This window comes from Lynx rufus, unplaced genomic scaffold (genome assembly GCF_022079265.1).
Source record: "Lynx rufus isolate CCGP_SWC_20201006 ecotype Redwood Valley unplaced genomic scaffold, mLynRuf1.p SCAF_6, whole genome shotgun sequence".
Lineage (NCBI taxonomy): Eukaryota > Metazoa > Chordata > Mammalia > Carnivora > Felidae > Lynx > Lynx rufus.
Window position 1 is genome coordinate 50,091,282 of NW_025814878.1, and position 240,343 is coordinate 50,331,624.

The 240,343-nt window shown below is 38.8% G+C and overlaps 1 protein-coding gene and 1 non-coding gene across 4 annotated transcripts; both read left to right on the forward strand.

Annotated features, from left to right (window-relative positions):
- Positions 1–62,824: 62,824 nt before the first annotated feature.
- ATG5 (autophagy related 5) lies at positions 62,825–191,908 on the forward strand. 3 transcript variants are annotated; one of them, XM_047102242.1, is made up of 8 exons: positions 62,868–63,028; positions 71,797–71,962; positions 83,732–83,859; positions 92,895–92,973; positions 114,563–114,725; positions 138,229–138,323; positions 172,161–172,278; positions 191,129–191,908. In XM_047102242.1, exons 2-8 carry the CDS (start codon positions 71,855–71,857, stop codon positions 191,263–191,265), a joined length of 828 nt encoding a protein of 275 aa, XP_046958198.1. In that variant the 5' UTR covers positions 62,868–63,028; positions 71,797–71,854; the 3' UTR covers positions 191,266–191,908. The 3 variants fall into 3 exon arrangements, with proteins under 3 accessions (XP_046958200.1, XP_046958198.1, XP_046958199.1); XM_047102244.1 differs by lacking the exon at positions 191,129–191,908 and having other exon boundaries at positions 62,825–63,028; positions 138,233–138,323; positions 172,161–172,233; XM_047102243.1 differs by lacking the exons at positions 62,868–63,028; positions 83,732–83,859 and having other exon boundaries at positions 71,910–71,962.
- On the forward strand, positions 95,083–95,184 carry LOC124529452 (U6 spliceosomal RNA). Its single transcript, XR_006966349.1, has one exon. It is a non-coding gene; the product is annotated as a U6 spliceosomal RNA (small nuclear RNA).
- Positions 191,909–240,343: the final 48,435 nt, after the last annotated feature.

Below are 240,343 nucleotides of genomic sequence, written 5' to 3' on the forward strand. Positions count from 1 at the left end.
ATCATTGTTGCACTATATGCTAACTAACTTGGATGTAAATTTAAAAATTAATTAATTAATTAATTAAAGGTAAAAAATGCAAACTTCAGTGAACACTGAGCAATGTATAGAATTGCTGAATCATGTTATGCACCAGAAATTAATATAACACTGTATGTTAATTATACTTTAACAAAAAATTGCAAACTTCTACATTACATAAGGAATCACTAAAAAGTTAAACAAAAAAATGCTTAAAAAAGTTAAACAATAACAACAAAAATGCTATAGAGAGGAGCTATTTACAGTACATATAACAAGTAAAGGATTAGTGTTAGAATATAGGAATAACTTAATAAGGACAACTCAGTAGAAAAATAGGCAAAGGATAATTAATTCACAGAAGAGGATGTTTCTATAACTAATACACATAGTAAAAGATTTCAACGTTACAACATGTAGATTAAACTACATTAAAATTCAAAATGAAGAACATTCCACGAAAACATGAGGATTGTATTCTCCAAAAGAAAGACTGAGTGAAAGGAGACTAAAGACGTGCAGCAATCAAATGCTACACATGGTTTTGAATTGGATCCTGGACTGGGGAGAAGAATGATGTAAAGGACATGATTAGTCAATGGACAAAATTGTGGGTGGTAGATTAAAGTATTGTATGTCCAATTAATTGTCCTGAAGTGGACATTGTACTTGGATAATATAAGAGATGTTTTTATTCATAGAACATACACATTGAAATATTCAGGTATAAGGGGGCAGAATGCACACAGCTTAACCTGAAGTGATTCAGAAAAATACGCATATATATATAGAAACATAAATAAAATGAGGCAAGGGGCCCCTTAGTGGCTCAGCTGGTTGAGCATCGACTTCAGCTCAAGTCATGATCTCACAGTTCATCAGTTCGAGTCCCATGTAGGGCTCTGTGCTGACAGCTCAGAGCCTGAAGCCCGCTGCAGATTCAGTGTCTCCCTCTCTCTCTACCCCTCCCCCGCTTGCACTCTGTTTCAAAAATAAACATTTTTTTAAAATGAGGCAAAATGTTAATAATTGATGGATCTGGATAAAGAGTATCTGAAAGTTCTTTGTACTATTTTTCCAACTTTTCCACAAATTTGAAAATATTCACACATAAAAAGTTTAAATAAAAATCCAACAACTATACTCTGATAACATTTTTCATGCATCATGTTGGCAAAAATTTAAGAGTTGGATAATACCAAATGTTGGTGAGGATGTAAAAGGTGGGAACTCAGACCTTTTGATAAATTTACATTGGAGAAGAATTTCATACTTTCTAATAAGGTTAAAAATTCAATATTCTATTACCTAGCAAGTCTACTTCTAGGTAAAAACCCTAGAGAAACTTTTATACTGTAAGGAGAGACAGACAAGGGTGCTCACTGCCACACTGTTTGCACATTTGGTCAAAAGGCAGTCCCTTAAACTTGACCTCTCCAATGACCCACACTAACGAGTGGCATTCAGAGATTTTAAGTGCTTTTTTTCATCACTTTGGAGCTAAAGTTGTCAAAGAGGATAAATGAATCCTTTCTGAAATGCTGGAACTGAAATTAGATATTCTGGCAAAATTGTAGAATTCTCCTTTGCTAGAAATTGGTTAAGTCAAACACATACAGATGATAATACCAAAATTACTTGATGTTTAAATGTGGAAGGATTGTGATGTGTTCTTTACTTCACACTGAATTTATGAATTCATTCGGTGTTCACACTCAAATAGAGTAGTATTTTCATATAGTGAAAAATTACAAAAACAGAAAAAACTGTATATCTATCAATTAGGGATTGGATAAAGTATGGCTTGCATAAAATGTAAATCTCTATAGCAGTTAAATAGATTAGACATGCTTATATCATCATAGATAAATCTCAAAACCCATAACATTAAGAATTTTAAAAAGCAGATTGTGAAAGATGGACAAAAGCAATATGATACTATTTATGTAAACTTAAAAAACTTTTAAACAATAATATATATCATTTATGGGAACATACACATGCAATAAAAACATGAGTGGAAAGGATACACAATGATTTCAGTTTAATAGTAGCAGCTAGAAAGAGAGGAAAGGGAATGGACCAGATGAGGGCACTCTTAAAACAATTCTGTATTAATTTTTTTCTTAAAAAAAAAGGAGACAGATATGGAAAATTAACAAACTATTTTTTGTGTGTGAAATGCATAATGAATAATTTAAAAGAAAAAAATTTTAATTATTTTATTTCATTAAAAAATTAAAAAAATTTTTTTGTTTCTATTTATTTTTGAGACAGAGAGAGAGCATGAGTGGGGTAAGGGCAGAGAGAGAGTGAGACACAGACTCTGAAGCAGGCTCCAGGCTCTGAGCTGTCAGCATAGAGCCTGATGCAGGGCTTGAACTCACAAGCCGGGAGATCATGACCTGAGCCAAAGGTGGATGCTTAACCAACTGAGTCACCCAGGCACTCCTAATTTTTTTATTTTAGAGGGGGAGAGAGAGATTGAGTGTGAGTGTGAGTGGGGGAGAGGGGCAGAGAGAGGAAGAGAGAGAGAAAAAGAGAGAGAGAGAGAGAGAGAGAGAGAGAATCTTAAGCAGGCTCCACACTCAGTGCAGAGCCCAGTGTGGGGCCCTACCCCCTGACCCTGGGATCATGACTTGAGCCAAAATAAAAAAATTGGATGCCTAACCAAATGAACCAGCCAGACACTCCTAAAAGAATTTTATTTTATTTTATTTTATTTTATTTTTTATTTTTAATGTTTATTTATTTTTGAGAGACAGAGACAGAGTGTGAGTGGGGGAGGGCCAGAGAGAGAGGGAGACACAGAATCCGAAGCAGGCTCCAGGCTCTGAGCTGTCAGCACAGAACCCGACACGGGGCTCGAACTCACAAGCTGTGAGATCATGACCTGAGCCGAAGTCAGATGCTTAACCTACTGAGCCATCCAGGCACCCCAAGAAAAGAATTTTAAAGAAAGACATGGATGTATATTAGCACTCTTTGGAACTTAACAGCATATCCATAATTTCAAAGGAGATCCCATATTTAAAGCTCTCCTAAAACAATAATATAATAGTAATAAGTAATAACTTTTCACATCTCTAGCAAGAATAACTCAAGGAAATAAAACTTTTTAGGTTTACTCTTTCAGAAGTTGATACAGGGAATTCTTTTTTCCTTAAATTGTTCTTTATAAATCATCAGGTATACACTGACCTACATTTAAGGTTTTAGTCAGATCTCAAGTGCTTCTGCACTTTTCCTTTGGAGTGTAAATATTTTCAGAAGGAGCATGTCAAAATATGATGAGTATCGATTATTGTTGTGTGTATTTAACACACGATTGCTATAAATTCCCTAAGGCATTGCACTTCCAATTGGGAGATATTCTTTGTGTTTTTTTCTTCTTTGAAAGATAAAGCCTGCCAAATTTTTTTTTTAAACAATTCTTGCTTTTAAATGTAACATCCATAAGCAGAAATTACATGGTTCATTTAACTTGGATGCCCTATCATGAAACAAACTTAACTTGTTTAGAAACTGGTTTGCTTTCAAAAACAAGCTTATATTTTGGAAATAATTCATAATCACTTTGTTCATTTTTGCTAGACAGAATGCTTAACAAAGTCAGGAATGAAAATCAAGGTGTCGTGATGTCCAGTTTCCCTAGATTTAGCCTCTAAAAAAAAATCCCTTAATAACAACTTTAAGATAATCTTACAAAAACATAGGGGAAGCTTGGAGGTTGAAAGAAAAAATGTTGCAGAGCCTAGGTGGCTCAGTCGCTCAAGCAACCGGTTCTTGGTTTCAGCTCAGGTCACAATGTCATGGTTCGTGAATTCAAACCCCACATTGGGCTCTGCACTGACAGTGGAGAGCCTGCTTGGAATTCTCTCCCTTTCTCCCTCTCTAAAATAAATAAGTAAACTTTAAAAAAAAAAAGAAAAAAATGTTTACCAATATGTTTTTAATTATCTGTGATAAATGTAAATGGACATGATACAGAAAACAATGATATTTAGTAAATGCTTAATGGGTAACAAAACCCTATGAGAGTAAGACACTGTTTTGTATGTGTAAGAAAGGTAGAAAAAAATGGAAAACGCTCCTTCAGAACCTGCAGAGAACATGACAGTAAGAGGACAAGGAGAAGGTTAAACAATGTTAGAGACACTTATTAACAAGCTATGTTCAGAGATGCCAACAATATATAGTGTCAGAGAAGCTGAATCAAGTGTACCTAAGGCTTTGTGGCCTGGATGAATTTTAATTTGTATGTGTTAGAGACTATTGCAGGCAGTTCTACAACCCAATATTGGTCAGATACCCTTGTACTGAATTTCTGATAAAAGTGCTATAGATCGGTAATCAAATATCTTGTTTTTAATTTTTAAAAATTTTTTTAGTGTTTATTTTTGACAGAGAGAGAGAGAGAGAGAGAGAGAATCCAAAGCAGGCTCCAGGCTCTGAGCTGTCAGCACAGAACCTGACATGGGGCTTGAACCCATGAACCTGGAGACCATGACCTGAGCTGAAGTTGGACGCTCAACCAACTGAGCCACCCAGGTGCCCCGGTAATCAAATATCTTACAGGCAGGAAAAGACAAAAAGGAAGAGGAAAAGGAGCAGCAACATAAGGAGGTACAGCTTTATTATACACAAATGGAATGAGGAGGTAATCAACAAAGAGCAATAAATCTTTAGGTCTGAGAGCAGTGGTGATAGTGAAAACACTTAGCCCAGGTAAGGATTCAGCACCGTGCAATCCCTGCCAATCCTTGCAGGGCTCAGGCGCTGCAGGGACCCTTGCAGTGCCAGTGCAGGGAAGGTCAAGGAAATGGGGTGCAGAAGGAGCCCCCAGAGGGCTCTGGACAGCATCTGCTTGCTCAGGGGTGTGGTAGTGTGACAGTATCTTAACAGTGAGGCTGCACAGGTGCACACAGGTGGATGCTACCTGCCCCAACTAAAGGGGCTTTAGAGAGTACTTCTTCCTGCACTCCCCAGGCAGCATCATTCTGTGTCACCAGGCCTTGCTTTCTAGACAAAGGACCACAGCTCTGCTGGTCTCCCTCTCAGAATTCTGAGGAGATGGACCAATGTCTACAGTTTAGAAACTTTTGGCATATTCTTGAACTAGAGCAATACCCGTGAACAAACCAGATTCTGGTATAGAGACTTTGCTACTCTGAAACCTAAAAATTGCCAATGTGGTTTAAACAAAAAATTCAGTCATTAAATTACTATATAGCACTACAGAAGTCTTAGCAGTAAACATAAGCAAGCTAGTCAATGATAAAGAAAATGAATGGGGGAGGTACCTACTGTCCACTGATGTTCAGCATACAAAAGAATGACAATTATAATATTCATTTGACAAAAATAGTATAGTAACCTCACCTAATCAGTTTTCAGGGCTAGAATTATTCTGCATAGCTGTTTTTAAAACAGGTTTAAAAAAATTTTTTAATGTTTATTTTTGAGAGAGAGAGAGACCACAAGCACAAGTGGGGGAGGGGCAGAGAAGGGGGAGACACAGAATCTAAAGCAGGCTCCAGGCTCTGAGCTGTCAGCACAGGGGCTCAAACCCACAAACCTGTGAGATCATGACCTGAGACGAAGTTAGATGCTTAACCCACTGAGCCACCCAGGCGCAACTTAAAACAGATTTTTTTTAAAAAACAGGCAATTGGGCACCTGGGTGGATCAGTCTGTTTAGCATCTGACTTTGGTTCAGGTCATGATCTCACCATTTACGAGTTTGAGTCCTGCAACGGGTGAACACGAGCCCTACTTCGGGTGAGCGCGAGCCTCATTTCAGGTGAGCCCCTCTTCTCTCTCTCTCACGCTCTCTCTCTCTCTGCCCCTCATAGGATTCTCTCTCTCCCTCTCTGTCTCCACCCTTACTCACTTGCACCTTCTCTCTCTCAAAACAAAATTAAATTAAATTAAATTAAAAAAAAAAACAGTCTATTACCCTGTCAGAATGGCTAAAATCAACAACACAGGAAACAACATGCGTTGGCAAGGATGTGGAGAAAGGGGAAGGAACCCTCTTGCACTGTTGGCAGGAATGCAGACTCTTGCCTCCACTCTGGAAAACAGTATGGAGTTTCCTCAAAAAGTTAAAAATAGAACTACCATAGGACCCAGCAATTGTACTACTAGGCATTTACCCAAAGAACACAAAAATACTAATTCAAAGGGATACATGTACTCCTATGTTTATAGCAGCATTATCTATAATAGCCAAATTATGGAAACAGCCCAAGTGTCCATTGACTGATGAATAGATAAAGAAGATGTAGTACACACACACACACACACACACACACACACACACAATGGGATATTAGTAATAAAAAAGAACGAAATCTTGCCATGTGCAACAACATGGACGGAGCTAAAGAGTATAATGCTAAGCGAAATAAGTCAGCCAAAGACAAATACATGATTTCACTCATATGTGGAATTTAAGAAATAAAACAAATGAGCAAAAGAAAAAATGAGAGAGATAACCAAAAAACAGACTCTTAACTATTGAGAACAAACTGCTGGTTATACAGGGAGGTAGGCAGGGGGAGAGTGAAATTGATGGTGGGGATTCTGGAATGTGCTTGCTGTGATGAGCACCATCAAGGGACACTATCTAGAGAGTAGAGAAGCTATAAACTGGGAAAGCACATATACAGTCACGGCATATTTTTGCACATGCTTTCTTTATGCATATGTATCATTTATATTACAAAAGGGTATAATTTTATAAATATTAATGTGTATAATCAATAATTTGTAAAGAAGAAAGTTTCTTTTCTAAAATAGGTAAAATATTTAAACAATCACTTCACCAAAAAAGGATATCAAATAGTCAATAAGTTTATGAAAAGGTATTCAACATCATTAGTTAAAGATAAACATCATTAGGGAAAGATAAACCAGGGCGCCTGGGGGACTGTTGGTTAAGAGTCTGACTTCGGCTCAGGTCATGATCTCACAATTTGTGGGTTCGAGCCCTGTATCGGGCTCTCTGCTGTCAGCATTCAGCCTGCTTTGGATCCTCTGTTCCACTCTGTCTCTGCCCCTTCCCTGCTCAATCTTTCTCTCCCTCTCAAAATAAATAAATAAACTTATTTTAAAAAGATGAACCATGATGAGATACATCATCAACCATCAGTGCACACCAGAATGGCTAAAATTAGAAGGACTGATGAGCAACCGGAATCTAATACACTACTGATAGGAGTGTAAATGGGTATGGTCACTCTGGAAAATAGTTTGGAAGTATCCACTAAATGAAGCATATGTTTGCCATATGTCCCACAAATTTATTTATTTTTTTTTCAACGTTTTTTATTTATTTTTGGGACAGAGAGAGACAGAGCATGAACGGGGGAGGGGCAGAGAGAGAGGGAGACACAGAATCGGAAACAGGCTCCAGGCTCCGAGCCATCAGCCCAGAGCCTGACGCGGGGCTCGAACTCACGGACCGCGAGATCGTGACCTGGCTGAAGTCGGACGCTTAACTGACTGCGCCACCCAGGCGCCCCTGTCCCAGAAATTTAAATTCTGTGTATACCCAACAAAAATGAATACATATTTGTGTTCCCCAAAGACATATATAAGAATGTTCATAAAAACTTCATTCATAATAGTATGAAACCGGAAACAATCCAAAGGTCCAATTACAATAGAATGTATAAATTATGACACAGTTGCATAACAGAATATTACACAGCAATAAACTACTATTTTGCAAAATATGGATAACTCTCATAGATGCAATACTGTGTGAAAGAAGCCAGATATATCCCATATGATTCTGATGATTCGAAGATAAAGATAGCAAAATTAACCCATAATAAACATAGGTCAGAAGAGTAGTTACTTTTATGATGGAGGGGGCAAGGACAGTGCACAAGAACGCTGTCTGGGGGTGCCTGGGTCGCTCAGTGGGTTAAGCATCCAACTTCGGCTCAGGTCATGATCTCGTGGTTTGTGAGTTGGAGTCCCATGTCGGGCTCTGTGCTTACAGCTGAGAGCCTGGAGCCTGCTTTGGATTCTGTCTCTGTCTCTGTCTCTCTCTTTCTCTCTCTCTCTCAAAAATAAATAAATAAACTTTAAATAAAACCTAAAAAAAAGAAAGCTGTCTGGAGTGATGGTATTCTGTATTATCTGGGTTGTGGTCACATGGGTATATACATATATAAAAATTAATTGAGTTGTGCAATTAATATTTTTGCACTTTGCTCTGTGTAAGCTATACCACAATTAGAAATGAAAGGAAGGGGGCACTTGGGTGGCTTAGTCGGTTAAGCACCCGACTTCAGCTCAGGTCATGATCTTCTGGTACGTGGGTTCTGTCTCTGCTTCTCTCTCTCTCTCTCAAAGGTAAATAAACATTAAAAAAAAAAAAGAAAGGAAAGGAAGGAAGAGGAGAGGGAAGTGAAAGAGGAGCAATGGAGGTAAGGGAGGAGAGAGGAGAGATCAGACCTATTATATCATGCCACTGCTTTAGACACTGTGATTTCATAAGGAAGCACCAAAGAACCTAAAATAATATCATAATATTTTCAGCTTTGTTAACAAGTCTCCAACACCCAGCATTTCCAAACAGTAGAACATTTTTTCTTTGGTAGGTCTGAGCAGAACACAGTTTTCTTTACAGGTCCATCCTACAGGTGATTCATCTTAATGCTATTTGTCCTTGAACAACAACTGGCTTTATGGATAAAATTAATTAAACTATTTACCTAGACCTAGGGATTATTTTCAATTAAAATAAACTGCAGACATAAAATAACAATTTACTCAAAGGTTGCCTCAAAAATGTATCCTCTGCCAAAAGAATAGGCACCTAAGTTATTTTCATAGCTATTATAAAATAGTCATTAATGACAAGTTATAGCAGCTGAAAAAAGCCAAAATATCACAATCCAACAGAAACTTACCTCTCCTTATAGGACTCAATTAGACTAGAAAATTATGTAAAAACATAAAAGTGATAAAATATGCTTTTATGTTGTACATATTCATAAAAGGAAATGTCAGAAAAGACTCAACTGTCTCTATCACAGACAAAGATATCCAGCTAACATAACGTTGTGTAAGTTACTTCAAATTCCTGCTCAAGAAAGAAAACCCACACTTCTGAAACAGGTAAATAATTATTATGTTCTGAAATATGACTTAAGAAGACAAACTAAAAAAAATGAGATTTCTGTTTTACCAGAATTCTTTGAATTTTGAAACAACTTATCACTTTATTTCATAGTATATATTTTTTTAATTTTTTTTCAACGTTTTTTTATTTATTTTTGGGACAGAGAGAAACACAGCATGAACGGGGGAGGGGCAGAGAGAGAGGGAGACACAGAATCTGAAACAGGCTCCAGGCTCTGAGCCATCAGCCCAGAGCCCGACGCGGGGCTGGAACTCACGGACCGCGAGATCGTGACCTGGCTGAAGTCGGACGCTCAACCGACTGCGCCACCCAGGCGCCCCCATAGTATATTTTTAAAGAATAAATTAACTTTGACAAAATTTAGAACATTACTACGGTTGATAAATTTTTTATCAGGCATATACAATTGGATTTTGTAAAAAAAAAAAAAAAAGCAGTTCTACTTACTATCTTAAGAAAAAGCATATTGCCAATTAATACCCTCTACCCACTTTAATTTCATTCCAGAGTGCTAACAAATCAATAAGAAAACACAAACACACCAATATTAAAATGAGCAAGGGGCATTCGACAAAGGAAGAAACACAAATATATAGCCAATAGGCAATATCTACTTCCCTAGTAATCGAACAAATATAAATCATACGGCAAAAAGCAAATTTTTACCTAAAAAAGTGGGAGAGATTTTTAAAATTATCAAAGTTACAGATGCAACTATGAAGGGAGACTTGGGGAAAGGAATTTCAATTCCAAGTGTAACCTCAGGACTGAGCCGAGGATAAAAAGGTAAGCAGAAACTCAAACTAAACTCTGGCAATTTAGAAATCGATAAAATTGGTACCAGTTTTATGCCAGTGTTTACTTTTCTGCTTAGGTATTCTCTTTTTTAAAAGTTTAGATGCACTACAGCGCCTGGGTGGCTCAGTTGGTGAAGTGTCCAACTTCACCTCAGGTCATGATCTCGTGGTTCGAGAGCTCGAGCCCGGCGTTGGGCTCTGTGCTGACAGATTGAGAGCCGGGAGCCAGCTTTGGATTCTGTGTCTCCCTCTCTCTGTTCTCTCTCTTTCCCCCACTCGCACTCTGTCTCTCTCTGTCTCTCTCTCAAAAATAAATAAACAGAAGAGAAAATTTTTGTTAAGTTTAGAAATACTAAATATTCCTAATTATCATGATAAGGAATTCTGTGTTTCTTTCAAAATGGATAGAACTGTCAAAAGCACTGGTTTTTCTCTTAGCTAGCCACCTCTATGGTATACAGCTAGTATTTTTACAAGATGGCTACAACCCAAATACTGTTGCTTATGTGGTGGCATCTTATTCTGATTGTCAGGAGAATACATAAAAAGAAGTGACTTGAGAAATAAATTTGCCAGTCTGAACTACAAAGTGAAAAGTGTAATTTACATGACCATATATCAGATGGTACTTTTCTCTGCACACTGATGGTTGATGCCAGAAATGACTATTCTACTATAGAAATGAAGTAGAATTGTTCCCCCTTTTCAAGAGGATACTGCTTAAAATGAAACTTTTTAATACATATAAAATTCTAGATTCAACATATTTTTAAACCATAAGAGCCTTTGCTCTCTAATTGCTAATAACAGAATTAGAGGGAAGTAATTCAATGAAATAATCTCCCAACAATTCATGAAGAATACTTAGGTCCTAGGCTGGGCTGGAGGAAAGGGGCAGATGGGAAAAGGGATCAAATCTCTCCTCCTTTCTTCACATTTTAAGTGCAATGCAGAAACACACAATGATCTTGCATTAGCCCCAAGATTGTTCAGGACCCAGAAATATTTGGAGGTGCAAAGACAGAGATATCAAGAATATCCACAAAGTGATTTTCAGACTTTTAGGGAAGTTTTTCAATATATGCAGGAAAGAAGTGCATGTAATTTAACACTCTACCAACATGGCAGCAGGGGCTTGAGTTTAAACTCAGAAAAAGCAGTCACAGTGAACGGTCAGGTTCATGGTGGGGTGACCTTATAATTTGTTGTCCAAACAAGGATCTATTCAGAGTAAAAGAGGATGCTAGTAATGAGTGCCAGGTAGGAGGGGAGGGAGGGTACAGGGGTCAGCTGTGACTGTAGGGGATGGTACCATAGACCTTTGCTCCATGCCCCAAGACGAAAGTGAGACCTTTTCCATCTCTCCAGCACACCAGAAAAAGGTTACGAGTTTATCTTCCTCAGCCTTTTCCCTTCCTCACCTCTCCTAGGTATTTACATCAAAACGTTTCTTTCCATCTAGAGTTCAAGGCATTTTGCAATTCCAATGATAATTAATCTCACTGTTGTGGAAAATTTGAAAGTTCAACCAACTCTTTAAATCCCTACAACTTCATGTTGCTATTTTATTAACTTGCATATCAATTCCTAGATGGCATCACATTGGCCCCCTGCAGACCGGCCTTAACTAAATTATATTCCAAGTTAATATTAGGAGCTATAAAAAACACCCCCAAGAAATTTGTTAGTCTATTTTAAGAAATTCTCAAAACATTGTTCCTTAGATCATAGAATTCTCTTTATAAAGGTGCCTGAGGGAAAATTCTGATGTGAGTACAAAGAAGCGTTGTAACCCTCCTGATGGCTCTGTGCTTATCTTAAAGACTCAACTGAGTAACTTAGACCATTTCTTGTTTTACTGAGAGCATTAGAAAAGTTAGTGCCAGATTCGAGATACAGTCATTATGACCAGCAGATGTAGCCTTATCGCTTATTAACTTGGGTTCCAACTTTATTTTTTCTTTGTTGTTTTCTATATTTGCAAATCGCACTATACTACTTTGGCATATTTTATGTCCCCTGGAAAGCCCCCTGCAATCTTTGCTGGATTAAGACACAGTTCTAAGAATAAGACGGGAAGGGAAGAGAGGAGACAAAAGTAGAGCTACTGTTTCCAAGTTCTATTTTTACTTTAATCAAGGTCAAAATCAACCCTGTCCCAACTGCCTTTTCCAAAGAGGGCGTGGGTGCCCTGTGGCAGCTCCTGAAGGGCCAGTGGGTCACCGAGGAATCTCTGCAGACTTGTTCTGGGTCAGAGTTTAAACTCCTGCAGTTTCCCACCCTAAATAAAGGTGACACTAACCTCCCACCATCCGCAGGGAGTGCCCTGCAGGTTGCCTCCTCTTAGAGGTGATGTGTGTGCTAAGCTGAGCAACACACTGGCTCTCACCTGCTTCCTACGTGGCCAATACTGCACGTCTTCAGGAAGACCTGCCTTGTGAGAAGGGCTGTTTATGAACAAGGAAGTACCTTTTTTTGCTTTGTGCAAAATTGACTGACCACAAACAGAAATGAGAACCACAATCATGGCTTCATTAGTCCTAAGTACTAATCATGAAAACTCACCAGCTCAGACAATCATCAACTATCTGGCTCTAAGCAGTGTATTCACTGGTTGGAACATGTAGGAGACTGAATATGAAGAACTACAGGAGGAACTTAGGAACTTATCTGTGGCAAACTTGCCAAATATGAAACAATAGATGTGGAAATGAAGAAGTGATCAGAGAAAAAATATGTATGACAAACCATATGATACATTTATATCAGAGACTTGTTAGAAATCCATTCATACCAGAACTTTTCATTTGCTGTGTTGTGTGGTTTTGTTTGTTTTGTTTTGTTTTGTTTTTTAGGACATAAAGCCCAGCCTTGCAAAATGATTCTTATGCTAGTCTGCATAAATTTTACTTACGTACTTACATATATAAAAGGTTTGAGACTTTATACATCTGCTATATTTGGTACTGTAGTAAATGATTACTTACATTACTTATGCAAGATATAAGTTTGGGATATAGATTCAAATATTTATAAAAATTACAAACATAATGTAAAGAAATGAACTTAAAACTTGGGAGACCTGGGTTTGGCCCCAGATCTGTCACCAGACATCTGGATGCTTTCGGGAAGATCCTCATGAGATTTCTGTAGCTTAATCTCCACTGGGCTAGAGCCATGGTTCTCAAACTTTGATTACTTTAAAAAGAGGTTGATTAAAATGCAAACTCCTAGGCCCTACTCAAAACCTACCAAATTTCCATTTCTGGAGGTGGGGAAAGGAATCTGTTTTTTTCTCCAGGTGATTTTGATTTGGATATTTAAGCAACACATTTTGAGAAACCATAGACCTCTTCTTTTAAAGGCCCATAAAATTTTCATTCCATGATTAGGTCAAGTTGAATTTTCAACATCCTTTCCCCAAAAAGCTACTTAAAGAGTCCACCTACCTTTCATGGACATGGAGACAAAAGAAAATGATTGCAGGATTTCTGATTAGCTTTCCTGGATATCAATAATTTTGTAGAGTAACTGGTTACTTAATAGCAATATAATCATTGTGCCTTAACTATAATTTTCTTTTGCAATATGGCTAATTCAAGGACAATGATTCACCAGGTCATATTATTATTTTTTTTAATGTTTATTTTTGAGAGAGAGACAGAGCATGAGTGGGGGAGAGGTAGAGAGAGAGGGAGACACAGAATCTGAAGCAGGCTCCAGGCTCTGAGCTGTCAGCACAGAGCCTGATGCAAGGCTCAAACTCGCCAACCACGAGATCATGACCTGAGCCGAAGTTGGATGCTTAACTGCCTGAGCCACCCAGGCACCCCCATATTATTGTTAATAATACCTTTAAAAAAATAATAATCACAAGTGCACAGATTATCAAAGGTTTTCTGCTAGCTTCTGCATATCAGTAGTACAGAAACCATTTCTAAACACTTAGCTTTTAATTGTGGCATAAATATTAAAAATTAAGTCTAAATTATTTAAAAATATTAAACAAAGTTATATTTCTAACACATCTTTTCCACTGTATAAATAGCAATCCATAGAAAGATCCATTTTTAGAAGCCAATTTCACCAAGTTTGTATAAAACCTCGGGGGATGCTGAAGGAACAAAACCTCAGTGCTCACACCAAACATTCTATTTCAAATCTCAGACATTTCAAAATCTGTCAAGGATGTTACTGACAGCTAGTCTGATCCTACAGAGGAATTGATAGAAAATTCTGCATCTACTAACATGCTTTTACAACACATCAGAGAATTTTCTTTATAAAAAGAAGAGTTTCTACAAAATATAATCTATATTCCTCATGGAGTGTCACCCTTTGCATCACAAACACGAAGTCCTCATGGATGCTACTCTCTAGACGTGGCCAGCAATTAAGCCTGCAATTTTGACTCCACTGACTGCACGTGTACTGTCAACATGACTTTTTGCAACGTCCATATCTTGCCTCCCAGAGCTAAGGCTAATAGGCACGGGAGCCTGCCCCTCCCTGGCTGCTACATGCCATTGTGTTTAGAGATAGACAGGAAGTTGCTGCAGCTGAGGACTGCTCATTGCTTCCTGGGGTACTGCTTCCGTGTCCCTTAGTGGTATTTCCTTCTAAGTGTGAATGCATAACTACCTTTAGTTGGTCACCACAGTGCAGTAGTTTGGATGTACTGCTCTGGCTATACCGCTGTAACCAGATTATACGAGCACTGTAACTGTCCATATCCACTCAGGACATTGTAGCCTGGGACTGATGAACTTCCAAGCACATGCGGGCTTCCTGGCCAGCAGGGGCCCATACTGTGGGAGGCAGGAAATACCAGGGAAACAGTGCCTACAGGAGCAGCCCTCAACCCATGACTGGCAGTACTAAAAGTTCTAATACAATACCCCTATTCCTCTCTCCAATGGATGGCATAGCTCTAACTTCTACAATGACATTCAGAATTTCCCATGGGGACTAACCTCCATTTAACCACAGTGGAAACTGGCGTGATAATTCCCCCTTTATAGGCTGGCTTATCTTTTCTTCTCACTTCCTATGAGTATTTCCTGAATTCCGTCCGTACTTAAATCCTTGTCATAGATTCTGCTTCTGGGAGAACCCATCTAAGACACCATCTTGTAGGCTGTCATCATCCTCATTAAAACAATCTTTCACTGGGCATGTATTTCTTTTAAAGTAATCTCTGTGAGCAACATAGGGCTTGAACTCAAAACTTCAAGATCAAGAGTTACATACTCTACCAACTAAGCTAGCCAGGTGCCCCACGCTGAATGTGGTTTTTAAAATTTAGGATTGGATGGTATGTAACTGTTGGACATAACATTTGTCTTTGCTAATGCCCTTCAACCTCCCCAGGAGCCAGTTAGAATCTCTAGACAAATAGAATATAAAATCTGGAAAGACATTGATAAATATCACTTTATCCTTTCACTGGTTCATTTTTCATATTTTAGGGAAATGATTCACTTCCAAAGAGGTGAAGTGATTTACCTAAGGTAACACAATCAGAAAGTGGCTGAACCAGGAGCAGAATTTAGATATTTTGGCCACAAGCTCAGGGCTGAAGAGACTATGCTTCAATCCGGTAAAGAAACCAATATGCTCTTTTATTAAATCAAAGATATATCATGACTCTAGAAGCCAGACATCTTTCTCTAAATCTTTGCTTTCCCCTAAATTTTCCTCATTAGTAAGACCTTCTAAGCTGCAAAATAGTATGTGCACGTATCTTAGTTTAAATTTTATGATCCTATGCTGAATTAGTAAAACGATGATTGAACATAAAGACATAGATGTATATATCTTAAAAAAGTCCTCAAAACAGCACTTATATGTCTATGTCTTCACATTATATGTGTGAACTAACTTTTATAGTTTTCTCCTTTTATCTTTTGCAATTGTCCAAGTGGTGCAAGGTTTCTACTGGAAGTTTAAAAACCCTAACTTTGCCAACCTACTTCATGACTGTGATGGCTTTAACGTTTCACCAACAGACATTCCCAGTAAAAAGGGTGGAAACAACTACTTCACATTAGAACTAGTTCAGTTTCCAAATGCATTAGACATCACTATTTATTGTACTTACACCCTGACCAACTTTGCTGGAAAAGTTATAAACTCAAATCTGTGATCCGGTGGACTTTGACAAGAACAAATCTCGCCCCTCCTACTATAATTGAGGAATCTAAGCCCCAAGGAAATCAAGTGATTTTACTGGGTTAACATTGCTAGTAAGTAGAGATCCAATTCTTCAGATTTCTGGTTTACTTCTCCCCCCAAATTATTATTATCAATCTTTTTTTTTCTGAAGTCATCTACAAAAGTCCCGAAGGTTATGGGGCTATGATAGGAATAGCTATATCACCTGCTCACACTCCCCTCTCTGTGCTAATAAACCACCAACAAGCCCTCTGACCCATCACCAAGCTTTGATGCCTCAGGGAACTTGGATTGTAGCTACTGTGGGTTCCTGCCCCATGCCCAAGCCTTGGCTTTGGGGCACCAGAATCTCTTGATAATTTAATCAGAGACCTTTTCAAATCACAAGGGCCAAAAGGAAATTACCCTAGGGATATTTTTGAATTGTTCAATATTTAAATTTCTTAAATACATTGTGTTCAACGTTACTCAAATTTCCACTTAAGAAATAAAAGGGGGGGGGCGCCTGGGTGGCTCAGTCGGTTGGGCGTCCGACTTCGGCTCAGGTCACGATCTCGCGGTCCGTGAGTTAGAGCCCCGCGTCGGGCTCTGGGCTGATGGCTCAGAGCCTGGAGCCTGCTTCAGATGCTGTGACTCCCTCTCTCTCTGCCCCTCCCCCGTTCATGCTGTCTCTCTCTGTCTCAAAAATAAATAAAGCGTTAAAAAATTAAAAAAAAAAAAAAAAGAAATGGAAGGTGCGTGCATGTTAGGACCTGAACATGAATAGCTCTGATGGAAAAAGTGTCTCGTGGGGTAACAATTGCTGGGGTTTTGCTCCACCAAAGTCGCACAAGTCAGGACAGTGTCTGTGGTTATCAAACTCCAAATATTGAAATGCCCTAGAGACAACTGTCTTTCAAAAGAACATAAAATAGGTAAGAGTCAAAGTTGAGAATTCAATAGTCGGCCATTTGTCACTAACAAAAATCCATTATTTTCTAGATACAGAATTTTCTTAGAAATGTATTAAAATTTTAATAGTCATAGTAGTCTTGTGCAAATGGGGGAGAGGCAGAGAGAGAGAGAGAGAGAGAGAGAGAGAGAGAAGTCCAAGCAGACTCTGTGTGGTCAGTACAGAACCTGACTCAGGACTTTATCCCAGAAACCATGAGCTCATGACCTGAGCTGAAATCAAGAGTTGGACGCTTAATTGACTAAGCCACCCAGGTGCCCCAGTAGTGTGATCTTTAGAATGTAAAGATCAGTATCTTACTCTACTAATCAAATAAATATTTTCAATTTCCTCTTCTACTTCAATGTCATTTTACTCCATTAACATATAATAGAGTGTTAAATTTAAAAAAGGGAAGAAGAATAAAGGACATTGCAATAAATCAGTAAAGCTACAAAAGATTTTTTTTTCAATTTCTGTCTATTCTGGTGGTATATTTGTGGGTGTTATAAAGGAAAGAGGATTGGCTAAAATTCAAGAGTCCTGGGATATAGTCCTGACTCTCATTAAACAACTTCATGTCTCAATTACTTAATCTGCAAAACAGAGACATTCAAACCCGACTACCTCCCTGAATTCTCTGGGAAGCCCGTATGAGCTTCCTCTGTGCAATAAATTGCATCTGTAAGAGAAAGGCAACCTGATGGCAGTGGCTGGGGAGGAAATATGGGCATGTCCATCCAGCTAAACAATTCCCACAGACATAAAAGGTAGTAGAAGACTCAGGCAAGTGGGGAAGAAAGCAGAGAAAGAGGGGGCCATGCAGAGCAGCAGCAACAGGGTCCACAGAGCCCCCCTCTTTCAACCCATTGCTTTGTGCAGGGACATGATGGGAGGGCCCCAGACCAGCTGCCAACCAGAATTCCAGAGATAAGGAGGAATGCACAGAGAGGAGATGAAGGTGGAGAAAAGACTGGGAAAAGCAAATATTGCCAGGTATCCACTCACTTCTGAAAAGACCACAGGAAGAAAGAAAAGAATGTACAAGGCTTCCAGAAAAGTAGTGGTGAGAGCCAGAGATGAGTCAAGGGGTGATGGAGCTCCCTCGACCTCATGGCTTCACAGTTCTCACTGGTCACTCAGATTGTTTCAAAGGAGCCTCTCAACAGTTTGGTTAGAGGGAGGGGCAGGCAGGTTGGCGGCATCCCCATCTTGTTCATAAGTACCATGAGGCACAAAGAGCTTAGATAATTTGCCCCAAGTCACCTAATTTGTAACTGACAAATCCAGGATTAAAACCCAGGCCCTCTCATTTCTATTTACTAGTGGATTTTTGTTTTCATTTTTTTTCTTTTCTGCTCTCAATGGTCATTGGTAAGTGGTAAGAATGTTATATATTGAATTTTAAGTGAATTATCCTTATCTTATACTTGCAGTAGAATAGTAATTGGCATTTTTAAGAGCTGAAATATAACCTATCAGATCAACAAGAACATTTCCTAAAATAGATAAAATTTATTTTAAAATGACACAAAACAAGGACTGGGCCTTTTGAGCAACCCAGTGAGTCCTTGGATAAGCCTCAATATTCTATCAGTCAGGGATCCTGTCAGTGATGACCCAGTAAGTGTAAAAAAACAGTATCATTCGATTTAAGTAATCTGTGAAATAATTAACAACCAATCCCTGATTGCTTTGACTGCTTTGGCATTTATTCTGGAAAATTATAGACTTCGATATCTAGAATTGAAACAAACGCAAATGAAGTTAACTGCTACATGCTTTTTACTCTTCATTTAAAGATTAGGGGCGCCTGGGTGGCTCAGTCGGTTAAGCGTCCGACTTCAGCTCAGGTCATGATCTCACCGTCCGTGAGTTCGAGCCCCGCGTCGGGCTCTGGGCTGATGATGGCCCAGAGCCTGGAGCCTGCTTCTGATTCTGTGTCTCCCTCTCTCTCTGACCCTCCCCCGTTCATGCTCTGCCTCTCTCTGTCTCAAAAATAAATAAACGTTAAAAAAAATTAATAAAAAAATAAATAAAATAAAGATTAAGAGAAAGTTATCATTCACATATGGAGGAGTGCCAAAAACATGGTAATATCCATTCAGCTCACAAAATCCCGAGTGTGCATTCTATGAGGAAGAGGTTGTAAGAGGTTGTAAGCAAACGTATAAAGAAGGAATATATAAGAAGGAATATATGTATATATGAATATGCAAACTGCCAAGAACAGAAGGAAAAACATTAGGGGTTAGCCACAATGAAAAGAAATGAAACAATCGAACCAAGAATATCTAAATGAAACAAAACTGGGAACATGTGGCAGCTGAGGTATCCTTATCTATGAAGCACAGGAGTCCAGCAAGGTGCGGGGAAGAGTTTATTGCTCCCTTCTTTCTGTTCCAACGGCAACTTGTTGATACCTCCGTGAGAGTACTTTAATTCAATCTATGGCCATTCTTTGCTAAGACCAGCTCAGACCTGACATAACTTAATGCCCCTGCCCAACTCTGAGTTGTCTTTTACCCTTCTGCAGTACAAAGACTCAAGCACAAAATGAAATAAAAAGAGCATACCACTTAGATTTAGATGATGTCGGTCAGCCAGAATCCCAGCAGGGAACAGATGGCACGGACAATAGAGATGATTGAGAAATGTTTAAAGAACTGACAGTTTATGAGATGTGGACAGGTGAGGGGATATCAGTAGGAATAGTGGAGCAGCCAGGGCTCTCCACAGCAGGAAGCCTACCACCCCTGAATGAGGAGGCTAGGCGGGGAGAAGGTGCTGCAACTAGTGAGATCGGAGCTGTAGAAGAGGTCCACCCATCAGAGGCTGTAGCCTTGAGTGTCAGACTGAAACCTCCACCATGCTCCACATAAACTCCTGCTCCCGTCCTCTCCTCTAGAGCCTCCCATTGCCTAAACCAAACTAGAAATCAGAGGGCAAGCGAGCTTCGCCCATGCAGTCTCTAAATACAGTTCTCGGGAGCGCAGAGAAGGGTGAAGAGTGGACCTGGAAGGGCAGATAGAAAATATCCAGAGACTGAGGTTGCCCACAGTGCTGTTCACTGAAGTATTATTTATGATGGTGAAAAATTAGGAAGAACCCAAATGTCCATCAAGCAGGGCATGAGTAAAAAAAATATTTTACATACTTTAATGAGGTGAGAAAATGCTAATGATATAATACTAAATGAAAAATAAAGCAGGGGGTACCTGGGTGACTGAGTCAGTTGGGCGGCTGACTTTGGCCCAGGTCATTTTCCCATGCTTTGTGGGTTCGAGCCCCGCATCAGGCTCTGTTCTGACAGCTCAGAGCCTGGAGCCGGCTTCAGATTCTGTGTCTCCCTCTCTCTCTCTGTTCCTCCTCCACTTGCACAGTCTCTCTCTGTCTCTCTCTGTGTCTCTCTCTCAAACATAAATAAACATTAAAAAAATCTAAAAAAGAAAAAGAAAGCAGGATACAAAAGGCATCTAAATTGCTGCCTTTGCGGTGTCATCTTTAGTGCTAACTTATATGAAAATACACACAGAAAAAGAACAGAATGTTAATAGTGTTATTCACAGATAGTGAGATTATGGATTATTACAACTATATGGTAAAACTGCTAAAATAGCTAAGATAACGGTAAACTACATCAATCAATAAAGTGAGAATCTCAATTATAAAAGAACAATCCCTCAGAATGTTCACTGCTCTGACCACCTCTATAAAAGTGGCATCAACCTGGGGCACCTGACTGGCTCAGTTGGTTAAGTGTCCAACTCTTGATTTCAGCTCAGGTCATGGCCTCACAAGGCCTTTCATGGGTTCAAGTCCCACATCTGGCTCTGTGCTGACTCTGCAGAGCCTGCTTGGGATTCCCACCCCCCCCCCCAACCTCTCCAGCTCATGCTCTTTCTGTCTCTCTCAAAATAAATAAATAAACTTAAATAAAATAAATAAATTCTAAATCTTAAAACAAAATTTAAATACTTTGAAATAGCATTAATCTCCAGGCATATTCTGATTTTTTCCCTCTCTCTCTCATCCCTGCTTTGCTAATGTTGTAAAAACATGCTTAATTTAACAAGTGGGTAATCTAGCACAGAATACATATTCGGATCTTCCTCAATTTATGATGGGGTCACATCTCAATAAGCCTATCTTAAGTTGAAAATATAATGTCAGAATTGCATTTTTGTTGTCATTGTTAGAGAGAGAGAGAGCATGTGAGCAGGGGAGAGGGGAAGAGGGAGAAAGAGAGAATCTTAAGCACGCTTCATGCTCAGCATGGAGTCCAACACGGGACTCTCTCCCATGACCCTGGGATCATGACCTGAGCTGAAATCAAGAGTCTGACACTCAACAGACCGAGCCATTCAGGTGTCTCAGAAATGCATTTAATAAACCTAATCTACCAAACATCATAGCTTAGCCTAGCCTACCTTAAACATGCTCAGAACACTTACGTTAACTGACAGGCAAAATCATCTAACAATATAAAGCCTGTTTCATAATAAAGTATTGAATGTGTCATGTAATTTATGGAATACTGTACTGAGAGTGAAAACCAGAATGACCATGGGTGCAGAGTGGTTGTAGGCGCATGGGTTGTTTACCCTTGTGATCACGTGGCTGACCGGAGGCTGTACCTGCCCGGGGTCACAAGAGAGTATCACACCCTGCACTGCTAGTCCAGAAAAGATCCAAATTCAAAATCTGATATACACTTTCTACTGAATGCAGATCACTTTCACACCATCGTAAAACTGAGAAATCATAAGTCAGAAAAATCATAAACTGAACCATTCGTTGTAAACTGAGGACCACCTATATAAGTAAAATACTTCAGTGTTGGAATGCATGTGTGCATACAAATATAAATATAACCATCAATTTGGAGATTTTATATACCTTAACTGGATCGTGAGTATACACACATACCACAAATGTTAGCAGGCGTTCTTTGGAATACCATGATCAGTGATGGGGTGGAGAGCTCTCAGGGATTATAAATTCTCCATATCCTCGGAGGTTTAACCCACTGTATCTCTCAGCCTTTTCTTGTACCTGTTTGAATATTTTCTTCCTTATTAATAACAGCAAGTGTGGAAACTTTTTTATTATTTTAATGGTGAATATTGCAGCTTCTCCAAAAGACACGAAAGTGAAACTCAGTTCCCAGAGATAGAGCCTGAACTGGTTTGCCTGCCCACGCGCCACCAGCCTCCCACACGGCAGGTGTCCATGAGTGTTTTTTAAATAAATGAGTTACACCGGTGCAGTTTATTGTAAATGTGGTGACACTCACATTTACTTACCTTCCTGAGTGTGACACAGTCACTAACAGCCATTCATCAAGACTGCTTTTGAGAGAGGTAACATCTGCTCAATTGGCTGAACCACAAATGGAAGAAGCAAACCTGAGGCTTCAATTACATGATCACTGAATAATTGTTTTTAATATTAGAGAAAGTCTACAACAAGCAGAACTGTGGTTTAAGATAAAGTGGCAAATTTTCGGTTGTACTCTAGAAATTGAGCAGTACTAATGACTATAAGTAATTTATGCCAGAGCATGTTTTTAGTCTAGCATAATGGAAAAAGAAATGTACTCTCTTCTATGACCTACTGTGAATTAGTTCTGTGCATTTAATAAAACTCATAGAAATTAATGCGCTTTCTTAAATATAATTTTTTAAGTTTATTTGGAGGGGAGGGGCAAAGAGGAGGGAGAGAGAATCTCAAGCAGATTCTGTGCTATCAGTCCCCAACTTGGGGCTCAATCCCACAAATGGTGAGATCTTGACCTGAGCCAAAACCAAGAGTCGGACGCTTAACCAACTGAGCCATCCAGGCACCCCTTAAATATAATTTTTTTTAATTCCTCAAATATATAAAAGTTAAAATAAAATTCTATTTTCAGAGAAATGGGCACTAAAGACAAACTTACTATTTCCTATAAAGATAATTTAAAGGATTTTCATAATCTTTTTACATCAAGCTCTCTGGAGCTGTGTCTTTCAAGCCAACAGTATCTCCTATAAATTTGGAGTTTGGGTCACCAGCAATTTCCTTCCTCTTTTAGAGCTGTGATTAACTTTTATGAAGAGTGAAGCCTCAACATTTTCACCTTAGATTCTTTTACATACTCTGTGAATCATGCCAGCAACAGGTAGTAAGACTCCGGCTTTTAGAGTAGTTTGGAAATCAGGAGCAACAAGTTTAGTTAACACTTCAAGGACTGAGTCACTGATTTTTGTCAGAATTATCTCAAGTCAAGGGTTCCCAGGAAAACAAGAGTGCCCCACTGACTTCCCAACACATATGAACTCTTCATTCTTAGATATTCCCCTTCTCACAATGAGACATTTTAAGGAGCATGATTCTATTTTGGTTTTTGAAAGGATGATAGCTCTGAAAGCAAGTGGATAATTACATTTGTGTTGGATACTTCCATTCTGCAACTGACTACCTACCACACACAGATACACACATTCTATCAACTACTACTCATTCAAAGCTTTAGTTTTCTCATGGTTTGGTGAAAATATTATGAGCTTTGGAGTTAGAAAGACCTGGATTCAAATACTGCTCTATCACTTACTGACACTGTCAGATTCTATTTTCTCGATTGTAAATATGGGGGGGGGGTAAAACGACTTACTTAGCAGAGCTTTTATGAAGGTTAAATGAGATACACTGAATATGAAAGCAACTGTCACATAATAGGTACTCAATTCATTAGTTCCTTTGTCTTAGTTATTCTTGAAAAAGGTTTTCTCGTGTTTACTTAACCCACAGGAGAGGTTAGAAATTAGGTGACTAAAAAGAATTCCCCTCGCCCATATCCCCATGCCACACCCATTTTCCTCAGAAAACATACCCCCTTCCCGCCCCCACACAAAAAAAGGAAACATGCCAAACCCAACTGGCTGTTATTTTTGTTGTTTGTTGATCAATTATTGAGTGACATTAAGATAAAAATTGGTGTTCCTCCTTGTTTAACATCTGCTGGCTGTGTACATTTATGGATGTGTAACCAGGGTGTAATTACACACTGAGGAAAGCAACCTTGTGAGCAAGGAAGTTGATGCATAAATTCCTGAGGGGCTTCTCTGTAGGAAGAAACTGCTTGATGATGAAGGACCCAAAGCCTCAATGCATCTTCAGCAGTTATCACCTAGATCTAGGGCTGGTTGTCCCCTTATGGGTATAAAAAAAGCTTTTAATAGAAGTGAAATAACAAGGGTACAATTCACTGCCAGCAATGTACTGGCTACTAAGATTTCTGGGTCAAAGTTCTTAAAACTTCTTATAGGATGATATTAGGACAATCACAAAATCAAATCGGTAAAAGTCAAAACTTGAGCAAGTGCCAGAAATTCAGTCATACTTTATTTTTATCTTGAAAAAAATCCAAAATCTAGTTTTAGGCTAGCTTGTTTAAACATGTTTACTGACACATACAGGAATACAAATGCTGTTGTTTCAATCTAAAGTATGCTCCAGTGAAAGACTCAGGACCGATGAGTGAATCTCTTTCAGACAAAATTGTTTTGGGTAGTTAGTACTAGGAGAGACTAGTTCTGCAATCCCACCTAGGAACAACTACATTTTCTTGTTGTGCAGACAACAACAACCTCTTAGTTCCTGGGAGCTAAACAGTGGGGAAGAAAGCCAACATTTGCAAGGCTGTAGAGCCAAGAAAGTCTGGCAATGCCTGGGGAGCCTCCACTGCACAGGCTTGAAAAGGACCAGTTCTTAGGTTTGCATGTGGCATTCAAGATAAAGGAGGCACTGTATTTCAACCTGAATGTCAACAGTTTGCTTCAACTGTTATGTCTTTTTCAAATAGCAGATGCAAATACAATCAAACTATGCTTTCATAAGATATTTATAAATCTACCGGTATTATCAAAACATTTAAATGACAAATGATGAATAAAGTATATTACATGTCATAGTACCAGCATTACTTCAAGCCCCATTAAGGGAGTCCTTGCTTGGGTATAATAGGAATAGACCTTATAATTTCAAATTGACATTTTGTTGTTATAAAATATGGCTGTGCAAGTTAAAAATATTTTTGTGAGAACAGGAATTCAGTTATTTTTAGTGGGGTGTTTTGGTAGTCGGTGAAATACTAATTCTAGCAGAAACTCTGAAAGTAATTGATATGTCAATAACCACACTATAGTGTATATACACTAGCTGAATAACTCGTAACTCAATCTTGCAATCCATCTCATGGTTGTTGGCTTATGAAACAAGGGGAAGATTTCCAGGGGAATAGTCATCACGAAGTTAGATGAATCAGCTGGGCTCCTATCAAAGGTGGTTACAGGCCAGGAACAGGGAGGCACAGTCTACAATCCAAGAGAACCAAAAACAACAGCTGCCCAGAAATCAGAAAACCTGTTTCAGGCCCACCTCCTTCACCAGCATTGCATGTTTTGAACTTCAATCTCCTCATGTTTAAAATGTGGTCATGGGCCTACTGCACAGAGCCATTATGAGCTTCAGGTGGGTTAAAATACCCGTAATGGTTTATAACCCTTCAAGTGTAGAGCCAAGATAAGGTAAAACTTGAATTCGTTGTCAGGGACCCCTCAGTGATAAATCAGGAAGTAAAACCAAAGGATTCAAGCAGCAGGACTTCTGGAGACCAAAAGTTAGAAGTGCTCCTTGCAGCTCAGCTTGAGGAATTCTGATATACCCCCTTGGCCTGGGCAGCAACTGTAAATTTTGAGGGTCGCCTGCCTTGCCTTGTACTGCTTGAGCCAAGACTTTGGGAGATGAAGGAGGGTATACAAACTAGGCCTACATCTTGGTTATGTTGTTTCCTGACAAAGGCTGGGCAGAAGCCCCAAACGCAGGATCTAGACACATTACTTTTGTATTAATACACTTTAAAATTTCTGCTTTAAAATTGTTTTTTTCTGGGGCACCTGGGTGGCTCAGTCAGTTAAGCATCCAACTCTTGGTTTCGGCTCAGGTCATGATCTCACAGTTCATGAGTTCAAGCCCTGCATCAGGCTCAGTGCTGACAGTGCAGAGTCTGCTTGGGATTCTCTCTCTCTCCCTCTCTCTCTCTGCCCCTGCCCTGCTCGTGCTATCTCTGTCTCTCTCAAAATAAATAAATAAGCTTAAAAATTGTTTTTTCTTCCAAGGTTTTAATGTACTTATATTTCTATGAATTTACATATTTCTCTCTCTACTACTTAACATAAAAATTGTCTAGTACCAAAATTAACTTGATTTCCAATATATATTACAATTTCTTCTTGTGAAACCAAAGGCCTAAATATACTCATTGTGGGAATATAAAGGAGGCAGCATCAACCACAGTGATTTCAATTTGCAGTGATTAACCTCAGGACTCAAGACCACCAGGTGAAGAATCCCAGCCCCAGATCTTATGAGCTCTGTGATGCTGACTAAATTACCATACCCTCGTGTGCCTCATTTTTCCTCAAAATGGGACAGTAATAGTACCTACCTCCCAGGGATGTTATTAATTAATTGCAGTGAGTTAATATTTGTAAAGCACTTAGAACAGGGTCTAATATATACCACGTATGTTAAATAAACTGCATCAAATCTTGATGGAAGACAATGTTTTCACAGACATGGTCTGAAGTTGTTATTATAAACCAAATGCTCCCTCTCATTTCTTATTTTATTTGGCATATGTTATTTTGTCTATTGACTCCAGTCACAAGATTAAAGAACATCCAACTAGAGAATCCAAAGAACTATCAGGAGCTTATGCCACTCATTCACTAATTTGAAAAAGATGAGAAGGTGTATTATGTATGGTGTCTTTATATAACTATTAGCCAAATCTCTTGTACAAGCTGTTGATACTAACTTCAGGATGCCATAACCCTAATTTCTAATAAATGAGATTCAGTTAGGGTTGCTGGTTTGAAATGGCAACAATACTAAATACAGCCAACACCCACTTTCTTCACCACAGAATATTTTGCCAAGCTTAACAGCAACTTACTTTTACTTGTTTAGTTGCCATCTATGGGAAGGCAAAAAACAAAAGGCACTTGTTAATTCTGTGTTTCATTTTTCCGAGTTAGCTACAGGTTCAGCCTTGTCTATAACTTGTTGGTGAGAGGAGCTGGGGACACCACAATGGACTTTGGATTCTCTGAGTCACTTGTACGTCCTTGGGGTCTCCTGGCACTTTGTCAAAATGTTCCCTTGTTATGAAGGGTCTCTGGTATTGCTTCATTTCCACTGAACAGGCCCATCCAGGAGATGTGCAGTGCCGTAAAGACAGCACTAAGCAAGTACTCATTCTCTAGAATAAGACTTTTCATAAATCTGAATCCTTGGAGGTATTATGATGAGGCATTTGAGTCAGCCCAATGCAGCTGTATTCTAAGGGAGCTACAAATGGCTTTTCTTACCACCCCCCACACATGTCAGACATTCATACACACTTTATCTTTAAAACTTACTTTGGGATAAGATTTTGAATTCACATTTCAATTCCATCTTCAGAAAAAGCTGAGAATTCATTTTTCTGAAGTGAATATGTGGAAAGACAGCTGTTGGATGTGCCAGGCAATTTAGTATGAAAATAAAGATATTTTGTGTGTGTGTGTGTGTGTGTGTGTGTGTGTGCGTGTGTGTTTTAAGGAAGAACACCTGCTTTGAGAAAATAGGCAATGCTGGACTCTTCTTGAAAGAGACTCCAGAATCTCTTGACAAAGATTGAGTAGACACCAGGTTAGCTCTTTGGATCTGTAAATCTATCTAAAGAATGTTAAGAACCACTTATTTTCAGTCTATAATTTTAGAATGTCAACATCATGTTTACTTATAATTTCAGCCAAGGTTTCAAATGAGTATGTCACATTTCAAGCCCAATCTTTCTTCCTAGATGTCAAAATATGACAGAAGAGCTGAAATAATACAGTCTCAGCCTCTAGATATTTTAAGGAACTGGAGAAAATTATTTAAGCATAATCCAGAATACATGATTCTCTTTGTCTTAAATGCTACTATGAAGATAAAAGTTTCCATGAGCACTGGGTATAGTTTAAGATGATTATAACCTCAAGAAGATTTGGAGCCTCTGATGATCTTCATATCAGAGGGAAAAAATTGTCATTAATTATTCAATATGAGTAAAACATCTTCATCAGGGAAAAAAATTTCTGCTTCTTCAAATTTCTGATCCTTCTTCTGACCTCAGGACATTTGATTAAATCTTATTTTAAAACTTATTTTTGACAGAGAGAGAAAGCTGGGAAGGGGCAGAGAGAGAGAGGGGGAGAGAATCCTAAGCAGGCTCTGCGCTGTCAGCAAAGAGCCCAACATGGGGCTCAATCGCAAAACTATGAGATCATGACCTGAGCTGAAATCGAGTTGGACACTCAACCGACTGAGCCACCCACTTGCCCCTAAATCTTCTATTTCTGCCCTTCATGCATCACCATATGCTACTTTATTCATTTTCATCTGTATGCTCCATTCTCCACTAGTGTGCAAGTTTCTTAGGAACTATGACCACTTCTGATTTCATTGTTCTATTTCGCAGTACCTGATATAGAATTAGTGCTCTGTAAGTGTTTGTTGGCCATAAGAAACTTCTCTAGAATTTGATTGGTAAACATTTCAATAAGAAGATACAAAAAGGGGCACCTGGGTGGCTCAGTTGGTTAAGCAGTGGACTCTTGATCATGGTTTGGGCCATGGTCTCACGGTTCATGGGATTGAGCCCATGTCAGGCTCTGTGCTGACAGCATGGAGCCTGCTGGGGATTCTCTCTCTACCTCTCTCTCTGCCCCTTCCCGGCATGTGCACACACACTCTTGCACTCTCTCTCTAAATAAATAAAAATTTTAAAAATTATCATTTGATTAAAAAAAAAAAGAAGATGCAGAAGGGAATTTGTGCCAGAGAATAACCTATCATTAATCCTAGAAAAATGATTTCATGAACAGAATCTGTAAATCTTTTGTACAGTAAGTACAACACGAAATGGAGATTAAGCATTATTTGATAAAAATTTCAAGGTAAACAGAAATACATGCAATTCAAGATTCAAATTGTCTTACCAGAAATCATTGTTTTAAATAAATAGATCAACTTTTTCTGCATGGACATCCCTGAAACACACTGACCCCTTAGATGAACTCAACTTTAAGACAGACATGTGTTTTTCATATTCATAGTAAGATGGGCATTTTGAATGAATATTTGGAGTTAGAAAATGAATTTCAATATCTAGTATGTTTGCTGCATTGCTTTAATCATGGACGAATAGTAAAGCAGAGATTTACTGTCTTGTCCTTCCAAATAAGATTTATAACTACAAGCTAAAAAAGAAAAAGGAAGTGAACCCAAGCCCAGCAGTTCTAAAGGTCTCCAAGAGCATGTACATCACTTACCTATGGACTAAGAAGATCATGACTGAAAGTATAGAAATGGATAAAGTACTACAACAACAGAGAGAAGGCAGAAAGAGTTAGTCTATACTGAACTCTCATGCCAAAATCACTTCAGGAGAAACTCCTCTAACTTCAAGTATAAAGTTTACCTTTTACTTCCTCACTCAGAGGTATTAAGACTTTTAAGTCACCGAATGCATAAAGGGCCACTCTTTTATAGACTAACAGGCACATCCAGATATCCAAAGGTACTTCAGGGATTGACAGACCTAGTTACAACTCCTGGGCCTCTTAAGTTGCTTGACTCTACTTACAGTGTGAAAACAGATCTGTTAATGCTGCCTCCATTGCTCTGAAGACAAGAATCACAGCCATCACGGCCCCTGTCGCTCTAGCTTCTACCACCTTTCATCTGTCCAGTACCTGCCTTGGGCTAGGCCCTGTGCCCCGTTTTACATGTATGATATCTAATCCTCTGAAAGCTCCATAAGGGAAGTGCTGGCATCTCCGTTTCACAGGTGAGGAGGCTGAGGCTTCAGGAAACTTGGATCCAAATGGCAGAGGCAGACTTGAAACAGTCTGTCCAACACCACAGTCTCTGCCTTTTCCACTGCAGAGCTACTATTTTTAAGATATATATTTAAAAAAATTATTTTTATTTTGTAGAGAGAGTGGGGCAGGGGAAAGGAGCAGAGGGAGAGAAAATCTCAAGCAGGCTCCATGCTGAGTGTGGAGCCCTACACAGGGCTCAATCCCACAATCCTGGGATCGTGACCTGAGCCGAAATCAACGGTGGGACACTCAATCGACTGAGCCACCCAGGCGCCCCTCAGAGCTACTATTTATTGGGCATCTATTCTCTTCCAGGCACCATGCCAGTTGCTGAAAATATATTAAGTCTCAAAAACAATGCTCAGAGGTAGGTTGCAGATCATGGACACTGAAGTTAGACCAGAGAAGTAACTTCCCAAGAAGCTCACAGCTAGTAAATGACGGAGCTCAAATTTAAATTCCCGGCTCATCAGTGGTGAAATAAAACCTATAATTTCAAATTCTTGCCTTTGGCATAAGCTAAATAAGAAAAGTAACCCAGTATTAACCGGTTTAGATATAACATTGGATAAAACCGAACCAAACTAGCCATGTCCTTTATGTTAGAAAATAATTAAACCTGTTTAGAGTCCTAAACACCAACCCAGCCATAAAAGACTGAAAACTAAAATCCACTTTAAGTCATGAAGACTAACACTCTACAGTTCCGGAGTGCTTTCAAATAACATTTTAAATAATTGTTCCTTTTCTGAAGGAATCAAACATCACTTTATCCTCACAACATTCTAGTGATATATCAGGAAATAAGTTGTTTTCTCTCCAGAGAAGGGAAAGGTCCATTGAAGTACAGAAAAATGGGACTGTGTACTATCCAGAAACTTGAGCCCGCAAACCCTGACTTGGAGGTAGGTCTGTGCCCACCCAGTGAGGATGCTCTGCCCTCAGGCACTGGCTGCATTTTTCCTCCAAAGGAAATGAGGTCTGCAGATTTTCAGAGGATTACGAGGCTCCCCACCACTTGAGTTGGCTCTTTGGCAGACAGCATTAATGCTTGCTTCTAGGTTTGGGGTTCAGTTTAGTTTAAGGGTAATCATTTTCACTTCACTGCATTGACCTTTAGCTAAGAGCTAAATAAAGGAAATTATAGAAGGAAGCACCATTTCCATCATATAGCAGAAAATAAACACATAAAATTACTACAGACAAGGAGGTATAGGCAAGATAGTAGTTAGAAAAAAGAGAAACAACCTTCCATTTACTGAGTGCTCAAGATGTGCCACTCACTGTTCTGAGCACTTGACATGTATCAACTTGTTCATTTTTATAACAACTCTTATTATGCCCCTTTTATGGATGACAAAACCAAGGCACAACTTGCCCAGGATGACATGGCTGTTACACTAAGTAGATGAACAGGGATTTAAACCCAGATAGAGAATCCACACACTGAACAAACTGTTTAAAAAATGGAGTATAATTCCAAACTTGATAAACACGTGCCACTAATGGCTGCTAAGGTTAAGTCCTGCCACAGGTCGCCACACCCTATCCATATCCTCTCCACTGGACCTTTTAAGGCAAGACAATAATGGACTAGACAGGGGATGGGCTGCCCTGGAGCAGGAGGGCAACAGCTCTATTTCTATGAAAAAGAACACATTAACAGGGGCGCCTGGGTGGCTCAGTCGGTTAAGCGGCCGACTTCGTCTCAGGTCATGATCTCGCGGTCCGTGAGTTCGAGCCCCGCGTCGGGCTCTGTGCTGACAGCTCAGAGCCTGGAGCCTGTTTCAGATTCTGTGTCTCCCTCTCTCTCACCCTCCCCGCTTCATGCTCTGTCTCTCTCTGTTTCAAAAATAAATAAACGTTAAAAAAATTAAAAAAAAAAGAACATATTAACATGTTTTACCAAAAACGAGCTGAAAAAAAGGGTGAATTTTAGGAAGAGAGGCAGCGATGTTCAAATTATTTGACATTAAAGAAAATGACCATCATTGGTTTTTAGAACATCTACACTAAAAGCTGAAAATATTGGCAGAATACAGAAATCTGACCACAATAGACTTTAAACCTTCTTTGGAGTGGTAAGCTCTTCCGGGAAGGGAAGCATTTTTTCCCCCACCAAACCTTATTTTTTTCTATTTCTTCCACTAAGATCTTGGCATTTATAATGATGATGATGATGACGATGATGATTTTACATTTACTGAGTTTCTACTTTGTATCCAGAAGTGTGATAAAAGTTTCACATTTAAAACATAAACTCATCTGATACAACAGCTCTCCATAATCACTATTAACATTTTTCCATTTTCTGAATGAAGAAACTGAGACTCAGAAAGGTGAAGCAACTTGCACAAAGTCACATAGCCAGGATACACATTCATTCTTGTTTGCTCTAAAAGCCCATAATAGTAATCATATATGTCCAGCAAAAACATGCGGCCACCTGACTGTCCCATCCCCATATAGAGACAAAGGCCACAGTGAGTGCTGCACAATTCGCGGAGTTCCACCACCTCAAGTCCTGGACAGAAGTGAATGGATGTGGTCCAGACGGCTCAAGAGAGCCACGCTGGCCAAGACTGACCAGAAACCTAAGTGTGCCTTAGACTAGAAACAGGTACACTCTCTCAGAAGTAAATACAATATTTATGGAGATGATCTAACTAGGAAAACATCCCAAAGACAGACCAGTATGTTTAGTTTGGGGAATATTTGTTAGTGCAAAGTTCATCACAGCTCTGAGGGAAAGAATAAAGCGCTTCAAGACTGAATGAAAATACAAGCTGCTTGAGAAGAGAAGCAAAATCTCCTATTTTAAGTTTTAGTCTAAAATGGATTTGCATTTGGGGCGCCTGGGTGGCGCAGTCGGTTAAGCGTCCGACTTCAGCCAGGTCACGATCTCGCGGTCCGTGAGTTCGAGCCCCGCGTCAGGCTCTGGGCTGATGGCTCAGAGCCTGGAGCCTGTTTCCGATTCTGTGTCTCCCTCTCTCTCTGCCCCTCCCCCGTTCATGCTCTGTCTCTCTCTGTCCCAAAAATAAATAAAAAACGTTGAAAAAAATTAAAAAAAATAAATAAATAAAATGGATTTGCATTTGAAAATATTGCCTATGGCTGTGTATGATTCCATTTTGATAGGAAATGATGGGAGCATGTCAGAGGGAAAAAACCATCAAGGAAATGTTTGAAGTATCTATGGAGGTAATTGGAAAAACACTTCAATGATGGGTACATCGTTATTAAGTAACATTTTTTCTAAAGAAATTTCAATTCGTAAGTGAGCACAGGAATTTTTCTTTGAATAAAAAAAAATATGTTCTATGACAACGAATTGTCACCGTGGATGATAAAAATATGAGCAAAAATAAAATGCCTTCTCTCTCAGCACTCCTCTCCCATCCCCTCCCTCACACATACTCAGAACATCCTGAACCACTTGGACTTCTCAGCAAGTGTCATGGTCTTCCCAGTGTTGGTGATGCTTATAGTGCATCCTCAGCCTGGAAGTCGTGGCTCCTCCCCTTTTCTGTCTGATTAAACTACTCAGCCTTCCTCCTCCAGGAAGCCTTCCTGGGTCCCCTCTTCTGTGCTAACATCTATCATAGGATTCATCCCACTGTTTACTTGTCAGTCTCCACAAGAGACTAAGAATCCTTTGATTACAGAGATCACTCTCATTGCTTTTTATATCCCAGCACTTAGTTAAGGCGCCCAACACAGTTTTACTAAGCCAAAAAAAAATACATTGCAAAGTTAAGACTCTTTTAGAAATGAAAGGAAAATATATCTAAAATGCGAATTTTGCACTATTTTATTCTGGCCCTCATAGTTCCTAAGGGTGTACTTAAAAAATACGCACAGCAGGATTTACTGGATATTGCCAACTGTCCTTCATTAAAACTATTTTATACCCCCAAACCACAGAAACATATTGGTACTTCAAACAGATTATTGTTCAACGAATGGATCAATTCAAATAGTATAACAGTAATCATACAAAGTGTTGATAAAAATTTAAAGAGCATAGTGGCAGTTATTTTAAATAACTAGGTGCTGCCTAGAGCTGCCTAGTTCTGACACTGATTCCAATGGGGACAAGCCATTCACCTTTTGGTTTCAGGTTCTCCACCCATAAAAATGGGGATAATATCACTGCCACTTCCTCCTCCTTTCAGGTCCTATGAGGCCAATGGAGGTCTGTAAGAGTGGAGATCTTCACTATTAATAAAGGCACCATTATCAAGGTTCCTATTCACTCAGGTGGCAATAATCCTTCACTACCGCACCCCTTCTTAGCAGGTTAATAAAGTCTTTTCTTGCATAAAGTCTTTGCCAGTCAAAACAAAAGGCACATGGGTGGGCACAAGTTCCTCTCGCTGGTGCTTGGTCTGAGCCAGAAGCCATGAGGAACCGGAGGCCATGAGGACCCCGCAGAGGCCGCGTCTGTGCCCCTCTGGACCCCGTTACACCCCTGCCGGGTGAAACGGACTCTGGGCCTTTCCCCCGCTCCGGGTGGGGAAGAGCGCGGCTGCCGGTGGAGACGACTCGTGTCATGGGTCATCATAGCCCGGAGTAGCTTGGGGGAAAGGTCGTGCGACTCTAGGGCGCGGGAGAGGAGCTTACCTGGCTTCGCAGAGAGGCGCCGGGGGCGGGTGTGGAACGAACACCCCACAGTCCGACGGCGGAGGCTGCTGCTTCTTCTTGGAGCGCCAGATATGGAAAGGCGTGTGCTTCTTGGGGGTCCTGGACGGACCGGACTCCGCGTGGTCGCCCCGAGGTGGCGGCGACAGTGGCATCTTCTTGTCCGCCTCCTCCGCCGCCCGGCCCTTGTGGAAGAACATACCTGGGCGCCAGCTCGCCCGCCTTTCCCAGCGCGCCGTCGGACCCCGCCCCCTCGTCGCCGGTGCGGGGGACGGCAGAGGGTTAGAGGACGAGGATCGAGCAGCGCGCGAGCAGCCCAGCAGCCCGAGCCCTCCGGGCTCGGGCGACTGCTCGGCCGCGGCACAGCGCCCCCACGCGGCGAGGGCGGCACCCGGCGCGAACCCAGGTGCGGCGCGCGCGGTGGGAGCCACAGGTGGAGTCGACACGCCCCCTGTTCCCACCCTGGGGACGCCCGGCAGCCGTGGAGCAGCGACACCTGCTGGACTCCCTGGGAACTACCTCTCCTGACACGGCATCGCCGGCTCTGGGCTGGGAGCCAGAGCTGGGTAGGATTTCGACGGCGCCCCTGGTACACGGGCCATCCATCGCCTGCGGAATTGTTGGCCACTTGCGGCCTGTGTCAGGCTGGCGGGATGAGTGGCTTACCCAGGAGCCCCGCCTGAAGAAGGATGGGAGAGGCGCATCCCGTGGCCGGGCCACCCGGCAATTAGGACTGTTCCACTCTGACCTTTGGGTGGCTTGGGCAATGTCACATGTTGGCTGGCTTCCGTTCTTTTTTTGTAAACACGCGTGCCAACTCCTCTCCTCTCCCTTCAAGAGTCTAAGTAATTAATTTGTATTTGCATCTCATAAATCGCAAAAGGATAAAAAACAGAAGGGAATTGGGTATATTCCCCAGTTCCCAAAGGGCTCCCTCACGGTGAATTAAATGCCAGTCCCATGAGGTTGTCATTATCTGCTTTACTGTTAATGGCTTTTCTTTTCTTAACCTCACAATTGTGCTTAAATAGCAAAGAACTGATGTTTAAGCAAAGGAAGCGCATGAGCAATTATTAGGGAGCATTATTAGAGTATAAAGAGCTCAAAAACCAAGCATTGCTGCTTAAAAATTAAATGCAGTTCCAGTCGTCCCTCTTATACTTCAATACCTTCTTTTCTCTTTATGGACCCAACTCATTCACTCCCTCCTTCATTCATTCACTCATTCTATTCAAGGAACATTTATTTTTATTTAGGTTTTAAATACATTCTTATCAAGAAACAACCTACATACGGTAAAGCAAACGCACAGATCGTAAGTATATAGCTCAAATGTTTACATATCATGTGGTTGGGGGTGTAAAATGATTTTAGTGAAGGACAGTTAACCTTGTCTCAGAAAATCCTTCTGTGTGTGGCTTTTAAATATACCATTATAAAAATATAGAGTATTTCCAAAACTTCAGAAGTCTCTTCTGTCACCTTCTAGTGCCTTAGTGTCTGTCTTACTTCTGCAAAAGATAACCATCATTCTAAACTTCATCACCAGAGGTTAATTTTGCCTCTTCTGGAAGTTCATATAAGTGGCATCACAATATGTACTTTTCTTGTGTCCAATTTCTTTTGCTCAGTATTAGTCTATAAGAATCATCCATATTGTTGCATGTAGTTTTTCATTTTGAATAAAAAATATTGTGCACTATTCTGTGATATGAATAGACCACAATTAATGTATCCAATCTGTGGTTGGGCATTTAGGTTGTTTGGGACTATTATGAATAAAGCTGATATAACATAAGCACTTTGGGGGGGATATATATCTAAGAGTTCAATCTCTGTGTTACAGGGTATGCGAATGTGAACATGTGTAAATTTTTTTGCTAATGCTCAACATTACTAAAGTTTGCCAAGTAATTTTCCAAAAAGGTTGTCAGTTTATATTCCTTTCAGCAATGTTTGAAATTTACAGTTTTTCCACATTTTCATTAACACCTAATATTATCAATCCTTTTTATTTTGGCCATTCTGATGAGGGCGTAGTGGTTTCTCATTGCAATTTAAATTTATGTTTCCTCAAAAAACATTTATTGAGTTTATTTCATGCTGATTAAATGCCCAGCCCTGACTTGGCATGAGCTGAGTGAGACTGACAGGTACACAGATGACATACATCAAAAGGAAAGAGAATTAGCAGAGGAATGTACAAAGCATTACGGGAGTTTGGAAACATTACTAACACAGCCTGGGAATCTGGGAGGGAGGAAGAGGAGTGGTCTGCCGAGATTTATTATAAAAATGGTCCTTGAATTGATACTTAAAGGGCAAAGGGAACAGCAAGGAAAGGGGAAGAGAAGGAAAGAAGGAAGAAAGGGAAAGGGAAGCAAAGAGGGAGAAGGGAAGAGGGAAAAAGAGGAAATCTCATGCACAGTTGTTCAAATATTTTCAAGTTCAGAGATTCCATCTTTTATTCCTGACTCCCCCAAACAGCATTCTTTTTTTTTTTTTTTAATTTTTTTTTCAACGATTATTTATTTTTGACAGAGAGAGACAGAGCATGAACGGGGGAGGGGCAGAGAGAGGGAGACACAGAATCGGAAACAGGCTCCAGGCTCTGAGCCATCAGCCCAGAGCCTGACGCGGGGCTCGAACTCACGGACCGCGAGATCGTGACCTGGCTGAAGTCGGACGCTTAACCGACTGCGCCACCCAGGCGCTCCCCAAACAGCATTCTTCAAGCCACTCCCCCTTTGAGCCACCAGTTCCAGATTTGGTGGAACCAAATATTTTGGTTAACACATTGTGCACAATGCGTGCACATTATTTATTTATATATCTGTGTCTCATAGTAGCCTGAGAGAAACTTAAGGACATTTCTCATTAATTTTTATATTTTCAGGACATAAATGCTCATTAATTGAAATAATTACTCAAATAAATTGGTACACTAACTTAATTGGATACTTAGAATGTTTCAGGCACAGATCTTTTAGATTGTACACTTTGTTGTTTTCTTTTCTTTTTTTTCTTCAGGAGAGAGAGTGGGGGAAGGGGCAGAGAGAGAGGGAGAACGAGAGAATCCCAAGCAGTCTCCATGAGAGGCTTGAGCTCACGAACCGTGAGATGACTTGAGCTGAAATCAAGAATCGGACGCTTAACTGACTGAGCCACCCAGGCGCCCCTAGACTGTACACTTGGAAAAAGCAAAGATCCTGTGTGTCTTTTTCACTGTAATCTCTCCAATGACCAGCACAGTGCGTGGCACAGAGTAGGCACTCGATGTATAATTTTAGTTGAATCATTAAGAAATCAGGTCTATGCATAGAAGCATAACATACAGTACTCATGATGAATCTAATGAGGGAAGCAAGCACCTTCATACTATACAACTTGATTAAATAAATTACAACTTGCACAATAAAACGCGCTAAGTGTTCTAACCAAAGTGCTTCACTGTTTTTCAGTCCTTGAAAAAAAGATCTACTTAGGCTTGTTTGGGCGACGAATTAATTTATCCCAGCATTTAGGTGGCTCATGGGATATCCCACAGAGCCAGAGAGCCAGACCTCCAGACCCTGAAACCCAGCCATGGCCAGCCACCACAGAGAGCCGGTCTAGCAACACTGCTCTCCCCTCTCAGCACAAGGAGCTTCACACAGACAGTGCTGTTCCTATCGCCCCAAGAATCAAAGGCCTGTTCCAATCACTCTCGATAGACGATCAGCCTCTCCCCCTCCCCCCACTTACACATGTACTGTGAAAGGAGTAAGAGTTTCTAAAAGAAGAGTTTTATGAAGGCATATCTGATGTGGGGGAGTCTGGGTCATTTAACAGCTTCCTAGCTGCAAGGGAAATTAAAGTTTTCTGGATTTTACTTCAGAGAGATGAAATTCATGTGGCTGAAAATCTGCCAAACGTAGCACATCCCATAGCACATAACACAGTCTAGGCCCCCAAAAGCATGAAAGATGGTCACTGCCAGAGGAAAGGGCAAAAGGCTATGGGAACACAGAAGTGACTAACTCTGTATGGCTCAGGGAAGTCATTAGCAAGGAGGTGACTGGTTTATGAGCTGTGCTGATGAATAAGAATTTACCAGATGGAGAAGGAAGGGCTGGCAATCCAGGAAGAGTACACAACATGGGCCAAGTCCCAGGATTGTGAAAGGGCGTGCGTTGTTGGTGGGGAGTAGTGAGAAGCTTAGTGAGGTTGGGGGGAAGGAGGATGGGGTGGGGCAGGCAGAGTGGCAGGAGATGACGATGGTGGAATTAGGTGGGGCCAGATTGCTAAGCGCTCGTTAAGCCATGCTTTTAAGGAATTAGCTTTCAGGCAATAGGGACTGAGGATACATTTTTAAGTCAAGGAGTGACATAAACAAATTTGGGTTTTATAAAGTGTACCCTGAATGGAGTGGAGCAGGGTGAAACTAACTGAGGAAGACCAGGTAGGAAGTTGCTACAAGAGGTCAGGTGAGGGCGATAGGAGCCCACGCCAAAGCAGTCGGGTGGGAATCGAGAGGAGGGTACGTGTAGGAGATGGAATCACTAGGAATTGTGACGAACAAAGAAGGAGAAGCAGTCACGGATGACTATGAAATTAGGTTTCCAGGTTAGGTAAACGGACGGAGGTGAAACCATTAACTAAAAAACAGTAAAACGGGAGAAAGAGTAGGTCATGAAAATAAATTTGGTTTTGAACATATTGAGGCTGAAGTGCTTGGTGGCTATATGAGCAGAGATTTCTAAGAACTCATTGAAAAAGATGGTTCTGGAGGTCACAGGTTGGAGCTACGCGTCATTGAACAGGTGGGAGTTGATGCCATGAAATTGAATAAGATCACCCAGGGCAAATGTGTAGAACAAGGAGGAACAAGGTCAAAACTCTGAATAATGCTAACATTTAACTAACACTAACATTAAGACGTAGGAGGATATCTGGCACAGAGTGTATCCCTTTGGCAAGGTCATGTTGTTTCTGTCTTTAGGATTTTACTGAATAGATAGAGGTGCGGTCCTCTTATCTATCTTATAATGCCCTTCACACTCCTCTCCCTCTATCCAGCAATTGGAGGTCCATCTCTAATCTCCTCTCACCCTCCAAGAGGCCAACTCCCTCTAACCTACAGAGATTATTTTTTTCCTTCTCTAGACTTCTGTTACACTTTCTATCTGATTTTAAGTTGACATTATGGTAGATTGTAAAAATGCCCACAATTCTCCACTCTTTCCATAAAGAAGCAGGGTCTCTTTTCTCACTCCCTAAATCTGGGTTGGCTGTGCCTTATTTTGGTAAATGAAACATTAGCACAAGTAATGCAAGGAGTACTTGAAAAGATCTTGCACACTGGGCTTACCTCCTTGCTTCTCTTGGAATCTTACTGCTATATGAACATGCCTAGATTAGCCTGCTAGATGATAAGAGATGCGTGGCGAAGTCACCCCCATCACTCCCTTCTAACAGAGAGCCACCTGTCACAAATGTGAGTGAGACCATTTGGGATCAGCCAGTCCCATTTAAATCACCAACTGGTCATTGACACATGGAAGAGACTATTAGAGATTAGTGGAAGCTGTCCCAGATCAGAACTGCCCAGCAGAATCATGAGCTAACCAAATGGTTGTTTTAAGCCACTAGGTGTTGTTGTTTGTCTAAAAATATTTGTTGCAGAAAAAAAAAATAGTGACCTGGCATAAGGTCAGTAAAGAGCCAACTCAGTTGCAAACACCATTTGTATTTTAATGTCAGAGATATAAAATGAATGGAAGCTGTGGAAAATCCTGAGCTCTCATATAAAGATTCAATTATATTCAAACTACGTAATAAGAAAATGCATCTCAGCCCAAAGCAGTCACAAAGTGTTTACTTGAATTGGACCGATTAAAATCTACTTAAAAATCATTTAAAGAGGTGGAACTGGGAATCCTCAAACTGGCCTTAATATCACCATTTTTACAGTACACTTGTACTATATTAGAAAGATAGTGTTCAATTAAGTCACTAAATTTTGAGGTAGTTTGTTATGCAGCAATAGGTAATAGAAAACTAATCAGATACTAGCAGATTAAAATCTGTTCCCTTCAACTACTATTTAGGTGAGCTCATATTCTTGACGTCTCCAACGTACAAATTAGCTGTACTTTGTAAGTCAGTTATTTGAAATTTGGAATACATTGCCTCATGGAAACAGATTTATTCAGAGGTCCACTTCATACACTAGCCCACAGGAGTCAATTTAACATATGATGGAGCCCAAATACCTTATTTTTTTTTTAATTTTTTTTTCAACGTTTATTTATTTTTGGGACAGAGAGAGACAGAGCATGAATGGGGGAGGGGCAGAGAGAGAGGGAGACACAGAATCGGAAACAGGCTCCAGGCTCTGAGCCATCAGCCCAGAGCCTGACGCGGGGCTCGAACTCACGGACCGTGAGATCATAACCTGGCTGAAGTCGGACGCTTAACCGACTGCGCCCCCCAGGCGCCCCCCAAATACCTTATTTTAATGCAAAGCCATAGAACATAATTCTCTTATTAGTAGTGTTGACTTGGGGCGCCGGGGTGGCTTAATTGGTTAAGCATCTGATTCTTGATTTTGACTCAGGTCATGATCTCACAGTGGTGAGATCAAGTTCACACCAGGTAAGTGTCCCATAAATAGTTGAATGGATAAAGAATATGTGGTATGTATACACAGTGGAATATTACTTAGCCATAAAAAGGAATGAGATCTTGCCGTTCATGACAACCTGGCTGGACCTAGAAGGTATTATGCTGAGTGAAATAATTCAGAGAAACAACTACAAGATGATTTCACTTATATGTGGAATTTAAAAAACAGAAAAAATGAGCAAGTAAACAAAAAACCAAAACAGAAACAAATTCATAAATACAGAGAACAAACTGATGTTGCCAGAGGGGAAGGGGTGAGGAGGATAGACAAAGTAGGTAAAGGGATTAACAGGCACAAACTTCCAGTCATAAAATAAATAAGTTATGGGGATGAAAGGAAAGCATAGGGAATACAATAATATTGTAATAATTGTGTATAGTGAGATAGTAACTACACTTACTGTGATGAGCATTTTGTAATATAATTGTCATCTCACTATGTTATACACCTGAAACATAAATAATATTGTATGTCAACTATACTTCAGTAAAACAAAAAAAACTTAGCACTCAACAAAATACAGTTTACAACGTTCTACATCCAGTAAAAATTACTAGACAGATAAAGAGGTAGGTAAATAAGGCTCATAAGCAGGGGGAAATTCAGTCAGTAGAAACTCATCCAGAAATGACAAAGACGATGGAAATAATATACAAAGCTTAAAACCATTATTGTAAATATTCCCAAGCATTTAAAGGAAAACATGAACATAACGAAAGAAAGGAAAAATAGAGAAAAGAATCAAATGAAATGTCTAAAGGTGAAAAAAAAAATGTCATATCTAAAATGAAAAAACAGGGGCGCCTGGATGGCTCAGTTGGTTGAGTGTCCAACTTCGGCTCAGGTCATGATCTCAGTTGGTGAGTTCGAGCCCGGCATTGGGCTCTGTGCTGACAGCTCAGAGCCTGGAGCCTGCTTCGGATTCTGTGTCTTCCTCTCTCTCTGCCCTTCCCCTGCTTGCACTCTGTTTCTGTCTCTCTCTCTCTCTCAAAAATAAATAAACATTAAAATAAAATTTAAGTGCAGAAAAAAAATGATTCACCTAGGATTTTTTATCCAGTGAAAATATTCTTTGAAAATGAAGACAAAAATTAAGATACACTTAGAGAAACAAAATCTGAGAGAATGTATCACCAGTAGACCTGCACTATAAAAAAATAAAAATATTAAAAATAATAAATAAATAAAATATCAAAGGAAGTTATTCAGCTGAAGGAAAATGATTATCAGACAGAACGTAGATCTGTGATTATCAGACAGAACATAGATCTATATGAAAGAATGAAAGCATATTAGAAATGATAACTATATGGGTAACTACAAAAGACTTTTTTCTCATTTAAAAATTGGTGCAAGAGAGCTGACTAGAGTAAAAATAATAGCAATGTACTGAGAAGTTTATGACATACTTAAAAGTAAAGTTAGGACAAAAATAGCACAAAGGAGCAGAGGTGGGAAATGGAGGCATGGGGGGAGGAGGAAGGGAGGAAGAGAAAGAGAGAAAAGTACAATGAACCCCCATATACTTTTTACTCTGGCTCATCAGTTGTTCAAAATTTGCCACTTTTATTTTTTCTCTCTCTCTCATGTGTTAATTCAGCAAATTTTCGTTGAATTATTTGAAGATAGTATGCTGACATGAAGATACTTCACCCATAAATACTTCAACGTGTGTCTCCTAAGTACACGGATAATCTTCTACATAACCATGATACAATTACCACACTCAGAAAATATAACATCATTATAATACTGTCATCTAATATAAGTTCATATTACATATTTCCAACTGTCCATAGACCACATGTTTTGAATCCAAAATTGAGAATCCCTCCCAGAAGGAAGTTCCCCAGGTGTCCATTTGCATTTATTTCTGTGACTTAATATTTATTTGGGTATTTCTTGGGTTACAGTCCACTTCTCCCATGAGAATGTTTCACAGGGTAGAGATTGTTTCCCTCTAACCTCAAATGTATTCCCAGAATTTAGCAAGTGTTTTTCACATAATAGGTGTTCAATAAATATTTTGGGAATGAATGAATGAATGAAGTGTTTAAGTTGGGGAAATACCTCTATTTCTTTTATGTTTCTCTGCATGCCATAGAAGGGGCCCTCCGTGGGAATGTAAAAGGTCCTTGTTAACAGAAAATATTCAACTGTTCAATTTCACTGTTCCTTTTGTACTTTCCTTCAACATTTAGAGAGCAGAAAAGGAATACAGGGAATATTGGATTTGATCTCCAAATCAGTACACCAAAATGTAAGAATCTAGTTAACTATGGAGAGAACTTATTTCTGTGGCAAAGGAAGAAATTTTTTTTCATAATTTTGATATAGCCCTCTAGAACAATTATTTACTATGCATTTCCTAAGTGTCAAACACTGTGCTAAATACTTTACATGCATTTTCAAGTTTTATTGTTTTATTTTTTAAAGTCAGATTTATTGAAGTGTACTTGACATTCAGTAAAATTCATAGTTTTTTTTTGTGTATACTTGTGTGAATTTTAACAACCTCACAAAGTTGTGTAACTATCATCATAATCATCACCTCTTATGTCCCTTTTACACATGTTATTTAATCCTCCTGACTACTTTTTTTAGGTATTTATATTCACCATTCTTATTCTGGGAGGAAGAAAAACTAAGGCTAAATGCAACTGAGTAACTTATGTAGGATACATAGTAGGTGGCAGGGCTTGGACACCACACAAGGTCTGTTTGACTCTGAATCTCAGGATTCAAGTAGTCGGCGTGCCATTATTAACTTGTGGTATTCCATTTGTCCAGCGTTGAATTTCCCATTTTGTTATACAACGGAATGACCATAGAGCTGTGGCAACAAGAGGAAATTAAAGTGAACCTTTAAAACATACAAAGGATACAGTAAATGAATTACAAGATAAATATTATGTCAAATTAGAGATACACACTATCTTTTTAAAAACAAATTTTTAATGTTTATTTTTAGAGAGAGGGAGAGCACACATACAACCGGGGGAGGGGCAGAGAGAAAGGGAGACAGAATTCGGGACAGGTTCCCTGCTGTCAGCACAAAGCCAGAAGCGGGGCTCGAATCCACAAATCCAGAGATCAAGACCTCAGCTGAAGGAGGATGCTCAACTGACTGAGCCCTCCAAGCGCCCCTGTATACTTTCTCTTCACACAAGATTAAAGCAAGTAAATTTTTAGCTCATTAATATGGTAGTAAACACTTGTTTAGTTTGAATTTTAACTTCACTTCACAATTGAGGACTCCATGAGTCCCTTGCATCTAGAAATGCGCTGGGATAAAATTTGGGGTTTGGTGACTGCCTGACATGTCGGACCCAGATAGTTCCTGTCCTCATGCAGCTTACCGTCAAGTTTCACAGATAAAATGATTATCTGCCTTATGACTTTATTCAGCATTCTGACATGATGGTAGTTATAGCTAGATCCTGGCTCTGCTCTGGACTCCCTGATTTCCAAAACCCTCTCTACCAACAGTGGCAGAAGTGAAAAAGCAGCGGAAGCCAGAGGTCAACCAGAAGGTCAGAGCCACCTTTATCACACCCTTGCATGACATCAGCCTCAAGCTGTCGGAAACAACTAAGTCGTTCACGGCTAAAACCTGGTCTGTTTTAGAAATACATAAGCTAATAATCCTTAAAACATGGAATATAAAATATGTTGTCCCTCCTCAAAGTTGAAACTCCAGAATGCCACACACTTGTTGAGCAACAATGTAATCACTCAGAGCATCAACAAAACTCTTTCGCAATTGCCTTTAAGCCTTTTATATTTTATCAAGAAAGCTTTTAACGCTAGAAGTAGACCAACATTTCCATTGCACGATCTAATGCCAAATATGTTGCCTTGAGCTAATTATATATCCATATTCAGCACATATGTTTGTACCTAGATGTTTGCTTATAGTCACAAAATTTTGTTATTCTCCAATCTCTTCTACATTCAATCAAGCCTCTGCGGTGTCTGGTGATGCTGTTATTACAAACATCATTGCCATTAACCGACTTTGAGTCCTAGGAGACGCCTGCTGAAGATTATCCCCTTCATTGGTATATTATGAATATTAATGCTAGAATAAATTCAAGAATGCCTAGAGAGAGTGGTTCATTAGTTAATCATAGACAATCCTCACTACATGAATAAAGCCTGAGTACATGATTTAGATATGGAGATTTAATGTAATAGAATGATCATACATCATGTTTATTTCAGTACATTTAGTGACAGCAAATTTATTTTTCAAGGATAATTTTTTTTTTAATTTTTTTTAACGTTTATTTATTTTTGGGACAGAGAGAGACAGAGCATGAACGGGGGAGGGGCAGAGAGAGAGGGAGACACAGAATCGGAAACAGGCTCCAGGCTCTGAGCCATCAGCCCAGAGCCTGACGCGGGGCTTGAACTCACGGACCGCGAGATCCTGACCTGGCTGAAGTCGGACGCTTAACCGACTGCGCCACCCAGGCGCCCCAAGGATAATTTTTTTAACATAGAGTAGAGGTATCTAAAGCCAAAAATAGTTAATAAAGTAGATGACCCAAATAAGTTACTTGTTTTTTTTTTTCCGGGGGGAGAGTATAAAAATTAGCTATGTTTATAAAGTAATGTGAATTGTTTTCCTTGTGCGTTTCTTTAACTAGGTTTAAAGGCAGTTGCAAAAGAGTTTTGTTGATGCTCTTAGAAATTTCATTATTGTTCAACAAGTAAGTTGTCTTCGGGAGTTTCAACTTTGCGAAAGGACAACATATTTTATATTGTCATGCTTGCTTGAAAAGGTCACCCAACTTTATAGTTATACCTTTTTTTTTTAAGTTTATTTATTTTGAGTGGGGGGGGGAGCAGAGAGAGAGGGAGAGAGATAATCCCAAGCAGACTCCATGCTGTCAGCATAGAGCCCAATGCAGGGCTTGATCTCATGAGCCATGAGATCATGACTTGAGTTGAAATTAAGGGTTGGACTCTTAACTGACTGAGCCACCCAAGTGCCCCTATAGTTATACCTTTAAGCTAATGGCCTTAATTCAAGAAACTAATTTTGTCTGTAAAGAGAATTGGGAACTTGGGAGTTAACCCTGGAATTTTTAATATATGCATCCTTAGTCAATCAATAAGCATGGTTCAGGGCACCATTAAGTGCTATGTGGGACCTAAAGTATCTTTTAGGAATTTGACATCTAGTTTAACATAGGACTAGTAAATATTAAATGATTTGATGACAAAATAAAGAAGTTGTTGCTTTGATGTGAGTTTTCAATTATTATTGTATCATTAGCTTTCTAGTCGAATGAATAAAACTAATAAATTTCATTTTTTTTCTATTCCTTGGGTGGACCTTGATCTACTATTACTCCTTCTCTCTTCCTTTCATGGCCTAAATAGCTAGTCAGGACAACACCCATACCTTATTTACTGAAACATTCAAATTGTTTGGACGAGGCCTATCCTGCAACTAACTAACATATGATAGATTTACATACCACATAGGTTAAGCATTGCCCTTCCATAGTAAATTGAGAACATTATGTAATTATTCCATATGAGTGAGGATTTTGCAAGAGAGGACATAATTATTATATGAAGAAATGAAATGAAAATAATACTTCTCATTTGTATTGCTTACTAACTTGTGTGAACTACATATTCCTGGATTTTTAATTCATATTTGCCATTTTCTGAAAAAGGATTTGAGACAGGTGAGTGAAGTGTAGATAATACATAAGCAATGGGCTGTGTAGGTTGGTTTCTGTACTCAGAACTTAGAATATAATTTTATACCTTGTAGTAATAACATAATAAAAGTGGTTTAAATGTTTAAGCAACCACCTTCAAACACTGCCTACCTTGATAGTTGTGGGTAATATACATGAGTGAAGTTAATCCAGGAGTTTCTATAATTTCATGTCCAGAAAAATCCATATCAATGTGGGCTGATTGTTCTGACTAAAAGGACCAGGCAATTCAAAGCAAAAGTTAGTGTAATTGATTTTCCTCCTACTGAATTGACATTGGCTATGATGTACCAATTACCTAAATTATTGGACTCTGGATTCATGCCCATTATATCAGATCTGAAACAGGTTGTCATTTTGTTGTATTATTTTTTAAAGATTTTTAATTTTTTTAAATGTTTATTGATTTTTGAGAGAGAGAGAGAGAGAGTTTGAGCTGGGGAGGGGCAGAGAGAGAGGAAGATACAGAATCAGAAACAGGCTCCAGGCTCTGAGCTGTCAGCACAGAGCCTGACATGGCGCTCGAACTCACGAACAAGGAGATCATGACCTGAGACACCTAGACACCCTAAGATTTTATTTTTAAGTAATTGCTGCCCCCAATGTTGGGCTCAAACTCACTATTCTGAGATCAAGAGTCACACGCTCCTCTGACTGAGCTAGCCAGGTGTCCCAGATTGTCATTTTAAAAAGTAGAATTAAAGGGCAACTGGGTGGCTGAGTCAGTTAAGTGTCCAACTTTGGCTCAGGTCATGATCTCACGGTTCGTGGGTTCGAGCTCCGTGTCAGTCTCTGTGTTGACAGCTCAAAGCCTGGGACCTGCTTCAGATTCTGGATCTCCCTCTCTCTCTGTCCTTCCCCCACTGGTGCTCTGTCTCTCTCTTTCAAAAATAAATAAACATTTTTAAAAAAGTAGAATTTAGTGAGGTCATGTAGTAGACATGGTCATGTAGCCCAATATCCATGTTGCCTTCTTTAAAACATTACCCTGCTTATATCTGAGATCAGAAATGTACCCAACTAAAAATACTTGATATTCCAGTCTCTCTTCCAGATGGGAGTGTCCATTTGACACCATTTGGCCTAAGAGATACGGATGGATGCCCCTGGGCTGGGTTTGCCTTCCTAAATAAAGTAGTAAACCTTTAAGAGGAAAAAGTCTCTGGCCTGCATCCTTTTCATTTTCTTGTCTTCTTCCCTCCTGGGATATGAATGTTATGCCAAAGAAGCATCTTATAAATCCATCTTATGACCCAAGAGATGGTGGGGCGGGAAGACAGAAGTATCCTGCGACAATGATGCCATCATGGAGCCATTACCCCAGCCCTAGTTATTTATCTCTAGGTTTCTAATGTGAGAAATAATACATTTCTATTTTGGTTGAGTTTTCTGCCATCTTCAAATTACACAGGCTAAAAGCATAAGAGACTCTTAAAAACTGAGAACAAACTGAGGGTTGATGGGGGGTGGGAGGGAGGGGAGGGTGGGTGATGTGTATTGAGGAGGGCACCTTTTGGGATGAGCACTGGGTGTTGTATGGAAACCAATTTGACAATAAATTTCGTATATTGAAAAAAAACAACAACAAATTACACAGGCTATAAAAGCGCCCTAACTGGTTGACCAAAAAATGGTAGCTATTCTCTGTGAGATTTGGTGAATAGGAAACATTTTAGGAAAGCTTTAATTAATTAATAAATTGATATGAAAACACGTGAGCGAGGGGAGGCTGGCTGGCTCAGCCGGTAGAGCGTGTGACTCTTGATCTCAAGGTTGTGAGTTTGAGCCCCATGATGAGTGCAGAGATTACTTAAAAAATTAAAAAGGAAAAACAGGTGAGAGAATCTAATGGCAGGGAGGTAAAAGCAATGATATTATTAATAATTATTATTATAGTTAATCTTTATTGAGTGGTTACCATATGCCAGGCACTGTTACGTGTTACATGTATGGTATCTATATCTCACTTATTACTTTCAGCAATCCTATGGGGTAGCACTAGAGTTATCCCTATTTTACAGGTAAGAGGAATGAAGCTTGGAAAAGTTAAATAATTTGCCTTCGGTTACACTGCTAATTGGTGGTAGGGCTGAGATTCTGGTTTTTTGTTTTGTTTGTTAGTTTGTTTGTCAGGAGGTTGGTTCCATCTGAGACCTCTCATGGCTTCCTTCTCATTGTGTCCTCACATGTCATCTGTGTGTTTGTGTCCTAATATTCTCTACTAATGAGGATACCAGTCGTAGTGGATTAAGGCCCACCCTAAAGAACTCATGTTAACTTAATCCCCAAATAGTGTGTCACATCCTCAGGTGCTGGGGGTTAGGGCTTCACCTGGCCTGGGATTCTTAACATCATGCTGTGTCTCTCCTTAATCTTCCCTACTTCCCACAACTCCATAGCCAGATGAGAAGATTATGCCCAAATATAAAGGGACAGGATGGGAATTTGAGTCAGTCCAGGAATAAGTGGGCAAAGATTAGTAGCAGAAGAGAGTTGCCCAAAAAGAAGTAGAGGAGAAAGCATTAGCTCACAAAACAACATCCTGCTTTCTAAATGAGTCTCAGATTATGATATGTAGGCAACAAAAAAGCAAGGCAGGAGCAATTCATGATGAACAGAATTAACTGTTAATTCCTAAATATGAGTAAATGAGTGCCAGGAACAAGAGAAATCAGAAAAGGAGGAGGAGTGGTCTGAAATTGTCACTAGGAGAGGCAAAGTTATAGACTGCCCTGCAGAGCTTCTTGATTGAGAAGGGTAGTTTACAGAGTTGGACTTGTACTTACACTGATGTGTATGCACTAAACGATAGTATGTGCTCACTAAAGTGTAGTTGTGACCAAGAGAATACCCCTCACAGACCTCTAGGTGTGAGTGAAAGTGGTTGACCAAGGGCCCAAGGTGAACTCTGAAATCCACATTTCCCACATGCTGCTCATGGCCAAGGCCAATGAATGAATGTGGCCCAGACTCTAAGGCAGTCCTAATCCTAGGAGACACCCTCTCCCCTGATTGGTGACTTTGGCTTGAGGATTCTTCAACATTCTTTGCTATGCCTTCCTTAGGCTGCAATAGCTAACTGATGGCTTTCCAGGCCCCTTCCTGTGCCCCCTCCCCAATTTTCTATCGCAAGGATTTCTCCTCATAAAACCTTTGCAAATTTGATATCCTTTTATACTCTTTTGGTATCTGCCTCTGGGAGGACCAGACTAACACAAGTGATAAATGATTTCCTAAGAAAATGTCTTCAGTCTGGACTTAGCTCTCAAAATCTAGATGTCTTTAGATGTTACCAAAAATTTACACAAGGATTCTTCACAGGCAAGCTCCATTTTGTATGCTGTCTTGGCATGAACCATAACTGAAACCCCAGCCCCCCTCATACACACTCTCCATCTAATCAGTAACTATTTCTCCTTCCCATCCCACCCCCACTACCTTTCTTGTCATTTTTCAGTTGACCTTAGTAGCTTTTCAGGTGTTCCCATTGCCCCCAGAGGCATCTCTGTCAAAACACACTTGGTGTTGTGGTCTGAGGAAGCTTCTAAAACCACAACTCTGATCATATCACGCCCTTAATTGAGACCCTTCAATACATCTCTGTGGTTACAGCGGCAGCTTTAGAATCTTCTGGAGGTGACCCACTGGAAGAAAGAAATTCTACATCACAGCACAATGCACACATACTTATATAGGATATGCATGTATGTGCATAATATACTTGAAGTAGAAGTTTTATGAGAAAAATTTACCCTTGCTACTTGTGATGCACTGTGATATCTTCTATTTTGTGCTACTGTATTCTTTATAAAAATGTATTTCACACAAAAACAAGCATTGCAAACCACTAAATTGACCTCATTATCTACTAATAGATCATAACTTACAATTTGAAAAATCCTGGTCCAGAGGATAAAATCCTTATCTTGGTTTCAAGCCTTGTCCTGATAAAACCCCCCACAACAATTTTTAAAAAATATTTACTCATTTTTGGGAGAGCACAAGCAGGAGGGAGGGAGAGACAGAGGGGGACAGAGGATCTGAAGTGGACAGGCTCAGTGCTGACAGGCTGACAGCAGGGAGCCAGATGTGGGGCTCAAACTCATGAACCACAAGATCATGACCTGAGCCGAAGTCAGAAGCTCAACCAACTGAGCCACCCAGGTGGCCCCGCAACAACAATTTTGGCTTCATTCATTTATTCATCTCACCAGTAAATAGCCTCCGAATGCCCACTACCTTTTAGGCACTATATGGAGAATTAAACAGTGAGTAAAGGCTCAGTGCCAACCAGAGAAGAGAGTATTTTGTGAAACACAGAACAGTGAAAAGCCTATTAACATTCGATGATAAAATGAATGTTCGGGCAGCACATAGGAAGTGTTCTTAGGCCATTCCTGGGGGTGTAGAGAGCACTTCCCAGAAGAAAAGACACCTAACAAATTAAGTCAGAATTAGCCAGGAAAAGGGAGCAGTGAGAAGTAGTGTCCCGGGCAGAGGAAATAGCTTGCCTGTAGCCCCAGAGATGAAAGAGGGTAGGACATTTTTGAAGAGTGAAAAGTACCTCAGTGAGGCTGCCGGGCAGAGCCCATGGTAGGAGATGAAGATGGAAAGGCAGCTAACGACCGACAGACGCTGTTGAAAGCCACTCTTTCAGGTCAGGGTTTTCCAGATGTCTCAGAGATGCCTTGGGGACTGCAGAAAGACACAAGATAAAGGCCAAGCAGGTTGGACTCTCCTTACCCCCTTCAACTTGAATAGCAGTGGCACAACATTAGTATTGTAGGGGCCAATGGCAGGCCAGCCAAGACGTACCACAAGAGCCCATTGATGATTTTGATTGAAGTTACTTAGGAGTCAACCAGGGCAAGGACCTTCAGCCCCTCCTCTACGGAACTCCCTCCCCGTGCCCCCTCCCCCCCCCCAAAGCAGAAATCTTCCATATAAAGCACACCCTCCCTGTACTAAGAAGTAAAAGCACCAGATAGGAGCTTTGAAGCCAAGAAAACTACAAAACAAAAACAAAAACAAAAAAAAAACTTGTTACTTTTTTGCTACTCTACAACCTCAGCCCAAACTCTAGTTAGAAGTCTTACTAATTGAAACTCCTAAACCCCTGTTTTCTTTTTTCTGTCACTTCCTCGTGAATATATTGTCTCTTTGTCTAAAAAGCATAAATACCACCTGTTTGGTCATTTCCTTAGGCCTCAATTTCATTACTGAGCTTCCATGCACACATAATAAGGCTGTTTTTTTTTTTTTTTTCCTGTCAATCTTCCTCAAGTAAATTTTAGTCCAGCTAGTAGACCTGGAAGGGTAGAGGAAGAATTTTTCCTTCATATAGCATTTGATATAGAACATTCTGGAGGAAGTATGGGGAATGGATTGGAAAAGGGCCAGGTGGACAGGGGCCCCAAGCCAGGGTAGTGTCAGTAAGAGAGTAAGAGGAGAGAAGTGGAAAGAATTTAAAGTTGAGAAGAGAACTAGAGTGGGCTTGTGACAGAATTCTTGAACAAGCCTCATCATTTACACTTGCAGCATCTTGTTTCCTTCGCCGAGAACGTGGGTTCTTAACCTTATTTATTTATTCTTATTTTGGCGATGGATCCCTTAGTCCAGTGAAGTCTATGGGGCCTTTCTCAGAAAAATATATTTAAATGCAGAAACATACATATTATTATAAAGAGACCCAATTATACTCATGTAAAATTATCCAAATATACAAAAAAACAAGTTTGTGTTATAGTATGTTTATTAAGGCAAGAAATAAGAAGGTCTCACGGTGGGGTCTAAAACCTACTCTAATTTCAAAGTAATGATATGTGCAAATAATATTTCGAGACTATGAGTCAACTGCAATGTCAAGTTGACTGCATCTACGTTTCAATCAGTGGCGAGTTACAAGTATCGCTAATATTAACTTCAGTTTGTGGCCTGTATTTATGATTGAAGGAAATTCTAAATTTCAAAGGGAGGAGGTTAGTGAAAATAAAGATGTAGTGATCTTCCTATACAAATTCTTCAAACCCCTGAATTTGAACCACAGACTTCTTGGTTAAGAGCCCCTGGCTTAAAAGTCCTTTGCTTCCTTGTCTACCTGTTGTATCCTATCTGTCCTGCAAGACTTCTTCTATACGTTGCTACTGGTTTGTTCTTGAAGCTAGGTTCCCATGATGGGTGTAAATAGTTCTATTACAGCCTGTTAGGGACTGTCGCAGTGATTTGTTTACTTATCAGTTCTCTGCCACACTGGAATGAGAGTTCTTTGAGGGAAGAAATTATTTCTGATGCGTCTTAGTATCCTGAGTACCTTGCATAGCTGCGCACAGGAAAGCCTACCCTAAATGAATGAACACATTGTTCTATGAGAAACACTCATCATTTTATAAATTGCTGGGAAAGCGTTGGGCGGGGGGCGGGGGGGAGAGAAAATGATACTTTATTTGAATCTATCTTCAGGAATACAAAAATTTCATGTTACGGTTAGTGGATGAAAAGAATGTTAGAAAATCTGCCTAGAAGAAGGCAGTGAATAGAATAAAGATGCATAAAAAAGTGCATGGAAATGTGGGGCAGGCAGGTGAAAGATTGCTGTTTAACTTTGCTCTTTGCTCTAATGGCAATCCAACAAACATGAACAGTTTTTCTAAGGAGAAGTTTAGATCATGGGCCGGAAGCAGTCTTGGATACCTGAGACAGGTGAAATATCAAACTACCTGAAGGCTACTTCTTAACTTCAGTCTCTGAATGGTCAAAGAAAGGATTTACAGGGAAGCTAAACTTTCAGAGCCCTACACTTGCATGAGCCCTTTCTGAGGCCATTCAATTTTGTATTTGTAAATTATTTATGAGCATGTGTGCTTTCTAAAGAGGACTTCCCAAACTGTATGAGCCTTGAGACCCCGGTTAGAATAGTAGAAAAATGTTACAGAATTGTGCCCAGCTCATGGTAAGCTCAGTCCTGTAAACTAACTAACCAGACAAATAATGGATACATGATGATGGTTCCAGCTTTCTGACATATAATATCTTACATTTGCAGAATAAAACACTCACGACACCCCAGCATGACATGATTAGTTTGTCCCTGCTTTTGATCATTCTTTTATTCCTTTCCTGAAATACCTATGCCTTTTCCTTCTCTTTCAGGCTCTTAAGCCATGCCAGTTTTTTAAAGCCCAAGGTAATAGATGGATCTTAGAAACACAGTGATGGATAGAGAATGTTTCCGTGTTAGCGTTTAGAGAAACATGAAAAGTAAATCATGGCTTGTGTCTGGTAGTGAGAAGGCCAGAGGAGAAAGATAATGGAGAAAGATAAAGGAAGAAGGTGTGGGCTGGCTGTGCCATCAGATCTGGGAGGTGAATGCCAAAAGGTAATGATTATAAAGTGGACTTTTAAAAAATTCAGCACTTAAGCCACAACAAACTTTTTTTTTTTTTTTGAGGTAAACCTGAATACTTTAATTAAAAAAAGATTAGGTGGTTTAAACCATACTGCTTGTCCCTAAAATTCAGAGGGCCTTTAGAAACATACTATTTCTGGGATGGCAATTCTGACAATTAATGTATGTGGGCAAATTATCCCACAGAAAGGTCCCAGCACAATAGTTGTTGATACATCTGTATTAAATTTTACTTACATTTTAAAGCAAAAAACTGAAATCATCTTAATATTCTGCTCTGTGTAGTTAAATGGCACTTATGCTTAACATTTAAAATTTTTATTTTAAAACATTGCACCTGAAAAGACTTGAAGGAAACTTAACTGCCTATTACTAAGTGAAAGAAGCCAGTCTGAAAAGCCTACATGCTTTATGATTTCAACTCTATAACATCCTGGAAAAGAAAAAAATATTGAGACAAAAGGATCAGTGGTTGCCAGGGGTTGGGAGGAAACAGGGATGAAAAGGTGGAGCACAGAGGATTTTTAGGGCAGTAAAACTACTCTGTATGATACTGTAATGGTGGATACATGTCATAAATTTGGCCAAAACTATGGGATATACAACGCCAAAAGTGAACCATAATGTAAACTATGGACTTTAGGTGACAATGGAGTGTTAATATACGTTCATCAATTATAACAAATGTATCATTGCAGTGTAGGCTATCTGCCAATAAGGAAGAGACTGTGTGTGTGTGTGTGCGTGTGTGTGTGTGTGTGTGTAGACAAGGGATGTATGTGTAGATAGATAGATAGATAGATAGATAGATAGATAGATAGATACAACACTCTCTGGACTTCCTGTTCAATTTTGCTGTGAACCTAAAACTCCTCTAAAAAATAAAGTTAAGTAATTAAAAAAGATATATTACCTGCTCTTTAAAGTTGGGTAACCAAAGGCACAGGAAGGTCAGAGAGAGACCAGCCAGACAGGTGATGGGTAATGAAGCTGGAAAGCTGGATTAGGGTTAGACCGAGAAATTTGGATTTAAATCTGTTGGCAGCAAGGATTTGGTTTTTGTAAAAACAGGACAGAGGCATAATTAGAACTGTGCTAAAGAAGACAGCTCTGGAAGCAGATTGTAAAATGGGTTGGCAAGGAGGAATGGTATGTCCGACGAAGGACATAAAAACAACAGCTCCCATATGTTGAGAGCTCACTATGTGCCAAGCACTGTAGTAAATGTTTTATGTGCATCATCCTACTTAATCTTCACAATGAATCTCTGACGCAGGTGCTATCATTTTCCTCATTTCACCGCAAGGAAAACGGAGAAGTGGAAGCTTGGAGAAGTTATATAAGAGCCAGGTTCTCGGGCATGTGACCTCTTCAACTGCCCATCTCTTGGTTTAACCATCTGCTGTCACCATCTTGTAATTCTTTTTTTAAACAAGAGGGCCTCATTTTGATCTTGCACTGGACATTGCAAATTATGTAACTAATCCCGGTTAAATCATTTTGTCTCTGACCACACGGGCAATAGCTGTACGATGTGGGATTTAAGAGCTCATGTCTCTGACTGCTACACTAGTTTATGATCTAAGAACAAATAGAATGTGAAGGAGAGGAAATAGATTTGAAAGAGATTTTGTTTAGTACTGACAAGGCTTAGAAAGTGGGTTTTTTTCCTAATGAAAATAATTTTGTTGTGAGAATCTAAAAAGATTCGCAAGGTTTTCACAAGATCTCTTGACTAACCAGAGGTTTCCTGTTGGGAAACACTGTAACATCATTGAGGGTGCCCTTGACTGGCCCCACTGGCTAAGGAGCTCGGAGCTTCATGTCAGGTTGATTGTGACACCTGGTGACAGCAACGTGTTATTGCAAGGATTTATTTGCTGTTTCAAGAATCAGGCTGTGTGTGGGTTTTTTTGTTTTTTGTTTTTTGTTTTTTTACTTCCTCATAAGTTATACACTTCCCAGACTACTTTTCCTTCTGTACTCATTGAAAAATCATATTTAAAAAACTGATTTACTTGTCTGAGTTATTAATAAGAGCTTTTTATGGAAAAATATTCATATGGGAACAGCCAAATAATCTAATTCAAAGATTGTTTTAGAATAATATTAGTTTACGGGATGAAAAATTAGAACACAGATATGTATGAATTATGAGTATAAATATGTATATATTCTACAAAGAATATTTGACATATTGCTTTAATTCACTCCTGCAGAACTCATCTGTGTAGACAAGTAGATAGAGAGTTCTGAGTAACTGGAATCATACAGTCTTATAACACAATATTTTCAATAGAAATCTGCATTTTATCCATAGCGGTGATAGAATTACACACAGTAGTTATAGTTCACATGGTAGTCAGAAGAAAATTGTCCCAAACTGTGATTTTAAAATAAATTTTCATGAATGTATTTAAATTTGGGGGTCCCTGTAATGTTGTTCAAGAGGTTTTTTTTTTAAATTATTTTACCATGCACATGACAATGTAGCCTCATGAAATAGTTGAATGAATGAAGACTTGACACAGTGCATGAAAGGCTATCACTGGAGCAAAATGAGTCTATGTATCCAGCTCCTGGATAGATTTTAGAATGCCAGTGAAATAGATACAAATGGAATTCCCAGGATTGTTGAACACTGCAGGTCTTGAAATATTTGGATCCTCCAAATGCTTTCTCACTTCATAAGATAAGACATATATATATCTCCCAACTTTCAAACATATCTTTAGAATTGATTAAAAGTAAAATCTTAAAGCCATAAATATGATCATAATCACAATTAAATGTATGTTAAATTCTTCAGTGTAACATATTTTGTACTGGTTATTTAATTTTTTATTCAGCAACATTAATATCTATATGCAAAACTTGAGGTAGGCAGTGCCTTAGAAATATGACGAGCTATATAGGAGGATAAGCTCCAGTGCTTCCAGTGTCCGGGTAGGTAATCTAATGTCCACACAGGTGAGAATGTGGAGACAATGGCGATGTGGGGAGGGCATGCCCAGCCCAAAAGGGGCCAGCTACTGCTCCACTCCAGCTCATGGTTGCCGTGTGGCAATGTGGGCCCACAATTGTCAGGTGCCAACATAAGCCAGAAGGCCAAATTGTTTGGTAAAAACTGTTACCATTAAATTTTTTTAGGGTTTTAAAAACATTTTGAGGGACAAAGAGAATGTATCTGCCACTATGGCTAACTGACAAAGACTAATTTGATCATGTATAACTCTTAGGTTCTTTTCCCTAGATAACTGTAGCCACCAGAGAAGCTGAGGTGGATAAGGATTAATTACTTTCCCAGAATCTGGATGTGAGATTATAATGTAAGCCAGTCTTAGACCAAGTTCCTTTGTTCATGCAGACATTTGTTAAACAAAATAGTACCTATAACCTGCTCTATAAGGTTGATGAGATCCCAACTCTCTGCCCTTTAAAGATGCTCTCATATCTCCTTGCAAGAAAGGTTCTCTTAAGGCAGGTATAACACCATTCCTGAGGTTGAATTCTATAACTTTTATAGAAGACATAAGAAAATTTATGGATCAAGCTTTAGGCTTCATGGATTTCTACAGTCTGTTCATCCAAGAGTGGTAAGAATCTCTAAAATATTTTAGTCCATCTACATATCCTAAGTACTGCTAATTTCATAAAGATCCCATTTCTAACACTTATCATACCTTTGAGCAAGCCAGAAATAAAAACCCAACTCTGACATTCACTATGCTAGCAAACCATGAGATGTTGATCAACATAGTGACAACAGACATCCTTGTGATACTTGCTCCTGGAGTGTGGTCTTTCCGATGTTGGTACCTGACCACCTCCGGAGCATGGAATTCTCAGTTTGGGCAATTAGAATTGAAACTTAACCTAGCACATGCATCTCGTCACAGTATGTATGCTAAGGTGAGAGTACATTCTAGCATCAAACCAGTGATCCAGTTCCAGCCTCTGGAACTCTGGTTTGTAGTCCTTCACATATAGGAGCTCATCCCTGCTTTCTAGGAGTTTCCATTCTAGAATCATTTGAGAGGAGTTATTTGAGTAAGGATAAAAACAGAAGAACAGAAATATGGTTGTGTTCTGGGAATACACTAGAGAGTGCGTAGTCAGATGGAGGAAGCAATGACACATTCCCCACACAGATCAGAAAACTGGCACAGAGACAGGATATGGCAGTGGTGGAGACCCTTACTGCCTGGTGACTGGGGGACACCCAATCTGCTGACAGCAGGGTGCCTTCATCACTTTCAACTTTCCTTGCTAATAATTTTGAAATTGGTAAAGTAATAAAGGAAACCACTTCTCTCTACTTAAACTCTAAGCTATGAGGAAGAATTTAGTTCCTCAGGTGACAGTGATGGCAATCATGGAAGAAAACCCATGTTCAGCTTAGTTTATTTCAACAAACATTTATTGAATGCCAGGCATCATGCTGTCATTAAGGATGCACGAAAAGATTGAGGAAAGTATGAAGAGTGCCTAACCCAGATTGGGTGGACCCGGGAAAACTCTCTCTTTTTTAATGTTTATTTAGTTATTTTTGAGACCGGGGTGGGAGGAGGGGGCAGAAAGGGAAAGAGGAGAGAGAGGGAGAGAGAGAGAGAATCCCAAGTAGGCTCTGCATTGCCAGCGCAGAGCCCAATACAGGGCTTGAGCTCAAGAAACGTGAGATCAAATCAAGTCAGATACTTAATTGACTGAGCCACCCAGGTGCGCCTCCAACTCCCCACCGACCAGGAAACTTTCTAACACCTGAACAGAATGTTGGGGAATGAGTAGTGTATGGTAAATGGGGGAGAAGGGATCTGGGGGATAGAATTTTAGGGAAGAAGGGTCTGGTGGAGGATATCATTTCAGGCAGCAAGACAGAGGGACAGAATGACACAGAAGCATGACATAGCCTGAGTGCACAGAACTGCAAAATGTTTGATACTATTAAAGTTTGAAGTGCAAGACAGGGAGTACTGGGAAAGGAAGGAAGGAACCAACTGATCATGCTAAGAAACCAGGAATTCGCCCAGAAGGAATCGTTAAAATGTTTAAGTATCAGAGTGACATGGTTAGAGTGCATAATAGTATATGGTAGTGCTCCCTTATCCGCAGTTTCAATTTTCAGTTTTGGTTACCAGCGGTCAGTTGAGGTCGGGAAGCAGATGATTCTCCTTCTGACATATTGTCAGAAGGTCAGCATAGGCCTAATATTACATCACAATGCCTGTGTCACTTCGTCTTGTCACGTAGGCCTTTTGTCATTTCACATCATTATGAGAAGGGTACTCACTACATGGAAGAAATTGAACAATTAAAAGTAGGTGCACTACTGTATGTTGAGAGAGACCACATTCACGTAACTTTTATTACAGTATAATTGTTCAATTTTATTATTATTGTTGTTAATCTCTTACTGTGCCTAATTTATAAATGAGACTTTATCATAGGTATGTATGTATAGGAAAAAACATAATATATATGAGACTTAGTACTATCTGTGGTTTCAGGTATCCGTGGGAGGGGTGGGTCTTGGGACGTATTCCCTGTGGATAAGTGGGGATGACTATAATCTACTCTGGTTGAAATCAAAGGCAAATACAGATGGAGCAAGGCTGGAATCAGGGAGACCAGTTAGGGAGGCTGTCTTAATTGTTTAAGTAAAAAGCGATGAAGGATTTTAATAGGAGGAGAGCACATTTGAACATGGCTATAGACTGAAGAAAGAAACCAGAAGTGAGGGAAATTGGGGAAGCAGGTCAATTGGTTGGGGCACAGTCAGAGGAGCTAGAGCTGAAGTAGAAGAACTAAATTTGGCTTAACTAATTCATCCTCTGAAACTAACAGGTTGAAGACAAAAGAGAGTAAATGAGACCTTTGAGCCAGAATGGCATGTTAGAGTTCATGGGGATAGTAGAGACAACCTAGAGTTTAGGAAAGCAAATTTAAGTAAATTTAGAGCAAAGAAATTTGTGATCCCATGGCTTTGAATCTTACAAGTTATGAGGCATACAAAAATAAAAACCAGACTTTACATGTGCAGACTATTATAGTGAGAAGAAAAGAAAACATGTTATTAACAGAGACTTCACTGGAATCTCTCCTTTCAATCAATAATTTTGGAGGACTTTATAAACAAGTTGACACAATTCGAAACAGCTGCCTGAGAATCATCCAGAATGAGTTGAGGTTTGGGGGAAATGGTAAGGTCAGCCAAAAAGAGCTCTTTAAAAGTTATCTTCATAGAACAAAATTTTGAAAGATATAGTGTCACTGACTGAGAGACAAGACATAATGTTAACCAATGGAAATGACAGGGAGCAAATATAGAATTCCTCTTATTTCCAAATTTTTGCTCAAGGAGAATAATCATGAGATGGGAAAGAGTACAACTATTTAATAGGGACAGTGACAACTGGACCAGATCCAGAAGAGTGGTATGTCATGTGAATAATGGCTGAAAGAATCGACAGTTGTTAGCTCAAGTGAGTTATGGAGCATGAGAGCTATCTTTTAATATCTGAAGTGCTATTAGAGCAGGGGTTAGATATTTCTATTGCAGTTTGTAGGCACAAGGTTGGGAAAGGACAAGGGGAGAAAAGAAGAAAACAGGGTCAATACTTAAAAGTTACCGGAAGCTGAATTTCAGCTCAATGTAATAACTTTCTTCCTATTTGGTTCTCTTCTTTCTTCCTATGTGGGTTCTTCCCCACATTTTATTAGAAAAATTTTCAAACATATAGCAAAATTGAAAGAATCTTACAGTGAATGCCTATATACTCACCACCTAGATTCTATTATTAACATTTTACTGTACTTACTTGTATTATCACATATTTATCCATCTACCCATTCCTCTACCCATCCATAAATTCATCTAATATTTTGGATACATTTCAGAGTAAATTCCATACAATTTTGGCTATCATTGGGAAGGTGGGTGTTCTGTGAAAGGGAGGCATAGGCAAATGACCTCTAAAGTCTGAAGGAGCATTAAGACTGAAGAAAAAGGCCACAAGCCCAGCTTGATGAGAGATGGTTTATTAACGGATTTACTGACAGAAGTATGTCTTGTGTGGCTACAAGACCCCACCTCCTGTAAGACCTGCTTTTATAAACCTGGATTCCGGAGAGTATAGCATGATTAAACAAAAAGAAAGAATGTATGTGTGGAGAATATGCTCAAGAGGGCTTCAGGTCACAGAGTGGTCATCATGGTTGATTTGTCCAAGATGAGGTAAGTCTAGTTCACATGGTGGGACATCTCAATTCCAAGAGCTTTTTCACAAAAACTAATGGCTGACTACTGGGGATACTGTACAGGAGATTTCTGCATTAAGTAGGTGGAGTGGGCCAGACTATGGCTTCTAAATTTTTGGATTGTTATCCATACCAAGAAATGTATTTCGCATTCCTACCCAGTGTATGCATACTGAAGTAAAAAAATTCAGGAAACAAGCATGCCAGTATTTTCTACTATATTTCATTTAAAAATGCCAGTCATGACACACTAAATTAGATGACCCACCAATGGGTTGTGACTCATCATTCGAAATCAATGGACTAGTCAATCTCCAAGATTTGTCGTTTTGAAAGAATCCTGTGGCTACTACTAGGATTTCCCTAATCTTTCTAATGATCAGGAACCTATTTTGAGTCCCAGCACAGTATTTACCTAACAGGTATGGCATGCATAATTACGAGAAAGACGTTAAATGCCCAATTAAATCTTATGGATAGATCAGATTCAAACGCTCTTTAGGAGTTTTTGAATTGTTTTTATTTTCACAAACAGAAAAGGTATAGATTTGGGTAGAGGACTTCAGTACTCATGCGTTTTAGTCTTCCTCTGTTAACTACGGCTATTAATCCCTGTTGTGGTTCCGCCAAAATTGAGAAGATCAAGAAGATCAAGTGAGAAAAGAGATAAGAAAACACGTTGATAACCAACATTTTATTACCATTATTCTGCGAAGCCAGGAAAGGGGAATGCTGCGGTCAACCTCTATGAGGCAGGGTCTCAGTATTTTTGAAACTCTCTACTTTTACAGCACTGTTACATTAGCCTCTCGAAATACCTAACCATGCAAAAGGCGTGAGCCTCCCCTACAACGGAGTTAGCTGTAAAGTTGCCAGAGGTTCGACCCCCAAGCCACGCGCCCCGCTCCGTCTGCGCATGCTCTAGTGCAGCTCCCGCCTCCTCCCGGGGTTGGGCGGAACGCGGAAGGTGGGGCGCAGGCCACGTGGGTTCGGTGACGTCATCTCTGGGCGCCGAGGGTGACTGGACTTGCTGTGGGCTTCCAAGGCCCCGCGGCGCTGCGGGTTGTATTGGCAGGATACCGGAGGGCGGAAGTGCAGCAGAGATCGGCACCGACCTCCACGCCGCTGCCTTCTGCGGCTGCGCGGGCTCTCGGGACTCCAGGCTCCCGCGCCTCTGCGGGACAGTGTATCAAGCAGCCAGCGCCGCCGCCCTGCCAGAGCCCGGGATCCGAGCGTCTTCATCGGTGCAGGAAGCGGGAGAAGGAGCTGGCATTTCTGGTGAGTGTGAGTGTGCGTGTGCGTGTGTGTGTCTGTCTCCGTCTCCCTAGGGTGGGGAAATGCCCGGAGGAGAAGAGTTGGGGAGGTGCCAGGTAGGTGTGGTAAGAAGGAGGGGCGAGTGGTAGGCGAGAGGAGCGCTCCCCCGGGCGGCGGAGGCTGGTGAAGGTGGTTCCTCCGGGGTAGGTGGGGTTGGCCAGATGCCGCCCCCCGGGGACCTTGGGCAGGCCGGAGGGTGTAGCCTGTGTGATCTCTCTCCGGGAATCTGTCAGTTTCTTACTAAAGCAGGAAGCCTAGGGTCTTGTCGCAGGCTCTAGAGTTTATTTAGTTCAAGACGTGCATTTTTCGTGGAATAGTTATTTAAATCATAATTATTTCACAGGCACTTTGATTCTATCCTAATTTGGTGGGTATTTTCTCCAGTTTATCTTCTCGATGGCATTCGTTAAATCTCATTTTAATAATAATATTTAGTGCTAACGAAGTCGTTTTCTGTTGGCAAAGAACTTTCACATCCTTTATACTTTGGATTATTTTGAAATCCTACCTGAAACTTGAGGAACGTAGGGAAACTGGATTGGTTCTAGTTTTTTCTGGTGAGACACAGCATGTCTTAAGCGACAGTCAGAACTCAAAGACTGTCAGACATCACTGAACTTCCAAGGCCTTCCAGAATCCACTTGATAAATCTCAAAGAGTCTTTTGGACTGGGTACTTGGACTTGAACTTACTTGTTTGTGATTTGCATAGATGGATTTGTTGGCTGAATTTAGAATTTGAAAATAAAGATATTCGGCTGAAGGTAGTAATTGAGGGGAATTTTATTTTATTTTTAGAGTTTTATGCTAGATTTGAGCATGTGCCATGATCTTCAAACGTATGCCGGTTAAAATTGGGGGAAAATGAGCAGAATGCTACTATCTGGCTCTGACTGTTTAGAATAATGTCCATACCTCAAGTGTAGGTTTGTTTTATTAATTTAGCAACTACCGAGTGCCTCTTATGTGCCAGGCACTGAACAAAAAGTAAATAAAACAATAAACAGTGAATAAAATAATAAAAACTCTTGCCATCATGAAGTTCACTTTGAGCATGTGAGGGGAAAGACATTAATATAAAAATTAATTTAAAAATATGTCAGGTGGTGAAAGTGCTAGAGAGAAAAAATAAAGTCATGAAGGGGAACAAGGACTGCTGATGGCCTGCGTAGGAAATTGCAGTGATGGCTTTAGAAAACATGATATTTGAACAGACACCTAAAAGTGATAAAGAAGGGTTTCATGTGGATGTAGTGAAATGAGGCATCAGACCTACTGCAAAGTCCCAAACGAGCATACCAGCTAGTCTGGCTGGAACTGAGTGAGCAAAAAGGGAGAGGAGTAGATAATCAGGTCAGAATGGGTCCAGGTCATATACCACCTTGTAGGCCTTTGTAAGAACTTTAGTTTTTACTTTGCATGAGATGGTAGGGTTTGAGTAAAGGAGTAAATTGATCTGACTCATGTTTAGAGGGATCTTTCTGATTGCTATGTTGTCTGCAGCAAGGGCAAAAGTAGGCCATTTATCCAGGTGAAAGGTTAAGGTACCATGAATCAGTGTGGTAATAGTGCAGATGGTGAGAAATGGCCAGATTCTGGATTTGTGTCTAGGCTAGGGCAGTAAGGTATGAGGAAGGGTCAAGGATGACTCCAAGATTTATGGCCTTAGCAACTAAAGAATAGTTACCACTTAGTGATTTGGGGAAGACCACAGAGTAACAAGGGAGCTGAGGAAGGAAGGTCTGAAATCATTTTCTGTTTGGACGTGCTAAATTTTCAAATGAAATGTCAATATTGTGTGGTATATATAAAACTAGAGTTCAGAAGAGAAGTCTGGGTTGAAGACATAAATGGGGGAGTTGTTATTGTAGAAATGATATTTAAAGCCATGGGAGATCTCCAAAGATGTAGTTCAAGGACTGAGTCCAGGTGCACTTCAACATTTGGAAGAAGTTGGAGAGATTTAGGAACTATTCCCCCATGGAATTGGGCTGTTCATTAAAACCCGTTGATAACCACTGATCCTTAGTAACAGGATAGAAGGAAATAGAAAGCCAGTTCATTAGTTGCAAGAGAGTGAGGAAGGAGATATGAAAATTAGAGGAGAGAGGGGATATGAAATGGTGCTCTAGGATGTGGGAGAATAAATGGACTAGAGAAATGTAGGAACGCTGGCCAGTACTCAGGGCCTACTTTTGAGGTTAGTGTTCATGAATTTAAAAGGAGACCAGCCAGCATAGATTATTTTTAGATGTTTTCAAATTTACTACTAATAGTTATTTGATATTTTAAGTAATTTCTAGGTAGTTGGGGATTTTGTCAGCAGAATAGCTCCAGGTAATAGGTTAGCCTTTCTTGGTTTGTAGTGTGAAAGAGACTAATAATTGTACATTGTACCTTTGTCATATTGTGCTGTTTGCTAAATGTTGTTGGCTGGGCACCTGCTTTGTTCCAGGCTTTGAATTAGTTGCAGAGAATGCAGCAGTCAGGAAGTAGCCCCTGTCCTCCAGAACTTACTTCTAGTAGACTGTGTGATGGGTTGTGATTTGTGTGCTTCCAAAACATTGCCTTCCAATTGGATGCATGGTGATGATAGTGTAGTGTATGTTTGAGAGGGGAAAATATTCTTGTAAAATAAGGAAGTTTGCTGAATTTAAAGTTTATTTATTTTGAGAGAGAGAGACACACAGAATGGGCACGCATGCGGTGTGCGAGCGGGGAAGGGGCAGAAAGAGAGAGAGCAAGAGAGAGAGAATCCTAAGCAGGTTCCGCGCCGATGCAGGGCTCAGTCCCACGAACCTCGAGATCATGACCTAAGCAGAAATCCAGAGTCAGACGCCCAACCAACTGAGCCACCCAGGCACCCCTGCAATTTTCCGAATTTAAAGTGTGATTATACTGATTTGGAGAAGAGTTTAGCTGGAAAAGTTTCTTAAGTAGCTAGTATTACTTTTCAGTTTATGAATTTTCTATATTTTCCAATCGTTTAATAAAAATTCCAGATTCTGCTATGTGCTAGTTATGCCAGTATTGAGGATTCAAAGTAAATATGACTCTATTTCTGCTGTTGGTGAACTCACAGTTCAATGTGGGGAGGGGCAAGAGGTGGATAAGATAAACATAACTGCAATGCACGGTTGTAACATGCTATTGTAGAAGTAATTAGACGGGAGATTGCTTAGTGGAAAGCTTCTCAAAAGCCTGATGTTAAGCTGACTCTTTTATTAAATTTTTTTTTCAACGTTTATTTATTTTTGGGACAGAGAGAGACAGAGCATGAACAGGGGAGGGGCAGAGAGAGAGGGAGACACAGAATCAGAAACAGGCTCCAGGCTCTGAGCCATCAGCCCAGAGCCTGACGCGGGGCTCGAACTCACGGACCGCGAGATCGTGACCTGGCTGAAGTCGGACGCTTAACCGACTGTGCCACCCAGGCGCCCCTAAGCTGACTCTTAAAAGAGGATTGAGGGGGCGCCTGGGTGGCTCAGCTGGTTAAGTGTCGGACTTCGTCATGATCTCACAGTTAGTGAGTTCGAGCCCCGAATTGGGCTCTGTGCTGACAGCTCGGAGCTTGGACCCAGCTTTGGATTCTGTGTCTCCCTCTCTCTCTCCCCTTTGCCCACTCAAACTCTGTCTTTCTCTCTCTCTCTCTCTCTCTCTCAAAAATAAACATTAAAAAAAAATTAAAAAAAAAAAGAGGGTTGAGAATTGACCAAAGAGGAGCAAAGGAGTTTAAACTGGACAAGGACGTATGAAGAAACCATGTATTAAATGCATATGCCATTTATTGAGTGGTTACCAGGTACTAAACACCCAACAGCCCTGTGAAATTAAAATTATTTTCAGTTTACAAATAGGTTCAAAGATGTCAGGTTTGTTATGCTAGGACACACAGCTTATAGCTGGAAGTCTGGGTGTAAACCCATGTCAGTCTGATTTCAAACCCCTTAACTATTTATCTGTATTGCCTGCTGTCAGCATTTAAATCTTCCCTGTCTTTGTTCTTTATCCCTCAGCCAGTTTTTCATCACCTTCTATTCATTCTTCCTTGGAAAGACTTCTTATCTGTCTCTTATCCATCTACTACTACGAGTCTAGGCCAGGCACTCATTATTATGCCTTAGTGCTGAAATTCCTTTCTGCCTACCCTCTCTTGGACGTGGGATCTCCTTTTGTGTACTACTAGGTAATTGTTTTTATTTCACCATTATCAAACCTTACAGGCTTTGTAGGTTGGATGAAATTGAGAACCCACAGTCTTCTGTTTGGTATGCTTCATGATCTAGTCTTATTTTACATTTACAGATTTGACATTAAAGGTATAATAATTGCTTTTATTTCCTAGCACTTACTATGTGTCCAGTACCATGTCAAACACTTTGTAGATGTTTTCCCCCCTAGAACAACCTGGTGAATTTTATAGATAAGGAAATGTGACTTGCCTAGGATCACAGGTGATACTAAAACATGTCTCAGTGTCAGCTCTTTCATTATCTACTACTCAAAGTTTCCTAAAAAATTGGTACACATACTGCTTTTGCACATTTTCTGCCTCTGTTGATGTTCTTTTGCCCTGCTTGTAATATTTGTCTTTATTCTCTATCTATGGAATATTCTACCCGTTCCGTGTATATTCATTCTTCTATATTCTATCCATTCTTCAAGTTCCATATCTTTTCAGTTCTCTGAACACCATAAGATATGTTAATATTTTTCTTCTCCCTTTCTACCTTCCTCCATTATGAAAGCTTTCATAAAATAGCACTTAATTATAACTATGGGCATTTGGAATTGGAAGGCATGTTGGCAACTGGTATGACATAAATGAAAGAATATGAGATTGGAAATCAGAGATAAAATTTTTTTTAATGTTTTAATTATTTTTGAGAGAGCGAAAGTGGTGGGGGGCGGGGGGGCAGAGAGAGGGAGACAGAAGATCCAGATCAGGCTCTGTGCTTCTTCCCTATGTGAGGCTTGAACCCATGAACCACAAGATCGTGACCTGAGCTGAAGTTGGACGCTCAGCCAACTGAGCCACCCGGGCGCCCCAAAAATCTTTACTCTAAGCCTGTAAGTATTGTAGTAGAGGAAAAGTAAAAGTGCAGTGAGGAAAGAGAGGTTTTACCTGAGTTATTCATAAAGGGTTATTCTGAGTTGGGTCCTAAAGGATATTTCAGTCAGAAGATAAGGTAGGGAAGGCTACTTTAGGGTCAGGAACCACCAGCGTGAGGAAAGCCATGGAAAAGATGTGAAAGTGCGTGGTATGTTTAGTAAATTAAGAGACAGTATCTTCTGGACAATGCCTGAGGTTTTAAAAAGTTGTTGTAATTGTTATTTTCACTAACTACCATCATCATCTTATATGCTCTCAGCACCTGCCACAGAGCTGGGCATATCAAATGATCAAATATTTATTGACTCTGTATTGAGTGTTAATAGCAGTGTTCAATTCTGAGACATGCTCTTGTTTTGTAAATTATGATAGACACTTCGTAGTACTATATTAGAGGCATTATTCTAAGTGCTTTACGTGTATTAATTATCATATGTGTTTTATGGGGTAAGTGCTGTTATTCACATTTTACGGATGAGAAGACAGAGACACAGAGAAGTTGACTAACTTGAGGTCACAGAGTAAGTGATAAAGTGAATCCAGGCAATCTGACTCCATATTCTACATTTTGAATGTACTACTACCACATTGTAGTGCCTCTCAAGAGTTAAATTTTGATTTTCTGCCTCTATTTTAAAAAGGATGATTGAGGGAAACCTGGGTGGCTCAGTTGGTTAAGATTCTGACTTCAGCTCAAATCATGAACTTGTGGTTCATGAGTTCAAGTCCCGCATTGGGTTCTGTGCTGACAGCTTAGAGCCTGGAGCCTGCTTCAGATTCTGTGTCTCCCTCTCTCTCTCTGACCCTCCCCAAGTCTCTCTCTCACTCTCTCTCTCCAAAAGTAAATAAACATTAAAAAAATTTTGTTTGAATAAAAAGATGATTGAATATTTGCATCCTTTAGTTTTATCCATGTTTATCAGCTAGTTTTTTGGCACATTTTTTAGTTAAGTGTATTTGCATGCTTATATAATTCATTGTAGATGAATATTTGTTAATATTGAAAGACTAACATTTTATGATTCTATAAATTTAGACCTATTCTGAGGCTGTTAGTTGCCTTATTTGAAGTTTTCAGTAAATCTGTTTAGAAGTTTCTATGGTTTGGAAAATTTGTATTGACTACCACATTATACTTCAGCTGTTTTGGCTCAGTTAGTTCTTCCCTTGAGGTCCTGCAAGGAATATATACATAAGAAACAATGGTATATGGGAAATAAGATGCTGATTGATCTTTGACCAGTTTTGTACCTAAAATCTTACCTCAAAACTTTGGTAAAGTCTTCTGTTTCAGCCCAGTTTACCAAAATTCTGCAGCTGAATTTTAGGTACAGAACCAGTAAAAGATAAGCCCATGCTTCTATCACTGTTGGGCAGAGTCTCCCAGAAACAAAGAGAAAAGAGGGACATTTGCCATTTCTTTCTGTTGCTTCTGACACATGAAGAAGCAGAAGAACGTGACATGGAAAGAAATAGCAGCATGGTCAATGGCAGAGTAGAGGGGAGAGGAGGAAGCCATACCTAAATGCATGATATTTGTGTTTATGGTGACCCCTGCCTGTTAATAAACAAGGTTCAAATGTGTCTTGGAATCTGACAAATCAGATTATTACTCTTTCTTGAGAGGACAGTGGCTGCAGAGAAGGGAAGTACTTGTAGAAATAGCCTTTCCTTAGGTGGCTGTACCCATTTTAATTTTTCATTTTCTTTTGAATTATACTGTCCACCTGTTTTTTCTGAGGCAGAAAAATTATCCAGTGTGACAATATTCGTAGTGACTTTCAACTTTAACATTGTATTTAAATGGTTTTAAAATCTTTTAGGAAAGTAGCTCTTTGCCTCATTTTTTTTGTAGACAAGAGAGGAATTGAAGTTGTAGCTAATGGTTAATTGGGTGTATCATGGTTACAGAAACCACTGCTTATCACCTTGTATTAGATTCAACTTTAGATTTACTTATTTGCCATAACTTAGATCTCGTTATTTCCTGTCACCAGTAAATTTATTCACAAAGAATAAAGTATTAATATAGTCAGGAGGTAGTGAGATGTTTTCTGTTTTCAGTGAGCTAATTGTACGTGATTTGTAAACTTGGGAATTTTCTGCAGAGAAACTCAGTGTATTGTTTGAATTTGAAGCTTATCAGGGTAGAATTATATGAAGTGTGAATGCTTGTATCATTTGCTTAAAATGGTGACTTTTATGGATATATGTCAGTAAAAATGAAAACATTGTTATATGTTGGAAAGAGCACTAGACTCGTTCAATAACTGTGACCAGAGTTGTTCTCCTGGTTTCACTGTTACTTAGTGGTCTTGTAATGTTTATCCTGGTTTGACTGTTATTTAGTGCTCTTGTAATGTTGGACAGAGTTTTTCACCTCTTTCGTTTATTTACCTGTAGATAACATTGCATTCATTTGACCTCCAATGCACATTTAAGTATAGTGATACAAGATTCAGAACTCTACTTGAGGTTTTCTGTCTTTGACTAATAAATTATGGTAGTCTTGATGTACTTGGTGTTGGTCAGTGGATGAGAAAAAAGAGAAAAAGCTCCTTGAATAATTCAGTGTTAGTAATTGGTATTTGGCTAAATTAATATGGTTATTTTAAATGTCTCCAAAGGATATGCCAACCTACGAAAGATAGGATATATATAAATAAATATATGAATACAAGGATACTGAGTCTCATTACTCAGGTACCAACAGGATCAATTCTGCATTTACTCATATGGTATATTGTATTGCTACCTAGTTGTGGAATATTAGTGCTGGAAGACACTTGGATATTACATAGGTCAAAAGCCATGTTCCTCTGTCATACCCAGACTATTTCAGTATGTGGTTTTAGTGCTATATGTGTGGTATAGGGAATATTTTAAGTTCACAGTAGAAGCATTTACTACTCATTGGGGCAGAGGATTGTGAGCTGGGTTTGCAGAGTGGGTAGGATTTGAACAGGTGAGAGATGAACATATTTGTCAGGGGGAATAGTGGAGAACAAGGTATTTAAGTTTCCAGTCTTGCTAGAGGGTTTGTAAAAAGAAATATAATGAGTAGGACTGGAAATATTGGTGGAATCAAACCATGGACACGATGAAATTTAGAATAGAAATAGGTCTATACAAACATTTTTTTTTTTTTTTCAGGGTGAGAGAGATTTTTTTTTTCCCCAGGAAGAGTGAACTATCTGGACAGAGTAGGAGAGGTTGAATACATTAGGTGGGGTAAGGATAATTGTGGGGATAATAGTTTAGAGTTGGACTATAAGAGACCATAAGATAGGGGAAGACTTCACTTTAGATGAGCAATAGACTCTTCTGGGACTTGAGAGAATGATACAAGTATAGCTTCACTTTGGCTGTGGTTCATTAGTTGCATAAGTTAGCATACATAATTTTGAACTGCTCACTTCTGTGATCCTTTTAAATAAATAATAGCTCTGCATTTAGAATTTGGTGTACTGCTTTTGCATTCATTGTTAAGAATGCTGATCACACAAATTTTTTGAAATGAAAAATCTTTATGGCATTCAGTTTTTCCTAGAATCTTTGTTTTAGAGCAGGTTCATTTATCTTTGCAAGGATCTGACTAATGCTCTTCATTTTATTTTCAGTTTGGCTTTGGGTGAAAAAAGAATTTAGCCTATATGCACTGCTTTACCCACTGGAAGAATGACAGATGACAAAGATGTGCTTCGAGATGTATGGTTTGGGCGAATTCCAACTTGCTTCACCCTGTATCAGGATGAGATAACTGAACGGGAGGCAGAACCATATTATGTAAGTATGTTGATGGTAGAAAATGGGATATCTAACTTTGTCCATTTTTGTAAATAAACTCTAAGAACCTAAAGGCTGTTATCCAACATTTTATATACAATTAGTACTTGATTATTATGGAAAAAAATGAGAAAACACAGATCAACAAAGGAAAGGAAATAAAAAATTACCTCTAATCCTACTATCCAGACGGAGGAAAAAAATTGCTGTTGATATGTTGCTGTGGGACCTTCCTGACATTCTTTTTTCATGAATACATATGTATATAATTTGTGATAATGGAATCATAAGTTATGTGCTGTAGGAGTTATTTTGAAAATAATAGGTTCAGATTTGATTCTTCTGTATTTAAGTGGACCCAAGCAACTGTCAAATTCTTTTTTATAGCTCAGTGAATATATAACATGTGTGTTTTCATCTGTTGATAAGCTAATATGTATTATATAAAACATATTATTTAATAACAGATTACTGTATGTAGACTTGTAGGTTTGAATTAGTGTCATTATCTGTTCTAAAAAAACAGTATCAAGTGTCTTCTGATTTTGGCCTGCTTTTTTTCCTTCTCTAAGCGCATGTATAATCCAAACATATGCATCTGTCAGTCAGAGATAATAATACTTTGCCTTTTTACAGAGTATTCAGGCCCTAAACAGCAAAGACGTTCTCAGTTGTCATTATTCTCGTTTTGTCGCAGATAGACAGAATATTGTGTACCTAGGGGGATCTGGAAAAGTGGAAATGTATTTGTGGTGTTGGACTTTCTTGTTTCACATGAGTAAAGCTTGCCCTTTGCTTTGTTTCTTGTCTGTGTGAGAGGTGGCACTGCTCCATAGCCTGCTCTAGCCATGGGAAGTCAGGCTGGTGGAGGAAGCCACTTAAGGAGCCAACTCATTCACTATTTGGGTACAGGAGCGGTGTCATTTGCCTTTGTGTCTCCTCAGCACCTGGCATAGGTCATGCAAGTGGTGGTCACTCAGTGCGTGAAAACCTCATGCATTCATGTTGGGATTTTGTTTTATATTTCTCTGTGGGTTTTCTCACTGAATATAATTTCAGAGAAATCAGGCAGCTTTTTGTTACTAGTACTCAGCTTATCATAACTGAATATATGCGTTTAAGTCATTTTAACTTTGGAAATCTTAACAGTTTTCTTTTCTGCCTTTAGAAGAACTTCCATAGTAAAAAAACAAAATGTGGTCACAGTTTATTTTTGGAAGAATTTCACTTGTTAGCTGTATTTTTTTTTTTTGCTTCTTCTGTGATATGGGTTAGGATATCACTTATGTTTTATTTCCAAATTAGTTTCTGTTATTTTAATTCAAGCTCTTCACCTTAGGCAGCTTTCTAATAGTATCTAAACAAAGGAGTGTATGTGTCTCGTTGGTCAAAGTAGCAAAAATGAGAAATGTAATTTCAGCCTGTTTACTTTGAAATCAGAATATGATGGTTGACAGCATTCTGCAGTTAAAAAAATCTAAAGACTACAGTGTTTCTCCTTCTTTGTATATGAAACTTAAAGATGAAAAGATTGTTGTGAGAGTAGAGTGTAAGTTGTTTTCCAACAGTTTCTAATTGAATTGAAAATGGCAGCAAGTATTGGGGATGTCTGTAGGAGGAAGAAAATTGTTTTGTCTGATAATTGTTTTTTTTAATGTATTTTGCCCTAATTTTTCACCCAAAAGAAACTCATATGGTAATTATGATTATGTTTTTGAAAAGTGTTGGTTGACAGGCATATATACATTTTAAACAAAAACTACAGTTGAAAATCATGTAGCATAATCTAGATTTTGCTCTTTAAATACAAAAATACTTAAGCATAAGTTAATACATATGGGAAGAAAATATACAAAAACATGGTTAGTCTTAGAATTATAGGTGAGTAATGGTTAGTCTTAGAATTATAGGTGAGAATGGCAGTGACAGTATGGTTTTAGTTCACATGTGTTGTGGTTGTAAACTAAGCTTGAATATTTTTAATTGCTTTGATTTATAATAATGATAATATTTTAAAGATCCTGGATAAAATGAGGTAAAAATACATAGCCTGAGGGCCAGTATGCCTCTTTCCTAGACATTCTCAAAACTCAGGTGAGGTGATATAACAGGATTGTTAGCATGGCCTGAAAAGTCCACTCATGTTGAAGTGGATGTGTGATAAGGATAGGTGAATGGGAATATACTTTGTTTTGTTTTGTTTTGTTTTGTTTTATTATTTTTTTTAAAGATTTTATTTTTAAGTAATCCCTATACCCAACGTAGGTCTTGAACTACAACCCTGAGATCAAGAGTCGCATGCTCCATGGACTGAGCCAGCCAGGCATCCCTACACTTTTCTTTTTATAACATTCATTCCTTATTTCTTAGAAACTAGATTTTAAATTATCTATTTCTACCACATTTATAAACTAAATTATTATTTAAAGAGTCTTTGCCATTGGAAAAGAATATTAATGTTAAATATATTCCTGTTTATTTCTGCATTTTGATTTATTACCTCTGCATAAATCTTTCAGCCTACATCCCATATCTATGTCAGAGAATTATATATTTTGCAGGGAATATAAGGAAGGAAATTTGTTGGAAACTAGGCAGTCTTTCATTCTGTTGTTGCTGTTGTATTCATTTAAACTGTTGCTTTTCATTTAGATTATCTAATATGAAAACATGATACTAATTTACATTCATATTTTGTGACTTGTTACAAAAATCATGCAATTAGGCATATGGTCATAAATCTGAGTGGACTGTAAACATTACAGAGCAGTCCTTTTATGTTTCCTTAGTAAGCTTTCTCTATTCTTCTCCTCTATTTCTCTGAGGCCTGACCTTATTTTTCACTCTGAAGAGGTGACCTCACTTCTTGATTTCTTAACCTTCTGTCACCAAGTCTCCTAAACATATCTGCATTCACACATACTGACTTCTTCTTGTTTTAATGGAAGAGGTGTTCTTCCTCCTAGGCAAGCCCTATCCTTCTATCTGCTCTGGATCCCATCTGTAGTCTTCTCAGGAAGCTGGTGGTTTCTGATATTCTCCTACCTCTACCCCTGCCTTCTCTCTTTATTTTACTTTCAACTTCTACCTACTAGCTCCTTTTTTTTGCAGCATTTATATTATGTTAAATCCTTCCTATCCTGAAACCACCTTCTGTTGACCCCATCTCTCTTTCAACCTTTTGCTTTCCCTTCACAGCCAGACTTAGGAAAAAGGTGGTCTGTACTCATTGTTTCCTTCCCACCTTCCACTTATCTTACTGTAATCACATTTTCGCACTACTCCAACAGAATTGTTCTTGATAAAGTCACTGATGCCATCTTTTTTGTTAAACCTAGAGTCTGTTTTTGAATTTTCATTTGCTTGATCTCTCAGTGGTGTTTGCTATTGATTTGGATGTTTTCTCCACTTTGTGACATTGTTCTCTCTTGCTGTGCAGTGCCTCATAATCCTGGTTTTGCTTCTACTATTCTGGTTTTTTTTTTTTTTTTTTTTTTTTTTTTCCCTTTCTGGTCTCCTTTGCCAGATCTCTCTCCTTTGCTTCTTCCTTAGTGTTGGCATTCCTTGGAACTTTGCTTTTTTTTCCCCCTCCACTTCACTCTTTCCCCCCTGGAGCCACCATTTTAATCTCTTGTTGAGCATTTTCATCTTGACAACTCCCAAGATTTTTCTCCTGAGTTCTGTTCCTATATGTCTGTCTGCTGTATATCCTCACTGAGATGTCTTGAAGACACTCAAACTTTGTGTGTTTGAAACTGGACTCATCATCATTTCTTCCAGATAGCCTGGTCATCTGCCGTACTCCCTTCCTATTTGTGCAAGTAGATCTGTCACCCAGCTAATTAATTATTCTTACCAGTAATTAAGAAAGGACTCATCCTTTGTTGCTTCATTCTCTCATATCCCTGACATTCAGTTAGTAACTTAATCCATCTGATTTTACATCTCAAATATCTCTGAAATTTAGCCAGTTTCTTCCATACCCATTGCTACAGCCTAGTTAGGACTACAATTTATTTTTTTTCTTTTTTAAGTTTATTTAAATTCCAGTTAGTTAACATATAGTATAATATTAGCTTCAGTAGTAGAATTTTGTGATTCATCACTTAACATACTACACCCAGTACTCATCACAAGTGCCCTCCTTAATCCCCATCACCCAGTTAACCCATCCCCCCTGTCCACTCTCCCTCCAGCAACCCTCAGTTTGTTCTCTACAGTTAAGAGTCTGTTTTATGATTTGCCTCTCTCTTTTTTCCCCTCATGTTCATCTGTTTCATTTCTTAAATTCCACATAATGAGTGAAATCATATGCTATTTGTCTTTTTCTAATGGACTTATTTCGCTTAGCATAATACATTCAAGCTCAATCCATGTTGTTGCAGATGGCTAGTTTCATTCTTTTTTGTGGCCAAGTAATAGTCCATTGTGTATGTATACCACATCTTTTTTATCTAGTCATCAGTTGATGGACATTTGGGTTCTTTACATACTTTGCTATTGTTGATAGCGCTGCTGTAGATATCAGGGTGCATGTGTCCCTTCGAATCAGTATTTTTGTAACTTTTGGGTAAATAGCTGGTAGTGCAATTGCTGGGTTGCAGGGTAGTTCTATTTTTAACTTTTTGAGGACCCTCCATACTGTTTTCCAGAGTGGCTGCACCAGTTTGCATTTCCACCAACAGTGTAAGTGTATTCTCCTTTTTCTGCATTCTTGCCAACACTTGTTGTTTCCTGTGTTGTTAATTTTACCTATTCTGACAGATGTGAGGTGATCTCTTATTGTAGTTTTGATTTGTATTTCCCTGATGATGTGATGTTGAGCATCTTTTCATGTGTCTGTTGGCCATCTGGATGTCTTCTTTGAAAAAATGTCTATTCATGTCTTCTGTACATTTTTTAAGTAGGTTATTTGTATTTTGGGTATTGAGTTTGATGAGTTCATTATAGATTTTGGATACTAACCCTTTATCAGTTACGTCATTTGCAAATATCTTTTTGCATTCCAAAGGTTGCCTCTTACTTAGTCTTGTTGTTTCCTTCACTGTACGGAAGCTTTTTATTTTGATGAATGAAGTCCCGAAAGTTTATTTTTGCTTTTGTTTCCCTTACCTCAGGAGATGTATCTAGTAAGAATTTGCTATGGCTGACATCAGAGAGGTTGCTGCCTGTGTTCTCTAGGATTTTGATGGTTTCTTGTCTCATGTTTAGGTCTTTCATTCATTTTGATAATGAGTTTTTAAAAAATGTTTATTTATTTATTTTTGAGAGAGAGAGTGCACAAGCGGGGGCGGGGGGGAGGCAGAGAGAGAGGGAGACACAGAATCCGAAGCAAGGCTCCAGGCTCTGAGCTGTCAGTGCAGAGCCCAACGCGGGGCTCGAACTCAAGAACCATGAATTCATGACCCAAGCCGTAGTTGGACGCTTAACCTTAGACTGAGCCACCCAGGTGCCCCTTTCATTCATTTTGAATTTATTTTCATGTGTGGTGTAAGAAAGTGGTCCAGTTTCATCCTTCTGCATGTCACTACCCAGTTTTCTCCGCACCATTTGGTGAAGAGACAGTCTTTTTTTCCCATTGTATATTCTTTCTTGCTTCTAAAAGATTAGTTGACCCTATAGTTGTGGGTCCGTTTCTGGGTTTTCTATTCTGTTCCACTGATCTGTATGTCTGTTTTGGTGCCAATGCTGTACCGTCTTGATCACTATTGCTTTGTAATATAAGTTGAAGTCTGGAATCATGATGCCTCTGGCTTTTATTTTCTTTTTCAAGATTGCTTTGGCTATTCTGGGTCTTTTGTGGTTCCATATAAATTTTAGGATTGTTCTAGCTCTGTGAAAAATGTGGCGGTATTTTGATAGGGATTGCATTAAATGTGTAGATTGCTTTGGGTAGTATAGACATTTTAACAGTGTTCTTCCATTCCATGAGCTTGGGATGCTTTTCCATTTCTTTGTGTCTTCAATTTCTTTCACAAGTGTTCTATAGTTTTCACAGTACAGATCTTTTACCTCTTTGGTTAGATTTATTCCTAGGTGTCTTGTGGTTTTTGATGCGGTTGCAAATGGGATCGATTCCTTGATTTCTCTTTCTGCTGCTTCATTATTGGTGTATAGAAAAGCCACAGATTTCTGTACGTTGATTTTATATACTGCGACTTTACTGAATTCGTGTATCAGTTCTAGAAATTTTTTGGTGGAGTCTTTCAGGTTTTTATATAGAGTATCATGTTGTCTGCAAATAGTGAAAGTTTGATTTCTTCCTAATGGTTTGGATGCCTTTTATTTCTTTTTGTTTTCTGATTGCTGAGGCTAAGACTTCAAGGACTGTGTTAAATAACAATTGTGAGAGTGGACATCCCTATCTAGTTCCTGACCGTAGAGGAAAAGCTCTCAGTTTTTCTCCATTGAGGATGATTAGCTGTGGGTTTTTCATATATGGCCTTTATGATGTTGAGATATGTTTCCTGTATCTCTACTTTGTTGAGGATTTTTATTAAGAATGGTTGCTGTCCTTTGTCAGATGCTTTTTCTGCATCTAAGGAGAAGATCGTGTGGTTCTTACCCTTTCTTTTATTAATGTGGTGTATCACGATTGATTTGTGAATATCGAACCACCCTTGCAGCCCAGGAATAAATCCCATTCGATTATGGTGAGTGATTCTTTTAATGTACTGTTGGATTCGATTTGTTGAGAACAGACCACCATTTAAAAACTGATGGGATTTGATAATACTAATTTCCCTGTTTCATTCTTGCCCTCTTTCCATTCTTCAGTTTTTAGTTGGAATAAAACCTTTAGTAGCCTTTCCTCATCTTAAGATCCTTCCTGTAGTTTATCTGGTCCCTTCCTTATTCAGTACTCTGCTGTCTCAACCCTCTCTATTCCTGTCATATTCAACTTCTTATGGTTCCTCCAGCGTGCCAATCTTTGTCTTCTCATATTCACTTTATGGCTTCTTGTATTTCCTCTGTCTGGAATAAGCAGCAGTATCTCCTACTCCTACTCACAGCCAAACATTCACAGCACTCATGTTTGGTTCACTCCTGTTTACCTTCTGGCTGTTGCGTAAACATAGTTTCCTGTCATGGCTTTCCATAAGCCCCTAGATGAGGTTAAATTCCTTTGCTACTTTGTCTTGTAGCACTCTTTCCTTCCTCCTTGCATTTATCACATTTGTAATTTTGTTTTTGCTGACCATCTATCTAGCCTGTTAGTGCTGTGGGAGGAACTCTTGTCTCATTCAGTGCTCTGTCTTCATTGTCTGGTGTGATGCCTCATGCATTGAAATGGAACAGAATTCTAGTATGTTTTAATTCTACTTTTGTTCTAGGTAAATAAGCCTCTAATTTTATAATTGAAAATTGTTGGACAAAATAGGATTTGGCACAAATAAATAATATTGCAGCTACCTTTTTCAAAAACATAAGTAATCTGTACAGCTATTCCTGTATTCCTTGCAAGCTGTATAGAAAAAAAATGAATCACTTGTGTAATACTCACTGAGTACTTGATAGTGCTACATGAGGAATAAGAGAATGATGGATTGATGCCATGTAGCTGACAGTTTCCCTAGAGAGGGATAATCCTTTTCATATTAAAAGAAGTTAACCTCAAAGACATTAATTAAAGTGAAATAAGCCAGACGCAAAAGGACAAATATTTTATGGTTCCACTTAGGCAAGGTACCTAGAATAGTCCAATTCAAAGAAACAAGTTAGGAAAGTGATTCCCAAGGGCCCGGGGAAGAGAAGAATAGGGGAGTTACTGTTTCATTGGTACAGAATTTGAGTTTGGGCTGATGAAAAATTCTTAAGATGGAGAGTGGTGATGGTTGCACAACAGTGTGAATGTATTTAATGCCAATGAACTATACACTGAAAAATGGCTAAAATGGCAAATTTTATGCAAGATATATTTTACCACAATTAAAAAGTAAACCAATGAAATACACCTAAGAAAATCAGTGAATGGTACAATCTGGATATAGAAGACAGGATTCTGTTATTTTACTGTTTTTTTTTTCATTTTTTTAAATGTTTATTTTTGAAAAAGAGAGAGAGAGACACACACACAGAGAGCGAGTGCAGGAGGGGGAAAGAGAGAGGGAGACAGAGAACCTGAAGCAGGCTTCAGGTTTTGAGCTGTCAGCACAGAGCCCAACACAGGGCTCGAACCCGTGAACCGTGAGATCACGACCTGGGCCGAAGTTGGACGCTTAACCAACTAGTCACCCAGGTGCCCCTTTATTTTTACTTACTTAAATATTTACCAGATAAGTTGTATCTATACTTACTCTAATATAGCCATTCTCAAATCTTAGTGTCATTTTTTAGTGCTGCTGTAGATATTTATATTAGTTACAGATTACTCCCACAGACCAATTTAGAAAAGAAGATTCCAAGTACGTTTCGGTATAGATTCTGTCTTAAGAATGGGAATTCTTTATTAATTATCATTTTGGCTTTTTGTTACTTAACCTTTGGGATCTGTGTTTCATTCAGCAAATATATATAGTGTGCCTATTGTATAAAGCAGGCACTATTTTGGGCATTTGGAATGTAGCAGTGGACAGAACAAAAATCCCTGTATTATTGGAGCTTACATTCTAATACTCCTCATTCCTTATGTAAAGAAGTTTTCATTTCATGAAAATCATTTGTGAATTTTTCAGTAACTTTGAACCCTAGGCATGTGGTACGACACCCCAAAATCAGGAGATGATATCCGTGCTCATTAGTCCTGATGTGTTTTCTTTTCTTATAATATCCATAGGTTAATATTCTCTACAGAATAGATTATTATTTAATTACAACAGACATTTTAAATTAAAAGTTTTGGATTTACTAGTATAAAGCTTATTAGACTAATAGATTACAGTTGATTCTTACACAGGTTTGAACTGTGTGGGTCCACTTATATGCTGATCTGTTTTACAGTTCAGTGTTGTAAATGTATTTTCTTTTCCTTATGATTTTAATAACATTTTCTTAGCTTTCTTTATTTATTATAAGACTATATAATACATATAACATACAAAATATCTTGTTATTTGACTGTTTATGTTATTGGTAAGGCTTCCAGTCAAGAGACTATTAGTAGTTTAAGTTTTTGAGGAGACAAAAGTTATACATGGATTTTGAACCATGTGGGGGTTGACACCCCTAACTCCCACGTTGTTCAAGGGTCAATTCTGTACTTATTTATTTAAAACAATGGCTAATTTATTATGCTATTTTAATTTCTTAGAGATGCCCACATTACATTTGTATTTGATTCTGTGATTTCTGATTTTAATGAATCTTTTCTTTGCCATTTCTTTAATAGAATATGATTCTGCAAGTTGTTTAAACTGCATATAAAATAGAGTTGATAATTTCCTGTAAAACAACTAGTGTTTTTTCTTACATACTGTATTCATTTCCTTTTTCTTTTCTTCCCTAATCCACATTCTAGTTGTTTCTTTATAAAAGAGGAACTTAACATTTTGTTGAATCCACATTGCTATCCAAAAGCTTAGTTCTAGTATTAATGAGTACCTTCCGTTCCATCCTGGAGCATGCCAGCTACCTCCTACCCCCTGTACCCTGTTGTCCCTAGGACCACTGTCATATTCTTTTACCCAGTTGGGGCTTGTTATCTTGATTTTCTGTGATTAAATATTAGTTCCCTTAACCAGAGTATTTCTCTTTGTATGTATTCCCCAGCCCAGTAGTTCTACTTGATTTACTAACCAAAAGACAACTTTTTCACTTAATTAATTAATTAATTTGTTTTCTTGAGAGAGAGTGTGTACATGTGCTCACAAGCAGGGGAGGGGCAGAGGAAGAGGAAGAGACAGAATCTTAAGCAGGCTCCACATCTCCTGAGGTTGAGATCATGACCTTAGCCAAAATCGAGAGTCAGATGCTTAACTGACTGAACCACCTGGGCACCCCCAAAAGACATAACTGAATAAACAGCATGAAAAATGCAGCAGAGTTAGCCTGTCAAAAGCAGCTGAAAGAGAATAACAATACAATTTTACCAGCAAAAGACAGAAGCTTAGAAAGTAAGAAATGGCTAGAGTATCTACTACAAAGGAGGGAAAAACATAAATTTTTGCCACTTTACTCCTTTAAAAAAATTTTTTTAACATTTATTCCTTTTTTGAGAGACAGAGTGTGAGTGGGGGAAGGACAGAGAGAGAGGGAGACACAAAATCCAAAGCAGGCTCCAGGCTCCAAGCTGTCAGCATAGAGTATGATGCAGGGCTCAAACTCACAAACCGTGAGATCATGACCTGAGCTGAAGTTGGATGCTTAATGACTGAGCCACCCAGGCGCCCCAGCCACTTTCCTCCTTTTATCCACTTGTGTGTTCTTCTTTATAAAAATTCTAACCAATTTTCTTACATACTATCATGTTTTCTTTCTGGGTATCTTTGGTGGGGGAAAAACAATGATGGCCATTATAACTATGCTGGTTGAAGGTTTACCTAGCCCAATATTCCCTCCCAGACTTTTCTTTCTCCAAAGTCCAAGTAGCCCCAGGCTCTGTGAAGACAGGATTGAAGGAGTTGATGGACAGTGGCAGGATCACCAGTCTACCGGTATTACATCTTAAGCTTGTGTCTTATTGCACTTCAAAGCTTTAGGGGTGCCTGGGTGGCTCAGTTGGTTAAGCATTGGACTTTGGCTCAGGTCATGATCCCATGGGTTCCTGGGTTCGTGCCCTGCATCGTGCTCTGTGCTGACAGCTCAGAACTCGGAGCCTGCTTCAGATTCTGTCTCCCCCTCTCTCTCTGCCCCTCCCTTGATTGCATGCTCGCTCTCTCTCTCTGTCTCTCAAAAATAAACATTAAAAAAAAATTAAAGACTTAAATGTGTAGCTCAATAATCATCTTTAACTTGTTTTTCTCCTTCAGTTTTTTGATTAGTAGTAACCAAAATCTGTCTGACTGATTTCCAGACCTTTCTCACTTTTCCATTCCTTCATGCCCATCTCCTCATGTGATGTTTCCTTAACAGATTTCCAGTCTATAATCTTACCTTCTTTAAGTCTTTTATGTACAAACTGCTAGAATATTCCTCAAATACTGTTTCTCATTGTGCCATCCTTTTATTCATGCTATCATAGTGGGCCTCTCTTGTTCATTAAATGAGCTTCTATTTTACCTTTAAAGGCCTCTCTGTTGCTGCAATGAAGTATTTTTGTAAGTACTTCTTATGAATTTTTTTTTAGCCTCATATAGAAGAGGACAGATTATATCTTTGTCTTGGTGTTCTTCTTCATTGCGAGTAACCTAATACACAGTAGATTATCAAAACATGATGGACCAATTGAGAAGTCCTGATTGATAAGTCAAGATGTACATTAGGACTGAGTTGATTATCTTCTCAGAACAGTTTAATTAACTCAGGTGAATCATATTAATTTTTAAGTTAAATTTAATAGAAGTAAGAAGCATCCTAAATAGCATGACATCTGATTACATTGTATTTTTATTTGGAGAAAAGTATTACAGAAAGATTGTATGTAGATTGATTTGTGTTGTTTATTCTAGGTACTTATACTATAAGCTGTACTTTAAGTAATGACAAGAAATTTTAAAAGTTATTAACCTTTAGCCTATAAAGGGTTTGCTATAAAAAGCAGTTGACTTTGTGTGGAATATTCAAAATAATGCAAAAAACATGGCTGTTTTTCCTTAAGATTCAAAAACCTATTTAGTATATACATTTAAAAAAAATAGTAAATAAATACGGTTTTACAAATTTTCATTTCAGTTGCTTTTGCCAAGAGTAAGTTATTTGACGTTGGTAACTGACAAAGTGAAAAAGCACTTTCAGAAGGTTATGAGACAAGAAGACATTAGTGAGATATGGTTTGAATATGAAGGCACACCACTGAAATGGTGAGTGAATTTTTCTGCATTTTTAAGCATTGAGTATATGCTAGCTTTAAGAAGGTATAGTGCCCTCTAGCAATTTTAAAAAAGTTATATAAAGAAATAAATCACTAGTCTAGCTCATATAATACAGTGCATTTTATTCAAATATTTTACTGAAAATATTTCTTCCTTCTGTTGGATGCATGGGAGACTGGACACATTTGTATATATTTTCAACAGTAGATTTTTCTATAGCATAATAGTAGTGTATTTGGTTATGCGGTTGGTTTTTTTTTTTCCTTTCTTCAGATACATTTAAGACTCCCCTAAGAATGTCACTCTGTGGCAGTATTCAATTTTGGTTCTATTTCCAAAGTTTTTATAATAGATCTTTATATGCACATGATTACCTAAAATGGCATCTTTCCAACTGATTGCCATATTTAGTTGATCACTGTGCCAATATGCACATTTTATCTAGCCTTGGTTTAGTATTAAAAATGTATTGATTTTCCTTTTATGTGAAAAATAATTTTGATACTATATCATTCTGAAGAAACATATTGAAAATAAATCCTAAATCTGGGCTTATCCATGTACAGATGATGTATTTTGTGCTTCCTCTGTTACTGTAGGGAGTTTTGTAAATTGTGCTTCCAAAAATGTTTAGTGAAACTGGAGAAATTACAGAGAGAGGCATATAAAAAAAAAAAGGTTCAAGGTATGCTGGGATATAGGTGTTGAAATGCTGCCATATGAATGTAGTTGAATGAAAAGATAATAGACTGAGTCAAGACTCGAAGGAAATATGAAACGTATAAATAGGTTAAAAGTAGACTTGGATTCTGAATCTCGGAGTATTAAAATGAAGAGTTTAAAAAGAGTCTTATAAAAAAGGAAGCTAGTAGATGTTTAATAAGTGCAGTTGACTTAAATACAAGCATTACTTAGAAATAAGGAGTGAACTTTTGGAACTTACCTTGTGTTGATGAATTCCCACGAGTGAATAGATTTCTCATGATGGTTTAGAAACCTACAAGGTGATTTTGTATTGGGTTATGGTCACGTCTCCAACTTTTTGAGGCAATTCTGGGAAAGGATGACAAAGTTCTTTATAGCATTCATTTTTTAGTAAAAACCGTACTGATGAGCTTCATAGTCATATATCAGACTCATTATGACTCTTGACTAGTTCTAGATCTCAGACAGCACAGATAAGTCCATGTTTTCTGTTTCTTTTTATTTCTCAGAATTGGAGGTTTTGGAATGGGAAGGTGGCTTAGAAGAAGTATAAGAGGAGCAAGGACCAGGAGAGTAGAGGGAAAGGAAGGAGGGGAAAAGATTGTGGCTGAGTAGCAATAGGATATATCTATATTCTTGGCAGTTCTATCTGTATTATAGTTGGGTATTGAAGTTACATTGCTTTATGTGTATTAGTTGCATACACATTATTGTAAGAATCCATGTGACTGACACTAGGCTTTTCAATTTTATCATTGTAAAGTAGGGCTTCTCAACAACAGCCCTGTTGACATTTTGACCCAGATAATTTTTTGTTGTGGAAGGGCTATCCTATACATTGCAGGATTTTTAGCAGCAGCCTTGACCTCTGCCTGCCAGTGCTAGTAATATTCCCTCTAGTCATGATTATAAAAAATGTTGCCAAATGTCCCGGGGTGGAGGGGTACAAAACCACCCCCAAATGAGAAACTCTGAAAGTGATGGGAAACCTCAATTTAACTTTTACAAGTAAATGAGTGCTTAGTCATCATCCTTCAGCTGCTTTTTAATCCATCCTGTATGGTGGTTGTTTTTGTATTTGATAGGATTTGTATTCTACACATTTATATTCTGTATCAGTAAATAATGTTTGGACCCATTTCTCCCTATTACTGTGGAGTAATGATCTTGGCTTAAATATATCATGTCCTTACTTTGTCAGGATTTATCCCTTCTGAAAGTCTTTTATTAAAGAGTAAAATTAAAATTAGTTTTACTTTTAGAGAGCTTGTATGAAAGTAACTGTGGTCACATACTTCATTGTAGGTTTTGGGGTGATAACTTTTTATTATGCGTGATGTCACTCTCATAGTTATATGTCTTGTTGTAAGCTCATTGTGTTTAATGGCTTTTGTTAAAACTCTGCCTTTAGTGCAGTAGTCCCCCTTTATCCTGCGGTTTTGCTTCTGTAGTTTCATTTACCCTCAGTCAGCCGTGGTCTGGAAGCAGGTGATCTCCTCTGACGTATTGTCGGAAGGTGGTCCGTAGTAGCCTTACGCCGTGCCATAATGCGTATGTCATTCACCTCACTTCATCTCATTACGTAGGCATTTTATCATCTCACATCATCACAAGAAGAGTGGTGAGTACAGTACAGTAAGATATTTTGACGGACCACTTCATGTAACTTTTAATATAACTTAATGTAATTGTTCTATTATGTTATTGTTGTTAGTCCCTTACTGTGCCTAATTTATAAATGAAACGTTACCATAGGTACATTTAGGAAAAAATGTAAAATGTGTTGAGTTTGGGCCTATCTGTGGTTTCAGGCACCTGCTGGGGCAGTCTCGGAATATATCCCCTACAGATATGGGGGACTAACTACGATATTGTTAGGTACTCCATGTATTTGAGGAAGGAATAGCTTCCAGAGGTGTGAATGTAACCTAGGACCTCTGGGCTAAGTCTTAATCTTTTTCTCTTTTTCCTCCTAACTATTGCAGTTTTCTTCCACATTAAAGGAGTTATCTTCCCTGTGTTAAAGGAGTCATAGGGTATCAATATCTGGCATTTAAGCAGTGGGCTTCATATAGGATAATCATGTAGGGAAGCAGCTACCACTGAAGTTTTGTAGGACTTGGACTTTTGAGACCATGCAAGTGTCTTAAAGAGTAGAAGAACATGTATTTGAGTAGGATGATAACATCTTTCTTATACCTGATTCTTTGGAGTTTTAAATAAAGTCAAGTGAGAAAAAAATCAAACACAAGATAATTCATAAAAGAAGGAAGAAAGAGCATAAATTGATATTCTTTCTTACTCTAGAAGTCCTATTCATATTTATTGTTATGATTGTTTAAATATCTGCACGAGATACTTCAGTATGGGCTTTGTACCTTAAGTAGCAGTACGTAAGAGGTGCTAAGTAAATGTTTGTTCACTGCATGAATGAATCTAAATTAAATTAGTCTCTTCTTTTTATTGAGAAAATGAGGCTCCAATCAATAAAATAACTTGCTCAAATGAGTAAGTAGGACCGGATTTTGAGTTCTCAGTTCAGGGCTCTTTCTACCACGCCTGCTGATATTCTATTTGCTAGTTGTTGGTTTTTTTTTTTTTTTTTTTTTTTTTAATTTTTTTTTTTTTCAACGTTTATTTATTTTTGGGACAGAGAGAGACAGAGCATGAACGGGGGAGGGGCAGAGAGAGAGGGAGACACAGAATCGGAAATAGGCTCCAGGCTCTGAGCCACCAGCCCAGAGCCCGACGCGGGGCTCGAACTCACGGACCGCGGGATCGTGACCTGGCTGAAGTCGGAAGCTTAACCGACTGCGCCACCCAGGCGCCCCAGTTGTTGTTTTTTTTAATTCTGTATGTTCTCTCTGCATTGCTTATGTTAATTGTCCGTCTTAGAATAGAAATATATTTAAGAGCAGTGGTATACACATAATGAATACTTAAGGTATTGTTGATTTATAGAGAGAATCCGAGGGGTCTTTATTTGATTAATGTTTTATCCTCTACAGTCCTTTGTTTTAAAAATTACATGGCAGGTGGAAAGTGCTGATCTAACTCAAATGTAAGGATCTTTTTTTTTTTTTAAAGAGTGATTTGAGTTGATTAGTCAGCAGAGGGTGCTCTAACATTGCATTTTAAAAGGTGAAGTTACTTTTTACCATAAATCAAGTGTCCAAAGATTGTATTTGTTACTTTTGTATTAGACTTATTTTAAGAGAACAGTTTCTGGTTCTTCAAAAGAATACTTTGTTTGTATACCCTAATATTGGTTAGATCTTAGGCCTTCAGTATAAGTTTTAGAAAAAGTTTTCCTTTCTTATTATTATTATCTTAGGTAAACTGACTTATTTTCAGGACTGATTGTTGAAAGTAAGAAGTTGAAACTACCTTTTGAATAAAAAAAAAAAAAAGCGGCACTGATTTTGATCTTAAACATAAACGGAATGACCCAGAATTTAATACTATATCTGTGTGGTTTCAGAAGTAAATTTTAACAAAATGACATCTTAATCATAAACACTGTGCAGGCTTTTCTCTCTTATGGATAGTCATTTTTCTAAGGTTTTGAACTTCTAAAATTTTATACATTATTTTGTAAACTTGAATTTTGAAATGTGGCTTACTTAGCATTTTAGACATTTAGCATCCCCTTGGTTATTTTTGTAATTTTTCATGCATAAGAATAGGTTTAGAAAGCTGTGAAACACAGTGGTAGTCTACAGTTGTTTGTTCCATAGATGAAGCAGGGCAAAATTTATTGTAATCATTAAATTACTTTGGTGTACATTTGAGTTGTGCCCTTTTTTATTCAATGAAATGTAATCCTGTTTCTAGTGAAATCACTGTAACAGACTTATGAATAGGCTGCATTTATTTCAGTGACATGGAGTAGGATGACAGTTCTCTAGTATATGGGGAAGCTTTCTTTTGCTGCTGATGTTAGAATACTGCTTTATTATCCCACTGCAGATGTTTAGATTACTGTGAGCACCCTTGGCTGACTTAGGAACATATCCGTTATTGCTATACATGTGGCCAGTATGTGTGTATGTATTTTAGCAGTAATGAAAGGGTGAAGAAGAAACAGCTTATGCAAAGAATAATGAAAATATTACTCATTTTGAGAAATTGAATTTAGAAAAGACTAGATCAGTTTAAGGAAGAGAAAGAAAATGAATAAAATGTGAAAAATAGACCTCACACTAACTTCTGGCACAGTCAGTTGTTATGGGGCGGTAGATGGAGCCTTTACTGTTGGGTCTCTTCTGGGATATATTCCAGGTTCATATCCTCACCGCTTCCTTTTCTGTTAAATTTAGGTTAGATTGGCAGGAGTAGCAACATAACAGATAAATGGCTACATTATGATTTACTTATAGTTATGGCTTATGTGGTTTCTGTGTTGTGGGTTAGCAGCCTCCTGACAAAACTATGTAGAATATCTATTTAGAGGAGTTGTACAAATTAGTACTTTTGAAACCCTTGATGTAAATCAGATTATAGTGTAAGAGAAATTCAGTACCTTTAATTTTTGCCAGTTCTGTTTTTGGTTATAGATTTTCTTGCATATTAATAAACTCATCAGAAATAAGAAGTCTTGGAACCAGTTAATTCAGATAGTATATTTGTTTGGAGGTGGTATCCTTGCATCAAAATCATTCTGACATAAACACCTGCTTTGAGCCGTATATAAGCTGTAGATGTTGACCAGACAGTATAAGGAAGTAGATAGTTTTTTTTGGTGCAGTTTTATTTTTAAGGAGTGTTACAGGGTAGTTATTAGCTATTACATTTAGAATGCTTTTATATTAATACTTTACATACATTTATATTTAAATATAAGTATTAGGAACCATAATATTTAAATTTCATCCTAATATTTATCAGGATAAAGAGTCTTCACTTACCATCTGAGGAAGTGAACTTAGATAGATAGAGTCTTCATTTACCATCTGAGGAAGTGAACTTAGATAGATACACAGACAGACATATGTTTAAGTCATTTTATAAATAACTTAGAGATGAATAAAGGAATAGTGAATGACAACTTTATTAGAGATTTTAAGAAGTATTTAAATACAGCAAATTCAGATTTTCACTCTGTATTTTCCTGGATTTGAAGGTACAGATACCTGAAATGGGCAGTGTCTTCTGAATGCAACTAACTACTCATTTGTTGTCATGTAAATAGACCTCTAAGAGGTTCTGGCTTATTGGTACTTTACAGCAATGCTTAAAGAAGTTTTTAAAACCTTTGACAGATCATGATTTTGTTGTAAAACTTGTGTTTACATTAGTAAATACCAATTCGAATGATCAATACTTTTTCATTTCTACGTCATATGATTCCTTCCTGTCATCTTTGGTACAAATCTGCCTTTAGCACTTACCTGCTTCCTATCAGGTAAATTGCAGTGCACAAATAGCATACAAGATGTAAAAATACTATCACACATCTTTTTAGCAAAATGATCCAGATTCTTGTCATAAAATATTGTATAATGGAATTCTTGCTGTTGAACGACTAAGTGGATAAGAATGCCATCTCTTTAGAAATACATTGTTCAAAAACAGATGAACATAGGGGAAGGGAAGGAAAAATAAAATAATATAAAAACAGAGAAGGAGGAAAACCAGAAGAGACTCTAAAATACAAAGAGCAAACTGAGGGTTGCTGGAGGGGAGGTAGGTGGGGGGATGGGCTAAATGAGTGATGGGTATTAAGGGGGCACTTGTTGGGATGAGTGTTATACGTAAGTTGCTGAATCACTAAATTCTCCTAAAACCAACACTACACCATATGTTAACTAACTTGAATTTTAAAAATATGTATCTATCTATATAAGTATATACATACATATATATATAACCAAAAAAATACATTGTTCATTAATTAGTTTTTGAATTCTGTAAAATTCGCCTAGAATATCATCTAATGACTCATAATCTGAGATTTCACTTAAATGATCAGTTTTACGGTCTAAAGTCTAAAGTACTGCTCTTTTTGTAAAAATCATCTGATTTATCGGATAATTGCATAACATCTTCCCTTGTCAGTGTTTCCTCTCTTTCCCACTATGCATGGAAAACAAGACTTTTTTTTTGCTTTCAGCCATGTTAATGATACCTAAAAGCAGATGGGGTCTGGATCCTTACTTTATGCTTTCTTGAAATATGATATTCTTGGTGAAACAGTGAGAAAATGGAAGGATGCATTATTGTATCATCCTTCTAGGCATGCCATTATTCTTCCAAATTGCTACTATTTCAGTCTTTTTTATCTTTAAAGCATAGATGGGAATAATTGATGAATAATGAAATAATTCCTAAAATGATGAACTAGAACTCCTAGAATAGAACTAACAGAGGTCTCTTTTGTAAAAATACAAGGCATTATATAGAGCTCATACAATTTAAGAAGTTCAGAGAGAAGGATGAGAATTGATAGAATCTGTAACTTGTCTATAAAGCAGCGTTTTTATTTTGTTTTTTTTAATTATTATTTTTATTTTAGTTTTTGGCAGGCTAGGGCTTTTTTTTTTCTTTTTTTTCTTTTTTCCCCTTCCATGGCTTCTGAAATGTTTCTGAAGGAAACGTTCTATTATTTAGGTAATCCAGAATTTCCTTCAGTACTCATACTTGGTTATGAAAGATTTGTGTTAGATGCTAACTTTCAAATAGAGACGTTCGAGGGTGTTATTAAGAGATATAACACATATGTGACTAAAACTACCTACTGTTTTATTTTACTAGCGGCGCATTCATTCTAAATTATTTCTAAATAAATACATGATCTCTAGTAATTGATGACTTTTTCACAGTTATGTTGTGTAGATGTAAGCAAACATAACTAGTATTAGTTAATATTTGAATCTTGGTTAGGCAATGTATTGGGTCACCATTTTGAGAGGAATTAGATGTATTTCCAAATTTTTCAGCTTTTAAATCTAGGCATAACTCACTGACATTCAAAGGACAGAACCGTATAGGATACCAGCTAGTCGTGTTTTTGCTTTTTTGGGGAGCATTATTTAATTCTATTTCATTATTTAAGCCACTTTAGATTCTTTGAAAGGATGATTTTAAAAATAAGGTTTGTTGAAATCTGCAAGGTTTGTATTATTAACCTTGTATTTATTGCTAAATAATTTGCTTCACTGTGAGTAAAGTTATATTAGGGAATGTTCTCTTATTTAGAAGTCCAGAATATATTTTTTCTTATTAAAAAAATTTTTTTTAATGTTTATTTTTGATAGAGAGAAAGAGACAGAACGTGAGCAGGGGAGGGGCAGAGTGAGAGGGAGACACAGAATCAGAAGCAGGCTCCAGGCTCTAAGCTGTCAACACAGAGCCCGATGGCGGGGCTCAAACTCATGAGCCTTAGAGCTGAGAGATCATGACCTGAACTGAAGTCAGCCGCTTAACCGACTGAGACACCCAGGTGCCCCATAGAATTTATTTTAAAAAGGGGAACCTGGGTAGCTCAATCGGTTGAGCGTCTGACTTCGGCTCAGGTCATGATCTCACAGTTCGTGGGTTTGAGCCCTGCATTGAGCTCTGTGCTGACAGCTCAGAGCCTGGAGCCTGTTTCAGATTCTGTGTGTGTGTGTGTGTGTGTGTGTGTGTGTGTGTGTGTGTGTGTGTGTGTCTCTCTGCCCCTCCCGTGCTCACGCTCTGTTTCTGTCTCAAAAATAAACATTAAAAAAAAAAAAACCCACTTTAGTTTGAAGTTGCAGAAAAATATTCAGTGACTTTGGAAAATGTTGACATGATGTTATATGAAAAAAGCAGGGTATAGTATTATGTAAAGGATAAGCTTAATCTATATTTAGATATGTATGCATAAATAGAAGGCTGGAAATTTATATGCTATAGTAATAACCAAAAATGGATGATTGTATGCTTTCTTAGGTGCTCTTCTTCTTAAAATTTTCTAAAATTTTAAGTTGTTTTAAAAATAAAAAAAGAAATTTAAATAAGCTTTAAAAAACTGGTTGCCCAATATGAACACTGGGATGATAATCAGGTATTGCAGTACTGTGATATAATAGTGGTCATGACTGATAAACGATGTTTTAGCACAATCCCATTATGTATATTGAGGCTTCGTTGGGGAATGAAATGGTTAGAAGAAGGACTAGTACCTGGCAACAATACCATATTAGCTTAGGCAAGTAACTGTGTAAAATGTTGTCTTCCTGTGATTTGTGGTTAAAGCCCCCTGATATTTGATGTTACAATATGTGCTGAAGTTTATTTTGTAGTTGTAGTTATAACTTTAAAATACTCTTTCTTAAAACGTACTCTTTTGTTTTTAGGCATTATCCAATTGGTTTGTTATTTGATCTTCTTGCATCAAGTTCAGCTCTTCCTTGGAACATCACAGTGCATTTTAAGGTATAGTTGAAGTAGCATTTCCCATTTATCCCACTTGTGGTATTTAGTAAGTAGACTTATGAGTAGAATTTTTGTTTTAAGAGAAGTTGTTTATTGCCTCTCCCATGATACTTTTTAATGCCTAAGCTGCCACTAGTGTTCATCCATATAGGTTTCGATTTATTCCTAACTCTTGGCAGATCCATTTAAACATCGTATGTATAAATGCCTATTTGTTGGAACTGAATGTACTACATTTAAAATCTGAAATATTTTGGAATATTTATATTCATTAAAAAAAAATCTCAAATAGGAAGAACAAAGTCCTGAGTTTAGATGTAGGCATAGGAGTAGGGAGGGATACAGCTTAACACTGTTGAGTAACTCTAAGGCTATTTTGATTGAATTGTGAGAAGGGTTAGGAGACAGAAGTCCAAAGACAAGATCTGAGTGTGTTTTGAGAAATTTTAATTCCTGTACTTTTTAAGACCCAGTCCAGATTTATTGTAACTTAATTTTGTCCCAGTATTTTATAACATGGTCTGTCTTTCCCCTTAACCACCTTGATTTTTCAGCCCCTGCTCCCCAAGCAATTCACGAATACTATTGAAGGATTGAAATACCTCTATTAGTTGATCACTAGGCAGTGATTCTCAGAGGGTTATGGATTGTGGGAGGGAGGTATGTTAAAAGATTGAAAAGTCGTATTAAGTGTCTAATTTGCTTTCCTGTAAGCGGCACTCATTCAGAGTCACTGCCTAAAGGCTGCTCACCCATTCTTCCTAAGATGCTTTCCTTTCCATTTTACTAAAAGTGAGTGTGTGGGTCATTGGCGTTTATTTCCCTGTCATTTGCACTAATGTGCTTTGCACAGTACCATGTTACCACAGGTTTTATTACCACAGGACCATACAGAGTGAGGATATGGTTCTGATACGTGTGACTTTCAGTTACTATGGTACCATGCAAATCAAAGGCTGCCTGTATATATAATATTTTAAGTTTAGAATGGTCTGAAGATAAAACTACTCCAAGAATAATGAGGGTAAAGGTTCCATATTGCCTAACACGTTAGTCTTTCCCATTATGTTGAAAAAAATTCCCATAATTAGATTATTTGCATGGGTGAGAAGGATGCACTCTAAGACTTTGAAATCTAGGTTAAAACATATCACAGCTACACTTTTATTTATTTATTCAGCAAATACCAGAAACCTGCTGTGTGCCAGCCAAGCACTATTCTACAAACTTGAGGTACATGAGTGAATGACCCAGAGACGCTCGAAACACTCACACACTGTATGGTGCCCAGCTGGCACTACACACCAAGCCCTCTGTAATTACCCATTGAATGAATCAGTGGATTGTAATAATGATAGGAAAAGCTTCAAATTGTTATGATTGTTTTAGTGTAATGGTTCTCAAAGCAGTCTGTGGACCCATAGGGGTACCCGAAGCTCTTTGAAAAGATCCATGAGGGTAAATCTGTTTCTGTAGTAATAATAAGATGCTAGTTTCCCTTTCCTCTGTGTTTCCATTTGTACTCACCTGCAAAAGAGATGGTGGGTAAAACTGTGGTGCCATAGCACAAAGCCGGGCAGTGCACGCACCGCACTGTGCAAGTGGTTATCGTATTCCTCACTGCCACAGTCGTTCACTTAAGACTATTCTGGATGAAGCAGTACAGGTTATTGATTATTATTAACTACATGCCTTTTCAATCTGCTTTGTGATGAAATGGAGAGTGTATATAAAGCACTTCTGCTGTATGTCAAAAATGATGGCTGTCTTAAGGAAAAGCACTTGTGCCCTTGTTTGAGGGCAGGCCAAACAAGTCACTTTGTTCGTGAAACACCATTTTTTTATTTGAAAGAGTGACTGACAGTGTGGTTATTCATATTTGGTCATTTGTAAGACAGTTTTTTAAAATAAATGAAGTGAATCTCTCATTGCAAGGACAGCAACTGACAATATTTGTTGCCAGTGATAACGTGAACTTTTAAGTGAAAATTGGAATTTTGGAAAACATATCTGCTACCATGAGCTCGACAGCTTTATTATTCTTAAAACAATTTTCTGATGAGATTGGTGGTCATTTTAACATCTGCTTTTTAAGAAATTTTATGTAAGGTGCTCGCTTCGGCAGCACATATACTAAAATTGGAACGATACAGAGAAGATTAGCATGGCCCCTGCGCAAGAAATTTTATGTAAGAAATGTGTCAGCATTTGGAGATCTACATTAATTCAGTAAACAAATAATTCCCAAATGGTCAATGCATGATGTTACAAAATAATGATTGTGAAAAAGATCTGTTCAAAATACAAGGTCAGAATCAGGGATTTTAATGTCACAGATCAAAATGTTTATTGATATGTTTTCAGATTCCACATTAATGTTATAATAAACTGAAACTAGTAAGATAATTTATCTGTTTTCTACTAAGCCACACATTAAAAATATTTGTAAAACCATAAAACAGTGCCAGTATTCTCCCTAAGTTTTTATTGTTGTTGTTCTGGAAAATAGTTATTTTTCACAAAAAAATGATTTTTGTGTTACATCTAATGGTATATTCTTGGTATTTTTAAATGAATTGCTTTTTGAGGTCTTTAGTAGGTCACACATTTTCTTCCCAGATGGGAAGTTTATTAGAGAAATCCAAAAAAAGCGGAATCTTAGAGCTAATAAGGAAATTATGGAGGATGTTTTAAATTTGCTCAAACTACCAACGTGTTTCTCATAGCTGCCCTTTGTACACTTTCTGCCCCTGGCCTGTGTTGGAAGAAAATTATTGCCCAGATTTCTTTCTGTAAATTAAGTTCCCTTTATTTAGGGTTATAAAACTTAGCTTTCCTCAAAAGTTGTCCCTGAGTGTTTAATTGATGTGGTCCATTTCTGTTGCATTACTTTATGGCTTTTGATTGATTACAATAAAATTGAGTAAGCATTACATTTGCAGGTAGCAAAGCAGTGCTTTTAGAATGAGGGAGCAGAGTTTTGTTTTGTTTTTAGTTTCTAGATAATAGTTTATCAACAGATTGAATTTATCAAATAGTAACTTTGTCAGTTGATATGAATGTATTTTATCTCTTATGATACTGCATTGACTATGCCAAATGGTGTCTGTATTTTAACCATACAGTTTGCAATTTATTTCTTTTACAGTTGCTTTCAAAGATATTAATTGATTTTGATTAGGTTTTATGCAATAATAAGCTCTCCAAGAGACTCTGTCTGCATAAACACACACACACACACACACACACACACACACACACACACACACACATATTGGATCATTTTGTAGTTCAGACTGAATTCTTGGTGGGGGAAATCTTTTAAAAAGCTTTCAGGTATTTTCTTTTTAACTGACTTTGATGCTTGTCATTTGAATAGATATATAATGTTCATAGTAAATGAGTTTTAATGTCTAGAGCAGTGCTCTTCAGACTTGTGCATACAAATTACCTGTGTGTCTTGTTAAGGTGAGGATTTTGATTCTGATTCTGTAGGTTTGGGCTGAAGGCAGAGGTTCTGCCTTTTTATTTTTTTAATTTATTTTTCTTTTTTTTCCATTGGATTTTTAGACTTTATTGCATGAGTTCATCATAACTTCACAGTCAGCATAGATGTTGACACATGAACATATTTTGTATCAGCTACCATAATGATTGCCATTCCTACAAGAAAACGTATTTAGTTGATAAACCATCCTCCATGGAGGAAATATTAAATGATCACCAGCTGTACAATGAGCCTTATGTTTTATTTTCTTATTTACAGTAGGAGGTCTAGCAGGACTTAACTCTAGCTAATTGATCCTTGGGCCCTGTTCTTCATGATACATATTATGTAGTAGCATAATTTCATTACATCTTATCAATAGAAGCATTATTTGTCATTATAGGAGGATTTGTTCACTGACTCCCATTATTTTCAGGCTATACATTTAACTCAACCTGAGCAAAAATTTGTTTCACAACTGTATTTGTAGGTGTTAACATAACTTTCTTCCCACTACACTTTCTTGACTTTTCAAGAATGCCACCAGCTCACTTTGATTATCCAGATGCATATACAATATGAAATACTACCTCATCCATAGGTTCATTCATTTCATTAACAGCAGTGATATTAATAATTTTCTTAATTTTAGAGGAATTTGCATATAAACAAATACCAATAGTAGAATTAATAGCTACTTATCTCAAATGACTACATGGATGCCCCCCTCCCCCATATCATACATTTGAAGAATCTTCTTACATAAATGTAAAATAAGAAAGGAAGGAATCAAACCTGCTCAAACTGGTGTCAAGTCAGTATCATAACTCCTATGTCTTTCTAAATGAGTGAGGTATTAGTAAAAATTATATAACTTTGTCAAAGTGAAATTATAGGTTCAAACACTTTATATCTTGTTCTTATTTTAAGTTTATTTTGAGATAAAGTGTGCATGGGGGAGGGGCATAGAGAGAGGAAGAGAGAGAGGGACTCCCAAGCGGCCCTATGCTATCAATGTGAGCCCTCTGTCAGTGTGAGCCTGATCTGGGGCTTGATCTCCGTGAGATCATGACCTGAGCCGAAATCAAGAGTCAGACACTTAATGGGCTGAGCCACCCAGGTGCCCCTCAAACACCTCATATCTTGATGACATATCCATTCTGGCTTGGTTTCTAAGATGCAGCATCACCTATTGTACAATTTTTACACTTCATGATCATACATTATAATTGTTCTGAGTAGCTCCTTAGTGATTTACCTTATTTCATTGATGTTAACAGCTAACCTAACTCACATAAGTACAATAGACATGCAAGAAGTAGAAACAGCTTGAACTATTCTTCCAGCCATTATCCTAATCTTAGTTGTCCTGCCATCACTATGAATAGATGAAGTTAATAATTCTTGCCTTACTGTAAAGACTGTGGGTCATCAATGATATTGAAGCTATGAATATATACATTTTTATTTATTTTTCTCATCATGATAAATGTACTCTTGAATCCCCATCCCCTATTTCCCCCATCCCCTTACCCACCTCCCCTCTGGTAACCATCAGTTTGTTCTCTATAGTTAAATCTGCTTTTTGGTTTCTCTCTCTCCCTCTCTCCCTCTCTCCCTCTCTCTCTCTCTTTTTACTGGTTTGTTTTGTTTCTTAAATTCCACATGTGAGTGAAATCAAATGATTTATCTCTTTCTCTGACTGACATTTCATTTAGCATTATACTCTAGCTCTATCCATGTTGTTGACAAGGGCGAGATAATCATTCTTTTTTACGGCTGAATAATAATCCCATTGTATATTTGTGTGTGTGTGTGTGTGTGTGTGTGTGTGTGTGCATGTGTATGCACGCATGCACCACTTCTTCTTTATCCTTTCATCTATTGATATGGACACGTGGGCTGCTTCCATAGTATGGCTGTTGAGGTTCTGTATTTTTAACAAATTCACAGGTAATGTAATACTGTTGGTCCAGCAGACCACATGTGGAATAACATGAGTTTGGAGAACAGTGCAGATCTAAAAGTTAATGATATTGTGTAAAGAACCAAAAGGTTGTAAGGATGATTCAGAAAATTAAAATGTTTTTAGAAATTTTTACATTATTTTTGGAATTCTGAGAGAGAAATAATTACATAATTGTAAAGTGTTAACTGCTTTAAAACGTAGATCTGGATATTTACTTTGTTTTCTTTCTCTTTATCAAAACAAGAATGAAAATGGTAACTTCTTCAGACTTTTCTAATTAGCATCAAGAACATTTTTGATTCCTAAACTTCATTAGCTTATTGAGAAAATTATTTCTCTTCTTCACTTTTTTATTTAAAAAATTTAAATGTGTATTGGAAAAGTTGAGAGTTGTCAGGTGAACATCTACATATTTTTTTACCTGGATTTGCCAGTTGCTAACATTTTGCTACCTTTGCTTTATTTTTCTTTCTCTATGGTTTTTTTCATCTGAAATTTTCATTATTCCTATAGGCATACTGTTTGCAAAGCTGCATTATAATTAAAAAGTTGCTTACAGTGTGTGAAATTTTTAAAAATAAATTTGTAGTGTGATTCAAAAATATAGTAAGTAACATCAGGTGAAGATAGTGGGCTCTTTAAAATGCCCAGTTCTATTGCATATCCTAAGTAAGAGTTTCATGAGTAAACAAAGTCAACAGTAACTTGGTGTTTTTCTTTCTATCCTGATAATGTGGTACTAAATTGGTATAACTTGGTTCTGATAAGAGCACAAATTTTAATTCTGAATTTTGACCGTGATTATTAGGCGTAATGGTTCAAATTTGCTAGGTAAAAGAGGGTCAGCATTAAGGTAAGTGCTTCTGTGCAAACACTACAGAATGGTTGTGACTAGACAAAATTAGGTTTTTGGATCAAAGTATTCTCTATCTTTCCTACAATGCTTAAAAGGCACTACTATGGGTTTTGACTGTTCTTTAAATAATTTGTATGACTGCCCCACACCCTTTTTCTGATGAACAGATCCTTTCTTGCTAGGCCAAGAGCCCCTGTGTCTCCCTGGGGAAATTTACTATATCTCTTGCTTCTTCACTATGTGTTGAAGACATAGGTCTGAGGTAGCTCTCCCTGTTCTTGAGTACACATCACAGTCAGCTTCTGCTGCAGGTACTTGCCGGCTCTAAATATTGGTGGTTGTTTCGTAGTATCTGTCAGTAGTGTATTATATTAGTTATTTGTTGCTGTGTAATACATCACCACAAATGTAGCAGTTTAAAACAACACAAATTTATTATCTCACAGTTTCTGGGGATCTTTCTTCTTAGGGTCTCACTGTAACCGTGGTGTTGGCTGAGCTACATTCTTGCCTGGAGACTGAGAATCTTCTTCCAGGCTCATTCATGTTGCTGGCAGATTTCATTTATTTGTGTTTGTAGGACTGAGGGCTCTTTCTTATGTTAGAGGCTGCACTGAGTATCTAAAGGCTGCTTGAAGTTCCTTGCCATGTGGACTTCCCTGGTATGGCAGCTTACTTCACTGAGTCAACAAGAAGTCTCTAGAGCTAGAGACATTAAAATTTTTTTAATGTTTATTTATTTTTGAAAGAGAGAGAGAGACAGAGACAGAGTGTGTGGGGAAGGGGCAGAGAGAGAGGGAGACACAGAATCTGAAGCAGGCTCTAGGCTCTGAACTGTCAGCACAGAGCCTGATGCAGGGCTCAAACCCACGAACCATGAGATCATGACCTAAGCTGAAGTCGGATGCTCAACTGACTGAGCCACCCAGGCACCCTATGATTGGAGTTTTATATAGCATGACTTAATCGTAGGAGTAAGATCCCATAGCCTTTGCCATATTCTTTTGGTTAAATGCAAATAAAAGTCTTGTCTATAGTCTAGGGGAAGGGATTGCAGAACGGTGTGAAGGAGGTGGAGATCATGGAGGGTCATGTATACTTAAAACTTTATAAAATATGGTTTGTTTAGCCATTAATTTATTCATTGAATATTTATTGAGGTTAACATCTGCTTTTCAGCTATGACAGAGTAATTGGATTGGATTTTTCCTCCAGCCATAAACAGCTATAAAACTGGACAAAATATATGAAGTAGAGCTCTTTTCAGGCACTGGACATTAGAGAGAAAGAACAAACAAGGTGAGCACCACATTTAGCCCATCTCTGTGCTTCAGGGCAGTTTCCTGACTGTGTCATGGGGAATGAAACTCAAATAGAGCAGGCAAGTCCTGCTGAGTTAAGGATGCAGAAATTGGAGTTCTGAGCCACTGAAGCAGCTGGAATTTGCTAAGCAGGGTATCAAAGAAAGTATCAGTGTGACTTTCCCAAGAGTCCTTTACTGAGAGTTGGGCTAAACATGCATAGGCAATATTCCTTAAAGCCAACTAGAGAATGCATGTTAGATTGGGATAGGTCCCACTATACCTGGAGAGGTTGGATTCCAGCTCATCTGGAGAGAGACTTAGTTAACCTAACTAAACATTTATCTGAGACCAGAAAGACCATGCTATAGGAGTAAGAATTATATCTCAGAGCAAGATTAGCAGATTATGATCTGTGCTAAATCTGGCCTACTGATTGTTTTGTGTGGTTTGTGATCTAAGGATGGTTTTTATATTTTTTAGTGGCTGAAAAAATGATTACACAAGAAAAGTATTTTGTGAAGCTTGAAAATTATGTGGAATATACATTCTAGTGACCGTAAATAAATTTGTTTTAAAATGCAGCCATCAATGCTAATTCATTTACATATTACTTTTGGGCTACATGGGCAAAGTTGAGCACTTGCTATAGACACTGTATGGCCCACAAGTCTAATACTTTCACTGTCTAGCCTTTTACAGAAAAAGGGTGGCCAACTCCCATTAAAGAGCAAGGATTGCTTTGGATCTGCTCTAATAAAGCCTAAAATTAGGCCTTCTTGGGATCATACAGAGAGGCACCAGGCAGAACAAAACTCACCAAGAAAGACAATACAATCTAGAAAACCCACACCATATTTACAGGGTTCAGCATACAACTAATTATTACTATACATGCAAATAAACAGGAAAATTTGAACCATATCAAGGGGAAAAATGCTATCGATAGAAACTGGTCCTAAGATAACCCACATTTGAAATTCGGAAAAATGAATTAAAGCAACTATTAACTCAATGACTTAAAATAAGATTACACAATTATAGAACTGAAAAGAATAATATCTGAAATGAAAAATTCACTGGATGGGCTTAACGGTGAATTGGAGATGACACAAGATGGGTTCTGTGAACTTACAGTCAGATCCGTAGAAATTATCCAATATGAAGAATCAAAAGAAGAAAATCAGTGCTGGTGGTGGGGGAGACAGTTCCGATGACCTCTTGGATAATATCAAGCACTCTTACATATATGTACTTAGAGTCCTAGGAGGAGAGGAAAGAGGGAAGGATTCAGAAAAATGTTTTTAAGAAATAATGATTAGACTCCCATTTTTAGTTTTGTTGTTTTTTTTAATGTTTCCTTTATTTTTGAGAGAGAATGTGAACAGAGGAGGGGCAGAGAGAAAGGGAGACAGAACATCTGAATCGGGCGGTGTACTGATGGCAGAGAGCCCAGTGCAGGGCTTGAACTCATGAACTTTGAGATCATAACCTGAGGTGAAGTCTGATGCTTAACCAACTGAGACATCCAGGCTCCCCTTAACTGTTTTTTTAATGTTTATTTATTTTGAGAGAGAGAGCATGTGTACACGCGTTTTTGCAAGTGGGTGAAAGGCAGAGAGAGGGGGAGAGAGAGAATCCCAAAGCAGTCTCTGCACTGTGAGCACAGAACCTGACGTGTGGCTCAACTTCTCAAACCATGAGATCTGGGACCTGAGCCCAGATCCAGAGTCGGATGCTTGACTGACTTAGCTACCCAGGTGCCCCGATTAGACTCCCATTTCTTTATTTCAAAGCTACAGTAACCTAAACTCCATAGTATTGGCCTAAGGACAGACATAAATCAGTGGAGTAGAAGTGAGAGTCAAGACTAAAACATAAATTTGTGGGCAGTTGATTTTCTATATGGGTGCCAAGGCAGTTCAGTGAGGGAAAGAATAGTTTTTCAACAGATTGTGCTGGCAAACTGGATACCCACATGTAAGAGAATGAAAGTGACTGTATATTAAAAAAAAATAATACGTTGGAATGGATCAGAGACCTAAATGTAAGAACTAAAATTATTAAACTTTCAGAAAAATAAATAAATTTGTGACATTGGATTAGGCAGTGAATTATTGGGTATAACACTGAAACCAAAGCGGGGGGGGGGGGCAGGTAAATTGGACTTGATCAAAATGAAAACCTTTGTGCTTCAAAGGACGTAAAAAGATAACCCATAAGAGAAAATATTTGCAAAATCATCTTATCTAAGAGGGGTCTAGTGTCCAGAATATATAAAGAACTCCTAGAATTCAATACTAAAAAGATAAAGAGCCCAATTAAAAATGAGCAAAGTAAAAATGAACAAAAAAAAATGGGCAAAGTATTTGAGTAGACATTTCTCTAAAGAAGATATATAAATGGCCAACAAGCATGTGAAATGATGTTCAGAATAGTTATTAAAGAAGGGCAAAGAAAGACACCATTGAGTTTTCTCTTCGACCCACTAAGATAACTGTAATCAAAAAGCTGGATAATAACAGGTGTTAGAGTGTGGATTAATTGGTACTCTCATATGTTACATGTTACTATTAGAAATGTAAAATGATGTGGCTGCTTTGGAGACCAGTCTGACAGTTCCTCAAATGATTAACATAGACTTGCCATATGACCCACCAATTCCAGTCATAGTTATTTACCCCAGGGAATTGAAAACATGTGTCCACGTAAGAACTTGCACATGGATGTTCATAGCAGCATTAGTCATAATAGCCAAAAAATGGAAGCAACCCCAGTGCTTATCAACTGATGAATGAATAAACAAAATACATAGCCATACAATAGAATAACATGGATCAACATGTTCAAATAACATGTTCAAATAACAATTTGAAGCAACATGGATTTGAACTGTGTGGGTCCACTTACATACAGGTTTTTTTTATATATATATAAACATACTACAGTATTATAAATGTATTTTCTTTTCCTTATTATTTTCTATTCTCTAGCTCACTTTATAGTAAAATACAGTATAGAAAACATACATAAAATAGGTGATTGACTGTTTATGTTATTGTAAGGCTTCCAATCAGGTTATTCATAATTAAATTTCTGGGCAGTCAAAAGTTACATGTAGATTTTCAACTGCATAGGGAGGGATGTGAGTTGACACTTCTAACCACTTGTTCAAGGGTCAACTCTATAATTTGGTCATGGAAAGGAATGAAGTATTGATCCATGCTATGGCATAGATGAACTTTGAAATGTCATGCTAAGTGAAAGAAGGAAGACACAAAAGACTGCATATTGTATACACATTGGGATGCATTTATATGAAATGTCCAGAATGTGCAAAATCTAGAGACAGAAAGTAAATTAGTGTGACTGCTCATAAATACGAGGTTTTTCTGGAGTTACATAATTTGATAGTAGTGATTGTTGTACAACCTTGTGAATATACTTAAAACTACTGAAATGTACTTTTTTAAATGGTGAATTTTAAGCAAATATCATCTGAATTATATCTCAGTTTCTAAAAAAGAAATAATGGTTAATGATTTTTTGTATTTGGGGGAGAAAACAATCTGTGTATTGGAAGAAGCTCAGGAAATTCTAAGCAAGTAAATATGTAGCATACCTAGGCATATCATAATCAAAATTCTGAAACCCAGTAATATATAGAAAATCTTGAAAGCTGCTACAAAAAAAGAAACATGACCTAAAAGAGAACAGTAAATGATGATGAATGATGGATGATGTCTTATGAGAAATCAAAATACAATACAGTGACATCTTAAGACACTCAAAGAAGCTACAGACAGGAGTGAAGAATACCAGAAATGGTTAATAAAATTGTAAATACAAAAGATTACCTCCTTTAACTGCTTTAAAAGGGATATGACTGTTTAAAATAAGAATGATAGAATTTTACAGAAGGGTTAATACTACCATTGAAATAAAATATATGACCACAGTTGTCTAAAGGATAGGGTCACTGAATCCTCAGTTAACTCTGGGTCAAAGAAGAAATCACAAGCGAAATTTAAAAATACTTCAAACTAAATGATAATGGAAACACAACATAATTAAAGTTTGTGTGCTTCATATAAAACCAAGCTTAGAGGAACTTACAAACTTTCTGTAGTAGAAAACATAATTTATACTGATATCAGGAATGAAAAATGGAATATTACTACAGATCCTATAGCTATTAAGAGGATAGTGAGAAATAAAATGAACAACTTTATGCCAGCAAATTTGACAAATTGACATACTCAGTGAAAATACAATTTACTGAAACTGACACAATAAATAGCAGATGTGAATAACCCCTAAATGTGTATAGAAGTTGGATTTGTCATTAAAAAAACTTTCTTGTAAAGTGAAATTTGTAAAGTTTCGTTGGTGAATTCTATCGAATATTTAAGGAATAAATAGTACCAATCTTTACAGACTTTTTTTTCAGAAAATAGAAAGGGAGGGAATATTTCCCAGTTTGCTCAACAGGCCAGAGTAACTGATGCCAGAATGTGTAATGGGTATTAAAAGAAAAACAAAACAAAACAAAACAAAAACACAGACCAATATCCCTCATGAACATAAATGCAAAAACTCTCAAGAAAATACTAACAAACTGAATCTAGCAATATAGGAAAAGGACAATACACCACGACTGTGTTTAGGTTGTCCCAGAAATACAAGGGTGATTTAGCTTTCAAATATCAATGAATACATATAATTCAGCACATTTACAGACAAAGGTAGAAAAATCATACAGTCACATAGATCCTTGCTGAAAAAGGCTTTTGACAAAATTCAGTATCCATTTGTCCTCAAAACACTTAGCAAATTTAGGAATAGAAGGGAATTTCTTTGATTTGACACAGAGTAAGTATAAAAGCCTATAGCTAAAATCATGCTAAATGGTGGTTTACTGAATGTTTCACCCTAACATCAGGAAAAAGGCAAGGATGTCTATTCCCACCACTTCTACGGGCAGTATCACTCTACTGCAAAATATGTATTCCTAAAAAGCAATATGCTGTTAAAAATCACAGGGCTTGGGGGAAAATTCATTAAGGGCACAAAACTGAAAACTTTATTAGTGACAAAAAAATACAGGAACCTAATAAAAGCACAGTTTTACATATATTAAATGGTTAAGTACATAAATACTACAATAAATATGGCACTTTATATTGAAAAAGACTGGAAGTTTGGTTTGTAGAAATGAGCATTGGAAGAGTTTGCAGCCTGTCACTTATTGTGAAGTGGTGGAAGGAAAGTTGTCTCAAATCAGACAAAACCGTAACACCAGATATGGATGAGTGTAGCTTGTAACGGGAATCGAGGAGGCAGGTGCATTGCCGAAGTGTGTGTGTTTTGTGTATTTTGTGGTTCAGTTTAGCTGGGTGCAGTTTCTTTATTCACCTAGTATTTCTGGTGGACGGTATTTACAAAAGTAAATATGAAGTTCACATTCCTCAAATTGTTCTCTAATATATCACTTGCTTTGGAACCAATCCAAAACACTTGAATGGTGTATATACACAAATGTGTATATACATGCATATAAATTATTCATATGTATTCACATAATATGTGTATGTGTATATATGAATAACCAATTAGCACATGAAAAGGCACTCAACACCTTTAGTCATCAGGGAAGTGCATATTAAAACCACAATGAATGCTTACTTTGGCAGTGTATAAATTGGAATTGGAATGAGAGGAGATAAGGATGACACACACAGTTGTGAAGCATTCCATATTTAAAACAAACAAAAAAAATGACTAAAATTAAAAAGACTGACTGCACCAAGTTTGAGGACATGGAATAACCAAAACTCTCATAACTTGGTGGTGGTTGTGTAAAATTGTGGTATCACCTTGGAAAATAATTTGGCAGTTTCTAAATAATGTTAACCATAAACTTATTCTGTGATCCAGCATTTCTGTTTTAAGGTAAATACCCAAGAAAAATGAAAACATGTTCACAAAATATTTGTACACTAAAGTTCACAGCAGCTTTCTTAATAATGGCTACAATCTGGATACAATCTTAATGTAAGATTTTTGGATGAACGGACCGGTTTAACAATTCAGTGGTATACTACTCCGCAGCAAAAAGGAACTATTTATACATGCAGTAACAGATGAATTTCAAAAGCATTGTGCTAAGTAAAAGATGCTGGATTATACAATACTGCATTTTATGATTCTATTTGTATGTGACTGTATTATAGGCAAAACTAATCTTGTGTTACAAATCAGACAAGCTGGGTCAAAATGAGGGGGAACTGATTGCAAAGGGCCCCAAAGAACTTTTTGGGTGTAGTGACGGTAATATTGTGTATCTTATTTGGGCAGATTTAACTGTTTATCTGTATACTTAAAATTTTTGCGTTTCACTCTGTGTGAATCAGTAACACTGACTTGATTTAAAAAGTTTACTGAGAGGGGCGCCTGGGTGGCGCAGTCGGTTAAGCGTACGACTTCAGCCAGGTCACGATCTCACGGTCTGTGAGTTCGAGCCCCGCGTCAGGCTCTGGGCTGATGGCTCGGAGCCTGGAGCCTGTTTCGGATTCTGTGTCTCCCTCTTTCTCTGCCCCTCCCCCGTTCATGCTCTGTCTCTTTCTGTCCCAAAAATAAATAAAAACGTTGAAAAAAAAAATAAAAAGTTTACTGAGAAAGGACAGGTGAGAACAGTCATGGTCTCTGCCTGGTGGAGGTTAAAAGTGGTGTGACATAAGAACGTAAGTGACATAGAGTTAAGTATATGAACTTTGTGAACTTAACCCAGACTTGGGATGTAAAAAATTTCCTGGAGGAGGTGATGTAAATCTTAACCTGAAGAAGGAGGAGGATATTTTTGTAGTTGTGTAAGTGGTCAAGTGATAGGCAAGGAGAAAGAGGGTTCTAGGCAGAGGAGATGTTTTGTGTAGAGGCACAGAAATGAGGGAGTAAGGCTGAGAGAATGAGTAGGTGATGGATAATCAAGATCATTGGAGCAGAGAATATGTGTGTGGGAGAAGGGAAAGAGAATGGAGTATGTGAAGTGGGAGCAAGAGATTATGATGAAGAGGTTAGCAGAGATGTAAGTCTTTCAGAACCTCGAAGGCTTTGGGAGAAGTTTGATTTTTTTTCCTGAAAGTAGAGCAGAGCAGCTGAGTGTGAGAAGATCTGATTTGTATTTTAGGAAAATCACCGTGACTCCCAACGTGAAAATCGAATTAAAGGGCTTAGGACTTTGGGCATGAGACCCAGCTTCAAGGCTTCTCAGAAATATCAGATAGTTGTCAGTTTGTACTAGGAAAGCGGCTCTGGGGATGTTGAAAGTGAATGGATTCAGATCTATTGGGGATGTGGACTCAGTAGAACGTGACTGAATGTGGGAGGTGGGGAGGAGGAGTCAAGAGGACATTTCTTTTGGATTTGCTGAAGTCTCATATGCCTACTGATAATCTACTAGATTAATGAGCATATGCATCCTTGTCATGAGAAGGATCTTGGCTGGGACAGATATCAAGACTTATTAGTCCATAAATGATGTGGAAGTAGGAAAGCTTATGAGGGTGAGTATGGAATGAAAAAAGCAATGAGGTCCTAGGCTAGAAACTTGAAGAATACCAGCATTTAAGGAATGGTGCTGGAATAGGCTTTTTGCAAATGAGAATGAGAGAAGATCAGAGAAAAATGAGAAGTGTGGTATCACAGACTTGAGGATGACTGCTTCAAGGAGTGTATTCAAAGATGCTAGATGTTTGGTGAGAGCTTAAAACAAGGGCTGAAAGGTACCATTGCTGACCTTCAAGAGAGCAGTTTGCAAGAGTGGTGAGGGTAGCAGACAGATTACATGGATAATAAGAGCTGACTGCCAGCTTGGTCACCTTAAAGGTTAGCTCTGAAGGGAAGAAGAAAGAGGACTGTAACCAGAGGGAAGTTGGTTTTTTTTTTTTTAATTTAAGTTTTATTTTATTATTATTATTTTAATTTTATTTTTTAATTTACATGTAAATAAGTTAGCATATAGTGTAACAATGATTTCAGGAGTAGATTCCTTAATGATTCCTACCCATTGAGCCCATCCCTCCTCCCACAACCCCTCCAGTAACCCTCTGTTTGTTCTCTATATTTAAGAGTCTTTTTTGTCCCCCTCCCTGTTTTTATATTATTTTTGCTTCCCTTCCCTTATGTTCATCTGTTTACTTTTTTTTTTTTTTAATTTTGCTTTGGGTGCATGTTTTATTTTTAGGAGCAAATAATGGGAAACAGTGATTAGAGAGAAAATCGTTAAAAATGATTTCTAGGAAGAGGGGAATAATTAATTGCATTGAGTTTCAAAGATTCAAAAAGATGGGATATAGCAAATAGGGTGGTAGATACTCCTTAGATTGTACCAGGAGGGAAGGAGATGATTGGTTGAAGGTAAGTTTGTAGATTGGATTTGGTAAAATTAGAAGCTTTAAGGAAATTGGGGTGCCTGGCTGTCTCATTTGGTAGAATGTGCAACTCTTGATCTCGGGGTTGTGAGTTCAAGCCCCATGTTGGGTATAGAGATTACTTAAAAATAAAGTCTTTAAAAAGGTTTAAGAAAATCAAGAAAGTTTAACGCATTTTAGTGCTGATTTTAGCATTGATTCCATTAACTTTCATGGCATATTCTTCTGTCATCCTGAAAATTATATTTTAAAAGATATATTTGAAAAATCCCCTCCCTTTCGATCCCCACATGCACACACACCAAAGTGATCTTAGAAGGAAATTTTAAGATTTTATAAAAGTAAGTCTTTTAAACTATGGCCTTATATTTTCCCTGTAAGAATGCAGAGTGTGCTATTAGAGGTGACTCAACAGTCAAATAAAACAACATTGCTATGTATGTTATTTTGCCATAACAAAATACCACAGACTGAATGGCTTAAAAAGAGAAATTTATTTTCTCACACACAGTTCAGGAGGCTGGAAAATCCAAGATCAAAGTCCAGCAGGATTCAGTTTCTGGTGAGGGCTGTTTTCCTGGTGTGCAGATGGTTGCTTTCTCTCTGTGTCTTTATATGGCCTTTCCTCCTTGTGTGTGGAGAGTGAGTGAGCTCTGTGCTGTCTTTCTTATAAGGACACTAGTCCTGTTGGATCAGGGTCCCACCCATATGATTTCATTTAACCTTAATTGATTCCTTAGGGGCCCGTCTCCAAATACAGCCACATTGAGGATTAGGGCTTCAGCCTGAGAATATTAGGGGGACACAAACATTGAGTCTGTAACACTGTATTAGCAACTGCTGCATTTTTAAGGGGGTGTTTGATTCTTTTGGATCACATGGAGACTTCTTGTTTTCCTCTCTTGTCTTAATAGAGCTTACAGTATTTTTTAAAAATTGAGGTATAATTGACATATAGTATTATATTACTCTTGAGTGTGCAACATGATTCAGTATTTGTATAAGTTGCAAGAAGATCACTAGTTAACATCTGTCACCATACATAGTTACAAATTTTTTCTTGTGATGAGAATTTTTAAAATTTACTCTCAGCAGCTTTCAAATATACAATACAGTATTTGTTTTGAGAGAGAGGGCGAGAGTGAGCAAGGGGCAGAGAGGGAGTGAGAGAGAGAATCCCATGAGAGGCAGAGAAAGAGAATCCCATGAGGGGCAGAGAGAGAGAGGGAGAGAGTGTGAATCCCACGCAGGCTCCACACTGTCAGAGCAGAGCCCGAAGTGAGGCTTGAAGCGGGGCTTGAACTCACAAACTGTGAGATCATGACCTGAGCCAAAGTCAGGTGCTTAACCGACTGAGCCACACAGGCACCCATACAATACACTATTAGTGACTGTAGTTATCGAGCTGTACATTACACCCCCATGTAATTATTACTTATTTCATAACTGGAAGTTTTTATCTTTTGATCCCCTTCACTCTTTTTGTGTAATCCTCAACCACTGCCTCTGGCAACTACTAGTTTATGCTCTGTATCTGTGAGCTTTACCGCCCCCCGCCCCTTTTAGATTCCACATATAAGTGAGATCATTATGGTATGTGTGTTTCTCTTTCTGACTTACTTCACTTAGATAATGCCTCAAGGTCCATCCATGTCACAGATGCAGAGACCTTGTTCTTTTTAATGGCTGAATGGTATTCTATTATGTGTGTATATGTATGTGTATATATACATATACACATACCACATCTTCTTTACCCATTCATCTGTCCAAGGACAGTAATGTTGTTTCTATGTCCTGGCTACTATAAATAATGCTGCAGTGAACATGGGAGTGCAGATATCTTTCTGAGATAGTGATTTCGTTTTTAAGTTTTGGAGAAACCTCCACATAGTATTTTCCATAGTGTCTGCACCAATTTATATTCCTGCTGTCAGTACAAAAGGGTTCTTTTTCTCAACATCCTCATCAACATTTGTTATTTCTTGTCTTTTTGTTAATAGCCATTCTATTAGGAGTGCGTTGATATCTCACTGTGGTTTTGATTTGCATTTCTCTGATGATGAGTGATGTTGAGCATCTGTGTCTGTTTGTCGTATGTAGGTCTTCTTTGGAAAAATGTCTATTTTTTAATTGGATGGTTTGTTTTTTGTTGATGAGTTGTATGATTTTTTAAAATATATTTTGGATATTATTCCTTTACTAGATATATGATTTGCAGTTATTTTCTCCTCTTCCATAGATTGCCTTTTCATTTTGTTGATGGTTTTTGCTGTGCACAAGCTTTTTAGTTTGTTCTAGTCATACTTGTTTGTTTTTGCTTTTGTTGCCTTGGCTTTTGGTGTCAAGCTTGAAATATTAATAAGTTGAAAAGCCTTTTTTTTTTCACTTGTGAGTAGTTTCAGTTTAGTGTTGTTTGGTTATCTAATGTTTATGTATCTATTTTAGACCACCTAAATTGGATTAATATTTTAATTAAAGGACACTGACGATAATATCTAAGTAAGTGGTATTTTCCAGATTAGACTGGGATGCCTGGGTGGCTCAGTTGGTTAAGCATCCGACTTCAGCTCAGGTCATAATCTCACGGTTTGTGGGTTCGAGTCCAGTGTTGGGCTCTGTGCTGATGGCTCGGAGCCTGGAGCCTGCTTCAGATTCTGTGTCTCCCTCTCTCTCTGTCCCTCCTCCACTCACTCTCTGTCTCTGTCTGTCTGTCTCTGTCTCTTTCAAAAATAAATGAACATTAAAAAAAATTTTTTAAGTGAAATTAGATAAGTTTATCAGCCATTTTGACTTGAAAGATTAATGAAAGCAAGTAAACATGGTGTCAGACTCTACCTGTATTTGCAAGAATTTTTTTGGACTGAGAAGATAATACACTTATACACAACTGCTAATGTATGTAAGAAGATATTAGAAATGTAATGAATCAAGAATCTGTCTGGAATTTTATTGTGAAGCTTTTAAAAAAAGATTTCCCACCCCACCACAACCTAATCATGGAAGGAAGAACATCTCATGAGCAGGAGCTGAGGGAGCTTTGGCTGAAACATCTGTCACTTTATTCATTGCAATGATTGATTCAGTTGCTGTGACTGCCTGTGTAGATATTTCCTCTTTCTGTTACTGCTTTCATGTTTCCTTTGAGTTCATTTTATTAAATAGTTCCCTTTTCTCCTAGAGATATAGAATATTCTCTCGAAGCATACATATATAAAAACCTGCACTCTTGATAGACCCCTCATTTACAATAAAGACTAGTCATTTATGATTGTCAGCTATCAGTTATGGGTGTCTGCAAATTGGTTAAGTTTAGAAACATGCAGAACAATAGAAATCTGGGAAGAGCAAAGCTTCAGTATCTTTTCTGATTGCAGGAGCCATTGAGGGGATTAGCCGCCTATGCTGAAGCAACACTAGAAAATGGGGGATTTTTCCCTTTGATTTCTCAAACCATTGTTTTTGAGAGATCCTAACTCCTTTTTTCATAATCATATTGTACACAATTTTAAGAAATTCTAACACTATGTAAGCTTAAATAGGTCATAAATTCAAGCTACATGAAAGTAATATTTACTTTGGAGTATGAACTTTCTTATTTGCTGCCACTCATACATCACCAAAATGCACAGAGAACTGTACAGTATCTGAAAAAGCCATTCTAAATTTAGAGACCAAATATAACAAAGTTAAAGTTTTCATAAATAGAAATAATTATTATAATGTTAATCCATTTGAATATCATAGCATTGATATGATGTACATTTTATTGTTTATCCTGGTCAGGAAACCAGGACAACTCCCTTCAATCTAGCCTAAGCAGAACAAATACAGTGGATTGTAAAGCTGATTAAGGCAGGGACCCTCCCTCTGCCATCCATACCCTCTCCCATCTTGTAGTGTTGCCTTTCTCTCTCTCCTATTCTCCTTTTGCCTTTTCATTTTTACAGAATTTTATATTTTCTCATCAGCTTTGCCTTTGTGTGCCTATGTCTGAAAATCCCTGTCTTTGTTCTTCATGGATCTCTGGTTCAATAGCACCATGAATCTAAAAATCCCTTTGTACCTAGAGAGACAATTTGATTGTCTCAGCTGGTCTCTTCTCCAGGCAGCTGTGACCAGTGGGGAGTTAAATAATGCCTTACCTTTTTACTCAGCAGATCCGTGCAGTCCAATTCTTATTAGAACAGGAGGTATGACTGACTATTTGCATTAAAAAAAATATATTTTAGGAAATATCAGTGGGTAGTAAGGTGCCTTTTCTTTTGGTAGGAGGGCATGTATTGTAAATTTCCTTGTCATTCAGGAGCTTTCCATGATTGGGGTAGTTGAATGTTGGCTGTTAATAGTATCCGAGTAGGCTATCGCTAAGTGCTTTTTTCTGCCATTATTACTTGTCTCAGGTTTTACCAAAGGACTCATACAACGACTTTTGGTAAAATAATGTTCGAATATAATCATTACCTTAAGTATTCAGGTCTTATGGAGGAAGTGGTATTGCATAGTGGTTAAAAACTGGGACTCTTGAGTCAGACTACTCCTCACTTGACCACTTGCAAGCTGTGCGACTCTCTCTACTCCCTGATCTTTTTAATTAATTAGTTAATTAAAAAATTTTAATCTGTGAAGTAGCAATAACAGTAGTTTTTACCTTAAGGGTGGTTATGAAGATTAAATTACATAGTCCATATGAAAAGTCTTGTACAATGTTTGTCACATAGTAAGTGTTCAATTAGTGTTGGCTCTTATTCTCTTTTTTTTTTCAGTGAAAAGAACTGTAGTCATCTAATTCACATAACTGCTTATCTATCTAGTGATCTTTGCCTCACCTGCCTAAAAGATTCAGTGACATGTAGGATATAAATTTTGGTGTTGACCTTAAAAGGTGCATTTTAACCGCTTCATTAAGGTCTAATTGACATGCAGCAAACTGTACATATTAAAAATGTACACTTTGATAAGTTTATACTACAATTTATGTGTTCATTTACCTGTTGACGTTTAGGATGCTTCCTGGATTTTGGCTGTTAGAAATGAGACAACTGTGAATATTCACATGCAAGTCTTTGTATGGAAAAGTGTTTTTGTTTCTCTTAGGTAATTGCCTAGTTGTAGAATGACTGGATCAGATGGAAGGTGTATGTTTACTTTTCTAAAAAATGACCAAACTGTTTTCCAAAGTGATTGCACTGTTTTACATCCTCGCTAGCTGTGTATGCGAGTTGTAGTCCACATTCCTGTCAGCACTAGGTATGGCCAAGCCAGAGGGCTATTTTTGAAATTATTACTCTTTCAGAGCCTTCTTTTATGTTGTTTTAAACATAATGTTACATAAGGATTATTAGAAAAAGTACAAAATACACCAGGTAGCTAAATATTTTTAACTTAATTTAAAGAGTATTTGGAATTGTACTGAAATCTCTTCATTGGGAAGTTAACAGATGGTTTGCTAAAAATATTGGATAATTGAGGGAGATGCATTTCTTTACGAAGCTAATTTTGTAATATGTGTACCTGTTTTATATGTGTATTTTTTTCCTTCGATAGAGTTTTCCAGAAAAGGACCTTCTGCACTGTCCATCTAAGGATGCAATTGAAGCTCATTTTATGTCTTGTGTGAAAGAAGCTGATGCATTAAAGCATAAAAGTCAAGTAATCAATGAAATGCAGAAAAAAGATCATAAGCAGCTCTGGATGGGATTACAAAATGGTAAATATAACACCGTTTAATTTCAGAATACCACTTTTTAGAGTATGAAATAACTGTAACCCTGTGAATAGTTGGTGCGTTTTAGGATTGGTGGTACAAGTTTAAATTCCAGCCTCTACACACAAAATTTAGCTACAAAAGTAGCTGCCTTTACCCGTCCATAACATCGTATTCTTCCAACATCCTTCTCTTCATGAATTCGCTAGTATTGGGATGGTTGCTTTGCCCATAACACCCGCTCGTATTACAAACCTCTTGTGTTTAGCTTCTGGAGAAAGTGCCCTCGTTGCTAGTCATCTTCCTGGAATTGCAACTGGACACCCTGTGTGCATACCAAAGTGCCTCCCCCTGCTAGGGCACAAACTCCAGCCCTTGCTTTCTCAGAGCAGTATGACTTGCTTCGTGCTTGCATTCTCTCTCCCCTGGCTGGGATTTAGAAAATACACTCAAGGAAAAAGCTGAGAGGAATCTGCAGCTCACCTCTGTATTCTCCCATCTTCTTAATCTTGCCTGCATTGATTGCCCCCCACAGTTGTCTTATTTACAGGCAGCCATTGTTTTGCATGGGTCCAGTAGTTAATATGCTTTAGTTAAATAATACTAGGTCCTTAACAATCTGGTTCAAATTTCACTTACTTTCATATAGTTACTGAAATTACATAAAGTACAAACTTTATTGCTAGCTCTTTAGTCCATGAATCATTTACCAGCATAGATGCATCATGATCAGAGACCAGTCACATCACTTCCTTCAGTGTCTGTCAGTGAATCATCGTTACTCACTTGTTACTTAGTTTACTCACAGACAGCAAAGCATGTAGTTGTGTTCCCTCCTTGTCTCCAGTGATAAACCCATACATATAACATTTTGTAAAAGTGGATAATTGAAAGAGGGAATTGGCCAAGAAAGATCAAAGTGTAGCAAATCCACAAAAAGTGGTAATGTTGGTCGTGGGATTTTACAGGAATAATGGAATCGTAAAAGAAACAGCGGGCTGTGAGCGTGTTGACACTACCATCTTTTGAGATGCTAGATATGCAGCCACAGGAACTTGGCGAAGGTGAACGTTTCCGCGTAAATGGGGAAAGTGATTGTGACAAAAAGGGTGAATTTATCCCTGGCAAAATGATGCTGGCAAAAAACTTAGCATTACAGGAATGCTCACGTTTCATGACATTGGAAGTGCAAATGATGAAATGCAAATGATGAAGTCGATCCGGACCCAGAAAGGCATGTGACAGTTTGCCAAGGTTTAGGAAAGGTGCTCGCTTGTAAGCTCTATGTCAAGAAAGCAAGCACTATTCAAACTGTGCTTTAGTTTTTTACAGAATAATAAATAAGATGCTGGAATTCTCAGCGTTTCTCATGTTTTAAATTCCAGTATACTAAATAAATTAATTTTGTTTACTTCATTTTCTTACGCATTTATAACTAAGAGAGTTTTTAATGTTTTGACAATTTTTAAAGACCACACCATTGATTATTAAGATCACTTTGCACGGTTTCATGGTGACTTTTCCAGTCCTGCACTACTATGCAAAGCAAGGCTTGCCTGTATTTGTCCATATAGTTGTTTTTAGATAGGAAATTAGTCCAAAATAAGCTGGAATTTAATGGCAATAATGAGAATAAAATAGAAGACCCACTTTCTCCCCCCGACTCCACCCTTGAAAACATAATTTTAGTAATTTTTAAAAACTGTGATCCATTTTTATCTTTGAGACTATACTATTACCATGGCAAAGAGGTGTTTGTTGTCATGTAGTATTTATTGAACTTTCATTATACAAAACAGGGCATTATCTGAGACTTCAGTAGTGCAAAAGGTACATACTTTATGACAGTGTGTATTGTAAATTAAATTTTGTCATTTCTCTTAATTTCTTAGATTTGAGTTACAATGAGTTGCTCCTTAGTTTTATATTTGTATGTTTGGTATTTCTTAATTAGATTGTAAGTTTTGCAAAGGCAGCCTTTCCCCTCCTTTATCTTACTGAGTATACAAATTCCTATTAAATATTTAAGAGAGTTTACAATCCCTTAAGATATATTTCTTCCTTTTTCTTGCTGGCTATTTGAAGATGAATTGAAATTGTAGGAGACTTGTGAATAAGAAGATAATCTAAGTTGAAGAAGCCTGGAATCTTGTCAAGAGAGCAGGGATCTGAGAATAATTTGGCTTCAGAATTGAAGTAAATAATTTAAATGGGCATTCAAGTAGGTGTTCTTGAAATCTGTTGCGAACTGGGTGAGCCTGCTGTAGAGAGAGCTCAAGGATTCAGCAGCGGATTCTAAAGATGATTAAAATGTTTCACTTGGGGCATTGGAGGCTTGGGTGTGAGGGGCTGGTTAGGAGTTGTTTAGTCTCAACTCTCCTAGCAGCTCCGTAGGGCAACTCATTCAATCCCTTTGAGCTTCAGTTTCTTTATATGTAAAACATGAGCATATCTGCTATGTTCTCTTATAGGTGTCTTTAGAGGCTTTAATGAAACACACAGTTTATGGGAAAGTGTGTGAAAGGAAGTAAAGCTGTCTTGAAAAGAATTACTGAGAAGTCACTTTGAGACCCTAGAACAGGGGGTTGGCAGACTATGGTCATGGGTCAGCCACCAGTTTTTATAAAAACAGTCTTTACAGTAAAGACTTATTAGAACCCTGCCACACCCGTTATTTGTGTATTGTCTGTGACAGCTTTCATGCTACAATGGCTAAGTTAATAGTTGTGACAGAGACCATGTGGCCCACAGCCTAAAATATTTACTCGCTCTGCCCGCTTTAGAAAGCATTTGCCAGCTCACAGAAGGTTGACTAAACCAACAGCTCGTATTTATCATTGACCTAAAGCATGACTCAGAATGTCACATTCAGAGTTTGGTATAACTTAATGTATCAGACTTAGTCTAATAACTGCCTTCATTGCTATTTTTTGGCGTAAAATACCTCTTTTCCTATTTTTGTCTTAGCTCATATTCTTTCTTGGACATATGACTGTTTTAAAGTTAGCTTTATTAAGTTAAATTTTATTAAATTACTTTTCAAATTAAATTTCATTAAATCTGACTGGAAATAGTATGTGGTTAAAATGTACTTTCTTCCATTTTTATTTTTAGTCCTAAATTATTTTTTGTAGCAATTATGTTTGGTCTGTCTTGCTTGTACTGGTAATGATTGAACTTACACTCAAAATCGTTTGTGTGGTATCCTGTGGGTACTGGAGACCTTGGTAGTTTATTTATTCTACTTTTTAAAATCTAAACTATTCATTTAAGAAATTTTTAGCTAAGTAAAGGCTGTTTGTAGGAAATCTATCTGGGGATAAAAGGCTGAATGTTACCTACATTAAAGTAAATTGATGAAAGATGGGTTTAGCAGTTCCTTCTGCCTAAAATGCCCTTTCCTTCTCTTTTGCCTAATTCCTACTTGTGCTTTCGTGCTTATTTCTCTCATCACCTGCTATGTGAAGCCTTCTTTATTTTTTTAGCCAACAGATATTTAAAGAAGATCTAACGTGTTCCTGACACTACTAGGAGTTAGTGACCATCCAGCAGTGATAAAACAAACATGGACCCTGTCTGCATGAAGCTTATAGCCACATGGAGGCAGAACTACCCATGTTTTCATGTTGTCAGGGCTCCTTGTCTGTCCATATGCATTTTTGCTCTCCTATTTTATCATGCTCTGATATAGTTATGATTTATGTAATTCTGCTAGAATATAAATTTCTCCTGGTTGGAGTGTATTATACATTTTGTAATCCCTACCATCTAGTCCAGTCTTAGGCATAGAGCAGACAGAGTTAATATTGACTGAATGACTATTTATTCCTTTTTAATACTGTAAGGAAATAATATCAACAGGCTTTTATAAATAGTTTAATACTAGTGTAAAATGGAGGAAGTATTTTGTTTGAATTTATTTATGGAAATGGATTTTATGTTTAAGAACTTTTCCGTCCAAAAGAAGGTCCTATTAATTTGTGAAAACAAAGATATTTCACCTTTTGATTTGTATAATTGTAAATTGGTCAGAATTGAGACATAGCAGATGGTAAATGTATTTCATTCAGAACTGCACCTGTAGATCCTAACAACTAAACAACGATTTAAACAGTTTTTGAATACTTTCAAATGCTAATTTTAATTTTTCAGATCTGTGTGAAAGAGAAATAAGAAAAACTTTTGAAACCAAGAAAACTCATTTAAGACATACTGTGCCTTTCAGTGTTTTTTATGGGTTTTCATTTTAGATATAAGAGTATTTAACCTCCCTGTGAAACCACGTTAATGACCACAAAAAAGAAAAGAAAGTAACATTTTTATTATATATGAGGCTGTTGTCACTACATGTGCAGGCTATTTTCTATTAAATGTCAAGCTATTTTTCTTATAAGCTAGAGATTTTCTTTTTTTTTTTTTTTTTTTTTTAATTTTTTTTTTTTCAACGTTTATTTATTTTTGGGACAGAGAGAGAGACAGAGCATGAACGGGGGAGGGCCAGAGAGAGAGGGAGACACAGAATGGGAAACAGGCTCCAGGCTCTGAGCCATCAGCCCAGAGCCCGACGCGGGGCTCTAACTCACGGACCGCGAGATCGTGACCTGGCTGAAGTCGGACGCTTAACCGACTGCGCCACCCAGGCGCCCCTAAGCTAGAGATTTTCTTATAAGCTAGAGATTTGAAGAAATCTCCAAAATATATTTTTAACATATGACTTAGTTTTCAGCATTGGTTTTTTGAGTACACTAAAAAAGAAAAGATAGCATTAAATAAATTCCATAGTCCTTCAAATAAATCTAAGTTTTGACTGCTAAATCTGTTGAAAATTTACATTGTTTCTGAAGTATGGTTAATCCTTTTGAGCTAAGTAATTTTTTAGAGTAATCCATTATTTGGTAGTGAGCCATTTTAATCTAAAACTGGTTTTTAAGAGGAAATAATGAATCCTGAAAGGTGATTTTTAAAACAAGTCATAATATTTTGGAAATACTTTTGTTTGGGGGCGCCTGGGTGGCTCAGTCAGTTAGGCGTCCGACTTCGCCTCAGGTCATGATCTCGAGGTCTGTGGGTTTGAGCCCTGCGTCGGGCTCTGTACTGATAGCTCAGAGCCTGAAGCCTGCTTCAGACTGTGTCTCCCTCTCTCTGCCCCTTCCTAGCTCATGCTCTGTCTGTCTCTCTCTCAAAAATAAATAAACATTAAAAAATTTTTTTTAAAAAAGAAAATACTTGTTTGTTAGGTGATGCAAAAGATAAATGCAATGGTTTTAACTCTTTGGAGGCTTGCATGATAGAGGCAGTTGGATTGTAATTGCATTGCTTTGTTTTTATCAGTTGCATGTAGTAGAATAAGTATTGGACTGAAGATCTGTTGGTCTGAGAAGGACCTGATCTTTATGTCTTACCAGTTGTGTGGTCTGGCAGATCACTTTCCTCTCTAAGCTGGAGTTCCTTATAAATGTGAATGCGGTAAGAGTTCACGAAACTCACATTCAAGGACTATAAAGTCGTAATCATATGTACCTGAAGTCTCATGATTAGATCTTTTCAATTGATTCCAAAGGATTTCTTGGAAGGAGATTTACTATTGATGATCTCTCTCTCTCTTACCTCTCCTTCTTTCTTTCTTCCCCTTCCCTCCCCCTCTCTTTCTTCCCCTCCCCTCCCCCTCTCTTTCTTCCCCTCTTTCCCTTTTCCCTTCTTCCCTCTCCCTCCCTGTCCCTTTGAAGCAAGACTTGAGTGGAAGGTAACTTTCCAGAAATAAGTGTGGTGTCATAGAAAGAGTACTAAAGCAGAGAGAGAAGAGATTTTAAGATTGAGCTCTGTATCTTGAAGCTTCAATTTCTATGATGTTGTTACAGTGTCAGATGCTGTTCTAGGTGTAGGTGGTATGGAAGGAGGTTCCTAATAGGAGGCATAAGTACTTCTCTTGCACCTTTTGTCTGCACGAGAGGTCGATATTTGGTAAGCTTTCTGTTTGTCTTTAGCAAAATTCAGATTTTTACCACTTGTGAGAACACTGAGTTTACACTGTGTAAATAAGAGCAAATAGTATAATGAGCCCCCACATACCTGTCACCCAGCCTCAGCAGTTATCAATACGTGGCCAATCTGTTTCCTCTATTACTTCTCGTCCCTCCCCCACGTTCAGTTTATAGGAATTTTTATCCTTTCATACAGTGCCACAAATATTGTTTATAGATTTATATTCTTCATAGATTTTATACTCTGATATTTAATGAAGGCATGCAAACAACATTCATTATAGGAGAGTCATACCCAGATCCTGGTAGTTTGGTTCAGCCAATTACAGGAACCTGTCATGTGCCTGGCACTGCACTAGGCATAGGGGCCCCTGGGGTGGATGTGACAGGCAGAGTCCTTTCTTCAGAGCTTACAGTCTGTTAGGCGAGCCAGACATTAAACGGATAGCCTTTAAATAATTATCACATTATAAATTGAGTTGTGGAGGAAAGAGGAAGGGATAGAAAGCAGGGTGGTTGTGATGAAAGTGTTCCAGGCACAGGGAATGACCAGGTTGGGCAGAGAAGCAATAAAGAGCTTAATAAGTTCTGAGAGCTCAGGGAGGCCATTCTGACGAGAGCATGGTGATCAAGACCGAGAGTGGCTAGTAGGTAACAGTCCAAATTAGGCAGAGACCTGACAGTGCAAGTTAGCCGAGACCCTGTCTATTCAGGACCTTATAGGCTATTTTAATGATACGGAACTTAATCCCTAGAGAGTGAGGTGGGGTAGATAGGGGACCACTGAAAGATTTTAAGTAAGACTATAACAGATTTTCTTTTTAGAGGCATGTCTTTGAATGCAATGTGGTTAACGAATTAATTCCTGCTGTATAACTTGGTCCGTATTTTATGGGTATCATTTTCACGCTAATTCATTGAACAAGTAGTTAGTGAATCTATGCTGGTGATAAAACAGACTGAAATTCCTACCCTTATGCAGCCACAATTCTAGTGGGAGAGACCGACAAGAAGCATATATACATAAGTAAAATGCTTCATGTGACATATGATGATAAGCGCTGTGGGAGAAAAATAAAACAGGGAAAGGTGAGAGAGAACTGTGTGGGGATAGGGTGTTGTTATTTTAAATAGAATGGTTGTGGAAGGTGTCACTGATTGGGTGACATTAAATAAAGATCCAAAGCAGCATTATGCTTTTTCTTGGGGTTAATACCTCCCTAGGCAGAGGGAACATCGAGGGCAAAGGCCCTGAGGTGAGAGAATGCTGGGCAGTTTCAAAGAATATAATCCTGTTTGTAGCTTTTTGAAATTACAGATAATGTAAGGGTTTTTTTCTGGCATACCTCTTTTTCTCTAGCCTTCTTGTCTATTTTCCCTCTACCTTTATAGTCTCACTTTTGTTTTTTTCTGTGTAGCAAAAATGACACTCTTTTGTATCTACTTGTTTTCATAAGTCTCTTGGGATACAAAACATCCTTTTGGCAGTTGATTTTACACTATTTGAAAGCAATAAACAAAGTGTAAGAATGGATACCAGGAGGGATTGGACCTATTTATATTAAGGTGGTTAGGGAAGACCACTTTTAGGAGATGATATTTAACCTGAAGTCTTAAGGATGAGAACGAACGAACTGCCACTTCAGGAATAGCGTGCTTCAAGGACACGAGGCAACAAAGAGTTTGGTATGTTTTAAGGAACTGGAGGAAGGCCACTGTGTCGTGGATAATAGTGACCACGAGGGAAGGGTGACATGAGGTGGGGTTGGAGAGATGGGAAAGAGCTAGATGATGCAGGGCCTTGTATAGGCCAAGGAAAATAATTTAGATGTTACCTGCGATGGGAAGTCACTGGAGAATTTTTAAGCGGGAGAGTGATGAGATACAAAGAGGATGTAAGAACATTCTGGCTGCTGAATGGAGGATGGAAAAGAAGGAGCCAAGATTGGAAGTGGAGAGGCTGTAGTAGTAGGTCCAGGTATAAGATGAAATGGAGAAAAGCCGGTAAATGTGGGGTTTATTCTGGAGGTAGAATGGACAGAATCTGTTAGATTGGCTGTAATGTTGGGGTGAAAAAAAGGGAGAGAATCATTTCTGGATTCTGACTGGGACAGCTAGATGGATAGTGCTGCTTTATACTGTGATATGAAATAACTAGATGGGGAACAGGTTTGGGGCGGGGAACCAACCCTAACTGAGGAGGTCAGCTTTGAGGCTGAAAATCTGAGATGTCTCTGAGACATTCATGTGGAGCTGTGTTGTGTTAGCTATTGCTAGAGTTAGTTATTGCTACTGCGCGTGTGTGGCAGCGGATGGAGACGGCTTAATAAGTTTGCATTGAATGCCGCAGGTTCTCATTTCCTATTCGTTTACTTTTACAGGTGCCATCTTTATTATTTGTCCTTTAAGTCAGTGTCCCCAGTGACACACGGCCGCGAACTATGGAGCAGTTGCATGTATTCCTGATGTTTGGCAGTTCTTTATACCCACTAACCATTGTGTGCTTTCCTTTCTGCATACAGCTGACTTTGTCATTTCCAGTATTTTGCCCGCCATACAGTAAGGTGGGTAAGTTCAGCCTAAAGCTGTGTGTGTGGCATTCCAGAATCTACAACTTTGTGAGAAAGTTGCTTAAAGCAAATTTGTAACCTGCTTGAGCATTCAATTAAGTTTTACTGTGAAACAGTCAGGTATTTTTTACTCTATTATGTTACATCTTTTAAATCAGTCTCTCAGTGTTCTACTTTCTGCAATTAAAAATAATGATGGAAATCTAAAAAGGTTTTGTATTTGCGTTTTAATATAAAGCTATACAGATACTTTGTTAGGCTTTTGGAGAAAGATTGCTCAAGGAATTGCATGATTCCAATGAATAAATACATTTGGTAATAATTTGGATCATAGCCTCTTACAGTTCTTTGGGTAGTGTTGGCAGTGAATATCATGAATAATAAAACTTGGTGAAAACATTTAGACAGTTACTTCATAATATCCTACAGATAATCCTAACAAAAGTTTTTGGCAACAGTCCATTAATAACAGTGAATGGTCATCTGTCCCAGCGTTCGTTGGTGGTAGAGAATACATGAGATGCAATTGATATATGATAAATCAATATGACTAGGTTAATTATCTAAACTCTGAATAATAATTGAAAATGTTTTGGTGAATTCCTAACATTATAGGAACACAAAGATTTAGTGTTTTTTTTTTTTTTTTCAACGTTTATTTATTTTTGGGACAGAGAGAGACAGAGCATGAACGGGGGAGGGGCAGAGAGAGAGGGAGACACAGAATCGGAAACAGGCTCCAGGCTCTGAGCCATCAGCCCAGAGCCTGACGCGGGGCTCGAACTCACGGACCGCGAGATCATGACCTGGCTGAAGTCGGACGCTTAACCGACTGCGCCACCCAGGCGCCCCCAAAGATTTAGTTTTTAATGCGCTTTTAAGTATAATTTCAAATCATCTACAATGAAATGATTGCTCTATCATCTCTTTTATTTATATTTCGTCCAGTTAAAAAACTTTCTAAAAATTTATACCTGCTAACATACTATCATTTTTTTCCTATAATGTAAGTGTGGAAAGATTTAAGAAGCTTTTCCTCCACCATGTAGAGGAAATGCAAACAAACATCTGTCTCGTAAATGATTTTCACTGTTGGAGCCATGACCTGTCATTACTATTTGAATTTACAGCATGGTTTCTCTTGGAAAAAATGTATACACACACAATATATGCATATATAGTTCAACTTGTTTTTAAGTGAATGTTTTGTTTCGAAACTTAAGATATTTCATGACTTAAGAGAACAGAAAACCCCAGAGGTACTTACTTCCCTAACATTTTTTTGTTTTGTCCTTATCACTTTTCTTAAGAGTACTGTTTCTCAAAGTGTAGACACTTGGGTCCGAAGCATCAGCATTACCTAGGAACTAATTAGAAACGTACCCTAGACCAACTGAATCAGAAACTCTAGGGTTCCAACAAAAGGTCCCAGCAGTCTATGGATCCACAAGCCCTCCAGGTGATGGTGATGCACTGAAGTTTGAGAACCACTGCACTGGAGTGGGACTCCTCAGCCTTAGCACTATAGATATTTTGGAGTGGATAATTCTTGGTGTTGGGGCAGCGGCAGGGAGGGAGCTGTCTTATGCATTGTGAGCATTTGGCAGCATTCCTGGTCTTTCTCCCCACTCACTAGATGCCAGTAACACAGTACTCCCCACTCTCTATCATGACATTAAAAAATACCTCCAGACATTGCAAAATATTCCCTTGGGGGCAAAGTTGACCCATTTGAGAACCACTGCTCTAGAGAGAAGTGATGGATACAACTGCTTTTCCTTCAGAGTAGCATTGACCACTTATGGAATACCCAGTTTCTGTGCTGGGTACTTTACATGAATTATCATTGTCATCAGAGCAGCCTTGCAGGATATGTTTGAAGGTTCATAGCCTGGGCCAACCCGTTGATGAAGTTTCTCATCTGTTTCACCAGCCCAACCCTTGAGAACTATTATACTCAGTTGTTACAGGGACTCATTTAGGGTATAGTTGGAACAAAAGAAATTTGGCATATAAGTGAATTAAAGTTATTTTAACCAGTTAACTCTTCTTATCTATAAATTTATCTTTATATCTTTATAGATAAGATACCTTCTTATCTATAAATTTAACCATGCCCTATATATAAATTAAACTTAGCCCTACGTGTTTTTGGATGGCTCTCATTGTATTTTTGCTGTAGTGACTGTTAAGTGACAAATCAATCAATAGTATGCTGTCATTTCAGTAAGACTGAAGTGCTGACTTTTTTTAAATAACGTGTCTTCTATATTTTTCCTTTTCCCTCTTTTGCCTCCTTTCATCCCCTTCTCCACTGTGCAGCACTTGATCTAGTTCTGCATATCTTAGCCCTTTTTTCCTGTCTCTTCCCTCTCATTTAAATCGACCTAGTCTCTGACCCATTCCTTCATTATCTTTGTAGGGTCTGGATGGCCAGATTTACATTTTAGTTTAACAACTTGTAATTGCTACTGGCCAGTGTGTTACCTGTTTCCAGATACCTCTTTCATGCACTTTAAAAAAAAATTTTTTTTATGTTTATTCATTTTTGAAAGATAGAGAGAGACAGAGTACAAGCAGGGTTGGGGCGGAGAGAGAGGGGGACACAGAATCTGAAGCACACTCCAGTCTCTGAGCTGTCAGCTCAGACTCGACGCGGGGCTCGAACTCACGAACCGTGAGATCATGACCTGAGCCGAAGTTGGACACTCAACTGACTGAGCCACCCAGTCGCCCCTAACTTTTTAACAAAGACCTAGACATTAACTTTATTGAAAATTTCAGAATTTCAAGCCCCTTCTCCCCCACTCTTCCACTCCCCACTCCCCTGACCTTCTGTTTACTCTGTGTCTGCCAATGCAGACCAGTTTTGGTTAGTGACTGTGGTAATGACTTCTGGATGTCAGAATTCTGTATATTAGAGATGTTCTTGTTTGAACCAGAGAAGTGACTATAGCTGTACAGCAGTGCTAATTTCTTATTATTCATGTCTCTTCTCTTTGATTGCTGTAGAAACTGTCAAAGATTCAGAAGTTCTTTTATTTGAAAATCACATTTACAATTATTAAACCATGCCAGTATTTTAATTCGTATGCAGAGAGTTGCAAGATTTTAACCCCAAAACTAGAATAGAAATAGTTAATTTAAGAAGTGAGTGCAAAATAAACAAATTTTTTCATCTAAGATACAGTGTGTTCCCTCAAGTCCTGATTATTATCTTCAGAGTATCTTTCTGTATAATAAGCATTTCTTGTCACAGGGTCCCTTTAGAATTAAGGCTATCCTTGATATCTGGGCTTTTTTGACATATAGTTTATTTCTTTCCCACTAGAAGGATATCAATAAAATACCCCAAACCGTATTTTTAATTGGAGTTGATTTCATAAAATATTTAACCAAAAATACTTCATTTTGAATTGCTTTAAGCCATAGTGAAAGCTAAACAAGAAAAAGAGCCACAAAAACATGGCTCTTTTTCTTAAACTAGCTTCTTGGTTTTGTTAATATACACCTCAGATTTTTCCCTACAGTATTGTGCTGTTAGCCAGCATTTTTTTTCATTTATTTTAAGGTGAAAAAATTTTTTTAATGTTCACTTATTTTTGTGAAAGAGAGAGCAAGCAGAGGAGGGGCAGAGAGAGAGAGAGAATGAGAGAGAAAGAGAATCCCAAGCAGGCTCCACACTATCAGCGCAGAGCCTGATGTGGGGCTTGAACTCACGAACCATGAGATCATGACTTGAGCTGAAATCAAGAGTTGGGCCCTTAACCGACTGGGCCACCCAAGCACCCCAAGGTGAAATTATTTGTATGTAGGATTTTAAAACTCTGAGAAAACATCTTTTACATATTTTTTTGCAAGATAAAAAGTATTGATATTTGTCCACTCAAAATGTAAGGAGAGGTTGGATGAGAGAGCAGTCAGTGCTCTCTAATCTCTAGGAAGTAGGAGGAGAAAGAAGACAATTCCATAACCTTATTGAGTTAAGGGGAAAAACTTTAAACTTAAAGTTTTCTCACCCATATTTTTATAATAATTTATTTTCAGGTGTTACTACACTCAAAAGAATACCATATGGCATTTAAATATTTGATTTATAGGGGTGCCTGGGTGGCTCAGTCGGTTAAGCGTCAGACTTCGGCTCAAGTCATGATCTCGCAGTCCGTGGGTTCGAGCCCCGCGTCGGGCTCTGTGCTGACAGCTCAGAGCCTGGAGCCTGTTTCAGATTCTGTGTCTCCCTCTTTCTCTGACCCTCCCCTGTTCATGCTCTCTCTCTGTCTCAAAAATAAATAAATGTTGAAAAAAAATTTTTTTTAAATATTTGATTTATAAATCAGTAAGTTTAGAAACACTGCTAGAATAATTTCACATTTAGTAACTATTCTCATTGTTACCCTTAGGATTCTTAGAAATCCTGATTAATTTTTTTGCCTTGTAGGGTACATTATATATATGACTTGTCACTAAAAGCTACTGAATACATTTAAAATAATAGTATTTAGTCCAAACTAAACTCATTATAGGACATAATAAAATGTATAAAATACTGGGTGCACCCTATTTTGTAAGGTATGTATATAATGTTAGGAATCAACTTTGTTTTGGCAATGAATGAGTTATAATTAATTTTGTATTAAATGCCACCTGAATAATCCTAGTAGCTAATAATTGAACTATGATTGAATTTTCCAGTTTCAGACATCATTGTCCTTGTCTCCTTTTAGGAGGTGGTTCCTAATTGAGTGACATTTTCCATTGGTTATCACAGTGCATATCTCCTTATTCTTTGAAAAAATTGTGCCTTCAACGAACATGTTGAAGCAAATAGTATTTATTTCTGCACTAGCTGCTGCTAAGTGTTCAGTATTGTCATCTGTAACTGTGAAAGGAGACAAGATTTGTTAAACTATTATACCTGACACTTCTATGAGTTTTGAAGTCTGGAACTCTGTAGTTTTTGATAACATAAACATTTCATTTGTTAATAATTTCCTGGATTCCTGTTAATTATAGGTCATTGAATATACTCAACTTGGAGTTTTACCAAGCAAGCAGTGTTCTTATTTATAGAAATGTAACTCAAAGTTTTCTGTGATATGGTATTGTATCCCTGAGGGTCTACTGGCTGGATGATGTCAGGTAAATAATTTACTTGCTTTGAACCTCAGTTTCCTCCTTTGTAAAATGAGGTTAACTATTCAGTAAGTTGCTATGAAAACCAGACAACATGAAACCCATATAGGGTTTTAATATTTTCTTAATGTTTTTAAAACCCTAGCTAAATTCTGTGCAAGTATGTTTTTACTAATAAAACCCATCTCTGAGGTCTTACTATAATTAGAACCCACAACTTTTCACTCTAGCTTTACTTCAGTGTGTTGTGTTGTTTAATACTGCTTCTTTACCAGCCTGCCTTCAGCATGCTTTTTACTTACATGTCTGTCACGTGGTCATCTGCCTTTTAAAGACATGGGGTTGGGGTGGAGAGGACTTAGGCCCTTAAGCACTGCCAGTGCAAGATAAAGGACAAATCAGACCTGTTAGAAGTTGTGATAATTTTACATGTGTCAGTTTGGCTTCTCCAACTACATATTAAGTGAAGGACAGAACCTATTGTGTACTTATTTTTTTTTAATTCTTTACAGCTTTCAGTACTTAATGAAGTACATAGATAGGAGCAGATAGTTTGATAGATTTAACTCTGTGCAGATGCTACAGAGTAAAAACTTGTTTGAGCACTGTGTCACCTTTTCTTTTCTCTTCCATGCCTAGAATTAAACTGGAAACTCATAGAATGAACCATTTGCAAGTTAGGAACTTCTTGTAAAGGGATATTTTTCACGTAGTTACCATGGAGAGGTTAGATGGCTTTCAAATAGAACAGAATTTACCTGGAATTATATTACATTTACTAAACTCTTGTGATGTCCTAGGTCTGGATACTTTTACATGTAGTATCTCAGTAATTCTTCACATGAATTAGGTAAACATTATCAACTTTGAAAAGAAGGAAATGAGCTCACGGAACTAGTAAGAGATGGGACAAAGATTTGAACCTAGACCTCTGATTCTAAAATGATTGTATTTTCCATTACATCTGGGGGTTATTAACTCTGGCTTCATATTAGAATCATCTGAAAGCTTCCAAAAATTACAGTTGCCAGGGCATCTGAAATAAGTGGTCTGGAGTGAGTCCCTGACATTTGTAGTTTTGTAAACTCAGGTGATCGAAGTGAGCAGCTGAAGCTGAGGAATGTTGCATTGAACATGGTGTCCCCCACTACCCCCCCCTTTTTAAAACTTTCGTTGTCAGTGAGTATTAATGGAATTTTTCTCATCAAAAGCACAAAGGATTTGCATTAGAATAAAGACAATATCCTGTGTAGTAAACGTTGCACAGATATGGTGAACATAATGGATGTATGTTTTTCTCTGCCAGTCTTTCAAAAATTAAAATAGATTTTTGATTTTGTCTTAGGATTTTAGTGTGTTCTCTGAAGTGAAAATGAGCTTGCTGTATTTGTTTCTGGCCTTCTGACTTTAGGAAAGTGATAAGTTTTAATTTAGCCTAAGAGGAAGAACATTTTCTCAATTTACAGTAGCTTTGAAAGGTAATAAATCAGATTATTGGTTATAAATCTACAGGTGATTTACACAGGGATACATTTAGTTAATTACTCTTGGCTTACCACTGTGCTACAGCTCTGTAAATCTCTGGCAAACAAGCTACTTTAAAGATTGTCTTTTAGATTAAATGAAGACTTAATTATAATTGAAGATCATTCTTTTTTTTATATTTAACATGAGCACATAGAATAACTTTTTTTTAGCATCATGAAATTTTTGAGTTTTCAGTCCCTTTTATGTAATCATTGGCCCAATTTCAAAATAAATATGAAATAAACTTTTCTTAATTGGCCAGAATACAGTTATTGAATTCTCTCTACTTAAGAATAAAGTCAATTACTGGGATTGACTGTTGGAATACATTAGAGATGTTATAACCTGCAGTTATAGTTTATTGTGATGTTGAAATTAAAATTTACAGTCTGCTTTTTCCAGGTCCTAGTAAGATTAGTTTTCTTTAATTTCCAGCATTATATTTTAAGCCATTTTTAAAGTAACTAGTTTTTTCTGTCTCTGTTTATAGACCTGTGCTGTAAAGTATAACAAATCTGAGCCTCTCATCCTCCCAGATTAACGAGAAACCTCATTTTCCCCCCATCATGCTGCCTGTCCCCTCTCTCATAATATTTTAAGACATGTTAGGAGAAGGAGGGATGAGGAGGAATTGTTATTAGATCTTACAGATAGTAGAGGTAGAACTCTGACTGACCTGCTAAGACTTGAGGACTTAGATGTTTACCTAGATGTTCTTGGACCACTGTTCCTGTCCCCACCACCATTTTATGATATGGCTGGAGATTAATGCAGTTGAAATTGATGGAAGGTGAATGATGACTAAATTGTTCCATAGAGTGAGAAGATAGGTCTTACATGGTAGCAGAAATGGTTGGAGGAAGCAAAAGGGGTCATGAGGAGAATTTGGTATTATAAAGTGTTACAGCTGGATTGTATTATGGCTTTTAATCCCCCACCTGGGTAGCAAAGGCCACTCAGTTGCGTAACTCCAGGAGACAGCACTCACACAGAGTTGGATGTGAGTGGTGTGAACTTCCTGGCCCTGAGACAGACTGAGTGCTCCGGCAGTCTTGTGATGATGGGGTTTTGGCAGAACCATTTTCCCATACTGGGTTTGACACTTCACACACCTTGCTGCTGAATCTGGAAGCTCAGTGTCTTCTCTTGTTGACTCTGAAGCAGCCTAAGAGATCACTTAAATGTAGTACTTACTTTGTGCAGGATACTGTTGTATTTTGCATGTATTAACTAATTTATGTCCTGGAATCACTTTATGAATATGCACGGTTAATGCCTTCATTTTACAGGCAGTTCCATTCACAGGAAATGAGAAAACAAAGTTTGAACGTATCTTGTTCAAACTTCTGCAGCTATTAAATGACCAAGCTAGGGGGCAAACCCATGCAGTGTGGCTCAAGTGTCTGCTTTTCCCACCATGCTATGTTACATTAGAGATTCCTTCTTTTTATTGTTCCCCATTCCCCTAAATCAGTCAGTCAGTTATTTAGTCACTTAAACATTGAGCATTTACTTTGTGCCAGGAACTTTCTGGAGCTGAAGACAAAAGGCCTTGCCCTCATGGAACCTATATTTTATTTGGGGGAGAGAGACAAGAAATTATAGACATGTGAATTGGGTGGTTTTAAATAGTGAAAAGTGTTTAGATAGAAAATAGAACATTGCTTTAGTTCTAATTGAGGGGATCTTAGGCGGTGGTACTTCTGTTGTGACTTGAATGATGAGAAAGCAGCAGCTCATATGTGAAGGTTAGAAAGGTAAGGATTCCAGGCTATGAGATGGTACATGCTTGGTGTTTTCTAGGGACAGAAAAGAAAAATCTCATGACTTGGAGCTGAGTAAGTAAACAGATTGATGGGCAGTGAGATCTCAGAAGGCTTCAGGAGTAGCTGTGTTGCCAGGGGGTGAGAGGGAAAGATGTTACGGTTGCTCGCATGCAGTTTGGGCAGGGAGCAGTCTGCCCCTGTTGCAGGCAATAAGGAGGTTCAGTGGAGTTTTAAGTAATGATTCTAGTACTTCACAAACCGTATTGTTAAAGTATGTCATAAAGCATTGTTCCTTGTGGCCCTTTAGAAACATGGTTGGAAAATTATTCATGTGATTTGCTTTATGTTTTAAAAGACCACTGTGAATGCTATGTAGCAGGGATACAAGTGGAAGGACAGAGTCCAATTAGGCGGTCACAGTGGTTCAGTGAGAGATGACAGTGCTTATGAAAAGTTGTGGCAGTGAATACAGAGAAGAGAAATCATGCTGTCAATATATATGTATTGATTACCCTCCTTGTTGTCAGTTGCCTAGACGGTAGCACTTCTGTTGTAGAGCAGAGAACATGTCTCCTCACAGTTTATTCTAAGACAGTTGATAGTCCTGGTTGAAATTTTCCTGAGATCCAGGTTTTATTACTCTTTTGATTCACTCAAACAACAAATTCCCTAGGGTACAGTCTTCCTGCCAAGATGGGTGTTTCAGTGTGGGATTAGGGATTAGCCTTCTCCAGGACCAGTACTCCTCTCAGCCTTCATGCAGCGCCAGCCATCTGGTCCTGTCGTCTGTCTTCATGATGGATTCTCAGGGACCGTGAAGGCCTTCCAAGGCTTCTTTGCTTTGGTTAGGGCCTCCTCACCAGATCTAGCTCAGGACCTTTAAACCTCAAAGAGAAGGGTTCACAGAAATTGTGTTGAGCAGCATCCAAGCACCAGTGGATGTGTTACTGTGGAGAGATGCTCCCTGCCATGGCTCAGCCAAACACCTGTTAACCCAGGATTCTTTTAATTTGACTTGACTTAGAAGACAAATGAGTTTCAAGATACTGGTCACCTATTTAATGCACAATGTATTTGGCAACCTACCAAGTAATTATTAATTTTTTCCACTCTTGTTTTGCTTTACAAATGTGTTTCCATATTCCATATGAAGAAATTAATTCAGATAGGTTTATACTTGGATATACTGTCTGTTACATATTTTGAAAGCCTCTGGTCAAAACACTACATGTATTACAAGGCCATTTGTAGTACTGATTTGAATTATACTGTCGATAAGTGCATAACTTTGTAAAGCTGTGATTTTCCACTATTTGATTTTCTCTTCAAGAAAAAGCTTAAAGTCTGTGTTTTATGTGCTGTGATGATCTGACACTTATTTGGGATGCTGTAAGTCTGTTCTTTTTGACATCACAGATGTTAAAAGACTAGGAAGTGGATAGTGTATGCAGGTGGAGGCCATTTCACTCGTTGCTGATAGTGTGAGGGTCCCAGCCAGCCATACCATAATGCTGAATCGAGGCTGAATAGCAATCCCTTAGATGCCCTCCACGTCTCTGGGGGGGCTTTAAGACACACACATTATTTGTGACATTAGAATGTTAAAACTTATTTTGCCTTGAGTTCTTAACTCTCATAAAGCTCAAGTGGAAGAACAGATACAACCTTTAAAACTGCCACTTTTTCTTATAGTTTTTCCCATGTGAGGAACAAAGAATACGAAACTTTATTTTTTAAGGTTCTTAGGGAGATACTTAATTTAAAAAATGTTTTTTTTTTCTTGGACACGTAGGTTGCTCAGTCGGTTAAGCCTGAGTTCGGCTCAGGTCATGATCTCATGGTTTGTGGGTTTGAGCCCCGTGTCAGGCTCTGTGCTGACAGCTCAGAGCCTGGAGCCTGTTTCAGATTCTGTGTCTGTCTCTCTTTCTGCCCCTTCCCCATTTGCAGTCTGTTTCTCAAAAATAAGTAAACATTAAAAAAATAATAAAATAAAAAATGTTTTTCCTGAACTTTTAAAAATTCCTAAGACCAATGTAGAAGCTTAATTCAGTAAAAAGAAAGAAAAGTTGGTGGCCACCAGGATCTTGAGGAATTCTATTTTTAATGTCTTTATTTAGAAAATAGATTCACTTTCTGTAAGACAGTCCTTCAGTTATGTGATTCTTAATTTTGTAGCCCTCCTAAATGAGTAAGCTAAGTTTAAAAAACAGAAACTGACTTACCATATTGCTAATAGCTCTGGCAAGAAGGATGTTATCTTCCCTTCTCCCATTCTTCGAATAGGCTAAGTGACTGCTAGTTTTAATTTTCAACTATGCAGTTGTTGGTTTTCTTTTACAATTAGAACTGAGTTAATTTGAAAGTTCTTGAAATTGATGTATATTTACCTATAAGGGCCGTTTAAAAAACAAATAAAGACCATTATGCTTCTTTAACTTGTAGGTACTGTTTTCATGACTGGTAATTAACTTTTATGACTTAATTATAATAACTAATGGCATAGTTATATTCAAAGTGTTGCTTGGTAACAGGTCAGTATGTTCTTGATTCATTATTATGTAGAAAGTTAGCAATGCATCCTAACTCCAGCTTTATTGTAGTTATTGACTAGGGGTTGGAAGAGATACTGATATTACAAAATTCAGTGTGAATGATGATTAGTTATATACTCAATCTCAGGACTGATTTTCTTTTAATTCCTTCTATTTGTATATTTCTTGTTAATAACTTTGGCTTATAAAAGATTATTCTCGGTTGGAATATTTTTAGTATTGTTAAGGAAATACCTGTTTTATGTAAGAACATAACAGTTTTATAAGAAGATTAAAAGTTACTATTAATACAGATCTTTCATTATGTCTTTATTCCTTTTAAACATAGTTGTATCAGACTGAGTCCAGTCAGGAGATAGAAACCACACAGAGGGTTAAGCAGGGTAAGTTTCATATGAAGAATTATTAAACTCTGATAAAAGAGTAACTGTAAGATATAAGAAAACTGCATATGGTACTCTAGGGCCAAGGGAGGAAAGTCACACTTACATAGAGCCTCTTCCCCAAGGCTGGATTTAGAACTTGTTGGAAAGGGTATAGATCAGTCCACTGGACTAGTAGAGAAGTTCACTCTTTTGCCCACACTGGAGCTAGTCTGCAGTCACTGGGCAGTCAGGACAACCTGGAGCACAGTCCACTAGCAGCAAGTGGACTGGGCATGCAGACAGAGTGGCAGCTCAATGGGAAGCTGCAAGTAGGCCACCCATGTGGGCCTCCAGAGGAAACCAGGGGCTCACGGGGTCTGGAGGTCTTCAGTGTGCCTATGCAAACAGGAACCTCTTTCTCTGGCAGTGACCTTTTAAGACTCTACTGAGAAAGCTTAATGTGGCTGTCAGAGTGGAAATACTTCAATTGTGTCCATTATGGCAGGACATCCACGAAAGGGTGAGTTTGAAGCAGAGAGTCATTAAGTTGATAATGGGCACAATGATGTTCATTTTTTCCAGTTTCTTTTTTTTGCCATGTAAAAATTTTTTTACTAAATTACCTGTCTGTACTTTTTACTGTTTGTGTTTGCTTTCCTTCCTTTAGCCCTATTGACATTTTGGGTCAGATAATTCTCGGTTGGAGGCAGGGGGGCTGTCCTGTGCATTGTGGTGTGTTTAGCGGCATCCCTGGCCTCTACTCAGTAAATGCTAGTATCACACGTAAACAGTTGTGACGACCAGAAATTTCTCCAGCAAAAATCTCTCCTGGTTAAGAACAACTGCTTTAAAAAACACTGTTAGAAACAGTCCATAAAGTTTCATAAAGTCTCATAAAGTTTTGCTTGTGATTTTTAGCAAATTCTGTTTCAATAAAAGAAGGCATCTCAAATAATTATAAAATTGTGTTTTTGGAGGAGGTATCAGAAACTAAGTGAACCTCTTTATTTCATCTATAAATGAATTAGTCAATTTTCAATTGATTGTTTCTACTCGCCTAGCTATTTGGTTGTATACCTGGGATTGGAACCCAAAATGTTTTCAATAAAAGGCTATGCATATAGTATTCTCTTGTTCATTCTTTGACCTAAGAGCATATGTTATGCCTGCACTTTCCCAGGTGCTAGAGACTTGATGATGGGGTTGTGCATAAAATTTCAGGTTTGCATGAAGAATCATTTCATTTAGCTATCACATTCTTTCTGGATACTTGATGATAGAAAGGTGTTTTTTTTTTTTTTTAATTTTTTTTTTTAACGTTTTTTTTATTTATTTTTGAGACAGAGAGAGACAGAGCATGAACGGGGGAGGGGCAGAGAGAGAGGGAGACACAGAATCGGAAGCAGGCTCCAGGCTCTGGGCCATCAGCCCAGAGCCTGACGCGGGGCTCAAACTCACGGACCGCGAGATCGTGACCTGAGCTGAAGTCGGACGCTTAACCGACTGAGCCACCCAGGCGCCCCAGAAAGGTGTTTTTAAAAAAGCATTGAAAGAATAATTCATTCATATATGAAAGGACTGTGGTTAAAGGAGCTACTCTTAGCATTAATGCAGTTTTGTGGTTGCAACTGTTGAAATGGTTGTGGGCTTTGAATCAGAAGACTGAGCATCTGGTCTTGGTTCTTCATGAAACTCATAACCTGGGCCTTCGTTGTCATCTGTGAAATTATGCTGGACTAACTGGATTCCGAGTTACCTATCATACCTGTTCTGATATGGTGTGAACTCCCAGGTCGGAGTTGAGGATGAGAGTAGAGAAGGCCTAGAGACTGTCACAGTCCTCTAGGACAGGGATACGAGAAGCATCTAAGCTTTATTCTCTTACGGAAGTATGATGGCCTAAACAGTATTGACAGATTGGCAGTAAATTGGATTGAGATGAGTCTAGTAGTAGAGAATGTGCTTTAATACCAAGCTGATCCCAAATTCTTGTACTGTTCATATGCTTTACAGAGATCTGATTCTGAGATAAATTTCTGAGTATAAAAAATAATTTTAAGGTAGGATTCTGGGTAAGTCGATAGGAGTTACTTAAAAAACAACACATAGAATGGGGAAAAAATATTTGTGTAGATTTATCAGTAAGGGACTTGTATCCAGAATACATTAAAAAAAAAAAAATCTTACAACCCAACAATAAAAAGACAACCCACTTAGGGGACAAAGGATTTGATAGACATTTCTCCAAAATAAATATGTAAATGGCCAGTAAACAAAAGATGCTCAACATAGTCATTAGAGAATACAAGTCAAAACTATACGGGGATACCACTTCAGACCCACCAGTGTGACTCTAATAAAAAAGGCAGGCAATAACAGGTGTAGACATGGATATGGACAAATTGGAACGCTCATATATTGCTGGTGAGAATGTAAAATGCATCGTCTTTGGAAAGCAGTTTGGCAGTTTCTGAAAATATTGTTATCATATAGCAGTTAAACAGTTATCATAGAACTCAGCATGTCATAGAACTCAGTTTTCCAAGCAAATTGAAGATCCGCATCCAACACAAAAGCTTGTACGTGAATGTTCATAGCATGGTAGCATTATTCATAGTAACCAAAAAAAGGGAAACAACTCAAATGTCCATGAACTGATGAATGGGTAAACAAAACAAAACAAAAAATAGATCTCCATACAACGAAGTACTATTTGGCCATAAAAATGAATGAAATTTCATTTATGCTATAGCATAACTGAACCTCGGAAACAAGCTAAGAAAAAAAACAGATACAAAAGTCAACATATTGTATGATTCCATTTACATGAAATGTCTGGAATAAAGATTAATGATATCTAGGCGAAAGGAAGAGAGGGAAAGGGGGGTAACTATTAATGGGTATGGGGTTTTTTTTGGTAGGATGAAAATGTTCTGAAATTAGATACTGACAGTGGTTGTTCAGCTCTGAATATACTAAAAGCCACTGAGTTGTACACTTTAAAATGGTGAATTTTATGGTATGTGAATTATATCTCAGTAAAGTGGTTTTTTTTTAATTGAGCCTGAAAATTTTAAAAAGGAATTATTTAATCACTCTGAGATTAAGCTATAGTTGACAGTTATTTCTTAACTACCGGTTCCACATTTCTTTCAAACCCTTTCCTGTATTTTTGTCTTTTTGCTGTTTAATGTTTATTGTGTTTGGTGTTTTGGCTTTGTTTCTTTAAATAAGTTCTGGTTAAAATTTAGATCACTTGAAGTTGTCCTTTAACAGTTTAGACAGTAGGAATAGGACCAAGGGAATCTAGACATTCATCCCTATGTGATGTTATTTTGCCTTGATAACACAAGTAGTCATAACCTGTTCAGGGTTTCTTTTATGAGATAAAATGTCTATGCAAAAATCTAGGAGGAGGAAGCAATAATGTAGACAAAATTAATTTTATATTTTGCCTTATGTTTAGTTATGGAAAGATAAGTTTAAGAAAAAATAATATGTAAATGAAACTTTTTCAGAAATGTCTAAGGGTTTTTAATAACTTTCATTTCTTTATGTGAGGCTTTAAAGTTATAATGTTCATTTTTAATAATAAATAATTTATCATTACAGACAGATTTGATCAGTTTTGGGCCATCAACCGGAAACTCATGGAATATCCTGCAGAAGAAAATGGATTTCGTTATATCCCTTTTAGAATATATCAGGTAGGAAGTAGTGTTTTTAATGATACCAGCTTGTGAATGCCTCAGACATCTTACTTCTTGAAGTGGTGTAATCCAAAACTCTTTAAATTGGCATAGTAACTGAAGAGTATTGATTAGTCGATCTTCCCAGATCTTTATCTTTTGGTGACAATCACAGCAGAAACCACGTTGAAATATTTGGTTGATCCTCATTATTTGCAATATTTGCTTGCTTTCTAAGATTTATCTGTGACCAGAGTCAGTACTCAGCAGTGCGCTCATGGACATGTGTGGAACTTCAAAAAATTTGGTTTGCCCGGCATGCACATTTTCAGCAATGCCATACCTTCTTATTTCTGTTCTTTTCCCAGTTGATGTTTTTCATGCTTTTGTGCTTTTTTTGGTGATTTGTTTAAAATTGCTCCCAAGAGCAGTGCTAAAGTGTCATCTTTAAACAGAAACACACATAAAACAAGGTTATGTGTTGATCAGTTGAAGAACTTGTTGTGACCAGAGGCTCACAGTATCCCAACCCTGTATTTCCCCCAGGGACAGTGGTTCAAATATTTGCTGATTTAGCGTTTGCAGTGATTTTATAAAATGTAGCTACCACAAATAAAGAGAATCGACCTATTTGTTTTAACAGTGAGGCTTTATTTAGTGTTGTACAACAAAGTAGATAGTAGGCTTTCCTTATAGCACAATTTCTTAGGTAAAGAAACTCCTTTTCTGTAGAGTACTTTAGAGCTTGTAAGTGCTTTACATATAGCAAATACTTTGTGAATATTTGTTGAGTGAATGGTATTCCAGAAAGTGAGTTACCTACTATCACAAAGAAGTCGTTGGGAATAGGAATTGGAACATAATATCATAGACATGGACTCTAATCTAGCAAGATTTCCATTCAAACTCAGAGAGATTATGTCATAACTTCCCCTTGGTAGCCATTTTCAGTATCCCACAGTCTTTACTCGTAGTTACTTCTGTAGTATTTTTTAAATATTTAAAGAGCCATCAATCACATAACTATATTAAAGAGGAAAACAAATTATCTAATTGAAAGCAAGTAAAAGCCCACTACACTCAAAGAATGAAATAATTTAAATAAGGTTTCTTTTCATTGATTTCATTAACATAATGGCAAATAGGCTATTTTTAGATCATGGATTCGTAATATGTACAATGGAAATAAAATGGGAAAAATTCCTGTTGGAATAAGACCAGATGATCTAGTTAGCCACACATCTATGCTTTCTTTTTTTAAATTCCACAAGTCTTTGTCAAGCACAGATATTATACAGTGGGTTTGGAAATACTATAGTTTATTTATTTATGCATAATCCAGAATTGTGAAGAATCCGAAGCAATTTATACAAATATATAATCAAAACAAAAAAGAATTTGAAGTCAGAGCCATGCATCATAAAAAAAAAAATCTGAGGGAATGTACAAGAATTTATAATCACAAAGTAGAAAAGAATTTAAAATCAAAATCACTGAAAATAAAAAATAGAAACTCAGCGTGAGATTATTTAAGCTTTGACTGAGTGAGATACTCAAGTTTATTAAAATTGACCTGCAGATTTGACCCTGAGTGTCCTTGTATCCAAAACAAGGGAAAAGAAATGTGATAACATTTTTTTCCCCATCATACATAAAAGGAAAACTTACTAGGTCATTAGGGAAAGCTAAACTTTCTTGGGCATTATATAGGAAAGAAATTTCTCATGTGGCTTCATTTATAAGGAGTAGGGCAATGTTTTTTATAACCTCCCCACAGTAAAAATATAGTAGTTTTCATAAAGCTGCTTCCTAAAGTGTTATTCAGCAGTAGCTGAAGACAATGAATTATAAGTCACAGATCATCCACAGTATAATAAAGACTTGGATAAAGTAATCGGAAGGCTAGGACTGAAAAGATTTTTAGGTTATTTTGTTGAAGAATGTTTTTATCAAATAAGAAGGAAAGTAAGTGTGGAGCAAAGCATTTGGGGATTGGTATTCACAGTAAAGGTTAACCTGGCAGAGGAGAGGTTTACAGAGAACTGCAAAGGGAAAGAACGAGAAAAATTATTGCTGCTCACATGGGAAAGCCTCAGTCTTTTCTGTGTTGCAAGGAATAAAGCCACCTGCTGAAAAGAGGGCTGGTAGCAGTTTTGGACACTGTTCTGTTTGACAGTGGGCAAGTAGAAGAGTTCCTATAGTTGCATAAAATGATGTGAGAAAGAAAGATGGCAGGAAGCCTAGCTATGTTGAGAGAAGAAATGTCTCACGTTAGATGACTCTGTACTGACCACCTAGGCATTCTATAAGAGAAACTTCTGCAGAGCCAGATTTAGGAGTGATATGCTTTAGCTCTTCCATAAAGAAAAGCCAAAATGGAGCCAGATTTTATGGACTCTAAGTATAATACTTTTAGTGAGTAGGATTCGTGTAGTCCATAATCTCATAGAGGGAGTCTGCTTTACTTCTTCATGGATATTGGTGGTTAAAGTACATTTTAAAAACAATAACAGAGTAATCCTTAAGTTTTCTGAGTGGATTTCAAAAATTAAAAAAAAAAAAGTTTAAGTAAGCCCTACACCCAATGTGGGGTTTGAACTCACGACCTTGAGATCAGGAGTCATATGCTCTGCTGACTGAGACAGCCAGGCCCCCCTCAAAAGTGGTTTTTAAGCAGCAGCCCACTTTAGGGCCAAGCTTGGGAGGGGACAAATGGGACTGGGTCAGGTGGCTTGACTCCTTTCCTCCTGGGACTGGACAGTCTGAAACTTGCCTTTCTATCTATGCCAAGACAGATTCAGGTGCTTTGCCCAAGTTAGATAGTTCTTGATCTAGCTAGCATTCTGGATACACTACTACCCTCAAAATGTTAGTGTTATCTTTGAAGGCAAGATTGGATTAAAAAAATCTGTGTAGTAGGATTTAGCACAGTCTTTCATATACTGTGAGTGCTTTATAATTACTTAATTTAAGGTGTTAAATTAATAGGGTGTTAAAAAGCACCAAAGATCATATAATTTTAAAGCTGAAAAATAGACTTTTTAAAAAGTTAAATAATCCCAAACTGAAATAGCTAGCTGTTTTCTTTGGATTTAAATGTATAACAGTGGAAAAGAGCTAGAAGCTTTGGAAGGGTTAAAACAGCTGTGTACGATAGAGCAAGATCACAGTTTTGCTTTATTCACTTAGTAGAGAATTATTTTGGCCTCTTTCTGCTTCGGTTTCATAGTCTGACAATTTGACTTACATGTAAACCTCACTGAGCTCAGAAGGTTCAAAAAGGTTTGAGACATAAAGGCTAAACTAAGTACTTTTCTTTAAAAAATAAAGTTGTATTTCCAGAAAGAGCACTGAACTAGAAGGCAGGGCCTCCAGGATTCTGGGAGGTCTGACACTGACCTTGGTGGGCCTTTGTTTCCTCATACATAAGATGAAAGGGGCATGACTGAATGAATTTATATATCTGGTTAAAGTTTTTCTCCAAAGAAGCCATATTACAGGTTTATATAATTCTGTCAGTGACACTCTTATTTTTTAAAACATTTTAAACTCCTCACTTCAGAGCAAATTTATCATTTTTACAGCAAACATAGTCCTTTCCTTTATGGGATTGCTTTGACTGAAGTCCTTTATGGTACTGTATGACTTTTAATCACTTCTAAAAATGAAATTTATACTCTCTAAGTGGTTTATCTTTTTCATGAAGGCAGGGCAGTTGTTTTGTTCATGCTGTGTGTCCAGGGTCTTAGAAAAGTGCCTGGCATGTAGTAGGCATTTGTGAATATTTGTTCATTCATTAAATCATTCCATCTGTCATTAGTAGTTGATTTCGGGCTATTCTGTTGTACCACGAGCTCCATAGTAACGTACCATAATGCATTCCCAGACCCTAGCAAATTATCTTACTTGTGGCATTTAGTTAAATAAAATATACCACAAACTCTAAAGGCATTCTCAAAAGAGGAGTTTCAAAACTATTTTGAGATTTATACCTTTTAGCAGTTACTTAGATAGGTAGGTTCTGGCTTGTATACTTTACTGTAGTTTCTATGCTGTGAATACTTGACGCTCTGATAGGGAAAGTATGCTATATAATCATCATTTATTGTGGGGTTATTACTGTTAGAATAATGGTGCAGATGTACAGAGCGGGAGGTGTGCCTTTCCGTGTGTATGTTATGTTCTGGGAAAAATTGTCAGATGTATTCATACCTTTTGTTGTGGTGTCACAACACAGAAGGATTTAGAGAAGGATTTAGAGAGAATGCGAGGGGGAGGGAAGAGAAAGAGAGAATGTGTGTGTGAAAGAGAAAATGGTTTTATAAAGTTCTATAATTAGATTGAAAGTGGGAAGCTCGAGAATTCTTGAAATTTGCTTGACGAAATGTGGCTGCCAGGTGGGGACTTTGTTAGGAAAGAGCTTGCTGCCTGATCTTTCCTGTGCCAACAAGTTGGCAGTTTCTCCTCAGATAGGAGGAGCTGACTTTCCTGTTGGTCTTACCCCTTTCCAGCTGGGTTCTTATTTGAATTTGAGTAAAATTTTAGGAGTAAGGTATGTAAGTGAATATAAAAATTTAGGAGTCTTAGTTTTGCCCATTCTTAGTTTTGCCATTCCTCACTTTTCCCATTTCTTTATATGTTTGAATCCTCATTCATGCCTTGACCAAAGGAAGATGGGTTCTGCTTCCTGTTTTCCTAATTGAACACTCTCAAGGGGAATACAGGTATCTGTTGTGGACTCCTTTACAGCTGATATTAGTTCATATGGTAGGATATTCCATTAAGTGTAGCTTTTACTTATTCAGTGTTTTGATTAGTCTGAACCTTTCATTTCTTTCATAGTAGATATAAATCTCTGTACTGAGAACTTAAATTAGTAATAAGTTTAAGCAGTACCTGAAACTCTGGGTTTATTAAGATAAATGAAAGACATCATTTTTACTAAAATATTTTTCTTTGCAGAAAATAATAAAATTCCTCTGTAGCAAGGGGTGTGAAAAGGAAGGGGCACTGAGCATGCTTAAATCATACTCACTTCATCTTTTGAAGCCTCAGAACCACCATATGATGTAGGTATCATCATCTGATTTTACATGAGGAAGCTGAAGCCCAGGGTTTTCAGTCGCTTGCTCAGGGGTACACAAATGAAACACGGAAGAGCCAAAATCAGACCTAGGTGAGACTTAAAAAGTATAATTTTACGTATAAAATGAGGTTTACAGAATTTTCAGGATAGAATTATCACATAAAGTCCACCTCAACTAAATAAATTGATAGAAACCTAGAAGTCTTCTAACTGGTGATACTCTGTAAAGGCTGGCTTTTGTCCAGACTGTTGGGAAAACTCCGTTGTTTTTCATCTGTAGTTTGATTGTCATGGGCTCAAAATGACTACAATCTAGCGACAGACTTTTAGCGGTACAAGTAAAATAGGTACAAAAGTAGTCTAGAGAGCCATTATAGACCAACATGTGTCATTTCTGTCATTTACATAACAGTTTAGTTTGGTGTCTGAGTTTCAGGTCTGTGTTCCTGAAATCCAGGTGCTTTGTATTAGCTGGTATTCTAGAGATGAGGTTGAAGGCAGAAAGTGTTTCAGAAATGTAACCTAAATGTCATTTAGAATAGCACACGTAAACAGATGGTGATTAATGGAGATATGTGTTAAAAAGACTTGTAAAGTGACGGTGAAGTCCTTAGGCGTTGGTATTTAGGTTGTAGAGTGAAATTAGACATGTTTTGTTGTGTTTTTCAAGAAGCAATGGATTCATAAATGTTATCCTGCCAAAATACTTTGCATAAGAAAAGTTTATTTTATTCAGTTATTCGTTCATTCATTCAAGTTCATGGACTCACAGATATTTGCATGCCATGCCCTGTGCTACGCATGGGGGATACAAATGTTGGTTAATATCCTGCATCACCCTTTACAGAGCTTGTAGTTTAAAGGTGGAAGGTAATCAAGTAAGTGTACAAACAAATGTAAAATCACCACTGTCATTGGTGTTGGGAAGCAGAGGTAGGTATACACAACAAAAGCCTCAATCCTCTAGGGAGAGTTTGATCTAGTTTGGGAGGGCAGAGAAGGCTTTGTTGGTGCAGTGTTGTAGCTCTTGGAGAATCAACAGGTGGGTGGAATTAAGGAAGGCAAAGAGTGATGATAAGAGCTTTGTAGGCAGAGAGGACCTTTTAGGTGTTGAACACAGAGTTGGGGGAAAATAAGGCTGCAAATGTCAGGGTTAGACTATATTATGGAGTGTTCTTTTTATTTTCTGAAGAATTTTAGTAATATCCATATTATCTGAATATCCAAATTTGTTCAATAAAGCTTACCTAATCACCTACTTTGTTCTTTATAGAAGTTATAAATAAACTTATTTATAGAAGTTACAAGTAAATTCAGAGAATCCTCTTAGGAGCAACATAACTGTTTTTAGTTTTAAACAAAAACATGAAGCTGATAAACGATGCTTATTTTCTAATGAGGTTAATTAATGATTCTTAGTTGTTTTTTGGCAGTTGTTCATCAGTTAAATGATGTCAGAGTTTAACTTGGCAATTCCTGGACTGAAGAAGGAGTCAAAATTTTAGATTCTGTTTGCTTGCAGAAATGCTGATTTATGAATTTTGAAAAGTCAGAACAGCAGAAATGTGTGGCAAATTATGGTGGTGTTTATTCAGATTCCTTCTCTGGGGTTATGCAGTTTGAGTGAGAAATTGCAATTCTGTTCTTTTGTTGTTTCCCATTTTAGTTGATACCTTGCAATAACATGCAGCAGAAAAGGCCAGAGAAAAAGAACAGGGACTTCCTATGTGGTAAAGTGAATAGTAATTTTGTTTTTCATTTCAAAAAGAAACACTGAGTAATTTGTAATACATTTTGAACTGTGTAAAGATATTTAATATCTTTAATAGGATAGAATGTATTCTCTGTTCTGCAGTTGAACATATGTTACTTAGTTTTTTTTTTTTTGCGAGTTATTTTCAGTACCTTTCCTTAAAATTAAAAAACAAACCTTTTGATGGTAGCAAAATACATGCAAAATTTACTGTCTTAACTATTTTTAAGTATATGCTTCAGTAGTGTTAAATACGGTCTCTAAAACACTTTCATGTTGCAAAACTGAAACTCCATACCCATTAAACACCAACTATGAATTTGATTACCCTAGGTACCTCATATAAGTGAAGTCATAAAGTATTTTGTGTGTGTGTGACTTGCTTATATTACTTAGCATATTGTCCTCAGTGTTCGTCCATGCTGTAGCCTGCATGTATACACCATGTTTTATGTATCCATTCATGGACACTAGAGTTGCCTCCCCCTTTTGGCTGTTGTGAATAATACTGCTATGAATACGGGTATGTTAGGGTTTTCCAGAGAAACAGAACCAACTGGATGCAGGGAGAGAAAAAGAAATTTATTTTAAAGAATTACTTCACATGACTGGCGAGGTTGGTGAACCCAAAATTTGATGGAATAGGGTGGCAAGCTCGAGACTTAGGGAAAAGTACAGTTTGAGTCCAGTGGCAGTCTTCTGGCAGAATCCCTTCTTGCTCAAAGGAGGTCAGTCTTTGTTTTATTAAGGCCTTCAACTGATTGGGTGACACTGACCCACATTTTGGGGGATACTTTGTTTTACTCAGAGTCCACCAATTTAAATGTTAACCTCATCTAAAAAACACCTCCACAGAAATATCCACAATAATATTTGACCAAATATCTGGGCATCACAGCCCAACCAAGTTGACACAGAAAATTTACCATCACAGTAGGTGTACGGATATCTTTTTGAGACTCTACTTTCTTTTCTTTTGGGTATATACCCAGAAGTAGAATTGCTGAATCATATTGTTAATTCTATTTTTAAATTTTTAAGGAGCTGCCATACTGTTTTCCGTAGTAGCTGCACCATTTTACATTCCTACCAGTAGTGCACAAAGGTTCCAATTTCTCTGCGTCTTCACCAGCACTTACTACTTTGTTTTTTGGTTTTTGTTTGTTTGTGTTTGATATTATGTTTAGGTGAAATATAGCCAGAATATGTGTGTGTGTATGTACACACACACACACACACACACACACACGTATGTATACGTATACACACATATACATACATATATGTATGTATACATATATGTACACACATATATGTGTGTATGTGTGTACATATATAGGTATGTATGTATACACCTGCAGGTTGTACATTGTTTTCTGACCTAGCTTTTCTTATAAGATAGATTTAGAGAAATACAGCTTTCCCACCACCCCACTTCTAGCTGCTGACTTATTGATAAGATCATTTATTAAATAATGTTTGGTAAACTTCTTTCTTGAAGAGCCAGATAGTAAATGTTTTTGGCTTTGCAGGCCAGATGGTCTCTGTTGCACCTGTATAACTCTGTAGCTAGAAAGTAGCCACAATTTACAGATGATGGACATGACTGTGTTCCAGTAAAACTTTATTTACAGAAACAGGTGAAGGGCACAATTTGACTTACAGGCAATAGTGATATAAACTATCCTTTTCTACTGGATAAAAATGCCACCTCTGCTTTATATTAAAGTATTTTGACTACTGGGATCTATTTTTGGGTTCCCTGTTTTGTTCCATTGGTATATTTGTCTATTCATAAGCTGGTATTATTTTTATTTGATTTTATTTAGTTTTCTGATACCTACTGGGGAAATTCATCCCTTACCTTTTTTTTTTTTTAAATACTTTCCATGTTTATTCTCTGTCATTACCTCTTTTTTTTTTTTTTAAGTTTATTTATTTATTTTGAGACAGAGATAGCACAAGTCGGGGAGGGGCAGAGAGAGAGGGAGAGAAAAAGAATCCCAAGCAGGCCCTGTGCTGCCAGCCTGCATCCATTAAAGCCGTGAGATCCACCCACAAAGCCATGAGATCATGACCTGAGCTGAAACCAAGAGTCGGATGCTTAACCCACTGAGCCACCTAGGCGCCCTGTCATTAACTTGTTTACATGACTTTTATAATAATTTTATCAACTTCCCATAGCATCTTGTATGGTTGAAAGTGGAAATACATTAAATTTGTATTTTTAATTTTGGTAGGATTCACCTCTTCATGTTATTAAGTCTTCTCAGATAGGAACATAATACATCTCTCTTATTATTCAGATTTTATGTTCTCTGTAGATTTTAAAATTTTCTTCAAATAAGCCCTCCCTGTACCTTTCTTTTTCTTTTATTTTAGGTGTTTTATAGGTGTTATTTTTATTCCATTTCCATTTCTACATATTTTTACAGGTGTTTTGTAGGTATTGTTTTTCTTTATTTCATTTCCATTTCTACATATTTTTTACACTGGTTAAAAAAAAGCAAAAACAAAAACACCTTCCCACCAATTTTTTTATTGACCATTTCTTTTTCTTGCTTTATTGCATTGCTATTATTACATTGCCAAGATACTATTGAACAGTAATGATCCTAGCAGACATTTCTGTTTGGTTTCTGGTATTCATTGATATGGTTTTAATATTTCATCATTTAGAATGATACATAGCCTTTATCAAATTAAACTAATTTCCTTCTAGATTTTAAAATTAGAAATGGATGCTAAATTATTGACTAATTAAGTTACTGCTTTTTCCCCTTTTTGTCCTTTTTAATTTGGTACTTCTGTTTATGTTGACCTTCTCTTTCCTGAAGTTCATAATCATATTATTATAAGATCCTACCCATTTTCTTCACTGTGACACTCTCACTGCTTTTCCTTTCCATAAGATGAAACCTTTAGAATTTCTCTTCCCTGTATCCTCCAGTCTTCTACTATACAGAGACCTTTATACCACTTTAACTTCTGGGTTTCTTAATGCCTGGTTTTTGCCTGAATAGTTTAGAATCTTCACTTTTACGCTGTTACTAGATTTTCCGTTGCAGGTTCTGCCTGCCTTTTCAAGGATACTGTTTAACATTTATATTTCATATCCCAGATATTCTGTCAATATTCAAGGTATCAGTTTCTGATAGAGCTTTTGGTAGAAATCTCTGCCTGGTCATCTCTTTCTTTCCCTGCCTCAAGAGTAAAAAGGATCCAACCTTTTAATCAGCTTTTCCTTAGCTTTTGGAGTCTTTATGCTTACTGCTCCATAGTCTCTTGTCCACCCAGAGAGAACACTGCAGAGGTTTATAGTTCCCTCCATGTAGTCCCTGCCTGGCTACCACCCCAGCAGCTGCTTTAGCCCAGGAGAGCTGTGGTATTGGGTGGGAGTCAGAGGTGGGAGTAGAGGCGAAAAGGGGAAGTACACTAAGCTTCCTCACTCCCAGAATACCCTTCATGTATAGTGGCTAATATGTTATTTTTTATATAAAGAATTATATAACAGTATTCCTTGGGGAAAGTGTCTAATACTTAATTCATATCCTAGCTGTGGCAGTAGCATGCTAAGATATATGTTGAAATATCTGTGCTTAAAAAATAGGATCTGTATGTTGTAGGTAAAGAAAGACAAAGTACAGAATGGATGCTCAGTTCTTAAAAATAACTTTTGGGAGCACCTGAGTGGCTCAGTCTGTTGACTCTTGATTTTGGCTCAGGTCATGATCTCCCAGGGTTATGAGATCAAGCCCAGCATTGGACTCCATGCTCACAGCATGGAGCCTACATGGTATTCTCTTTCTCTTTCCCTCTCTCTCTCTCTGTCTCTGTGTGTGTGTGTGTGTGTGTGTGTGTGTCTTCCCCTCTCTCTCTTGCCCCTCCCCTGCTTGTGATCACTCCCTCACTCTCAAAATAAACATTAAAATAACTTCTGATCCAAGTGAAGATAACAGTTATAAAATAATAAATAACTTGGAAGTTGAAGACCTATCATTCATTTCCACAGCCATCACCACTGTCTGTTTTCAGAATATTTTCATCTCAAAAAGAAACCCTATACCCATTAGCAATGCTATTATGGACATATAAATAGAATCACTTAATGTGTCCTTTTTTCACAGGCTTAATACTTTCAGGGTCCAACCATCTTATAGTATGTACCTTATCCTTTTTTATGACTGAATAACATTTCACTGTAGTGGTATACCATATTTTGTTTATCCATTCAATCAGGTGATGAACATTTGGGTAGTTCCTACTTTTGGACTATTATGAATAATGTTCCCATGAACATTTGTACATAGGTTTTTGGGTGGACATATTTGCAGTTAGTTCCTGAGTACATACTTAGGAGAGGAATAAGTGGTAACTGTTTAACCCTTTGAGGAATTGCCAAACTGTTTTCCAAATTGGCTGTACCATTTTACATTTCTGTCAACGTTGTGTGAGGTTTTCAATTTCTTCATGTCACTGCACCTCTTGTGACTGTTCATCTCTTTGATCACAGTCATCCCAAGTAGATATGAAGGGCTATTTCCTTACGATTTTTTTTTGCGTTTCCCTAACAAGTAGTGTCTTATTGAGCATCTTTTCTTGTGCTTACTGGCCATTTGTATATCTTCTTAGGAGAAATGTTTCTTTAAATCCTTGCCTCATTTTTAAATTAGATTGTCTTTTCATTGTTGATTTATAAGAGTTCTTTTTATATTCTCGATACTAGACCTTAACTAGATGCATGCTTTATAGATTTTTTTTCTTTTATTCTGTGGATGTCTTTTTACTTTCTTGGCAGTATCCCTGAAACACAGAAAGTTTTTGTTTTGATGAAGTCCAGTTCATTTTTTCTTTGATTACTTATGCTTTTATGTTGTCGTATCTAAGAAACCATTGCCTAAATATAGGGTGATGAAGATTTCTTTCTCTGTTTTCTTCTAAACTGTTACAGTTTTGGTTCCTTCAGCTAGGTCTTTGATCCATTTTTAATTAATTTGGGTGCGTAATACAGGGTGGGAGGCTCACCTGCATTCTTTTGTACGTGGATGTTCCAGGTCTTCAGTGTGATTTGTTGAAAAGAATTATCCTCATCTCACTGGATTGTCTTGGCACTCTTGTTGGAAATGAATTGTCCACAAATGTATGCTTTTTATATCTAGAGTCTGTTCTGTTGCACTGGTTACATGTCCAGCCTCTACCACTACCACACTGTCTTGAACTCTGTAGTTTTGTAGTAAGTTTTGAAATTGAGAAATAGGAGTCCTCTATCTTTGTTCATTTTTTTCAAGATTATTTTGGCTATCCTGGATCTTTTACATTTCCATATGAATTCTAGGATCAGCTCATCATTTTCTGCAAAAAAAAAAAAAAGGCATCTAGGATTTTGATAGGAATTGTATTGAATATGTAGATCAAATTGTGTAGTATTGCTGTCTTAACAAACAATTTTAAGTCTTTCAGTCCTTAAACACAGGATCTCCTTCCATTTATTTAGGTCTTCAGCTTGTCTCAACAAGGTTTGTAGTTGACGGTATACAAGTCTCCTACTTCTTTTGTTAAATTTGTTTATTCCTGTGTATTTTTTTGATTCAGTTGTTTTTATCATTTTTAGATTATTCATTGTTAATATATATAAAGAATATTGATTTTTGTTTATTGACTTTATTTTCTGCAACCTCATTGAATTTGTTTATTACCTGTATTAGTTTTTTTCTGGTTCCTTAGAATTTTCTTCATAGAAAATCATGTCACTACAAAAAAAAGATAGTTTTACTTCTTCCTTTCCTATTTGAATGCTTTTATTTATTTTTCTTGCCTAATTTCCCTGGCTAGAATTCCCAATACAGTGTCAAAATAGAAATGACAAAAATGAAGGATTGGTGTTAAATCTTTAAATAATTGGTGAAATTCTCCTGTGAAGCCATATGGTCCTGGGTGTTCTTTGTGGGAATATTTTAAAATGACTAATTCCTTCTCTTATTTGTTATAGATCTGTTCTATAGATTTTTTTTTACAGATTTTGCCAGTGTTCTTATTACTTTTATGGAGAAAACAGTATTTGAAGTTCTTATTCCACCATTATTGAGGACATCACCATTTCATAATGATTCCTAACCTTCAAATTTAGATAGGTGGATTTTGTAGAAATTTGGAGAAAGAAAAGGCTGAAGAGTTTTCTGAGGTTTTTTTTTTTTTAAGGGGATCTGTTCTTTGTAATTATTTCTAAATACAAAGATTTTAACCCAGTATATAGTTTGAGAGCATGAATATTGCTGTAAGTTATTATGGAAGATTACTTTTTGTAAAGTTGTACATTCTTGATTTTTTTTGGAAATTTTTTCCCACATAGTTCTCTGATACATAACTTTGAAAAATTTGAAAGTATCAAATCTGTAGCATTCATTGATATAGCAAGTGGTTAAGATGGAAAAGTTTTCATTTAGGCAACTTTACTAAGTTTGTGTGTGTGTGTGATTTGCGGCATTCATCTCACATCTCTGGACCTCAATTTTATCATCTGTAAAATAAGGATAATAATCTCTTATAGAGCTGATGTGAATATTAAATGTAATATTTTAAATACAGTATTGTGCTTGATACATAATAAATAATTTACAGATTATTTGCTGTTATTAGTAGTAGATGTTATTGATATAGGTCATTAGTTCTGTTGTGAGTTATTTTATCAGCAACAATGATGGTTTGCTATGCCTCCTATGTTCTCTTATTTTTATGATTGGTAGGACATATTGGACAAATAGCTCATTCCATTTATTAATGTATTTCTGGTCTTAGCATAGTCTTCTCTGTGAGGCTTTATCTGGCTCCCAAAATCTATTTCTCATCACTACCAAATACTCATATACCCTCTTTTTTTGTTTCAGTTCCCTATTTCTTTACCACTTTCATTCAAGTTCCTAGACCAATACCTTGGAATCACTTTTGATCCATTTCTTAGAACTGTACATTGTAATGTACTAGAACCATTTGCATTTATCCCCTTCTGACCATTTTCACTAACTTCTAGTTCCTGTTACTTTGATTTTCGTAAAACACAGCTAGACTCTAATCAAATAGTATCACATGTTCCTCAAAACATGCTTGATGTTTTATTTTCTTACACTGTTCACTCGTCCTGGGAATAGCCCTTACTCCCAGAATGCTTCTAAACTCAATTCAAATGTCATCTCCCCCAAGAAATCTTTATTTCTCCATGTAGGCTTCAACCCTTCGTACCATATAAAAATTATTTCTTCTTTCTCTGAGTTTTATTTTAAAACATTTCCTTCTAAAAATGTTTTCCTTCTACCTCTTATTATGACAGATACAATTATAGAATATTAGAGCTGAAGGGAGCCTTAGGAGTCATCTAATTAAAACCTCTAATTTTAGAAACAACTTGCACAAAACTCTTCCCCAAAGTTCAACTGGATATTTGATGGCAGAGACAGGAGTAGAACTTGAGTACTAGATTTCCAACCTAGTTCTTTTTCTATACACAGCATTGTGATATAGCATAGATATTTCTTTTTTTTTTTTTAATTTTTTTAACGTTTATTTATTATTGAGAGACAAAGACAGAGCATGAGCATGGGAGGGGCAGAGAGAGGAGGAGACACAGAATTCGAAGCAAGTTCCAGGCTCCGAACTGTTAGCACAGAGCCCGACGCGGGGCTCGAAGTCACAAACCGCGAATCATGACCTGAGCCGAAGTCAGATGCTTAACCAACTGAGCCACCCAGGCGCCCCTAGCATAGATACTTCTTAAGCCATTTTGTAGTATTTCACTGTGGTTCTGTTGAAGTCTGTGTAGTTTAACTGCAAGCAGTAACCTATGAATTCTTGAAGGAAAAGGAATTGTTTGGTTTTTCACTGTATCTTTATAGATGTTTCTCAGAGACTATTTCCTGCTAGAATGAATGAATGAGGACATAATACTTTGCTTAGTATTAATATTCTTTCTTTTATGTTTGTTTATTGGGGGGGGTTGGGGAAGGGCAGAAAGAGAGAGAGACACACACACACACACACACACACACACACACACACACAGAATCTGAAACAGGATCCAGGCTCTGAGCTGTCAGCACAGAGCCCAACATGGGGCTCGAACCCACGAACCATGAGATCACGACCTGAGCCCAAGTCGGACACTTAACCGACTGAGCCACCCAGGCGCCCCTGGTATTAATATTCTAATGTTAAAACTCAGATGATATTCTTTACTTACACACTTTTTAAAAGAAATTGATGAATTGAGGCCTGTAGGGGGCAGCCCAACACAGCAAGTTTTGATTGCCTTTGCTAAATCAGCTAGCTACTACTCTGAGATCGTTTTAGACTTAAATTGCTTCGTCTGTGGATTTTTGAAAAATGAAAGCAACTATAAATTATAAGCTTATGTGGTAGGTGTATTTTAAAACAATTGTCATTTATAGGAATAGTAACTGATGCAGATGATTTGCTGTTTTATTTTTAAAGCATTGGATGAGAGAGCAAATGATATTTATTAGAGCTTTTTAAAATTTTGCTTTATTAATTTCTAACAGATAATCTGATGGCAAATATGTCTTATTTTTTCATAGAGAAACTAAAATATGCGAAGTTGTTGTTATACCAAACTCCTAAAGTTATTTTTAAATTAATAATTAAATTAAAGTCAACGTTTTCTCAATATTATTTTGTTGCACTAAGCTAGGTCATTGTTTCATTTAATATTTTCAAGATTAAAAATACTGCTGGTAATTAAACTGTAGACAATATAACAATTAATAGCTGACATTTATTAAGTACTGTATACCAGATACTATCTTAAATATTTTACGTTTTTAAATTCATTTAATTCTCTCTACAGTCCTCTAGGATATATGCAGTGTCCTCGTTGTGTAGATGAGGTAACTGAGATAAAGATGGGTCATTGAAACTTGCCTAACGTCAATCACCTTAGTAAATGGAAGAGCTGGTAGCCCGGCTCCAGAGCCTGTACCTTTAATCACTGTTCCTTTTGATATATGTTAAGTTTATTTCTTTTATTTCCTTACTCTGTTCTAGTGTAACTTTCCATTTGAGACTGTTTTCCAGTTTTTACACATATCAGGCTGCTTATTACCCCACCCTTTTGGTTGTTTCCTGCCTACAGTCCTTTTTTTCTTCTACTAGAGAAAATGCATGGACAGAAAGTAAAAACATGACATCCTTTAGTGTGAAGAGATTGAAACAGCTAAAATTGTGTGGTCTTCTTTCTCTTTTATTTATAGAATGTTCTTTTTCTAATTATCAATTAGGCAATTTTTAGTGATTACATGAAAACCTGAACTCTCAAATTTAGGAATAGAATGAACTTCACTCCCCATGCTTAAGCATGTAGTAGTATGGGATAATTTTAAAAGCCAACATATTCAATACCTCATTTTAAAAGAGAAATGGATTGTGTAAGGTGGTCTTAATTATTTCCCCAAAAATGATTTTTTAGCTTCCTCCACAAAGAAATTCTTGATTGTCATAAGACACATAGTGTTTTTATTGTAATATTCTAACATATGTAAAAATTAACCTTATTATCATCTAATTGGTATATAACCCATTCTCTGCTTTTGATCATTTCATCTCTCTTTAATACCTCTTTGAGAATGTGAATAGATACAGTAAAAATAAGTTTGTGTGGTGAGTTTGAAATTTGGCAAAAGCTTAGGTTAAATGTGAGATGGCTTAAAAAGTTATAACTATTGGCTAAGATGAAAATAGAGCTGTTTCATACCTAAGTTCAGTAGTGTTTATATCATAAAATATGGTCTTTGTATATAACTCTTTTAAGAAAATATTTTTATGTCAGCTTTACTCCTTGATTATTAGTATGCATTTATTAAGGCACCTCAGATGATAGTTAATGTTTGAGTTTCTTGGAGGAATTGTCAATCCTGGTAATAGATACCAGAAACAACCTATACTTTATGATGGTCAGCCAGAGTCTTCCTGCTGCTTTAGGGACTCACTTGTCTTCCCATCTTTCCCCAGTTTACTGCTGGCCTAAGAGTGTTGGCAGTTGCAAGCCTAAGCTTAGTCCCGAATAATGTTCCTTTAACCTATTATTTGAAAAGATCTCTGAGACCCAAATTAGTTTCTTTGTGTCACTACCACATTTTTCATTCTGTCCCTTTTCTTTCCATCTCAGAGAGTGCCAACATCCAGAAATGATGCCCTGTATGGTGGCCATTTAATCTGTTGATAATTTCACAGTGTAAGAAAATTTGCTTAATCATGTATCTATTCCAATAGTGAAAACTACCTTCTGATTTTTTTTTTCTGTTCTTCTCATAAATGATTTTCATATAACATGCCAGAACACACAACACCTGTCTGTTAAGAACAGAATTACTAGGCTTTGATTCTTAGTAGTGGTTCCTTCTTTTGGGTAAATATGATAGTTGCTTTTGGTTTACTCATACTTTTAAAATAATGACTAATAATTTCAAGTAGGTAACAAATAGGATGATTATTTAGGAATACTAGAAGAAAAAACCAGGGGGAAAAAGTGCAAGACTAATATCCTGTTCTTTTTGTCTGCCCTGGGCCTGGCAAATTTTGTTTGACATTTCATTTCCTTGTATCATAGTCTAATGAGGTGTATATCTTAGTTGTTGGGTCATACTTATTTTTGTTTTGTTTTGTTTTTAATTTTCAAGGCTTTGTGGGAGATTATATAGTCTTTGTGATCCATGCAGATTGTTTATAGTAATAAGTTCTAGGGAGATAATATAAATTTAGAAAAACCTGTGTAGATATACTGATGTGTATATTAGATAGAGATATTGATATATACGTATTTGAAACTCCTCAGATCTTTAGGCAAGTTACTCCTTTAACAGAATTCATTGTGATAAATTAGAATGTTAATTCTCAGTTAAGAAATATGATCTAGTGTAAACATTCAGTTGTATGTATTATCTCAATTTGATGCTTTAAGGGCATTTTACACAATATATCTTGTCTTAAACAGGACGTATCATTCAAAGGTCTGCTTCTAAAAACGCTAAAAATTTAAAGGGAAGTCAGTGCTGGTTCAATGTGCCACTGTTCGTGTATTGCTTGAGGCGGGTAGGTGGGAGGCGGGGGTCTCTATCAGTGGAACAATGTATCTGATCATGAGTTCAACAGAATTGGGGTACATTTGGAAACCATATTTGAATAGACCATAGATCTACCTTGGATGTGATCTTTTCATTTAAAGTCATCTGTCCACATACATACATTGTGACACAATTTTATACCTAATGTAAATTTATAAAAATTGTACTAGCTGTGAAATGATAATGAATTAGTACTCTGAGGATTTCACTTGATTATTGAATTCACTAATGAGTGATTTGTGTATGAGATACGTGGCTAAGTTAATATGCACAAAACGTTGAAGAGTCAAACTAATGTGTGTTACTTACTATTGAGTTTAATTTAACCATGTTTTACACCATATTAAACTTGTCTTTAAAACATTGTTGTAAATGGAAATTACATTTGCACTGTAGACAATTAACGTATTTTAAGAAATAGCATGCTTTCAAAACTGGACTCAGAAATCCAGTGTAGTAAGATTCTTAACATTTTATTTGTCTAGATTTTTCAAAGCATAGATAAGAGGAACATGAGTTATTTCATGTATATAAAAGGAAAGAATTTCTCCTGCTAGTTTCAAATGAGAAATAATATATTTCATATAATATAATATAATATAATATAATATAATATAATATAATATATAATATAACATATATAGGTCTTTCTATCTTACTCTTCCTGTCTCTTTTCTTTTCCTCCTTTTTCTTTTACTTCATCTCTATGTCCTGTCCTTACTTTTCCTCCTTTCAGAGTCCTTCCTTTCTCTGCCTCACTAAACTAAGAAGTGTTTTTACTATGTAGTAAAGCATTTCCTATTTTAATTAAAGTTTTGAAGTTTATTTTTAAAAGCAGAGCTTTGCTACAGGAAAAATACCTCTATTAGCTTACATTGAAAATCCTTTTCATCATGATGAGGGTAATTATCTGTTACTTCTTAGAAGTAAGCCATAGCTAATTTCTGACTCTGTGTACATGTTTAAAGCAACTTAGAATCAGCTTGGGACATTTCTGACGTCTGCTTATGTAATGCAGCATCCATACTCTTCACTAGGTGTTCATTTTAGCTACAGATGCTTCATATAAAACAGGGTAGAGTAGCTTTCAAAAGGATATTCACATCAAAGTGTAACTTGAACTTGGTTTTTACGTTGCTTGAGGAATCCTTAATGAAGTAGAACTAACAAATTTGCCTTTCCCCCTAACACGTTATCATTATAAAGTTTAAATAAATTTAGACTTCTGTGACTTCTTAAGCTGTATTATATATAAGTGAATAGTTTCATTACTTTGGAGTATTTTAACAATGCCCACATTAAATATTATTGAAATCCTATACTGTGCAATAAGGAAGGTTTCCTTTAATTAGAATTAATTCTGGGGACCATTGATGCTGCTTTTGGAAGAGTAAAAAAATTACTTAAATTAAGCACTGTATTTTAAGTTGGGATCCACACTCTGACTCATTTTGTAGTTTGGCTGATACCTATTCATGAGGCCAACCAAGTTTATCATTTTTTAAGGCCTGGTTCCTAAGAGGGCTTCAGAGTAAGTACAGTGATTGTTGCTGTTAGCCACAGTGCATCCTGATGCTTTTGCTAGTGAATTCTTTGAAGCTGACTGCTTCTTGCCTCTCCTTACCTCCATTTCTCAGTTAGATAAACTCACCTAAATTATGCAGGAATTAATCTTTGATGTATATGATCCTCTTAGTCCCCTATTTAAAAATCACCATTTCAGTGTACTCAGTAACAAAATGTTTATTCTGTTTTAAAACTTCCATTGTGGAAAAAAACCCCTGTAATTTGACTTGCTGAATTGGTGGTATTGGATTATTGCTAGCTTGAAATAAAATACTGTTGGGATACATAAGCCTTCTTTGGATTCTATAGACCATTCTCTATTCAGGTATTATATTCCCCAAATTTCGTATTTTGGGGAAGATAGGGGCTTGTATTATAAATAATAAAATTCTTAGGAAAGGCCGTGTAAATCATGAGACTGAACTAAGACACCAGTACTCTAGACCCTAACTTGTGTTTATGGTGGTGTTCCTTTACCATTCTGGATTCAAAGCCAAGAATCTGCAACAGGAAGAATCCCTCCTTGCTACGGAGTCCCTCCTCCCCAGTCAGGTCACAGTAATGTGGGTGGGAACCAGAGGTTCCAAGCTAGTAAGGGAGTAGGAAGGTGAGCAGCTCCTTTGCTACCCTGACTGGTAGAGAGGTTTGTGAGAAAGCTCAGAAACAGTAGACATAATGAGTCCACAGTCTCGGTAGCCGCTTATCAATAATGACATTTTTTATGATCTAGACACTGTATTTGGTGACAACTTCTATTTTATATAACCCCTTATTATTAAATTCTTTGTCTATTTTAGTAAGCCCACCCCTTTTAACAGCATTTTTAAATTTCAGAACCGTTTGGCTTTAAGTATCAGAGCATGAATTTGAAATGAGTTTTGGTGAACATTTAAGGTAAAGTTATTGAATTTTCTACAGACAGCTTTAAAATTGCCATTATGCTATACAACTTTCTAAAGAAAAACCTGTAATTTTTTTAAAGTTTATTTATTGAGGGGCGGTGTGGAGAATGAGCAGGGGAGGGGCGGAGAGAGAGAGAGAGGGAGAGAGAGAATCCTAACAGTGCAGAGCCCAGTGTGGTACTTGAACCCACGAACCTGTGAGATCATGACCTAAGCCAAAATCAAGAGTTGGATGCTTAACTGACTGAGCCACCCAGGAGCCCCAGTGATTTTTTTTTTTTTTTAATTAGAGTAGGAATCTAATCCTTATTCTTTGGGGGCTTTTGACCTCCTTTAAAAAAAGTTTAGGGGTGTCTGGGTGGCTCAGTTGGTTGAGTCAATTTCAGCTCAGGTCATGCTCTCACATTTGTGGGTTTGAGCCCTGCGTCAGGCTCTGTGCTGACAGCTCAGAGCCTGGAGCCTACTTTGGATTCTGTGTCTCCCTCTCTCTTTGCCCTCCCCTCTCTCTGTCTCAAAAATAAATAAACGTTAAAAAAAAATTTTTTTTTTAAATAAAAATGGCAGTATCTATTGGGTCATCCAAGTTTGCTGGTACAAAGATCTTTATATTTTATGTAACTTTGTTCTTCTAATGGCTATCGACAGAAATTGAATGGCTGTTAGTATAAAAAATCCTTTTGAGGGTGCCTGGGTGGCTCAGTCAGTTAAGCATCTGACTTCAGCTCAAGTCATGATCTCAGGTTCATGAGTTCGAGCCCCACATCGGGCTCTGTGCTGACAGCTCAGAGCCTGGAGCCTGCTTCAGATTCTGTGTCTCCCTCTCTCTCTGCCCCTCCCCTGCTCATGCTCTGTTTCTCTGTCTCTCAAAAATAAATTTAAAAAGTTAAAAAATTTTAAAAATTTTTATTAGAATATTCTAAAAAATAAAAAAAAAATTATTTTTAGACTATTCAGAGAGTTGATGCAACTGTCACTTCTATATAATTCCAGATCATTTTCACTCCAAAAAGCATCACTCCTCATTTTCCCTTTTCTCCAGCCCATGGTAACCACTAATCTACTTTCTGTCTGTTCTGGACATTTTCAGAATAGAATCTTATAACATGGCTTTTTGTGTCAGGCTTCTTTTACTTGCATTAAGTTTCCATGTTTCATCAATGTTGTAGAATACTTCAGTTCATTTGTTTATGGCCAACTAATGTTCCATTCCATGGAAATACTATATTTTGTTTATTCACCAATTGATGGACATTTAGATTGTTTCTACCTTTTAGCTATTATGAATAACTGCTGCTATGCACATTAACATACAAGTTTTAGTGTGGACATATATTTTCATTTTTCTTGGGTAGATACTTAGGAATAGAATTGCTGGGTTATGTGGTAATTCTGTGTTTAATCTTTTGAGGAACTGCTGGACTGCTTTCCAGCGCATCTGTACCATTTTACATTCTCATCAGCAACGTTTGACGGTTCCCATTTGGCCACATCCTTGCCAATATTTGTTATTTTCTATCATTTTAATTATAGCTGCCTTAATGGGTATAAAGGGGGTATATATTTTTGGTTTTGATTCACACTTCCCTAATTACTAATGATGTTAAACATCTTTTTCATGTGCTTAGTGGCCATTTGTATGGCATTTTAGGAGAAACATCTTCAATTTCTTTGCTCATTTTTAAATTTGGTTGTCTTTTTCTTGTTGATTGTAAGAGTTCCTTTATATATTCTGGTTATGAATCCTTTATCAGATACATGATTTGCAAATATTTTCTACTGCACTGTGGGTTTTCTTTTCATTTTCTTGATGGTATCTTTGAAATACAGCGGTTTTGAATTTTGATGAAGTCCAGCTTATTTTTTCTTTGGTTGTTTGTGCTATCGGGTTGTACATCTGCGAAGCCATTACCTAATTCAAGGCCATAAAGATTTCCTCCTGCCTTTTCTTCTACGAGTTTTATAGTTTTACTACATTGCTTTTTTTTTTTTTTTATTTATTCTTCATAGTAGTCAAGTGCTGGGTTTTTTAAATTTCTTAATCACCAGATTACTTCAGCAGTGAGATCAGTGAAATATTTGTCACTTGTTTTCATTTGCTGCTTCCAAAAAGAAAAATCACCAGAATTATGGAATCTGCTTTTTCTTTCTTTTTTTTTTTTTTTTAATTTTTTTTAACGTTTATTTATTTTTGAGACAGGAGAGACAGAGCATGAACGGGGGAGGGTCAGAGAGAGAGGGAGACACAGAATCTGAAGTAGACTGCAGGCTCTGAGCTATCAGCACAGAGCCTGACGCGGGGCTCAAACTCACAGACCGCGAGATCATGACCTGAGCTGAAGTCGGACGCTTAAGGGACTGAGCCACCCAGGCGCCCCTCTTTTTTTTTTTTATACAGAAAACCATGGAGCTCAAACTCACAGCCCCCTCCCCACCCCCCCCCACCCCCCCTATCAGGAGTCACATGCTCTACAGACTAAGCCAGCCAGGCACCCCTACGAGATCTACTTTTGATGATACTTCAGTGAGATGAATTTTTTAAATTGTGTCAGAAACCTAACATTACCCACATTCCTACGTTATCCACTTTATTTAGCAGTCACTGTAAACCCACAGACCATGCTCACAGGGCTGAGGGTCTTTGTAGAGCTTCACTAGCTCCCGGCCCAGAGTGAGAAGCACTTTTCTAGTGGATGAGACACTTGACTGAGCATCAAGAGAACAGAATTTCAGTTCTGTGGTCAGTACAACCTCTTTGACTCAGATTTTTTTCTTGCTACTTTGATTTCTTTATTTATACAAATTAAAAGCTGCACTTAATTATTTTACTGAAGTATCTCATAAAGAAGAAATAGTCTGCATACAAAAGTGCTCTTTTTTTCTTCAGTAGAAAAGTCTATTAATTGTGTCACTCTTGTACGCACCTTTTTAGTGTGGCTTTGGGTAAAATTCACAAAGATATTTTAAAGCTCTTATAGATAATGAAATTTAAACCATGATTCCCTTGGTATGGTTTTGAAATCTTTTGGAAGAAATCTTAGAAGAAGTAAGATAATTATTACTAAAAACATCAATCCTAGCACTTTTGTAGGCAGCTTCTCATTTGGTCACTCTACTGATAATTTCATATAAAAAATTAAAAGCCATAACTTGTTTTATAGATCGGCTCATAAGTGGCATTAAATTGATCTCAGTCTTGAGTGAGGGAGGTAGTGCTTCCCTTTAACACATTTTATTCAGTGAACGCATACGAGGAAGACACAAACTGTTGCTTGTATTTGAAGAAATTTCGCCTTAACCATTTATGTGACAAAGTATATTAGGCATTGTCTAGACAGAATTATAATAAATATAACAATTTAAATAACACAAAACACAGACTTCAAACCAGATGTGTGGATGTACTTCTGATGAGTGCTTTCATTTAATCATAGTCTCAATTAAGATACTACTGCTTTGAGGATGAAGTGTCCCTGACTATAATAATGACAGCTTTTCAAATGCTAATTATTATTTTTTAGTGTTGTTGGGAATATTAAAAGTGGACTTCAGACTCTGGTAGCATAACTACAGAAAGTGCTTATTTTCAAGTCTTCTATTTCCCTACATAAAGGATAAAAGTAGTCTGATTGAGTGGCACAGACTCCCTTCCTCCCCAACCCCCAGTAGCTCCCCTCCGGGTTCCCACCACCAAAAGGACTGTTTACTGTAAAGGTCCGAAAGCATTCATTTGAAAATAGTCCGTTCTTTCACTTAATGAGGTATTATAAATGTGTATATTCTTAAGCTAATTTTAATATGAGGCTTCTTTTGTAAAGCTTGTGATACAAAATTTGACATGCATGAATATATCTTGGGCCAAATATGCATGTCACAGTTTGAAGCACATATCATGTGTCATTGTTGGTAATATCTGGCAGCATATCCTGTGCAAACCCCTGTTTGCTTTTTCTTTCTGCCACATATTTATTCTAATAAGACTTCAAAGGGAACTGATGCTTGAATACCAATTATTTTTCATTCTCTCTCTTATTGATTCTGTGAAGACTAATGTTACCTTTTTTTTTTTTTTTTTTTGGTTCCACAGTTAACAGTGGTTTAAAAGAGAGGAATGAAAACCAACCCTTGTTAAGCACCTGCTGCAGTAGATGTTTTATGTATCTCATCTTATTTCATTATCACAGCAGTAATTTAAAGCTATATATTTGTTCCCATTTTTCACATTCAGAAACAGGCTCCTGAAGATTGATGTAATTTGCTCTAGGCACACAGTCAGTCATGTTGTGAGCTGGGATTCCACCAAGCCTTTGTTAATTTCACTACATTTGACATTTCCAGGCTCTGTATGCTAAGCTCTTACCCCACTTTTGTCTCCCCCCATTCACTCATTTCTCACAGGTATCATCATGCTTCAGCTGCACTCTGCACCCATTAGTGAGCAGGGGACATAGGAAAGAAAAGATTGGTCCTGGACTCTGCCTGAAATGGCTTTATCTCTTTCTCTATTTAAAAAGCTACGTATTTCAAGTTGGAAGCTTCAAGATCTTCTCTAGTCCCTCTGCTGTTTTCATCCTCTTTTGAAACTCTCCTGTTTTCATATATTACATTCTACCACATTTAGCATATTTTACTTTGTACCTACTGGTGTATCTTCCAGTCTTAGGAGATGAAATCATGTAACCACTTACAGCTTTTTTTGGTTTTATTTTTGTTTTTGCTCTAGCTGCCCAAAAAGTGCAGAGTTAAATTTTGTGTTCATGCTTTTAAATTTTCTCTCCACAACACTTTGTACATATTTCTGTTACCGCTTACTTAACACCATGTTACTATTATTTATGTGTACTTTAAACATTTTGTTTCTACCAGCAGCGATGCTGTAGTAAGTGCTCAGTAAATGTTTAATGAGTGAAGATTTCTGAGGTAAATTACCCCCGACCCTCTCTGGTTGTTAGTCAGAGGTCCTATATGTGGGTACTGCTATTGGAATAATTCTGTTCAAGCTCCACATTTGTTCAGTAGTTTTTGTTGTCACCATACACATGCTTTTATTATAAGCATTCTTCATTTTTTTGTTTTGTTTTGTTTTTTGAACATAGGCACGGAGTGCCTAGTTGGTTGGGCGTCCAACTTCAGCTCAGGTCATGATCCCACGGTTTGTGAGTTTGAGCCTGGAGCCTCCTTCAGTTCTATGTCTCCCTCTCTCTCTTTCCCTCCCCCACTCATGTTCTGTCTGTCTGTCTGTCTGTCTCTCTCTCTCAAAAGTAAATAAACGTTAAGAAAACTAAAAGAAAAATAAACTTGGCAGGAATTAAGTACAGTATTCTTCGTTGCAATGTATTCATCTTTATATCTTTGTAATGCCTGTCACTGCTGTTAATGGAGTATCAGTGACTACATGATTCTATAAAATTAATTATATTGTGGATTTGTTTTGTTTTGTTTTGCTTTTTTACCTAAGGATCTGTAAAAAAAAAAGTTATATTGGTCTTCATCATTGTCACCATTTTGGTACAATGAAACTTTTGCTACTTGTTATGTAAAGCTCTTCAAAATATTAAATTTAGTTCATATTTTAAAATTGTCAAATGAAAGTTCACTGATTTTGTTGGTGAGGTTTTTGATATTGGAGGCACTTTGTGCATGGATGGCATATTTACAGTTAATTTGTGTTATATTAGACTTGTAAATAGTAAAATCTAGTTTTTGTAATGCTTTTCAGTATAATTTATGCTGGTTAGTACATATATACAAATGAAAGTATATTACATAAGTAATTTTTGTATATAAATGAGAGCAATCTTTTTTACTTCTTGGTGTTTGTCTAATTCATCCCTTTTCTAGATTCAGTTCTTCTAAAAGACAGTGCTACTTATACAGTTAATGAAACAAATCAAATTACATTCTTTATTAATCAACAAATTGCTAATTGCAGTTACAGTTCAGTATAGCCAATTTAAAAAAAAATACCTACAAATCTAACAAAAGAAATCCTTTGCTATACTTACAGAACTCTTGTAAATCAAATAAATTGTACTTACACATGTAGTGAGTCATCCTATTTCAGATGATTTATAAGCAAAGTATACACACAAAGTTGCTGATGATATCAGAAATTGTTGCTACACCTAGGAATATGCAACATATATATAGTATCAAGAAAATATTTGTTTCTGTAACCTAACCAGCCAAGGGGAATAGAATGCCCATCTAAGACTCACTATAGCAAATGATCAGTTGACAGTGATTCAAGTCAGTGGTTGGAGACCCTGAACGTGGATACTACTACTTGGATGATTCTGTCCAAGCTTTTTTTTAACAACCAGGGCCCTTATCCTCATCAAGTTCTTCTGCTGGCTGTTTCAGTAGGAGACCCCCAATCTACAGTACTCCTCTCCTCCTTTCTGCCTTTTAATTAAGGCCATTTGTAAGGTTCACAACCTAGTGAATCATGCATCTGCTGGGCATTGTTGAGGTTGTATCCTTGCTGAATTTTTGTTTTTCTCTTTCATGATTTTTAATCTCACTTTGTTTGAGTGAATAGAATCTCCTTTTACTATCTGATGGGATTTTCCCTCCTCTTTATGGTCATTGGTTGGCTCCATGGTTTGACTTGCCCTTCTAGCTGTAAATTGCCATTTTTGACAAAACCAATGCTTCTAATTCATATTATATGTTGATACAATATATATGACCAAAACAATAAAATCATCACTAATGCTATGTAGTGACAGGGTAACTATAAGATTAGTGTATCTTCTTATAATCCTGCATGTTTTGTATTATGACTCAATACAAAAAATACATACTCGTATTCAACAAATTTCTATGGAGTGTCAAGTCACATTTAATGAGAACATTAATAGCACTTACTGAACATTTACCATGTGCTAGGCATTGTTCTAAATGCTTTACATCAATTTCACATGTATAATTTTCATGTGCAGGTTTAAGAAATAATACTGAAAGATCTTTATACCCCTCACTCAGTTTCCTCCATTCTTGACATCTTGTATAACCATGGTATGATATCATATCCAGGAAATGGACATCAATACAACCCCCAGGCCTTATTCACATTTCTTAGCTGTGTTCCAACATAAGCATTTCTTGGGTTACCTACCCTCTTATAGCCACAGCCACCTACCTCGCTTCTTCCTCTCCCTAACCTCTGACAACCACTGATTTGTTCTCCATTTCTACAATTTGATCATTTTACTAATGTTATATAAATGGAATCATACAGTATATATGATTGAGATTGGCTTTTTCTGTGTAACATAACTCCCTTGAGTTCCATACGAGTTGTTGCATATATTAATAGGGATGATGATGATGATGATGATGATGATGATGATGATAATGATGATGATTGCTGAGTAGAAGTCTATAGTATAGATATACCACAGATAGTTTAACCATTCACCTGTTGAATGACACTGTGATTGTTTCTAGTTTGGGTATTACAAGTAAAGCTGCTGTGAAGATTTATGTATAAGCTTTTGGAGAATGTAAGTTTGCATTTCTCTGGGGATATTCAGGTGTAGAGCTGCTGGGTCGTATGGTAGATACATGTTTAGTTTTGTAAGAAACTACCATACTGTTGTTCAGAAGGGCCTTTGCCATTTTACATTTTCACCAACAGTGTATGAGTGGTCTAGTTTCTTCACATGCTTGCCAACATTTTATTTTAGACATTCTGGTAGGTGTGTGGTAATACTGCGTTGCGGATTGCAATTTGCATTTCCTTAATGGCTAATGACGTGTGAGACATTTCCATTTGTGGCGTGCTTGGGTGGCTCAAGTCAGTTAAGCGTCTGACTCTTGGTTTCAGCTCAGGTTATGATCTCGCAGTTTGTGAGTTCAAGCCCACATTGGGCTCTGTGCCGACAGTGTCGAGCCTGCTTGGGATTCTTTCTCTTTCCCTTTCTCTCTGCTTCTCCTACTCTCTCTCAGAATGAATAAACATTTAAAAAAAAAGTAAGAAAAACTTAAAAAAGTTTTTTCGTGTGTGTGTGGTTTTTTTTTTGTTTGTTTTTTTGTTTTTTTCCATCTGTATATCCTCGTTGGTTAAATGTCCTTTTAAAATATTTTAGCGTTCTCGGGGCACCTATGTGGCTCAGTCGGTTGAGCCTCCGACTTTGGCTCAGGTCATGATCTCACAGTTCAGAGCCTGCATGGGATTCTTTGTCTCCCTCTCTCTCTGCCCCCCCTCCCCCACTTGTGCTCTGTCTCTCTCTCTCTCTCTCAAAAAACAAATAAACATTTAAAAAATTTTAAATAAAATATTTTAGAGTTCTTCATATACCTAGATTAAGACCTTTATTGGATATGTGGTTACAGATAATCTCTCCCAGTCTGTGGTCTGTCAACATTTTCATATTCTTCATACTATCTTTTACTGAGCAAAAAAAATTTTTATGAGGTCTCCTGTATCAATATTTCCTTTAAACTGAATTTCATGATTATGAATTTCATGACTTAGCATCCAGACAAGTGAACTTAAGAGAAAATAAGATTGAATAAACTTTAAGTCTGCTAAATTGGGATAAAGCTTAAAGTGTTGATCATGGTGGCAGTGTATGTCTTAGGATGTGTGTTTAGGTGGTCCTATGTACTGTAACTGTGCTGTGCTTATATTTTATTATTTCAAAAACTCTTCAGTGTAGATATCATCTCTGTTTATACCCGTGTGTGTGTGTGTGTGTGTGTGTGTGTGTGTGTGTGTGTGTGTGTAATTATTCCTGTTTTACAGTTGAGGAAACTGAGGTTCAAGAAAGTCAGGTAACCGTGCCCATGGACCTATAATAAATGACAGAACCTGGACTTAGAGCCAGTTCTTTCTGGCTGCAAAGCCTGTGCTCTTCAACAACTGCCTTGCATGTTTGCTGCAGTATGTACTTTATGTAAGCCATAACACTCAAAATAACTTGGTCTTAGCGATTTTATCTGTTGTGCCTCTTACTCTTAAGTCTATACATTGTCTGGTCATTCAGCCTCACATAATAAGTCACCATTTCTTGTTTTATCAACTTTAACGTTAACCTGTCTGGTTAACCTGTTTGGCTGTGTTGGAAATAAAGCTTTTCTCTATATCTTATTTCTTGGATGTAAATTTGATTCCTGTGCTTCTCTTCAGTATATCTCCACGGTAAATCAGCCGCATAACTTTTCCTGTACAGGAAAACTTTTCCTGTACAGGAAAAGTTATTATTTCATTTATGAGTAGGGGAAGGACGGGGAGCAGCCAGCCAGTAGCAGCCCAATTTTATATTCTGTTTGGTGTATTTAAGAAATGAGTAACATACACATTTTTTGAAGTATGTTCAAAGTCAAAGGTGACTTTATGAAGTCCTATTATTTCTTACAAGAGAACAAACAATACTACTTCTTGGAAGTCACTGAAGTAGTTTGCATATTTATAAATAAATGGCTAGATTAAGTAAGCATTGTATTATATTCCTGTTATAGTGGCTTTCTTGTGAGGCTAAGATTCAGGTAATGTGGATATCGTTAGCATCATCCAGTTTTATGTATACTAAATCAAAGTTTGCAGAATTCATGTTTGTGGAGTTTTTTGTATTTTTAAAATTCTGTCTGTATTCAGAAGGAAGATCGCTTTTAAATACTCTAGCATAATTTAGTCTTCTCTGCTGAACTTCAGCTTAGGTTTAATGAGATCTGCTAAGAAATTTGCATGAATCTGCCCTGCTGATTGTCCTTCAGAACCTTTGTATTGTATTGAATGCGTGAGCTTTCTGTGAGGAGCTTTTGTTTTAAGGGATGGTAACTCCCGAAATTAAGTTGTTTTCATGATCTTGGTTGTAGCTTACTCACTTAACTGTTCTTTTTTAGAACACTAGATTTTAAAGAATAACAATATGAAGGCAGTCTAATGAATATTAAACAGAAGATATTTATTGGATTTTTTGATTGAGGTATTTTGGGGAATTGTTCTTTTAAAGTAAGGTTTTTGTTACGTGAGAAGTATCACTTTACTTTGATGAGAGTTTTCTTAGTTGTTATTCTACAGAATTTACTTAGAGTATGGTAATAGTACAAGGCCTTCCCCATCCCCCACCCCTCCACCAAGCAAAAAACACCATTATAAAGGTTGTTGAAGTCATACCTTTATTATAACTGCTCAGATTTGGGAGAGTAGGAAGAGGAGAGGTAAGAGAAATAGGTAAGAGAGGTAAGAGAAGAGGTAAGAGAAGGCCATTTCCCTAGGAATAGGAGTGGAGAACACTTCCTGTTTTTTAATATCTTGCTAAGCCCCCTTGGGGCCTTTTAAAAAGTATATTGTTTTCAGGTTGTTATAATATGTATTATTATAGCTAACCACTTCACAGTTAGGTCACCAAGTAGGGGGTGAATGAATCCTGAAAATGTTTTTTGACTTTGCTGAAAATCTTAGTATTTTCAGATCAGACTGGGGATGATACATTTTAACTTTATTTTTATTAATTGAGGGTATCGTCCTGACCCAGCCCCAGTTGTCATCACATAGGCTCGCGTTATTCAGACAGCCTCTCACCCCTCTTCCAAGTCACCGTACACAGTGCTGCTTTCCATTAGTCTTGAGAAAAAGCCTCTTTTGTCACGTCACTTCCTTTGCTAAAAAGTCTTAAAAGCCTCTCCATCGCCTGGAAGATAGAAAGCCCTAAGTGGGTAGTGGCTATTTTAAATTATTACTACAGCCCTCTATTCATTTATTTATTCTTTGAACTCCCCTAACCCTTATTATTTTCACATAGTTAATCCTTGATTTTACATGATATTGTTCTCAGTTTCATCTTGTGTGAAATGTATGTGCTTCCTAAATTGAAGGATACCAGTCATACTTTTAGAAAAATCCAGAAAGAGTTCAATTAGTGAAGTGAATTGCATTATAGTCAGTGCATATTAATTATCAAGATTCTTACCAATTATCGAGGTTTTTTTTCATTGCCACAGATACTTAACTGTTATTGGAATATAATTTTTAACATTTGTTATGTATCCACTAAATACACAGTATAAAGCTGGGAAAGGTAGCTCACATGCTATATACCATGTCTGTTTTTTCATACATTTTAGTTTAATATCCACACTTAAAAACAGATGTTTTTTTAACCAAATTTATAATAGTTATGTTGAAGAAATTGAGATATACCTCTGTGATTAAAAAACAAGCAAACTTGGTTTTTAATGGTTTAATGTCTTTAATGGTTAGGTATTTGAAGTAATTTTTTTAGAAAGCACTGTATGTAAATATGAGTATATTTACTTACAAAGTTATTCTTTTGTACGTTTTTATGATTTTTCACCCCTGGAAACTTAAAGTAAAAACTTACCATCTTAAAATGAAATAACAGTTAAGGGGAGAGGTATTTATTCTCTTTAACATTCATTCATTCATTCATTCAGTGTGTCTCTCTGTGTGCTTGGCTAATTCTTAACTCATTTCTATAACAAACTTAAGAGATACCAAATGTCCCAATGTTCCAAAGAAACCCAGGGGCAGAATCACTTAGCACATAAATGATAGTGCTATTCAGATGGGGTGATTCCAGGGCCTCTGCACTCTGTGTCATGATGAGGCTTTCCTCATCGTTGTTGTGCCCCTTATAGAGGCAGTGTAGAAAAATGAAACCACCCAGGCACCTTGGTGGCCCAGTCGGTTAAGCATCTGACTTCACTCAGGTCATGATCTCGCATTTGTGGGTTCAAACCCCGCGTGGGGCTCTGTGCTGACAGCTCAAAGCCTAGAGCCTACTTCAGATGCTGTCTTCCCTCTCTCTTTCTGCCCCTCCCCTGCTCGCGCAGGCTGTCTCTCAGAAATAAATAAAACATTAAAAAAAAAGAGAAATGAAACTTAGTTTTAAAAGTGGGCAATACATTGAAATTATTAGCAGTAAATTATAACATAGTGGTAATAACAGTTGTCAGAGGATATTCTTTATCTGCTATTTTGAAATTTTTTGGGGTTCTGATTTATTAATTTTTTTTTTTTTACTAAGTGATTTTATTTTATTTTTGAGAGAGAGCGTAAGTGGAGGAGGGGCAGAGAGAGCGGGGACAGAGGATCCCAAGCGGGCTCTGTGCTGACAGCAGAGAGCCTGATGCAGGGCTCAGACCCACAAACCATGAGATCACAACCTCAGCTGAAGTCGGACACTCAACCGACTGAGCCACACTAGCACCCCTGTTTTTAATTTTTTTAATAGAAGTATATATAGTTGATACACAGTGTTATGTTAATTTCAGGCATACAGCATAGCGATTAGACAAGTCTATACTTTATGCTCTGCTCACCACAGCCATAGCTACCGTCTGTCACTACACAATGCTGTTTCAGTTCCACTGACTGTATTCCCTATGCCGTACCTTTCATCCCGGTGACTTATTCATTCCATAACTGGAAGCCTGCGTCTCCTGCTCCCCTTCACCCATTTTGCCCCCCATCCCTCTGGCTACCATCAGTTCTCTCTTTATGAGTGTGTTTCTTGAGAATTTTCAAACATACATAGAAATTAAAATACTATAACAACTAAGCCCATATACCCTCCACCTAGATTCACCAGTAGTTAACATTTTCCTACATTTGTGCATGCTCTGTCTCACACACTCTTTCTCTCTCTCTTCGTTCTCTCTCAACCATTTGAATATATGTTTCAGACAGCTTGGCACCTCATCCCTGAATATGTGAGCATGAATTTCTTAAAGGATATTGTCCTTATAACCATGATCACATCTAAGAATTTGACATTAATTCAGTAATATTATCTGATGTTCATTCTGTATTTCCCCAGTTATTCCAAAAATGTCTTTTATAGCTGATTTTTCCCCTCCGATACAGTATTCACTCAAGATTTATTTTTTGTACTTAGTTGTTATATCTTGCCAATCCTTTTTAATCTTTTCATATTGATGTGTTTTGCCTTTGACTTATTTGAAGAGTTGAAGCCAGTTGTCCTTTTTTTTAAAATTTTTTTTAAACGTTTATTTATTATTGAGAGACAGAGAGAGACAGAGCATGAGCATGGGAGGGGCAGAGAGAGGAGGAAACACAGAATCTGAAGCAGGCTCCAGGCTCTGAGCTGTCAGCATGGAGCCCTACGTGGGTCTGGAACTCACAAACCGTGAGATCATGACCTGAGCTGAAGTTGAACGCTCAGCAGACTGAGCCACCCAGGCACCCCTCTGGCCCAGTATCTTTAGAATGTCAAACATTTTGGATTTGTCCGATTGCTTCCTCACGATTAGATTTACTTGAGGTTGTGTTAAACATTTCTGGTGATATTACCACATTGGTGATGTCATATGCTTCTGATTACACTATATCGGAAGGCATCTGATGGCAGCTTGCAATTTCTGATCTATAAATTTGTAATTCACAGCAACAAAGATGTAAATGTTTGAATTCTGTTTTCATTTTTCAAATAGACAACGACTGAACGACCTTTCATTCAGAAGCTTTTTCGTCCTGTGGCTGCAGATGGACAACTGCACACACTAGGTGATCTCCTCAAAGACGTTTGTCCTTCTGCAGTGGCTCCTGAAGGTAACACAGTCAGCAGCACTAACACGTTTCTTTCATGTCTCTTTGTGACTGAGGTGTAACATAAGCATTCTGCATTTATAAATCACGTTTCCTGGTTCCTTCAGGAAAATGTTTTCATTATCTTGTAAGGGAATAGTCTTTTGAAACAGAATCACTTAATGTTTAATTTATTACTTTATGTATTTTTGACACTAACAAAGTAAGGAATTGACTATCTCTGCTTTTAAATTACTCTCGGACATCACACACTCTCTTACCTCATCTCTGGTGCTCTGGGTCTTTCATTTCTAGCTTCAGTTCTGGTAAATACTGTTTTAAATTTTACATTGTGTTTCTTCATTCTCTAGGAACAACAGATGGTAAAAAAATTTTCTTACCTTTGGTTGAGAATTTAAAGTTCAAAATACTGAATAATGGATAAGCATTTTATTTGAATTTTCTGCCACTTCCTAAAGTTTCACTCAGCATTGTTCTCTTTGACGTTGACATTTCACATGTGCGATTGAGAACTTGTCCTATTTCATAGTCCTCATTTTGTAATGTAGGTTAAAATTATTTTCCTGTAGGCAAAGGAAAAATAGCAAAATTACTGAATTCTGTTTTCTTAATTGCAATATAAGGAATGCAAAGAAAGTGCAGAAGTAAAAAAATAATAAATGCTATCATCCCCCTACCCCTGGAGACCACAGTTGACACACATATGTGTATGGACACTAGAGTATTTGAGAGGGGTGTGCGTGTGTGTGCGTAAAATTGTATGTCCTGCTGTATCTTTCACCTAACAGAACATGAGCATAGTTTCAGTCATTAAAAATTCTCTAAAGCTATTTTTTTTAATGGCACTGTGGTCCTTCATATCAGTGTACCATAATTTGATCATCACCCTGTTATTGAATAATGACTTGCAACCAAGCAATTGGTTACCAAGCTAAAGGGGAAATTTCAGTGGACTATTATTATACTTGTTAATATGTTACACAGACTTATATTTATCATGTAGAAAAATTTAAAGCTTGCTACTTTGTATCCCTTATGGAAAGAGGTAAGGCATTTATAAATATATTACTATTATTATAACAGTATAACTTCAGTGGATAATGGTATGTTTCTTATTAACATATTTATTCAAAGTTGGGATGATTATAGTATTACTTACGTGACTAATAACTCTTATCACACAGTTCAAGAAGCATGTAGTGTCTAAGGAAATAGTTTGCCTAACAACTAGAATTGGAAACAGAGTAGGACTAGGGAAATGTTGATATTTCAACCTAAATGACTAAATAACGAATATGGAACTCAGAATAAGTCATTTGGTGTGTGAATGCAACTATTTTCCTTAACCGAATGTGTTTGCCATCCCTGGCATTCCTGTGTGTTATCAGTTCTTCTAAAATGCACGAATGCTGGAGCACCTGGGTGGCTCAATCAATGTTGGACTCTTATTTCAGCTCAGATCATGATCTCACACTTGGTAGGATTGAGCCCCACCTCAGGCTCCCTGCTGGGAGCCAAAGCCTGCTTGGGGTTCTCTCTCCCTCTTTTTCTGCCCCTCCCCCATGCACACGCTCTGTCTCTCAAAATAAATAAATAAACTTAAAAATTAAAATGCACGAGTGGTCAACAGCAAGGGGGAAGGGGGGCATCTAAAATATCATCAGAACCAGTACCAGAAAGGATTGATGAGAAAGATCATTGACTGGTACTCAAAATTGTCGAAGTTAAAAAAGTTTCATTGGTGTAAGAGGTTATAAATATTATTGTATAAGGTCATACTATATCATCTGTCATCACTGTGCTCTACTAGACTATGCAGTCCAGAACGTTTGATGGTGTCTTACACATCCTCGTATCTCTAGTGCCAAGGTAACAAAGTTTACTCGGTATTTCATGTACTGAATTGTTTCTTTGTGTCGTTACCTGAAACACTATTTAGGATCATTAAATCATGGCATAATTAACATTAACTTTATTATAATACTGTTGCAGAATCATAATCTATCTTTATTGGTGTATAATTTTAGTCGTCACTAAGAGTTTCAGTTAAATAGTTTTTTGGCGCTTCAGTTTTTAGTTTTAATAAATTTGTAAGTTGAACAGCCATCACCATAATCTAGTTTTAAAATATTTCTATCACTTCCAAAAATTCCTTTATGCTTCTTTGCAGCTGATCTCTTTTCCCACTGCCAGTTGTAGACAACTCCTGGTCTGTTTTCTGTCTCTGTAATTTACCTCTTCTGGATATTTGCATAAATGCAATCATACAAAATTGCAACTGGTTTTTTTCATTTAGTGTAGTGTTTTGGGGTTTCATCCATATTGTAGCATATATCAGTAGTTTTTCCTTTTTATATTGCTGAATAATATTTGATTGGGTATATATATATTTTGTTTATTCATTCACTGATTGATGGGCATCTGGATTGTTTCCAGCTTTTCACTCTTCTGAATAACGCTGCTATGAACGTTTGCATACGTGTCTTTGTGTGGACATAAGTCTTTATTTTTCTTGGGTTGGATTCCTAGGAGTGGAATTGCTAGGTCATGCGGTAGGTCTGTGTTTAATTTTTTAAGAAACTGCTAAACATTGGCAAAGTGGCTGCATCATTTTACAGTATTACCTGCTTCACATCCTCGCCAGCATATATTTTTTTTTGTCTTATAGCCATCCTAGTGGTTGTGTAGAGGTATCTCTTGGTTTTATTTTTTTATTTCCCTAATGACTAATGATGTTGAGTGTGTTTTCATGTGCTTATTATTATTTGTGGATGTATTTGGTGAAATGTTTATTCAGATTCCTTTGTCATTTTTTTTCTGGATTTTTCATCTTATTACTGAGTTTTGAGAGTTATTTATATATTTTGGATACAAAGCTTTATTTTTTTTAAAAATTTTTTAAGTTTATTTATTTATTTTGAGAGAGACAGAGCCCCTGGATACAAATCTTTATTACACATATGATTTGCAATTATTTTCTCCTAGTCTGTGACATGGCTTAATTTTCTTTTGAAAAATAAAAGTAGGGGCACCTAAGTGGCTGAGTCAATTAAGTGTCCAACTCTTGATTTCAGCTCAGGTCATGTTCTCATGGTTGGTGAGTTCAAGCCCTGCATGGGGCTCTGCACTAGCAGTGTGGAACCTGCTTGGGATTCGTTCTCTGTCTCCCTCTGTCTCTGCCCCTTTCCTACTCACACACTCTCAAAATAAATAAATAAATAAGTAAGTAAATAAGTAAATAAATAAATAAAGACATTTTAAAAGCGTATACTTACCTAAAAAAAAAAAAAAAAGAAAAGTAAAAGAAAAGGATTTAATTTTGATGGATCCCTATTAAAGTTTTTATGTATTACCTTCAGTTAAATAATTTTGTTTATTAAACTTATTCTTTTGAACTCAGGTTACAGAAATTTTCACTGAGAAATTCCCAGTAACTTTTATTGATTCAGGAATAACCTTACCATTCTGTTTCATTTTCTCCATGCTATAAGGATTTTTTCTTTTTTTAATCTGTTTACTGTCTGTTTTTCCACATTCTTGAAGATTTGGGAATATAGATTAGTTTTTCTATTTGAAGTACAATTAAAATGCTAATCGTTTTTATTGCTGACAGAAATGGAATTCATATACCTCATACCTGCCCCCACTGCAAAATTTGGCTTTCAGTTATTCATTTCTCTGTACTGTATTTTTCATTCTTTTTTAGTACTTTGTAGTGTTTTAAAGAACAGTGAAAAACGCTTATATCAACTAAAAGCAATTGAAATTACTTTATATGGTGGCAGATGGTACCTAGACTTACATAGTGATCATTTCATGATGTATGTAAATGTTGAATCACTGTGTTGTACACCTGAAACCCATATAATATTGTATGTAAACTCTTCTTCAGTTTTAAAAAAAAGAGCAATTGAAATTTAAAATTTAATATTGAAATGTCTACCTTGCTGTTCTTTTCTTAGATACTTTTTGGCAGTCCACTTTGAAAAACATTATGTCATTTAGAATTTACTTCTTTATAAGATCCTTGACTTCTGAGTGAGAACATCACAAAGAAACTCAAAACCTTGGTAGAAGGCTGTTCTACTGCAATATGTGCCCTAGCCAGCAGCACAATTAACAAAGACACAGAGTGATGAAAGCTTTTTCTAGAGGAAAGCAGGAAGAAGATTGTTTGGGTGTTAATTTTGTATTTGACATCTTTAAAGAATCTTCAATTATCCAACCTTAAAGTTCAATTATCCAACCTTAAATTATCCAACCTTAATGTAGTTCAGGCTCTTGACTTCTTTTCTTTTTTTAATGATTATTTATTTTGAGAGAGAGCTTGCAAGCCAGGGAGGGACACACAGAGGGAGAGGGAGAATCCCAAGCAGGCCCCACACTCAGCGCTGAGCCCAATGTGGGATTAAATCTCAAGAACTGTGAGACCATGACCTGTGCCAAAATCAAGAGCTGGACATTTAACCGACTGAGCCACCCAGGTGCCCCCAGGCTCTTGATTTCTTAGATGAGTAGCTGAGGGTCTCTTGGCTACTTAGTGGCAGAACTAGGTTTAGAACTCGAAGTCTCCTTCTCCTGGTTTACTAGTTTTTCTGCTTTTCTCTGCTTCCATTTGTTTTCATTTTCACTTTTCCAACCTTTTAACTTTTTTATTTAGTTTAAAATAGCATTCTGAAATGTTTGCTTTTTCCCTCTTTATCCTATGATTTATGTTTTAATATCTCATCTTGCTTGCTTACAGCGTATTTACTGCTAGGATCTTAGGAACCTGAGCTTCTGTTGTTATTTTGTCCATGTTGTTATTTTAGTGCTCCTGTGTATAATTCCAGCCACTTTTCCTCTTAAACTTCTTAAAATGGTGGCTCTGACATTCAGGCAAGAAAATGAACAGCAGTCACGTGCTTTGAGCTGGTGCACTCTGTCGAAATGCACCTCCGTGCTCTTTTGCCATTCCTACATCTGGATCACAACAACACGTACAAGATTAGCGTGACCCAGCACAAATTTGTGAGGTCGTCTTATTCTTTTAAAGGCTCTTTATTCTCACCTAAATTTGTGCCTGCCCAACCTGCACATCCATCCCTAGAGAGTACGGGTGTGATTCCCCTTACATTTTTTGAAGGGGCCAGTGAGGTAGCCACACTCACAACTCTAATCCACAGACTGCCTCTTAGGCAATTTCAGATGTTACAGGTGGATATCTTTGTGACAGGTTTCTTCCCAGCTGTCACTAGCTTACACCGATTGGAGTGCACACACACACACTATACACACACTTCATTGAAATGATATAAACAGCATCTGTACTTTTGAGGTACTTTTGATAGTACCTTTCACACCAGGGGAGGCCACGTTTCTAACACCAGTATCTTATCTTTGGAAAAACTTTTATTTGCCTCTTCCTTTGGTAAGCTCATATTGGAAAATAACTGTCATTTCAGGATCTGTGGGGAGTATCCAAAACACCAAGTCACTGTTTCAGTAAAGAACTGTTTACTGTCTGGTTCAGTCCACCTGTGGTATTATCTGACAAATGGGAAGCATTTTGAAACACCTGCCCTCGACTTAAGTTGAAAGCGAAAGACTCTAAGACTGGGTGTGTGTGGATAAGAACTGGCTGTCATCACATGACGAAAAGAGAAAGTGCTTCATAAATGTTATGTGGCACCATTGTCTACTGCTCCTTACAGCAAGTGATTCATGCATGGAGGAATTTTGCCTTATTTCATCATATGAAAGTAGAGTGTACTAATATTTGTGAGGATGTGCTTTAGGTCATTGTTCTCGTGGAGTAACTAATGATGAGCTGCTTTGTGTGTTTCTTTTTTTGTTTTGTTTTGTACGTGGCTACAAGAGTTAGCCAAATTAGAGGTAACAGGAAATAACCAAAGGTGAGCTCAGGTAAAAATTTTTTTGTGGTGTCAGCGGTAGTTAAAATGACTCAGGGCTAAGCTACGGTACCAGACCTGAAGTGAAATATTTCTTTCTTCATTCATTAAAGACAACTTACAAAAAAATAACAAAAATTTAAAAATATAGCTTTTATTCTTTTACTTTGGGGAATACAAAACACCTATAAGCTTTGTCCAATTATAGTTTATTTCCCAGTTTTCTAAGGTGAAATAGAAGAACCTAGTCAGTTAGGCTTATGAGAATGAAAATGTCTATTTTCACTTTTATAAATTTATTTCAGGGTTCCAATTGATCAGTATTCTGTCACACTTGTGCGCTGGTTTAATCCTGAATTCATATGTGATATTGTACAAGTGGAGTGTATGTGTAGGTAAAGGCTTATTTACATTCTGTGGCAAATCAGTAGTTTCCCCACATCTCTCTTACCAACAAGGACGATCCCGTAACCACTTACCTTTTTCCATTTCCATTTCTGCTGTTTCCCGGGGTTTTTTTTTTTAACTCTTTGAGACCCTTCCCAACTACCATTTAACTTTTGGTTTCCATTTGATGTTATGTATTTCATTCGTTATCAATCAGTTCCTTTGCATCATACTGTCTGCTGGCACTGGATATAGCAAGAGGTATGAGACATAGTTCGTGCTTTCAGGAGACTTGACTACAGTTGGAGTGGGCAGAAAGATGCCCGGATGTGGTGTGTGCAGGAATGGAGACATGCAAAGAATATTAGGAAGCGCCTGGAATTGCCCTTCCGTATTCTGAGCTGAGTCTTAAAAGACGAGCAGAAATTAGATGAAAAGGAGTGACCAGGTCATACGTACCACGTGGCCACCAAAGAAGTAGACTCCTTCACCAGCTACCCAGGGGCTGGTTACTAAGTGTAATATTTGGTCTAAAGCGCTCTTCTAAAATTTCCGTACTCTGTTTGCTGAGGGACTAGCCAATTTTTTTCTATTTCTCTCTCACAAATGTGCAGAAGATTTTCAGTGATGACAGAAATGTGGGAAAAGCATTGAGGAGCTAAGTGGTCTATTTGTTTCATTAGCATGTTGGAAGATAACAACTGAGACTAGAGGTAATTATAGACCCCATTTAGGTGGTCTAAGTTAAAGTTACAGTGCCCTAGGGGCGCCTGGGTGGCTCAGTCAGTTGATTTTGGTTCAGGTCATGATCTCAGGTTGTGGGATCGAGCCCAGGTTGGGCTCCGTGCTGAGCTTGGACCCTGCTTAAGATTCTCTCTCCCTCTCCCCCTCTCGCACATGCTTGCTCACTCAAAAAAATTATATTGCTCTATTGATATATGCTTTACAAAAAACAGTGGTTTTTACAAAAAGTAAAAAGAGATGGTGCATTCACCGTTTTTCTCCTTTGCTCTGTAAACATTAGATTGTGTTTATATGGTGAATTAACTGTTGGATGTTATAATAATTTTTTTAGACATAAAGCAATTAGAGAAAAGAAACATTTAAATTTCATGTTATTCATATGAGTCAGATCCTTTGAGTGCTAGAATTGAAGCTGGTTGATTGATGTCTTGTGATTTGAGGTTTGAACCAACAACAGTCACTTTTGTCAGCATGATGACACTGACACATATTCATGCCACAGAAACATAAAACCTACAAACCCCCAAACTTCATCAGAACAAAGGTTTAGGAGTAAGAATAATGGGTTTTACAATTTTGGTAACTTTTTTTCATTCATTTAGAATTCATTTTTATTGTAGTATCCCTTTGTACCTTCACACTGGGTTGGAAGATCATTTGGTTGGTTGTTTTCTTCTTCCTTCTTTTCTTTCTCTTTCTTTCTTTTTTGTTTAATGCATCCAGGTTTCTTACTCTGAAATAAGGATGACTCCTGCTATCAGCCTCATAGAATGGTTGTAGGGTTTAAGGAAACAAAGTATTTGTTTAAAAGTGAGATTTCATGAGGTGCCTGAATGGCTCAGTCAGGTGTCCAACTCTTGCTTTCATCTCAGGTCATGATCTCACCGTCAGGGAGTGGAGCCCCTTGTCAGGCTCTGCACCAAGCCTGGAGCCTGCTTAAGATTCTCTCTCCCTCTCCCTCTGCCCCCCCTCCCCCCATCACATGTATGCACATCTGCACATGCTCTCTCTCAAAAAAAAAAAACAAAAAACCTCAGGCGTACCTACCTGTGTGACTAGGTCAGTTAAGTGTCTGACTCTTGGTTTCAGCTCAGGTCATGATCTCACAGTTCGCCAGTTTAAGCCCCATGTCAGGCTCTGTGCTGACAGGGCAGAGCCTGCTTGGGACCTTCTCTCTCTGTCTCTTTCTCTCTCTCCCTTCCTCCCTCCCTCCCACTCTGCCCCTCCCGTGCACGCTAAAGTAAACATTTTAAAAAACTGCCAATAAATATTTGAAGAAAAGTGTTTAAGAAGGAACACTAAGAGGGGCGCCTGGGTGGCGCAGTCGGTTAAGCGTCCGACTTCAGCCAGGTCACGATCTCATGGTCTGTGAGTTCGAGCCCCGCGTCAGGCTCTGGGCTGATGGCTCGGAGCCTGGAGCCTGTTTCCGATTCTGTGTCTCCCTCTCTCTCTGCCCCTCCCCCGTTCATGCTCTGTCTCTATCTGTCCCAAAAATAAATAAAAACGTTGAAAAAAAAATTAAAAAAAAAAAAAAAGAAGGAACACTAAGAATTTGTAAAGACATGGGAAGATGTCCACAGAATATTAAATTTAAAAAATAAATAAAAGTGATGGGGCACCTGGGTGGCTCAATCGGTTAAGCATCCAACTTTGGCTTGGGTCATGAACTCATGGTTCATGGGTTCAAGCCCCGTGTCAGGCTCTGTGCTGAGAGCTTAGAGCCTGGAGTCTGCTTCGGATTATGTCTCCCTCTCTCTCTATCCCTCTCCTGCTTGCGCTCTCTCTCTCTTTCTCAAGAATAAATTAACATTAAAAACATTTTTTTAAATAAAAAATAAATAAAGGTGAGATTTTATAATCGTGTTTTTCCAGGGTTTTACAATTAACATTTTTTTCCTGCAGTTTTGTTAATATTTTTTTTTTACAAATTACTGTGTTTATAAGAAATTTACAAAATAAAGTTAAAAGGAAGCAGTTTTTCTTGTTGTTTGTTGATAATCCCACTCTGCAGAGACAGGTACTTGTTGATATTCGACATATGTACAGAAAGTATAAATTTATGATGACCTTTAAATGTAAATCAAAGGGCACCTGGGTGGCTCAGTCGGTTAAGCCTCTGACCAGCTCAGATCGTGTTCACGAAGTTCATGGGTTTAAGTCCCGCATCAGGCTTTGTGCTGAGAGCACGGGGCCTGGAGCCTGCTTTGAGTTGTGTCTCCCTCTCTGCCCTTCCCCTCCTGCCCTCCCTCCCTCCCTCTCTCTGTCTCTGTCTCTCTCTGTCTCTGTCTCTGTCTCTCTCTCTCTCTCTCTCATATAATAAATGTAAACCAGTATTGTAACTTTTTTTTTTTAATGCTTATTTACTTTTGCGAGAGAGACAGAGTGTGTGCTGGGGAGGTGCAGAGAGAGGGAAATCCAGAATCTGAAGCAGGCTCCAGGCCCTGAGCTGTCAGCACAGAGTCCAAAGTGGGGCTCAAACAGAGGAGCTGTGAGATCATGACTTGAGCCAAAGTAGGACACTTAACTGACTGAGCTACTCAGGTGCCCCTGTAACTTCTTATATATCAGATTATGGCAAGAGTTCTATGCCACTGATTTTTTCCTTTTTAAAAAAAATTTTTTTTAATGTTTATTTATTTTTGAGAGACAGAGACAGAGTATGAGCAGGCAAGGGGCAGAGAGACAGGGAGACACAGAATCTGAAGCAGGCTCCAGGCTCTGAGCTGTCCTTTTTTTTGGTAAGAAATTAACTTCTGGACATGATTTGAATATACCAGAACTCTGGCTCTGGCAAGAAAGAAATAAGCTTACTTCACTAGGGCATCTATTTAATCATTGTGGCCAGCTCAATTATCATACACTTGTTAAAATATATTTAATGTAAAAATCTTAAGGCAAGGGATCTGACAGTGTTGCTGTTAGTGAAAGCTTTTCACTGAAGACTCTAAGCAGTGGTTCACACATTTATTTGAAGTTTCAGCTATTCACAAGTAACCATGGAAGGCCCATTCATAACTTTGCTGAGATACTGTGGGTCTGACATGTGGGACTGGGTCACTGGTCGCTTGCCCTCTCAGCCTCATCCTGACACTCCCTGGTCTTCGTTGTTCTCTCTCCCTCACTGGATGCATGTGCATATTTTATATTAAAAGATGATGTAGTGTCATTCACAATGGGAATTCAAAAAGTTATTTAAATATAGCCCTCATGAGCAAAGATCTTCACTCCAGTTTGGACACAAGCAATTTGTTAGGCTCAGTTTAAACTTGGTAATTATAATAGAGTTTCTTTTCTTAAATTTATCATTTTGCCATCCAATTCTAAGTGAAAATGAGTGAAATTCTTTGCCTTGATTGTTTCATTCTCCCTCCATCTTTGTGCTTTGTCCCAACACATGGACAGTATGGACTAATCTTGGTCATACAGAATCTGTTCATGACTTAATTCACTGGCATATGCCTTTCCTAAGGTCACTGAAATAATAAAGTGATAATTTTCCTCATTCCCCATGAGTGAGGATGATGACATTACTGTGCCTGTCAGAAGATGCTTCTGATTTCCTCTCAATTCTTGTTCTTTACCTAAATCTCAAGAAGTTAAATGAATTAACCAGACTCCTTAAAAAGTGGGTGTAGACCCATCATCTTTAACACTAGAAAACAAAATTCCCTTAACAAAATAACACATGCAGGTGATTAAAAGCTAGTCATCTCTTCATTAAAAACTTCTGTGAGACCTCACTCTGGCCATATATAAACAAGTGTAATTATTGCTTACATTTTAAATAAAACAGTGAACTATCCTGTAATTCATACTTGACAAATATTAATGTTCCCTATTACACCCAACTGGAATTACTGGGTCATTTTATGAAAGCAGATGAAAAACATTTGAACCTATATTTCCAAAGTTTTATTTTGTTTTTGGGTTTTTTTTTTAAATGAACAAGTTTTAATGTCTAACTTTTATCACATTTTAATCTAATTACCAGGAGGCTTTTAATCAGTTTATTAAAATGGTCTTTCAGTCTCTTAATTTAATACAATATCTTTTTATAGCTAATTGTGGTGGTTTTTTGGTTTAAACTTTGGTTTATGTTCTCATTAAGAAATATAAAGATTATAAGCGAAAGTCAATGAAAGAATTAACATGGACATGTTTTGAAAATCTTGTTTAAAATGTTAAGAGTCTAGGCTCTGGGAATATTTGGGGCAGATACAATTTTTAAAATACATAAAATATAAAAATTATGCATGGAAATAGATATGTGGTATGTATTAATTGTGATATTATATGTTCATTAAGACCTGTACTACTAAGTGAGTATATATCAGGAAGAAGTTAATGTAAGTATTTTTAAATGGGTTTGTATTTCTCTGATAAACAGCACTCTCCTTCTGTTTGTGATCACAGGATAAAAGCTCTGTAAGCTTGTATATGTTCATTTTTACTGCTACATCATGTAGTGTGCTCTTAAGATTGAGATCTCATTCCCCAGGAAGCATTTCTGTCTAAGATTAATTGCCCTTTTAAAATCAGCGTTTGATGTATTCCTTTGGCTATATCCTGGCTTGGTTTAACCCTCTTTGACCTGACCTCACTGACTATTACCGCTGAGGCTGAGTCAAAATCCTTCAGCATGATGTATGCACTTCAGATTTCTGCCTGTGGTTTTTCATGTTGATGGATTCAATTAGTTGGCGTTTTACTAATGAACATATCAGAGGTTAAAGAATTTATCAGACAGAACCAAATTGTTCAGACTAGTGGTAATCCAAAAGCTCATCTCTTTTATTTGTTTAAAACTTTTTCAGAAGTATTAAGTATTTTTCAGAAGTTTTACTTTCAGCATCACACATTCCAAGATAACAAATCAAGTCATTTTCTGCTGAATTATAAAATATAAATGTGAAACCACAAAGCTAAACACAATGGTTACAGCATTTGGTCTTAGATTTCTGCTATTCCATGTTCACAAGTATGAACTAAAAATAAAAATTAAACTGAAATTTTCGGATTAAAGCATTTTCCTTTGAAGGAATACCATTCATTTCTCTAGCTTCCTTTAAATTCAAGGAGATTCACATATTTAATATGGTTATTAATGGTAAAAATGAAATTCATACATCTCTAGAATCTCAGCTAGCCTATTTTTAAAAACATTTAGGTCATATTCCTTATTGAAAATTGGCTAAAAAGTAAGGACTAAATGCAGATTGAGATGGGGAAGATTTGAGCCATTGCTAATAGAAATCTCTAAAAGGCAGATCTGTCACATACTGTCAGTTCTCAAATAATGACCTATTTTTAAATGTATAACAGAGATACTGGAAGGCTTTTTTCTCTACCTGAATGTTCTCATCTTTAAAAAAAAAAAAAACATTACCTAAAGTCTACTAAATAACATAACAATAGTACAGCCTAGCTCATTGGACTTGTCAGTGATATGCTTTACTAAGTATATTTGTTGAGAGTACAACTAACTTAATTCAGAGGGTTTACAGTCCGGAAGGAATTGTTTAAACTGTCATTCCTTCTCTTGTTTGCATAATAATCAAGTCTTTGGGTTTTCGTTGTTGTCATCTTTCTTTCTTTCTTCTTTTCTTTTTTTTTTTTTTTTTTTAGCACGTTCATGAAATTTGTGTGCCACACTGACACTGCATAATAATGAGACTGAGTAATTCAGAGTCTGTATTAACATTAAGCCAAATTCTCACAGCCCTTTGCATGCTAATTACGTAGTCAAATCCATGGTTTTTATATATCTTTTGATATATCTGGTACTGAAAGAATTACCGCATTCCCATAACTTTGTGTACAGGAAGTACAGGAAGAGAACTACAATGAGTGTTTACTTTTTGTTACTATACTATGATCTTTTAAAAACTAGTCTTCTGTCTTCACCTACTCTGTAATATTTTCAGCATTCTTGTGTTTTTAGGGAGTGAGCAGGAGAGAGGAGTGGGGAAGAGGGTCACTAATTTTACTGAGTACCTACTGGGTCTAAGCCCTGTGTAGGACTGTGTGCTGAGTGCTCTACTTGGATATGCCACTTACTCTCCATGCAACCCGGGAAATTAGAATTCTTTATCCACACTATGACAGGAGGAAATTGAGACTCGGAAGATGAAGTGAATTCCCTAATAATTTAAAACTAGCGAATTATGCTAATTTGAACTCTGAAAGAAATATTTTGCTGTTTAAGCATAGACAACTCATACTAAAACTGGAAGATATGTTAGGGATCCTCTGTTCTAGAACGTGGTTTACAGACTGACCCATGGAGTCCTATCAGGAATTCCCATGGGTCGTAAGTCAGCAAAGCAGCAGGACTTGGGAGAGGCTCAGTCCCAAATCAACCAGAGCTGCCCCTCCTTCACCTGTATAATTCTATACCCTTATTGTCGTAAGATTTATTCAAGGGAACATTGAAAAACAGACTTTATCCCAGAGATTGATTTAGAAGGTCTGGAGAAGAGGCCAGTTTATACATATTTTTAAATCTCCCAAATGATTCTAATCACCAGCCAGATTTGCAAACCATGGATCTACACAGACACCTTCATTTTATTTATAAGGAGACACCCTGAAAGAGATCTGAGGCCTGCTGAGTCCTTCATTACCAGAATTAGAATTCAACTTGCCTGCCTCCCAATTCATCTTTCAGTAGCACCTTGTTAACCAACGATTAACCATACTTGTTCCTTCATGTCTTGTTTATATTATTATGTCTATCATTATATTCATGGTGTATATTTTATATATACACACATATATAATACATATATTATTACTACATACATAATTTATATATATATACACACCGTTATATAGGCATCACTTTTATATATACACAAGAAGTTAATATTGAAAATTTATAGTTTTCATTAATGACTTGTGTGGCTAATGCAAATTTTTTTTGCTTCCATATCTAATTCTTACCATTCTAATCATACAACCAACATCTGTCTGAATGTATTTTTCTTTTCTTTTTAATTTTTTTTAATGTTTATTTATTTTTGAGAGAGACAGAGATAGAATGTGAGTGGGTGGGGCAGAGAGAGAGGGAGGCACAGAATCCAAAGCAGGCCCCAGACTCTGAGCTGTCAGCACAGAGCCTGATGTGGGGCTCGAACTCACGAGCTGTGAGATCATGACCTGAGCCGAAGTCGGATGCACAACTGACTGAGCCACCCAGGCACCCCTGTATTTTTCTTAAAATGTCACACAGCTCTAAAAATGCTCACTTTAAAGTAGATACTAGTTAAGAATTGAGTTTATTTTTATTAGCCTATTGGTGACAATACAAAATTATATGATACATTTACATTTTTATCTTTTATAGTATTTATAAGTAAGATAAATATAAGAAATGAAATTTTATTGTGATATTCTTTGTGTTGATATAAGATCTCTTCGGATTTACTATCTAACTCTTAAAGTGAATTGAATTCTACCTTTATCTAATGAGTATACATATCTATGACATAACTTTCTGTCTTTTTTCTTAATTTACAAACCCAAAGTATTTATGAATGACTGTCCTTATATTTACAAGATGGATTAAAATAATTAGGTTTAAAATTGCTATGCAGACATTTTACAAAATAATGATGCACACTGTTCAAAATTGTCAAGGTTAAGAAATTGAAAGAAAGGCAAAAACTAAACAAATTAAAGAAGAGTATAGAACAGGAAAATTCAATACAATGTGTGATTCCTGGACTAGATTCTAGACAGGGGAAAGCAGTAATTGGGATAGTTGATAAAGTTTGAAATGATTACAGAATAGCATTATATCAGTGTTAATTTTTCAATTTTGATAGCTGTATTATGGTTATGTAAAAGAATATCTTTATTAGCGAGTATACACTAACATTTGGGGGAAAGGGCATAGTATTTCTAATTTACTATCTAATTATTCAGAAAATAATTGTATACACACAGAATGATAAAGCAAATGGGGCAAGATGTAAGCAGTTGATGAATCTCGGTGAAGGGGAATCCTTGTACTACTCTAGAAACTTTTCCAGAAGTTTGAAATTCCATCAAAATCAAGGGGCACCTGGGTGGCTCTGTCATTTAAGCTTTCGACTCTTGATTTTGGCTCGGGTCGTGATCCCAAGGTTTGTGAGATTGAGCCCTGCATCAGACTCCTCACAGATAGCATGGAGCCTGCTTGGGATTCTCTCTCTCCCTCTTTCTCTGCCCCTCCCACACTTGCACTTTCTTTGTTTCTTTCTCTCTCAAAATAAATAAACATTTAAAAATATCAAAGTTGCCCCCCCCCACAAGAGCCCTTTTCATAGAGAACTAGTCCACTTGATTACTGTCTCAAATGTTTGCCTACTTTAAAGCATCGAACCACCTTAAAAAACATCTGAGTGGGTGAAGTATGGTATAACATTTTTCTCCTGAGTCATTTGCTTTGTAGTGATATATTTCTTATTTCCAAGTATTAAATTCTAGATTCCCATTTTGAAACACAAAGACATATTTACCAAAAACATTTACTTTAACAATATTATCAAGTGTTTCCTTTCTACTGTTAGGAAAACAAGAAAATCTGCTAAGTTTTCCCTGCTCCATTTTGTTCTGATATTACCAAAATGTCCAATCATGCTCTGTAGTTATTTGTGGTGGGTGGCATGAGTTCAGGTGATAGCATATGTGCTGCTTGGCTTATCTGGAAACATTTAGACTTTCTAGTGTTTTAATAACCAAAACAGTTTTTATAGGTAGAGCTCTTCTCTCTTCTGCATAGTAGTGCCAGCCATCAGAAATTATTCTCTCAACTTTAATTTTGGAGGTGTCTTCTGGTGGTGTTTTCTACCAGCAACAAAATTATCCAAGTTCTGAAAACATTTATTGACCAATTACTAAGTGTCAGGCACCAAACTGGCACTGGGGATACAGTGATGAATAAGAGAAACTTTAATAATTCCGAGGGAACTGCTATTCCATTCTAAGAATTCCTCTGGTGGCAGTTGTGTCATTGGGGTAAGTCAGAAAACAAGAAAAATAAAAAATGTAGGTAGGGACAAAATATATATTTAAAAGCTTAAACTGTTGTGTTGGGGAATATGACAGTTCCAGATGCATTTTTACAGTTGTCTTTTATGTATCATAAAAGTGACACTTTTATGATACATATTAAAAGTGGCCCCAATTTAGGGCTCGGTGGCTCAGTTGGTTAAGTGTCTGACTTCCGCTCAGGTCGTGATCTTGTGGTTCACAAGTTTGAGCCCTGCATCAGGCTCTGTGCTGACAGCTCAGAGCCTGGCACCTGCTTCAGATTCTGTGTCTCCCTCTCTTTCTGCCGTCCCCCACTCACACTCGGTCTCTCTCTCGCTCTCTCAAAAATAAATACACATTAAAAAAAATTTTTTTAATAAATAAAAGTGGCCCCAATTTAAACCAGAGAACCAGTCCTGCCTGTTCAGATCTCTCATAATGTGATTTATTAGGTTTGTTATACAAAGTATTTGAATAGTGCTTATGTTCTCCACCTTATATTGTACAACTCAGACTCCCTCCATCCTTTTTGTGTAACAGGGTTGGTCTTTAGCCTTTCAGACACACTTATGCATATAAGTGTGCCATATTGTATTCTCACATTTAAATACCACTTTAGGTACAATGTTTTGGATTATTGAGTTGAGACTTGTTTCTTATATTCTGTTTCAGTGTATCCAAAGGTAGCTCTGGCTTAAGGAAAAACTTTACAGATAAGGAACTCTTACACCACTGTTCTTTCATTTTTTGACTCAGTGCTAAGTAGGAGGAAGATTCTGAGAATATTAAAGTATTTCAAAGAAATATACATAAGAATATGAAAAGAATGATACCGGAAATGTTTTCAAATATTCTAAGAAAGATTTAATGCAGTAAAAATTTGGCAATCTAGAACTTACAAAGAATGAATCATTCCAGATACCTGAGGGTTTGTCCATTTGAATACCAAGAGTTTAAAATCTTAGTACTAATACGATACTTTCTATAGTATTCTGTACATTGTTTAATCCTTTATTTATAGATGATTCCCATCATTATGAAAATTAGTCATTGTAGGGGCGCCTGGGTGGCGCAGTCGGTTAAGCGTCCGACTTCAGCCAGGTCACGATCTCGCGGTCCGTGAGTTCGAGCCCCGCGTCAGGCTCTGGGCTGATGGCTCGGAGCCTGGAGCCTGTTTCCGATTCTGTGTCTCCCTCTCTCTCTGCCCCTCCCCCGTTCATGCTCTGTCTCTCTCTGTCCCAAAAATAAAATAAAAACGTTGGAAAAAAAAAAAAAAGAAAGAAAATTAGTCATTGTATTAACACTAGAGATCACAGCTGTGTAAAAACACAATGCAACAAAGATTGTCAGAAAAATCAAAACAAAGCATTTTTTTAGGTGAGAAGTATTATGAGGGGATACTTTTTTCCAAAATTATTTTAAAGTATGGCAGTGATTCAAGGGTGTGTTTTGGAACTTCTACATGGTTATATTTGGGATTGATAGTGCATTTGTTAGTTTTTTCTCTTTGGCATCATTGTATCAATTCTGTGTAGTGTGTTTGTGTCTGCTCCTATTGTCAGTCTGTTGGCTGTCACCTCCCAGGACTCGTGCTGCCTCTAACAGGAAGTTTAAATACTACTTTAAAAGGGTCTCTTGTTTGAGGTGCCAGCCAAGCCATTATCACCATACATCATCAGCCCGTTTTGCCTGGACATTAGAGAACTAGGGATGAACAGAGCACAGAAGGAAAAGGAGGGAGGTTATTTCCCTCTCATATAGTTCCCTGAGTTCCCTGTTTTCCTTGTTGTCTTCTGTGTCCAGGAAGCTGAGAGCTTTAGACATTGTATTTTGGAGAGATTAAAAGAGACAAACCAAGAATTGTGCTGAAGGAGTGACACAAAGTTTCTTGAAGGTGGTTTTGTTTTGCTCTCAAAAAAGGAATCTCAAAAAAATCTCAAAAAAGGGTTTTGCTTTCTTTGTCTTCCTATTACTACCAAGGAAATGGTTCTGAGGGAATCATAAACTAACTAACAGTTTCAAGGAACCCGCTGTTTTCTTTACAGGTTGTCAATACAGCATATCAGAAGCATAAAAGATATAAAATTAACCCTAAATTTGTAATACAATTTGAATTTGAAAGAAAAGTGTGAATTGCAGCTCTCTTTCAATTAGCCAATGGGTGTTAACAGAAATCAATCAGTTTTCATGACTCTAAAACAGGACTCCTGAGTCAGACTCTTCGTTCCTTGTCTTGAAAACTGTAACTCCATGTCTCTAAAACTTTCTGATACATATTTGAAAAACTTGATTGAAAATGAACCTACAGCTCCCATCTGTTTCATTAAACATCTTCCCAAACACCAATCTTATTCTTGATGATTTCTAGTCATATTTCTGTCTTACATATTTCAGATATATATATTGACCTATTTCATATATCTGTCATATTTAATAACCATTTAGTACAGTTTTTAATGTGTAACTAAAATAAATTTTGGTCAGTGGGTACATTGGGCTGTTTTCTCCACTATGGTTTCATTAACGTCAATCTTAGGTAAGCACAGTAATTAAGAAAGAATGAATACTTTCACATATAGCAACAGAATTTTTATCAGAATTCATTGCAACCCTCAGGTTTCTGTTTTGGGTGATACATATTGCAACATTTCAACTTTCTCCATGTCCACATTTCCTGCTCAGGAGACAGACCAGGTTTAACTGTTCAAGCTGTAAAATCCATTTAACTCACCCCGGACTTTCAAAAGGCAGCAGAATATTTTTTTTCTTCTGTTTTGGCCCTTCCTGATTACTGTTGGATTTCTTTCTTGGAATAGATGGGGAAAAAAAGAATCAAGTGATGATTCATGGAATTGAGCCAATGTTGGAAACACCTCTGCAGTGGCTGAGTGAACACCTGAGCTACCCAGATAATTTTCTTCATATTAGTATCATCCCGCAACCAACTGATTGAAGGATCAAGTCTATGCCTGAATGGAATTGCCCTTAAACAGGATTTACCAGAGCATGCCACCCTTCTGCTTCAGTCAGGTTTAGTGGAGGCAACCTGACCAGAAACACTGCTGCAAGCCAAACAGGAAGATGATTCCATGTCAGATAAGGGCACTCGGGCTGGTCTTACTTTGCATCACCACCACTGCTTTCCTCCACTGCCGTCATTAAACCTCAGCTGCGGCATGAAAGACTTCACAGGACCACTGCGAGTCTTCTGTTTTCTTGTAAAATATAATGAAGCCGAAACCTTTGGCCTAAGAAGAAAATGGAAATATGTGCCACTCGATTTGTATTTCTGATTAACAAATAAACAGGGGTATTTCCTAAGGTGACCATGATTGAACTTTAGCTCGAGGGAGTGGAAACATTGGTTTAATTTTCTAGAGAATTCGACTTAAGAAAGTAAAAGAGAAATTCTGTTATCAATAACTTGCAGTAATTTTTTGTAAAAGATCCAATTACAGTAAACCCATCTTTCCTTAATGAAAATTTCCTATGTTTACAGTGTCTATTGGTATGCAAACAATCTTGTAACTTTGATAATGAACAGTGAGAGATTTTTAAATAAAGCCTCTAAATATGTTTTGTCATTTAATAACATACGATTTTGTCACTTTTCCAGTACTTTCTGACTCACACACAGCAGATCACTGTTTTTACTCTGTGTTACCATTCAGGCGGGTCGTCATTGACAAGGAGTGGATGGAGGGCATAGGATAGATAACTTGTCTCAGGAGCTGTTATAGAATTTCTTGCTGCCGATTTTTAAATCTATGTGCTTTACATGCTAAAGGTGTAAATGTTACCAGTTATCTTTGCTGTTTTATCACTGTAAACACTGTCAAATCATAGTATGCTAAGTATCTGTATAAGATAATTTTTCATTATTTGGAAAAAACCCAGTCCTTTCCAAGCAAGTGTTTTTCATTGGCTTCAAGTCTGATATTTCACTGTGGCCCCTGGCAGCCAGTCTTTGAAGTCTAAAGATTACCAATCTCTTGACTTAACTTTACCAAAAATATTCAGAGGTTCCTGGAGTTCTTTTTCAGCATAAGGAAGGTTTTGCTGCACTTTATTACCATGCTGCTGGGATTCTACCAGCTGAACGTACTTGTGCATTACAGTGTTTCTTGTGAGCTAGCTTGCTATCCATATTGAATGTCGACCCATTTGAATATGCTAAAAGACATAGTATCATACAATAATGATTTTAGATTCCATAATAAAAATGAATGTTCTTCTTATAAAAAATTGTGCGAATGTCAAAGTGAGATCCTGCTAGTGCTCACTGCTTCCTTTTTCCTTTTGCGATTTTCACTGATTAATAATAGCATATTTATTCACAGAAAGAGATGAAGTTAGTCAAAGAGCAGATATTCTGGAATGAAATATATAAGGCTCAATCAAAAAGAAAAACATAGGGTACCAACGTGAGAAAATTTGACATAATTATCAATAAAATGAAAAGTGCCATTTTAGTAAAGGCAGAAAAAATAATATTTGAGTTACTTAAGGACAAAAAACCCACTGACTTGTATTTTTTCAAAAGAGGTTGATCTGAATATGATTGTTCACATTAAAAGTGTTTATTCGTCTATTCAGTTTGGGGGTTTTCCCCCTTGATGTTTTGACAGACTGAAGTGAGCTTCAGTGAACAAAAGGATCAAAATGCCAGGGAGTGCTAAGCTATGAAGAAGAAAGTGTGGTAAGAACGGTAAGCTGTAGTAGTTTTCCACAGACAAGACCAGTTTGAGGTTTCTGCAGTGGGCTCAAGTGAGCTACTGATCTTGACTTCCAGATTTGAAAGTAAATGTTATCAAGCCATTGCCCGTTGTTACTTGTTCATTAGTACACCAGCATCATAACATATTACTCTACTCTAGTCCCAGGTAAGTCAAGCCCCGGTCCCCAGAGCAAGAATACAAACAGAAATTAGTGCTGGCTTAAATATCTATTTTTGTTTCTTTTTATTTGAATATTTAAATTTTATGGTTTATTAAAAAATTAAATACAATTTTGTGTCTGTCATTATTTCCAGAAGTTGGAAATGAAATTTCTATAAAGCAAGTTACCTATTGGGGAAATTATTAAAATTTCCTTAGTCTTATGCTTGCCTGAAAGTCTCTCAAAGCAGTAAAAAATATGAGGAATAAAGGAGAACGTACGAAAGGGCCATAGATCTCTACGTGCTTGTTTCACTCACTCTTGGTAGTGACCCACCACCAAGAAAATGACAACATGTTTTTAAATTATTGGCATTGTTAACTAGGAAGGTATAAATTCAGCCTAAATAAAGTAAATCACTGCTTGTCCGTCATAATGTTGTTTTTCATTTGGATGACCTAAGTTCTGACCATGGATAGAGTTGAATTGACAAGCACCTTCTATATCTAGAAACCCAAAGTAGCCTGCTCATAATTAAACAGAGTTGACCTCCCAGTCTAGAGTGTGGTGATGTATAGACCATACTCCAGTCAGTTGAAGGTGAACCCATAAACGCATTAAGTCCTGTTATATTGACCCCCCCCCCATTCAACTGGAAACCAGGTAGGAATTGATCATTTTGCTAAGAAAACAATATACAAGATTTGATATTGAGTGATACTAACTTTAAAAAAAATTTTTTTTAATGTTTATTTTATTAGGGAGAGAGAGACAGAGCATGAGCAGGGGTGGGGCAGAGAGAGAGGGAGACACAGAATCTGAAGCAGGCTCCAGGCTCTGAGCTGTCAGCACAAAGCTGACGCGGGGCTCAAACCCATGAACCATGAGATCATGACCTGAGCCGAAGTTGGACGCTTAACCAACTGAGCCACCCAGGTGCCCCATTGAGTGATAGTAACTTTTAACTTTTAATGGTTATCTTCCTAGAGTGTGTTTATTTTTGATAGGCTATATGAGATAACTTTTTCTTTCAATTTTCAAAAACTTGGTTTATGTGGGTCATGCCAAAGAATGACAGTCTCACTTTTTATTTATCATACTATTGATATTTAGGTCTGAGGTGAGTCGGGTTTCCTGTTAGATTATTGAAATAGAAGTGTAGAACCTTGAGGTATGATAGGAAAAAATCAAGTGTGATGATATTTGTAGTCAATCCCATTCATAGTCATTGAGATGGAATCAGTCAAAATACTTCTCTGTCTCCTTTGAGTTATATCCTCCCAAGTGTTTTCTAAATATATCCCTTTCCTGGTCTGAAAGTATTAAAAATTACCCATGGGGGTCTTGGAGAGGAGAGAAGCATGGCTCTTTTTTCAGATCATTGAGGTGAAATGATAGTTTGTAATGATAAAAGTTCATTTACCATATAGCTTTATTTGATACAAGAAGCCTTTAAAGTCTCTCTTGTGAATTACAAGTTTGATTCTTTATTAGCAAAAGTAATACTACTATGGAATCTAGGAAGCACAATATAGTATAACCATGGAGTGAAAAGGGGCTCAATTTTAGATCCTTTAAGTGTGTTCATTAAGTGTTTAGGTTTTTTTGTACGTGACTGTTTTTGTTAACTGAGAGTATGTTAGAATGATCCACAGTGAGATACAGACAAATCTGAAGATACAGGAATATCAGTGTGCTTTGACATACCAGTTGATTGTTTTGAAAATGTTAAGTTTGGCTTTCCCTCTGTAGCATCCTCCCCCCCCACCCCCTCCCCACCCCCTCACTTCACAGAGATAAATAAAACACAACCAGGCTATTTCCTCTTTGTTTTCCTTGGTTCTTAGCAGTGTCTAGCACATAGCTGGTGTTTTGCAGATGTGTATGAAAAGAAGAACAAAATGAACTCAGGATTATTTAATGACACTTTAAAATCAGTGTTGTATTTTTCTGTTAAAAATACCCACTATAAAAATAGGAAGAACCGAGTCGTTTAGAAATCAACAAAGTACAGTTAGTTCGGGTTTGCATTACTGTGAAGACTTGCTTACTCAAATCAGCTACTTTCAGTAGGAACCACTGTGGATCAGATCCTTGCGTCAGTCCACATTCATTTTAGCTGCAGAGTAGACCGCAGTACATAGCTTCTGTTTCAACATCACTGTAATGGAAGCAGCCCCTAAAGCTGGAGCTATTCTCATCAAGCATCTGGGGGTATTTATTAATTTTGACCTTTTCATAAATGAGTGGTTTGCGTCTTGCTTTTGCCTCCAGTCTTTACTTCTGAAAATGTAATACATTTTTAGCAAGGAGAATGTGTTAGACCTGTGAGCAAGGTAAACAGAACACTGTTCATGAAAAGCTTTAAGAGAAATATATGAGTTTCAATCTTTTATACTGAGTGAAAGATGTCTACCTACTTTATAGAGTGTTACTTAGAAAATGGTGATGTCTTTATATATATATATATATATATATATATATATATATATATATAATATTTGCTGTGGTTTTTGATAAATACTTGTGTGGAATCTGTTTCTCACACTAAGCATATAAACTCCACAAGAGCAGAGATCCAGTCTGTTTGGTTCAGTATTGTATTCCCAAGACCCAGCACCATACCTGAAACAATGGACTGCACTAAATACTTGTTGAATAAAAGGAAAAAGCTGTATGACATATCTCCCTTTTAGAGTCCAAAGCACATTGACATATTAAAGGCACTGAAAAGTTGTAAGGTCATGAGAGCTATTTGATCCCAGCATCTCCCAAACTATTTTCAGTATAGGATTTTTTTCCCCAGTACCACATCATATTGAAAAGTAGCTTGAAAATGCTACGTTGAATCATTAGGTCATAATGACCCAGAGTTTATAGCAGAACCCTTATTCCTGCTCTTCTGACAACTCTATTTGAAAGAAGTTCTCAAGCTTCTGACTCCAAACAAAATATCGCCATCCTGTTCATTCCTTGCTCCAGATATGCCCCACTTTGTCAGTATTGCTCTTAAGAACTCAGCACGTGTATAGTGAGCATCTAAAACATGCTAAGGGATGTGCAGAGGATGCAGTAGTTTAGAATTCATAATGCCAGTCTCGAGTGGGTAGTGCACATGCCCATCAGTGCTGTAGTTTAACAGGGCACACAAAGCTAGATTTAGTAAAAGGGCTGGGAACCACAAGTCCTTTATACAAAAGGTTTAAATATTGAAACAGAGGCAAATGATTAATGGAGTGGAGGAGACTCACTTCTCAGTTCTTAGGTATGAGATCAAGAGGAATCAGATGTGAATAATTGCTCTCAGGGCACCACAATAAAGCTAGCCAAAAGAGCCATGGAGCTGAAATGTGGCATTCTAGGAAAATAATCACCAACGGCCCCAGTGGGAGTGCCGAAGGCCACGCAGAGAAGGCCCGCTTCACGGGTAGGTGATACTGGTGAGTGTGTGTGGCAGGCACTTCTGATTTCTGTGGGGGTACTGTGCTTGTTTGGGATGGGTAGCCATCTTTTTGGGCTGTCTAGTGGACATTTCCCAGATAAACATGTTGCTGAAAGTTTACATCCATTAACTTAGACGTTGATATTTTTGTTACTCAGAACTGTTGGTTTTTAGCTTTCTTTTCCAGAGAAAGCAACTCAGTGACCTATTAACTCTATCTGATCCACTTTGTGCTGGCCTAGGGAAAAATTTCATCCCCTGACTGCTGGCCTTTTTCTGGGTATGCCACCTCAACCACACCTCCCTTAAGAATTTGGTCATTTCTAGTGCCTATATTTCTGTAGCTCCTTTTGTCATGGTTTTGAAATGAATTGCCATGTAATATAAAATACCAATTTATCCTGATACCTGATCACCTGTGATGATGCTAGTATTCACATGTGACAGGGAAAGTTAATGGTGACTTCTGAGGGTATCAACTGGAGCCAACTTTAGATGAGGGATAACCATGTTGGGTGTGTGTGTGTGTGTGTGTGCATGCGCACATGCACACGCATGTGCCGTGCACATGAATGTACATGTACATGCATAAAGATCATGGGCGAGCAAATCAGATAAAGGCTAAGTTACTTTTGAACTGCACCATGCTTGAAACAATAGAGTAAAACAATGGAAACGCCGGATAAATTGTGATTAGCAGTAGTCCAACTCAGATGTATGGTAGTCCTATTTCTTTCTAGGGAGAACAGAGCCCATACATTAAGTCTTTAAGAAGAACTTTTAGGACATCTCGGTACAACCAGCTCTTAATTGCTAATTCTGTATTAAGTGTTTTAGTCTCCCAGATTTTATAGAACTCCACATGATTCATTCATCTATTCAAACATTTTTCGAGCAGTTAGAGCTGTGGATATTCTGGGAGGAACAAGACACGGTCTCTGACCCTAAGGAAGCTCTGAGACGAGAGAAGAGAAAGATCATTACAGAGCATAATAGTTGGAAATTGCAGGGAGAAAAAGTACAAGCACTGAGAAAATAGAGCTGAGAAAACGATTTACTTTGAGCTAACTAGATGGTATCTCACATGACCTCTCAGAAACATTTGGCAGTTGTTGATCACACCTTCATTCCTGAAACACTTTCTTCATTGGACACCACACCCTCCTGGTTTTCCTCCTTCCTCAGTCCCTTTCTCGGTTTTCTTTGATGATTCTTCTTGACCCCTAAATATTGAAATATCTTGGGCTTTGGTCCTCTTCTGTAGCCACATTCAATGCATGAGCTCATCCCATGGCTTTTGACACCATCCAGATGTTATCTGCAATATTAACTTCTCCCATGAGCTCCATACCCATAACACCAAACCACCTGCTTGACACCCATCTTGGATGTCTAATATACAATTCAAATCTTATTTGGTCAAAGCAGAACTTCTGACTTTCCCCTCAAACCTGCACGTCTCCCACTCTTTCCCATCTCAATAAACACAACCCAAAAGCCTATATTTTTACTTCCTCCCTGCTCCTCACACACAGCTAGCTATCAGCAAGTCCTGACGCGTCTACCTTAAAATATATACTGAATGTTACTTCTTATCGCTTCCATCATTACCAGCTAAGTCTAAGTAAGCATTTTTTTCACTTGGACTACTGCAGTAGCCTTCCGTGTGGTCTCTCTGCTTCCGTTCTTGCTCTCTTCAAAATACGGTGACCTTCCGAAAACATGAGTGACATCATGGCTATTCCTTGATCAGAATGTTTCAGTGTCTTTCTGTGCCGCACAAAATAGATGTAAAATCCTTACCAAATTCTGCTTGACCTGGTCCCTGCTTCTGACCTCATCATTCTGTCTTTGCTACTTTATTATGTCCACACCAGCCTCCGTGCCCATCTTGTCCTTTGAATATGCCAAGATCATTCCTCTAGGCAGTCCACACTATACATGGCTATGTAGTTAACAGTTTTTGAATGTTTACAATGTCCCAGAGACTGTTTTTCAAGCATTAGCTCATTTAATTTCAAAGCTATATGAGATACTTACTGATAGTATCCCCATGGGGAAACTGAGGCATGGGACAGTTAAGTAACTTCACTAACATTATGAGGTGAGTGACAGAGCCAGGATTTAAACCCAGCAGAATGGGCTCAGGGTCCACTTCCCGCAGAAGCTTTGGCTTACTTTTGGTCTCACAACAGAATGATCTTCGTAACTCTTAACAGTGCCTGACATCACAGGACCTTATTAAATATGAGTTGAATGCATAAGTTTCTATAGTAACCATCTGAGTGGTTTATGAAAAGCTTCACTGAAGAAGACTTTTTAGCTGGAGCTTGAATAAATTAAGGGGCACCTGGGTGGCTTGGTTAAGTGTCCAACTCGATTTTGGCTCAGGTCATGAATCTCCCGGATGGTGTTTGAGCCCCAAGCCAGGCTCCATGCTGACAGGATGGAGCCTGCTTGGGAGTCTCTCTCTCCCCCATTCTCTCTGCCCCTCCCCCACTTGTGCTGTCTCTCTCTCTCTCTCTCTCTCTCTCTTTCTCTCTCTCTCTCTCTCTCACACACACACACACACACACACACACACACACACACACACAAGAAATATATACAAATTGGGAAGAGAGGGAAGGAAAATGAGTGACAGTGAACTAGGTGGAATAAAAGCTCAGAGAAAATGGCCAATTGGGCAGGAACCTGTCACTTGCAGGAAAAAGGGAAAGATAAAACAGGAAAGATATGTTCTGCTCTGACAAAATTAATTTCTTTAACGTTTACTTATTTTTGAGACAGAGCATGAACAGGGGAGGGTCAGAGAGAGAGACACAGAATCTGAAACAGGCTCCAAGCTGTCAGCATAGAGCCCAACGCAGGGCTCAAACTCACAGACCGCAAGATCATGACCTAAGCCAAAGTCAGGTGCTTAACCGACTGAGCCACCCAGGCGCCCCCCTGCTCTGACAAAATTAAAGAAAGCCTTGCATACCATGCAAAGGAGATGAGGCGGGGTCTTTTTGTTGCATTTGTTTGTTTGTTTTATTTTGTTTTGGCGTGCAATAAGAGCCACTAAATATTTTTAGGAGTTAGATCATACATTCAGAGCAACATTTTGAAGTTTTGGTGCTGGTGGAAGTGTGTAGGGAGGTTTAGAACAGGCTGGGTCTGGGGACCAGTGAGAGAAAGCTGCTATGATCAAGTCACTAACATGTCTTGACTATCACAGTAGCCTCAGAAATGGAGTTCCTACATCTACTCTTGCCCCTTCAATTCCTTTCTTCATCTAGCAGCCAGAAAGATCATTCAAAACATTAGCTCTGGCCCTGTGATATTGTGATTTATAATAAGAAATATGTTTGGCCTTCCTCCTCATTCCTGGCACAGAGCTCCTAAAACCCTTGGGATTTCTTAAGTGATGAGAGCCATAAAGGTGTCTTTTGTTATGTGAGGTGACCACACCTAAGGATGGGGGCTGGTTGCCAAGAGAACCAACCATGTGATTAGAGGATTGGAACTTTCAGCCCCACCTCCCTTAACTTCCAGGGTGGGAAGAGGGGCTGGAGATTGAATCAATTGCCAGTGGCTTAGTCAGTCATGGCTATGTAGTAAAGCCTCCATAAAAACCCAAAATGATGAGGTTCGGAGAGCTTCCTCATTGATAAACTAATGGAGATTGGGGGAGAGAGGCGCCCCTTCCCACACACCTTGTCCCATGCATCTCTCATATTTGCCTATTCCTGAGTTATATTATTTCATAGTAACTGGTAATGTAGTTAGTAAAATGTTTCCCTGAGTTCTGTGAGCTGCTTTAGCAAATTTATTGAACGCAATGAGGAGGGCGTCATGGGAACTTCCCATCTATAGCTGGTTGGTCAGAAAAACAGGTGACAACCTGGCTTTATGATCTGAAGTCAGGGTATGGGGGCAGTCTTGTGGGAGTAAACCCTTAACCTGTGGAATATGATGCTATCTGACACAGTGCGGATAGTCTCAGAATTAAGTTGACTTACAGGACATCCTGTTGGTGTCCAGAGAGTTGCTTCTTGGTGATGTGGGTAAAAAACCCTCACCCAACACCACCACATTGGAATTGGTACTAGAACCATTTCAGATTCATTTTCTCCTCTGTTTGAAATTCTTAAATGGTTTCCTATTGTCTTTAGGGTACTCCAAAAGCCTTACCATGAGGCAGGCTTTGCAAGATCTGACTTCTCCCCACTAGATTAATTCCCAATAATCTTCTTCTTCATGATCCAACCATACTATACCTCTTTCAGATCCTGAAAAGCATGAAACTCTTATTACACACTCTTGCCTCAACTATTTCCCCTTCCTCGAATGTCTCCCCTGTCCTATCACCATTTGCTTGCTAATTCCTACTCAACTTCTAAGGACTTTTCTTTCCAACTGACCAGAATTTTCCTAGTAGGGTTGCCAGACGTAGCAGATAAAAATACAAGATGCCTAGTTAAAATTGAATTTCAGATAAACAAATTATTTTTAGCATAAGTATATACCATGCAATATTTGGGGCATAGTTATAATAAAAAAAGAATTTGTTGTTTATCTGAAATTCAACTTTAACTCAATGTCCTGTATTTTATGTGGTAACCCTATTCTCTAAACTAGATATGGTTAGGGGCGCCTGGGTGGCTCAGTTGGTTTTGGGCATCCGACTCATGATCTCATGGTTCGTGAGTTCAAGCCCTGCATCAGGCTCTGTGCTGACAGCTCAGAGCCTGAAGCCTGCTTCGGATTCTATGTCTCCCTCTGCCCCTCCCCCACTAACCCTCTGTCTCTGTCTCTCAAAAACAAATAAATGTTTAAAAAATAAATAAACTAGATTTGATTATGTAGTATTCCCCCCTTATCCATGGGGTATACATTCCAAGAGCCCCAGTGGATGCCTGAAACTGTAGATAGTACCAAACCCTATATATACTGTTTTTCCTATACATACATACCTATGATAAAGCTTAATTTATAAAGTAGGCACAATAAGAGATTAGCAATAATTATAATCAAATAGAACAATTTTAACAATATTCTGTAATAAAAAGTTATGTGAATATGGTCTTTCTCCATCTCTCAAAATATCTTAATATACTGTACCTACCCTTCTTGTGATGACAGGAAGATGATAAAATGTCTACATGGTGAGATGAAGTGAGGACAATGATACAGGCATTGTGATGTAGTGTTAGGCTACTATTGTCCTTCTGAAGATAGATCAAAAGGAGGATTGGGTGCCTGGGTGGCTCAGTCATTAAGCATCTGACTTTGGCTCAGGTCATGATCTCATGGTTCATGGGTTCGAGTCCCATATAGAGTGAGCTTGAGTCATGCTTCAGGTGAACACAAGCCCTGCTTCAGGTGAACCCCGCTTCTTTCTCTCCCTTTCTCTCTCTCTCTCTCTCTCTCTCTCTCTCTCTCTCTCTCCCTGCCTCTTGCTCACTTGTGACCTCTCTCTCTCTCAACAACAACAACAACAACAACAACATAAATAAATAAATAAATAAATAAATAAATAAATAAAATAAGAGGGTTATCTGCTTCTGGACCACAGTTGACCACAGGTAACTGAAATCATGGAAAGGGAAACTGTGGATAAGGGATTGATTACTGTACCCTTTCCTGGCTCTTTGGTATTTCTCTCACTTGTATCACTTGCTCCATATCGATGTTACCTGGTGGACTGTAAGTGCCATGAGGTCAGGAATGTATCTGCTTTCCTGCACAGTGCAATGGCATGTTATAGGCTCTCAATAAATGTTAAATGAATGCAAACAAGACTGTTGGAGTGCTAAAGAGGTCAGTGCTGAAGACACTGTCTGGGAAGTTTGCTGCATGGAGATGACCTTTGAAGCAGGAGGGAGTTGGGGGAAAGAACACACAGCAAAGGTATAGGGTTAGAAAGAGAAGAGATGCCCTTGGGCTAAGCTGAGAGAAATGCACCTGCTTGAGTGGCAAAAGGAGGATGGAGGACAGATGCTGGAGACAACGGTACTAAAGAAAGAATTCATACACTACAGAGGGATCCAGGGAGGTAACCAAGGCCAGGCCTATGGATTTGGCAGTTAAATATTCGGGGCCTTCAGGAGAACTGATTCAGGTCTGACTGCCCTCTGGTTGCAGACTGCTCTTGAGAAATGTAGTGATGGGGAAGAAAAGATTGTAGCTGAGCTGTTAGCATGGTGAAAACGTGTGTGTATGTTTTATGCATAAGGGAGACCTCTGTGTCATCGGTGAAGGGGAAGGAAGCAGTGGAAAAAGTGGTCATCCTGGCGGAAGGGGTAATAGATGGTCTAGGAAGACGTGAAGGACATGGATTCAGAAAAGAGGAAGGATGTTTTCACAAGTAGGTGGAAGGAGGGAACAATGACTATTACAGTATTTTCTGATAAGTCTGACTCTCTGGTCTCAAAAGAGTAATTTGTCTTCACTGTTGAAGATTATATAGAGTGTTCACTAAAGAATATAACCTGAATTTGGACATCATTAAGGTTTCTTAACCCAGAGCTTCTCAAACTTTAACAGGATCATGATCACCAGCTGGGAGTCTTGTTTAAATGCAGATTGTAATGCATGTGAGACTCTGCCTTTCCAGCAAACACCCAGGGGATGCTATTGCTGCTGTCCTCAGACCTTCCATCTTTGTTTCCTTGTTTCTGTGAAAGCTTTTTTTTTTTTAATGGTAGGTGAATGTGTTTTATATCTGGCTATTCCTGATATCTATCCCAGAGAAATTGAACATCCTTTCTCCTGAAGTTGGCTGAAATGTGATTGAAATACTTCTTCTCACGAATGTTTTCTAGTTTTAAATGCTTCACTGTGGTTATGTGTATCTCAAACATGAATTCCCTCAAAACTAAGAAAGGACTTATCTTTGGAATTTGAAACCATATTGCTTTGGAATGTGAGAAAACAGAAATTTGCTTAGAAGTACAAAGTGATGTTGGTGAAATACCTATCTATGGTAAATTATCGATCAATTATTTATTTGAGGGATCTATTATGTGTTGATTCAAAGGGAAGTGTTCTGCAAATGTTTTTAGGGTATTAGTTTGATCAGTGGTTGAGATGATTTAAATGCTTATGCTTAACAGAGTAATGCTTTTTAACAGAAAACCACAATATAATACAAGTGTGCTATTCACAAAGTAACTATAGGATTTTTTACTTTTATTTATTTTTTGAGAGAGAGTGTGTGAGCAGAGGTGGGACAGAGAGAGAGAGAGAGAGAGAGAGAGAATTCCTCTGCCAGCGCAGAGCCCAATGAGGGGCTTGAATTCATGAACCATGAGATCATGCTCTGAGCCAAAACCGAGTCGGACACTTAACTGATTGAGCCAACCAGGCGCCCTGTAGGATTTATTTTTAAAAAAATATTCCTAGTTTAAAATAAATTAACTATGAGGAACGCTGCCCTTTTTCAATCCATTCATGTACTACCACATCATGTAAAGCTTCACTGGAAGAGGATGTTAAAAGCGAGACCTTGTCAGGCAGAACAGCCTGCCTATCACCTGACATGTGATATGATAGATCCTGCAGAAAGCAAAAGGCTCAGAGAGAATTCAAGCATAAATCAGAAAAAGAGATTATTGCAACCTCTAGCCAAAACTCAAAATTTCTTCCTCTGGAATCATTTTCTTTAAAGTTCTTTTTTAGTTTTGAATACATTGAACATGTACAAAATTCAGAAGGTTCCAAGAATGTCCAGTGAAAGTCTCTCCTCCCTCTTGTGTGTCCTTCACAGAACTCCCCTCTGTTCACCATTTTCTTGTGAGGCATTTACAACATCTGTGTGTGATACACATCTCCCACATACAGTAGAGTGACACACTACAGTCACTGTTCTGTAATTCCTTTTTTATGTATTTGGAGACTGTTTTATACAAATATACACAGTCTGCTCTATTATTAATAGGTGCATAATTGGGTATGCGTTTCCATAATGTTCCCCAAATTTGAGCCTTTTCATAAACAAGGTTATATGCAAGTTAATATATTGAGCATTTAGGACCACTAAGGAGGAGTGTCCAAAGATGCCTATGGGGACATCCAATATCCCTCTACACTATCTCCTCCCACTCCCCGAGTCCATATTGAAAGTTTGAAACCCCTGCTAACTCCAGCCATTCCCCACAGTGCTATGAGCCCCTGCCGGCTGCAACAAGACACTAGACAGAGCAAGGAGAAGATGGCATTCTCTCCTGCTTGTCCACAAACCTACCGGTTAATACCATCAAGACAGGCTTCAAGGAACTAAGCTTACACCCTAGCACTTAAATGTCTGTGGATGAACATTAGAACCATTCAAAACCAGTGCTAACATCCGCATGTTTGACAGAGGCCCTCTGCTGATGCAAACACAATCATCACCACGTACAAAAATGCAAATCTACTAGGCACCTGGGAGACCTCACTTGACAACAGTGGTTCTAGAGGGTTCACGTGGAGTTCTAGCAGGACCATCCTTGTCCATGTATCTAGTCACTCATCTATTCCCCACGACCCCAGGATCACGACATGAGCCAAAATCAAGAGTCAGACGCTCAACCGACTGAGCCACCCAGGCGTCCCGCTACAGGATTCTTTTTAACTGTTTAGACTGTATTTCTGTCTCTGTGCTTAGTCATATTGGCCAAAACTGGAAATAACAGAATTTTTCAAGAGAAACCAAGATTGAGTAGCATTGCAAAACCAGTTCCTATCACAGATTTTCAGACCCATGGGACTTTATAATCTTCGATGCCCAATCTCTGAACTTCTGTGAGAGTCAACCACTAGCAAATAAAGATCCTCAGAGGGGTGCCCAAATTCCTTGGGATTCATTCAGCATTTTGACATGAAGCTGGTGAGATGATCATGTATATAACTGTGTTCCAAAGAACCTTCCACTTGATTTTACATTCTATTAAAAATATGCTGTGGCAAAATCCAGTCTTGACACTACTTTTCTTTATGGTGCTCGTACCTAAGATCCGCAGCCGGCTGCCTACTCCCTTGCTGGTTTCCTCAGCAGAGTGCAGGCATCTCTCGTCACTTTGGAGGGTGTTGGAAAGGATAGGCATAGATGGAGACAATATGGAGCAGGAAACTGAAAGAGCCACATCCTGGGAACATAAAAATGTGAGTCCCCTCTGGAGAGTGTGGCCCCAGAGCTGGGCATGCTCCAGAAATGCTGATTAATTTGAACCCATTTGGTTGAATGGGTTTTATGCTATTGACTGAGATGCCAAAGCAATAATCAGATGTTACTGGGAGTGATGCCAGTGGTATTTGCGTTGGTATAACAGGATAGCAAACTCAAACTGGCTTAAGCAAACAAAGGATCGCATTGGCTCATAGCGTGAAAACTCCAAAGTGCAATCTATGATTTACACCCTCCTCATGCTACCAGCTCCGTACTGTTTTGTTCATGGCAATGCCCCATCTGTGTGCTGGCTTCATCCCCAGGCCAGCACAAACAACTGAGGGAATTTGGGACTTTGTATTCTCTGATACGCCATCCAGGAAAAGAGGGATTTTTTCCCTCTGGTTGTCAAATGGAAGACTGAGGAAGCTTTTCCCCAGAAGTGCTAGCAAACATTTCCTCAAAGCCCATTGGCCCAAATTTGGGCATATGTTCACCCCTGTGGCCAGGTGATGGGTGCACTGATTGGCTTAAGCACGTCAGGGTGCACACCTGGGAGCTGGATATATGCACTTGTTGGGGAAAGGGGAGGAATTGAGGAAGGGGGGTTCCCTTAAGGCAAAATGTGGGTACTGTGTCAGAAGAAGGGGGAGATGGACGCCGGGGAGGCAACCTATGTATTTTTACCACATCAACATCATTATTATTGTGATAAAGGCCAAATTGGAGACAATGCAGATATAGATAAGAAAACTTTTGTGCAGAACCCCAGTTTGCCTGCTTCTAGGTAAGTCACTTAACCTCTTCAAATCTCAATTTCTTTATCTGAAAAGATGTGGATGACACCTCAGGGAAGGTCAAATTCATATCTGAATATGACATATATATTTATATATATATTTACACACACATATACATATATACATATACATATCAAAATATATAAGGTTACATATTTGAAAAAATAAAAATAAAATATGAGGTACTTTTCTTATTTCCTTAAAGTGCCAAATCTAGTCAGCCCTGTCAAGGCCAAGACTGAACTGACGTTTGCCTAGCAGAACAGCAGATGGAAGGGAGACTTCCCTGGCCACCATGAGTGCTGGGCAAGTCAGGGCCCATCTCATATCTTCAATGCAAGAAAGAAGTTTCACTGGTTCAGAACCAAACTCAAGCAGCAGGTGTTCAGGGCTGGGGTGTTGAAGTTTCAGCTTTGATTTTTCTATGAAATCGTTCAGGTTATTAAAATGTCGGCTGTATTCTCTTGTTTAAGAACTGGTTTCATTTCTAATGACACAGCACCATCATGCCATTCCTTGATTTAGTCACGAGAACCAAAACTAATGTGTGGCTAGTTTCATGTCGTTTTTATAGCAGTTAGTACAGAGAACAACAGGCTCCTGTGAAAACAGATGTATTTGCTATCTATTTCTCTATCTGCTACCTCTTAGACTCAAAACCCGATTTCTGAGTTGGCTTGGTCCCCTGGTTTGGCCTTTGTGGGAGAGGCTTCGGGGAGGACAAGAACCCGGCTATTCTTCTCAGTGGGGAAACTTTTTATAAGCATGCCATCCCCTAAACCTTATAAGAATTGTAAAGGGGTGTCAGAAAGAGACCTTTCTTCTCCTGAGAGAAGATTCCCTTGGCATTATTGTCTGTTGTGAACACGGAGGGTTCTTTATTTGATGAGCCTCTAAATTTCTTAAAGGCCTTGTGGTATTGCATGAGAAAGTGAGCATGTATTCATTATCGCTGGAAAAAGCATTGCCTTAATAATAATGCTAATACGTTCAAAATGCCAACACAGCCAGGCTCTTCACAAAGGCTTCATCATCTGCGGGGTGTCTGTGAACGGGTTAGATAACAAAGGTTTACAGATGAAGAAACAGAGACAGTGAATTTTCCATGGCTTCAGAGAGAGTGTTGTAGCATTTAATTGGAGTCCTGGGCTAACTTCCATTAGGTAATTGCTTGATCTCTCTGTGTCTGAGTTTCCTCACGTATAAAATGCAAATAACAATATAATAAATACCTCATGGGGTGGTAGTGAGGGTTGTGTAAACTAATGCATGTAAAGTGCTTAGAACAGCACCTGGCACACAGTCTGCACTCAATAAATGTTGTTGTAATTATCGTCACCTTCACTATCCATTTTTCTCAATTGCAAGTTGAATGCCCTTGCCTCTTTGAGTCACACGCATACAACCCACCCCCTCCCTACCTGGCCCCCCTCCAACCTCAGTTACTCATCTGATCTTTAATCTCACGTTGTCTTCCAACATCTGTCTCAGACTAAGGCAAGTCTTACATCCATGCCAGCAGGCTGTCCCCCTGCAGGGTCCTGCTCAGCAACGTTTCCCTGTTGCCTTTTAATGCTAAATATGACTCTTAGGGGTGCCAACTTAAAAAAAAAAGAAAGAAGATGTTGAATATTGAATTGACCCGTATGTCTATGTAGATCCAGCTCACCTGGAAGATGGGACTTGACAATCAGGCTGCCTGTTCTCTGCTTGGATCTGGAGCCTGTGATAGGCTGTCCACGAGCCCGGGTAAGCTTCTTGGCCCAGTTTAACATTTTTCATGCAATTTAGTCAACATTGTTTAACTTAATTCCTGCTTTTTTTTTTTTTTTTAATTTCCACAAGGGGACATTGTCAGGAAAGCCTTTCTGTATTTCATCTTATACGTTTGTTCTTTCTCTCAACCAGTATTCTCTTACTGTGTTCATCTGAGCAGTGCCAATAATATTGCTGCTATCTATTGCTTTGTGTATGTGCATCTTGTCCCTTCTCCTGGGCTGTGAATTTCTTGAGGCCAAAAGCCGGGCTTCTATTTCTTCTCATCACCCACAAGATGACAGGACGCATGGGGATTAGCTCAGGGAAGGGCTGTGACTGCATATGCGGCTCTCCCTGACCTTTTTCCCTTGCTTACATCTTTCTTTTCTTCGAGGCGTCTCACGGGCCTTTTTTGCCTGAATGTAGTAATGCCTTGAACAAGCTGAGGCCCAGATTTCATTGTCAGGGGCTCATCTGTCCTGTATTTGAGGCTTTGAAGCTGATGCACCCAGGAGTGTCCTTGGACCTGACCTCCCAGACACTCTGTTGGTGCAGGTGTTGTCAGATTACCTGCCCTTTCTTCAGACAAATGAACATGTTCTCTCTTTGGGTCTCATTGTGCTTTCCTTGTTCTGATTTCTTTCCTCCCTGATTATCATCCAGGCCCGTCCCGGACCTGGCCTCCGTTCATGCGTTGGCCGTTACTCGTGCTTGATCCTTCTCTGGCTCACTTTGGTTTCTGTTCCCCCTCTTCTTTTTCTTTCACTTTCCCCCACCCACCGGTCGTTTTTAACAGTGTCATCATGACTTTCAGTGTGGGAACATGGCACTCACCGTCTCCCACATCACACAACCGCCCTGGCCTTCATGTGACCAACGCTCCTTCCCTGAACCATCAGGCGGGATTTCGGAAGCTTAGCCGCCGCCAGAGGCCAGAGCGGAGCTCTCACCGTGAGTCCTGCTTCCTGCCCAGCTCAGGAAGGAGGAGCAAGGCAGAAGAAGGAGGCCACAGAGAGGTCCCCCGGACCTCTTCTCACCTTCCGTTGGGCAGCGTGAGCTGGGTGTCACCCAAGACACCACTTAGAACAGCTTCGCCCTGTGAAAGCATGAAACAGGAGGGTTCTCTTAAAGGAATGGTATGGGCTGCGGGGAAGAGGTGGGGTAGCGCAAATGACTGAGACCTGGGAGGTTTCTAGTGCTGACATGACTTGGCCTCCTAATCCACAAAACTCAGCTGAAACACCCAAGCCAATGAATAACAGGGTCCCAGTCATAAGCAGAAAACACTCTTCCCTTTTTCTTCCCTTAACCTCACACATGCAGGCTTGTGCAATCTGTTCTTATGCAAAGGTTTGCAAAATTGTCCAAGCGGAGGACAGGTCTGGGGCTTCTTGGCCCCACGGTCCCTCCTGGACGGCCGGTCGGTTGGTCAGTGGCCAGCCGTGACAGCTGGAATAACCAGGACTGCCAGAGCTGGGGAGGGGGATGGAGGGGGGAAGGGCGTCAAGGCTGCTGGGAATGGGGCCTTCTAGGACTCTGTTTCAGAGATCGAGAAATGGTCTTATTTCAAACATGCAAACCGGATTTGGTCAAAATACTCTCCCTGTGAAGCAGCTGCCCTTTGAAGCTGTGGACCAGGGTGGAAGTAAAGCTCCTGTCTGAGAAAGGATAGGTTTCTTTCTTACCCTTCCTGCCGACCATTCTATTTCCTGCTGGTTTGCTGCACTGACCCTCTGCCGGCAGCACCGGGGGAGCCTGAGCCGCCAGAGCAAGCAGCAGCAGCAGCAGGGTGAAAGTGATTAACACCCTGAGCTCTGCAGGCTCACTTCTCCAGCACAGCACGACTCCCCCCAGCCAGCTTGCTGCTGCTGCTCTGTGAGCCAGGCGGAACAGGCTGGTGGGGGAAAGGAGTAAGCCAGGTCTCCTGGCAACCTGCTCGAGTCCCAGAAGGGAAATGCAGGCGCAATCCCGGTGCCCTCTTTCTTTTTCTTCAGGTGCAAGTGGTTAAAGCCCACCCACGGGTGCAGCTCAGCCGTAACACAGGTGGGGAAGCAAATACCCTAAACTGAAGAAGGTCATTTGTATGTAGTCAGAGATCCGCCTACATTACCTAGCATGGTGCAGAGAATGCATTCAATGCAACATTTAAGTATGGCCTGACCAAGGTAAAGGGAAAAGATAAAGGGAAACTTGCCAAACAGGATCAAGGAATTCCATTTTTAGGAACTCTATTTTTTAAATTATTTATTTATTTTGAGAGAGAGAGAGGGAGAGGGAGAAGAGAGCAGGGGAGGGGCAGAGAGAGAGGGAGAGGGAGAGCATCCCAAGCAGGCTCCACGCCGTCAGCACAGAGCCTGACATGGGGCTTGAACCCATGAATCACAAGATCATGACGTGAACCGAAACCAAGAGGCAGACCTTTAACCGACTGAGCCACCCAGGTACCCCAGGAACTCTATTTTTAAAGAACTATCCCTATAGAACAATGGCTTTAGTTGGTCTCAGCCAAAGTATGGTCAGGCCCTATTTCTGACCGTCTTGTTTTAGAACTAAATGTAAAATGTTACCCATACCAAGTATCTTGGATATCTTTTTCGACTGATTTTGATAGTTCACAGAGTTGGACCCCTGAAGTCCTTTGCTCTGGGCCTGTAGTATACATGGAAAATCCAATGAGGCGCAAGAAGAAAATATTTTAATTTCTATTTATATCTGTGCTTTAAGGTAAAAGCAAAGAAAGAAATTAAGCTTTACCATTAGTAATAAATATGACTAATATTTATTATACTTATCCACAAGTATATATGTATATAAAATTTGCAAATAAATATAAATATTGGGATGCAGTTTCTATTTTTTTTAACTGGATTGGATTATCAAAAATGTTGGGTGGGACTTCTCCTTCTGACCCATATGGAATACTAGAGACCAAATTTACCCTCTGGTCTGGAAAAAAAAAAAAGCAGAAAAAAACACAGAATATAGGAAACAACAGTTTCTAAGATGCTGTGTGTCAGGCAATGGAGAGATCCCCAAGATTCAGAGAACTAATGAGGTGAGCCCTCCAGTTATCTCGGCCTACAACACTGAGTTCACATTTTTAGTAAATAGTTGTACATGTTAAAAAAATAAAGTTTGGTGACTTTTTTACTAGACTATAAACTCCTTGAGGACAGGGCACATATCTTGTTCACTGGACGTAGCACAGAAATTGTCACATAATGATTGCTGAATGAACATGTGTTGAATAACTGAAGGTCTCCAGGGAAACCCCAGAATGGTTAGATCATAGATGATGGGATGTTAGGGCCCAAATGCATCTTAGAGCTGATCTAGTCTGGTTTCTTCATTATCTTGATGAGGAAATTGAGGTCCAAAGCAATTCAGTGACTTGTCCAAAGTCATGCAGCCCCTTAGTAGTGGAGTTAATACAAATATCCTTTCCTATAAACAAACCCTTGAGTTAAGCTTGAAAACCAGAGCCTCAAGCTGCAGAAGGGCCTTTTGTTAAAAGATGAATTCCTGCTACACACAGAGCTGGGGCTTAATAGAGTTCTAGATGTCAAAGGCAATGTGTTCAGAAACAAAAGCAGGCACCAAGAATTATTGCAGGCAAAACCACTTGGAATGGAAGATATGGCCAGACACTGCTCAATTCTAGAACAATACTGAAAGAAACTCCAAGGTTGGGCAGAGAGGCCATAGGGGGATCATTTCTGACATATGCTCTGGCTGTCATCAGAGATTCCTTGAGAACCCACAGGAGGCCTTGGGCAATATTGGATCAGGACAGGCCTGTCTACCTGGAAACCACAGGAGATTCTGGACAGGATCCAAACCAATCAGTACTTCCTCAAATGGTCCTGTAGGCTGTGGGTCTATCCTGGGAGTGGGGGGAAGGTGGGCCCACAAAGAGCAGTTGCATGTTGGGACCCCAGTACCTCATTACTTGGCCTGACTGTGCTCTGGGACCTCACATGGAGAAGACCAGACCTGAGGAGATACATGTCAGTCAGTGGGGCACCTTCAGGCCACAAGATGTGTACTGTCACAGAAGGATCTTTCTGCTTAGGACTGAAGGAGCCCCTGACAGATGTAGCCTTCAGGTAGGAGCAGAATCCCATGGGTTGGTTTTGACTGCTCTCTGAGGTTTGGTGCAGTGTCAGGCAATCTCAGTTACATCACTTCTTTGCCAGGGCTTGCCCTGGGTTCTTCTGGAAAGTGGCAGCTCTCACTGCACCCTTTCACTTTGGGTTTCTCCTCAGTTCCAATCACTGTCTGCTCTTCAAAGTCCTTGAAAAGGCAGCCCAGCTCTTTCTAAGCACTTAGTTGGGGCCAGAAAATGCTAGGATGTGGCAATAACTTTTTGATATTGTCTTGAGAGTTTTAGGATTTGATCTGGGCCTCATGTAAAAATGGGCTTCTGACTGCCTATAGATACCTACCAATACTGTACTGATGTCCAGAGTACGTCTATGGGACATACAAGATGGAAGCTGGTGCTTGGCTCTCATGTCAAAGACTCTACAGTAGCCTCGCAGTTTGACACTGTTTTCAACAGTGACCTTTGGGCTTCACTTGACAAAATGAACGGCAGGGTCTGAAAGAGAATAGTGATGTAAATGTGACTTATGGAGACTTCTTCACCCTGGAAACCCCAGAAGAGTTCCTCTAGAAAGGAGTCTAACAGGAGATTATTATATGGTATAAAGGGAGGATCCTGAACAAGAATTACTATCTGATTTACACCAGATTTGGATGTGACTCTCCTTGGGCCCAGGGCCCCTTTTGTGAGGCCTCTGACCCATAGGTGGGCCATAACAGGCTAAGCTGCACCTATGCTGTGTCCCTCCTCAGCCTTAAATCATTAATTCACTGGCAGAAGCCACAGTGCAGAGTCCTGGGATGGGAAAAGGCATGTTCCCAACAGCCAGGGATGGCGAGGTGTTTCCTATGCACTAATTACACTGAGCAGCCAGCAGGGTTGTTTTTCATTTTCATTTTATAGATCAGGAAACAAAAGCATTGAAAAAATCCAGCAAGGTGCCCACTGTCACAGGGTGAGTCAGCAGTAAACTGGGCCCAAGAATGTAAACTTTGTGCCTCCTGGGCCAACATTTGGCTCTGCCTTAGACTCTGTGGTCTCAGAAAATAATTCCTGCTTTATCCATAGCAAGAGTCCTTTGTCAATCTTACCTTAATAATCAAACCTAGGTTTGTCAATCTTACCTTAATACTACCTGTTCTATGCAGGTTTGCTCAACAGCCAAAGGTCTTGCCTTCTTCAGTGTCCCTTCATACCACCCCTTGGCCATCTCATGGGCTGTGCAGCTCCAACTGACCTCTTGTAGACTCAACCCATTTGGACTCCCCACGTACTCCAGCATGTCCACCAAAGTAGTCCCCTTTGCCCTTAACCTCGGCCATGCCAGTAACTTCCCCAAACACAATAGCTCAGAATTACAGCTCTGACTGGGGCTCCAGGCAGGTTTCCTTCCTTATTGCTTCTGCTGTCTTCACTGGTCTCTCTGGTTCGGCAGCTACGTCGTTCACTCCTGCCCCCTCTTTCTCACGTCCTTTCTGTCTGGAAAGCTCTCTGCTTCTCAGACAACCAAAGCTCTTCAGGAATTCTAGGCCTCCCCCAACTTTTCCAGAATTCCTGTTTTCCCGTCTCTGTAATGTTTTTGTATACTCATTAAAGAAACATGGTGGTCTCTCCAGCCACCATTTGCCCACAAAGTTGATTTGGCCTCAACTCTTACCAAGGCCTCAAATTGATATTTAAGGTGATATGGTAGGCAGGATTCTAAAGTGGACCCTAGTTTTCCTGGGTCCACTTGTGTGGACATCCACTGAATATGAAGGATTTTACTCCCATGATTAGATTATGTTTTATGGCACAGTTGACCTTAAGAAAGGGAGATTTAGGGGCTCCTGGGTGGCTCAGTCGGTTTAGCATCTGACTTTGGCTCAGGTCATGATCTTACAGTTCACGAGCCCTGCATTGGGCTCTGTGCTAACAGCTGGGAGACTGGAGCTTGCTTTGAATTCTGTGTCTCCCTCTCTCTCTGCCCTTCCCCCACTCATGCTCTGCTTCTCTTTCTCTTTCTCGCAAAAAATAAAATAAAACATTTTAATAAAAAACTTAAAAAATGAAAAAAGAAAGGGAAATCTATCACAGTGGCCCTAACCTCATCATAGCAGAAACCTCAGTCCTATGACCGCAGGAAACTAGATTCTACCAACAAATAAGAAACCGCTAAAAGTGGACTATTTTCCCACAGCCTCCAGGCAAGAACTCAGTAGGGCTAACAACACCTGGATTTCAACACTGTGTTATCCTGAGCAGAGAACCCAGGCATGCTGTGCCAGACTTCTGATTTATAGAATTGTGAACTAATAAATATGCATTGTTTTAAGTCAATAAGTTGTTGGTAATTTGTTATGCAACAGTAGGAAACTAATGTAGGTGAATACTCATTCAATTGTGTCAGAGTTGTGGATTTTCCGTGTTCATCCAGACACCAGAGTCTTAGCTGAGGGGCTGCAGCCACACTTGTGTTGACTGTCAGCCATAGATTATAGGCTGCCAGTGGGAAGAGAGCCTGGCCACTTGGTTTCCTTCTGAATATAATTCAGCTGCAAGTGGGATTGCTTGGTTCCTAGCACTCTGTTGGCAACTCTGAGGCAAAGATGAACTTGTCCTTCCTGCCTGCAGGGGCTTCTAATCTAGTAATGAAATAAGTACATAGTCTAATACAAAGGGAGAAGATGGGGAGCAGAATAAAGATCAAGAGAATGGAAATCGTACCCAACAGGTGAAATAGAAAACTTCATGAAGGAAGTGGCATTTGTCCTGAGCCTTGAAGGTTGAGTGGAGTTTTACCTTAGGGATGGAACTAGGAAATCAAAAATGAATTTTTATAGAAACTGTGTTGGACATTTGACTCATCAGGGGGGTAGTTTGTTAGGATGGAAATAGTATTCTGGGTCCACAATGTGAAGGCTCTTGAATCATTGGGAGTAGTGTGTGGGAGTTATTTGATGATAAATGAGGGTCATGGAAAGCTTGGAGGCTAGAGTAGGATAGAGATAGAAACAAGGTAGACTGAGTGTGTAAGATGGATGAAAGTAGAGGCAGGTAAGAGATGGGGATTATTTGTAGACCATGAGAGTAGAAGAGGCCAAAATTAGCCAAGAGCCTGCCTCACGGCTCTGGCAGTAGGGACAGAAGGAAGGAAGAGCTAACAGTCACTGGGGAAGGTAGAACTTCCACTGGCCAAGCCACAGAATGAATACAGCACCCAACACCGGTCCATCCACCCCTTCTTCCTGCCTCTATCCATTCCAATATTTAAGATGTGTCATATGTCTGTGCTAGCCAAAAGTCTGTATGAGGTGCTGGCAAAAACAAAACATCAGTACATCTGAGGAGATAAGAATGACTGCAGTACCAGGGATAAAGGGTAAGTCCTATAAGAGAAGTATGGCTGATGAACCACAGGCTCAGGAGGGAGAAAGATGGCACCCAGTTGCAGCCATGGCCACAGTCTTCAGGAAAGAATGACATGGAGTCATTATTTTGCTTGTAGGTGGAAAATTCAAAAGGAGAAGGGTCTGTGCATTTCTCCTCTAAACTACCAACAAAACCTCATCTCATCCCAATACACACACACACACACACACACACACACACACACACTCAGAGGAAACCTGCTGACTCATGCCTGTATGACTTTCACAATGACAAACAGAGCAACAGTTATTCCTGCAGATGCTTAGTTGAGTTGTTCTAGAAGACAAATTGGTAGCCATAAAATAGTCCTTTGAGCCATTCCTTAGACACTGGTTTCCTTCGTCTCCCTCCCTGACTGCCCAAGCTACGGTTGTTATCGTGATTTTATAGGGTAAGAGACATACAACATGGTTTTTGTTCAACCACCACCAGACCAGTCAAGGGCAGACTAGGCCAACAGGGCTCTTCCTCCTTCCCCCTCGGTTCTGGGTAAGCACACATCTTCCACCCTTACTTTAAAGGCAGACAATTTGTTTTTATCATTTGCCAACACAGCTGAGGATGATTATTAATTAATCAAAAACACTGACTTTTAACTTCCCACGCTCTCTCCAGAGATGCTCCAGTGACAGCTTGCATCTGGACTTCAGAGCTGTTTAGATAGAAGTGGGCACCATGCAGCAAAGACTTGTTTTTTCTGGTTTATTCTTTTTAAAACACAACTCTAGCTTAATCCCATTTAGCCAGTAAACTTGATTTTAAGGTGGTCTCATTTTGTGGGGTTTCTGTTGGTCTTTTTACACGGCTCCCTTTGAAACCAGAAATGCTGTGTCAGGATTTCACCAAGAGGAAAAGAAGTTGGGAGCACATTTTCTGTTCATCCAAAGCTCAGACTGAAGCACACCAGCAGCATGTTTCCATGAATAATGAAACACCATTGTCTTCCTCTGCTTGAGATCTTATGTTCTGGCATCGCCCGCCAAATTCAAGGTCTCAGCAATGAGTACCTAACCGCTTCTCAGAGCAAGTTTGAAACATCACATTTGAAATATCACAACAAAGGATTATCTGATGCAGTTGGCTGAGGTTTTCTCTCGTTCTAAGATGGCGCTGCTGGGCAGCCATCCTCCCCTTTGTACCTCAGCTTTGTGGCTATACCGTGGTTTTCAGTGAAAAAAGAAAGGGGGGGCAGGAGATCGCTTGCCTCAAATTACACATCAAAGCCGAATGGCTACCTCTAAAGTGAGATGGGGGTACGGCGCTGGCTTTACCTCATGGTAGAGGCTAGAATAAAAACTCCAGTGCCTTTAGGGGCTGCACAGACTGATAAAAGATTCCAGGCAGAACCAAATTTAAGAGGAAAGCGAGCTTCTCTTCCATTTAGTGAGAGCCTCACCTGAAGAATCTCAAATACCTGGAAGGAGTGTGTTGTCTTGTAAGTGCAGTGTTCCAAACTCGGGGAAAGTATTTTGTGAAACGTGGAGCAAGGCTCCCAAGGCAAGATCATACTCTGGGTTCCTGTCACTTCTCTTCCCCACCTTCAGTGATGGATGTTCCCAAAGCCCCCCCCCCCCCCCCCCAGCTTCCTTAAGACAAGTCCTGAGAGCTGTCCGGCTAGTGCTCAAACCATCCGGGCTTTTGTTTCTTCTCTTTGCCCTCCTGCCACCTGTCTTGTTTTCCTTGTCATTGTTCATTAGCATCTCCACTGGAGGCGTGTGAGGGAAATAAAAGGAGATAAAAACTCAGCTTGTCACAGTCCATTTGCTTCTTGTCCACAGCTCTGGTAAAAGGCTGAAGAGGAAGCTGTTGGTCAAGATAAGAGTTTAGATAAGACTTGGGGATTATCTGTAAAATTCATTTATTCCTGGTTACCCTCCAATCACCTGAGGATAATGGGGAGGGGAGGAATCTTTATCATCCATTTTTTGGGAACGTAAGAGCAAAATCCTTCAGTCGTTTCTAAGAGCTGGTCAAAATAAACGGATGAGGTAAAATTAGTATAGCAACTTTATACCTCGATGACATAAAACTAGCAGCTAAATATCCAGTCCATTTGTTTAACTCTCTGAAGGCAGCTGCCCATGGAAGTGGAGAATTTCCTATCCCTAGTTAGGCAGGGAAAGAATTTAACCCATTCTTTGGTTAATAGGGGTCCCTGGACAGCTCTGCAGTTCTTTTGTATGGCTAGGAAGAAGCAAATTGAATAGACAAGTTAGGGTTTTTGATTACAAGGAATAGAAAACAACTAAAACTAAGTTAAGCCAGAAAGGTCAATTTATTATAGAACTTCAGCAGGGGCATCTCGTGGGACCCAAAGGCCAGACCTCCTCAAAGGGCTGGGGCTAAGGCCTGGCTTAGCTTAGACAGGCTTTGGGACTCTTGGTCCACCCCTCCACCTTAAAAAAAAATCCTGTCCATCCTTTTCAGTCCTGTCATTGATACTCTAGCCCTTACTCCTGTCCTCCTCTTCCCCTCCATACACAGGGTAAGTCTTCCAAATTTCAACTTTCACTGTGCCAACCACAAAGAAACAGAAATCACTCTCTTTTAATACTAGCTTAAAATTCTCTAGAGAGAGCATCTGATTGGCCTGGCTTCAGCTAAGTGTCCTCATCTGGCCCAATCAGCTTTGATGGGAGGCTGGGGTCATGAGTATAAATCTGACTGCTGGGCCAGAGAGAGCTAGTGTTCGGAAAAATTATGTGGCTGATATAGTAGGACCACTCAGTATTTATTACTCCAGACAAAGAAAGGGAACTTGGTACCTGGCCTCCTCATGCTCACAATCTGGAGACAAAACCTGCACATGTAGAAGACAGACAATTAAAATCATTTAGTGCTCATTACTGTGAGGATAAAAAGCCTGATTAGAATTGAATGGCCCATCTTCAGTAGAATAAATACATTAAGAATGTGCATAGAATGGGACCCACAACACAGCAGTGAAAATTAACGAGCTACAGCTACATATTTCCGTATGGATGAATCGCAAAAGTATAATGGTGCATGAAAAAAGCAAGTCACAGAAAAATACATACCAGATGATTTTACTTATGTGAGCTTCAAAAACATGCAAAATTGGACAATATATTCTGTACAGTTGCAGATGTATATGGTGCACTCTAAAGAAAAGCAAGAGAGTGAGAGACTGAGCACAGTGGTTACCTGTGAGCTGGAGAGTGAGAATGTTGCTCAGGAAGAGGGCAACAGAGAGCTTCAGACGGGTTGGTAACATTTGATTTCTTATGCCCGGGGGGAGGATTTGATGGCATTAATTTTATTATTATTCAATCTACCCTTATTTCCCTTTTTTATTTCTATGATATATTTTTGGAATTTACTAAAATATAAGCGAACGCCATTTCTAAGGAAGACATTTCCCTGTCTTGGGTGATGGCCAACAGTATTGTGCTTGCGTGATCAGGGAAGGATAGTGAGTAATTCTGTTTGTCAAATGATTTTCTGGTTTCTGTCCATGTGACAACCACCCTGGCAAGGGAAGTGCCTGGGGTGGCCTGTCAGCACTGCAGGCTGAGAATGCTTGAGGTACAGCCATGCTTTTCACAGGTCCTTTGGCCTGATGTCAAGCTGCAGCGATTATTCATGTCTCCTCCCAGCCCAGACCTCCTAACTATCTTTGTCCAAGACAGCTACCCAACTGCTGAGCATTGCCATCAAAACACAATACAAACTGATGGTTTCTCAAAAGGCTAGACGTAAGCTAGCGTATGGCCCAGCAATTCTACTCCTGGTATGTATCCAGAACTAAAGCAGGGACTTGAACAGATAATTGCACACCAATGCTCATAGCAGTATTATTCACAATAGTCGAAAGTGGAAACAACCCAAGTGTCCCTCAAAACATGGATGAATAGGGGCGCCTGGGTGGCGCAGTCGGTTAAGCGTCTGACTTCAGCCAGGTCACGATCTCGCGGTCCGTGAGTTCGAGCCCCACGTCAGGCTCTGGGCTGATGGCTCGGAGCCTGGAGCCTGTTTCCGATTCTGTGTCTCCCTCTCTCTCTGCCCCTCCCCCGTTCATGCTCTGTCTCTCTCTGTCCCAAAAATAAATAAAAAACGTTGAAAAAAAAATTAAAAAAAAAAACATGGATGAATAAGCAAAAAATGGTATATCCACATAAAGGAATATTATTCTGCCATAAAAAGGAATGATGTTCCCGCCCATGCTACACATGGATGAACCCTTAAGACATTACACTTAGTGAAAAAAGCCAGACACAGAAGGGTAAATACTGTACGATCCCACTTATAGAAAATACCTAGAATAGGCAAGTTCATAGAGATAGAAAATAGAACGGTGGTTTCCAAAGGCTGGGAGAAGGGAGAAGAGGAAGTTATTGTTTAACAGGTACAGAGTTTTTGTTGGGGATGACGAAGAAGCTTTGGGTATAGATAACATGTGGTTACACAACTGCAACTAACTGCAAATGTATTTAATACCATTGAGTTGTATACTTACAAATGGTTAAAATTATAAATATTATGTTATTAAATATTATATAAATACAGTATGTATTATATATTAAATATTATGTTATGTTATTACATTATGCCTATCTTACCACAATTAGAAAGAAACACAATTACAGAGCACGAGGGAGGACATATACCTTGAGGAAAATTATAGTGGGGAAAGGTAGAAAAGTGCATGGCATCCTGCTTCCTTTTTGAGGTTTCTTTCTAAATTATCTTTGCTAATTCCCTGCAGAGTATCTAATCGTCAGTTTATTTCCAATTTGGTCCTGTAGTCTGGGACCATCATTTCCAGCAATGTTTTCAATGCAACAAAATAAGAACATATGTGTGCCTCATGGAGCATGGTATCATGGGGTCTTGTCTGTGGTGGGAACAAGCCCATGGGGACAGAGCTAAGCAAGCCCCCAACCTTCCACCTGCCTGGGTGTTGGAGGTAGGCTGGGGAGGTGAGGTGAGAGGCCCAGAAGGTGTTAGGACAGTAGAGCCCACTTTGGAAGTATGGCAAGCACCTGTGGTCCCATATTCCCACCTACTGAATGTTGCATTTGGTGGCTGGTTGATGTTCAGTGTTTCAGAGGGTGAGAAGAAGGAAAAATGTGTGTGGTGAAGTCCATCTTACATTTTCTTTTAGTTTGCTGAGAACGAGTGGTTGCCTCTGACATGGAGAATGTCCTGCTTTTTCAAAAAAAAGGCCAAGATCAAATAAACATTAAAAAATTTTTTTTAAAAAACGGGGCACGGCGCCTGGGTGGCTCAGTTGGTTAAGCATCTGACTTCAACTCAGGTCATGATCTCGGAGTTTGTGGGTTTGAGCCTCCTGTCAGGCTCTGTGCTGACAGCTCAGAGCCTGGAGCCTGCTTCAGATACTATGTCTCTTTCTCTCTTTGCCCCTCCCCTGCTCATGCTCTGTCTCTCTCTCTCTCTCAAAAATAAATAAACACTAAAAAAAAAAAAAAAAATGCCAAGATCATCTCCAGATCCACAGAATGATGATAGGTAGGTTAGGAGTTGGGTTATAAGTAACAGTGCACAGCTGCGGCCAGGCCTCAGGCAGAAAGGGATCCCCGGAGAGAGCCAGGGTGTGGATGCAGCTGGGCCTTACCACAGGCCAGGGCCACGTTATGACCTTTGAGGGCCTTGGGCACTGTTGCCTTTGTGGTCCCCTCCCACCATAGTGACATGTATATAAAAATTATTTTTAATATAACTTTAAATACTTCAACATTTCTATCTCTTTTAGACAAAATTTAATTGATTTTTTTTATGTGTCCACCCAGATGTCCAATCTTGTGACCCAGTCCTATCCTATCCCCACACTGCCCGGACCGGGCACCAATGGATGCCTGGATGCTGAGTCACATGGCATGCGCATGCTGGGTTCACTTCCTCTCCCCATGACTCCTGCCCCCAGCATCCAGGACCTCCAGGCCTACGTGAACGAATGCCCCAGCCCAGCAGGCCATCTTTCTGGGGACAGTGGTGTTCTGCTCTGCACTCCTAATGTGAAGCTGGGAATTTCATTTGAAGTAGATCAGTTACCAAAATTTAATGGATTTTTGTGAGTCCTAAAATTTTCTTTTTTTTCTGATATGAGAACAAAATTAAAACAGTTTCATAGGCCTCTACAAGTATGCGCTGGGCCTATTGTGCATAACCTGAGATGGACTGGGACACACCGTCTTATATTTCTTCCTCTGCGGCTCATTCTCCTGGAGTAGGAAGGGATTTTCTGGCCATCTTGTGCCACCTCCCATGCAGGTAGGAATCCCACTAAGGCAGCCTTGAGGTGGGATCATGAAGTCTCTGCCTCTAGGCGTGGGATCCAAGCAGCCCCTCTATGAACACACAAGTTCCTGATACTGAACTTGAGCAAAAACCTGCATCCTTGCAACTTTTTCACCAACTGCTCCAATTTCTGCCCAACGGGACCAACACAGAAAAAGTTTTAAGTCCAATTTTTTAAAAAATGTTTATTTATATGTTTTGAGAGAGAGTGCGTGTTCGTGCACACATGCGAGCAGGGGAGGGGCAGAGAGAGAGACAGGGAGAGAGAGAGAGGGAGAGAGAGAGAATCCCAAGAAGGCTCTGTGCTATCAGCACAGAGGTCTGAGTTGGGGTTTGATCCCATGACTGTGAGATCATGACCTGAGCCAAAATCAGACACTTAACCGACTGAGTCACCCAGGCACTCCAAGTCTAATTTTAAGTATTTGAAGACAGGGGCGCCTGGGTGGCTCAGTCGGTTAAGCGTCCAACTTCGGCTCAGGTCATGATCTCACGGTCCATAAGTTCGAGCCCCACGTCAGGCTCTGTGCTGACAGCTCAGAGCCTGGAGCCCGTTTCAGATTCTGTGTCTCCCTCTCTCTCTGCCCCTCCCCTGTTCATGCTCTGTCTCTCTCTGTCTCAAAAATAAATAAACGTTGGGGCATCTGGGTGGCGCAGTCGGTTAAGCGTCCGACTTCAGCCAGGTCACGATCTCGCGGTCCGTGAGTTCGAGCCCCGCGTCGGGCTCTGGGCTGATGGCTCAGAGCCTGGAGCCTGTTTCCGATTCTGTGTCTCCCTCTCTCTCTGCCCCTCCCCCGTTCATGCTCTGTCTCTCTCTGTCCCAAAAATAAATAAACGTTGAAAAAAATAAAATAAAATAAAAAATAAAAAATAAATAAACGTTAACAAAAAATAAAAAAAAAAATATTCGAAGACAACTCCTATGCATCACTGCCTCACCTCAGCTCAAGTTCTCTGCCCCAGATTAAGCACCCACGATCTTGTGTGATAGGATTTATACTTCCCCTGTTTACCAAATGCCCTCCTCTGGACAAGGGCCAATGGCCAGTAGATGGGGTCTGATCTGACTACAGTTACTCCCTCTGCTGCAACAACATCGTCCTTCTACCAAGATCACTTATTAGGAGATAGATCCCACAGCTGGCATGCGCTAATCTTGATCAGTTAAACCCAATAGTTCTTTGTTCCCCTGCCAAAAGGAAGTTAAGCCCGTCTCTCCCAATCTCTACCTGAGCCACTGATGATCTTGTCAGCATGGAGACATAGTGTGTCCTCTCTGGCTTAGTTCATGATGATTAGGTCAAGATTTTTATTCTGTCATTCAGGACAGAGGTTGTCCTTTCCATGCTTGGCTATCTACAGATTTGGCAAGCACACTTTTTTTGTCTTCACCTTGATGTGATGGGAACCAAAAATTCTATTTTCAAATTTCCCAGTAGTCTTCCCCATTACTGAAAGTTGAGTCTGGCCTCAGACATGGTTGAAACCAAAAAATTTCCATTTTGGATTTGTGAGTGATTTTTACATTCTAGGGGAGAAGGGAATTAGTCCTCGCACTTAATTTGTCCTTTTGTCTGGAAGGAACTCTCTCTTTTTTTAAAGTTTATTTATTTAGAGAGAGCAAGTGTGGGGGGAAGCAGAGGAGGGGGAGGGGTACAGAGAGAGAGAGAGAGAGAGAGAGAGAGAGAGAGAGAATCCCAAGCAGGCTCTGCACTGTCAGCGTGGAGCCCGCCACAGGGCTTAAGCTCATAAGCTGGGAGATCATGACCTGAGCCAAAATCAAGAGTCAGACCCTTAACCGACTGAGCCACCCAGGCGCCCCTGGAAAGGACTCTCTTAAAAAAGGGTTTTCTTTTTTTTTTAGAAAGATATACAGCCACATGTTACTGGACAACCATCTTTCCTGGACACTTGGTGGTGGACCAGTGCTTCAGTGAGAGGTAGCTAAGAAAAGACGGTGGCAATGAGGAAGGCCAGTGGCTCAGGGCAGCGATGGACTTTCAGACAGGTTACTCGGGAAAGGGTACCCTGCAAGGGCTGGAAAAACATGGGACACCCAGGATACAGGAGACATCCCTGACAGTGAGCAGGTGGGGGCTGAGGAGCTTGCCACAAGAGGACAGCTTTCAGATGCTATCAAGGTAACCTTTAACGTTTAACAGGAGCATTTGAGTAACATGCTTTGGGTGTGGATTCGCACCTGCGTTTTTCAGCCCTGCGTTCCTCTAGCTACATCGTTATCATCCTACCCCACGACACCTTTATTTTCTGTGGATTTTTTTGGTTTCTTTTAAATTGCAGAAATACTCCGTGCTCCTCATGAAACCCTAAATGATGCAGATGTATATTGGAAAACACTTTGCCAAATGTTATGTTAAAATCAAGATGCACCTAGCCTGTGGCATTTGCCAGATCTCTTAGACAGTGAGACACTTTTTGGCTTTACATGCTGTGTGCCCTCTTCTTGTCTGCCCTCTTGTCTGCCTCTCCAAGCTTTAGAGTGTGGTCCCGAGGTCCATGACCTTGAGCATCCAGAGTAGCTGGGGATACATTTGCTTTTAAGTTCCTCAAGACAGTTGTCACTTAGCAATAGTATTTGAGGGCCAAGCTAGTATTTCATGAGGGAGATGGAAATACCATTTAGAAGAATATGTTATTAGTATACATGGTAAAATGTTGGCTTTGAAATTTCTACATGTAAGGCAGTAGAGATCTGTTTCTTTCACCTGCCTTACTTCCTTTTCCTCTTCTTCTGTAAGCAGTGCCCCAGTTTTCTTTTGGGGAACCACTCCTCCCCCATACTTGACCCCAATGTTTTATGAGGGGCTACCCCCATGTCCTGGCTCCATGAGCAATCATGTGGCCTGTCTAGGCCTAGATAACCAGAGTGACATATCCACCTGTCACAGTGACCTCAGAGAGGGCCTGGAGTCCAGTGGGCCAGCCGTGGTCAATCGCAGGACTTTCTGCCTGTGCTATCAGTAAAGAAGGCTCTCTGTCGATAGGAATGCCCCACTGGAGGAAGTCAGCCCAACGCAAGTGGCTGCCTTTGCCTCCAAGCAGGACAATCGATGTCAGGCCGAGAGAGGGAGAGATGTAGTTTTCTTATAAGAAATACCTGAAGCTGTCCCTGGAATTCTTTAAGCCATTTTAAATGGTGTTCCTGTCACTGACAACTAAGAGGCCAGAATAAGGTTATCCTTTTAACAAGTGCACTAAAAATTATCTTCCTGGAAAACATAACTGGTTGGTATCTTTATTTTATGTATTCTGTGTCGACTTGATCAATTAGTAGATATATGAACATGCGAGTGGCATAGTTCAAAGGAGTCAGTTCTGAATTATGGTACAAGCAGTATTTGAGGTTTTTAAGTTGAAGCAAGGTTTGTAATGCTCAAGCAACAATTGGGCAAAGTAAGCACAAGGAAAGGTGATTCCCATGTGGTGTCTAGATCATCAGGAAAACATCTCCAGTTGCTTAGCGTATAGTAAGTAAAGGCAACTAACAGCTCTATCAACTCCTTAGACCAACTACACAATGAAGGAGGCAAAGAAGGCAAGTATAACATACTGGTGATATTTACATGAAATTGCAGTTGTCAGGAGCACCTTGGTGGCTCAGTCAGTTGAGCATCCAACTTCAGCTCAGGTCATGATCTCATGGTTCGGGGGTTCCAGCCCCATTTCGGGCTCTGGGCTGACAGCTCTGAGTCTGGAGCCTGCTTTGGATTTGTGTCTCCCTCTCTCTCTGTCCTTCCCCTACTTGCACTCTGTCTCCCTCTCTCTCTCTCTCTCTTTTTAATGTTTATTTATTTTTGAGAGAGACAAAGAGACAGAGTGTGAGCTGGGGAGGGGCAGAGAGAGAGGGAGACATGGAATCCGAAGCAGGCTCCAGGCTCCGAGCTGTCAGCACAGAGCCCGATGTGGGGCTCAAACCCACGAATGGTGAGATCATGACCTGAGCCGAAGTCGGATGCTTAACTGACTGAGCCACCCAGGCACCCCTCTCTCTCTCTTAAAAATAAATAAACATTTAAAAAAATCGCAGTTGTCCTTACAGAGTGGACATAGTGCTGCCAGTTTTTGTCTGTGGTTTAGAGGCTGTCCACTAACGGCAGGTGATTGGCTTGATCTGGACTAGAAGGCCAATGCCACACTCACCTATCATTTATTCCCCCTAAACTCCCCTCCAGGAGCCTTTCTAGTCGTGTAAGTTTGATGTTGTTCTCAAGTCTTTGTTGACACAGAGATGTGATCCAAGCCTCAGAGCAGGAGACAACAGAGCCCAAATTTTAATTTCAGGTATGATACTGAGTCTCTGTGTGGCCTTGAAAAAGCCACTTAACCTCCTGGCCTCAGTTTCCCTGTCTGCAAAATAAGGCTCATAATCCAAACTTAGATGTCTCGCTGGACTGCTGTGTGCATTAATTATTGTTTATGGTGCAAGTGGAAATTGAGCTGTGTTAATTATTATTATCATTTCTGGGTCCTCCAGCCCAGTTGAAGCCAAGCCCTTGCCTTCCTTTTAGTTTCTGAGATCTGACAAGGTACAGCCCAAGGCCCCGAGGAGGGCCATAAATCAAGGCTAATCAGTAGATTAGGCCTATCTCACTGCAAGGGACTGGCCACAGAAGGCTCTGTCAGCCACAGGCCTTTGGTCCTGGGGTTCTGGGGCAACCCGGAGATCTACAGGCTTTAAGAACCTCACTTTGACAGAGCAAGAGTGTGAAGCTGCTGCCACACTCCTGTCCCTTGCCTCTTTGTGTACCTGCCATTTAATTTACTAAGAAGTCTGAAGATCAATAAGGGGAGCTCACCCTGTCATTAGACAAGGCCCCAAATTGCAAGTTACAGGTGGAGAAGCTTTGGGAGTACTGCGATCACTCATGAAGAAAGATGACTAACCGCTTTCTTCTGGTCACTCGTTTGGCTTATGACTTTGGTTTCTACTCTCTAAGTACAACAGTTATCAGATTTCCATGTAAGCAGGTGGCTGACAATTGGCACTCCAGCTCTACTGAATACACTTGTGGCTTCTGCCACTTCCCTCCCGTCCACGGTTCTGCATTTTCCCCCCAGCTTCATTTGAAGCCCGGGAGACAGATGACGGGGAGAAAGCTTACCTTCATCTCTATGTATCTGGGGCAAGTTGGGTGAACAGTTCCAGCGGGTTCGGATCTCGGCTGCACGCAGAACCCCGGACCTGAGAACAACTCCCAAATTCACTAACGTTCTGAGGAGCGAGGGAATCTGTGTTCTGTGGAAGGATTGACACTGACTGTCCATGGCCCGGGTGCCACCTATTTCCTGTACCGGCTCACTCGACAGGGGCAGGAGCGATCTGCTTTTAGGGAGATCCTCAGCCGCCTGTGAGGCCCCATCCGTACCCACCCAGGACCGAAGCCAGTTGTTCGAGGGCTGATCCTGTCCCTGCCTTTGTGCCTGGCATACTTATCAAGGAGTATACCCACATCTACTTGCACTGATGCTTCCCATCTCCTTCCAGATTTAGTCTTTGATGTTCATACCCCTCCACCCCCACTCTTCACCTCGCTTGCCCCGGCCCTCACTTTCCCCAGCTCTGCCGTCCCCCTGGCAAACTGGCAGGTCCTGCCAGCCTCTTTTGTCTGCTCAGCACAGCGGCAGACGGTGGAGTGGTAGTGAGTGCTAGTTAACTAATTAATGATTGTAAAGCACTTTGAAAACATAAAGAACTAGATAAATGCCAAGTATTATTGTTATTAATGATGAGGAGGCTGTTTAGTCATCCTTTGCCGTGAACTCAGCTCACTGCCCCCACTGTGGCCGCAGGCTGATCTGTGAACTAGGATGAGAAGTCTCCTCCTCCCTGCAGGCGCTGTTTCACACTGAGTCAGTGACCAAGGTGAAGGGCAGGGGCCAGGAAACCTCTCCTCATCTCCCACCTGCTCTCGAAGCACTGCCTGCTTTGCGGCTGTAATGCTAGCATTTACCGAAAGCCAGGGTCTGAAACTGCCTCTCTATTTCCCATTCACCTGTTTAGTAAGTTCGCTGATGTTTGAGTTCTTGATTGTGGTGATTAGGCTGTCCCTATCTGAGCACAGGATGGAACCCAGAGTGGAGCCCCACTTTCCATTTAGCGGACGGACTCACTCACACACCTGATCGTATCTCTTTCACATGTTTTTAGGGCTGTATTTTTTTTTTTTTCCTAAATGCTTTTGTGCACAACTGTTGATTTGATAGAGTAACTCTCTTGGCTAGGGAAGGCAGACGTTATCATCCCCACTTTACAGATGAGAAATCTGAGGCTCAGGGATGTTAAAGGCCTTGCATAAAGGCCCCCGGGCATCTGGAATCTGGGGACAGGGCCAAAGTTCACCCCAGCTCTCCAGAGCCCCAGGCTGAGTGATGCCCTCCGACACATGAGGTGATTGTGCCAGACTTCAGACACCTGACAGGATGTGCAAGGAAATGTTAACGAGGCCACTATGTTCAAGTGAAGCAAACACTCTCAGAAGCACCTGGTTTCTGCACAGTTGTCTGACCTAAAGGCCCAGCCACTGGCTAACATGGAGGAGTTCTCCATTCCCTACCTGAGGTCTGCGATCCTAGAATCTGACATCTTGTAAAATGTGAAGACCAGAAAGACCTCAGCATCCCTCCCTCCCTTCACACATGATGCAACTATGGTCCAGAGAAGTCCAATTACTCGTCCAAGATGGCGTAGCCAGTTCAGGAGAGAGGACTGAGGCATACTTTCCCACATACCACAATCATCCAGCACTCGTCCTCTAAGGCTGGGCGGTGAAACTTCAGGTGGCTTCATGCTCTTTGTACTTTTCCAAAATTTCATTTTGAAACAAATGATAAAAGTAATCAGAAAACAAAAGATGTGTCATACGTGTACAAATGTGAGTATGGATGCAAGTGTGGAGTACTGCATTCTTCTTCCCCAAACACATACTTCTTCATTGTATTGACAGATATTCTCTCCACAGAGGCTCATGTGAGAGTCCCTACGTTGCTGGTTGTCTTAGCAGTTCCAGCAGCTGTAACAAAACAGCCTGCTGTGGGTGGCTTCTAACCAACAGAAATAACACAGTGCTGGGGTCTGGAAGTCCAAGGGCAGGGTGCCAACATGGTCAAGGGCAGGCCCTCTTGCAATCTGCAGACTTGTCATTTCCTATTGTGGCAAGGGGAGGGGCAAGGGAGACCTGTGGGGTCCCTTTTATAAGAGCATTAATCCCATCCAAGTAGGGCTCCGCTCATGACCTAAGCATCTCCCAGGACCATCCTAACGGGAACACGTTGGGCATTAGGATTTCCACAAATGAATGTCTGGGCACACAGGCATTCAAACCATCACACTGGTTATCTTCTCTCATTTTAGTTCCTCAAAAGCAGGCATTTCAACAGATGTCCAGCTTGGCTCTAGCTCTAAGCCATCAAAGACAAGGCTGTGGGGTCTGGGGGTGGCAGGGGTGGCTGATGTGAACTACAACCTGGGGGAGCAGCCTCTCCTGGCAGGAACCTTCTGCTGTGATCACAGCTGCCTCAGAAATCATTTCAAAGGCTCCTCCATGACCATGGGATCCAGCTAACCCCGTACGCGGTACAGGCTTCCGACCAAGACCTGTGGCCTAGCGCTGTGGCCGAAGGTGCTGTGGGATTTCTTTTTTTAAGTACTGAGCTTAGTATGTAGCTAAGTTTTAAAAAACTGCAGCTTCAAAACACACCAAAGTTCAAATGTGCATCAAGAGCGCAGCACTGGCCTGGATTGGAGCTTGAAAGCAGAGCAGCCCTGTGCCAAGCCGCCCTTGCCCCCTCCTCAGTTTACAGCTGCTGCCACTGGGGCCACGGCCTTGTTCACAGGGATGGGTGAGTGAGGTGGGTGCCGCCAGCAGAGTTGATTCTCTTCACTGGCTTTTGAGCAGGTCCTTTACCCTGAAGAGTTCTGAAGTGTCTGCCTGAAAGGGGAGAAACACCACTGACCAGCGAGGCTGACCCAGTCCGTACGAGGCAGCAGACGCACTGGTCACGTGGAAGTAAGGCAAGCATGTTCCAGACAAACAACACCCCCTTTGGCATTTTCTGGCATAAGCCTAGCACAATTCACATGGCAAGTGATAAAAAAGGAAATTAGCTTGGGCGCGTGGGGGCTCAGTCGGTTAAGCAGCCGACTTCTGCTCAGGTCACGATCTCGTGGTTTGTGAGTTCAAGCCCCGCATCGGGCTCTGTGCTGACAGCTCAGGGCCTGCTTCGGATCGGATCCTGTCTCCTTTTCTCTCTGCCCCTCCCCCACTCACATGCACAAAAATAAACATTAAAAAAAAAAAGAAAATTAGCTTCTCAAAGCTAGAATCATAGCCATTCCACCCTTTCTTTCTCTGCAGGGCTAACAGGGATTGAGCACTTACAACGGGCCAAGCACCATTATGCAGAGTGTCTCATAACCCTTGTAGCTCAGTTTCACAGAGGGGGAAGAGTAAGGCACAGAGGTCAGGGGCTTGTCCAGGGACACAAGCCAGTGTGGAAAGCTGTGCTTTCGAGTTGCATCCTCCTATCTCCAAAGCCCACACTCTTCATCTTTTTGGTATTTAGACACCGTAATCCCATCAGAAGCTCTGTAATTACAGAAGCCCTCTCAGTCTAAGGGTTGATTGAATGCGAAATATTCCAAGATCTCTCATAATCCTGCAAGAATGGCCCCAGAGAGGTTAGCAAACAGGCTGGTTGTTGGGTCACCTGATAGGGGCTTTCTTGCCAGGGACCGTGCTCTTGGTGAAAGAAGGAAGTACACCCAGGGACTCTGCTGCTAGAAGAGCAGGATCCAGGTGGGTGTCTGTGTATCTGTGTGGAACCCCCACATGTGGGACAGAGAAAGCCAGGCTTTTCCAGCAAGTCGAAAGACTAGTTGAGAACAGCTTCAGCTGCCCGTGATTTGAAAACCTCAGTATGATTTCCACTCCCATCAAAATCCACTTATGGACACAGCTTTAATCAGCCTAACTGTACAAGAAGAAAGGCATAGAAAGATCCTGGGAAAAAGGGATTTCTGCAACGATACCCCCACATTTGAAAGGTTTTATGCAGGCTGTGGTGCTCCTGTTTGACTTTACCTGGCTGTGCCTCCACCAGCTGACTCCCACCCAACTACTCAGTTACCATGCACATTCTATCAGTGGAAAAGGCTGCACAAGTGCATTAAGAATTTTGGACCCTGCCCTGAATATTGGTCTTATTTCACATCTACCTCATCAACGCGATAACACCTCCTTTCCCCTGGAGAGTGACTTTGGTGGATGTCACTAGCTGGGAAGCTGAGAGCCGAAAAGAAGAACCATGCTCATTACAAGGCTTACCTTCTGAGGCCTTTCATCTGACCATCTCAAAGCCCTCATGGACAGTAATTACTCCTCACAACACCTGCACTCGGAGGGTAAGTGTGATTATCTCGTTTTTATAGATTGGGGTGTGGAGGCACACGGTGCTGATAAATGACTTTTTTTCGGGGAGCACCTCCCCGAAGAGCCGGGACTAGATCATGGGGCAGTTCTGCCTCTGAAGTGGGGTGGTAACAGAGTAATGCCAGGCCCAGTGAGTGGCAGCCAGGCCCTTGTCACCTGGCTACCTTTCCCTCCTGGTTGGTTACACATGTTCCCCTGTGCATACTAAATGTGGCTACTAGCTGGGAGGGGGGTTTTAAGAAGAGTCTCAAAGACTCAAGAAACCAAAGGAGGTGTGTGTGTGGCGAGGAGCAGAAGAGAAAGAGAATGACAAGCAATAAATAGCACAGAAGGAGGTTAGAGGTTCTCTCTGACTTCCTGTAAGTACGATCCTACCGGCCACATGTGAGGGAAACCAAATGTCATGTAAAGCAGTGAAATTGTCACCCTCAGGAGGTGGGCCTTGTAGGCAAAAGGTCAGAATAATCCCTTCTCTAGCAAAGCAGAAGTCCCAATGCTATTTTTAGAAACTCCTAGAATTTGCCACCTATTTTTAGAAGCTCCTAGAATTTGCCACCTCAACAAGATATGAGGACATGAGAAGCACCAAAGAATTACAGTTCATCACCCCGGAGTGCACTGTCACACTTCTCTCCACCTGGGCTGATGGGCTTCTGAGAAGTGTATGTAGAACAGATGTTAGTAAAGGCAATCGCACCTTGAACACACTGGAGCTTGTAACGGTTAAGGACTTGCATAGAAAATCAAGGCAAACAGCCATCACCCCACCTATGCAGCTCACACTTGGCCTAGTGGTCAGGAGTGTAGGCTTTGAAGTCCTGCAGGGTCGAGCTCCAGTCTGGCCCCACTTCTCACCTGTGTCACCTGGGCTTGGCCTCCTTGAGCCTCAGTATCCTCATTTGTTAATTAGAGCTAGTCGTTCCCTTCCTTCTTTCTGGGGTGTCTGGCTGGCTCGGTCAGTAGAGCATGCGACTCTTGATCACAGGGTTGTGAGTTCAAGCCCCATGTTGGGTGTAGAGATTACTTAAAAATAAAATCTTTTGGTTTTTAATGTTTATTTATTTTTGAGAGACAGAGAGACAGAGCACAAGCGGGAGAGGGGCAGAGAGAGAGAGGGAGACCCAGAATCCGAAGCAGGCTCCAAGCTCTGAGCTGTCAGCACGGAGCCCAATGCGGGCCTTGAACCCATGAACTGTGAGATCATGACCTGAGCCAAAGTCGGTGCTCAACCAACTGAGTCACACAGGCACCCCTAAAAATAAAATCTTTAAAAACAAGTAAGAGTTATGTGTGATAACACTAGTTCCTAATAAGCATTCAATGAACAGCATCTATTATCATGTGCCTAAATCTTGCATATTGGTTTTTCCTTACTAAAAGGATACTCTTCCGAATGAATGGAGTGATGACTGGAACAATGTGTTTCTTTCCTTAGAGTTCTAAAACACACCATTCCTGCAATCTGGTTTAGCATGCCCTCCAAGTTTATTACACATGACTGATTTGGCTTGGTCTAGAAGGTCCCCTCCCCCCTCCCTTTTTAAAATTTTTTCGTAGGATAAGCACAGATTGAGAGGCCAGCCAGTGTGGTCTTAGGGCTGAGCCATCTAGTCTCTGATTCTATCCCTTGGATTTTCAAGAGGATCAGCATTATTTGTCTTTTAATAGAGGGTCTGAAGCAAGACTGGCCCTTTTTCACTGCTCCCTTAAGAATTTGGTAAGTCATAGTTCCCTCCCTATCACATGTACACAAAGTTTATACAGTCAATTCTCATTTTTTTGGTGGTGGTTATGTTTTATAAAGTTGCCAAGGGCACTGAATGTGAGAATAGTGAGCCATTGCGTCTACAGAAGATACAGAGTTATGTTCCTGCAAGCCTCTGGTCACAACATTTTCATCATCTGGTCAATATGCAATGGTTTTATGTGTGTTTCTATTTAGAGACAACTTATTTAATATATATTGTTAATTCATTAACATGGAACTCACAGCCAAAAGCAACTCTAATTCATGCCTGATGGAAGCTTATCTAACACACATATTTTCTCTGTAAGGCATCACAGCCTTCTCACTTAGGAATACTAGACAGTAAGTACTTCAGCACAACTCTTGGCTCCATTTTAAACAAAGGAATCACAAACAAAAAACACAAAGAGGCAAATAACATGGAATTAAGCAAATTGTGGAAAGTCGGTTGTTTATAGTATGAGGGCTGGACCAAGAACGCAGAGCGTTGCTTCATTCAACCTCAGCTGGGAATGCACATATCAGGTGACTCAAAGTTTTCGTTGTTCTGCAAGAGTCCATGCCCGCAAATGACTGCAAAAGTGCCATGAATATTGACTTGGGGGTTACAAATACATTTTAGCAATTAGACAAATTTGTAAATACAGAATCTGCAAAAAGTGAGGATTGACTGTATATAGTTTCTGGGCATTTAAAGCCCATGGAACCCAATCCAATGGGAATTGGGGTAGAATGGAGTGTTTTATCTTTTGCAACCCACAGGAACTTGTCTACAATAGGAACAAGTAAAATATCTTTCTATAATGTATGGGTATCCTTTACCCAGGTACTTCCATTCTTATCTTCCTTGATATTGTATACCACTGGACTTTGTTGAAGGCCCAGGAATTTAAAACCTAGGCATTTGGGGAAAATGAGCATATTATTGTAAAAACTAAGAATATATATTTGATGTTTTCTTACATCCACTGCTATTGGCCTTAGCAGTAAAATGTTTATCTTTCTCAAACAAGTCTGATTATAACTATGTGAAAAAATATGCATAGGCAGGAAGATTGGAAAGAAACATGAAAAAATGAAAACAGTTGTTGGGGTGGAAGAGTATAAAAAACATTTTTTCCTTCATAATGTGCTCTTCAATGTTGATGTTATGTGGTCTCAGACACAAATAAACTTAAGAAAAACCTTCAATTAAGACAATATGTCTGTGAGTAGAAAAATGACCAATGAAAATATATTTAAACACAAGGGACTTAATAATCTTTCATCATTTCTCTCTTGGAAGTTTGCCCACATTGGCAAGAAAAGACTCCATCTTACCCATCATTTCTGTTCTTCGGGATTCTCTGAGGGCTATGCTATTCCTCTACAAGATGGATTGTAACATTCTAAGCCCTTTATATGCTTTCATTCCTGCAGACACATAGTGTTAAGACAGAGAGTGGAAAACCCTATAACCCTAACAGAGAGTAGTAAACAGCACAAGTAACCAGCTCATCATCAGTGTCTCTGGGAAACAGGAAACTCAGCAATGTGTGATTTGGTGAAAACTCTCAAGGAGAAGGCCAACAGGGGCACAAAGTGGCCTATAATGAGGCAGATTGGCTGGAGGTGACCCCAAAGCCTTTGAGCACCAAATCTGATGCATTCCATGCGCCCAAATGCCTTAGTAAGATTCCTCTTGAAGGTCATAGCAATCAGCCAATCCAGGTTTTAATGAGCCCACTTTATATGCCAGGCTGGACTATATGTGGTGGGTACCTGAAAAATCAGACCCCATCCTTGGCCTGGTGTCCAAGTCCCCTTGGGAAGATAGGATTCAGTCATCAGAGAAGCCTTGTTCTCAATGGGTGCACAACGCTGAGCCCCTTCTGGTGCCAGACCATAGTCTAGGCTCTGGAGACACACTGGTGAATAAGAGACAGTCCCCCTGTCTTCAGGTGATCAGCTTCTTGGGGGAGAGATGCCAATAAACATGAAAACAAATATATAAATGGGACCACTCCAGACAGAGATGAAGTGCTATGAAGAAAACAGACAGCAATGTGATAAAGAGCGTGTGGTCTCTTTGGGGACCTAGCACTTGAGCACTGGATGATGGCAGGTAAGCCAGCTGCAGCATATTTAGGGGCGAACCATCTATGGCATGTGTGGCAGATCAGGAGACCAGTCCAGAGGAAGAGAAAGACACCTGTGAGGAGGGAGACCTATGGAGGTAGGAGGCATGAAGTAATGCTGGACTTTATTCTGTAGGTCAGAGATGCTGTTACTCTACTTCTGCCCCCATAACAGACATTGCTAATCGAACCCAGCACTCCTCTACCAGGCCCAGGGGCAACCTCTCAAACCGATACTACTAATCAGTTGGAGTTGATATGCCACTCATACTATTTGCCACTCATACTGTAAACAGACTATTTGCCACTCATACTATAAACAATGAGAAGCCTTTTTAAGGTTTTGATCAAGAAACGATTAAGACAAGTGTTTTAAGAAAGATTAACCTAATCTATTAATTGTGGACATTTATTGAGCACCTACTATGTTCTAGTACTTTACAACCTTATACATTTTCATCAACATCAAAGGTATTATATTATTACATAATATTATATATTATTATATATATTATATATTATATTATCTCCTTTAAGCAAATAAAGAAACTGAGGTGCAAAGAAGGGAAGTCATTGGCCCAAGTGAAGAAACCAAGATTTGAACCTAAGTGATTCAGATACAAAGCCCTTGCCCATTTCACTATGTAATGCTGATATTCTAAGTGTAAGACAATAGAAATTTGGGTGGAAAGATGGACAGATGTGAGAAACATAAAGGAAAAATTAGTCAGAGTTCATGACTTATAGATATTAGAAGGAAGGCAAAGTTGGGGTCAAAGATAACCACAACAAAAGAAAATAGGTCTTGGTTGCACAGAGAAAAGTCTAGAATGATACTCACTAAACTATTAACAGTGTTACTTCTGAGGGGTGGGATGGAGAATTGGGGAAGGCACATTTTTACTTATTACTTTACAAGCTTCTGTATATTTCTTTTTTATAATGAGCAAATAATTTTTTAATTAAAAATTTTAAATTATTTTAAAATAATTCTAAGTGTTTTTCTCCTTGGTGGCTGAGGGATATGCCACTGACAAAATTCAGTAGTAGATGCTGTTTTGGTTCAGAAGTAAAAATCCATTCGATTTGGGCAGGCCGAGTGAGGCGCTCCAGGAGAGCCATACCACAGAGGCCTATAGTGTTTTAGTTGCAACTGAGTTCCAACCACATTCGTGGTTCTGGGCTCTGCCTCTTCATTTTGGGAGGGAGCCCATCCAGGCCATCTTGTGTGCCACTAGATGGTCCCCACCAGGCAGGTCCCTCAAACCAAGAGCATGGGAGACTGAGTGCATGGGCCCAGGGCTGCAGCCGGAACGAGGGCACCCACACAGCTCTGGGCATACTGTGCTGCTTCGTTTGCTCATGTTCCCAAGACTGGTCCCAGCAAGGTGGGTATGGGGAGGAGGAGAATGCCTGTGGCATCGGTGGCCCCTGGCGAAATCATTGTGCTCTAGTCTAGATGAGCTCTTGCCAGGAGAGAACTTTCTGGGGTGCTTGACCTCTCTGTGCCCTGTCTGGGCATCACTCCGTATCTGTTTACCTCAAAGCGATGGAGTTGTGAGCAATGGCTAATAAAAAGCGCTATTTGACAACTAGCAGTTTACATAATCACAACCATAACAAGAACAATAATAATAATATGTCCAGGAAAAACAACAGTGCACTGAAAATTTGAGAGTAGATTCCTGAGGCGGGAATAAGGTGCCCCCATAATCATCTTACTCAAGATGCCTTTTAATAGAAGGTAATAACCAGAAATGAAACCATCAACATAATGCATGCCGTGTCATAAAAAATAATTGTCGGGTCAGCCAGGCTCCCTGGAGCAAGCCTTCTTCTGCCCTGCTTCTTGGTTGCCAGCTCCCTTAGGAGTGACCGGCCCTCGGCGCGCAGGCGTTCAGATTCAGAGCAGAGGGAGCCCATTAAGCTGATACATATTGTCCCAGCTTCCGAGCAGTCTGGTAGCTTTGAACTCCAGGAGTGGGCCGTTTCCTCTGTGGGAGAGGAACGAGGGGCAGAGCCAGGATGAACACATTTCCCTCCTGTTTGTTTACCATATGTGTGGCTTCCGAGAAATCTGGCCTGGAATGGATGCATGGCTAGCACGGCCCGGGTGGGCCTCCGTGTGAGACCCCCAGTGCTGCGAGACGGGAGAGTCTCCTTTGGGCTCTCAGGAAGTCGATCACGTGGACATTTGCCAACCCCCAGGGCCCAGAAATGTGACATTTCTTCAGAAAATGACCTGAAAACAGCTACCTAAATGTCCCTCCCGTCCGAAAGTACCGGTGCCCCCGCTGGCACTGGGGGAGCCAAATGAGTCACGTCCTCCCTGCCAGGCCCGCACCGTGTGTCCGCTCCCCAGTTTATGGGCTAACATGTGACCTGAAGTCTCTCTGTCCCCATGGTCAAAGCTTTGTGACCCTGGAACTCTACTTTCATTTTAACAGGCACACTTCTAAAGCACTGCTCCACATTTGTGGCCTTTGACAGGGAAGTTCCACCCAAGCAGCAGAAGGCAAATCTTGTGGTTGCAGGGCATGGTGTGGCTCTCTTACCTGTGCGGAGGTCCCCGGGGTGAGCCCGTGAAATTTGGGAAGGATCCCTGTTCACTGAGGGAAACGGCGGCCCACGTGTGGGGGCCCTGCCCTGCGTTACTCAGAGTCTCAGAGCTGATTCACTCCGGTGACACAGAGAATGGGAGAATCAGGCAGCCACTCTCTGTTACACACCTCTTTGTCACATTTAATCACTTACAATCATCTGACATAATTTGGATTGTTTTACAATGCGTTATTTTCAAATACTATTTATGAAAGCCGCAGGGGAGACCAGACCTGACGCCACGGCCTCGACCTGACAGACAGGGCACTGGGAGCTTTGGCCACTGGTCAGCTGGCTTCACCTGCTCCCCCGAGTCAGCCCTTTCCCTCGGGTTGTTCAGTGGCATTCTGGCATTCTTCTCAGCCCTCAGATGAGTGTCTCTCTGGTGCAGTTGGTGGCTTCTTCCTTCCTTGTCATGCTTTGTGAGCCCCAGGGGGCAGGCTCATCTCTAAGGACGCCCTGAAGTCAGTAATGCCTCCCTACCGCTTTCGGGTGTAGCAAATCCCCTGTCGCCTGCCTCATTTCCTCTTCCTCTCTTGGTTCTGCCTGGGCCTGTCATCCTCCTCCCTGACTGCCCAGAGTCCTAACAGCATGACTTAGATTTGCAAAATCTCAGGATCTCTGAACCGGTAAAGGGCGCTCACTCCTTTTCTGTCCTCTCTCTGCCCCAACACTTCTTCCATTGGTGACCCTTCTGTACCGGAAGAGCATTCATTCTGCTCATCTGGCACCAGCACGGACAAGCACTGGACCTTTTTTCCCTACTTTGCTTCCCAGTACTAAACTCCTGTGGTTGGTGCCGGAAAGGGGCCTCCTCAAGTAGCTGGTCCGCGATGTTCCCGGCTGAGTGACACAGCAGCATCTTCCCGGAGGGGTTTGGATGGCACCGTCCACTCCAGCAGCTGTAGCCACACTTGCAAAGTGGCCGGTTCAAGGAGAAAGGTGCTATAAGTATAAAATATGTAGCAGATTTCCATGACTTAGAACCACCACAGCCGAAGAATCCCAAATGTCTCATCGATCAATTTTATGTTGGTTATATGTTGAGATGATATTTTGGACATACCAGGTTAAATAAAATATTAGGATCACTTCACCTGTTTCTTTTTACTTATTTAAATGTGGCTACTAGAAAATTGACAATTACATGTGTGGTTTGTATTATATTTCTTTTGGACAGTACTGATCTAGGGTGAGACTTCACAGGGCTCCTGGGACCACAATGCCACACCTTAGCCCTTTTGAAATAGTTCCAGAACAGGGCCTTAAGGTTAAGTCTTCAAGTGGTGATTTCCACCCACACAGTGAAGATTGGATTAAGGGGGAAAGTTTTTTAAAAAAAAAATCCTTCCTAACTGCCTGATTAGCTTATGTTATGGGTCCCTGGGGACTATGTTTTCTTAAGCTTTAATTGCTATCAGTGTGGTGGCCCCCAAGAAACATGTTAATTACCGTGGATATTATTAGACCCAATATTAATAATAGTGATAATAATCATCTGTTGATCCGGAGTGAGTAAAATATTCCATGAGAGTGAGATGTGCACCCATTAACTCAGGGCACTGGAGTGTGTGTGTGGAACAGTAGGGCTTCTAGGAACCAAATGATACCTTGAAGTTGGAAAGAGTCCATGTGGAAGGAGTGTACCGCCAGCAATGTTATCCTTAACTCCAGGTGGATGTGCATAGGCACACATGCATGGATGTTAAAATTGCTATAAATGTGTCTACGCAACCCATTTATTTGTTGTATCAAAAGTAGCTCCAGTACGGGCACCTGGGTGGCTCAGTCGGTTGAGCATCCGACTTCAGCTCAGGTCATGATCTCGCGGTTCGTGAGTTCGAGCCCTGCGTCAGGCTCTGTGCTGACAGCTCAGAGCCTGGAGCCTGCTTCAGATTCTGTGTCTCCTTCTCTCTCTACCCCTCCGATGCTCATGCTCTGCCTCCCTCTGTCTCTCAATAATAAATAAACGTAGCTCTAGTAGTGGGGTGCCTGGGTGGCTCAGTTGGTTAAGCATCCGACTTCAGCTCAGGTCATGATCTCATGGTTCGTGAGTTCGAGCCCCACGTGGGGCTCTACCCTGACAGCTCAGAGCCTGGAGCCTGCTTTGGATTCTGTCTCCCTCTCTCTCTGCCCTTCCCTGACTTGTGCTCACTCACTATCTCTCTCTCTCTCAAAAAATAAACATTAAAAAAAATTTTTTTTTTTTTTAAGTAGCTCCAGTAGTAACATCCCTTCTAATGCAGAAGTGGCTGAAAACCTGCCTCTGTGGCTCACAACTCTACCACAGGTCCTGGGGAGGTTGGGCAGG

Excerpts from the sequence above, each read along its gene's own strand:
- ATG5 (XM_047102242.1), top strand. The coding sequence starts at position 71,855 with ATGACAGATGACAAAGATGTGCTTCGAGATGTATGGTTTGGGCGAATT. Across the intron at positions 71,963-83,731 it reads GGGAGGCAGAACCATATTAT|TTGCTTTTGCCAAGAGTAAG; the intron begins GTAAGTATGTTG and ends TTTTCATTTCAG. Across the intron at positions 138,324-172,160 it reads TCCCTTTTAGAATATATCAG|ACAACGACTGAACGACCTTT; the intron begins GTAGGAAGTAGT and ends TTTTTCAAATAG.